Below are 256,388 nucleotides of genomic sequence, written 5' to 3' on the forward strand. Positions count from 1 at the left end.
CATGGATAACTCATGACATGATCTGGCAAAATGGCTGCCTTAGATACTCCTAATCAGCCACTTAGAAGAAGCAAGGAGCTGAGTGACTCTGTATATTGTACTTTCAAACACATTTGTGAATCTAACCAATATAGTAAGATTGGCTGGTTGATCCTAATGCTGCTTGACAAAGTAGTGCAAGAAAGAGATGAGCTCAAGGATACGAATTCCCAGTTCAGGCACCACATTAATGACCTGAACATTTTTGCATGTGCCTGGAAGGACCCTGATCTCCTGTAGCTGCAAGGCTGAGACTGCTGAAAATCAAAAGGGAAATCTCATTGTGCTATTGGCTGAATGACAATACAAGTTGAACCCCCAGCCTTACAGGGTACCTACTGTTAAAATGAGGGCATTGACTGGGAAAGAATGGGATCCTGTGGCTAGCATGGGGACACGTGGGAAGACCCTAATAAAGCTGGGGACATCGAGCTCCTAAATTCTCATGAATTTCTTTGCCAGTGGAAGAGACATCCCTACCTCCAATGGAAGCAGCACTGAAGCAAGTATGTGGGATTTTTTGCCAATGATGAATAACCTAAATTTAATCATGACCAAAAAATTCAGACAGATCAAACCAGAGGGACATTTTACAAAATAACTGGTCAATACCCTTTAAAAGTATCAAAACCATGAAGACAAACAAAGGCTAAGGAATTTTCACAGATTCAAGAAGACCAAGAAGATGTGTCAACTAAATGCAATGTGGGATTCTAGATTGGGATCTGGTCCAGGAAAAAAAAAGGTCATTGGTGGGATAATTGACAAAATTTGAACAAAGGCTGTAAAATGGTTAATAGTATTGTATCAGTATTGACTTCCTGTCTCTGATCATTGCACTGTAGTTACTGGAAGATGTTCACATTTGGATAAGCTGGGTGAAGGGGATGCAGGAGTTCTTTGTGCTGTTTTCACGACTGTTTCATCACTCTTAAATTATCTCAAAATGAAAAGTTCAGAAATGGAAAAATAAAACTGAAACATTAGTTAAACTAAATTACGCAAACAAGCGCTGAAATAGCAAAGGGAGCTGGCGGACACACTAGGGATATAAACATGAAAAACATTCGGAACCCTGATTATGCCCTTAGAAACGGTGCCATGTTCAGAGCGAGCTATGGTGTCGCTGTGAAAAGCTAAATGGAAATAAGGAACTAGATGTAAAAATAAATCACAAAACAGCCTGAAGAATAATGCAAAATTATGACTTATTCAGTGCCTAAATGTCAAAGGAATTCAGAGTAAAAAACAAAGTGAAGAGGAGGTTGAAAGTATTATGAAAAACTTGACTGGAACTAAGTGATGAATTTTGGCATACAAGTGATTTCCTTCCTCTATTAATCTGACAATAAAATATAAATATGTATTTCTCTATAGATGAACAGACATTCTATTTCTTCTAATAAGTATGTATGAGCCTATATATTATGAATGAAAATTTCTATCTCTATAAGTCAGAAAGGATGGATACAGAAAATTGCCCATAAGTCAGAAAATTCTACCAAGAATTTCAAGAAAAAGATACTGATGAGCCCAGTGGTTACACAATAACTTAAGGGAAGGAAGTTGCAATAGTAGGCCATACAATAATGACAATTATATAGCATCATAGCAAAAATTTTAGCACTTACCATATCCCAACTACTACTAATTAGGGATTTTACATGTGAATTCTTATAGTCCTCACAACATACGAGGTGGGTCTACAATTATTTCCATTTGACAGATGATGGTCAAGTATAAACAGCAAACAATGGGATTTGCCTACAAGCAGTTGGGCCCAGACGTGAAGCTTTTAATCACAAGGGTACATGCACTGCTTTGAATTCACAAGATTTGACTAAACAGACTAGCATTCCCTTCTTTTGAGAGATGAATCTTCTAGTTTATAATATTATCATCCCTTAATATAATCAGTTCCCAGAAATAGGGCTTCCGGTCACCAAGAGGTGCTGGGCCAGGGCATGGCGGAAGGTGAGGAGCTGAAGGAGGCATTGAAGGTAGGGGAGGGGTGATGAGCAGCAGACCACACAGAGGATGTAGAAGCCATGCCCTACACCCTGCCACTGAGGCTGGTTCTCCTGAAGGCAAGGGCTCTCAAAGGGATGGAGTGAATTACTCTCCACACAGACACTGCAGTGTTCCCAGGACTGTCTCCTGCACGTGGGATGATTAGAAAATAGACTTCTAGGTAGAATTTGATTCTAACTGGCAATGTCAGGCCTTGTCACTACTATGATTTTGCTCCGAATTGGAAGCTGGGAGAATCAGCAGACGACAGGGGACAAATGCTCCTAAGTGTGAATTTAGATTTGAAAAAACATCCTTGGTCAGTTCATATATTCTGTTCAAAAAATATGGACATCAATAGTCAGGACTCGCTGAGGTTAATTGCATAGGAAAAATAACAATGTGAAACCACTTGAGAAATATCTGTTCTGGGAACTGAATTTGCAAATGAATTTCAAGTAGGATCAGCTCAAAAGCCAAGGAGGTAATGAATTGTAATTGAATAAAACAGGCAGAGCTTTTTCTTTTGAAGAGGCTTTGTTTCCTTATTAAAACATATACACTGTTCTTCACTCCACAAAGAAACATCCTCTCCGAGTTTGCTTTTAAACACATGGCTCTTTCAAGGTCATCTTTTGATTTCCTGGCTTTGATGGAGAGAGTTATGCACAGAGAAATAATTCTCCCCTGCGGACATTCAATGGTGCAAGCATGACGATCAAGGAAGACTGGCAAGCCCTAGTAATCAGGGAGACAAGGGGGCATGGGTGGGAGGAAGGGCAGCCGGATTGTCACGTCTCCTGCTGAGTGCAGGCTCCGCATGCCTGCAACAGGTTTTTATCATGAAGGATGCAGCCCCATGCTGTCAGACCTGCCAATTGTTCCAGAAAGGTGGAACATCTACCTTTTTCTATGAAATATAGAAGTATTTACATAACACTTTTTAAACTATGTGCAGACCTCCTCCTCAAAACGCCCTCATCTTTTTCTTCTGTGACATTCTCCCAAACGTCTTCCTTCTTTCCTGCATGTTTCTTGTCTCCTTTTCCAGATCTTCCTCTTCTGCTCACCATCTGAAACAAGGGTTTCTCAGACCCCCTTCTCTCTACATCCTCTTGGGCAACCTCACCTGATCCACCTGTGTCAGACATTCCCAAACCTATAGCCAGCCCTGACCTCTACCTGACACTCCACACTGTCGACTTGACCTCTGCAAATGGGTGTCTAATAGGAATGAATCTCAAATTTTCATGACCAAGAGGGATCTCTCCCCTGACCCACCTCTTTTTCCTTTACCCGGTACTCTTGCTTCCCTGGGACTGTATTACCCCTGATTGTCTTCTCTAAGAGAGACGGCCTGAGGCAAGTGGTGGCAGAAGTGGGGGAGGACCAGTGGCTGGCAAGCTCTGGCATCAGAATTACCAACGTTTTTCCTTGTGGTTAACTGGGATAAGGTGAAAGTTTAGGGTAAGCCTTCGGATAGCAAGTTGCTACTACAACTGATCATTACAAGGGTAGTGATAACTATAAGCCTGCTGCCGTGGCTGGCTACTTATGGTGGTACTGAAACCCTTGGTAGGCTCATGGCAGCTAATTGTCATTTTAAAGCAGCCTGTGAGAGCCATAGATAGCTTGAAGGCAGGTGGTGTGACTAGATATCAATGTATCAAGAACAAACCAGAGAAGCATCAGTAGGGGAAGATCTTGAGGATGTTAGATGAGGGAACTGAAAATTAAGGCCATGAGGGAGAATTCATTCAAAAGAACAACTAATCCACAACTTGGAATCTATGTCTAGCGGGTCTTAATAATGTCCCAATAAAATTAATGTCTCCCAGTTCTAAGTTAGGTGGGATCGCTCCTTAAAGCCTGCATTCACAATAGCTCAGTAAGTTGAGGTGGATTGCTGGAATTCACTTGGCAGAGTAATGAGGAAGGAGTCAAAAGGCTCGGGGGGGGAAAGAGAGTATTACAATGAAGACACGCAAAACCCACCAAACAAAGAGCACCAAAAGCAGTTCACCTTTATATTGCAGGGACGGCAGTTAATTTTCCCACTGTGTCATGGTCTATTCTGCAGTGATATCAATCACCTTGCTGTTCCACAGTACATTATTCTGGACTTCTACACTGATTGACATTTCACTAATTAGACCTAATAAGAATGGGTCAAGTAATTTGAATGCCTTCATAAAACATATGAATGTCAGAGGGTAGGTGGTAAGCCCTTGATGACTATGGAGACTGAAACATCAGTGAAATGTTTAGGGGTCCAGTGGTCTGGAACATGAAGGGACACCCCCTCAAAGTAAAGCCTGAGCTCCTGACGAGAGTACACCAAGTAACTGCCATTGGAGCTGCCAATCATGAGCTGGTGTTAATGCAAGCTCCCACAAAAAGATGGAGAGGCATAGAAACAAACTATTGTTATGGAAATGGTATATTTAAGAAAAGACTCAGCCCTGGCTGGCGTAGCTCAGTGGATTGAGCGTGGGCTGCGAACCAAAGTGTCGCAGGTTCGATTCCCAGGCAGGGTACACGCCTGGGTTGCAGGCCATGACCCCCAGCAACTGCACATTGATGTTTCTCTCTCTCTCTCCCTCCCTTCCCTCTCTAAAAATAAATAAATAAAATCTTTTTTTTTTTTAAGAAAAGACTCGAGTAGTCCAGAAGATGTGAAAAATGACATGTTGGCCTCATATGACAGGTGCCACTCCTGCAGCTCACACCTATGGCCTCATGGGAAGTTCCTTATAACCAATGATGGAGAAGTAAAAATCTTGAACCTAATTCAGACAGTTGCAGGTACATGTCTGGGTTGTACCTGTAATGCTTTACTGGGGTTCTATAGATATGAATCACTCTCACAATACAGTCTCTCTCAGGAGTGACTCTGAAAATGTAGGCATAGCCACAGGCGGTGCTCAACAACCAGGTAAGTAGGATGTCCTGTTTTCTGAGTGGCAGGCTCGGACCCTACACATGGATACAAGAGCTGGGGCTCCAGAAACCGAGGGGTCAAACTAGGCTCAGCCTCTCTTACCCTCACTCTCAGTGACCCAGTTGCCAAATTTGTATTTTCTGTCCCTGCAACCTTGTGTCTACTGGGTTGGAGATCCTGATGGCCAGGGGAACGCGGCTCCCTAGAGAACATGTTATGGATTTTACTGAACTGGAATTGAACTATTTTGAGCTCGGCACGCCAGTGGATAAGCAAGAAAAGAATTACTATACTGACGGTTTAATGGACGCCAGTCATCATGAGAAACAGGGTTGTTGCTACACAATGGGGACAAATACGAGTACATCTGGAGAACAGGACTCACCGAGGCACCCCTGGGCAATTCTGTGATATAGTCGTAAATGGAAGCCCACAGCAACTATTGCCTCACAAAGGAAAACAACCCAGGGTTCATGCAGACCAGGACAAGGGACGGTGTCCATGTACCAGGTGAGCAACCTAGAGCAGCTGACATGCTAACAGTGAGAGAAACTAGAATGGGTGACAGACGAGGGAGTTGATAAATGCCAGCTGTGACCCTGGGAGCCGCTGCAGCAGTGATAACTATCACTTGGTTTGCTAATCCTCTTCAAATCTTAGGGGATTGAAGCTGACTACTACTTGGAAGGATTGGCCTTGCACCTCCTTCTTTAAGAAGCAGGGAAAGCTTCTTGGTCTCATACAAGATCTGGTGCAGGATATAGATAGGAAAGCCAGTTATCGCATCACCGGAGATCAACCATCCCCCATCTACCCGTATTCCACCCAGGTAGCAACCATTTGCAATGCTTCCAGCTATTTGAAATATTGCCATGGTGTTCAAGTCCCAGCACTGCCACTGTCCAGTGCCCCAGATGATGTGGAGAGACAGCTACACTGCAGGACAGAGGCTCTGGTTGCCCAGGAGCTGCCTGGAGGGGCTGCATACCACATCATCTATGGGGCCCGGACATAGAGGAAGTTAATGTTTTATAGGGGTGGACTTCACCACTAAAAGAAAGCACACAAGAAGGAAAGCAGAAGATCTATTTGTCACCCTTCCTCCTCCTCTACAAGGGACTGCTCTGAGATGTGGTATTTCCGTGTGACTTCTCTGGAGACACCCTACAAATCGTAACATCTGGCTGGCTGTGTTGTGAAGGCACAGCCATCTGATTAGCTCATCCTCTTGAATTTTCTTTCCTTTTCCTGCCTCAATTCCCTTTACCTACATTCTTGCTTCCCTAGGAATACATTCATCCGCCCCCCACCCCCATAAAATGTTAGCATGTTAGAGTTTGCTGTAGGTACTTTTTCTGTAATAGTGAGATAAGATGTCAGATATTTTAGGTGGGTTTTGTTTTTTTTAAGTGTGTGATTCAGGACTCTTTCCAGTCGGACATATTAGGAGCTTAGAAGTCACCAAACAATTATAAAATGAACAAACTGAAAAATCAACAGCTCTTTTCAGATCTGTCATGGAATTGAGGTCACAGGGCAAACTGCTGCTGCCCAGACTGGAGCGACACACAGGGAAATAGGGAAGTCACAACTTACCAAAGCAGAAAGCCATGAACAGCCACCGCCACAGAAACCGGTGCCGGAGTAGGAAGACCTGAGCTGTAATTGATGTGTTACTGGAGGGAGGCTCAGCATGGACAACCTAAGACTTAAAAACTCCAGGATGGCCCAGTCGTAGGGGCCCCCACGTGTTTCTGAGTTTACTTCTGAAGCTCTGCCAGGTCCTCACACTGAATATGGAGGGAAACCCCTCAAGCTCCCAGTGGGCAAAGGAGAAAAGGAACCATGTTGAAATATGCCAGAAAGTTCTGTTCTTAACAAGCCCTGCCCTAAGAGAAACTATTTCACCAGAACTTTGCCTCCTGGGGTCATCAGAGCCTAACCAGCTTGGGGGAAAAAAAGTGCCAGCTTCAGCCCCATCTAACCATCTTGACCCACTTAAAGGGGGGAAGGGAGAATACTGAGAAGTACCAGTGAAGTTTATAGTCCAGGGACATGGACTCACCAAAAAATAAAAACTTCTTCATAGTACTATGGAATGCTTTTCCCTCAACTCACACATGCTACATTGCATCACTGCAGTTCTTTTGACCCACTATATCAGGGTCACCTTTCAACCAAAATTTACTAGGCATACTAAAAAGCAACCAATACTGTTTGATGATATATGAACAAGCAACAGAGCCAGAGTCAGGTAGATATGGGAAAATGTTGGAATTATCAGAACAGGAATTTGAAAAAATTATGATTAACATGCCAAGGGCTTCAATGGAAAAAGTAGACAATGTGCAAAAACAGAACATGTAAGCAGAGAGAGAAAAATTTTGAGAAAAAACTGAAAAAGAAATACTAAAAATCAAAACTCGCCCTGGCTGGTGTGGCTTAGTGGATTGAGCACCGGCCTGCAAACCAGGGGGACACCAGTTCGATTCCCAGTCAGGACAAATGCCTGGTTTGCAGGCCAGATCCCCAGTAGAGAGCATGTGAGAAGCAATCACACATTGATGTTTCTCTCCCTCTCTTTCTCCTTCCCTTCCCCTCTCTCTAAAAATAAGTATAAATCTTTGTTAAAAAAATCAAAACTCCTTTAAAGGGCTCATTAGAAGACTGGATACAACTGAGGAAACAATCTCTGAGCTTAAGGAGATAGATAGAAATTTCCAATAGAGAGTTCCAAAACTGAAAAGCAACGAGAACAAAAATTTTTTTGAAAACCCCACAGAATATCCAAGAATTGAAGGACAACTACCCTGACACAACAAATTTCAGGTGGTCTGATCTGCCAGACAGACATAGCATATCGCCTGCCTTTCCCCATCCCCCCTTGCCCCCATCCCCCCGTCTCCCAGGGCAGGATTTGGGAAGGAATATTTTTAAACTAGCAATATCAATATCAAATGCAAAGAAACTCATTATATTTGATTTCTTTTCAAGTCACCTTACAAATACGGTCTTTAAAGCATAATGAAAACACTCAGAGACATAAATCGCCGTCTAAGAAAAGAGTTTGTTTGTATCTCTCAAATCAGCCTCAACTTACACAGGGTTAAAACCATCCCCTGTACAACATATCTATTCTGCTGCAGAGAAATGAAAAGGAAAATATTTCCATATGCTTTCTCAGCAGTTGCCATGTGAACTTCAATTTTAAAAAAAAACAGTCAGCAAGTGTTTAAAAATCTGCTTTAATTATATTTTCATGAATTCCCAGAACATCATTGCAGTTAATGTTACAAAAAAGCAAAGAGGGACGTGTGAACATGCGATACAAAAACGGGTTCACAGTGAAAATAATGTATGTTGTACTAAAATATAGTTACTTGGCTCCCTGAAGGAAAAGGGTTTCTTCTAATTATCTATTCACTTGGGTTTTATTATGAGAAAGTTTTTTTTTCTTAAAAGCTTTGGGGGGATGGGGGGTTTTCATTTCCTGCTGCTATCGTTAGCATCTGATGGAAGTCTCTCTTTCTGCGAGCCATTATTTGCAGTCTATAATTTAACCATGAAATGCAGAAGCACAGCGCACAGCTCGGCAACTGTGTTCTTGTTACATACAAAGCCATTAGCAAAAATAGGTTACAAATGTATGTAAAACAAACAATTTTGCCCTCCTATACAGAAGTTTGCTCTGTCCCTCATGCCCTCACAGCCTTCTGTAAAATGAGAGTCTGTGGGGAGCACCTACCCATCTCCTTCCAACTCTTATTCTGGTTGAGGAAGAGAAATTTTAAGGTAATAATTTTAATCATGTTTTAACTGAGTTATTAAAATGCATCTGGGCTTCTCAACAAAGAAAGAAAAATAAGGAAGATGATAATGGCTTTAAAATCAAGAATTCATCCCTTTGTCCTTTGCAAAGACTCTTCGGTAACTCGAGTGAGAGTGAAAATGACTACATTTGTGACAGTGAACTGAGGACTCCGCGCGGAAGAGCATCTGGGTGAAACATACGCACATGGTAACCCGGGCTGCTGAGAAGTTTCACGTCTAGGGCATGCACATATTCCACACCGAGAGAGTTTACAGCACAGGGGAGAAAGAGCATTGGTACATGGGAAATGTTGCCCAAATCTGTATATAAACGCATAAACAGAAAGAACTCATGGAGTCGAAGGGAGACCAAAATACAAGTTTAAAAATACATTTTAAAATCATTTCAAAGCCAAGGATTTACTAAAACTCTGACAATTCTACAGAATACCTTGTAAACATTGAAAATGCAGCTTCATGTAATTCACAGTCTCAGAAGAAAATAAATTTCTGGTTTATCATCGCTGCTGGGCTCTGTCTGCAAAACAGAATTATCTGAGCAAAACTGGTCAGCGTGGCCGGCGTGCAGGGCTGCACATGCGCCCTCCGGGACGCCCCGGCCCTCCGCTGCGCTGCCCTTGGTGCTCCGCAGGTACCCGGCTATGTAGGAGCCGGTGGAGTGCCGGTTCCCTGTGGGAGGGGGCGCTGAGGGTTTGTTTCGAAGAATCACTCCACCCACGTGGGTGGGGTTCACACCTTTTTGCTTGCTGGCTTCCTGCTTTTCCTTGGCACGACTGGCAATATTGCGCACTCTGCTCTGACTTCTGGATGACAACTTTCGGACCAGTGCTCTGGGGAATTGATTGGCATCCTGCTTCGAATACAGCACTTGGCAGCTGTCTTCCTGGTCAAAGGACACAAGCTTCCGCAGCTGCTCAGTCAGGGCATCCATGGGTTCTAATGACTTTGTCTTCACAGTCGCACCCTTCCTGTCTCTGACGCCAGTTGTAACAAAACTCTTACTGATACACTGGTACTTGCTTTCAAAATTGCAGGCAATGTCCTCTGATGTTAAGTCCCCCAGACTTTTGGATTTGCAGGGACTGGGCAGCTTCAGAACAGGCAGAGGAGGGTGTGGGGACTGCTTGGGTGCAGGGGCATGCAAGTCTTGAGCACTAGATGGGGGCACGCAGGTCTGGTTCATTTTTGCATCTGAACTTGAGAAGTGCTTGTGCATAAAAGCAGCACCCTGATAGGCTAGATGAGAAATACTTTGATTTTTGACATCTTGAATATTGTTGAATACTTCAGAGACAGGAGGGTGGAGAGTCTCTTTACAGTAGCCATTTCTCAAGCCTCTTTGAAAATGTTCCACCACATCCTGACTGTACTTCAGTTTTAAAGGAGAAGCAAGGTGACTCGTGCCTTCTCGCCTGTATTCATAGGTGGTTATAGACAGGTTTTCTGAGTCCCCATCCATTTCTACGAGACTGCTCTCCCCAGAAATTAAACAGAGAGTGGGACCAGCTATCACATCTCCCAGTGTCAAGTCAGTGGACGAGGCAGGGCTGTGGTTCTTGAGTGTTTCCCAGTCTTTCCCATTGGTGGGACTTTTGGGTAACCAGCAGTGAGAAGCACTAAAGGAAAGAGGCAGGTTGCTTTCTACGGCCCCTGCCTTGGCCTTACCAGACGGGTCGTCATCTAGTTTGGTTTTAGAGACATTAGAAGTATGGGTAGTTGCACAAACAACTGTGCATGTTGAACATTCAGAGGTCTGAGGACTTGAGACTGAAACTTGCCCAGGAGATGAGCACAGCAGGGAAGACTTGGGTTTTCCCTTGGAAAAGCCATGCTTGAAAGGCATTTTTAGGTCCACAGTGGGCAAGGGAGGATGGCCTGACATCACACTGGTACTATGAAGATGAGAAACCACTGTCAGGTCAGCCTGATTCCTGGTCTCATCAACCTGGCCAATCAGTGCTGAGATGGAACTGCCCAGTTCATTCTCATTGGTTAAAGTGACATTGTCAATAAGATGGGAAATGTCAGTCTCCTGCAGAATCGCGGTAGAATGTAACTCAGGTATGTCAGTAGACAGCGTAGAGACATCTGACAGTGAAAAGGATATTGCAGCTCTACCTTTACCCCAATTGCCTTCCAGCTTCTTAATCTCCAGATTGCTTTGAGAAAGAATGCTTCCTGACAATGAGCTTTTCCCTTCCACAAAGCCCCCAGCATTTCCATTTTCCTTGGTTTTCACACCACACAGACCTTGTGTTAGGTGAACTGTAGGATTAAGAGCCAAATGCTGCCTTAGGGAGAGGGATTTGTCTGGACAGTGGTGTTCCTGGCCATCACCTAACACAGATGACTTGGTCCTCCCACCCTTAGACCCTGGCACTCCCAATGGTTCTGTGATTGGCGTGGGGGCAGTAGAAACAGCAGAGTCCCCTTGGCTGATGTCTTTGTGGAGAAGAGCGCTGGAGGAAGTGGACAACTTTTTGTTGAACATTGGAAAATGTTGGTCTTTTATACTTGCCTTCCCATCTCTGCTGCCATCCTTGTCTTCTGCTAAACGAAACAAACAACGTATTAGGTGACATGCTGCACTTTTTGTAGGTGCTGCAAACACTCATGTTTGTCTTCAGACAGACAAATGGAGAATGTAAGTCTGTTACATTGTGACGGAAGATAATTATGGGTTGTATAGATTTGCAACAAAGTATCTGTATGATGAATAAATGGTGAAATATATTCATAGGAATTTCACTGACATTTCCCTTTGAATAGCTATTACATCAGTTAAGGATGTAATATTCGTTATTTAAAAAATGTCATGAGTTACCATACTTTTACAGTGAGGATTACCTTAAGTTGTTTCCTAGTCAGATTTGTACTACACAGAAGCGTGGCAATAAAAACAGAACAAGACAGCTCTGTTAAACAAAGCATTGTAGTACCTGTAAGCAAGACACTATAAGCTTTCAAAGGTAAGCATATATTAGTAAAAAACACAAATTATATTATTAAAAAAACATTTTGGCAACACATCTAATTTCATTTATTTCTAAAACAAAATGGATGGTGCAAAAATATATTAAAATATCAATATATGCTGACTTTAAAATGAAGAATTGGTCACTAATTCTATATTATTTTGAATATCTAATTTCTGTCAATCAAATTTTTGGGTTTTAATACACATATTTCATATTGCATTCTCCTCTCAAAGAGGCAGTAAAATATCAGGTGCAGTAAGGAAAATTATAAAAACACAGAAGTCACAGCAATTTGGGGCACTCCATCATGCTTACTTAGTACAGTGCTAAGATAATAATAGGTGTTCAAGTATTCTTGATCAGATTCTTTTAATAGAATAATTTGTTTAACTTAAATATTTTCCTAATTTAAAAACAATTTGATAAACTCAAACATTATAAAGAAGAAAATTAAATACCGTATGTCATCACTCAAAGATAGACATTGTGAGTTTTTATAGGGGAACAGAACTGTGTATAGAATTTTGTATTCAGCACTCTCTCAGCTTTAATATTTGAATCACCCCATGGCAATGTATTGTTCCACATCCGCCACAGTTTTCACACACCCATGTACATCTATGAACGACTAACTCATGTGATTGTTTGTTTAAATGGAGGACATCACCTCAATAATGCTGTCTAACTCACCTTAATGGTATTAACATGTTAAGTTTGGCATTAGCAGAATTATTACTGATTTCTATAAATATAGCCTTATTTTCCCCAAAACGGAAATCTGATACAAATTTTGAATCACATATTTCATCTCTTCTCTGATATTCCTCAGCAAAATTTCAGACTTTTAAACTCCCTTTTCTCATTCAAATAAACAATTCAAAGATTTGTTTCTCTCTGTAGAATATCTTAAAATAAAAATTAATGCAAGTAAAATGGGCGTTGTGAGAAAATAGATCATTGAAATTAGATTGTATGAAAAAAGGAGAAATTCCTAAAAGAAACATGTATCACATTCCACTTGCCTGAGATGATTTGGTCTAATTAAAACATACTTGTTGCAGAGACCTCAGATGGACACAGTTCTGGTGATAAATTACCTAGAACAAGGCAGCAGCAGCAGGACTCACTGACACAAGTCAGGAGCTTGGTACATTGTAAGGCAAGTGTCACTCTTTAGCAAGTTATTGATATGAGTGAAGCATTACGTTCAAATTAGGGGGAAAGCTGGCTAGCACCGGGTCCGTGTGCTCGAGGAGCTTGTAGCCAGAAAGCAGCCGCAGACACACTGCATCCCTGGCCACACCCAGGGGTCAGGGAAATGAGGCCACAGGGAGACATCTCCTGAGCTATGTCTCAAGGAAGCAAAGGTATCTCAAGGGAAGATGGTGACTTGTTTCAACATCTGGCTTTTCCTTTTTCTCCATAAACATTTCCGGTCACAGAAATGGATTATGTGTTGGGGAGAAAAATACAACTATATTCAACCTCAGAAAAATCAATGTAATTCTATTGAACCTGAGAATAATCAGCAAATATATGGTACCCACTTAGAAAACCAAGCTCTCTGCTCATACTTTGCAGGCTGCCCCTCCCTCTGCCACACCTCATGAGGTGCGAATTAAGTACCCACGGGCCCCAGTCACACCTGATGGTGCCTCTCATCCCTCACTGTCCCTTTCAGAGGTCAGTGTGATTGTAAGGCAGTAGGTGAAATGGCTCTTCTACCATCCTCCCCCCAAAGTTTAAAATCTAGCCTAACAAAATTACCCTAAAACATTTATTTTTCAGTATCTCCTACTTTGACTATAAAATGCCAACCACATTATCACACCTAGAAACCAAAATGCAGCTTACAGGGGTTTCTTTTTAGAGAAACTTAAAGCGTCTTACCCGGAGAGTTTTCTTTTCCTTCAGTGTCTTCTGCTGCTTCGGACACAGGCAGCGCCAAAGACCCGAGAAAACACTTGTCAACGGGCATTGAGACGGGGCGCACTTGCAGACTCCGCGTGGTCCTCCTCACCACACCGTCTTGGTCTCTCGCAACCTCGGACACAGAATCCTTTATCTCTACCATTTCCTGGAGGCCCATTTTGCTCTTTTTCCTGCCTTTGGCTGGAGCACTGGCTGTGCGACGCAGGATTCTGTCTCCGATGGATCGTTTCCGAACGTAGTGAGAGCTGTTTTCTGAAGAGCTGTGCCTGGGATTCTTGTTGAACAGTCCCTTCAGACCCTGGAGCTGTCTGTTCTGAAGATGCAAAAGGACCAACCACAAGGTAAGCAAATGCCACTGTGTCAACAACTTGCCTTTCAAGTGACAACGCCATGAAAAATGGAATAGAAAATAAATTTTTTCAGCCATTGAAGTGTATTCATACCAAGAAAACAGCAGGTCACAGCATGTTGGCACAACATCATGCATGTCTTATCAGCCTGACTCTGTGAGGACGGCAGGCCCCCATTTTTACAGCCAGGCTTTTCCGGGAGTTTCCCACCCAGAGATGACAAGGTGGTAGGAAAAGTGTCCGCAGTTAATAGACTGTTTAGAACTTCAGCCACCTTAAAGCAACAGATGCACGTTTCAAACTGGTGAGCAGGAAAATGGAGTGATATGAAAGCATGCTGCCATAACCATTTAAAATGAAATACGCCAGCGAGAACAAAGCACCATGCTGAGAAACTACCTTTGTAGCACCTAGAAAGTGCAATATAGTGTAACTGGGGTTGAGTATTAAAGGGCTCCACTGCAAGGGAAAAAAGACAGACAAACAAAACACAGTTTGGGTGCATTTCAAGAAGGTGGTACAGGTGAAAATAAAAGAAAAAAATCATATGCTTTTGTAAACCCTTTCCTTCCAGTTTCAGTGGTTTTAGCCTCAGGTTCATTCACAGCCTCCCTAAGGGCCACCTGGCCTGCATCATGGTGTGCACATCCCAACCCAAGCAGACCTTGAAAGTAATAAATAATAGGGCTTATAAGTGGACACTTCTTCAGGAGACAAAAGAGAAACACTATGGAACACTTTCTTTTTCATATTTTAATTTCTTTCTGGGTCAAGTTTTAAACAGCTTCTGAATTTTATTGTTTCCCTCAAGTATTTGAAAAATACTACAGGAACTTCTTAGTTAACCTGAGATTCCTAGAAATTCAAGAATCACTTTTTGATCATTTACATGTGTGTTTGTAGGCCAGAGGAAAAAAATCTCAACAAGTAGCACAGACACAGTACTAATGCTCCCCCAGCAATAAAACCATAAAATAAAACCTCAGCATTCTTAGAGACTGGGATCCTTAGGCACCCCCACCCAAATGATGTGAGAAACATGTACCCCTAATTTAGGCTGAATTGATCCATTCCCTAGCAATCACCTTGTAGCCATGGGAATAGTAGTAGTACCCAACATTTTTGAGCATTTATTATGTGCAACGCAGGTTTCTCAGGATAACACATATTTACTTATTTATGAGGGAGGTACTATTTTCACTCCACATTTGCAGACGAGAAGGCTGAGACACAGAGAATGCAAATGCCTGTGCAGGAGAGGCTCCAGACTACACAGACTTCCTGGGAAAGAATACTGAATGTTTCTGGGCCTTGTGCAGCGCTCCCTGTAAATCACGTCTGGCTCTAAAACTTCCTTCCAGTGGCCAAGTCTCCAATTACTTGGCACGACCAGAGGAAAGCCTATTGATCGGTAAACCTCAAGTGAGCTCTCCAACGAAGAGGGCAGCATCAGGAGAGAACTAGAATGCATTTTTGTGGTCTTTTAAGTCCTGTGGGTGGCTTTAAATTCATTCTTGAGTTTTAGGTTTTCAGTTGAAAACAACGGCGTCCAGTGAGTGCATCCTGCCTGGAAATGGCTGGGACCACAGCTTGGTTAATACGAGTAATTCATGAAACATCTGGGACGTTACATTGCCCATCACGGCCAGCAGGGAGTTTTTAAAATTAAAATAAAATTCAACACTTAACTATATCTTCATTGTTTTGGCCAAACACATGACCGTCTGAGAGGACAGTTTTCTGTCAAGCGCAGAGAGGCCACCTGGGTGGCAGGGGTGAGCACACACCCCAAAACAGCAGAAGGAGGGTGTGTGGATGGGCTCCTGAGTGCAAGGTCACTCGCCGGGCTCACTGGGCTTCCCTAGAGTTTTCTGCTAAAGAACAGCGTGTCAAGGTGTACGCACGCCTTTCGTGCAATTACTCAATAAATAGCTTGGTTAAGACCATGTTATTTTTGCTCGTGGCTTTAAGCCCTATAATCGTTCTCACCTTTCCATAGATTTCATTGATTGTTATGTGGACAAATAAGGATGCTTCTGTCAATCCTTCCAAATAGACATGCCGGTAGCCTGATAAAAGAAGAGAAAGCAGTTTTCTGTCAGTTGAACTTGCATTCGTCTTTCCTATGGGTGCAAGTCAATTAAATATATTACTTAACTATACTTCTTTACACTTCACAAAGAATGTTAACCCTCATGTTATCATACAATGCATTTAGTATGTCATATATTGTGTATACCATATACTGTATATTAAATCTCCCGCAGAAAATGGAATGGTCCATCTAGACAGAACAGGCCAGCCTGTACCTACCAGGGACTAGGCTGCTGAAGGTCACAGTCCTTTGTCCAACGAAGTCTCGTCCAATGGGATCATGATCCCACACAAGGAACCGGACCAGAGCTAGTTCTGGCATGTGTACTGTAAATGTCAGGGTTTCTTCCCACACAGGGTTAAATCCTCCAAGAAATAAGAAAAGAAAAATCAGAAAAGCAAAGGATTGGCTAAAAATGAATTGGCCATAACACGTGCAAAGCAAACAGTGAAAATTGCTGTAATGCTTATGAAACGCATGCAGACGACCAAGCCACTCCAGGACATCTCCCTGAAATAAAGCCCCAGGGTTCCCCCCACTGCTAGAACATAATTGGTAAGAAAATTGCCTGTAAATGATTACATCAGCTGTAATAATCTTTGATACCAAACTGCACTGCAGAGAAAGCTTTTTCACACAATATTCAGAATGCTTCAATGAGGTCAAAAGTATCTATAGCAGGGATATAAGAATTGTGGCATAATCCCCTCCCCCCACCTAGTTAAGAGAACCATGCTTCTCACTCACCCAAGATTCTGCTGTGGTAATAATTACCAGCAACCATTTTACAAGGAAGCTGCTGTGTAGATTTCAATGCTTCTCTATCATGCTATTTAATTCTTAAAGCAATCTTCTAAGGGTAGTGGGGCAAATTTTAGGGGGGGTTCTAGTTAAGAAAAATTCATATATTAATCACTTTCAAAATTACATAGGTAACATGTGACCATTTTTTAAAGTAGGAAATATAAATATTTATAAATCATTTTATAGTTGAGAAAATTGATGTTCATAGAAAATAATGTGCCTAAGGTCACACAATTAGTGACATAGCCTAATATTATTATAGCCTTATACTATTAGCCTTATATTATTCACTATTGACTTCCAGTGACTTCTCATGAAGCGAGACCTTAATACATAAAGATAACATATCTTTATAGCTACTGAAAATGAATAGAAAGGTCTATAATTCAATTCAAATTCCAAAAGCAAAACTATATTTATTTCTTAGTAAGTTTCTCTCAGATAAAATAATTATTTAAACTGATAAAAATTTAAGTAGTCTATAAATTTTTATTAAATGTATGAATTCAGGGGGCATCAGCATTTAACCCCATTAGACACCTTAGCTAATGAAATAATTATGGACTAAAATTCAATGAAATGCCACTCCTGAATAAATTATCTTTTTGTTGACTTAGTGATGACCTCTCAATTACTTCTGAGAAAAAAAAATCTATTGAACATTGGTAGGAAAATACAACATAGAAAGTGTGCTTTAAGTTTATTATTTAAGTAAGAAGTTCACGATGCTCCTGAACCCCCAAATTCCTTTCCTTAAACCAATGCTTAGAAAAACTCCTCTTAGGGTCTCTCGGTGAATCTCCAATTTCTCAAATGTTTTGAGAAAAAGTGAGTATGCAATAATGTTGGCAGATGAATGAACAAACCCAATTTCAGAAGATTACCAAGAAAAAGACACGAAGGTTGGGTCAGGAAAGCTTTCTTCACATTACATAAGTTTTATGTAAAACTTCAAAGTTTTACATATTCCAGAAAAAATGAGAAATCATCAATACATAGGCTTTGCGAACGAAAGCTTTGAGAACTCACATAATGAAAATACAATATAAAAATGTAATGAAGGCATCTTTCTGAGTGGACTTTTAACCCTGCCCGTTAAAATCTCATTTATTCTTTTCAGTAGAAAAAAATTTTTGCTTCGAAAGCAAAAGTCCGACAGCCTAGATCGCCATGCCCATCCAAGCCTCCCATGCATCATCCCACACATATTTGTTTCCTGTCCTGGCCAGACCTTCATGTAAACTCAGATGGCAGTTATGGACTTTAGGAACTTCTCTGCTACATGGACAGTTTTCTTTTTCAGATTTTATTGTGAGAGCATTCTGGTTAAAAATAAGCACAGATTATCATCTTACCATTGTCATCCACCACACGGGTTTGATCTTTACAACAATCTACTGGCAATCCAATAATTTCAACTTCAACAAAGGGATCAATGATCTATATAAAGACAGAGAGCATAGTATAACAACTGATACATTTCCATACATGTGTTCATTAATGCGAGAACACTGGCCAGAACATCCACATTTCAGCAGTAACCCACTTTATTAAGGGCTTAACAAGAAAGAGAAAATGTACTAGGTGCAAGAGATTCAGATGCATGGAACAGAAACAAAAGAACAGATCAAGTTTTTCTTTGCCAATATCCACTAATGCTATACAAACATTACCCCACGGCCTACGTAAGTTCAGAGAATATACCCAAGATGAGTGAGAACAGTGGTCCCGCACAAATGCTCAGAGCGGCTGTGTTCATTAACAGTCACACACTGGGTGCGGGGGATACATTCTGGAGTATTCATTCAATGAGTACTAGACAACAACAAAAAAGAACAAAGTTCTGCTACATGGACAAAATGTTGAGCAAGCCAGACAAACGAGTAAATACTATAAAAGTCCATTTACATAGTCCGAGTACACACAAAATCAATCTATTATGACGGGGGTTGGTGACTGATGGGGGAAGCAGTACTGACTGGGCGGGCGGACAGAAGCTTTCTGGGGGTTCTGACTTTGAACCAGGTTGTATAATAATTAATCAAGCTATCCATGGGATTGTGAATTTTAGTGTAGTTAAATCAATGGGTGCTATAATATAAATTTCAAAGATTTAAAAGTAATCAGAAGAAAAGATGTGAGTGTTTAGTCTTCCTCCAACCTCCTCCACATCCCCCCACCTCCAGGGGAAAAGATCCAGCTTTGTCAGCGATCTGTAAGCTCTGCTTCATGATGCACATTCTGGATAATGAGCATTTGAGGACGAGAACCCAAAAGAACCCAGAAAGGACAGGGAGTGATCGAAGTGTCAGAAAACATATTTTTAGTAGCTTGGAGAGTAGAGAGAATGTAGTTTGGGGGGCAACTTCAGAGAATAAGAGCTAGAGGCATGACAGAAGAACATGTTAAGACAACTAGGTAGATACACACGTTTGGTTTGCTAAATAAACCCCGGTGTTTCTGATTATTTTATGTTAGAAGTTTTTCCTTTGAATATAATCCAGTGGCAAAACTGGACCAATGAGAATCATGGCATTTTGGGAGAGCTAATGAATGTGATTTCCATTTTTAAGGAAGTCTAAGACCCCAGGGCTTGCAGAGCAACTTCCTGTTTCAAACCATGGCTCCTGTGTTGACCTTCAACAAGTTAAGTGTCTGTGCTTCAGAGTCCTCATCTGTGAGCCTGAGATAACAGTGTCTGCCTCACCCTACTGGCACCCAGGGGAGACGCTAGAAAAATGGAATCAGATAGTTAGCAGCAAGACTGGGGACAGATTCGGGAGGTAGGACACCTAGGCGATGGTGCTTTATTAGACGTGGAGAACAAAAAAAGAAAAAAAGGTGAAAATTAAAGATGACAATTTCTGATTGGGAGCATGAAAAATTGTCATTTCATTCTCAGGAATATGAGCGATGTTAAGAGGTCATGGGCTGAGACTTCAGGCAGCCTGGATAGGGGGAGAAAACTCTGCCTTTATTTTCATGACCCTCTAACTAAAGCGCAATGCAGTAGCAGTGGTATGCGATTTTGTACCTGCTAGAAATCACAGATGTTTTTATGCCGCATTAGGGTTGTTGCAGAAATCATCCATACTCACCACGACTTACAATTCTAATGGTTATTAGACCACCTCTAGATCCTGCTATTTATTGCACTAATTGACACATACATGTGCATGTCATATTTTCTTAATATTTTGTTAAGGGAATGTCAATATAATTGGTTTGCTGTGTAGTCCTGTCTACTTTGTTTTATGCATTTAAAAACATTATTCTGAGATGAGATACCAAAGGGTTCCATAGCCTCCAAAATGACACAATATCCTGATAAAGAACCTTGTAAGCCAAGATAAGGAGGTTGGATTTTGTTTGAATTACAAAAGAAAGACAGTCCGCATACATTTAAAAGATGACTGACTCCAGAGACCATGTATTAACTACACAGGTAAAAGGTGCCTGGTCCACTAACGTTGTCAGCCCCATGATACACTCGTCAGGTGGCTCCTGATGTGACCCGCTGGGAAGGACACAGCACTGACCGTGCACTCCATCCTCTGCCAAGTACATTCCTTCTGCTGCCAGCCGTGAGTAAATACCCAGGTAAATCCGAAGGGAGGACCTGCTCAACACAGCTGTCTTGAACATGTTTTAAAATGTAAATAACATGAAGAGAAAACAAAAAAGCTGGAGAAGTATTCTATATTTTTAAAGACCAAAGAGAACTGTCAACTAAAAAGGACGTGTGATCCTTGACTGGATCCTGAATCCAAAAAGAAAAGAAAAGAATAAGAGATATAAAGGCAATGTTGAAACAATTGGGGAATATTGAATATAGATTTTCTATTAAAAAATACTATTGTACCAATATTAAATGTCATTAAGTGTCATGATTACATTTGATTATACAGGAAAATGTCCGTGTTCTTAAGAGATAAATGCTTAAGGATCATTATGTGAAAAATTTACTATCAAATGACTGCAAAAAATTCAAATGTATAAATATATATGTGTATGTGGATATAATTACTAAATTTTGTGACATTTGCTTTATCTCTCTCATGTGTCTATGTATGTATATGTGTGTATATATACAAATATATATGTACATATACACATGAAAGAAAAAGCAAATGTTACAAAATTTAATAATTTAACCGGTGAATCTAGGTGCTAGAGATATGATGTTCATTTTAGCATTCTTGCTACTTTTCTGAGGTTCAAAGCATTTCAAAATGAAAAAATGGGGAGAAAATACAGGAAGTGAGTCTTCCTTTTTGTAGATGATAAAGAAAGAAAAAAGGAAAGACGAATCAAGGAGGAACTTTCTGATTCTACCAAAACAATTATTCTCAACGCTGGGAGAACAGAATGGAAGCAGGGCAGCCAGCCCACTGGGAGGCGACACCATCAGAACTGACGAGATGACAGTGGCTTGGGTTAGGCTGGAGACAACAGACAAGGAAGAAATGGTCCCGTCTGAAGCTCCCGCCTTCTGAGGAGTAGGCTACGAGCCATCTATGGAAGGTGAGAAAGAAAGTGGTAAGAACAGACGTTTGCAGAGAGAGAAGGGTGGAAAGGGCCACTGCAGAGAGCAGGACAGTGGGCTGGCCGGGTGCTGCAGAGACAGCAGCACAGCACTCAAGGCCCACTGAGCGCTGAGACAGCGAGTTCATGGTAACACCTCACTGCAGAGCAGCATGGTTTCTCCCATCAACATTCAAGACCCAGAAACCATGGTGTCACAGGTAAGAGTGGCAAAGAGCCTGAAGTGATGGGCCACACCTGAGAGGAAGGACACGCATACAGGGAGAGAATTGAGGCCAAAAAGGCCAAGATCAGGTGTAGTGGAAGCAATGGAGTAAACGCTCTGGGAAGACAGGATGCTGTGGTTACAGAGGGAAACATTTTAAAATCATGCTACAGAGGTGCAGCAAGTAATGACAAGAGTCAGCACGTGGCCAGAAGCAGGTGGCTGATGTGCAGCACACATGAGGGGATGAGGAATGTGGATGGAAAGTTAAGATGTACTCTTATGAAGTATTTCTATCAATAATGAAATTGTTCTTTGCACCCCAGTGTTAGCATTACCAGTGCCTGTCTTGAATAATAAATTGAATTGCATTCACGCATGCCTCCAACACAGACAATGCACTGAGGTCCAGGAGGGCTGTGTGCTTTGTCTATAGGCTGGTTAATATCGGGTGAGCTGAGCCAGTGCTCATTTATGAACACACACACACACACACACACAGAGCTGACATTTTGGATGAAATGTGAAGACAATAAATAAAATAATCACATAACTAACCACTGAGTCACACGTGGCTTACCTCTCCTCGGTCTCCAAGCATGGAGTCGGGAGGTTTGGGGAGTTGCTGTCCACTGATCACTTTCAGGATGAGCTGCTTTTTGGGGTTCGCAGGAAGGGGATCACCAGAGAAAGGGTTGAAAGTACCTAAGCCGATGTGAAAATCTAAGGTTAGTAGCATAGAAACATACATACACACTGCTAAAGCTTGGGGAACAAAGAAATAACAAATGCTGACTGACTACAGCATTTCTTAGAGTGAAGAGATTAGCACATAACTATCAGTGTGGCTTCTGCGTGAAGGCAATGCCAGCCGGCATTTCCATCGCTGTGGTTTTTGTTCGAATCCATGCTCCCAAAGGCAGAGGAATGGGCCAATTTAAAGCAAGGGCCTGAAATGCAATTATCAACCGTGGCATAGAGGGGAGAGGAGCATTTTATTTGAATGTCAATGGGATAGAGAAAGGGAGCAGTCATGTCAGGTTTAAATCATTTTCTAACTTAAATAATCTTGGCTGTAGAGTGAATATAACAGACAGAGAATCTGAAATTTAGTACCAGTAAAAAGCAGAGCAAGAAAACATGCAAAGCAAAAAAGAAAATCCTGAAGACACACCTGTCAACACATTTTTATCTGAATTGTTAAAAACCCATTTTGCAAAACTTTAAGAGAATTTTAGTGAATGGAACCAAAAAAAAAAAAGAAAGAAAGAAAGACCCACCTTGTTTGTTTTTTTAAATCTAACAGTGCATTATCTTTTGTTATTTGTTAGCCTTTGTTTTATCATTGGACCATACTAACTAAAAAGGGCTTCATAAAATTGTTTCAGGGGGTATTTTGATTTTGCCACTAAGAAAGTTTCTGAAAGGGCTTCAGTCTTAGAAGACAGGCTGGTTTATAAGCAATGCCCAGGGAGTATCGTGCTGGGCACTGGATTGCAGATGACAATCCACTGGACCCCGACCTTCTTCATGTGCATAACCTCGGGAGAGAACATTTTAAACATTAGAGCGTGACAAGGGTTTTAATTTATATTCCAACACCTTAACCTATCTCTCCTTTTTTAATCATGTTGTAAAACACTGGGGTATCACACTTTCCAGAAAGCACCTTTGATAGAGGTCACCTGCATTCAGATACATGACTGTGAAATTAACACATACCTCTGCACATCTGCTGGGGCTTCAGGACATAGCCACAGTTGCCATTTGTCTTGAATTTGGCTCGATTTAACTGCATGATTCGCCCTTCAGACTGGTAGTTCAGTGCCACTGTGCAAGTTCAAAGTGTGAGAGAATTAGGCACAATGTCCGCATAGACTCAAGACAACAGAGAACCGCGCCTTCCCGAGGCATACACACCAAGCTGGCAGCCTGCGTTCCAGTAGGGCAGAGGGTTGAAATTGCTGGAGTCGATGCGGTAGGCGGAGGGGTAAATCCTGGTCAGCTGCTTCTGGTTATACACCATGAACTGCTCTGATTTCTGCTGAACCACTTGATGAGCTCTTGTTTCACTGAATGATAACACATTTCCTGTGGTTCCTGGCAATTTTTAATAAAGAAAAAAAGAAGTGAGAACTACAGAGAGGAAAAGAAAACACTTACAAAGGATCTTACAACATACCAGATTATACCCACAGAAAAGGGTAGAGGCAGCTCTGGACCAAGAAAGACCCATATAATTCCACTCTTGGGGCTCTCTTGCCATTCTGAGGCAAGAGCACATCTAGCACACATGAGCTGTGCTAGAATAACTGTATTTCGAGGTCCCATGTTCTCCCAAGAGTTCAACCATCTCACTAATTCATGTCTATGTGACTGGTATGAACGGGGCGGGCAGTAAAAAATTTTAAGTGTATAATTCAAACAGAACATCCTTGCCAAAGATACAGGCAGCCATGGATAAATAAAAATAAAACTATCTTGTGACTTAGTCCTGATAACAGGAGACATTCCTTAAAAGCATTCATCTAAAAAGCACACATGTGTTGGGAAGAGGCAGGTATTAGGGGACTAAATGGTAATGGGAAAAATATAATAAAGATTATATATTTAAAATAAATACATAAAAAGCACGCATGAGAAACACATAGTAACTGAGAGCATTTAGACCTAAAAAAAAACAACAAAGAATTCCAAAAAAGAAAAATGGAATTTTAAAGTTAATTTGAAAAGAATCATGGAACTAGTTAAAACATGTTTGGGAGAAAGGAAAAATAACAGAGAAAGAGTTCAAAGGAGCATTATAAAGAAAAAAAGTTTCAGAAACAAGAACAAGCATCTACCTACCCAGGATTAGAAACAATGAAAAAAATAGAGGAAAGAAAACAAACAGGAAGTATATTTTAAAATTTCTGCTTGGACCATCATCAGGAGGGCCAAGGAAACTGCAATTCGGAGTCCTGATGGAGTAAATCTCCAAACATTTAATATCCTGCCCTTATTCCCCAAACCCATCTTTTGCATCATTTCTATGACATCCCACTATTCCCACCCTAACCCAAACATCCACACCACACCCCAAAACCACCACACATGTCTCCTGGACCTGTTAGCACAGGTCTAGATAAAGACCCAAGCTGCTCAGAGCTGGTTTTCATTCCAAAGTGCACTGTAACAGCTGAGTGTGTCTGAACTCAGACTGAGGGACGTGGCCCATGAAGGGGCAGAGCTATATACAGTCTGGCTGGGCCAGCTGACCCTAATTTTATCCAGACCGTGCACGTTAATTAGAGCACACAGTGTCCCACGCACACCACTGTCCTCAGGGTTGTACACCCTTAGATATTGAATGCTGACCAAATGACCAACAACTACACTCTAGAGCTGGAACTTGGAACAGTCATAAATACAGGTGAGAGGCAAAGAAATTAAAGAATTAGTTTTTAGTCTGACATGCCTCATATAAACTCTTGATCACATATATTTTGTTGACATTAACTTATTAACAGTTCACATCCCAAGTATTCTACAAATGATCTTATTTTAGGATTTTGAACACTTCAAACGTGATAGGAGAAATGTACAATCTTTGATAAGTCACATGCAGACAATGTAGTACTGGAATTGCTAACACTGTTTGCTATCTCCCCACATAAATATGCATACCACATTGTCATTAAGATGGCCTTGATAATTAGGCACATGTCAATTAATATACTGGTAGAGTTGAGTTGCTCTGCATTAGAATAAGCCATGCATTCATTATCTATTATTCATTTTAAGGCTAAAAAACACTGCACAAAAGACAAAAACAGCTAAAGTACAAGAGCTAAATAATACTATCATTTTTTCATTAAGCTAATAGGATTATGGTTTCCTAAGGCAGTTGTTAGCAATTATATTTCTCTAAATCAAATACACCTGAGCTTATTTTCTAGCTGTAGGCAGTTATTACAAAATGTGTTGTTTATGTGCTGAGAATCCTACAGTTTGCCATGATCTCACATGTGAAATTCATTTAAATTTTTGTAATTGTTATATTCGAAGAAGAAATCAGTATCAAAGGAAGAGAATCTGCAGATCCAAAGGGATGCACCTGTTGCGTTGGAGGAGGAGTCAAGGAGGGTTGTGAGGGCAGGAGACGCACCGCAGTGCGGTCTCCCCTTCAGGACGACTTGTCGAGAAAACGGAATATTCTGATTTGCATTTAATTTCTGCTAACATTGAAAGCAGATTGAAAAGCCATAGGACCACAGTTTATTTCTATAAACATTCATTAACTGGATAGTGAACAAAGGGAAAAAGAGCAACTGGCAGACAAGTCCAGGGTGAGAACAGTTGTGATTAGAATTTCTCGATTCAATCCATGGCAATTCACAGGTAAAAATCATTAAAAGATTCAGTGCTTCTGAAATTTTTGTTCTTTTTTTGTTAAAACCTCAATCTTTGGATTAAATCATTTTCATCAAAGCCAAAATTGCCGACGAGAAAATACAGGGCTTTTTAAGGTGTTATGTGAACCAACCGGTTCCTTCTCTTCTCTGGTCCTTCACACGGAGAACAGCTATCGAACCAGGCCTGGCCTCCACAGTTCAAGCGTGGGGGAAATCCTTGCTCTGACGCACTTGGCTTTTTTATAATAAAGTCCTCCTCTGGCCTGTAGACAATTTCTCTGACCCTACAACATCAGGCAACCTCAGTGATTGACAGAGCCCTCCCTGTGAGCTAAAAGCTCTGTACCAGCAGCTTCCTGACAACTTGGGCTGGACTGTACCCAGTTCCAGAAATGTTTGCTGATGACCTGATTAAAAAAAAGATTAATTAACTTTTGGCCAAAGCAAAGGTCAAGAACATTTATCCAGGAAAAGAAAACAGCTCGGTCCTTACCATCATCCACAATGTCCTGGGCGGCCACCGAGTTCGTGTACACCACTAAGTCTGAGAGCTCTCGGCAGAGCTTCACGGTTTTCCTCCGGCGGCCCAACCTGTGAGAGACACACCCCGGGACGCATGACGTCTGAGACCTGGAAGAAGTTGGGTCTTTGTTTACTCTGCCTTCCCTCGCTGCTCCTAATGGAGCCAGGATTAGAACCCCAAGTGTGTTTCGTAGTTCAGCACTCTTTCCACTACAAAACCCTATCTATACATATGGTCTTATTCATAGTTCATTCACAACCAGTCTTTTCTCATGTATTTGTGAGTTCTGTTGTGGAAGGCTTGATTCTCAGTCTTACCCAGCTAGGAATAGCACCAGAGTTCACCAGGAATCTACTCTGCTTTGGTAAAAGGAGTAAACGAAAGGAGTAAAACCATTGTATTGTGGGCCACAAGAATTATATATCTAAAGGGAAATACACTAAAATTTCCATAGTACTTATCTTTTAGAGGTGTGATTGCAAGTGATTTTAATTTTTTTCTATATGCTTTTTTTAATATTCTTCAACTTATTAAAACAAACATCCAATACTTTGTTCTCTCTTCTATAAACCACTCCTAGGATCTCCTCTACAACTTTACAAATTCTACCACTACTCTTTTCCACAATAAAGTGCTCCACATTCTCCTCATATACACACTTTTCTTCTCCAGGGGAACATCTAACAAAAACCCTAATCCTACCCAAAGACACATGGGCAATAAGAACATGAAAAGATGCTCAACATTGCTAGTCATTAGGAAAATGCACATCAAAACTACAAATGAGATACTTCTTCACACCTATGGGGATGGCTATAACCAAAAGGGCAGGCGAGGGCACGTGTTGGCAAGGTTGATGAGAAACTGGAACCCTCACACATGGCTGGGGAATATAAAGTGGTTCAAGTGCTTTGCCAAGATAGATTTGCAGTTCTTTAATAAGTTAAACAGAGTTACCTTATGACTCAACAATTCCACTTCTAAGTATATATACCCAAGAGAAAAAAACAACATATATCTACATAAAAACGTATACATGAATGTTCATGACAGCATTATTCATATCAGCCAAAAGTGAAAATGACCTAAATGTCCTTCAACTAATGATAGATGAATGAAATAAAGCATAGCCATACAATAGAATGTTATTCAACAGTAATAAGTAATTAAGTACTGATACATGGATGAATCTTGAAAACATATTAAGTGAAAGGAGCCACACACAAAAGACCAAATACTGTATGACTCCATTTATATGAAATGTCCCAAAAGGCAAATCTATAGACAGAAAGTAGATTGGCTGGTGCCAGAGACCAAGGGAGGGAAAGATGGGGAATGGCTGCTAACGGTAGTTTCTTCTGGTGTGATGAAATGTTCTAGAATTAGATAGTAATGATACTGATTTATTGACTCAATGAATATTCATCAAGCACCTATTAGAGATAAAGTAGTAAACAAATCAGACAAAAATCCTTACTCTAATGACACATAATTCAATAAAAGAATTAAGGCCAAAATGCACCAACAATTCATTTTGCCAAGAAAGAAGTCATGAACTTAGGTATTAAAAATAAATGAGAAGCATTCACGTTCTTCCCTTACCAAATAATTAGGAAATTCTATAGTCATTGCTGAAAATCTGGTACTGTGACAGTTAATGATTATAAATCAATGTGAGGTCATGCCTAGAAATTACAAGTAAAACTCCAAGACACTCTGTGACAGAGAAATTCTGCATAAAGTTAGCTGTTCTTAACCTTTATCCTGGGAGTGGATTGGTTTATTGTAGTTACAACAGGACAGTATTATAGATGCTTAAGCTTTGATACCTATTATGGATAAATCCCTAACTCAAGAGTGGCAAGCAATATGATCTCATGTGATAGTATTAGTGTCTCATTTGTACACATTGAGATTACCATGGCTTTTCTTACACTGTCCCTTCTCTGGCTCTGTGATTCAGAGTTGAGCTTTTCTCAAACCTGTATTTGAAAACAGGCACAGCAGAGATCTCCTGGAAGATAATCTGTTTCTCTTATATTTTTACTGTAACTACAAATTGAATTTTCTGTACCCCAAGGGTAGGGACTGTGCGCATTCCCTCTGCCCCTACTAATTAGTTACTATTTCATGCATGGGCATTCTGTTGAAGTGAATCTCAAATATAAAATTTAATTAACCACTATATGCCATCCATTTGTACAGAAGCTTTATGCCTCTAATTTCATTTAATTTCAATCATTCGATAAAGGCACAGGAATGGCGGATGTTTGTGTGTGCACATGTATGTACATGCATGTGTTTGTCTAAAAGCTGTGATATAATTTACACTCCTTTGTGAGACTTACTGTATACATAAACTGCCAGAAAATCCTACATCAGGTCATGTGTCACAACTTGGGTTCTAAAAATATGGTCATTTTACTCATCCCAAATTCTATTGACAATAATAAAAAAAAGTTAACTTTTTGTGCAGTTAATTAATTGAGGGAAAGCTTATCAGGCTTAGTTTAATTCACTTAATCCTTACAATGACCCTAAGAAACATACAGCTGAGAAGCCTAACTTGTCCCATGTTAAGGTTGAAGGAATAAGAGTTTGAAGTCTGGCTGATTTCAATCTCTGGATCTTAACATGGGCTGATCATCTGTCTTTCCATTTGGGCTCCTATGTGAGCCCTACTAGTCCATGTGTCCACCCTGTCTTCTCTGAAAATACCTTTTACCTGATAACTGCCAGAGCTAGCGTTTATTAAGAGCTCACTATGTGCCAGGCACTGTAGAAGCCTCCTACCTATATTATCATCTCACATCCAGTGGATCTTCCTAGGTCCCGCGGCACTGAGCACTTGACCTTGTGACCAATCCAATTCTCTAGGCACATACAATGAAAACAGCCAAGCAGCTGGGGATCAAGGGGCCAGAGAATCGGAGCAAGAAACACGAGACACTGTCTTACCTGCACAGTTGGCCAGGCTCCTTGCCAGAATTCTGCTGTGCATCCTCCTCCTCATCAGCACTGTAAGATTTAGGCCGTGATTTTGTAGTTTTCTGCCAGAAAAAAAATTGCAGTGAACTTAACAACAAACTCAGTACACGAGGTACATCTACAACATACAGAGAGTAGACTGGGCTTTAAAATACACACCCACAAGGACAAGAACTTGGAGGGGGGAAAATGACCAAATATTGCAGCTTGCCTCGCCATTAATAACAAGCATGGCTATGGCCATAATTATAATTATTAAGGCAACACCTAGGATTTCATACTGTAGAACTGACTTCTAAGCTACATAAAATGGAGGTCTCAGAAAAGCACTATTAGTCATGCATTGGAGGTCTCCAGGAGGAGTAGGGTCAACATTGTAACATGTGTTTAATAATAATAAGGAATAAAATGTCTTCTTTTAGGAAGCTCACTATTCCTGTTGACTTATAAAAGGCAGGTTTTGTTTTTTAAAAAGCTAGTAGTGATTTTTTAATAATTAACTACCATGCCTCCTTGTGATCAATATGCACTCAAATAACCATCTATATCAAACAGGTCTTTTGAGGTTTTGACCCATTTTAATTTCTGGCAGCAGAATAAAATTGTTATCCACAGGATTCAGACTGAAAGGCTGCAGGACTAATCTGGTGTCTTCCGGCCAGATCAGCTGTTAGACATAAAACCTTTTTGGAATGATGAGGTTTCACCCCCACCACATTGGAGATGACCCCAATATTTGTCAACACATACCTCGACAATACAAATAATGGGAAGGAAATTGCAGAAAACCTTGCCACCAAAAATACAGCTTCCACCAGCAAAGGTGAGACGGTTAGACAGAGTACCCTGGACATTGGGGGAATGGAGCTTTAAAAAAGGAAAGGAACTCCATCCTCACATTACCATTGGGCCATGTCACCTTTCAGATTTTCTCATACTCAACAAATAAAACACAAACTACACTGTTGACATGCGCACACTCGACTACTGCACTCACAATGAGGCATCAATTTCGTCTGGAAGCATTTCGGGAGTTATTTTTGACTCACAAACCTCAGTGCCTGGTGTGGGAACCCTAGCTTATGATGATCTCATGTTCCAGCTTGGCTTCCCACCAAGCTGGTAAGTGGTCTAACCTCTCTAGCTCCCCAGCGTGTTTCTTAAATGGGCAGGACGATAATATCTATTTGAAAGGATTATTGCTGTTGTGGTGATTAAATGAGATGGCATGGAAAGCTATTCTGTCAGCTAGATCATATTTAACTTTCAATTTACAATACTATAAATATTTATTAAAATAGTCTATAGCTTACCTTGTGGGCATTCATTCTTATGACTTGGGCATAGTAAATTCTATTTCTACAGTAGCTAAAGTACAGCCAAAAAGGTTTACTTTGGAAAATAATTTTAATTTAAATCAGTAGTTATAATAAAGACATAAAATATCCTCTAATTCTTCACATAATTAGTAATTTGAGGTGTTACAATAAATCTGTCTTTTTAAAGTTTATTTTTTAATATAAAATGCAAAAAGAAATAAGAGATGAATTACCAATGGCAAATAATGTTTGAGAAAATAATATATTTTCTTTACAGATAGTTTTATCAATCTTAATGTATCATATAATCAATTTCTCATTTTACTTTTTCACTTAATGTTCCACTTGATGAGCTCTTCAGAGTGACCATCTTTAAATGGCTGCATAATTGCCCATCATGTGAATGAATCATGGTTCACTTAAGTAGTCTTTATGGGTGAAAATTTTGGTTGTTTTCAATTTTTTGTTATAATGACTGTCTTGTGAGCCCTTTAATAAATTATCTTGTTGATGGGGCAGGAAATTCCAGGTACAACATTCCTTAAAATACAGGAAATGGCCCTACAGAAACTTCCTGCATAATCTTAACCATCCAATAATTGATTACATATGTAACATGTTTTACCCTTTCATGGAAGAGTAACATGTTGTTAGAAAAGTACAACAATTATAAGTGCACAGCATGACGACTTTACCCAAAATGAAACACCAGATGAGGAAGTGGAATATTATACGCCCCCACAAAGCCCTTGGGTTTTTCCACTCAGTCACTCCCTTTTCCCCAAAGGTAACTACTGGTCTGATTTCACCCTATAGATTCTGTTTTGCCTGTTCTTCAACTTCATATAAATAGAATTGAACTGGATGTACTTTCTTAGGTCTGGCTTCTTTTGCTCAATGTCATGTTTACAAAGATCACATTATTGTAGACAGTTGTAATGTTGTCATTTTTCGCATTGCTGATAAATATTCCTTTATGTAAATTTTAATTCATTCTGTTTCTGATGGATATTTAAACTATTTCCTATTTGTACAATTACGAGTGCACATTCCATTAGCAGTGTATGAGAGTTTCACTTGCTCAGCATCCTCACTAACACTTGGTGTTCTCGGTTTTTTTATGTTTGCAATTGCGGTGGGTCTGGATGGAACCTCATTTTAATTTGCACTTCCCAGAGGACTGATAAAGGTGAACTCCTTTTCCATCCACTTGAATATCTTCTTTTGTGAAATGAAATTAAAGTCTTCGCCTATTTTTGTTAATTTAGGGCATCTTTCTTTTTTGTTGATGTGTAGGAATTCTTTATATCGTCAGGACACAAGACCTTTGTTGAATGTATGTATTGGAAATATTCTTTGCCAGTATGCTACTTGGTTTTTGATACTTTTGATGAACAGTAATTCCTAAATTCCCAAGTAGTTTAATTATCAACTTTTTCCTTTTCTGGAATCCTATTTAAGAAATCTTCAGTTACCCCAAGGTCATGAAGATACTCTGCCATTACCTTTCAAACTTAATTTAACTTAATTGAATTACACACATTTATCAATCTTTTTTCCCCTCTTATTCTCCATCGTCATTTCCCCTCAACCCCTCTCCTGCTCTCCATCATTATTTCCCTTCAGCCTCCCTCCCATTTATCAATCTTAACTCATACCTTATGTTTTCCGAAGTTGGTCATGAGGGATCGTCCATGTGATTTCTTTCCACCTTCCTTCACATCTGGATGCTGAGCAAATAAAGCATAATGTAACTATTTTTCATCTTTATTTTATTCTTTCCTTAGTTCTGATGAAACGGCAGGCAAACCCTCTCTGTGTCCACCTCTAGGTAGGAAGCAAGAGGTTCCCAAAGGTGGCTGAGTCTGCCTTGAAAGGGGACAATGGCGAGGAGGGTCTGGGCACTGGCCAGGAGACAGGAACAGCCCACAGTTCCCGAAGCTGGGACCCAGGGCCCCTCAGCGGCCTGGCCAGTGACTGCTCACAAGGCTCTCCACCACGCGGGATGTATTCTTTCAAACACCATGAGTGGGGATAAAATCACCTTCAATTAAAAGTAGATTTAATTTTTAAAAAGGGCAAATAATCACTAAGAGCCAATTCTACTGAATTAAAAAAGGAACGACATTGATCAAATACTATTATTTAGAATTTTAAAACATTAAACATAGATAAAACCCAAGCACACATATGCGGTAACAAGACTGTTTTTGAGCAAACCGAAGCAAAGTCTCTCTGTTCATCGTCACAGTGCCCTCTGCGGCGAGCACTGGACAGATGTATGGGAGCCTCAGAAGTTTCTTCCTCATGTGGGTTAATCTTCTAGGCTAGAGATCTCCTTGCTCAAGCCTGTCTCTCATTAGGGTACAGAAGGGCCACTCTGCTAAAAGGGCTTAGACTTTCATTTAGTTATCAAACCCCAAAATACGTACTAATGACATGGGTTAGGGAGAGACCAGCACAGCAGGCCTTGCTCTCCCAGGACTTCTTGCTAAACTGAGAAGAAGCAGATATAACCACATAAATGGTGTGAATGTGGGTAAGCAAAACCACTTAAAACCCAAAGGCCAGAGAGGGCATCTGCAAATATCCATAGAGGCTAATCAGAGATGCCATTTTGGGTGGGGACTGGGGAAGCTGAAAATTAGTTGGAGAAAGAGGCAGTTCCGGAAATGCTGGAGGGCCACGGGGTTACTGGGTAATTTTAGGTGACTGTTTATATGTATTGATTGCCTTTGAAGATCTATTAAAGCTGATCATTAACTGTTCAAAAACCCTGAAATTAAGAAGGTAGCCAGCTGGGGTCATAGAAGTAACACTGCTCTCCAAGTTAGGAGACCCAGTTCCGCCACCAAGTAGCTACATGTCCTTTGGCAAGCCGGTTCTTCTGACCTCAGTTTTCTTACCTGTGAAATGGGGGGAGGAATGAACCAATGAATTCCTTTCTACTTCTAATTGCCCTTCTATTGTTAGGGGGATCATGTCACTTACTGCCCAAAATAGCATCCATTTAAGAGTAAAATGGAATACTTTTAATAATTACACCAGGAAAATAGGTATAAAGTAGGGCTGTCCCATGCAAGGTGAGGTATATAGTCATCCTATTTGATAGGCACCTACTATTCCCCCCGAGGATTATGCTAAGTGCATTACATCTATTCTCATTTAATACGTACCAATGTCTTTGGAGACAAGTAGGATTAAAATCCCAATTTTATTTAAAAATCTGAACTATAATGAAGTTAAATACTATGTCCCAAGTTAGAAAGCTAGCCAGCGATCAAACAGGGATTCTGCGTAGCACCAAGTCTCCTTGCTGGCTCAGCACCCTCCCGCTCCAGCTTTATGCGGAAGGGTAATATACAATAGTCCTCCCCCAAGCCATTCATTCAATGACTATTTATGAAGGTCTCAGTAGACAAGCCAGCACAAAAATGGTTATCAAGAAGACACGGTTCCTATCTTCATGGAATTTTTAGTCTATTTGGGTAGACAGACATTGAACAAATCATTACAAATGTGTTTTAAAAACTTCAGAAAAGAGAAGATAAAACAGGTTACTGTGGGCAATATAAGGGGATAGCTGATCTAATCCAGCAGTCAAGGCAGGACTCAAGACATCACACCAAAGCTGAAGTTGAACAGAGCAGCAGTTGGAACACATGTAGGAATGGAGTATTACAGGCAGAGGAAATGTAATGAGAGGAAGACCATGGCACATAAACAGCTACAGCTGGTGTGACAACGGTGGGAAGCGGTGTGACAGGGAAAATGAAGAGATCTGAGACTGGAGAGACAGGCAAGGATGCACAGATGCAGGTCCTTGAAAAACCTGGTCGGAAGAGTTCAGAATTCATCCCAAACACAGTGGGAAGCACCACCAAAGAATTCTAGACAATAAAGTCTCAGGGTGCGATTTGCATTTTTAAAGAATCATGCTGATTTCAGAGTGGAAATTAAAGAGAAGAAGGGCAAGAGAAGTCTAGGTGAGAACTGACCTTGGCCTACATTGGGACACAGCCATGAAGAAGAAGAAAAGTGGACAGACAGGAGACACGAGCAGGAAGTGCAGTCAACGGGGCGAAGAGGCCGGCCCAACGCGGAGCGGTGGGAGGTGGCACTATGTGGCAGGCTCCAGCCTCCCCACTTGCCTGGGCGCTCACGAGGAAGCCAAGTGCAGGGGCACCAGGCTTTCTACTGTCACTTTCGCCCCCACCCATCCACTTTTAACTATTCCTCACATCATTTTGCAATAGGACATTCTTATTTCTCAAACAACAGGAAGGCAGAAATGGAAGAAACTGGAGACACATTTCACAAATGACAGATGATCAGAAACAACATATGATGTGCTTTCTTTTTCCTGTCAAAGGACAAGGACGAGAGGGAAGAGTGTACCTCCTTCAGGTGTGCATTTAAGCCTTCGTGCGTGGCCTTCAGTAGTGCCCTCACTGTGAAACTATCAGGATCTTCTTTGTCTCGAATTTGAGATTCTTTTAACAGGGACTCCAGTTTTTTCCTTATGAAAGACTCCACCTGATGCTCAGTGGTCCCGTTATTCTGCAAAGAATTAAGCAATGGAAATGATTTCCCTTAAGAAACACAGAATCAATTAGAACACACCCTGCATTCAAGCCAACGTAGCTTTTACAATTTGATTCTCTCTCAATTGACTGTGATAAGTTAACCTCACTGCACCATTTCAGTCTTCCCCGACACACACCATTTCCAATAAATAATGATTATGATGACTGCATTCCACCCTCAAGAACCTTACAAAGTCCTTTTGTCATTTCCATTTCAGAGCTGTTGAATCTGATGCTTAGAGAATTTAAATAAGGGGCTCAAGGTTAGAGAGCTACCAAGTAACTGATGCAGGATTCAAACCAGGGCTCCCATGCCCTTCCCACTATGCTACTTCATGCTTTCAACAGAGAGAAAGCCCAGGAGTATTTTTGGAGACTAAGTTTTTTATACCCACATAAGTAAATCTGAGCAAAAACATGCTGTTGAAAACACATCACTCTCTTCAATGAGGGGAAAAGGATGCTATGGAAATCCCAACAGTGATGAAGAGAAGGGTTTTGCTGCCATCACAGTTTTCTAGCAAAGGTTCTACATTAGTAAAGCATGCTCTACAAACACGGGAATGGATTAGTTTTCTTGAAGCAGAAATTCGTAGAGAAGGGTAGTGACAACCAAAGCTGGGGACATACTTTGGGACCAGTGGAGGCACTGGAAAGCAAGAGGTGGAGAGTCACTGAGAGTCTCTGGGTAGACAAGGGCCTGAATAGTATTTCAGAAATACTATTAACGGGCAGTGTGTGCAGAGAGAGGAAAGGTGCCTACAGATGAAAAGCTAGACAGATTGGTCCCCCTACAAGCACTGACAGCCTAGGCCAATAGGCTGGTGGGAGATACAATAAAAATGAGAGAGAGTTTGAGAGCGAAATTCATTTTGCATAAAACAAAAATATATCAAGCTACTATATGCCAGGTGAAAACATTAATAAAGCATAACCCCACCACATCCTTGGTGACACAGAGATAGACAGCCTCCTTGATAGATAATTATAGAAGCAGGTGCAAGTAGAGTGACAGATGTAAGGAATGCCACAGGAACCGGAGGAGGGGAATGTCAGAGAGGCTTGGGAATGTGGGAGAGATTCCAGGAGCAGAGGACTCCGGAGTCAAGCCAATAAAGATGAGTATACTTCCCTGGCTGGCATAACTCAGTGGATTTAGCGTGGGCCGCGAACCAAAGCATTGCAGGTTCGATTCCCAGCCAGGGCACATGCCTGGGTTGCAGGCCATGGCCCCAAGCAACCACACATTGATGTTTCTCTCTCTCTTTCTTCCTCCCTTCCCTCTCTAAAAATAAATAAATAAATCTTTTAAAAAAAAGAGATGAGTATACTGGGTTTCTGTGGCTGCTGTAACATACTACCACAAACCTGGTTGTTCAAAAAAAGGAGAAATTTCTTCTCTGAGTTCTAAATGCCAGAGGCGTAAAATCTAGATGTCAGCAGCACCTTGCTCCCTCCCAAAGGCTCCAGGGAAAGACCCTGCCTTGCTTCCTTCAGTTTACGGCACTGCAAACATCTCTTGGCTTGTGGCAGAATAACTCCCATCTCCTCCCGCCCTCACATGCCTTCTCCTGTGTGCCACCCCCGACACTTGCCATTGGATTTTTAAGGCCCACCCAGTCAAGCTGAGATCCTTAATTATGCCTGCAAAGACCCTTCACCCAAATCAGGTCACATTCACAGGTACCAGGGGGTAGGACTTGGACAAATCTTTTGGTGGCAACAAATCAACCTACCACAATGAATAAGAGCCGACAGTCTGGCAAAGAGAAGGGTGACAGTGTTCCAACATGAGCAGAAGTGTGACAGAAACAATATCAAGGAGAACTAGTAACGGTGTGAACGTGGACAAAAGAACACAGGGGAATACAGAAAAAGCAACTATGCTGTGCTAAGACTCACGAAGCACTCACATATACTAATATTTCATTTGAGCTTCCCAATACCTTTTAAGGTAGCAATAGGGTTAGACAAATTTTATTCATAAAGATACAGAGGCAGAAAGATTCAACTACTTGTCCAGACACACACACACACACACACACGAAGTGCCTGGACTGGGATTTAACCATAAGACTAGCGATGCAAAATTATGTCTATCTCACCAGGTACTGCTGCAGCATCCCTCTTACACTGTTACAAATTAAGATGAAACATGAGTCAAGTTCATCGTGAGCAAGTTAATTATCATTGTATTTTATACCAGCAATATTCCTGTATGACACCTGGGGAATACACGGCCACGATCCCTCTTTGGAAAACAGTAGGTTTCACTTAAGGTCAGGAGGGAATCCTAGAAAAGAACTCCAGGAAGCAGGCTCCCAATGCATGTGATCACATGACCCAGAGCCTGGCAGGGAGAGCATTTGTTGGGAAGACAAAAAGAGAAAGCGTGTGACAGCACCTGGGGTGCCCAGGTCACACAGAATGCCCCAGATACAATCTGTCCCCTTCCCCAGGCCAGGGCGTGTGGAATCGGAGACCGTCAGGAGATGAACTGTGGCTGTTATGCCCAGACACTCTCCATGTCAGCACAGCGAGGCTGGATATGCAAAGCCAGGCCAACGGGGGCCGGCGAAATAATGAATGCTTAATACGAAGGCTCTAATTATTCACTTCACAGCCTCCAAACACTGAGACTTGTTGCTGAAGCAATGCTATTTCTGCCTGTTGATCTTTTTTTTCTCTGTGATTTACAGCACAAGAAAATTAGCGGCTGTGGAATAACAAATAAAAAGTGTGGCTGAGGTTTCATTACTACATTATCATTCGGTCCCTGAACCCAATAGCCCTGCTTCAAGAAAGCTGAGACAGACACGTGACCTTGCAACCTGTCAGCCATCAGGCAGCTGCATCGGAGACCACAGCTGAACACCACATGCATCCTACTCTTTTGTGCCCCGAGCCCCTGGGAGCGGGAAGATGTTGCAGCAGTGGGGAGGGGGAAAGGAAGGCAGCCCTTTAGTATGGTGAGCAGTAGTTTCCACAAGAGATCATCGTTCATAATTCCTTTTCGAAGAAGCACATATGATCTAGGAATATCTGCTACAAATGAATAAATCAAACACATAAACACTTTGTTTTGTCTCCAGCACAAAATGAAAGTACCACTGACAAAGTGGGCAGCCCAGAACATTGGCCACTACGCCGGGCTGGGGAACAGCAGGAAAAGGAAGAGACTGGGTGGAGGGCTGACCCTCAAAGGGACACCCCCTCAAACAGTGGTGTGCTGCCTGCGCCGAACGCTGGAATCACCAGTGGAGAGTTCAAAACCCCAGGCCGCCCACACCCAGACCATTTCCACGGGAACCTCCGGGCTGGGACCTTGCAGTGGGATTTTTGAAAACTCCCCTGTCATTCCAACGTGAAGCCAAAGTTGAGGATCTTTGCTTTAAACCAAACCAACAAACGGAACACTGGAATGCCTCACCATCCCCCAACATCTTTTTTCTTTCTGGACTGGAGTCCACAGGCAGGGAGGATAATATCTTAGCTGTGCTCTGTGCGCACACTACAGCTTTCCAAACCCATCACCAATGGCCACGAGCAGCAGCTGCTGCTCAGCTGAGTACTCCAATCTGCTACTGTGTTTTTCCTGCTCCTTCAGCTCCTTTAAAACACCTTCTTCTGTTCAAGGACCAGTTGAGGACTTGAGCGATAATCATGCTGCTACTGCCATTCTTGTTACTGATGGTATCTAGCTTTTACTGAGCCCAAATCATATGTCAGGCATTGTCCTGAGCTCTTTACAGGGTACGAACTGAGCCCTTATTTTAAGGTTACATAATTATTTCATTTCCTTAGTACATAGGGGGTCAATTTGTGCATCCAGGCAGAGGGAGGATGACTAATCACCTATTCTTATAATAATAGAGACCACTGATTTGATTGGCTCTCAGTAAGAAATCAGACAGACATAGAATCATTTTTTCTGTTTGTCTCAAGATGCTTTCAAATAGCAACAGCTCCTTTTATAGTACAGAGACTCCGGGAGATCAGGAGAGAATTTCGGACTGCAGGGTTCTCAAGGTTTCATTGTTCGCCCCATGGTGTACAATGTCATGGGAACCCTAGGATTGCAGATCTGCTCCTTCTCCAGCTCAGATGTCGGTGTCGGCCAGGAAAGGCCACTACTACCACTGTGCAAAACCAACTGGGACAGCTCCTTGCCAGGAGCGTGAGCCCAACTTCTAAAAAAGACAGTCAAGCAGAGAGTTGTGACAACATTTTGAAATGTTATTATGATGTCCACTTAGAAAAAGAGGATAAAGAAACTCAGGTATAGAGAGGTAGGCGGGCTCCTCAAGGTCACACAGTTGTTAGCAAGTGACAGAGCCAGCTCTGAACCCAGGTGGTCTGTCTCCGGAGCCTGTGTGTTTAACAGCTGCTGCTGTCTCTCTCTAATCTGCTCTGGGTATTCCAGCCCACTCTGAGCTCTCTTTCCCACGAACTCACATTCACTAAGTCAAAACCATATGACATAACAGCTTATGTTCGTAATTCATTGTTTGCTTCCAGTGTGAATGCGCCTCTACAGCTAGATGGACTCCCCAAACACAAAGTCAAGGGGTTCACGCACAATTAATGTCACTCCTGAGATCACAGATGGCAGATGTAGTTTTCCTTATCTGAATTAATCACACTGAAATGAAAGATTTTGTAGTTCTAGGAATCTTCTAGAAGAGCTCCATGTGACCCTGCTTATGTACTATGAAATGAAAGGGGTTTTTTTTTGTTTTTTTTTTTACAAAAATCAAGACTCCCTTAATTAAATCAGACTCTAATAAATGACATATTAGTTAACTCTAGAAAGTTCATGTAGCCCTGATCTTGGACTAATCACTTCATCCCTCAAACCTTAGTTTCCTAATCAGTGAAGTTATGGTTTCTACCCCACCCCCATGGTTATGGGAATAAAATGAAATACTGTAAGTAAAATCCTTAACATACTGCTTGTGCTTAATAAGAGCTCAATAAATGTTAGGTATCTAAAAGCTACCTGACAGTAGCTAAGGTATAAAAAAATAACAGTACAGTGTCAAAAAAGTAGCAAAGGTAGTGTTTCTTTAGAGCTGGTAAACATCCATTTTTGAGAGTTATTAGAGCAAACTTTCTTTATATAATTTTAATTAAGCAAAAGCAAAAGCAAAATGCAGTCCAAAGTAAACGTAAGTCTGGGTATGGGCATCTGTGCGTGGATGTGGGTTTATACACGCCACGGCGCCTTCCTGTTTTGAAGCCCCCACTGCTCCAATGATAAAAGAAGCTGAAAAAGAAAAGCCAGTCTATGTCAAAAATGAACAAAATCACTGCAGATTATAAATGCAGCTGAGCTGCATGTTCAAAGCAGGCGGGGATGGCCAAAAACTTACACCTCAGAATATAACAGAGACTAAAGGCGTCCCACGTGCCACGGGAGATTCGAGCTGGTCTCACAACGTGAAACCAAGGGGGTGAGGGACACTGGAACAGGTCCTGGCTTATACAAGAAATCATTAAAGAAAACAACTATGTAGAAGATATAAAACTTAACATCAAAAGAAGCAGGAGCGACAAGCCAACCAAACTGTTGGTTTGTTTGGTGATTAGATCAGGGGCGTCCAAGGGCAGAGAGCCCCCAACCATCAATATCAGGTCTGGTCAGGAATGTGGGGCACAGCTGGGGGGTTCTCAGTCAGAAGCAATCCCCAAATCATGAGATAAGAAGGGTGAATACAGAGTGAAAGCAAATGGAAGGAAAAACCATCCCACTCAAAAACAAACCTTTTCAAACCTTTAACCCCAAATTCTAAAACCTTGAGGAAAAGTAATGCCAAGACAGAATGGCACAAATACCAACCCATGAAACAGGAATTCGCCCCTTCACATTTAAGTTAATATGTTTAGATGCTTAAAGACATGAAAAATAGCCCCCTAAGAAAACCAAGAAACTAGGAAGCTAAATAATGAAATAAGAACAAGTATCAATGAAACAGAACCAATAATGAATTTTGCAAATAAAGCACACAGTACTGAAATTAAAAGAACAATAGGTAGAATAAACTTTATACCAGACAAATTCAAGGAGATAATTAATGAATTAATTGTAAATGGTACCCAGCAGTCAACACAGAGATAAAAAAGGATTAAAAAATAAGAGATATGGAGAACAGACTGAGATTCTGACATAAATCTAATAGGACTTCCAGAGAAACAGAACATGGCAAAGAAATAATATGCAAAGAAAACAAATGGCTGATTTTGAGAATAAAAGAAAACATGAGCTCTCTAATAGGAAATGAATACTGAGTGCTAAGAAAATAACTAAATAAATCAACTTCACTCCTAGTCCATAGTGAAAGTACAGAGCGAGGATGGAGAGGAAAGACAGATTATCAACAAGAAAAGAAAAATTAGACTCATAGGAAACTTCTCTTCAGCTATTCTAGTTTCTGGAAGACAATACCTTTGAAACACAAGGAAAAATACACACATACACACACATACACACACACGCAGAGCAATGTGCTGCTTAACAACGGGGACACATTTTGAGAGCTGTGTTGTTAGAAATGTGTCATCATGGGGAGACCATCATGGAGTGCACTTACACAGACCCAGACGGTACCACCTACTGTACACACCTGGGCTGTATGGTGTGGTCACTGCTCCAAGCCTGTGCGGTGTGTTACTATACAGACAACACAAGATTACATCAAGCACAAGAGAGAACAATGCAATCAAGAGCCGGAGTAAACCCAAGCTGTATGAGGCTGCTGCCAGCATAATATGGCATACTGTTTTACAGTAAACTTGTCTCCATAAGTATAAAAATAAGCTCTAAAAAAACAATTAAAAGCATAGTACATATACAAACCAGTAACATAGTCATTTATTATCATCATTAAGTATTATGCGCCGTACGTGTGTTATGTGTGCTGCACTTTTATAAGACTGGCAGCACAGTAGGTGTGTTTACACCAGCATTGCAAACACATGAGTTGTGTGTCGTGCTATGATGCTACCACAGCTATGACGTCACTAGGTGATAGGAATTTTTCAACTGCACTATAATTTTAAGGAACCATTGCCACACATGCAAGTCTGTGGTTGACCAAAATGTCCTTATGCAGTGCATGACTATAATATGTACACTATGTTAGACCTTACATGTTCATTACCTTTACTCTTTGGCAGAGTGGCACAAGTGTATCAGGTACTAGAAACTACTGGAATCTTCTAGGCCACCTTGTTTGTTCCAAACCCCTTATTGGCAGGATGCAACAGCATGACTAGCATTTAGTCCCTGAGTGAACACTTTTGGTAGCGAGACCCCACAACTGCAGGAGGTAACTCATCCCTTCTGTGAGTGCTGACACCCCTTAAACCAACAAGATCCCTTATCCCTAAAATGGGTCAAACCCTAAAACAAATCAGGAGGAACGATGAATTTGTGGCTAAGGGCGTAGGAAGAGAGGAAGACAACGGCTATGTTTGGTGTGAGATATGTACACAGGTTGAATAATGGTTTTAGGGCATTAGTATAATATGAAAAGTCGTTATGCATGACCGTTCCACGGCTCATTTAAAACTTGTTAGAAGGCGTGGTGTTGATGGCATGAGCTTCACATAGGAGAGAGGGAGCTGATACCTGTGCCTGAGAGGCTGGCTAACCCAGAGAGGGCAAGAAAAAAGATACTGCCTAACGTCGGAGGAGAGGAGGAGAGGAGAAGAATCGGTGAAGATGAAATACGGGGGCAGAAAGTCTACAAGGCGCATTGACATTAGAGGACTCCCTAAAGATGAATAATCGTGAGCTAGCCTCAGTGAGTCAAGTCTGATCATTGTGCTGTGGTTGAAAGGAAATTGTTCCTGTTCCTTTGAGCTGCATGATTCTCGGATCACTGGACACACAGGCTTTACCTTGTGGCTTATACATTGTGAGCCAGATTTTCTCAATGGCTGAAGCCACAAAACAATATGAGGCAGAAGCTTAAAGGATTCAATTAATTCAACAACAGAAAGCATTTGCTACATGAGAAATAAACTTTCTGTGCGATGTGAGTCCCTTAGTTAGAAATAACAGCAGACTAGCAGGATCAAGAAGACCGGTGTGAGGGCTCTGCTTCTGACACGAGGGGAATCCTGGACGAGCCACACAGTCTGCTTCTGACCTTTGCATTTGCTGTTCCCTCTGCCTGCAACGGTCTTCACCAGGTATCAGCACAGCCAACTCCTCACTTCCTTCAGGTCTTTGCTCATGTTTCCTTCCCAGTAAGACCTTTCCTGCCCATTTAAAACGTTGGCAGACCCTTCATGTACCTCACTTTCTCCACTTTTCCCTCATTTTTCCCTTTAGCACTCACCACTGCCTAGTACGTGATATTACTTATTTAATTCTTGTCTCTCTTCCCCTTCTCCCAATAATGTATAAACTCCATATGGCAAAGATTTGTATCTGTTTTGTTTACTGGTACCCCAACTCCTTCAGCATGATGGCTGCATCTCCCATAGGAGATGCTGTATAAAAATTGGTTGAATGTGCAAATGAATCTTGTGTAAGTCTCGTGAGAGTATTTGAGTGTTCATGAATGCCAAACTAAAACAATTATTGCAATAATTCAGATATAACCTACAAATCTAACCACATTCCATTGAGATAAAATTGAGGTTAAGAACTTCCTCTAAGGTACTGGTTTCACGTAAGCTACGCACTACATCCTTAAGATCAGGCAATTTACATTTGAGCCCTCTGCTGACAATAGGACTATACATTGACTGATTATAGGATAACACCTTGGCTTTCTAAAGACAGCATTCCCTTTTCTTACAAGAACTCAAAAATAGAAAAACAAAAGGATTTGGAAAAGTAGAATAAAAACTATAGATTTCCACTAGAATGTTGATTTCTGTATGTATTTTCTCTCTGAAATTCTAACAAAGACACAGCTGTAACATTTCACAATCAAGGAGCTTTCCGCCTTCCACTAAGGCCTGAATCCACGAATCCAAAGGGAAGATCATGACTATCCCTGCGGAATCATGCTTGAAACCATCTACCTGTCTGGGTTCCTAGAAAGCGACTCAGCGGCTGTGAACAGGAGAGGAACTCAGTTCGATATTTTCACAGGTGAAGTTATGGATTTGTTTCTATAAAACTGTAGCTAACTCAATTTTATAATTACAGATATTTAACTTAGAGTGCTCACTGACATTAAAGAAAAAAAATTTTAAGTAGGTGGATTTAAAAACCAGAACTTGGGTTTTACTCAGAGCAAAAAATGACTATATTGTGATAGTAATTATTTTCCACCATCATTTTCACTAAGAACAGCATTCCCCAACCTCGTAACTAGTCAAACCTGTTCATTCCCTGTGTTCAAATGATAGATTACTCTGAGGTTAGCAACCAAGATGTCTTGGGAACAAGATGCAAAGGTAATGAAATGCAGAGACAAAAATCTGATTTATAAAATAAAGCTAAAAAATTGAGCTAAATTACCCATAATCACAAGTAATTAATCACAATATAGTAACTATCTGGATGAGCAAAAAAGAAACTATTTAAAACATTAAGTGTAGTCTCACATATGTAAATGTATTTAGATTAATTTTCTATAACCACAGCCCCATTACTTAGTGGTAGTAAATTGAGCCAAGATAAACTATTAAAAGGCAAGAGATTAATACAGATGGTGACTTTTTTCCTTTTCACTTCAAGCGGATTCTTTTAAAGTATATTAAAGGCAAGAAAGAAATGTCTCCTGGGCCTTCAGCTGCCAAGAAGCCTTTGCCGCCTTTGAAAATGATGCCAGCTCCCTTTGGTCCCTACAGGAAGATGGCAGAGTTACTATTACTTAGAAGAGAGCAGACTGTTTTTAACAATGTAATAGATAAACTCAGGGCTATGATGCAAGTTAGGAGAATTTATACAAAATTTCTCAGTCTTCTTGAGGGCAGAATAACAATCCTGATAGCTAGAGGAACACTGCTTTTCTATGCAAATTAAATTGTAAACCCTATAACAAACTAACATAAGCAAACGCTTCTCTCAGGTTGACGTGTGATCCTGACAATCACGTGAGTTGTAGAAGATGGGGATGGAGCGGGTGAGGTCAAGGTGGGAGGGGTATCTCTTTAAGGCTTGCATGTCCCCCAGGCTTGTGTTCCCTTTGGATTACCTGGCTATATAGTGCTTTTCTAGAAATGTGGTTTCTCGATGTAGGACAGAGGTCTAAAGCACCATGCAGGTAACAAAATATTCTATGCCATTTAAGATGTGGTAAATTAAAGAGCAACCCAAGAGTCCAAAAGAGTTTGGAAATCCTCCAGCCCAAGGTTCGTGTTTTTAGGGCCAGGATGGGCATCCTAGGGAAGCAGGCCCTTGTGCAGCTAGGTCCTGTGAGCCAGCTTCCTGCTAGCAGGAGACAGAGAAACAATTTATTTCAACAAAGACGGTAACATTTCCAACTGCAATTTGAGTTTGGCCTAGGGATTTGTCCCTGGAGATAGGGTCAGATGGGTTGATCGCTAACATTCCATCCAACTTGAAAACACAAGAATCCTTGACTCATTCACTCCATGAACATTTGAGGGTCAGTACGCAAGCATGCAAAGTGATTTTCAACAAATATCCCCTTTTACCTAATAAATATCCTTATGTTTGTGAGGATTCCAGGACAGCTGCAATTTTTATTGCAGCACGTGGAGGGTAAAAATTATGGCCATGTCTGTAACTTACATAATGGAGCTTGAATTTGCACTCATCTTCAATTTCATCTGCACTGTCTTCATCCGAAACTTCTCCTTCCTCTGCGTCATCTCCAAGATGATAAGGCAACTTCTTACCCTGAAATGGAACAAAACACTCTATTTAAAAATGAAAATAAATTCACAATAGCCCAAAGATGGAAGCAATCCAAGTGTCTACCAACAGGTGAGTAAATAAACAAAATGTGGTGTATACATACGATGGCATATTGTTCAGCCAAAAAAAGGGAAGGAAATTGTGACACACGCTACATTTTGGATAAGCCTTGAGGACATCAGGCTAAGTGGAATAACTGTCACAAAATATATATGATTCTACTCATATGAGCTACCCAGAGTACTCAGATTCATAAAGACAGAAAGCAGAATAGTGGTTACCAGGGCCGTGGGGAGGGGAGAATTGGGATTAATGGGTATGGAACTTCAGTTCCACACAATGAAAAGAGTTCTGGGGATATGTTACATGCTGATGCGAATGTACTTAACACCACTGAAACGTACGATTAAAAATGGTTAACATGGGAGGTAAATTTTATTATTTGTATTTTACTACAATTAAAAATAACTTTTAAGAAGCGAAAAATAAAAATGTGTTATCCCTTGGCCAATCATTACTTCCAACTGACTAGATAGCAGATAGTTTGTATTATGAGCAAAACAAGGGACAAGGGACTTCCAAGAAAAGGCAATTTAACTACTTTCAACAAAATATAATTAATTTGGGATGTTATATTTACAACTAAAAATCAGGCTTATTTTTGACAATATAATGGCTCATCATAACAAGTATCATATCCATCCAGTGCCATTAATAGCAGCGCATATACATACACATATACATATATATACATAGATATATACATATATATATATATATAGTTGGAAAGTATATATGTGTTACAGTTATAATAATAAACAACTTGCCTATCTCCAAAGTGGTAGGTAGCCATTCAAACAATGCCTTTTGGATCAGAAATCACTCTGATGCAAAAGGAACACAGGAAAATCAGTTCCCCTGTTTTGCTTTAGATGGAAGCATGCTGGTTTACAGATCTAGAATTCATTCTCCTTAAAGTCTGAAGGATGTCACTACTAGCTAACATACCTCAGGGGCCTTGAAATACTTCACTCACAGCCCATCTGATGCCACCCCTTCCAATGAGCTCCTCAGGATTTCTGGATCTGGTGCCCATCAGCCCTGGGACATTCCATGTCAAGTGACTGACGTCCAGTTACTCAGAAGGGACTCAATTAGTTCATTTCAGTATCTACCTTAAGTTCTTCCAAAATGCAAGGGCTTCAATCAAGTGGAATTATTCTGCATTGAACCTTCTGACTACTGACTAAAGGTGACTCAGGAAAGTGGAAACATTTACAAGGTGACATAGGTAACAGTTTTCTAACCTAGCCATCACTATTCATCACAAAAGTTTTCTTTAGAAAGACTTCAGGCCCTGGCTGGCATAGCTCAGTGGATTGAGCATGGGCTGCAAACCAAAGTGTCGCAGGTTCGATTCCCAGTCAGGGTACATGGGTACATGCCTGGGTTGCAGGCCATGACCCCCAGCAACTGCACATTGATGTTTCTTTCTCTCTCTCTCTCTCTCTCTCTCTCTCTCTCTCTCTTCCCTCTCTAAAAAATAAATAAAATCTTAAAAAAAAAAGACTTCAGGACAATTGATGATGTTATCTCTTGCATTATTTGGAGCTTTATTCAAAATGCTTTCACACATACAAATGCACAACCACTTTGATGGGGTCAGTCTATAATTCTCATGTAACAATAGAAGAACAGGTTTGACCTATCCCAAAGATGAATACTTTACATCTTTGCCATTTGCTGACCCCGCTCTTAAAGTCTTGCTATGAAATCACAGTTTCTTTGACATTTTTGCACCTCTTCTGTGATGTTTGGCAAGAGTTTTTATGCACACCCCTTTTAGGTAAAATATAATCCAGTTTGAATGTTAATACTATACTGTTCTTCCTTAGGTTTTTACTCTGCAAACAATACTAGTGACCAAGATGGTTTTAATTCAAACACAAAATTATCTGGAATTAAGTAAACTCACAAAACGATCTGCAATCTCAAGGAAGTGTCCTTCTGGCTATTCCTCGCATTTATAAAATGCATTGCAGGTAGTAAGTTTTCCCCCTCAGAAACATCTGTTTATGAAATATCATTCTAGTCATGACCACTCCTTCGCATACACGCAACGTCCTGAGAGGCACAACGCCTGTGCCCGTGCTCCCTTTGAAAGGAGCGCTTCCCATTTACACAACCATGGCCGATCAACCATGAAGACTGTTTGTCTTCTTTGACAGACAGTTACTGGAGCTTGAAATGGGAGGGAAGAATCTGAAAGAAATGCTTTCAGAGACAGGCACAGGAGCCTTCTCTGCCTCTGTGCCCCACACGGCTCTCCAGTCTGAGCTAATACAAGCCTAAAACATTAAGCCTTGGCTTACAGTATTCATACTCTCACTTCATAAAAGCATTCTAGAATATGAAGTCATTCCATAATTAGCTTTTTCCTAAGGTATGACTATAAGTAAATTGGAGCAAGGTTCATACACAAATCAAGGCAACCTTTCATGTGTGGACTCAGATTATTATTCTTCTGGGAAACCACTTTGTAACCCTTACAGGAGGGAGGGCTAAGTTGGTCATTAATGCTTTTACCATGTTCCTTCAGATAATTACCTTCACTAGGATTTTGCCTTTCAAACTTTGAGGGCTTGGAAGCTGCTTGGACTCTCCCGTGTCAACAGACGATAGGTCCAGTTTGTCCTGGAATATTCCTTTCAGGTACTGAGCAATCTTCCTTTGCTGCTGCACACTGCAGTGATTCTCAATCGACAGTATGACCGGGAACCTGCAAAAAAGGCACCACGTTCTAAAGGCAACCACCAGTAACTCGGGGTGTTTCAAAACTTGTTCTGTATTCATTATGTTTTTGCAATCCTAGTAACTGGAGAGAGTGGTGATGGTTAAAATGCTTCACAATGAGGAAAATGAGAGATGCATTATACACACACACACAAAAACAACAACTCCTCTGAGTAAATACATTTTACCAATCCACACAGGATGACTTAGTTTGGTATTTTGAGTCACGGAACAAAAATGGTATGTGTATATATGTGTGTATGTCTTTTAAATAAAGAGAAAATTTTAAGAGAAATGAGAAGCCTAAAGAAATAAAATTCACATAATATAATTTTGTTTTATTTATTCAAAAGACTAGAAACATCCAAGAGACTACTGAATATCATCAAATGAAGATATTTGCATTTAATATATACCATAAATAAAGTGTGTAATCAGCCCACAGCTTGAATATTACTATTGAGGGTAAAATAATCAAATTTTGTGTTTTATAGCATCCTGTGCCAGGAATTTCAAAATCATTTCTATACAATTATATACTAAGTCTTTACTTTCCAAGAAAAGAAGAAGAAAGAAAACTTAAGCATTCACTTACCACCAGCACTCAGGTTTCTGCATGCAGAATTCAAGACCTAAGTAAAATGATTACCAAAGACAGCGTGGAGGTGGTGGCCAAGCCAGAAAGGGAACCAGAAGCGATTACATGATATTACTCCTCTTCTGACTTTGTTTTTAACTTGTGGCAAGAAATTACTTCAAATTTGGGTTTGTTTTGACTTTTTTTTGGTTTTCCATCAATATCTTCCAAAGTAATAAGTAATATATTTTTCCAGAGTTACAAATTGATATTTAACTTGTCTAATATATCTATGGGGAGAAAAATCTGTTTCTTAGCTTGTATTACAAGTGTGAGCTCTACAATACAGGCTGTGACCTTTTGAAAGTATATTCTATCCTTATTAGTAACACCTGACACCAGAGGTCATTTAAGAGATGGACCTTTGTGACCAAAATCAGTTTGGTTTTCTGACTACAATCTATTTGATCTCATGTCCTCACACGGGTTTTATACAGAGTGGCAGGAAAGAAAGAAAAAACAAAAGAGAAATCCTCAGTGTCTATGCAATCACAGCACAGAAACCTAGCAGTGAATTTTTAAGTAGCTGACCTGTTTATGAAAAGCCTATTAATGTCTAAAGATGCTTAATGTAAAGCAGTGTTTCTCAACAAGGGAGGGAGGCAATTGTGCTGCACCACCCACTCAGGTACAGGACATTTGTCAATGTCTGAAGATGTTTTTGCTGGTCACAATGTGAGGGATGCCACTGGCATTTACTGGGTAGACGTCAAGGATGCTGCTCACCATCCTACATGTACCAGACAATTCCCCCACAGCAACAGTTGTCTGGCCTAAAATGTCCGCAGTGCAAAGGTTGGGAACCCTGGTTTCCAACATTCAACCAAAGCATGAACTCTTAAGAATGAACTTTTAAAATGTGCTAAACATGCTTATTAATGGTTTTAATATGAAGTGCTCTTCTCCTAAAGATTCCCAAATGTGGCGTAAACACTGTCAAGTCACCAGAGGCTGCCCCGAGGTACATAAGTAGCAGGTCTTCTCGACACGCCGCTTCACATATTGGGAAGCAGTAAATTCACGTCTTCCACTTGGTGAGAACTAACAGTAATGATGTATTAGAAATCAGTACTCGAGATTCTCCCATGTATTACAGAAGACATCATAAACTGAACCTAAGAGCCTCTTATTAGAACAGCATTTTATCCTCATCGGTAATTCATGACAAGGTCAAATATTAAAAAATTTAAAGGCTACTAACTTTTATTAGATTAACCTTATGCAAATGTAATTTTAATTTGCTTCTGTATAGCTCTGGAACTCGAGGGAAGAGTTCTGAATGTATAATTAGACAAATGACAAAAAAAAAAAAAAACAGGCCAAGAGCAACCACTTGAAAAATAATGACAATTAAAGGAGGAAGGAAATAAAACAGAAGACCACGGGCCAAAAAAGGAGAGTGAGAAGCAATGAGAGCAGTGGAGGAAAGAATGTTATAAGAGAAACAAACCAAAAAAGCAAGCACCGGGGAGAAAATAGTAAACATTATCAAATTCTAAGGAAGGGTCAAGTAACATAAGTATGCAAGACACTAGTATATTTGGACATCCAGCAAGTCTAGAAACCTAGATATTATTTTACTGATTTGTAACATAACACTGATAAAGTACTCTATATAGTAACCCGAGTTGCCAGACTTGATGGACACCCTGGGCTTAGAAATTTTGAGGTCACTCTTTGCAAGACTGTGCTTTGAAGAAGCACGTCTAGAGGCAGAATGGGGTGAGGAATAAATGCGGCATGAGAAAGTATGTACATAGAGCCCATGCTATCTGTTCCCAGTGTTCTGTTGGGAAGGAAGGGGAGACTGAGGGTGGAAGGAAGGAGGTGAACACTCCAAGGGAGAGTGTGCACTTTTAGAGTCACGTTCCATTGGGCAGCTCTCAGAGCGCTGGCTGAGCTCAGCTTCCCGGTGTCGCTACACTTACTCATTCTTCACAAACGCGTGCTTGTTGATGGTCTCCACGACATCTCTGAAGGGGATTTTTGAAGTGAGAGTATAACCGTGGTGAACGACTGGTTCCCCGTCTGGGCCATCCCAGCAGTCGACTGCCAAAAACAGAACTGTGTATCAACAACCAAAAGCTTCTGGCATTTAGTAATATTTCTGGAGATGGCAAATAAGTATTATTTCATTATTTGAGATTACACATATTACAATCATGACAAGGATGTCAAACAGAGAAATATAAGTATTCTGATAGATTTACACATTTATCAGAACAAGGAATTAAAGATAATAAATAATTTGTTTGGGGGGGGGTGCTTGTAAGTTAACAAAGATGCCATATTCACAAGCAGCTTAGCATTTACCAGGAACTCTCATTGGAAACTGGTCTAAATCAAGGGTTCCAAGGATACTGATGGTTTCTTAACAGATTAGTTCAGTCATTTCACTTCTTCAGTTGGCTAAGGTCTTTCAATAAGTCACAGTGACCATCTCAAATCAAAAATAAGGTTTTCATTTTTGTTTATTTAAATTATATTTCCATTAGATTTATTTACATTTTATTAATTCTACAGTAGTTATAACATTGACATCCTGTGTTCAAATCCTCAGGCCCTGCCAAGATTCATGTGAATATGGGCAAATGGAGGAATCATTTAAAATCTTTTATAATCTATAAAAAGAAAATAATAATAGCACTTGCATCATAACTTCCAGTGGTGATTAACTACATACAAAGTTGCTTATCATTTGGCACAGAGAACTGATACCGCTACTGATAACACTGACATTATGTGTGTAGACAACCTCACTGGCTCTGAGCTGGAGAAAGGCACTAGCTTCCTCACCATCCTCTCCACCTTAGAGTGTGCCTTCTCTTGTCTTAAACTACTGCCATCAGACTAATTTCCCATGTCTTTACCATGTTGTTCCTTTGTTCAAAAGCCTGCCCAGTGCATAACACAGCATCCAACACATAGTAGGTACCCAGTAGATACAGGCTAAATTCACTAATAACTATCCTGCAGTGACTCCCACCTCATTAACCCCAAGGTCCCCACACTCTCTGGTGCTAGAGACTGGCTAGTGTTCGCTCAGCCTGTTTTCTCTCTCACCTGGCACACAGCTGAACCACCATGGCCAGCCGTTCCCTGCCTGCAGGAGGATGTGGTCCCTGAAATGCGGGCACAAACGATGTGTAGCACACCTGAGTCTGGCTCACCAAAACTCACCCTACGCAGTCACCCATGCTCTCCCTTCTGCTGTGACTTCAGAAGTCATTGTTGAAGGCAGCACGGCCACAGGGTGGACAGAGCCTGGGCCCCTAAAGCACTGCTCGAAAGATTCCTCCATTCGGAACAACTATTTTGAACTTCACAGAAGCAAAAAATAAACTTCAGTTGTTTTGAGGAAAGAGATTTTAGGTTTGACTGTTAAAGGAGCTAGTATTGTCTTAATGAATATCCTACCTCCTGTCTGACAAGTCACCTCATTTTCTCCTACACCCCAAATCACAAACTTGCTCTTTCAGTTAAGGTTTCCTCACACACAGTCCTACCTCATGCCTTTGCTTTGTTCATTTAAGGTCAACTGAAATCCCTCCTTTTGCTTTCACTTTGCTTATATAAATCCCAATCCAGGCTAAGCAAGGATCCCCCCACAGAACCTTGTGAACTCTCTTGACATTGCCTTTCCTTACGGTAGGGGGTCACAAGCTCAAACGCCAACAAGAGCCTAGCAATTAACATAAATGAGAGCAGTAGGCCAAGAGCAAACGTTTGTCTAAATGAGATAACTGCTTCTCACTCTGGTGACCAAACTGGAGAAAAACCCAAAAATCTACATCTTATTGCTGTGAAATTTCCCAGGTTTTTGTTACTGGCAATTTAATCTACTTTTAGATTATGGAGCAAACATTAACCATTCTGTAGGCTGGATTTAACTGATGGAATGCTAATTGAAACTACCTTTTAATTAGGGCCACACAGTTCAGGACCACTCCTATTCTTTATTTTACTAGCACCTTCTCTATATGTGTGTTTTGTATATTACCTTGAAATAATCTCCATTTCACTGAAAACATGTTCACTATACCATAATGTGATTTGATGGTTAATATTACATATCAACAGCCTGGGCTATGATGCCAGTTTTTTTGTCAAATACCAGTATAGATGTTGCTATAAAGGTATGTTTTAGATGTAACTAACATTTCAGACTTCTGGTCAAGATGGTGGTGTAGGCAGGCATGGTTTGCCTCCTCCTACAACTTCATCAACTAAATATTACAACTAAAATACAGAGATACCATCACTCAGAACTGTCAGAAATAGAGTTGAATAGAAGTCTGATAACTACAGAATTAAAGAAACCACATCCACCCACATAGGAGGGGTGAAGACGCAGAATACGCCGGTCCCTCACCCACATGTGGTAGATAAAAATTTGGGAGGAATATCTCAGGAGTGAGGAGGCCCAGCCCCATGCAAAGCCCCTCAGTCCAGGGTTCCAGTACCAGGAAGAAAAGTCTCCACAATATCTGGCTGCAAAAACCAGTGGGGATTGAGTTGATAGAAGAAACTGCTGGAGCCCCAAGTGGTTGTCTTAAAGAACCCACACATGGTCTCGGCTACTCAGACTCACTCCCTCTGAGCTCTAGCACTGGGGTAGCAGCTTGAAAGGCACCACTGGCATACAGGGAGGAAATGAAGTAGATGGCATCAAGGCATGCAGAGACTACTGTCCCTTTTCTGAACCCTCCCCCAACAGAGCCAGCAAGCTGGTGCCATATCTGGGACTCCATCAACCTAGCAAATACTGTTTGCCCTGCCCTGAGATCACCTGAGACTCCACCCCAGACAACTTTAGGCCCACCCATGCTGCTTTTCTAGATGAATGGCTGGTCTTTGCTCATGCTTCGTAATTTTCTAAATCCTTTCAAACAAGCAACCAAGGCTCAAGTACAAGAGGAGGGTATACTCAGCCCACATGAAAGGTACACCTGAAGGCGTCAGCTTCAAAAATAGGGGACACTGTGCCATTGGACCCTATAGGACACCTACTACATTAGGACACACTACCAAGAACATGGAGTCAAAGTGGCTCCACCTAATACATAGAAAAGAACACAGGGAGGCTGCCAAAATGAGGAGACAAAGAAACATGGCCCAAATGAAAGAGCAGATTAAAACTCTAGAGAAAAAGCTAAATGAAATGGAGATAAGCAATCTGTCAGAGGCAGAGTTCAAAACACTGGTTAAAAGGATGCTCAAGGAACTTAGTGAGGACATCAAGAGCATAAAAAAGACCCAGTCAGAAATGAAGGATACACTAATTGAAATAAAGAACAATTTACAGGGAAACAACAGTAGAGTAGATGAAACTGAGTATCAAGTCAGTGATTTAAAACATAAGGAAGCAAAAACTGACCAATCAGAACACCAAGAAAAAAAAAAGAATCCAAAATAATGAGGATAGTATAAGCAGCCTCTGGGACAACTTCAGGACATCCAACACTCACATCATAGAGGTGCCAGAGGGAAAAAGGAAGAACAAGAAATTGGAAATCTATTTGAAAAAATAATGAAAGACAACTTCCCTAATTTGGTGAAGGAAATAGACATGCACATCCAGGAAGCACAGAGAGGCCCAATCCAACACACATCATAATTAAAATGCCAAAGGTTAAAGATAAAGAGAGAATTTTAAAAGCAGCAAGAGTCAAGCAGTTAGTTACCTACAGGGAAGTTCCTATTAGACTGTTGGCTGATTTCTCTAAGAAACTTTGCAGGCTAGAAGGAATTGGCAAGAAATACTCAAAGTCATGATAAGCGGAAACCTACAGCCAAGATTGTTCTACTCATCAAAGCTATCATTTAGACTCAAAGGACAGATAAAGAGCTTAACAGGCAAAAAAACAAACAAACAAAAAAACCTTAAAAAGTTCATCATCACCAAACCATTCTCTGAAATTTAAAGGGACTTATATAAGAAAAAGATCAAAACTATGAACAATAAAATCATAATAAAAACTTATCTATCAACAATGGAATCTAAAAATCAAACTAAGCAAACAGGAAGAACAGAGACAGGATCATGGATAGGGAGAGCAGTTGGATGGTTGCCAGATGAGAGGGGGGTGTGAGGGAATGGGTGAAGAGGTGAGGGGATTAAGAAGTACAAATAGGTAGTCACAGAATAGCCATGGGGATGTACAGTTCAGTGTAGGAAATGGAGCAGCCAAAGAACTTATATGTACAACTCGTTGATATGAACAATGTGGGGGGATTGCCTGAGGGAGTGAGGTGGTGCCGGGTGGAGAGGGTGGGAAAGGGGGGAAATCAGGACAACTGTAATAGCATAATCAATAAAATATAATTAATTTTAAAAAAATATTTCAATCAGTACGCTTTGGGTAAAGCAGATTATTCTCCCTAATGTTAGAGGTGGGCCTCATCCAGCCAGTTGAAGGCCTTGTAAGCAAAGACTAATGTTACCTAATACAGTTACCTATATAATCAATTAAGCATTAGTTGTTAAAATATTCTTAGGGAAAATAATTAGAGAAGGTAAAAGGAGAAAAAAATTTCAATGTTAATACCATAGGAACACTGGAAACAAAGTTTAAGAACAGAGATACTGTTGAGATGGCCAAAGGATTTGGCACACTATTATGCAGTGTCATCTGGTTCCTTTGAGCTTGCGAATAAGGTCAAAGACATCAAAAACATCTTTCACAAGAGAAACTCTATCCTTCCCTCTATGTATACTTGACATTTGTTAAAGATATTTTCTTTTTTTAATGTTATTTATTTATTTTTAGAGCAAGGGAAAAGGAGGGAGAAAGAGATGGAGAGAAACATCGAGGTGTGAGGGACATATCGATCAGATGCCTCCTGCACGCCCCTAGTCAGGGACCTGGCCTGTAACCCAAGCATGTGCCCTGACTGGGAATTGAACCAGTGACCTTTCACTCTGCAGGTCGGTTCTCAATCCACTGAGTGACACCAGCCAGGGCTATTTGATATTCTTTCATTTTCTTTTGAATAGAGGTGTTGAAAGAATAAACAGGTATTTCAAAAATACAGATTTTCAACAATTTACACCCTGATTTATAGCCCCATCTTTTTTTTTAAGATTTTATTTATTTACTTTCAGAGAGGGAAGGGAGGGAGAAAGAGAGGAAGAGAGAAACATCAATGTGCAGTTGCTAGGGGCTGTGGCCTGCAACCCAGGCATGTGCCCTGACTGGGAATCGAACCTGCAATGCTTTGGTTTGCAGCCCACGCTCAATCCACTGAGCTACGCCAGCCAGGACTATAGCCCCATCTTGAATGAGCAAGCACGTAACAGGGTTCCTCATAAATAAACTAATATTTTCAACAACAAAATATATATATGCAACATACATAAGGCAACAGCACACCTAATCTGATTATCATGAACACATAAATGGAGATAACAACACTCCCAATTGGTGCTGGCATGCTAACGTGTGGCATTGGTAGCCATGTTCAAATGGCAGTGACATTTGCTGTAAGAGCTCATGCTGCCATGAGACTGCTGGAAAGGTCAAAATCTTCTAACCAATTACCCTAGCCACAAAACAGCCAGGGCCCGTTTGTCAATCAGGTCACCCTGGAAAGGCACCGGAAAGCACTCCGACGGAGCTGGTCAGCGCTAAAGGCCGAGCAGCCAACATGACAGCTCCTCATAGTGTCACTGAAAAACGTTCCCCCCTGAGAGAACTCCCAGTGATCATCGGGAGGGCTGGAAACCGATTACAGCAGCGATGCCACATCACTTCCATAATGAGAGTGGAAATCCCCTGCACAAAACATCCATCTTCATAAGCAACTCAGGCTGAAAATCAGGGGAATAAAAGGCCATGTAAAAAATGTTATCAATTTGATTTTCTGACAAGCCCACTTTACCAAAAAAGATTTATTATTCTTCCCCAAGACATCACCTATATCTTGACCAAGGACTTTACTGCAGCTGAACTAATGGAGATGGAAAATACAATGCTATCCAAATAGAAGCCTGAAAGTGAAGATATTCTTTGGGCCACAGTTCCATGAAGAAACTGTCCAGAATTATTACTCTCCATCTCCAAGTGGTATATTTGACAAAAAAAAACATCTGGGGCACCTGCAATGATCAATTCATGACCTGCTACATTCTATAAATCAGGTTCTTTAAATCCTAGCTACAACTGTTTGAGAATATAAATAACTTTATCTGGACTTTAGAGCATACATACTGTGGTATCTCCAGGCCAAGTTTCAAATGTAAGCTAAGATCTTCAAAACACAGGACTGATAGAAATTTTTAGAGAAACACAAAAGATCATACAATCAAATTGTAAATCTTCAGAAATATCTAAATATCTAAATGCCAGGCCTAACATGAGATAAGCAAATTTCTCATTTTAAAGTCAACCTACCCTCTGTGCCGTACACTTTGCTTTTTCGAGCCCTTCTAGCGCTGGTCATGTTTTTCAATGCTTGTTTAAAAAAAAAAAAAAAGACTTCCTGGAAAACAGTGAAGTGCAGGAATCATCTGAACTTGGGTTCAAATCCCAACTTCCAAGCTTTCCAGCCATGGGACCCTGAGCTGCTTACCCCACTCCAAGTTGGGGTGTCTTCATAGGGAGATAAACCCATCTCCCTTAGTAAGAATTGAATGAGAATGTATGGAAAGCACTTCATCAGAAACCAGCCCACAAAGGGGCTGAAATCATAGAAGTCCACTGTATATTTAAAGCCAAGGTGGCAACCCCATTTTTGAACAGTAAATAGACCAAGTATTAAATACAAAGCTGACCAAGTCTCCCAGATAAACATAATTCTTCTTAACAAAAAACTTCCAGAAATAGTAGCTTGACTTTCACTGTCCAGGCATAGATTATTCTAACAGTAGACTTCAAGCCAAATGACAAAGGAGGAATTTGATGATGCGAGCTGATGAGGGAGATATTTAAGAGGCTGCATGTCTTTTTAAATGGCACCACAGCTGTGACTATCCTGAGTTTGTGTGAATACCTGAAACAGGTAACCTATTAGGAGGGCAAAGTAGCTTCTTTCTAATATTGTACTTTGGTGACTGGCAGTCAGTAAGAGAAGGCTCATTTCAATACCATCTACTGCACACAATTTCTAGAAGCTCTTATTTTAAAATTAGAAGACCCCTGAAAAAGCTATGACTAAAAATCATCTGTGCCTTACTATAGTCTTAATCAGATAACTTCCCTTCCTAGTATCCCAAACAGAGCTGGAGGATTAGAAGTTTTGATTCAGTATAAAAAGTTGACTGGCCAGGTAGCTCAGTTGGTTAGAATGTCATCTCGTTATGCCAAGGTTGAGGGCTGAATCCCCGGTCAGGGCACATACAAGAATCAACCAAAAAATGCATAAATAAGTGGAAGAACAAATCAATGTTTCTCTCTCCCTCTCCCTCTCCATTCTCCCCCCTCCTTTCCTTTCTCTAAAATCAATAAATAAAAACTTTAGGAAAAAAGTTGATCATGGGGAACATAGTTCAGCTTGGATGGGACACCAACTTTGAACAAAGAAACCAGAAAAGAAGAAACTGGATACCTGAAGGACCTGAAAAGCAAAAGGAATACAGTACACAACACAGGCAAAAACAAACAAACAAACAAACAAACAAACAAACAAAAAACCCCTGCAAATCTGCCTAGAATTCACTTTACTTCATGAAGTCACTAAAAGCCATTTTCCATACTTGGCCTCCAAGAAAAGTCACCATCTAGGATAATAGGTAGCTATCCCCGTGAATACACGTATATGATTCAACTAGTGGGATTTTCACACGGTACCATTGCTTTCACCTTCCATCCTTTTACTAGACTGTGAACTCCTTGGAGACAGAAGCCATGTCTTACATTTGTGTCCTCACCCCCAGGAACCCACTAGAAATCCACTAAGTACTGGCTGATCGACAGAGCATGGAATGTCGTGAAAACAAGCAGTTATCCTGATCTATCTTTGCCACTATTTAATCAAAAATATCTTTCTAGAAAAATTTTTATTGTTAGTTCAATTTTTTAGCAACCAATAGGGAGAAATCAGAGAGGATTATGAATTAAGAATGACTTCATAATGAGTGAGAAAATCATTCTCATTCATGAGAATGCACTTTTGAGGTCTCTATTATTTAAACTAGACCTGACAGATCAACTACAGGGCGTGTCCGCCGACACTAACCAGAGCTCAGACAAAGGGCATACCTTCCACGCAGCGACAGCCCTCCTGCAGCACCCGAGCATACATGTCCACCTTGGACTGAGAAAGGAGCTGGTCCCCAGTCAGGTACGTGTTGTGAGAGGAAGCGATGTAGTAGTTGCACAGGGGCTGGTCCATGTCCTGGTACACTTCGTTGTGCAACGGGTTAAAGACGTCGCAAGCAGGACTTCGCATGAAGTTTGTGAAGCCTTTGGGAGAAAGAGTGAAGCACTAGAGCTTTAAAGCCTATGTACTTAATTGATTGTAACAAGGACAAACAGAGATCCAAGTATGTTGACAGGGATTATCTTAGTTACCCTCGGGACAGCTTTGGCAGGGAACACAGTGTGGGGGGCAGTGAGGGGGGGTGGCAATGAGACAATTTGTAGCAAGTCAAGTAGAGTGTCAAGAGCTTAAATATGACTTTGGGGAGAAGCAGTTTAAACATAACCTACAGAAAATGGGACTTGTTAATAATTTTGGTTGTGTGGGGGAGGGTTTCTTGCAAAGCCATTCAGTAACTACGGAGTCCAAGCTAGGACTACGCAGTGTGACTGAATCGGTAACTGGGGTAACATGAAAGCATCATTTACACTAAGTGGTACAATAATGCATCAATGATTTCACAGGTTATTAAGTTGATTTGAAAAACAGTATTGTTAGTGCCATGGTTGAGGCAGCAGACCAAAAGTTAGGCACAGCCCAAATCCAGGGTGTGATTGTTTGACTATGAAGTTGGCTTTGGAAAGATGCTGCTAGTTGCCAGCACATTTACTAGCTAGGAAGTAGTGCTTATCAATAATATAGAAGAACCTATCAGTTTTTCTATAGTCTTTCAAAATGCATTGTCTAGGTAGAAAAGGCACTCATTAACATATAAATAAATACATGAATGACTCACAAGTACCTAAATGGAATGGTTTTTGGGGTAAACTGCTTCAAGTCTTCAAGAATCCTGTGGTAAAGCTGTATCTGAAAATATCCCCTGAGACACTGGAGAATTTCTTCATGCCCTTCTTTACGGCCAAAACTTAGAAATCATGTCAAATTCCATCTTTGAGGTCCGCACCAAGGAAAAGACTCATTTTTTAGTATGGTCCAAATTTGTTTACTTTTTTTTTCTGGCTGTTTTTAAAAATGGTTTTTGATCATATAAATTTTAAGTCATTCCTTTCCATTTTTAATTACCCTCTCCCCCCAGGAAGTGAGCACAGGGTATCAGACCCCCGTCGTCGGCACTGGGAGACGTGAGCCTGGGAGCAGGGGAAAAGAGGCCAACGGTCAAAAAGGGCGAGACGAACTGCGGCTTTGCAGCTCAGCGGCAGTGGCTGGCCCCGTGGTCTTTCACTAAGAATATCTCCTCTTAGGTAGAAGCCGACAATTTACTTCTCTCTATATTTTAAATACGTGTAACTTAGACACACATGTAGTTATATTTGTATCATATTATTTATATATAAGACCCTATGATCTAGATTCTGAGTCTATATCTGTGGGGAAACTAATTTCTCTGAGCCTCACTTTTCTCAGTTCGGGACAATTGCATTAAAAAGACGTGTGGCTCCCCAACCAACCTCTCCACTGCTCCCAGCGAGGTGAAACTAGTTCATTGCCAACATTTTTTAAGAAACATGTTTACTTTTAAGTCATTGGTTAAGTCATTGGTTTCACAGATTACTTATTTTAGGATCACATCTCCTTTCATAAAATTAACGAGTTGAGGCTATTTCCAAAAATTAGCTATTTGAGAAAAGTCCAAATATTTCTTAATATTTTTCATACATAGTGGCTTCAAGTTGAATTGCCGGGAGTAGAAAACGTGGGTCGTCATTGCAAAAGCAAGAGACGTGGCAGTATCACTGCATCTGCTTTGGAGGAAACCAGGTATTGGAATCGTCAGTAATTCCAGAGATACCTCTGATTTCTTTTCCTAAAAATTTTGATAGAATTTAACTTAGTGAACTGAATTGAGGAATGAGAAATTAAGAATATTGGTTATTTTACCTTCTATGCCAAGAACATTTTTCGCCTTATTTTCTTCTGAAACTTCAAATTTCCTTATGATGTCAAGACAATAGTCTGCTGTCACATTAGTCATCTAAACAAAACAGAACATAAGTAGAGTATCTGAAATTTCATGAAATATGTTTCTCTATGTGAGAAAATCATACGAATTTTTTTAGCATTCTTGATATAGTGCCAAGTGGTTAAATGAACGGCATTTGAGGTTACTCGTGCCTTTGAAAAATCATCATGACCTCAATCTTCCTTACATCCTTCAGATTTTAATCAGTGAAAACAGCCCTTCAACTACTAGAAAAATGTTCTCTGTAGAGCAATAAAATTAATTAAATAGAATTAATAATCAATGCAAATCCATTGCCAAAAATACACTCACTGTAAGCTAGTAGCAATTTGCTAAAGTATCTTCTACACAAATACTGAAGTTTGCTAGTGATAAATATATGTTGAAAAAAATTATTCTTTACCAAAACAGCATGGTGTAGATAAATCTAAATGGGTGCATGTGTGTATCTTATCGATCCTTCTATTGAATCATGAGAGCAGTCTGTCACTCCTATTCAAGAACACAAATGTTAGCAAAGAAAAAAAAAAAGGTCAACAAAAAGCAAGCTCAAGATCAGACAGCTAGCATAATGGAGAACTCTGGATGGCTTGTGTTCAAATCAGCTAGTTCATATTATTGACAGTGTGATCTTAAATGAGCCACTTACTTTCTCTGTGGCTGCCTTACTTATAGGGTACTTGCGAGGATTCAATGCATTACTATTCCTAAGAACAATGTGATACAACAAAGGCAGGAAGTCAGCCTCAAGGTTCCTGAATGAACGTTACATACTTAGTGTCACAGGGAAAAGTAAACTCTTCAGGAATAATTTCTTTAATTAAGAAGCAACATAAAGGATCAAAATCCATTGAGGCCCACAGCTTAACAGTGACATTTAGAATACTAATGAGTAGTGACAGAGGAAGTTAATCTTGTGAGCCAGTATTTTATAATTCAGTGACACTTCTCAAAAATTATATTATCTCAGGCTCAATACTTATAATTTAGTAAAATCTAATTTTCCCAAACAGCCTTTTTAATAACATTTAAACTTTTTTTTTTCAGGGGGAAAAAGGCTCCACTGTACAGCATTTTTTCTTTCTTTTCTTTTTGTTTGGCCTGTTTCAAGGGGCCCAGAATGCTTCCCCGTCTCACCCCACCCCCAACCAGCTGCATAATAGCTCATCCATCCTTCGTGTAAAATTTATCTTGCATACTTTATTCAGATGCCTACATAACCAGACACCACCTGAAATACCATAAATAATGAAAGTCTGCAAGGAACTCCACAGGCCCAATTAGGCTTTGAGCAGCTCACCTGCTGTTTGCTATAAGCTAAACAGATTCATCACATGGGGTCCAAAAGATAAATAATCTCTCACAAGCTAAAAACTCTGAGCTACATTGCTATTATTCGGTTTATGCGGCCATTTATTCAGAGATGTAGGGACCTTGAACTAGACTCAGGTAGTTGGTCTACCAGTAGCACATGAGATCTATAAAAATAAAAATAACAATAAAAACACACAAATAAACAACAAGAAACAGTCATCCTGGGATGGAACTAATTGCAGATAAGCAAAAACATGTTACTAGTTCAAGACACAAAGCAGAATGTGCCAACAAAAAGCATCATATTTGAAAAGTATAAAATTGGCAAAAATATTAGTAGGGATTCTAGGAAGCTCACAATTTTCTGGGTGCCATAAAAGAATTAATGGGATAGAATCCACTTTCTACCCCAAATTCAAGTATTTAATAAAACACAGTAAAACCTCACAATATGAGAATTGAAATATAAGAGTCAATCAGCTCCTATCCTTCCCCATTCCTGTTCTCATATAATTAATCTCCCAATACTACAATTCCGCATTTTACAGTTAAATTTTTAGACCTCACTTTAAAAGTTACTGTATCTTGTTGTGTATAATGTGCACTTTCTTGCCCAAATTTTTTAGGGAAAAACAAGGATGCGTATTATATGGGTATATTAATGGGTATAATAATCCCACGTATATTGTACACAAAATGTGGGTATGCAGTATATGCAGCAAAATATGGTATATTGGGGTTTTACTGTATAAATGAAGGTTCAGTACAGATTAATGCTCCTTCTTGTCCATTTTTCCCATATTTTGCTTCCCCTTTAAGATAGCTGGTAAGGCGAAATAGGAACGCTTCCCCCCTACTTCCCACGGAGTTCATGTTCAAGTTTTGTTTGCTGTCAATATCTGAGCCACTCCTGTCTCCGATACCAAAGATTGTTCTTACTATACAAGGCTATCGTCCCTAAAAGAACTTAAGGAAAATTTCATTTATTTTAACAATGATTATTTACATTTATACAACGCAGTCAATATTATGTAGTTTATAAAGAGTTTTTACACCCATAATCTTAAATAGTTCCTAAAACAGTCTGGTAAAGTTAAGTGTTTCTACCCCATCACACAGGTGGGAAAACATGCAGAGAAAGTCTATCCCAACCAAAGTCACAAAATCAGTAAGAGGTAAAACCAAGGCTCAAATTTCAAACTTCTGACTTCAAATTCAAGCCCTTTATGTTACATCTATTCTCTGGGAGTTTTTATTTCTACTGAAAAATTGAAATGCTTACTCTGAAACTATTTTTTCAATGTAGCTGAAATTCCTCAATCTTAATTTCTTAACTTTTGCAATGTTTTGCAACTTTAAAATCAGTTACTATAATTCTATTTCTTTGGATTATTCCAAATTGAACTCCATTCTCTTTTCCTTGTTTACTATAGTTCTATAATGTCATCTAAAGAGAAAAGAGTAATTAACTAGTCCTCATGTTACATACTCAGTATCAATCCACTTCCAATGAACTAGATGTAGAAACCAAAGGCATGAATCTGTCAAATACTTGTATTGTGACACTAACTCTTTATCCCCAGACTTCTTTGCAAGTTTTCTGGCAAAGCTTTTTCAGAGAATGCAAATTTCAAAACAAAGTTAGAGGGAGTAAATAATCACATTTCTTACATACCAAACACAAAAATCATAATATAATTTGCACAGAATTTTAATATTGCTAAATTCTTTTCAATGTTTTTATCAAACTAACATATCTATAAATTAACCCAAAACTAAGATTCTTAGACTAAGGAGAACCACCCTCCCAATGCCCAGAACCACATTCCAAATGTAAAAATACCATAATTTCTAGCGATTTCTTCTGGAATGAGTCTTTCTACTCCTAATATATTCTTAATAATTATGTAAATGATGTTCTTTCCTATTCTATATACTTTAAACATTACTTATTACTCTTTTATGTGTTAGATAAAGACATAGCTCTTTGGGGCCAGCAAAACTTTCTCCCTCTATCCATCCTGCCAGTAAGATTTTATCATAATTTTTATTATATTTCTATTCACTGTTGTAAACTGTTTTGTCTATACAAACATTGAGCACTGAACCTGCTATATAATATGATTGCTTATTTTCTCATAGAATACCTTTTTCTGATTTAACCATTTGGTTGATGTTTAATGACCCTGTCACAATCTTTGGCATTGCAAAATTTTGCTATGATTTGTCTCTGTGTGAGTCTTTTTTTTTTTTTTTCCTCACATTCACTGTGCTTGGTACTCAGTGAGCCCTGCCTGTCTAGAGTCCTATCTCTTGCTGTTAATCATTTTTTGATACTATTTACTTAATAATTTCCTCCCTTCTATTTCCTATCTTTTTCTATAACTTATTATTCAGATCATGGACCTTCTGGATCAGTCTACTAATGTCTTGATCTTTTCTCACTATTTTCCATTTCTTTGTTGTTTGTTCTACTTTCTAGACAATTTTCTCAACTGTAGGTTCTAAGCTACTTATTAAGCTTAGTTTCCTGCTCTTTTCTTCCTCTGAATCTTTTCTCGTAGCACCTTGCTCTTGCTTGGTGGCTATAATTTTATCATTCTGATGTATTAATATCTATTTAAAAATTTTTCTTCCCCTGCATTGCCTCTATTTCCTCCAAGTTTTATGATCCCATTTGCTTGCCTGAGTGTCTGCACTTTATAGTAGAGAATTTCCTCAAACATGTTGTAGGCCTCAGCTATTTAAAACCCATTTTTAGAATTGATTATTTAAAACCATGGCAATACAAAATTGGTTGGAAGCTCTCTATTCACGAACAGAACTTATTACCTAGTGGGCTTCACTGTGGAAATCTCTGGCCAGACTGCTTTGCTAGGAGACTTTTGATGTAAATGTCTGTAGGGTTTTTCTCCTTGAATTGGTGTGTTAGTTTCCTAGAGCTGCTGTAACAAATCACCACAAACTAGAGCAGTGGTTTAAAAGAGCAGAAACTTATCCTCTCTCAAAGCAAAGCGGAAAAGGGGGCACAATGGATAGAACCACCACCAAGGCAGCATTCACAGGTTTGTGTCAGGTAGACGAAGTTCCAGTAGGAAGAGGGCCCTAGAGCATGGCATCGGAAAAGCTCTGAGAGTTCCCCTGGAATTGACCATCCCCAAGCATATTTCAGCAGAAAGCGCTGCAGGAATAGAAATCTGCTTTGTCTTATCTGTGGAGACAGTCTTTGCTCTTAATTAATAGCTAGGAGGTTTCTCAAACTCTAAGAGTGCTTCAATACTTCTGTCTAATCCCATTCCAAAATATAACCAGGAAATACTCTGACAACCTGTGGACCCTATTTAAAGCAACCTTTAGGCAAAAAACCTACTTCAGACAAACCATTCATGCTGTGTTGTCTGCCTAACCAGCATGAACTGATTTCACAAAGGCCGTGACAGCATTAGGTAAGTAATAAAGTATGTGTTTTATTTCTTCGGAAGGAATTGGGTGGATTAACCCAAAATGAAGAGGTGGGAGATGGAAATGCTTGAAATAATGTAAATAATTATAGTTCACAGAAAATACTATATACTGTTTGAAATAAAATTAAGAAATATTGATAGAAAAAGAAATAAAAATGTCTATCTTTTCTTCATCTCTCCTTAATCCTTAAGAAAAAAAAGAGTAAAAAGAAAAAAACAAAACAGTAGAGACTTGATAAGAAAAGTTGTCAAGAAGGATGGGGGAATTCAATCAAATGATCTCTTCTGAACCAAAAATCTCAAAAGGACTGAACACAAAACACATGCAGCCCCAGGGCCAAGTAATGGGTAGGAATCTAGAGGAGAGATAGGCTGTGTTTCAGCAAACACCAGGGGGAAAACATGAAACAAGAACCTCCAACAGCCCTATTCCTGTGGACCCACAGATGGGTGGATGTCCCAGATCAGTGTGTGCGAATGTGAGGGAAGCTTTAGCCTTGTGGCTTCTTGTTTAACTGGCACTTCTTCAAGGACATAAAAGGGTGATAATTTTCCTAAATACATGCATATTTTAAGGATGAAAGTCCTAATCAAACAGCACTTGGACCTCTCAAAGTCATAAACACAATTTTCAGCGATCTTCAGTGAAATGAAAATCTGACCCAGATGAAATATACAAATTACCATTCATTGCTTCGTGGAAAAATACGCATATCCATACTCAACATTTTTAAGGTAAAAAAATATGTATCTTCTGCCCTGGCTGGTGTAGCTCTGTGGATTGAGTGTGGGCTATGAACCAAAGGGTCACCAGTTCAATTCCCTGTCAGGGCACATGCCTGGGTTACAAGCCAGGTCCCCAGTGGGGGCCACATGAGAAGCAACTACACATTGATCTTTCTATCTCTCTTTCTCCCTCCCTTCCCCTCTGTCTAAAAATAAATAAATAAAATCTTTTTTAAAAAGTGTTCAGACTTTTGGCTAAATGCCTCTTTAAAAAAAAATTACATATCTTCTATTTATCATTCTCTCTTTTAAAAAAAACTTCTATAAACATGTTTTAAACTACACATTGATAAGATTTTTTTGAAATTGTGGTTTCCACTTCTACCCTAAATTTAAACTACATCCAATCCCAGGAGCAACCCATGTATCTTTCACAAGTACTTTTACATAAACATTCAGCTTCATGGTCTAATAATACCTTTTGTTCCACCTTCAAAAACTGAGCCAGCTCTTCCACAGTTAGGTGATCTTTCTTGTCACTGTAGCTCAAGAGCAGCAAATAAAGGTCTCGTCTCAAGGACATCATTTTGTAAAAAACACAGAACTCTTCAAATGTCAAAGTTCCCTGATTCTCATCTGTATCAGCTTCCTGAAAGAGGCACATTAAACACAGGGTAGTGAGAGAGTCTGAAATAGGAAATTCAGTCCTGACTCGGTACCGGCAGATAATGTTTACTATAAAGAGGACAGTATACATTTCACAAGTGGTAAGCACATGTGAGCCAATTTCAAATCGGCTACATATGAGGCCACAAAGACTCAAGCTTATGAAAACTAATCTATCTCATCACAGTAAATCCATAAATTAACAAAGAAAGCTGGAAAAAAAAACTGTCTGGAAACAACACTATACATTTCTAAATAAGAAATGAAACATATAGAAATGAACACATTCACCACGTATTAAAATCAGTGTGATGAACTTAAAGTAATAATTAGAGGAAACTTGAAGTTTTCAATTTACTTGAAAACAAGGTAGATTAAAATCAAAGAAGTTAATAACGTTGAATCTACTATCTAGAAAAAATTAAGCTAAAGAAAATAGAAGGAAAAAAATATTTTAAAAAAACAGAAAGCAATGAAATAGAAAACAAATGGATATAACATACCAAAGGTGAATGATTAAATCAAAAACTGGCCCTGGCTGTTGTGGCTCAGTGGATTGAGCACCGGCCTGCGAATCAAAGTGTCGCCGGTTCAATTCCCAATCAGGGCGCATGCCTGGGTTGCGGGCAGGTTCCCAGTAGTGGGGTATGCAAGAGACAACCGCACATTGATACTTCTCTCCCTCACTTTCTCCCTCCCCTGCCCTCTCTCTAAAAATAAATGGGTATATCTGTTTTTAAAAACCTGATCTTTTGAAGAAACTAATAAAAAAGACAAACACTTGGAGAAGACTAATAAAAAACAAAAGAGAGAGGATCTATTTAACACATGACAAAAATACCAGTCTCTCATCACCTTCTGAACTGCACTCCAATCACATCAGTTTCTACCTACAACAGAATCTCTCTGTTGATTCTGCGCAGGCAGCTCAGTGCCCTTGCGGCCATCAGCATCAGTGGTACCTCCCTTCATTTCCTCACAGAAGTTTGAAAATTCCATCTGCACTGATCTGTAGTTCAAATTATTTGTTTCTAGCAATTATTGAGCAAGAATCTTTCATCACATATCTCCCTTCTGACTGTTTGGGTTCATCATAAAACCCTAAAACTGTTGGAAATATATTATGGACAACAAACCCATTTATATGCTCTTCTTTATTCTAACTGTACACAGCTGTAACTGAACAAAAACTGACAAGGAATCAATGACATTTTGAAATGTGTGGATTTTACAAAGTATAGCCAGCTGTTATATGATTTTAAACATAGATTTTAAAGTCAAAATGAATATAAATATCTTTGAGAAATTATGAATGTGTAAGTTTAGAAAGCCTTTTTCCTTGATGAAACAAAATACCTCTCTTTATCAAAGTAAAATAAAGCAATACACAGTTGATAATATTAGCTTCCAACAAAACAAAATAGCCTTTTGAAGTTTCTAAGTACATATACCAACAACTATTAATGTGGACTTCGCCTAAGGCCGACCTGATTGTGAAAACATACCTGAAACATTTGTCTGACTTTTCTTCGGGGTAAGTTGACATTTAGTTTATGCATCAGTTGGTGTATCTCTTCAATATTCAATAAGCCGTCTCCATTCTTATCAGCTTCCTCAAAGGTCTGTTTCACCCACGTGCAGAAACGTCAAGAAAAACACTTGTATTTTCACAAAATAAAGACTGCTCTTTCCCAGAATACTCACAAGGAAATGTATCAACAACACTGAACTTGAGAAGAAATTCCTTGGAGGCGGCCCTGCAATCCACAGGCTCTTGGTGAGCTGCAACAGTGACGGCAGAAGGGGGGGTGGAGGGGTAGTGGGGGAGGGGGGCACAAACAGGTGAATCCTTTTACTGTGAAAGGAGCCAAACCATGTTATTTAAAGAGGTTCTTCAACTCCAACATCATTGTCCAATCTGTTAAAGGATCTCTCTGATGCGATGAAACCCCAAGCATTCCAAATTTAGGCCTGCCTTCTCCCTCTGTGACCTTTCATCCAGTATTCTTTTCACCTTCACAATACCCCATGCCACACGGTCTTTTCAATTCCCTCTCCTCAGTTCCACACCCACATTGAGAAGTTTAGACTATTGAGTTCAATCTCTTTACTGTTCACAGGAGGGTATAAACTGAAGAGGGAGAAGTTTGGGAAGATTAGTAAGGAACCCAGGTCTCACGTGACTTAGCCCAGCACTCACCTCTCCTTCACAGAAGGCCTTTGAAGGTTCTCACTTAATAGCCTGAAACTTCTAGATCAAGGGCAGTAATGTGAACTACAGGCCTGATATGCCAGAAATTGCCCTCAAAGCTCAGGTTTGGACGTAGGCGATGTGCAACTATGAAGCTGAGTTTGTATACAAAGGATTTACATCATGTGAACTGAGATTTTAAAAGACCCCCCCAGGAGGATAAGTATTGCATTGTTTTACATAGTGGAGAAGCAGAATAAATGTTAGCAAGTGGATGAGTTGAAAATTCCAAGTTTAAGGAAAGCATTTTTAACAATGGATGATTCATAGTTGTTGGGAAATAAATTACAGAAACAGGAGTTGTGTGTGCACCTAAAAAACCAAACTGAGCTTCAAAACTTGAAGGGTGATGAAGAGAAAAGAAATGAAGGTGATGCAAAGAAAGCAGAGAATCAAAGAAAGCAAAAGGCACAGGCTTACAACCAAGACATGGAAGAACGGGAGCAGGTCAGAGGAAAGGGTCAGTGTTTGCGTATCAAGCAGGTACCATCAAACTGGGAGACTTTCATTTTAAGTCAAAATATTAACTGATCTCCCAGTGGCAACAGCACATTTACCTTTCTTAAATGATTCAATTTATGACTGTAGGAAATTGTACCTTATAAGGTAAAAACAAGACAGTTAGTCTTATGTCTTCTAAAGTTAAATAGAGGTGATTTTCAGATGGTAAATGAATACCTTGTTTCACATTATGTTCTCTTTATAACACTCGAAAATAACCCGCCCAGTTCTTTCAAGTTCAGTGTTTCCTCACATAGTTCGGGCAGGACCTCATCATACATGACACCTGGAAGGTAAAGGGGGACCCAGGACTCAGAAGAATCCAAAGAGTAGAACATTTGGGCCAATTACTAATAAGTAACTAAATCTCACTTTTTAAAATCTTTTCTGGGCATGCCACACCCATTCCATGAGCTCCATTTCTTTTGACTGTGGCTAATGCTCTGTGGCCCCTACAATATTGAGCCAGAGTTCAAAGACATGATGAAGTATGACCAATGGCAGCAATGTTCTCACCCTTTGATTCTACAGCTCTTTACCAAAGCCTGTCAAAGACTCCTCCAGAGAAGAGGCAGGGAAGAGCAGACCCCATTATGAATAATCTGCAGACACAACCCTTTTGAGGGCGGGCCTGTGTCTGCAAGGCCTTTAGTGTCAGCACACAAGTTGACCTTGAGTTTAGGGAATACAGAACCGGTGAGACAGAAACAGAGAGAGAGTCAGACCAAGAAACACACACGAGTTCTGATACTATGCTGACCAGGCCCTGTGACCATGACTCACTTATGTCACTTCTTGGGGCTTCCATTTCTTCATCTATAATGTCAGTGAGCTCAACTAGATGACTTTGAAGCCCCTTTCAACTCTAAGATTCTCTGAAAGGAAAACCATGCTCTCCGGTAACAGTACACATGGTATAAGATACAATCACAGGTTAAAGTGTTCAGATATCTCAAGTTGTTCTTCACAATTAAGACATGAGTGCCAGGAAAGCCCTGAATTAATCATTTTTAGCAATATACAGAGAAATTTAAGAATAGAAATAGTTATGCTGCAAAGAAAAACTTAGAAATTAAGAAATGAATGCAAAACATGGCCTAGAATTGTCTATCAAGCCATTATAGGAGAATGTAAATCACTGAAAAATATTTAGATGGGGTGGGGAAACTTTGGGGGTAAAAGGCCATAGTAAATATTTCAGGCTTGGAAGGCCATGTGGTCTCAACTGCAACTATCCATTTTTAAATAGAAGCAGCCGCAGACAATACATAAATGAATTGGCATGGCTGTGTTCCAATAAAACTTTATTTGTGGACATGGATATTTGGATTTCATACACTGTTAGGTCATACCACATTCTTCATATGATTTTTTTTCAACCATTGAAAACCCATATTTAGCTCAGGAGCCCATATAAAAATAGATGTGTGCCAAATTTGCCCTGCAGGCTTTAGTTTTCAGGGCCCCTCCTTCACAGGGAAGGTGCAAGCCCTCAGTTTACAGCGTCCATAAGGGACTGACTGCCTACAGTCTTCCACTGGTCCTTTCCCTCGTGGTAAGGTGGGGCAATGATGAAGGAGAATGATCTGATGAAGAAAAATGTGGAGACTGGTGCCCTTGTCATCATTTTTACATCCTGGGCTGCTGAGATTTCAGACCGGAATTTATCGAATAGGACAACAAAAGATTTTCCTATCCGTACCTCTCTTAAGCAATAACAACATAGCTCTTATTTATAAAGTGCTTGATACATGCTAGACAGTGTTCTAGGTGCTTTGTGCACCCCAGCTCAATTGATCTTCGCACATCTACACGGTCGGCATTATCCTTAACATCATTGCCATGTTACAGATGAAGACTCGGAGGCTAAAGAATTTACATAACTAACCCAAAGTTACACACAGCAGAGCCTGGGGCTGGAACCCAGCACCAGTCTGAGTCTTTAACCACAACACTATATTGCTTCTAATATTAATAGATATGAATACTGCATCTACCTCCAATTCAACATGTTCATACTGCAGAAATAGCTTGATACACTTTACACTGGGTGGATTTTTTTTAATACAGCCATTTAAGATTCATTATTCTCATTATTCGTTCACAGTTGAAGCTTTCAGGCCTAATTGAAATGTAATAATCATGAACATTCCAAATCTGTTCTCCCAGTTAATGTAATTAAATGTATGTCCAATTAAGAATGTCATGCTATTATTAAGATATTTAAAAACCTATCAGATTATGACAAATCTGTATGAAAACCTTTCTCTAACTCAAATTACATTCCTTATTTTTTTTTAGAGATTTTATTTATTCATTTTTAGAGAGAGGGGAAGAGGAGGGGAGAGAGGGAGAGAAATATCAATGTGTGGTTGCCACTCACGCGCCCCATACTGGGGACCTGGCCAGCAACCAAGGCATGTGCCCTGACTGGGAATCAAACTGGTGACTCTTTAGTTTGTAGCCCGTGCTCAATCCACTGAGCTATACCAGTCGGGGCTACATTCCCTATTTTTAACATCAGCTTCCTTGTTATCATTCATTAATTTCCTCTCTCTTTTTCTCTCCTCACTCGAATATCAGCTACTTCTGTATTTTGTAACTGTTCTTCTGTGCAGTTCTGGAGTATACTTTCTTTCCAGGTTGTATATTTGCAGAATGGGTTAGCAATGGGTTAATTGAAATATGAAATTTTTCTCCTGCCAGTAAACATGGACAAACAAATCAGGTTCAAAAAACTATTGCATAAGCTGGTATAAATTCAAATTAGAGTGTTATAAATTTAGGATGTTAACTGTAATCCCCATGATAACCATAGGACATGGGCAAAAGAAAATGAGAAACAATTTAAACACTTAACTGCAAAAAAAATCACCAAAGACAAAAGCAACTGAAGAATGCAAAAAATGAGGGACCAAAAAGCTATAAGGCACACAGAAAAGAAATAGCACAATGACAGAAGTTCCTCCTTATCAGTAATTACTTCAAATGTAAATGGACCGAACTCTTCAATCAAAAGACAGACTGGCATGGGTAGAAACACATGACCCAATTATATGTTGTGTATAAAAGATGCCCTTGAGATTCAGAGACAGACTGAAAATGAAAAGATGGGGGGGGGAGACTTTCTTCATAAATAGTAACCAAAAGAGAGCAGTGGTGGCTACAGTAATGACAAAAGGTTATAAGAATTAAACAAGGACATGATATATTCATAGAAGTTTTAACACAGCAAAAAGATATAAGAATTATAGACATGTATTTAATGACAGACCATCAAAATATATGAAGCAAAAATGGTAAAATTGAAAAAAAGAAATGGTTCTCAATACCCTACTCACAATAATGAACAGAACAACCAGGTAGAAGATAAGGAAAGAAACAGAGGACTTCAACACACAATAAGCCACCTAGAGCTCACAGACACACACACAACATCTGTACAACAGTAACAATATACAAACTCTACTCAAGTGCACATGGGACACTTTCCACAATAGACCAGACTTTAGGACACAATTTAAGTCTTTAGATTTTAAAAGATAGATATCATACAAAGCATCTTTTCTGAACACAGTGGGATAAAGTTAGAATCAGTATAAAAGGAAATCTGACCAAAATACCCCCACAAAATTATGGAACTTAAATAACGCACTCTTAAACAACCAAGAGATCAAAGCAGAAATCACAGGGGAAATTAGAAAATACTTACAGAGCAATAAAAATACAATATATCAAAACCTATGACAATACAGTGAAAGTACTGTGAAGGGGGAAATTTATAGCTATATATGATTTCACTACAAAACAAAAAAGATCTCTAACAACAACCTAACTTTACAGCCTAAAGAACTAGGGGGGGGAAAAACTAACTAAGCCCAAAACTAGCAGAAGGGAGGAAATAAGAAGGGTTAGTACAAAGATAAATGAAATAGAGAATAGAAAAACAATAGAAAAAAATCAATGAAACCAAAAGTTGGTTCTTAAAAAAGATCAACAAAATTGGCAAACCTTAAACTAAATGGTGTAAGAAAAAATAGAGCAGACTCAAATTATTAAAATCAGAAATGAAAATAGGAACATTACTACTAATTCTACAGAAATAAAAAATATAAGAGTACCATGAATAATCATACACCAATGAGATCTACCATATATAATCACAAAAAAATAAAAAATAAAAATAGATCTATAAATAGTATGGAGATTGAACCAATAATCAAAAAACCTCTCAGCAAATAAAAGCCCTGGACTTGATGGTTTCACTGGTGAATTCTACCAAACATTTAAAAAATTAATACCAACATTCTTATTTTTCCTAAAAATTGAAGAGAAGGTAACACTTCCTAACTCATTCTGTGAGGCCAGCATTACTCTGATACCAAAACCAGACAAGACACTACGAGAAAACTACAGAGCCATTTCTCTTATTATTGTTGATTTTTAAAAAACTCAGCAAAATACCAGCAAATAAATTCTGCAGCACAGTAAAAGGATTATACACCATGAGTAGGTGGGATTTATTCCTGGGATACAAGGATGATTCAACAAGCAAGAATCCATCTATATAATATACCAGATCAATATAATAAAGAAGAAAAATCTCAATTGATGCAGAAAACTTTGTCTATTTGACAAAATTCAACACCCTTCATGATAAAAAACACTCAACAAAATAGGAATTAAAAAGTACTTCAACATAATAAAGCCATATATGAAAAACCCACAACAAATATCATATTTAATAGTGAAGAATGAAAGCTTATCCTCTAAGATCAGGAACAAGGCAAGGATGTCTGCTTTCACTATTTCTATTCAACATAGTACTGGACATTCTAGCCAGAGAAATTAAGCAAGAAAAATAAATTTTAAAAGTATCTAAATCACTAAGCAAGAAATAAAATTATCTTTGTTTGCAGATGATATAATCTTTTATGTAGTAAACCCCAAAGAGTCCAGAAAAGGAAAGGGTGTTAAAGCTTTTTAATACAAGAATTTAGCAGAGTACCAAAATACAAAGTCAACATACAAATCAGTTGTATTTCCACATGCATTTAGAAAAGTAAATTATAAAAACAATTCCATTTACAATAGCATTAAAAAGAATAAAATACAGAAGAATTAACCAAGGAGGTGAAAGTTGTACAATGAAAATGACAAAACATTGCTAAAGAAATTAAAGATGACATAAATAAATGAGAAACACATCCCATGTTCATGAATTGGGGACTGTAGTGTTAAAATGTCAATACTACCCAAAGCAATCTACAAATTCAGCACAACCCCTATCAAAATCCCATAAGATTTTTTGCAGAAATAGATAACCCTATCCTAAAATTCATTTTGACTCTCAATGGACCTTGAACAGTCAAAAATCTTGAAAAAGAGGAATAAAACTGGAAGACTAAAAAGTTCCTGATATCTAAACTTACTACAAAGCTACAGCAATCAAAATACTGGCATCCAGACAAATCTATAGAACAACAGAATAAAATACACAGCCCAGAAAGAAACTGTCATACAGATGGTCAAATGATATTTGACAATGGTGGCAAGACAATTTAATTAGAAAAGAAATGGTACTGGAAAAAAATGGATATCAACATTTAAATGAGTGAAGCTGGATGCTTACCTAACACTACATACAAAAATTAACTCAACATAAATTGAGGACTTAAATGTAAGACTTAAAACAATAAAACTCTTGAGAGAAAACATAGTATAAAAGCTTCACGACATTGGGTTGGCAATGATTTCTTAGATATGATACCAAAGGCACAGGTAACAAAAGAAAAAACAGACAAATGAAACTTCATGAAAATTTTAAAAATTTATGCATCCAAGGACATTTTCAATAGAGTAAAAAGACAACCCACAGAATGAAAGAAAATATTTGAAAATTATTCCTGATAAGGGATTCACACCCAGACTACATAGAAACCTCCTAAAACTTAATGACAAAAAACAAACAAAGGCCAACCTGCTTCAAAAATGGACATAGAACTTGAGTAGCCATTTTTCCAAAGATGTTATATGAATGGGCAACAAGCCAATGAGAGCATGCCAACATCACTAATATTAGGGAAATGCAATCAAAACTAATCCAATAGCAGACCAGCTCATACCCATTAGAATGACTACTATTAAAGAACAAAAAACAAGTGTGGTGAGGATGTGGAGAAATTGGAACATTGGTGCACTGTTGGTGGGACTGTGATGTGGTACAGCTGTTGGGGAAAAGAGTTCCTCAAAAAATTAAAAATACACATGGAATTCACCACACTGAGGATGGCAGAACCTAGGTCTCTGTGCTATCACTGAGCCACAGATTAACCACCCCTGGAATTGCCCCATCTCAGATCTCTTGCTGATGAAAAACAAATATTCTTGATCGTTTATGTCAATATTAAACCACATCGACATCAACAACATTGGTATGGTTGTGTGGTTTGCACCATGAAGCATTCTTACTGATTCAGTTTGCTTGTTTTCTTACCAAATGTTAAGAAGATGCAAATTAACAGAATAAAGCACAGAAAGTTAGTTCCCGCATTTGTGTTTTGCTCACTGATGAATCCCAGTTGCATTTATCTGCATGCTGAGAGTATTGATGGAAACGCCATGGCTCATCGGCTTAGGCGCTCGCACTGTCAAAACCCTTTCATGGGCTGAGTATTTCCACTCTGCTTCAACAACACCCCAGGTGAGGGATTACAGCTGGAGTAGTATACATTTATCACCACTCTGGGCAAAAAATTAAGGCACGCATTCCAGTGACAGCAAGGAAGTGGTACTACTCCCTACACGGACAGGGTCACATGTAGTTTAAGGCCATTCAAAATGCGCAGAAAGAAACCAGAGCAGTCTAACACCCCCACTTCATAGTTGGAAAAATTGAAGCCAGAGCCTCCATGTCACACGCCCAGCTCGATCCCAGCGGGAGAGATGGCTTTCAGACCAAGCACATTAATCTTCTATCTCGTCAGTGCTGCAGGACCACACGAATGGGTTAAACCAAGAGTGAGACTCAGCCTACAGTGTCTCAAGCAATTCAGAGAGGGCAAATGTTATTAAGTAAAAAATAACTTCCCCTGGAGTACCAATCCATTCAGTTTCCAAACCAGAAGTTAGAGAAGAGAGAGGGAAAGGAGGAGGGAGCTAAGTGCCTGGTGCATAACTGGAACTCGGAAAGTATTTGTTAAACTAAGCTGACTACAACAAAGCAGATTTCTCTCTAATACAAACTAATGCTTTCCTGGTCACCTCATCTGCCTTAGCAAACTACATTTGGATATATCTCAGTCTCTTTCCAAAGAAGGCTGCTCCTGAGTTCATATAAGCTTATTTCAGTATGTTTCATCCACACATGTACTTTGAGTGGGAGTGAGACAGGGACAGAAGGGGCCTAGGGGTAAAAGGAAGAAAAACTTAGGGGAAAAATATATTGTACACACACATCACACCCACACACACACCATGCCACGCAGAGCTCAAAAATCAAGTTTGAGGAAGGATATTGGTCATGAGTCCTTTGCCTTTTGGCAAGGGAATCTTCATCACTGATGCCAGCCATCAGGTACTTGAGGCCTGTGATCCAGGTGCGGGCCTCCTCGGGGTTGGAGGTGATGAGGTCCAGGGACTCCATGTGGTTACCATGGTAGATGGTAAAGCAGCAGCTGGGGTCAAAGTTCCCCTCGGCTTGTTTGTGGAATATTTCCGACTGCCGCCCCTCAGCGACTTTGTAAATGGAGTCAATAAGTACTGTGAGGAGAAAGAGATACAGACAAGTGAAGGTATGGACACAGATTAAGAAAAAAAGAGAAGCAAAAATCATTTTAAAGTTTTCAAAATAACCATGAACCAATTCATTGTCTGCGAGTTGTGTTTTTAAGTCCCAGTGTGAAATGCAAGCCTTTTGTCTACATGAGACCTGAACTTTCCGGGCAGTCTGGACACTCCCTCCCAGGCACTGACTCGAGACAGGCTGAAGTTTATGATAAAATGATAGATACGCCCAGGAGGGCAAGAAAGGTCTAGGTAGAAAAGGGAGCTAATGAGTATGTTGAAATACATATTCATACAGGGAAAGTGGACAAAGACCGAGAACCTACTTTGGTGTTTTAAATATGCATGAGAAGATAGAAAATTGAAAGGAAAAAGATTTAGTGGTAGCCAGATAGCACAGTTAAAAGTGACTGTTATTTACAGTGTGAATGCTGTTATGGGGAAGGCAGAGCAGGGCTTACAGAGGTAGAAAGGCACTAGGTGGCTTCCCAAGGCAAGAGGCATGAAGATACAGAAACCTAAGGCCTGCTCCAGGGCCAAACAGGCCAACTGTGCTGGCTGCAAAGCTCAAGAGGCAGAGCAGTAACAGGGGATAGCTGGAAGGGCAGTTTGGAGAGCCTAGAATAACAGACGAGAGGTTAGCACTCTTTAGGCAGTGGAGCAGGACTGAGTGTTTGGATCAGAGAAGAACTGCAGGGAATGTTACTTTAAACTGAAAGAGTATTTTTATTGCTCCCTTATTTTTAAGCAAGAATTGGAAGAGTTGCACATCTTGTTGACTGCCCAAGTACACCATCCACTTCTCCCCTCCGCCTTAATGCCGAGTCCAGTTTTCTTCTGATATCAGCTCATTCCCTACAGGACTCAGGAAAGTGAGCCTATGCTCAGCCCCAGGGCAAATTCTGGTGGGTCTCAGGCACTGCGGTGTCTCCATTCCTATTTTTCAACAGTAGATTTAGGTGTGGAAATGCAACCCAGTTCTAACCAAGGAGAGCTGGGGCAATGTGTTTTGAGGGAAAGGTCTACAAAGAGGCTCTTCTCTCCTCAAAAGGAAGTACCCAAAAAGGGGGTCCCTTTCTGCCTCTGCACTGTTATATGAGGCTGTGAGGGCCACAACAGCTGAAGCCATGTTGCTGCCACCTTGATTAGAAGCCAGTGCACAAGGGACAGAGCCAGGAGAGCACTCAGGAAAACAGCTAGAGACCCAGGGTCCCTTGTCTGGACCCTGCCAATCTCTGAGTTTCCTATGATGTGAGATAATACATGTGTTCATCATGTGAGCCTAATGTGGTCAAGGTCTTCTGTTACTGGAAGGGGAAAGGACCTGAACTGATAGAAGCAGAAGAAACTAGCAAAATGGAGATTGGTTAGGAGACTTTGCAATAGGCCACCAGGAAGGTGAAGAGACCCTGGACAAGGTGTTCCTGTCACAACTGGAAGGAAGGAGCAGGTGAGAGAGACACTGCAGGAGAGCCCACCCAGACTTGGTGCTGAGTGTGGAAGGTGTGAGGGAGAGGCTTTAAGTAGGAGCTGGATCAAAGCTATTCTACTTGATTCCATTAAAATAATTAATCAAGTCAACTGTGCTCAGAATATAGCGAAAGAAACGTAATCAATAAAATATATTAAAAATATATTTAAATATTTATCAATAAAAAAGAATATAGTAAAACACTTCAACTTCCATTGGATTTATTATATCCCTAAACGTTCATAGGTAAAGTAAAAGACCTCAGGCTGTAACACCTCATATCCCAAGTTAAAAATATATATGTATATTATGTCTCCAACGTGGGAAGTATTAATATTCATAGCATTTATGAACAAGAAAACTTTTATGGATTTAAAGTCCCCAAAGAATTTTAAAAAGCAATCATGATTATTACTTATTCTGTCTCTCCACATCCTTTAATAGTTGACGCCAAATCTTGGAAAAAATACGGAAGTTCCACAGATCCAAAGCTTCCGCAGAACCCACTCTAACCCATGTGTTGCTGTGTTAGGCCACACGAAGTTCAAAGGTGGATCTTACTTTTGGCCTTCTCGCTCTTCCTGGAGGGTCTCCATCGGAGGCGGGTCCGGTGTTCATCCAGGTAAAAGAGTCGGACAAGCCCTTTGGTCCCACGCTTCAGTTTGATCATCTGTGTCCCGGACTGCATTACACTCATGCATCTTTCAACTGCAAGAGATCAGAGCACATTGGGCCCTCACACAATGCACATGCACATTGGTGTTCAGAGATGTTACTGTCAAATAAAACCTCTGATTTACCCCTAAAGACACCCAGGACCAGAAGACAAATTTGCCACAGGCACTCTAGGAAGAATTGTTAAGGAACTGATTCATCAGGCTTAAGCCAGGAAAACACCTTCCTTACTGAAATAAACATCTACTTCCCAGTAAACCACGCATTACTATTGCACAGAGCCATCACAGAGCCATCTTGCCTCCCAGCTGGCAACACACTTTTGTAGTATGTGACTAATGATCATTTGTTACTTGGATTTATATTCAAAAAGCAAGGTCTCAGGCTTCACGTTAGATCATGTGAGTTTCTGCACAGCCAGCTATAAAGATGTCTTATGATAATGCTTTAAAATGCAATCAACAGAAACATAACTGGCAAAATATTTCAACAATTGTTGAAGTTGGATGATGGCTACATATGGGTTCCTACTATTACAATTGTGTATGTTTGCCAGTAACTAAATATATATCATTTTTAAAATATAATTTAAAAATCAAGTTTTCACAGTTGAATGTAAAACTTTTTTTTAACTTCCCAGCATCAATTCCCTCCTCCTTTTCCCGCCAAAAGCATTCTGGTTATTCTTTGAGTCATTCATTTTTCTCTTCATTTTCAGCCATGTGGATTGTTTACAATTCCAGGTCTAGGGTATCTCATCACTGTGGTTTTAGTGATTGGTTCGGAAATGGGCGTGTGACTGAATCTAAGCCAATGAGATAAAATGAGCTATTCACTCGGACTTCTGGAAAAAATGGATTTTGTTGGCCCCTCTGTACCTAAACTTCGCAGCCCAGAGCTTCCAGCTGTAAGACAGCTTGGAATGGACCCCAAAGCAGAGCTGATAAGCAGAAAGGGAGAGAAAAGCCCAGTCATGCTGTTGGAGCCCTCACCATCAAGCTCCTCGTGAAACTAGAGATATGTCACTGAACTACGCAGTTTCTGCTCAAACGGCTTCGACCTGAGTGTTCTGGTCCTTGCAACACAGAGAGGTTTAACCAATACACCCAATAATACTTGTATCTGAGCCTGAGCAGACGAATTAACCTGTCAAGTTCTGATTCTACATTTAGGATTTTATGAGACTGAAGCTGAAAGTTGCTAAGTTCCGGAGATAGAATCTAGCGATAACTCCTCTAAAGAAAATGCCTTTGTTGAGCTAAAAGGAAGGCTTATTCTAAAAGAAAAGCCTAGAGGAAAATAAGGATGTAGACATAAAAGATGTGTTGATGAATTAAGCTGCTGGGATTTTCCGTGCAGAGGAATAACTTGGTGATTAAATTCAGGTGATATCTAAATCACTTACTGTCCAAGTGAAAGCTAACATTTCAATCATCCTTACTTTGAGACGAACCTTGCTGGAAGGAGCCATCTATTGGTGTTGCCCGTTTCCCCATCACTGGTAACTGGGAGTACTCTTTACCTATTTCACGTGTCTTTGGCGACCTGCCCAACACCCTGACTAAGAAATGGGCTCCTGACTTAAGTTTACAGCAAATGTGCCCCCCTTCCAAGGGAGCAGCGTCTGAATAAAAACAGAACTGAGTTGTCTCAATGGCCAGGACTTCAGAGACGCTCCTGGTTGGCCACTGCAAGGTGCCTCTTCCTGAGGCTGACAAATGACTCCTTTTTCCTCTGGATTCTGCACCTTATGCAATACTCTTCCAAATGTTCTTTTATTGTATCAGCTAGAAAGAGCTTTCACTTTATCACCCAATACACAGGCACATATATCACCGTCAAAGCACTGGAGACATCTGCCTCTGGGGACCTACAAGCAGGTTGCTGTTAGAAACAGAGGAAAGGTACACCGTAAATAAACATCAACAACATCAGACTTCAGCTTTGTGGCTAAGTATCCTGTCTTTGCCAGGAAAGAGAAATTAACGCCAAGGCTTAACATCATAGGTGCAGGGTACTCATTAAAGGGGCTGTCGTTCGACATAACCAGCTTTCACTATTTCCTCCTCGAAAAGCCTTTCTTCCCCTCCCCCCCACAAAATCAAGGGAGAACCACATAAAGTTGAGTATGGTTTTAGGAGTTGTTATTACTGGGAAGGTGAAGTGTAGCTTCCTCTCCCTCATTTTATCTGATATATCAAATATCCAAGTAATAAAAATACTGCTTCTTAAAATGTCTACTTTAAAGTGCAGAACAAAACTGGAGATTTAGTTTCACACATATTAGTAAATTTACCCACCACTGAGCACCCTTCAGCACCATGCACTGAGGTAATGAAAGCCATGGATTTGAGTTGACGGTCACACTGACAATCTCATACCGGTAATCAGAGGGAAAACAGAAAACAGCACGTCTGTGCATCAAGATAAAATCATCAAGCCAAACTAATCAAGCCAAAAACACCAGAAAAGCCTATTAGAACTTCAGTACACAGATGTTCACATCTCATCTCCTTGCTCGAGGCACAGGGTTATGTAATGAGGTAAAGCAGAGAATAAGGAGACTTTGTCTTTACCTTGAAGAGGTGGAATTTTAAGAGAAGGAAATAGCTAAAGATATCATTTGTTCATGGCAGTTTAGAGCTGTGGCTAAGAGTACTGAGTCTGATTTCAGAGCCTGGGGTAGAACTCCAGATCTGCCACATAGTAGCTATGTGACCTTGGGCGAGTTATTTAAGCCCTTGTTGCCTCCATTTGCTTATCTATAAAATGGGGATAATATTATCTACCTCTCAAAGTGCTGTTCATTGAATGAATTAATTCAAGTGGAATACCGAAAACAGTGTCAGGCATATCATAAACACTGTAAATGGTAGTGATTTTTATGGCTTTTTATGGATGTATTTTAAAAATAAATGCCAAGTCAGAAGTAAAGACAGAAATACGGTGGAAGGCCATAGGAAAAGGACACTGCAGTGAGCTGGAGTGGGAGGAGGGTGGTAATAAAAAGCCTTGGGGGCAGGAGAGAGTCGAGGTCTGATCAGAGGGTGGGGAAAGAGGGGCCTCTCTCTCTGGAAGAGTAATTCAGAAGGAATTGATAGGTTACATGATTCGATGGGCCAGATAAGCCTGGGCTGTAGAGGGTTAGGGATGCCTGTACAAGATTTCCATCCATGGGCAATGAGAGATTGCTAGATATTTCTGAGCAAAGGAATGGCAGGATAAAAGACATTCTTCAGGAGGATGTTTCTTTGGGAAGACAGAATAAATTGTTTAAATCAGAGTGAAAAAAAAGGTTGAATTAACTGAACTATCAGAGATCTATAAAGCAAGGACTGTAAATCTATCGATGATCCACAGGGCTGACATGTCCCTGCTCTGTTCACACTGCCCCTTCCAGTCCCACCTCTTTTCCCTGAAATGGAATTGCTCTGGCCATAATCTCTCAACAGTTCAACAGGAAATGCACAGCAATATGAAAATGTGAACAGTTACTTGAGCTTATAAGTACCGCCTACCACTTAGCAAACATCATCCAGAGAAACCAAACATTTTAGAAAATGGGATCCAATCTCTCAGAGAGGGAGTATGTTTATATAACATACTAAATATTCCCTAGCTTCACATTTATTCCACCAGCTCAGCCAGGGGCTAAGGCTCCAGTACCATAACAGTGGACAAGCATATACAAAATGATCAAAAGGTACTTGGCAGACTAGGCTCTGAAACGACGCACTGCTTCAACTGCTTATGTGGCCGCTTTATGCTTTCTCCATGATGCTCCCCTATCACATAGAAAAGCCATTTGGTTAGAGTCAAATTGAAAAATCAAGGGCAGTGGAGTCCTGAGAATCAGCTAACCTACTTCTCCCTTCTTCAAACAGTCCATTGCGACATCCAGCTAACCAGAAGAGAACCCCTTCCATCATTCCTTGTAAGTCATCCCAGCAGGTAATGATCACCAATGTTGGAGACAAAATATTCTTCCAGTGTTCTCTAAATCACTTAAGTGTCAGCATAAGTCAATTTCTTCATGCTCTGCCTTCATTAGAGGAATTTAACAATAGTTATTACCACTCCCCACCCCACCCCACCCCCACACAAAAGTCACTCTCCTACTATTCCGGATCTGTTGATTCCATGAAATGGGCTGAGGAACAAGGAAACGAAGAAAGAGTTCTAAGAGCAGGCAAACAAAGACAGAGTCCCAGTGGCCTCAAATGGTAGAACCCCATCACACACACTTCCAGTGCTGGACAGTGTCTGGAAAAGTCTGCAAATATGGGTTACGAATTCAGGCAGCTACAGACTTGTGCACTATCTCTTTGAGCCTACATAATGCTCCCTATGGTAGCCTTACTATTTTTAGAAAAGACATTTATTTGGATACAATGCAGCAACACTCAAGAACATCAAGAGAGAGCCCTGACTGGTGTGACTCAGTGGGCAGGGCATTGTTCAGCAAAGTGAGGGGTCACCAGTTCGATTCCCCAGTGGGGCACATGACCGGGTTGCAGGTTTAGTCCAGGCTGGGGCGCACATGAGAGGCAACCAATTGACGTTTCTGCCTCGCATCAATGTTTCCCTCCCTCTCATTCTCCCTCTCCCCCCTCTCTAAAAATAAATAACTAAAAATTTTTTAAAGAATATAAAGGGAGAGATGCCCATCAACCCATCACATCACACATACTCTTTTTGTCTATTATGGTCTGGATCTCAATACGTGCACAAATTTGACATAGTGGCTGCAATCATGATATTTAAGCCATTTGGCCCTCTGCTTTATTTCATCTCTACATAAACAGCTTTCCATGTTTCTACACAGTCTTAACAATTATCATTTTAATGGTCGCCTTATAGCACAGCATAAATATTTAAAGAGCAGAACAGATGAGCAGAGAACTATATTCTAACTTTATTACATAATTAGAGTTTTAAAACTTAACAGAGTCTCATCTGTAAAATGAAAGGGGTAACAAAAGCATTCTGCAAATCCTTTAGAATTCAACTCTTTAAAAGGATTAAATCAGTTATTTCTGCCATAATCAGTTTAAAATAAGTAAGTTTTCTCAAGAGTTATCAATTCAGTAAATCCCTCAAACAGAAAGTGTTGTAAAAAATACACTTGTGATATGAAGTATTCTAATACAAAGTGTGCATCCTTTGGGGGGAGATTCCCACCATTCCCACTACACAGATATCACATCCAAGAGGGACAAATTCTTCCAGCTGTGTTTGAAGCAGAGATAATCACAGTCTGTTAGAAATGTCAAATGTGCCGCCCAATGCTGATAACAGCATTAAGGTATAATTTATGTGCATAAAATTTCACCTGTTTTAAAGGTACAGTTCAATGGCTTTCATATATTTAGAGTTGTGTGATGATCTGATTTTAGAACATTTCCGTCACCCTGGCTCTATTCTTTAAAAGACCAAGAAGAAAAATCGCGTCCAAGAGTAATAAGCACACCTGATGTGCTGCTTCTTCTTGGCCCTAAGAGTCACCTGAGCCTGGGTCACGACACAGAGTCACCGCCATGCCTGTGTTAAGACCATATAAGAATCATTTTAAAGAAAAAAACTGATTAACATCTGGATATCCTACTACGGAGATGAATTTTTAAAGTGGTATTTATATAAAACTTAACTGGCTTCACTTGCGAAGCTCTCCCTTACCAGTAGTGAGGCTTTAAAGTCACATATCAGCTGATAAACAAACATGCTCGCAGACAACCATGGAAAGCCCCACTCTTATTAAGTCATGATTCTTCCCAGGGAAGAGAGAACAATGTGGAGTTCACTTCACTAATTTTTATTTCATTCCTTAAGTCACTCCTGCGGCGAAGATAAGATTATTTGAAAGGCTTTAGAAACTAACTGGTTAGCAGTAACATTTTGGAACCTGTTTGCAAACCAATATGCACATAATCAATGTTTGCAAAGTGGATAAATATGTTTGGGGGAATTTGAGTCAAAGAAAGGGTGAGAGAAATTCATCGGCAATTTTTAAAGTGTCAGAACCTGTTTTCTCTTTTATTAAAGCCTTACATAATGCTTTCTTTTTTAATGAGACCTACATTTCATTCAACCATTGCTTCTGTTCCATAATTGTTAGCTCTGGGAAGCAAATAAAATACAAATGAGAATTCATAACTATATAGTTTTGTTGGCTTTATTTAATGTTATTCCACTGGGGAAGAGGATATGAATTAATTTTAAATTTTTAGTTTCATCTAATATATAGAGTTTTCTACTTCAGCGTAGATCAGAGAAGACAGTGTCATCACCATTCCACAATATAGTTTGTTATTTAAAGAAATTAAAACAAAACAAATTAAAAAAAGACTCAGAAACAGAGAAAAAGCTGATGGTTGCCAGAGGGAAGGGTGACGGGGGTGAGTGAAAAAGATAAAGGGAAATAAGAGGCGCCAACTTGCAGTTATAAAATAAGCCATGGAGATGTAGTGTACAGCACAGGTAATATAGTTGATACGTTTTGGTAACTTTACACAGTGACAGTTAGTTACTCAATTTGTAGTGATTACATCACATGGTATGGAAATGTTGAATCTCTCTATGTTATATACCTGAAACTAACATAACATTCTATGTTAACTATACTTTAATAAATAAAATGAAAATTATATATATACATATATATCCATATCCATAGTCTGTCCAGAAAAAATCCAGCCATTGTTAACATAACAAGAATGATTTGCTCGACATCAGTGTAACCTGGCAGACAAGGGGAGTGGACTGGAATGTGCATGTGTGAACAATGACAACTTCACTCTACCAGTCAGTGGGGGCAGTAGATGTCATTGAGTGAGCATGTATACTGTGTGGCCATTGCATTCAAAATGACTGAGCGTGTAGAACAACGAATCTGCATCAAATTTTGTGTTAAACTTGAACATTTCTCTGTGGAAACTATTCAGATGATTCAGAAGGCTGCAGCTATGGACAACTGGTGATTGGCAGTTTCACTACAACAATGTGCCTGCTCATGCATCACATCTCATGCAGAGTTTTTTGGCAAAACATCAAATCACCCAGATGACTCAGCCCCCCTGTAGCCCAGATTTGATGTCCTGAGACTGCTGGCTTTTTCCAAAACTAAAATCACCTTTGACAGTGAAGAGATTTCAGACTGTCTATGAGATTCAGGAAAATACAATGGGGCAGCTGATGGTGATCAGGAAATCTGTGTGAGGTCCCAAGGTACCTGCTTTGAAGGGGACCAAGGCATCATTGTCCTATGTACAATGATTCTTGTATCTTATATCTTCTTCAATAAATGTCTCCATTTTTGATAGTACATGGCTGGATACTTTATGGACACACCACACACACACACACACACACACACACACACACACACACAGAGGCCCTGTTTCAAGACTCCCAAGTCACAATAAATACTGGCCTTTATTAACAGAGAACATTGCCATCTAACAAGTTTCTTTCATAGTTCTCCACTCTGGCTGGACATTTAAATCTCTTGGGGACCTTCTTAAAAGTGTTGATCCCAAAGCCCCACCACAGAGCAATCACATTGGCATCTGTTGGGGTGGGGTGGGTCTGGGCATCTGCTTTATTTGATTACCCTTCCCACGGAGTCTACTGTGTATCCAGCGATTATTGACACATGGACTATGTGGCTTATTCCCCTTGAGATCTCTGAAGTTAGTTGAATAATTAAGTGTCTCTTGTTGCAGAGCAGATGAAACAGATTCTTCAGGCAAAGTACGACGCTGAGGTCACGGAGCTAGCCAATGGCAGAGCCAGGTTGGAAACTAGGTGCCCTGAATCCCAGGGCAATCCCCTCCATGTCATCACGTGGAGTGGCTGCCTGCAGGTCCTGTCCAGGCCAGTAGCTGGCTGACCACTGGGAAGTCTTGTGCACAGCCTTCACTCCAGTTCTCTGATTGGCAAAAATAAAGTATCTGGTTTGCTGGGTCCTAAGACTGTGTTTACCAAGTACTAGGAGTCTCTAATGTTCGAGCTCTAGCCTTTGGAAGTTTTATGTATCATAGTGATAATAGGAGTCAGACGCAAAAAGTACGGACTATAAGGAATTTGGGGTGGGAGGCGAAGATCAGGTTAACTCCAGAGGAGACAGAACTTGAGCCTGACCTTGAAGATCATAGTAAGAGCACTTGGTGCCTTTTTCAAATTGTTCTTATTCTAGATCTGTGTACATTTTGTATCCTCACTTAGAGTGTATAAATAGTAGCTATGATAATTTTAAATGAATTATACTGTTTACCACATTTAAAATTATATCTTAATGTTTATTCTTATTAATAACAAAGCTAGTTTTACTCATTGCTTACTCTGAATCTTCTTGGTGGTTTCTTGGGTGACATTGGGCAAGAGTAACTTATTCAGCTATATGAGTAAGGCTTAACCTTCCTGAAAGCCGGTAGCTTCTCTCTTAGTTCAGTAAGCACTGTCATATCATAGCACAAAAGTATTTCTACTAGGCAAGTTTTTTAAAAAGTTTACCATGCCACACTAATTTCAAAGTACTCCCTTAGAGTCTGACTGGTGGTCAGGAGGTGCCCACTGTGGTCAGGAAGCAGAAGCTGAATGCAATCCTGGGACAAATCTAACTTCTCCTAAGGCAGCAAATGGTCCCCTGCCTTGGCTTTCTTTAAAACACAGTCTCCAGATATCCTTGCTGCTTGAGAATCACATTTTAAAAGCTCTCCCAGGTCATCCTCAGGCACGCTGAAGTTTGGGAACCACAGCCCCAGGCACCATGCTGCCTTGCCTGCTCGGCGTGAGCCCACTGGGAGCCAGGCAGTGTGCCAGGGTCCCCACTGGACCTTAACCCAGTCACTTAAATGAAAGAAGCAAAGCCTTACTACTCAACTGCACATTAGGACATTAGTTCAAGGTCTCACCCTCTGCTGATAAAGTATGAAATATGACATTTAAAGCAAGGGTTAAAAAGTGAAATTTTTGATGTTCAAAACATCATTATTGATTATTTCTCTATAATCTCTTGTTCTATTGGGGGCTGCTCAATACCTCATAATTTCAGACCTGTTCTAACTTGTACATAGGGGTCTTCTTAGTTTTGAACCTTAATGACTGGTCAGCGCTTTATCTGACCTCACCCAGACTCCATCCAGAATCACGTCTTTGAAAAGCAAGATACTCTAGAAGAGCAATTTTCAACCAGTGAGCTGTAAGAATTTTTCAAACATGCAATACCTAACTATTTAGTCAGGGGCACTGACCTCTTTTCCCTTAGATCATCAAGTGAAAAAATGACAACAGCCAACACAGTCACAGCCATCCGTGTGAATGAATCAAAATTATACCTGTTTTTTTGTCAGTTTGGCAAAAACTAATATACTTTTTGGTGTGCTGCAGAACTTTAGTGATTATTTATGTGTGCCATGAGATGAAAATAGTGGAAGATCACTGCTCTGTTGGACACCTACACAGTGCACAACCCACACCAACACAGAGTATTTGCCCAGGTAGCTGTTACCTCATTCATTTCTAGGGTCGCTGCACACACTTTCCACCTACCCCCTAGGTTTAATTGCACTTTATAAAAGAATGCCTATTTCTATTCCAACAAATGCACAGGCATGCCCCCAGGAGTTCCCAATTCTTACACTCAAATTCTTAAATTCTTACCCTTGTTTCCATTACAAACTATTGTTTCATGGAGTTGATCTTTTTTTTGGAGAGAGAGAGAGAAGAAAAGCTAACTGATTTCACTCAAACTGTCCTAATTTTGTCCACACAGGTTTCACTTTTGTTTGTCTTTAAAGCTTTCCTTCTAAGAGTCAAATAATACAAAATAAGCCCTGGCTGGTGTGGCTCAGTGGATTGAGCACCAGCCTGCAAACCAAAGGAACGCAGGTTCGATTCCCAGTCAGAGCACATGCCTGGGTTGTGGGCCAGGTCCCCAGTAAGGGGTGTGTGAGAGGTAACCACACATTGATGTTTCTCTCCCTCTCTCCCTCCCATCCTCTCACAGTCTAAAAACAAATAAAAATTAAAAATAATTTTTAAAAAATAATACAAAATGAAGGAAGCACACAAACGGCTACCTTCAAACATTTGGTGCTCTTAAACCAGTGGTCGGCCAGAGGCTGAGGGTTTCAGAGACTGCCTGCTGAGGTGAGGCAGGCCTAGCACCTCCCAGCCCACAGCCAGTTGGGAATCAAGCTATATGGCGTTTAAAAAACAGACACCTTATTTCTATGATGGGTGTTTTTATGGAAAGAAGAATCCATGCTTAATAAAAGAAAATTTTCACTTGGTAAGGAAAATGCCTGGGAGAATTACCCTCCCCAGGTTTACATTTCAAAAAGCATTTGTCCTCATGCAACCCTGGCCCTAATACTACAAGATTCCCTTTGTTAAAATGTAATACCACACAAACATCACTAAGGAACTAAGCATTCATCATAGCTTATTTGTTGCATTTTGATTGGATTTGCTATCTCAAATCACTGTAGATCTTAAAATCATTTTTTAAGTAAAGAACCTAAAAATGGGAGAAGGATAAAAAACAAAATTTGTTTTAAGCAAAGTTTGCATATATAATCAGAGCAGATGTGCTATGAAATTTTCTAAACGCTCAGTCCCAGAAAGAAAGAAAAAAAAGGCCAGCGTTAGACCATAATTCCCTGGATACAAGACGTCTCGAGTCTTTCTGCATTCAGAAATAATGACTCTAACTCATGCACATGCACGTGAACACAGACATTCACACACTTCTTCAGCAGGAGCAGGCTGATCACTATGCAAGAATAAACGAGGCTGAGATGTGTACACGGTCACCCTGTGACTGGTGGGGTACTTCAAGTAAGCCATTGGAAGTGTATACGAATTGACAGGGATAGGAAAAATGTCATGGGGGGCAGGGGAGTACTCGGGATGGATCAAGAGAGTGGAAAATATTAAATATAACAGTGGCAGGGACAAGGAGGAGCAACCGAAAGTAAAACTTTTGATGGTGAAGAAGAGAGCCACCGAGAAAGACCCCTAAAGTGAGAAAGAGTTGTAAACCAGGAAAAACATAGGAAGTAGGTAGGAAATGTGTCTAACCCTGACAGCCATCTTAATATCAGAACCACAGGGCACTGGGGGAGTCATGCATGACACTGACAGGTCAGGGAAATGCAGGACACACCGTTTGAAGGAAGCACTGAGGCAGCAGTGTAAGTCACTGCTTGAGAACGCGCTCAGCCTTCTCCGCACAAAACGCCTGTTCTCCCGGCCCTGGGCCACAGCGTTCAGGACGGGAGTGCACAGCAACCAACCCTCATTGTTTTATCTCCCCGTTTGTTTAATCTGTTCACAGAACATACAATCCAAAGAAAACTGGGCTAGACTCAGAGAAAGGAGGAGTGAAAGAAGTATCAACAACAAGATACACAGATAACACCATCCTACTGGCACAAAGTGGCAATGATTTGAAATGACTTCTGGATAAAAGTGAAAAAAAAAAAAAAAGGTGTCAAAGCAGAACTGCATTTGAACATCAAAGAAGACAAAAATCATGACTACGGAAGAAATACATAACTTTAACGCAGATAGTAAAGACATTGAAATTGTTAAAGATTTTGCTTACAATTGCTTAAAGTTTCAGCCATCAATTCAAATGAAGACTGCAGCCAAGAACTCCAAAGGCTGAGACTCAGAAGGACAGAAATGAAAGAATTAGGAAAGATCACCAAGAGCAAAGATATGTTATTAGAGACCAAGGCTAAGATCATCCTCACACTCGCATTCTCACCTATTATGTACAAATGTAAAAGCTGGACGGTGAAGAAGTCTAACAGGAAAAAAATGATGTATTTGAATACGGTGCTGGAGAGAGCTCTGCAGATACCTGGGACCACCAGACAGAGGAACAAGTCAGTCTTAGAGCGAAGTGAGCCTGACGCATTGCTGGAGGTAAAAAATGACAAAAATGAAGCTATCCTTCCTCAGGCATGACATGAGATGGCAAGGTTTACAGAAAAGACAATAGTGCCAGGAAAAATAGAAGGCAGCAAGAAAAGAGGAAGACCAAACACTAGACGGATTGACTCCACAGAAGAAGCCACAGGCGTGAGTCTACAGGAACCGCACAGGGCTTCTGAGGACAGCACGTGGTAAACGCCACTCTTTCACAGAGTAGCCAGGAGCTGACTCAAAGGCATGTAATACCATAATACACAGACCCTCCTCCCATAAGGCTGCTTTCCTAAAGATCTCTTCACAGGGCACTTATGCCACAGTCTGCACGCTATTTTGAATTTCTGCAACCGATGCGGCCCTCTAATTGCTGATAAGAAATGTAATCAGAAACTCTTTTCCTCTAGCAGAACAAAGGCAATTCCATCATTGGAGTTTACTCCCACAATCCCACTCTGAAAGATAAAAAAAATCTCCAGCGAGGCCACATCCTGCAATCTCAGAAAACATTTGCAGCACTGTGAGAGCAGTGTGATGCTAATGATAGAAGGAACTTTTGATGAATAATGCAGAAGCATCTGTCGGCATTTCGGAAACAATTGCCACTACTGGCCATTTAAATGAGTCCGTCCTAGGTGAACCGTGACCAGAAGGACTCTGTTTTGTTTTTAAGTACTTATCTCAGCCACATAAAAATAAACAAGGTTCATTTAACTTAAATCACACATCTGACTAACGTACCATTTCTTCTGTTCCTGAAGTGTTAGGGACCCCGGGTCAAGCTGCTCTGGCCAGCTCGACCCCTCTAAAGCAGGTTTCAGTTGCACGGTGACCATCAGTTCTGCCAGATGGTGGCGGTGGCTTGAAAGGACAATATCAGCAAATGATAATTACTGTGTTGGAAAAGAGCTATTCTCGGTGGCGGAGACGGTCCAGCTACCAACAAGCTACAAGTGGAACCCCCATTAAAGCAGTTTATTTGCAGTGACAAACTGCCCTGTTCCAACCCACCTTAGCACACACTGCTTACTGCCCATGTCTCTGCTGGCAGCAACAAACCACATCTAAATCTCTTCCCACATTCCCATCCGGAATTTGCAACAATTCGGGGCAATTGAATCAAGTAACTATTACCTTTTAGAGCCATTATCGTATCCATGACCAAATCAGCTGTAAAGCTGTTTACTGTTGGGAGTGAAGTATTTCCCAACCCAAAATGCAGTTTTTAAAATACAATTTTCTGCCCTTCTCTTCTGTATTTTGAGATGACTAACCCAAAGTCAATTAACTGTGGCTCCTTAAAATGCTCAATCACACATGAAAAAAAATAAATTAATAAAATTCTCAATCACAAAGGATGTTTAAAGACACTGCCTAAAGGAAGGTCTTATAAAAAAAAAATCCTGGTGCAGTTATTTAAAATGGAAAAGAAAGATGGGTAGGAGGGAGGTTGGGAGGAAGGGAAAATAAAGAAAAGAAAAAGGATTTCTTAAAATCTTATCTGATTGGCCTTGGCTGATGTGACTCAGTGGGTTGAATGCAGGCCTGTAAACCAAAGGGTCACCAGTTTGATTCCCAGTCAGGGCACACACCTGGGTTGCAGGCCACATCCCCAGTAGGGTGCTTGTAAGAGGCAACCACACATTGATGTTTCTCTCCCTCTCTCCCTACCTTCCCCTCACTCTAAAAAAGTAAATAAAATCTTTTTTAAAAAATGTTGTCTAATTTATGGGAGTCTTTTTTGTGCACTAAAGAGGACAGTCTTCACATGATTTCTAACATTAATGTTATGAATACTCATGGCCATCACAGTAGGGAAGTAATTCCCACTTGGATTTTTGATACTATTAAAAACCTCATTTCCAACTTGCCAGATTCATAGGCTGACCTCCTTGTTATCCCACTTAGACGAATGTGCAGCAGAATTCTTTCCTGGAAAAGAAAAATCACTCTCATTGCTAACTTTGCTAATGATGGCAACCGGCTACCATAAAACATTCCCAGGCTCAGCATTTTCCTCTCCTTGAGTGTGAAGAACTCCTAAGTATCTCCCTCTGCACAATAGTCAGTTCTATTGACGAAGGGGCGAGGGGACAGGAGACCTGAAAGAACATGAAGAGGGTCATGCTTGAGGATAGAGAGAGGTTTATAGCTCCCTCTTGTGAAGATACCAAGGGCTGCCTACTATTCAGATGCCCACCTTCTCGAAAATATCATAGCCCAAACATGTAAATGCCCTAAGAGGCTGTATATTTTAAAGCTCATAATCTTATTCTATTTATTGTCTCCCTCTCCCATGAGAATGTATATTCCACAAAATTAAGATTTATTTGTTTTTATTACTGCTATATCTCCCGTGTGCCAGTGAACACGGACTATACAATTGATGAATAAATCAAAAGGGAAATTAGAAGACTCCATGGTGATGAATTCCTGACTTCACTCTTTTTTTTTTTAACTTAAGGTAAGCATACCTTACCTTGGGAATTATGGGCTAAAATCCATGTCTTCTCCAAATTCCTTTGAGTTGTTCTAATAGTATCAATAACTAAGCTTAGCAGACCTGTCACTCTACTGATTATCACCCTAGGGTGGCAGGAAAACTTGCATGTCAATATCAAATTAATTTAACTGGTTAAAAAAACCTTTCGGTAATGATCGATCCAATTTCTTGGAATCAAAATATCTCAGAAGAAAATAGGACGTTCAAAATCAAAGAAGGGAAGTATAGCAAATCAGCAACATTGGCCATTACCCGAACCACGCCCCCCGCCCCCCCCCAGCCCCCCTAACAAAGAAACAGTGTGCTTTGTGAGTAAGAGGGGGGAAAATGCTCAATTGCGCCATCTACTGACGACTGGCTAATAAGGAATAAGCACTGTCCAGGGTAACAACATTGAACAAGAAAGAGAAAAGCCTCTTTTGCCTGAATCACAAGACCAGGCAAGTGGCGCCGCCCTTCTGTTCCCACAGTGGTGAGAGCGGCTGACTCTGGGGCAGCCGGCCTCCAAGACCCACAGTGGGCAGTAGGGCTTTGCCGAGCACATGCAGGGTAATTAGGTCTAAATTAAGACTACGAGGATCCCCCCTAATGGGGGACTAGAGGTAGGCTAACGGTCTAAGATGCAGAGCTGAGGTGTGGTTCTGGGCTCCAGAACCGAGACTGAAGAGAACTGCTTCCAATGGCTATCAGAACTGTTGCTTAATGAAGTAAGCAGGGCCCAGGAGGTATGAGAAGGGAGACTGAGCTTCTCCACCAAAAAAAAGAACCATACCTCATGCCAGAGAAAGATCACAGAATGAAAGCAGTGTGGGAGCAGAGAGAGGTGCCCATGGACAACTGTGTGTCTAATGTATGTCCTTAAAAGACCGAATGGAGTGTTGGCTACCTGGCTGAGTCTTACGCTATTCTCTGTGCTTGCCTGTACGGCTGAAATATTCTATACGGAGGGAGTTGACTTCAATGGTAAGAGCATAGACTGTGGTAGCTGGAGACCTCAGGTGAGTTACTAACTTCTCTAGACTCACTTTCTTCCTCTGTAGCATGGCATGATGATAGTATCTGCTTCATTCAGGATTAAATTATTTAGTACGAGAAAAGGGCTTACAACAATACCTGATACATAATAATGCAAGACACTTAAAAATGCTACTTACATCATATTTAAAAATTAAGATTTCCCAGCTCAATTGCTAGCTACACTTAGCAGGCCCCAGTTGGCCTCCATTTCCCTTTTCCTTCCCATCCACTTCTCAAACATTCCAAATCCCCAAATGTGTAGTAGTACTCCTTTTTACACCACCGGGTGTTTCTCAAGCCCTGCAGCTTCTATCTTCTTCCACCTGGGCATTTCAGTAAACTCAGAACTCTGGGAGCAGGGCGCCCTGCAGGAAAACAAGAATACTCATCCCTTCGGTCAGCGCTTCCAGCAGTTATTGATGATCTAAACCCCGCAGTCTGCTCTGAGAGTGTTCGGTATATTATGTTCTTTCCTTCAACTCTCAAAACAAGATTCAGACTTGATTTTAACCTATTCCACCCCAAAGTTAGAAATGCCCAGTATCTCAAATAAAAACAGTCTCTATGGCTGCAGTACACCTTGGCTTTTTGACATGTGCCGCCACTTAGATGTTTGGCTTGCAGAGCAGACACTGCAGAGACGCACGTACTCCTTGCCTGCAAGTCCAGGAGGTGCCACCTGATGCCAAGTCACGCCTTGGGGTAGAACACTGCATGGAAAATGAATTTTTAACTCAATCTGATCAGCTTTTGCTTTTCCTTAACAATTGAACTCATTAAGATACATGCATTGAACTGTTCCTAAATGGCCATTTAGATGCTTTGGACTGCAAATAAGAAAAAGAAGAACTACAGTCTGCTTAAATGATAAAGAGCACTTTTTTTAAGTTCCACATAAGAAATTTGAAAGGTAGTAACATGGTTAGTTTCTTTAGTAATTCAAGAATTTGTCAAAAGTGCAAGTTTCTTCCTAAACTGATAGGTTGCCATATGGCTGCTGCAGCTTCAGGCATCATGTGCCAGTGTCATTTCATTTATCTTTTCCAAAGGAAAGGAAAGGAAACCTTTCTCAGAAGTGCCCTGACTTCCTTCACATCTCATTGGCCAGAATTGGGTCACGTGTCCCTACCTACACCAGCAACTGAGATGAAAGGGCAATAACCAATCGGATTGAGATTCCCCAGACACAGCAGTTGCTCCGGCTTCCCTTGGATGGGATTAACCTGATGGAGGCTCTGTTCGAAAACTAAAAAAGTTGTTGTTAGGCAACAATATTAATATTTAATATAAACAAGTTTAAATCAAGATAACATTCTGGGAAAGTTATTAACTGAAAGCTTCTAGGTATGATTTAATTTTTTCAACTTCAACCACATAATATTGAAGTTGAAGTGTATTCAACTTCAATACACTTCAAGCGACACCGATTTGGTGTCGCAAAGTGTAGCCCAGGACCCACGCTGGTCTGCAAACTGGCTGTGGTAGATCGGAAATGAGGTAAGTATGGAAACTGAAAAAAATCTAAATATTTCATAACATCTGACAGAGTAATTTTATAGTTAAATCTAATAAAATTTTGAAGCTTATATTTTCTTATGTCTTGGTTTTTATGATTAGTAATTGCTTTTTATTGTATCCTACAACATTTTCAGTCGATGGTGGCCTGAACATTGAGGGGTGAGGGGGAAGACCAGTCATTCACCAGCAGTAGCTCGCCCTATGCGATCTAACTTTACTTTACATGTCGTACACAAAACAACTCAAATTTTACCTTTAACTGCCATAACAAATCCAAGCAGACTTTTCGTCCCTGCCTGACTGAGGTTTAAGAATTTTGGAGCTAAATGTGTGGTCTGAATGTTGTAAAATACACTTGAATATAAAAGTTACATTAAAAAATTTACACTGTCCAGGACTAACGAATGGGCCTGAGGCCAGAGGTCTGTTCAGCAGTGGAACCAGTCAGTTCCAGAAGAGAACACGCCTTTAACTTTGGCCGGCTCCTGGACACAGCAGCCCATAAAAGAGAGATAAGAGAAAGTTGTGTATGAATTTGACCAGACCAGCATTACTGGAAAAACCTGTTAGGTCCTGTCCTAACACAAAATGAAAAAAAAAAGTCCTCAGGATAAGCAAAATGTCACTGTCATCAGACTGGATTCAAAGTTAATATTACTTTTTCCTTCAAACAGGAATAGTACCTACATTAGCACTTTCGGTCTTCTGCTATGGAAAATGTGTTGTGTACATAGTCTCACATCTCATCATGTATTTTCTCAGACAGAAATCACGTTGATTAATTACTGCACCTCTCCACAAAGGACAGGACAGACCTGTAGTTAATACTGAAGATTAAGAGGTTACCTTTGCTGTAATTAGCATACATCCACAGCACATTTTCATAATCAAACAAAGAAACTCTCATCTACTTGGATATGTTTCATTGTCCCCCACCCCCCAGTGGATTTAAAGTAACCTTTCAAATCACCAACTACAAAGATTAACTTCATCTCCAAGTATATTCAAATTGGGTCTTTACAGGGCTTTTATGAAATTATTAACATACCGTCTTCGCATGAAAAGCTCCCCTGACACCCCTGAGTGCACCCACCAGGGCACCCACAAAGGAGCCAGAGCCTCAACGGTGGAGAATTCTAAGCTGATTCTGGAACTGAAGCTTCACGGTAAAGGTCATTCTGGGCTTTAGCTCTGACGGCGTTACACTTCCTTTTCCTTATTTATCGCCCATTGGTTATTTTAGATTCCATTAAGGTCCTTCCTGCACTATAGAAGAATGTAGTTTCAAATATTTAACAAATAGGTTCACCCACAGATCTCTTTGTAGGAGTCTGCTACTGTTCATTCCCTATCACCCGAAGAAACACTTGAGTGATAGAACCTCCTCAATATTGAGTTCCCTTTACTGAACTTAAAAAACACAATGCTGTGCCACTTCCCACAAAGCACAAATCCCCCACCACTCCCTGTTCCTACAAAGAGCTAAATTTAACCCTGGCAGAAGGAGAGACAAAGCTGCACCTCTGTTAGACTCTGCTGCCCACACGCTGACATGCAGAACAGCTGACCTTGCCATCACAGCTCACCCTTCCTTTCCCGAAGCAGCCAGCTGTAACTTCATTTGGGACTAAGGCTATGATTTTTCTCTACATACATGACTGTTTATTGGTGAAGTCATGAACTTTGAGCTACCTCCAGCTCTAGAAATAATGTGGGCTACTTGCTGTGTTTATAATCTTAAAGCCTTCAGTTTCAAAGATTATACCAAATCTATCTCTTGTTATTTAATTAATGTCAAATATATAATGTCATGCAACATTGCTGTTGGAACATTTCTATTTTCCAACATAAACCATGTCTATTCTCCTGCGCATAATTAAAATGAATAAAACTTCTGACTAAATCATAGGCATCTATGCAGGCAAATGACTAAAAGGTTTGACTGCCTACTCTAATATTGGAACAAGACCTGGGGGAAAATATTAATGAATAAAGGATTATAATCCTGGACAAGCAAATAAATGCAGCTTAAATATATAATGTTATTTTACTCAAAAAATAGAGTTTAAACTACATATGATTATATTCCATAGATCTTTCTTTTATAGCACATTAAACAATCTAGATTATTACTAAGTATTTGTTTTTAAAAAGGAACGAATTCAAAAACCACAAAATATCACCTGGCTGGAAGGTAAATTCTTCATTGCATTAAGCTTCTCATACATAAACCATGTAGATGGCAATCAGCCCCTAGCACCAAAGACATGAGCCCAAATCTATTTCAATATTTGAAGACATCTGAGAATAATGAGGGGAGAGGTACGCAGGGGTCACTGGTTGAAAATCTAAGAGTTCCCTGTGTTGTCGTCTGGGAACATTTTAAATACTCCCACCCTTAAAAATGGCAGTCTGCTTTCATAGCCAGTACGGCCCATGTGATCATGGCCCATCAGATTCACATTCGCAGGAACTTGTAACAGGGCCTGAGAAACTGGCCACCACCTCTGCTGATCACTTGCAGGCAGGTGATCTACACCCAGCAGCTGTGAAGCAAAGAAAGGCAGTGTGCAGAGAGAGGGTGAGGCAGGTGGCAGGGAGAGCCTCAGGGATTACAGGTGCTCGTACCCAGGAGCCTATGCGCCCGGCTCCAGTCCCTTGTGACACCTGGCCCACCTTGGTTCCTTGAGATGACAATATCCAAGATATCTGGGTAATAAAATGGTGGAGTGAAATAAAAATAAGAAGTGGAAAGAAAGGATGCAAAAACAGTCTGGACTTCTTTTGAGGGCTCCGGGAGCCACTACAGGTTTCCAGGGCCCAGAGTGACCCCTGATCAGAGATCCTCTTTACAAACACCACCCTGGCCCAGGGTGGAGAATGAATTGGAACAGACTGAGAGTGCAGTGAGGAGGCCTCTGTGGTAGTTCAACAGCCCGTGGTCCCAGGGAAGTATCCGTTGCTAATGTGCAACGCTGCCTGCTGGCACAATTGAAACAGGTGGACTATTTATCTTCAAAAGGACATGTTTTATGTAAGATCTTCTAAACAGTACATGAAAACTCATCCTTTGGCACCCAGCACAATGTATTATTAGATTTTAGTCCCAAGTCTCCAGGACTATGGAATTAAATCATTAGGACTAGAGCTGAAGTCACCGGGGAGCTCCCACTGTTTAACAGTGCTGCATTTCAGAGTCGCCTGAGGAGACTCCCACTCCACTGCTCTCTTAGTGTGGTCTCTAACGTCTCTCCTGAATGCTGTAGATCCTGTCCTAAACCTCTCAAAGAAAATTTCAACAAATGAATTCCTAAGGTAACACTTGGTAGCAGATACTTTATCTAATTTCACAAAATCTTTCTAAATCCCTTAAGATTTGGGGCTCTCCGTGCCTCTTCTAAATATAAGTGAATATTAAGCTGGCTCAAGGGAGGTAGAGCGTAAGCGAGACTTTGAAATATGGCCCACTGGTGGCTGTGAACTTAGAATGAGCTTAACCTTCTACAACTCTTCTGGCTATGCAGCAGGTGCAGCTACTGAATACATTTTTAAGACTGATTTTCAAAGTGAAAATAAACCACAAAACAATATCTTTTAGATTATTTCACTGACCCTGACATTTAACTTAAAAATCTCAAGCCCTGGCTGGTGTGGCTCAGTTCATCAAGAGCTGGCCTATGAACCAAAAGGTCGCCAGTTCAATTTTCAGTCAGGGCACATGCCTGGGTCGAGGGCCAGGTACCCAGTTGGGGGCATGCAAGAGGCAACCAATCGATGTATCTCTCACACATAGATGCTTCTCAACTTCTCTCCCTCCCTTCCCCTCTCTCTAAAAACAAATAAATAAAATCTTTCTTTTCTAATCTTGAGAATTAAGACCTAGAGGGTATTATGCTAAGTGAAAAGTCACTGAGTCATGATTTCCCTTAAATGTGGAATCAAAAGAACAATATAAAGAAACAAACAAAACAGAAACAGACTCATAGGTACAGAGAACAGGCTGATGGTTGCCAGACGGGAGGGACAGTGAGGGAATGGGTGGAAAAGATTACAGGATTGAGAAGCATGGATTGGTAGTTACAAAATAGTCACGGGGATGTAAGGTACAGCACATGAATACAGTCACTAATACTGTAGTAACTGTACGGCACCAGGTGGGTGCTGAAAACATCAGGGGAAACACTTTGTCAAGTACACGACTGTGTCACCACAATGCTGTCCACCTGAAACTAACACAAAATAATATTGAGTATAAACTGTAATTGTAAAACTTTTGATTAAAAACACTTTGAAAAATATTGAAAATTCAACTGCATTTCTATAACCTGTCTTTAAAGATCTTTTCTTAGACTTAAATGGTCATAACTGTTATACTGCCCTGTATTTCTGTAATACCTGTATAATAAACCCCCGAACTTATGCTTGATCCATTTTCTGCTCAAAATTGGGGGAGGGGATCCTACAGCACTTGAATGCTGGCAGTTGAAAATCCATACTAAACTCTCAGAAAAAAATAGGACTTTTTCTGACAGAGAGGTTATTAAACACTAAGCCAGAAGTTAATCCTATTTAGATCAGCCCAAAAATCTTAATAAAACCACTAATTCAAAGACTCACCAGATGCTGAAGAATGGCATACTAAAAAAAGAAGTCAAGTGCAACTTTTCCATCTACAAGAAGAACGAAATCATTGATACAATAATAAAAAGAACAGTTAAAATTTATCAAGCATATAATGTGACCTCACAATACACTGTTCACAGTGCTTGGCATGCTTGGGGCCATTTACTAACCCTGTGGGTAGTACTATTATCATCCCTACATTACAGCAGAGGCAACTTCCCCAAAGTCACAGAGCAAAGAGTAGCGGAATGCAATCGCAGCATCCACACTGAACTACTTCCCAAGGCCCAGATGTGACTCTGGATTTTTTTAAAAAGAATCACTGCATTCTTTGGCACCGTGAAAGCAAAAAGAATTTTTTTTTTTACTCAGGGTAAATTGCAAGCTCTGCCACACTGTCTCCACCACAACTTTCATTGAAATGCGTCTAAGGAACTCCATTTTGCAGTAGGTTCTAACCTCTCTACCAACAGCCAATTTTAAAAAGGCAAATGTATAAATAAATGGCACCCTCAACACATCTGTGTGAAGATGACACTCAGTAGAACAGTCCCGTGACACCTGAAGTGAAATGCATTTTCCAGTCTAGGGTCACAGGAACCCCCCTTAGCACCAGGAGACACGCACTATCAGTGTGTTAGGGGCAGAGCGCCCGCAGGTCAGAGTTCTTCATGGAACACAGCCCGGGCTCTTGAAGGAGGACTCATACACTTAGTTCCGTCCAACACACCAGTGACAATGACACAGCAAACAACTGGCCAAATGTCAACAAAGAAATCATCCAAGCATGCTCAGCTATCTGGATTTTCCCCATTAATACTGTTGTTCCATTTAAAACAAGGGTTCTGTGGTCGATGGTCTACAATCCAGTGGAAACAGGTACAGAAAAAAAATTTTTATGGAATATTCCTCCTTGGTTTCCATTAAGCAAATTTTGACTAACTAACCTTAGTTTAGCTCAACAAATTTTGCTTCATGGAAATACAAGTTAAGAATCTCTAATCTAAAATAAAAGCCCTTGTGATTAATCTAACAATTTATTCTAATTAACCACCTGTCTTCCACACTAACTAGAAGGGAATTTTGCCTTTTCCCTCATCTCTTCAAGACATTAAGCTTCTGTTTGGGATTTTTAAATAAGCCAAAATTAGAACTAAATGTAGAACTGAGGCCAAACATTCCTATTTTCTGGTTCAGAAAGATAACACTTTAGGCAAACAAGCAACAAAAAAGAAGCTATGATAATTAGCCAATCCAATTACAAAATATAGAACAGAATGTACACATATTCTCCGTACATTTTGGATGATGCCAGGCACTTGATTGGACAATGACAGAAAAGTCACATAGGTGGCTGCTCATATAGGAAATTTACCTAAAGTATTTAAATTTCTATGGGCGTATAAGGAAAACAAATTCTCCTAGTAAAGTGGCTCTCAAACATTGGGACCTAGACATCATTTTATCCAGGGAAGTATACATTCTGGCTTAATTTTGTTATGTGTTTTCCCAAAAATAATCACCCATGTGATTACAAACACACATTTGCAGGTTCTGTTCATAACTGAAAGCAAGGCGGTTTAGGAGTCCACAATCAGTCCACACAAGAGCATGAGGTGTTTTGTGCTAATAAAAAAAAACCTCTGGCAAATACTGCCCATTGCTTATACAAGCACATTGTGGCCATATGTCTAGCTAAAAAATACTTCCCAGCCTCCTTTGCACATAGGAGTGGTCATGTGACTAAATTCTGGCCAATGTGATGATATAAGTGCAAGTTCATGAGTGAATTTCTAGGAAAGGTATTTTAAATGGGGCCTGATTCGGTTAATAGGGTGCCTTTTGTTCTTGATCCTTCCTGCTACCCGAATGTAGATTTGATGGCTGGAACCACAGCAGCCATCTTTAGAACCACAAGCCTTCCTTGAATAAGAAACCTAGCTCTTTCCTTTATACTTCCATCCTGCTCCTTTATATCACACAGCTTAATAATTACCAAAGTCCTAATTAGCAATGGTGGAGCAGAAAGACAGAGAAACCTGAAACCTAGAAGATCACAGAGTTGCCACCCCTATCCTTAGGATTTTAACGTGTAGGAAAATAAAGTCATACCTTGTTTAAGGCACTGTTATTTAGATTTCACATTATATATACCTGAACTTAACACTGACACCATACCTTTGGGAGCCAACCTCCAAGACAGCCCAGGTCAGACAGCCTTGACTCCTATTATTTACGGCTTTGTCTCGTTTCCCCCAACATTGGATGGAGCAGACTATAGAGTATGGCATAAGTGACCGTATCCACTCTCGGATTAGCCAGTCACCACATCATAAGGAGACTCCAGCAGCCCTGTGGAGATGCCCACATGAAGAGGAGCTGAGGTCTCCCACCAGCAGCAACTTTAGAACCGTACGAGTGAACCACTTTGAAAGTGGATCCTCCAACCCCCGACAAACCTTCAGGCGACTGCCATCTCAGCTAATATCTGGCTGCATTCTCACCAGGGTCCCTAAGCCAGAACCACCCAGCCAAGACATTGCTGAATTCCTGATTCAGAGAAACTGTGAAAGGTAGTAAATAGTTGTTCATTTGGGGATAATTTGCTATTAGCAATAGGTGATAAAATGTCTGTGTGTCTGTTGGTATTAATCCTTCAGAATACCCTAGCATTGTAATGTGGCAACCATTATGTTAATCTTGAACTGCTCAAAATTATCCCATTAGTTATATCCTGCATTACTATTTGACTGGACCTACCAACATGATGTTGGCAGCACGTATGCGCCACGAGAGCAGAGATCACGTCTGGTTTTGCTCATCATTGTATTTCCCCAATTTTCACAACAGAACTTGGCCTGAAGGGCATGCTCAGTCTAAGTACTTGTTGAATAAATGAATGAATAAATGTATGACTGAAGAACAAAAAAGTAAGTGGCAGTCAGGAACTAAGGTCTATTTCGTTGAGTGAGTTTTCTTTTCTTCTCTCTTTCTTGGCTGGTCCCCTACCCCCCACCAGTAGCATGCTGTACAATAGAAGAGCCTGCCTAGTCCCTGATTGTTATTGGGCCCAGAAAAGAAAATTTACTTGAGGTCACATCCTGAATTGGTTTCTATTGTTGGAATATGAGCTTTTTGTTTTGACTTCCAAAGAAAAAACAGAGTCACTGGAATGACGAGTCAATGATATTAATAGAAAAGCATAATCACAGAGGCAGGAGGTTGTAACACAGAAGGGGACAAATGCAAAGCTACAGGAAGATAAGAAATGTGCAAGGTGGGGCTGAGAGGCACTACTCCCTGGAGCCACGGCCCTAAACAATCTCTAGCTGTAATCTCTGAGGCTCAGAGCTATTTAATCCCCAATTTGAAAAACACTTGACATGAATGCAACAAGTATAAAAAATACTAATTCTAAAAAGCATGCAATAAAAGAAACAATTTTTGAAGGAGGAAAAGACTTTCTAAGAAAGTAACTTCAAATCTTGATTTTATGCTAAATCATTTTAGTCTATTCTTATTTTACACCTCCAGTTAGTATCCCTAGGTCAAAAAAATTTTTTTTGAATATTCACTTCCTAACGTTCCCCTTTTCTTTTCCTAGGACAGACTGATGTCTTTTTTTTTTTAAGGTTTTATTTATGTATGTTTAGAGAGAGGAGAAGGGAAAGGGAAAGAGAGGGAGAGAAACATCAATGTGTGGTTGTCTCTCACATGCCCCTTATTAGGGACCTGGCCTGCAACCCAAGCATGTGCTCTGACTGGGAATCGAACTGGTGACCCTTTGGTTTGCAGGCCGGTGCTCAGTCTACTAAGCTAAACCAGCCAGGGTGGACAGGCTACTCTTTTTAAAATCAAACCCAAGCCAGTGTGGTGGCAGCAACGTTAAGCCAGGGGAACTCCTGAAAAGTTCCTGTCTGAATGAAGACTGGCAAACTCCCTTTGTAGGCAAAATTCTCTTTTCACTTATGCTCAGTGAGGTACAGACATTTTGACAGTATTAGCCCTGCACTCTAAAGGAAAGTGATAAAACAAGAATGCTGTTTGTTGACATAGCACTTCCTAATTTTCAAGCCACTTCTCCTATGTGATCACACCTATTTCCCACAGAAACCCTGGGGACACACTGGGGAGGAAATACTGAGACCTCTTTCCTAAAGCTACAAGTCCTTCTGTCTGATTGCTCCTAGACATCTCCATCCAGATGCACCTCAGACCCCTCAAAGTCAACCACTGTAAAACCACACCCTCCATTGGCCCCAACTGTTTCAGAGGTACCTGGGATTTACTTTAAAATCCCAATATGCACAGTCAGGCATACAGTCATGGATATGGCTGTCACAGAGAAAGAAGTTTTGTATTCCCTCAGTCCCTACAAACAGGAAGCATTGCAATGTGGGGGCAGGCCACACGGGGAAGCACCAGGGTGGATCAGGGAGCAGGGGGATCCCAAGTGAGTGGGCAAGAGCTTGTGTTGTGGTTTCCGCAGGAAGGATCAGGTGAGGCAGGGTAAGCGGGCTTAGGATTGGCTAGTTTAAATCATTTTGGCAGGCTCCAGGGCGGAGGGCCTGTCCCTAGTTGTCTGGTAGCTGGCCGTTGGGTGATTAGGGCAGGTGAATAGTGACCTACATATGAGAGACCGTTAAAGAAGGTGTTTGAGCATGAGGAATCTGGATTGGTTGGTTTTCACATATACTCACAGGTATGTTGTTTCCCTCTCTCTAGGAAATTAGCTAACCCTGAGAGGGTTGTCCCCCCAGGGTAAGGCCCCAGATACAAAAGCATCAGAATACAGAAAATAAAAAGAAATGGTTAATATACCTGCCTACACATTGTCCCATTCCTGGTTTCAGTGTCTTTCATGCGTGGCATTTAAGCACCTACTGGCCCAAGAAAGATACCCTTGTCACTACTGACTTCTCCATCATCCTACACCACACACCCTAGCGTCTCCCTCCTTGATATCTCTCCCGTCCCCTCACTGCTCAGTCCTTCATCTCTGACCTTGACTATCACACCAAAACCTCTCATAAGACATTTTGGTGGCTAGCTAGTCATGATCCTACCGCACACTCTCTCCTCTTTTCAGCGCTGATGACAATGGTAACCTTGGCTCAATGTGCAACTCTAACTTGTAACTCCCAAATCCTCAGAAGACTTTTATTTTTAAAAAGTGAAATGGTATCTCAACTTCATAATAAGAGTCCCCTAAAATCCTCAAGTAAAACTGACCTTCTAAGAGTAGTCCTCATTTTAGTTTAATAACTCCTATAAATGACCTAGAGGGTAAAGCCACCACAATTTGGAAAACACCGATCTCAGTAGAGAGCCTATATCAAAGTCCCCCTGGGAGCAGCCCTCCCAACCACCCAGCCTCATTTCCCACATGCCCATCTCCTGCCCCAAGCTCATGTTCTTGACAATCCAATAACTCTGAGAACTTAAACCCATGAACACATGGCACCTCTGATAGTCATTGACACGATTCTGCTGTGCTGCCTTTGATGAAACAGCAGTGAAGCAATGGAGTACAGGAGATATTACAATATATACCTGTTGTGGCTAAAAATACATCCACAAATACTTTGATATTCCTGTCATTGAGGAATCAAGTCCAATGCCCCACCTTTCGGATATAGGCTGGCCTGGGCAACTCATATTTAATAAATAGAACTCATCCCCGGAACCCATACTGACAACACAGAGCCCAGACTGGCTGCAGCTGTGCAAAATTCACCATCGCCTTCATTCTGGATCGCCAACCCTCTGCCCAGAGAGGGAAACTATTTTTGTCTAAATGCAGTATCATGCAGGGTCAACCCCTTTGCTTCTCTAATTCAGCAGGCTGAGGATGTAAAAACTTAGCTAATAAAAACTGTGTGCCTTCTTCATCTCAGAGTCAATAAGGAAAATGAATGTGCTCTCCCATCCAGCATAACAACGAGCGTTAGTGCTCCTAACAATTCCAGTAATTCCCTACATACACTTGAATGGCTCCAGGATGAAAGATGCTTGACTGCTTCATTCACAAGTACAGACGCATAGATGAGAGCGGTCTGACCGCCCTTGGGGCGGGTGTGGGAGGCAGAGCCTGGAGAGACCAAGCAAAAAAGAAAAAGGACTCACAGCCTCGGACAAGTGTGGTAACTGAGTTGGGTGGGAGGCAGGGTAGAAGAAGGTATAAGGGGGATAAATGGGGATGGAAAAGATACAATTAAAAAATTTTTCAGCACTTCAATAAGAATGTTTCTGGGGATAGTATTGTCAAACCAGGGCATATATCCTATAAACCTTTCTCCCAAACTTGGAGAATCTTTGAGATAAATCAAAAGACACACAATTAACAAGATGTTATGATTCCTTTGTACGTCAACAAAGCAGACAATTGAGAAGATCAGAAATGGGGAAAGGGGACGATGTACATAGAACTTTAAAAAAAATAGAGACTCCAAAGTCTCCTGGTAAAGCCATGCCCAGACAGTGTTTGATAGGAAGAAGGTTTTAAGTGATAACTAGCAAACACAAATCTACCTCGTACCCTCACTCTAAAGCTTAATGAGAACTTCAGAAGTCTTTTTAAAAAAAGAGTGAATTTAAAAATATCAAAACCCTGAGGTAAGAGAAAAGGACAATTATCTGTCCTAAGGTAAAACAGAGTAAACATTAATTTTTTTTGTACTAAACAAGTAGTGTTAAGTGTCTATGAAATATCTAATCGAGTACTAAGAATTTCTGAGCCTATGGCAAAGATAGGTTTTTAAACCCTGGGCACTGAACCTGTTCTCCGTTCTTTCCTTGGTGCCAACTGCCCCCATTACATGTAGTAGAGAGATTTGGGCAGGGTTCTGGGAAGAAGCAACTTGTGTCTTCAACCTGCTGAGTTCACCCAAAGTCAGTAAAAGAAGAATTGGTACACGTTTTCAAATGGAAAGCTCTGCAGAGTTAAAAATTCACCTTCTGGATCGAATGAGAGAAAAAGTATAATTTAAGCAGCCACACTGTCATCTTGAAACACTCCAGCCTGAGGGGTAAGTAGCGAGACTATATGGGTAGGGTCATAGCTTAGGAATTTAAACTCTTCCCCAACCCCAGGGACAAAGGTGGTAGTACCAGAGATTTCCTGATGTTTAGCTTCAACTCTCCATCAAATCAGACTACAAACAAAGAAACAAACAAGAACTGGTAGAAGAACCAATGCCACAAGTTGTTGCTGGCCTGCAAGGGAAAAGAAGTCACAAATCAGCGACTCTAGGGTGGATGGGACCACAACAGCCCAGGTGTGTGTGCAGGGGCCTTGGTCTCGGTCCGCTCCCTGCCAGAGGAGGCTCCCCCTGGGCCAAGGTCCTGCATTCTGGACTCACGTCCAGCTTCCAGCAGAGAGAAAGGCCTGGTCACATTCAAATTTCCAGTGCCGCAATTATTTCTATAGTCATCCACCCTATCTTTTAGCAAATAAATAGTGAGTGTCTGCTGTGTACAAGGTGCACTTCTAGGTGCTAAGGACACCAGAATGAGAATGACAGAATGCCTGTCCTGGGTAGGCAGGGGCGATTGACAATTAACAACAAACCACACAAAGTATTTCATAAGTTTTGTCATAAGTGCTATGGAAAGAGAGGTATAGAGAGAGAAAACAAATGACATCGGACCTGCCAAAACCTGGGCTACCAGGGAAGGCTGCTCTATGGAGGTGGCTTTTCATCTGAGCTCAGGCGAAGGTGAACTCAGCATTTAGCCCAATGAGCCCATCGTGCAGGAGCACCGTGACAGTGTGGTGGAAGGGGAAGCAGGACCAACCTCATAGGACCTCTCAGGCCACGCTGAGGATATTGGTTTTCATCCTAAGAGCAATAGGAACCTACCAAAGGCTTTCAAACAGGGAGGTGACGTGATGAGGTTGGCCTTTTGTAAACATCAGTCCAGCTGTGGTTTGGAGGATACTTTGTGGGGACAAGACTGCCAGACAGGGGCTGTTTACCATGGACACTAGCAGTGACTAAGACAAGAGCAGCCCTGAGATATGTGGGCTAATAACTTGAGGTCCTCTTCAACTAGAAATCTTCAAAGGTTTGTTCAGCACCTGTCTGAAACTGCTGGAGAAAGGTGAGCCAAAAAAACTGCCCTAGGTAATTCTGTTTAGGCTCCCAAGTAATACCCTGAACAACAGAAAAAAAGCCACTCAGCTGACCTTGCCCTCCTTATAAAAAGGCCTAGGGATCATCTGCCAAGCATGGGCCCCTCAGGCAGGGCCCCGACATACAGCGGGCTGACTGTGCAGACCACAAGCAGCGCAGCACACACCCTGCACAGCAGCTCAGAGCGCCCCCGCTGTGCGGGATGGAGAACAGGGCTCTCCCTTCTCCTCCCCCTAGTGACTCCCAACCCATTTGTGTCACCTCATATCTCTAGTCTTTTTAGCATTCTGTGAGCTACCCAACCAACCCATCTTAAGTCCCTCTCTGACTTGGACTAGGATGATTACAGTGGGAACAGTAGGAAAGAGAACAATTCCAAAGTGAATTAAGTAGAACTAGTAAGATTCAGAGAGTGTGTGACTAGGACATAAGGAAGCACATGAGAGGAACTGTCTGTCAGACTTTTGCACCTTCCTGTGGGCTTCCTCAAACTAACCCAAGAAACCGCCAAATACAACAACAAAAAGACCTGTCATATAAATAATAAAAATATATAGAAAGCCCTTTATAGCTTGTACCATTTTACTTTCATTACATTAGGTGACTGTCGTAACAGTTCTGTGAGACATGACAGAGTTCTTGCTTTAAAAGTGGAACTCACCAGCAATCGCTGGTTACTCAGCCAGCAATTAGTATACAGCAGGAAAAAAAAAACTTCTTAGCCCAAATCCACGCTCTTGCTACAGAAACTCACTGTCCTAAGGGACAGAATAATCTAATAGTGCCACAAACAAGTGCTCAGTGGGCCCCTTTTGTATTGGACAAACCACCAGAGGACAACCACTGGTGGCCCTGGCAGGAGTCACCATGACCGGGGTGGGGGGCTCGAGCAGTCTCAAATCAGATGTTATTTGGGATTAGCCTGGGATTAGCATTAAGTCACCACCGAACTGGAATCTTTCTTTTAAACTACAGAAGGCAAGGCAAAATACACTATGAATTAAGTCAGAAATTCAAAGAAAATGCATGAAGATATTTGCAATATATGTAACAACATTGTATATGCCTCATATTCAATGAGCTATTATATTACAAGTCAATACAAAAAAGATAAACCCACACACAAATGGTTACAGGACACAGACAATATTATAGAAGAGGAAATTGCCAGTAAACATGGAAAGATGCTCGACAATGCTAATGATTCAAGAAGTGCATTGCTGGCTGGATTTAAAAGGATGACTTCATCCAGTGTTGGCTAGATTGTGCGTTTCATACTGTGATGTATAATAAGAAATATATATTTGGCCTTCCTCCCTGGCACATAGCTCCTAAAACCCTTGGAATTTCCTAAGTGTTGAGTATGATCAACATGTCTTTTGTAATATTAATGAGGTGCCTTCTTGACAGTCCCTTGATAAATTAAGCATGGGGGCTGGTTACCAGGGGAGCCCCCCAGGCCTCCACAGAAGGAAGAGGGGTTGGAAATGGAGCTGAATCATCGGTGACCATGATTCAATTAACTGAGCCTCAGCAGCGAAACCTCCACAAAAACCCAAAGGTCAGAGAACAGGGAGCTCCTGGGTTGGTGAACACACGGAGGTTTGGGGAGAACGGTGCACTCAGAGAGAGCAGGAAATCTCCTCCATCTTTTCCCCATCTCTCGCCCTATGCATCTCTTCCATCTGGCTGGTCCTGAGTTAAATTTTTTTCTAATAAACAGGTAATCTAGTAAGTCAATGTTTTTCTGAGTTCTGTGAGCCACTCTAGCAAATGAATGGAACCCAAGGAAGGGGTCATAGGAACCCCTGACTTATAGCCAGCCAATTGGGACTTGCAAATGCTATCTTAATCCAGGGGCAACCTTGGGGGACCAAGACCTTCACTGTGGGATCTGATGCTGTCTCCAGACAGGTAGTGTCTGAACTGAGCTGCATCATAGGATACCCAGCTGGTGTCGGAGAACTGCTTGGCAGTGTGGGGGTGAAGCGCACATGTCGGAATCGGGAGAACTGCAGTGGGTAAACTCACGGACAGCCACCTATCAAAATTGTTGTATCCTTCAATCCTGCAACTTCAGTTCTTGGAGTTTACAGGATGCACAAGGGTACAAAGGCATAAGTAAATGAATGTCTGTTACAGCATTATTGGCAAGAGCAAAAAAGTTAAACACCCATCAATAGAGAACTATTTGCTTAAAACAATGTTAAATCTACAGTATTGAAAACAAACCGTTCTTAAAAAGAATGAGGCAGATATGCATGTAACACTATGAATGTGTCTTTGTATAGAAAGTGAGAAAGAGAGAAAAATCAAAACTAATTAACCAAACAGGAGGTATAATAAGACACATCATTATTGTTAAGATAAGCTATGTTTGCATGTGTGTGGGGCAAAGGCAGGAAACACACACACCGAACTGTCAACTGTGACTACCTACAAAGGAAGGAATGGCAAGCAGGAGCACAGCTCAGAAGTGTTTTTACATTTATTTCATATACTTCTGTATTATTGTATTTCCAATGACATGCATATATTACAATTTTTAAAATTAGTATGACTATTTTAATATGAACAAAGCCTCAGTGGCATAATGTCCTTTATCAAGCAAACTAAAATGCTGAGTAAGCATGTTCCATTCTTATTCACTTTATTTCTGGACTGCTCTATGCTGTAATATGAAATTACTTTCCAGTTGATCTCACATGAAACATTAATTTATGAAATCCTGCTTCCTTTTTCCACTTTTATTAATAGGTAGATTTGTTGTTTCAATGACCTTCATTGAAGGGCTAATTCTACATCAGTTCTTAGAAATGATCTGTTCTTACCGAGGATAAACTAAAAAGGAAACCTGAATCTCTACTGGCCTCCATTTTTCAAGTCCTAACTTCCTCAGCTTTCCACCCTCCAGGAATCTCTAAAACTATGTAAGTTATGCCTCACAGCCTTTGGACCCATGCAGGTAACCATGCATTATAAGCTTAATAATTTGACTTTCTCAGAGCAAAGATAATGATCCAATCATTCTGAATGAGCAGGAGGATGGAGCAAAGTCTGAGCTGGGTGTTAGCATTTGTTTGACTTTACATATAATACTATCTCTTGTTTTTCCAAACATTCCAGGAGACTTTTGACAAAAGAAAACCAGTTAACTTGACTCATTCATGTTGCTAGATTTCTCCTATAGCATAGCATCTACACTACGAATCACATCATACTTATTAGATCTGATTTATTTATTGCTTTCTAATAATCTACATTGGCACTGCATCATTTACCTAATGCATGCAAAGAAGCCAGCATGGCATAGATAGCCCAACGAAGACTATGATTATCCCCCAGAGTCCCATGGAGTCAGTAGGACAGGCCACGTTCAGTGAAAGGGGGCCAGAATTCCCCTTCAGGTTAGTGAAGGGACTAAAGGGACATTAGAGAGATGTGGGAGGAAGTAGAATTTTTTTAGGGACTTTTAATAGCATGTTTGCAGACTTCTCTTTTGTTTTATGTTTGAGACCCTGTTGAACACATTCCCATTTTCTGAGCCCACTTTGAACATAGCATTACATTTTAAGATCATTTATTCACCAAATATTTAATATTAGATGTTATCTACCACTCATAGAGTATTTAGTACATGCAGTAAGATCTTTAAGTGCTTTAACTCATTTGCTTGGGCTCCTGCACCTACTACCTGGCCTCACTGCGGCTGAGTGTACACCTGTCCTCAGGCACTCTCTCTCTCTGACCATTTCTGATCCAAGCTCTCTTCTACTCCTGCCACCATTCCTGGTGGCAGTGACTTAATATTGGATGGTACACCCAATATGCTGGCGTTTTTGTTCCTGGACTTCCTCACTTCCAATAATCTTGTCCTCCAACCCCCTAATCCTCCTACTTCAGGGGTCCCACGCTAGACCTCTAACTACCACTAACTGTAGAATTCCTAAGGTGTCCACTTGAAGCTTTCCACTGGACTACCACCACTGGGTCTGATTTTTCCCCTGGGATCCCAATGATTTGACCATGTCAGAAATTCCAAAATCATTGACTACTGCTTTTACTGTCCAAATGCCTTCCTTGCTGCCCCCTTCACCCAGAACTGACTCTACAGATTTACACAGACACACAATTCCTTCACTCTGGTCTCTTTTACCCAGGCTGGTTCCTGTGCTCCACCCTCCTCTGTGCCTGCACTCAGTTGGCTAGAACAAAACACAGGAACAAGACTAATTTTTAAATGTTTATGTCCTCAGTTTCCAAATAGACCTTCATTCCTTGTCAGTTTCACTCCATCATACTCCAGAACTACTTACACAAAACTTTTCTCTTGAAACCTCTAATACACTCCCCCATTCTCAGCTAATAACTCTGCTTCTGATTTCACCAACAGGAGAAACAGGCAGAGAAATTCCTCTTTCCACCTACCATCTTTATCTGTGTTCACATACACTGCCTCCTCTTTCGCCTACGCCACCCATGTGTTTTCGATTAGACCACGAGAGTCTGCAAACATGCTATTAAAAGTCCCTAAAAAATTCTACTCCTTCCTCCCACGTCTCTCTAATGACCATCCCGTATCTCTAGATATATTTCAGGAAAAACTCCTCAGAAACATTTGTCTGTCTCTTTTCACTTTTTCCTCCCATCCACTTGCTCTTTAATCCACTCCAACCAGGCCTTTGTCATCACCTCTCCACTGAAATTGTACTGATCAAGCATGCCCATGACCTCTGTGTTACCAAACCCAAAGGGCATTTCTCAACATAAATATTGTACTCAACTCCACAGTGACATGTGACCCAGCTGACAACAACTTTCTCCTTGAAAGGCTTTCTTCCCGTGGCTTCTGGGACACCACATCCCTGAGTGGTGTTTTTTATATCAAACTGGCCAGTTCTCCTTGGTTTTCTCACTGGATGATTCTCCTTTCACTGAGTTCTAAATCTGGAAAAAATCAAGGACTCAATCTGTGATCTTCTTCTTTCACACACTCTTTAGTGATCTCAGCAATACCATGATTTTAAATATGTAGACGATTCCAAAAGCATATCTACAAAGCTATGACCTCTCCCCTAAGGTCCAGAATAAAGCATTTAAACTGCCTACCAACATCTCCACCTAGATGCCTAATAGACATCTGACTTAATATGTCCAAAGAAGAATTCTTCACATATACACACCCAAACCACCACCATCTCAATAACCTGTTCTTCAATAATCAACCTCTCCATCTCAGAAAATGGCATCACCATTACCCCATTTATCCTGGATAGTTCTCTTGCACATCCCACAGCTAACCAATCAGCAAGCCCCATAAAGTCAACCCTTAATACATTTTCTAAAAACATCACTAGTTACTACCTCAGTCAAGGCCATCATCAGTCATCTCATGCAATAACATCAAAACTAGCTTTCCTTTTTCTCAACTCATAAGTCCATTTTCTATGATGCAACCTGAGAATCTTTCACGGTCCTCATAAAACCTCCAATGGCTTCCAATTACCCTTAAAATACCTGAATCCCATGGGTCTGACCCTAGCTACTTCTCTGACTCCATGTCAATTATTCTCCCTTTCATTGACTTCGTTTCCACTGCCCTGACCTTCTTGCTATTCCTTAAATGCACCATCCTTGATCTTGTCACATGACCTCTGCACATGATGTTTCCTATTCCTGGAACACTCTTCCCTTACTTGTTTCATGGCTCACTCTCATGCTATCAGACATCTCTTTCAAAGGTCTTCTTAGATCCTAAGAAGATCCTAAGAATATCTAAAATATTCCCCTTTAGTCACTATTTCATTGTTGCACCTCCTTATTTTATTAGATTAATGTTGAACTTTCAGAATCTTTGCGGATAATAGAAACTGAATTAAGGTCCATCCACACATCCACCAAAGGAGGACAAATAAAACCATCCACAACCAACACCCAGAGCATAATTAGGAGTCAGAAAATACTACAGTGATGCAAGAATGGTTCAACACTTGCAATAAATGTATCATAATAAATGTATAATACCACATTAATAAAATTAAACATAAAAATCATAATCATCTCAATAGATGCACAAAAAGCAAGTGACAAAATAAAACATCCTTTTATGATAAAAACCTCAACAATTGAGTATATAAGGGACATATCACAACACAATAAAGGCTATATATGATAAACCACAGTGATACCATACTCAAAGGTAAAAGGTTGAAAGATTTCCCTCTAAGGTCAGGAACAAGACAGAGTGCCCACTCTTAGCACTTCTATTCAACATAGTAATTAAAGTCCTAGAAAAAGAAATGGAAGGGGTCCAAATCACAAGGGAATTTGCAAATGATACTATATTTATATAGAAAAATTAAAACATTCAACCAAAAACTGTTCAAAATAAAAATCAATGAGTTCATTAAAGTTTCAGGATACACTATCAATATAGACAAATCAGTCGTGCTTCATGACACATTAACAAACTATCTGAAAATAAAAATTTTTTAATCTTATTCACAATAGCACCAAAAACAATAAAATATTTAGGAATAAATTTACTCAAGGAGGTGAAAGACCTGTACACTGAAAAGTATAAGACATTGATGAAAGAAATTGAAGACACAAATAGAAAGATATTTCAATTTCATGAATCAGAAAAACTAGTATCATTAAAATGGACATACTACTTAAAGCCATTTATATATTTAATGCAATCCCTATCAAAACTCCAATAGCATTTTTGTAGAAATAGGAAAACAAACCTAAAATTTGTAGAGAACCACAAAAGCAATCCTGAGAAAGAATAACAAAGCCAGAGGCATCATAACTATATTATAAAACTACAGTAATCAAAGCAGTGTGGTACTGGCATAAAAAAATAGATACATAGGCAAATGGAACAGAATCCAGATCTGAGAAATAAACTCTCACATACACAGCTGACTAATATTTAACAAGGGAGTCAAAAATACTCAATGGCTAAAGGATAGTATCTTCGATAAATGGTGTTGGGAAAACAGACAGAAAAATAAAAACAGAATCCTATGTTATACCACTCACAAAAATTAACTCTAAAGAAATTAAAGACTTAAACAAAAGAACTGAATCCATAAAACTCCTAGAAGAAAACATAAGGAAAAAACTCCTTGACCTGGGTCTTGGTAACACCTTCTTGAATATGACACCAAAAACACAAGCAACAAAAGCAAACTAACAAAAGAAAAGTGGGACTATATCAAACTAAAAGTTTCTGCACAACAAAAGAAACAATCAACAAAATGAAAGGACAACCTATAGAATAGGAGAATATTTGCAAACCATGTATTTTATAATGAGTTAATATCCAAGATATATAAAGAACTCATACAATTCAATAGCAAAAAACAATCTGATTAAAGATAGGCAGAGGAACTGAATAAACAATTTTCCAATAAGACATACAAATGGCCAACAAGTACATGAAAGGTGCTCAACATTTCTAATCATCAGGGATATTCAAGTCAAAATCACAATGAGATATTACATCATACCTGTTAAAATGGCTATCATCAAAAAGTTAAGAGACAAGTGTTGCCAAGCATGTGGGAAAAAAGGAACCCTTGTGCACTGTTGGTAGGAATGTAAATTGGTACTGCTGTTAAGGAAAACAGTATGGGGGTTCCTCTAAAAATAGAACTACCATATGATCTAGGAATTCTATATCTGGGAATATATCCAAAAGAAATGAAAACAGAATCTCCAAGAGATATCTCCTCTCCCGTGTTTATTGCAGCATTATTCACAGTAGTGAAGCCATGGAAACAACCTATGTGATGCGATACACACACAAACATACACACCCCCACAGGATATTATTTAGCCATGAGAAAAAAACAGAAATACTATTTGCAACAACATGAATGAAACTTAGCATTATGCTAGGCAAAATAAGTCAAACAGGAAAAGGCAAATGTTATATGGCATCACTTATACATGTAGTCTAAAAAAGCCAAACTCATAGAAACAGAGAGTAGAACGGTGGTTGCCAGGACCTGGGGGGTGAGGAAGTGAGAAAATGTTGGTCAAAGGGCCAGCATTTAAAACCAAAGGAGAAATAAGGAGCTTCCCAGACAAGAAAAAGCTAAAGGAATTTGTTAACATCAAACCAATACTGTAACAAATGTTAAAGGGCTTGCTAGGAGAGGAAGAAGAAGAGGAAGGAGGAGATGGAGGAGGAGGAGGAGAAGAAGAAAAAAGAAAACAAAAACAGAGAAAAACAGTCCAACAATAAAATGGCACTACATACATATCTATCAATAATCACCTTACATGTAAATGGCTAAAATGCTCCAACCAAAAGACAGAGGGTAGCTGAATGGATAGGAAAACAAGAACTACATATCTGCTGCCTCCAAGACACCCATCTCACATCGAAAGATACACACAGACAAAAAGTAAAGGGTTGGAAAAAAAGATATTTCATGCAAATGGAAAAGAAATAAAAGTTGGGGTAGCATACTTATATCCAACAAAATGGATTGTAAAACCAAGGCTATAGTAAAAGACAAAGAAGGACACTATGTAATGATAAAAGGGATATAACAAGAGGATATAACCTTAGTAAACGTTTATGCACCCAACAGAGGAGCATCTAAATATGTAAAGGAAATCTTGATGGACATAAAACAAGAGATCAACAGAAATACAGTCATAGTTGGAGATTTTAACATACCATTGACTTCAATAGATAGATACTCCAAGCAGAAAATCAACAAGGAGACAGCAGACTTAAACACACTACATCAAATGGATTTAAATGATATCGTCAGAGAATTTCACCCCTAAGCAGCAGAATATATATACTTTTCAAGTGCACATCGAACGTTTTCTAAGACAGACCACATTCTAGGACGCAAAACAAGTCTCAATAAATTTAAGAAGATCGAAATCATATCAAGCATTTTCTCTGACCACAAGGCTATGCAACTAGAAATCAATCACAAGAAGCACACTGAAAAACACACAAAGACGTGGAAGCTAAATAACACGTTATTAAACAATGAGTGGGTCAACAACTCATGTTACAAGGCAGCATTATCCTAATTTCAAAACCAGATAGCCCTGGCTGGTGTAGCTCAGTGGATCAAGCACGGGCCCGTGAAGCAGGGGGTCACTTGTTTGGTCCCCAGTCAGGGTGCATGCCTGGGTTGCGGGCCAGGTCCCCTGTGGGGGGCGTGTAATAGGCAAACACACATTGAAGTTTCTTTCCATCTTTTTCTCCTTCCCTTTCCTTCTCTCTAAAAATAAATACATAAAAAAACAGACACTACAAAGAAAGAAAATTATAGGTCAACATCACTGATGAACACAGATGCTAAATTGTCAAAATATTAGCAAACTGAATACAGCAGTGCATCAAAAAGATCCTACACTATGATCAAGTGAGATTCACTCTATTAATGCAAGGATGGTACAACATTCCCATCAATAAATATGATTCACCAGATAAACAAAATGAAGGATAAAAAACACATGATTGTATCAGTAGATACAGAAAAAGCTTTTGATAAAATTCAGCACCTGTTTATGATCAAAAATCTCAGAAAAGTGGGAATAAAGGGAACATACCTAAAAATAATAAAGGCCATATATGACAAACCCACTGCCAGAATCATACCCAATGGGCAAAAACTACAAGTGTTCCCCTTAAGATCGGGAACAAAACTGGGTTGTCTGATTTCACCTCTTTTATTCAACATAGTACTGGAAGTCCTAGCCACAGCAATCAGACAAGAAGAAGAAATAAAAGGTATCCAAATTGGAAAGGAAGAAGTAAAACTGTCCTTCTTTGCAGATGACATGATACTATACATAGAGAACCCCAAATATTCCACCAAGAAACTACTAGAACTGATAAGTGAATTCAGCAAAGTAGCAGGGTACAAAATTAATATTCAGAAATCAGTTGCATTTTTACATGCCAATAATGAACTAACAGAAAGGGAAATTAAAAAAGCAATCCCATTCACAGTTGATTCAAAAAGAATAAAATACCTAGGAATAAACCTAACCAAGGATGTAAAAGACCTGTACTCAGAAAATTATAAGACACTGAAGAAACAAACTGAAGAACATACAAATAAGTGGAAACACACATAATGTTCATGGATAGGATGAATTAACATTATTAAAATGTCCATACTACCCAAAGCAATCTATAGAGTCAATGCAATTCCTATCAAAATTCCAATAATGTATTTCACAGAACTAGAACAAGTATTTCAAAAATTTATATGGAACCACAAAAGGCCCTGCATAGCAACAGCAATCCTGAGAAAAAAGAACAGTTGGAGGGATCACACTACCTAATATCAAACTATACTATAGTAATCAAAACAGCATGCACTGCATAAAAACAGACATATAGATCAATGGAACAGTATAGAGAAACCAGAAATAAACCTACACCTGTATAGTCAATTAATGTTTAACAGAGGAAGCAAGCACATACAATGAGCTAAAGATAGCTTGTTTAATAAATGGTGTTGGGAAAATTGGACAGATATGTGCAGAAAAATAAAAATAGATCACCTTTTTACACCACACACAAGAATACATTGAAAATGGGTCAAAGACTTAAATGTTAGACCCCAAACCATCAAAATCCTAAAAGAAAACATAGGCAGCAAAATCTCAGACATTGCTCATAGAAATGTTTTATCCAATATATTTCCCCAGATGAGGAAAACAAAAGAAAAATTAAACAAGTGAGACTTCATCAAACTAAAAAGTTTTTGCACAGCAAAGGAAATCATCAACAAAATAAAAAGACGATCCACAGAATTGGAGAACATATCTGCCAATACATCCAATAAGGGGTTAATATCCAAAATTTATAAAGAACTTACAAAATTCAACACCAAAAAAAAACAAACAACCCAATTAAAAAATCGGCAAAAGACCTGAATAGACACTTCTCCAAAGAGGACATACAGATGGACAATAGACATAGGAGAAGATGCTCAACATCACTAATCATTGGAGAAATGCAAATAGAAACCACAATGAGATGCCATCTCACACCTGTCAGAATGGCTATCATCAATAAACCAACAAACAAGTGCTGGCGAGAATGTGGAGAAAGGGGAACCCTTTTGCACTGTTGGTGGTAACGCAAACTGGTGCAGCCATTGTGGAAAACAGTGTGGAGAGCCCTGGCTGGCGTAGCTCAGTGGATTGAGCGCGGGCTGGGAACCAAAGTGTCCCAGGTTCGATTCCCAGCCAGGGTACATTCCTGGGTTGCGGGCCATGACCCCCAACAACCACACATTGATGTTCCTCTCTTTCTCTATCTCCCTCCCTTCCCTCTCTAAAAATAAATAAATAAAATATTAAAAAAGAGAGAAAAGAAAACAGTGTGGAGATACCTCAAAAAATTAAAAATGAATCTGCCTTTTAACCCAGCGATCCTACTTCTGGGAATCTATCTGAAGGAACCCAAAATACTAATTTGAAAGAACATAAGCACCTCTATTTTCATTGCAGCAATACTTAACAATTGCCAAGATATGGAAGTGGCCCAAGTGTCCATCAGTAAATGAGTAGATAAAACAACTATGGGACATTTACACAACTGAATTCTATTCAGCCATTAAAAAAAAGAGAGAGAGAGAGAATTTTACCCTTTGAAACAGTATGGATGGACCTGGAGAATGCTATGCTAAGTGAAATAAGCCAGGCAGAGAAAGACAAATATCATACGATTTCACTCGTAAGTGGAATCTAACAAACAAATCTAACAAGCAAAACAGACAGACTCACAGACAGAGAATAGACGAAGGCTAGTGGAGGAGGGGAGTAGAAGTTAAGGGGTAGAGGGATTGAGCAAAAAGGAAAAAGGACTCATGGACATGAACAGGGAGGTGAGTGCTGGGGGGAGGGGAGTATAAGGAGACTAAGTAATGGAATAATACAATAAAGATTATATTTTTAAAAGAGAATGCTACAGGAGCTGATAGCATGTGAAATTGAGGTAGCAGCAGCAAATCTCAAACTCCAGGGCTATTTCTAGCCAGCTACAGTAGGCGTTACACAGTGAGGACAGCTCAATAGTTAATGGCCCTTGGAATCCCACTGTGTGCTCAGCACTATACTAAAAAGTATAAGGATTTCCAAAGGAAAATAGCAGTGTTTCTGTCCCCAAGAAACATATATTCCATCCTAATATCCTAATACTAGAACTTATTTAACTACAGATGCACCTGAACTTTAGCTAAATAATTGCAGCGACTGCAAGAGCTGGGTGTGAAGAGTTCTAAAATAATTCTTCTACCCATTTATCCATATCAGTCTCTTGGGTTTTGCCTCATCTTTGTGCATTTGGATTTTACATTACTGAAAGAAAATCAACATGCTTCTTTAACAAAAATAAATCCCTTGTTGAAAAATAAATTGCCAATGTTCCTTTTCCTATGTACCTTAGGATAAGTGGCTCCCCAAGAGTGACTTCATAGGTAATTGAATTTCATATGAAATTTACCAAATAACAAAGATCTGGTATGTGCTGCAGAACATTCCACAGAGCTCAAACCCCTACATGCCTGGGGATTTCAAGTATAATGCCACATGCAGAATTGCTATATGGAAGACTAGAGAGGTGTCCCCTTAGTGAATCAGCAGAATCTACAGGGAAAGCCCAACAATGGACCCATCCATATCCTAGCTGGGGGTCCATCATATGTACAGTTCAGTAAAAGGCCTTGAACATACTGTTTGGACAAGTTTTTAATTTGCAAGAATTAGAGGAGGTGCTGCCATGATTTTAAATCACTCATTTTCTTTGTCACAGCCTGAGACTAGTAAAATAAGCCAGAGAAACCAGTGAATCCATTGCAACCAAACAGCCCCAGTCCCGACAAGAACTCTCTTTCACGGATCTTTGCTTTCCATGTTTATGTACATCTTTTTGTTTTCTGCAATAATTAAAAGGGGTGTTAAATCTTTGGATTCAATTTCAAAACTCTCAATAATTTATCAATAAACAATAATGGGGGACCAACACTGAGCAGGACATTGCTGTAGATTCTAGAGACGCCAAGTAGGATCAGGCTCTGTCCCTGTTCTGCAAATTTCTTAAAACACACCCTGGCAATTTCTTTTCTTTTTTAAAAAATTATTACTTTTTAATTTTATTTTAATTGTTGTTCAAGTACAGTTTTCTGTCTTTTACCCCCATCCCAGCCCACCCGCCAGCCCTCCCATTTCCACCACCCCCCCCCCTCAAGTTTTTGTCCATGTGTCCTTTATACTTGTTCCTGTAAACCCTTCCCCTTTTCCCTGAAATTCCCTCCCCTCTCCCCTCTGGTCATTGTCAGCCTATTCTCTATTTCAGTATCTTTGGCTATATTTTGCTTGTTTGGTATTTTCAACAACGGTTTTCTATGGACATATCTTCTGGTTTTGCACCGTTTTAAAATCTAACTGCTCAAAAAAAAAAAACAGGACAGAGAAGAGAGAAAGCTACAAAAATGTATGTGCTAAACATAGCTGGACAAACACCTCTTTTGTAATATGTGATTTAATCAAGTTAGACAAGTGCCTTTGGTTAGACTTGGGTAGCTAAGAATATGCATGGAAAGTAAATCTTGACCCAGTTCTATCATTAACTAACTGCTGAAGTCTCTTGCTTTTTTTTTCCTCCTCTTTTCTGTTCTGAGCCTCTTTCCTCTTTCCGTAAGCCAGCCAAAGTATGCAACTTCCTGATTATCCCAACTGAAGAGACTGCTGCTCCAGATATTAGCATCTATAAAAATATAATCTCCCAGCAAACTTCTCCCTACTTCTCATACGAAAGGAGGGATCTGCCCATTCATTTTGCATCTTCTCCCACTAAGCTGCATGTGCCTCAAGCAAGGACTATGCCTTATTTGTCCTACCAACCTTGGCACTTAGCACATGCATGATGCATAACAGCTACTAGGCAGTCAATAAAAGGTCAGCTAAATGAACTTCCTCTCCATCATCTATCTTAATATCTCTACATGTTCAATACCGAATTGGTACTGATTGGCTAATATAAAACTTAACTTGTCAATCATTAGAGGAAAAGACTTACTATCAAGTTTGCACCACTGTTGTTCAGGCTGTTAGGTCTTCAAACTAGCAAAATCAGGCTACATAACAAGCAGAAACTAATACTAATGAGATGGTGCACTTGTAATAGCAAAACATTCCTCCGTCAAAATGCCCTTTCCTCTTTTACTCTCTGCAATAATCACTCACTACATAGTTGCCAACCCTAATAAGCTGAACAGTGATGTGTCATACACACTTTTGATGACTGTACCAATTATAGTGATGAGAAAGGGCATTTGCTCATGGTCAGGGAAAAAAACACCCGGCAAAGGCAGCACAGAAGAGGGGATTCAGATGGGACTGAACCCAGGGTACCTGATTATCTTGGCTTTTTGGCTATTCAAGAGTACAAAGGAACCTCTGGTGCTCAACCACTGCAGTGCAGAGGCATCTTTCCTACTGAAATTGATTCCCAGCTGCACAATGTCTGAGCTACGGGACTCCAAGAGATTTCAGCTCTTTTCAGTAAGGATTCTCTGAGCATGTGCTATGCCTCTGACACTGTCCTAAATATCAAATAAGACTGCAGACATTCAAAGTCTAGTCCAAAGGTTGGAAAACTTTGTAAAGGGCCAGATAGCAGATGTTTTAGCCTCCAGGGGCCATACAGTTGCTATGACAATCACTCAACTTTGAGTGTAGTGCAAAAACAGCCTAAGAAAATATATATGCTATTGAATATGCATGTTTCAATAAAGCTTTATTTACAAAAACATGTAGCCAGCCAGGTTTGACCCAGAGCATATAATTTGCCAATTCCTGCTCTAATCCATGAGTCAGGTGCATATTTTTTAAAAATGCAAAACAGTAAGATCTGTGCTCATGAAAATCTCCCCTTGTATTTGCAATAACATTTGAGAAAAAATGAAGCTATTTCATGTCCAATGATTCAAAATGTAATCCTCATACCAACCCTTTGTGGTGAGTGGGTCTTCTTTTCCTCATTTTATAAGTGAGAAAACGGAGACTCAAGTAAATTAAAGAACTTTCTCTAATCATTCCATAGCTAGAGGTGATTTAAAAAAGTTGGTTATCTACTACACATTTAGGTAGTTCCCCTTTCTTACCATTACCAAAAAAAAAAAAATTACTGCAATCAACATTTCTATTGCTCTATCTTTGTGCAAATACTTTTACAGAACTAGTTTTTGGAAGTAAAGCTGGTGAGCCAAAGGGTTTTGTCTACTCTCAAACTGCCCTTCAAAAATACTAATTCAGATTCCCTCTAACCAGGTATAAAAGTGCCTATTTTCCCACACCTCTGCAGAATCCTTTGCCTATCAGGTAAGGAAAAAAAAAAACTGTGACTCCTTTAAATGTTTGAAAACACAACATTTTGTAGTCCTCGTCCTTGTAAGTTTTTAAAGCTTCTCTCTGTTTGGCCTGTGGAAGATCCTAAACATGTAACATTTAGAAGGTATGTCTAGTAAGGTGACCGGGTGCTCCATTTATTCAACCAGTCTCAACGACTAGAAGCAGAGTGACTTATGGACTTGAAAGACTTGGCATGAAAGAATTCAGTACAGATGATCAAATATCAATTCTTCCAGGGAATACTGAGTATTGTGGGTGGGCTGAGATTATCAAAATTGAGTGGGTAAGCTATTTCTGCATTTATGTAATACTCTACGTAATAAGCTATTTTGAGAAAATCAGCTAAGGGTTTGTTTAACATTGCTTCCTTAGGTTTTTCTTTTCATGCCTTTATCATATGCATACTTATTTTTGGTTTGGTTATCTAGTAAAACTAGGTGCAAGGGTGAGTACATGAGGAGGGTGAAAGAAAAAAAATGCAAATAGAAAACTGCCATAGGTTGTCCACCATGAGAGAAAGGAAGGGATGGGACACGGACAAGGTGCATGTGAGAGGTACTAAAATGAGCAAGCATGCACTATTAGGGGAAAGACGTAACATTTACCGAAGGCCTGTCTACCAAGCACTGGGCAAGGCTTGTTACACACATCCCCCTCATTTAACCCTCACAACTCTTCGAAGTGCATAGCATCCATGGTTTTTAAATAAGGGAAATGAGTGCCAGTGAAACCGGTCTAGGTGATTCCTGAAAAGCTAGGCTGCTGTTAGAACATCTGCTTGTCTTTTGTGGCTTCCTATTTTGGTCCACATCGCAGGTCCAGCCCCACCGTACCAAAGCACTGGAGAAATGCTGGATTAGGACTTCCAGGCTCTCCCTCCCTGGCTCAGTATTCCTTTTCTCTCACTTTGGAGTAAAAAGAAACAAAGAAATGATAAAATTTAAAAGAGAATGTGTTCCATGTGAGAATGAGGAAACATGAATTAAAAAACAATAAGTTATGTAGTGAGTAAATGAGAAATTAAAGAAGTTGAAGAAGTGTGTACTTTAAATTGTGCCCAGAAGACAAAAATAAATGAATAGAGGATAAAGCAGCAGCACAGTAAAACAATGGCATAGAACACACACACACGTCAAATGAAGAAATTAAAAGAGGAAAAGACAGATAATGCCCAGAAACAACAGAAATATAAAGCTGGATGTTTTGACCAAGAAACAATATGTCCAACCCATTATTAACCTTGACGGATCCCTAAAGGAGCCCATTTTCCATGCTCTTAATATTTGTATCATACGCCATTTTCCCACCGCCCTTTGTAAATGCAGTGACCAAAACTGTGGCCTCTCTTCAAATACGTGTCACACGCATCCAGTGATTACAAAGAAAATGTTAGCCGGTCCTGATAACACTATTTGCACTAACAGCTGACAGCTTTAGGACTTTCATCAGCTTCTTGCTCTCCATGATCCTCAGGGCTTCCGCCAGGCCTGCCAACATTTGTGCTGCCTTGTTTTCGTTCTTCCTGACACTTCTCTGAGCTTAGAGGAAAAGCCAAGGAAAGTATCTTAGAAAAATCCCCTCTCATCCTACACAAAGGGTAGGCATCTGCTCCAGGCTCTTCCAGCTAACACATGTCAGAGCCAGGGTCATGCCAATGACTGATTAGTATCTTCATGCACTTGCATGTGGCTTTATAAATCAAATAGATTCCAAATTTGATTTCAATGGGAAAAAAAACACAAAAGGGAATGAAAAAACTAGGGCAAGAAAATTTAAAAACAAAAAGGAAGACTCTGTGGAAGGAAGATCACAACCACCAGAAGAATGAGTGCCCGGAGAGGAAAAAGTAAGGGACGCTGGCGTAAGAACAGAACAGCCTCATTCTTCACTCATTTTATTTTTTTCCCTTGCCCTTGTGTGTATGTCTTGCTTCCATTCACCACTTCTTTAGGGGAAAGGGCCCCAATTTGAGATGGAAAAAACTAAGTAGTGAGAGAATATGAAATGAAGTTCAGAATGACTATGCACCCAATAAGACTGGCCAGCCAAATTCATTAAACAAGATGAAAATTAAGTGGTAAATAAGAAACCTGAGGCATGATCTCTCTTCCTCCCCACCCCCACCACCAAAAATTGTATATTTCTATTCAGTCTATTCCCACACCTGCCTTCACTCACTGTCCTAGTTGATTTCCTAGACTTTCCACTTTTCAAAACATCAATGAGAATCTGAGAAAAGAAATCAGTATATTTTAAAAATACAAAAATTACAGAATAAGGAAAGTATAAGATAATTGAAATTAACTTTCGTATCTCAATGTCAAGAGAACACTCACTGTATAAGAGCATTTAGTTACTAAGTCCAGCTTAGTAACTAAATGATAACAGCTAAATAAATAATAGCTGGAAGTCCTATCTCATGTCCATTCTGGGGCTCAACAAGTAGACATAGGAAGGTGAAGTTATGGAATGGCCCACACAATTTAAATTTTTCATTCTTTTTGTTAATCACATAAAAGTTTAATACCCTGTATTAAATACCTTCACTACTGATGTGTCTCCTTTCTGTATAAGAGAGCACACACACACCTATTCTCCTGGAAGAGTGTCAACATGCTAATATCTGAGGAGTAAAAAAGGCAAGGAGAAATTTCATTTAGTACTTAATATAGGTCAATAGTATTTGATTTTTTTAAAGCAATCGTCGGGTACAACTTTGGACATTCAAAATAAAACAAAGAAACAGAAAATGGCAAATAATGACAAACAAATTTAGACATGAGGGGGAATGTGCAAAGAGAAACTATAAAAGAGAATATCAAAATCATCCTTTAGAGCTTTTATTTCACCTTTTCTCTCCTGATTTTGTATCTACATTGGGGAATGGGGGTGGGGGGGTCTCAAGCTCCTGCTTGTATATCCTCTCAAGTTTTATCTTTTCTCTCCCTCCCTAGAAAAACAGACAATACTGACACCGATTTTAAAGAAAAACAAGAGGCAACAGGTCACTGGATTAAATTAAACTTTTGTGTTGTACACATCTATGACCATGACTTATTCTTTAAACAGATCAATAGAAGCAATCATTCACCTTTCTTCAAAGAGACAGCTAAAGTAACTCTAGCTCACTCGTGGTAGCTTCTGTTCTGTTGACAAGTAATTAGAGAGAGTACAGGATCATTTGTCAAAACCTCAGTGACAAGAGTTCATGGCCTTAAATGCCCGAACCAATTTCTCAAGTAGTTTGAAGGATATTTAATCTTGGCTGTTGAATCAATTCTTCACAGTGCCTCCTTTTTTTTTTTCTAAAAAAACATATTTTTGCCCTGGCCAGGTAGCTCAGTTAGTTGGAGCATCACCCATACACCAAAAGGTTGAGGGTTTGAATCCCAGTCAGGGTACATATCTAGGTATCTAGGCTGCAGGTTCGATCCTTGGTCAGAGAGAGTACAGGAGGCAACAAATTGATGTTTCTCTCTCACATCGATGTCTGTCTATCTGTCTGTCTCTCTCTTTTTCATCAATAAACATGCCCTTGGATGAGGTTAAATAAATAAGCACACTTTTTTCCTAAAATACCACTCTTTCTTTCCTAAAAGAGCAATTTTATATCACCCATCCACTGCAAAGTTTACCATCATCTCCCTTTCTTTATGAGATCCAACCCAACCCCTCAGAGAGATATAAAAAACCTTGTGTGATCCGGTCTCACGGTAACCATTCTTACCCCACTGCCTCCTTACACCAAACCCAGTGTAATCTACCACCCCACCACTCTTCTTTCTGTCTCTCACTTAAGAAGTACAGTCGTCCCTCGCTATATTGCGGTTCACTTATTGCAGCTTCATGGTAGACCCGCAGCAATACAGTGAAGCCGCAATAAGTGAACCGCGAAATAGTGAGGGGTGACTGCATACTTCACTGGTGAGTATCCATATAGAATTTTGTATGTTGTTAAAATTACGTAGGTTTAAGAGTGTAGAAAGTGTTTAAGAGCATATGAAGTGTTTATAAGAGTGTGGGAAAGGTTAATAAGAGAGTGGGAAAGGTTCATAGGAGTATGGGAAGGGTTTATAAAGCCTTAAAATATATATAAATAATAAAATAAATAGAACACCACTACTTCGTGGATTTTCACCAGTCACGGGGGGTCTCTGGAACGTAACTCCCGCGATAGGTGAGGGATCCCTGTATTCATTTGCAGATCTTTATACCCAAGGGCAAAGCAGGCTAACCTATGGACTGGAGAAAGGTATATACAAAAAGTAAAGTTAAACTGAAACATCTTTATAGAGATGATAGAGAATTTTTTACAGAGAAGGCAATCGATTGTTTCCTGCTTATGAAGTTTATCACCTGGGAGAAAAGGAACATAACTGCATGGATTCAAATGTCAGCTCTACAGACTACTGTATGACCTAGGGCAAGTTATTTTTCTCTCCCTGCACCTCAGAGTCCTCAACCCAAAGTGGAGGTAGCAACTACACGTGCCTCGTTATGACAAAGACTACTGGTTGCCAAAATTATTATTCTCAGGTGCTCGATTTTTTCTAATGAAGTTGATGTGATTATCTTGTATTGAGATCTCCAGAATCTGTCCTTTTCCTCAGACATCATTTTCTGAAGCAGTATCCTTAACCAAAATTAACAGCGATGACGTTGCTCTGGTGAGAATTTACATAGCACAATAACGTAATTTTATGTAGTCATAAATGTAAAATTTCTTATTGATATTAATCTTTTAAAATCAACCTATAATGGAAACATGGAAGGAGTAATTATGAATACAGAAAAAGATTGGGAAAAAATATATGTGACAAGAGGTAGAAGGAACCATGAGAGAAAGCATTGGTAGAAGGAGGGCTGTAGTCACTAGACAGCGTATTTCTATTGGGCAGAGCAGGAATCAAAAGCGTGAGTGAATTGGCCAAGTTACAAAGGTGACCAATAGAGTAACTGAAAGAGATGTGAGGGCGATGCTAGAGGTGAGTGAATTCCTCATCTAACACAGGAGAAAATGAACAGATAATAGTAAAATAGAAAATGCAATGGATAGTAGTATAAGTACATCATTGAGAGATATGAAGTAACACTAAAACCCCACAAAAAGGAAAGTAAACTAGCTAAAAGTCATTTCTTTAAGAAAGGGGAAAAGAAAGGAGAGAAAACTATAGTGCCTGTCCTGGTTCTTTTATAATAAAGTTGTGAAGTTTTTCAACTGTTTTTAAAAATAAGAAAATGTAAATTAAAAAAATCTATTCACACTGCCAACAAAAACCTACTACACAGCCCTGGCTAGTGAGGCTCAGTGGACTGAGTGCCAGCCTGGGGACAAAAGAGTCACTGGTTTGACTCCCAGTCAGGACACTTGCCTGGGTTGCGGGCCAGGCTCCCGGTATGGAGTGTGTGAGAGGCAACCGCACACTGATGTTTCTCTCCCTCCCTTTTCCTCTCCTTTGCCCTCGGTCTAAAAATAAATAAAATCATTTTTTAAAAAACAAGGACATTTTCTTTTTTTAAAAAAATAAAACCAACTACATAAAGAAAACTATAAAAATCTTTACTAACATAAATGACCTTAAAATGTAGTGGATCCTACTATGTTCCTGAAAGGGAACATCCAGTATCTTCAAGTGGGTGGTTCTGTTCAGTTATTCTCTACATGCAATGCAATTCCAATAAAAAATCCCAACAGGATTACTTTTGGGACTAGACAGGCTATTTCTAAACTTTATCTGGAATAGAAAATAGATGAACTTGTCCTGACAGTCGAGAGCCAGTCTGATAGGTCTGTGGGTCTGAATAAAGTACACGGCATCATCTTCATTAAACAGGAAAATACCCGTTTTAACGAAGTTCAATACCAAGACATGGTCACTGACCTCCCTAGTCTAAGGGTATGTTTGGACCAATGCAAGCAACATGGCAACATTCAAATCAATATTTTGTATGTACCCTAAAACAGGTGGAGTTGGAGTTCTCTGAGCTTCATGGGGAAATAAGGTTTTGATCTCTGTAAAAGCAGAACAAAAATACTGATAATTGGCATGATCCTGTCTCAAATTGAGTAAAGCAGAAATGTTAGGTTTCATACCAGACAATTACCGATTTATAGCTGATTTATCCTAACTGTAAGACAGTGACTGGGTAAAAAGCATACACAAGGAAGAAGCAGTGTGAATTCTAGGGCAGCTCTGATCAGTGGGCAAAGGAAGCCAGGGTGCGCATGAGAGCACAGTGTTTTCTCATGAAAGAGCTCAGCCGAGAAACTTGAGTAGAGACCATTATATCCTCACTATTTACTGCAACAGCCTTCTGGTCTCCCTTGCTCCAGCCTCATTCCTCCCCTCAGTCTCTGAACTACTGATATTTCTCTTTTTTAAGATTTTTATTTATTTTTATTTTTTTAAGATTTTACTTACTTATTTTTAGACAGAGGAGAAGGGAGAGAGAAAGAGAGGGAGAGAAACATCCGTTCATTGCCTCTTGCACGCCCCCTACTGTGGACCTGGCCCACAACCCAGGCATGTGCGCTGTTTGAGAATCAAACTGATGAGCCTTTGGTTCACAGGCGGGTGCTCAATCCACTAAGCCACATGAGCCAGGGCTGAACTACTGATATTTCTGAAAAGAGATCTTTCTGAATATCAAATCAGAATAATCTCTCCCCAGCTGAAAACCTCCTGCTATTTTTTTAAAAAATAATGTCCAAATTTCTTAACCTGTATTATGGGGTCTTTATTATAACACCCCCTGCCTGCTTCTTCATCTTCAATCTTTGCTTATCTACCCAAAATAATCCTTCTTATTCTTCATGTGTCAGTTCAAATGTTACCTCCAAAAGTCCTTTGCTGACTTCTCCACACTCAAGGTATGTAAGCATGTCTTTGCACTACACCATGAGTTACTGAAGAGAGGTTGATACTTTTATCTTTTATGTCCTCAATGAGCACCTCATATGTACATAAAGACTTCACTATATCCTGCAATACATCATACCGATTATTAGCCTTTAAAAATTCCACGAGAAACTCTTGATTTTCTACTCCCTAAAAATGATCTTGTACAAAGAATTCAAATGGCATATGAGAGAAATCACAAGTATCTAAATGTCTAGCATCTCCTAAGAGCAAAAATCTCTGTGATTAAAAGAGCAGGTCGAGCCACCAGGATCAAGCTGGATGCCAGCCACAGATCGACTTCATGTCTGGAGAAAATTGGGCACTGTTGGTTTTTTCTCCTTAAAAAAGAGTGAGATTGCTGTGGTTCCTCCCCGCTCCAGAAATCTAGGACTCCCTCCTACATCGACGCCAGCCCCGTCAGGCATCCACGCACAGCACGCACACTGCTGGCATGTAGGTTACACCGAGCCAAGGGGCAAATTAGCAGCAGATGCCACCAAGGTTCTAGGTCAAACTGTTTTTATTATTTGCACTCCAAATCAAATACAATTTCTTTCCCATTAAAATAGATGAAATGTATGTTATTCTTATTTCTATAATTATATCATTTTACATTTCTGTGGTCCTTTTTCACCTTCCGAATGCTTTCAGAGACATTACACCAGTAATTCTTGTAACAACCTTGTGAAGTAAGCAAGAATGTATTATCTCTTGTTACGAAAAAGGAAATTAGGGTTCACAGATATAACAAGTTTATTAAAACACTTGCCTTAGATGCCTGAAGCTTGCTCTGACTTCTGTTTTTATGTTGCTGTTCAAGTCCCTTACATATTTGGTGTTGACTGCTTTAAGAACCATGAAGGTGACTTCTAACTGAAAGATTTAGTACATTATACTAAATTGTAAGGCTAATATTAATAATTTCCTAAGTGTATGCATAAATACAAAGTACAGAAGCAATCACAAGTTTTACACATAAGATACAGTTTTAAAATAAGGAGATACCATCAAAAACTCAGGTTTCTCCTCTTTGGTCTTCCTGGCTCTAAATGAACATTTTTCAACTTTGTATCTCTATCATTTGCAATCACCCCCACTAACATTACTGTTTAACTCAGGTTTCATAAGAATTCAGACTCCATTAGTTGTATACACTTTGAAATATAGTTGATCTGTACACTTTAAGATGCTCCACTTAAAACTGATCTGGAATTCAGAAAGCTTTCTTTTAAAATAATCTTGCCACCTGCTAAGATGATTTTAATACCAAGATGTACAGTCAGTCAAGGAAATTTTTCATGCTGCAAAATAAACCATTAAATAACTAAAAATCTATTGAGTAAAATATGAAACATATACTCATTTTTTTAAATCCCTGGTAAAACCATCAATATGTGAAGACATCTACCTTGAAACAAGACACCTTACATTCGTCAACTTTAAGAGCTTATACAACTAGAAAATTCATTCCAATTTCCATGACGTTTAAAAATTACAGCCTAATTTTAACTTTCACCTTAAAGCTGACTTTATATGGTGAAAGTAACAGAAGTCATTTTCGTCATTACTTTCAGGAAGTAGAAAGTAAGGCATCCTGACAGTATGCTGTGCAAGTCAATTTACTCCTGCACCCAGCACACGAGAGTTTCCAGACATGTTAAAAGTCAAAACTCTAAATGGAAAATCCTCTAACAAACTGGGCATAGAGTAAACCAAATTCTACAATATTTCTCTATAAAAGGTCCTTCCAAAGGTTAGAAAACTCAGAAACACTCAAGAAATGTGAACCAGGGCTTCACTGATATTCTGAGCAAAAAGCCGCCCTCAGCGCTGCGGCCGTGGACACCACACACTGAAGCGGGCACCGTGAACCGGCGCCGGTCCCCAGACAGGCTCTCCCACCCGGCCCTGAGGTCTACGAAGTTCCGTCTGAGTGACAGATGCCCAGGCAGCGTCTGAACTGACAGGCACTTACCCTCCAATTTCACTTGGGAGGTAAGTTTTACAAGACATTTCTTGACATGCCACTTACTCTGTCTGATCAGGCAGGAACACTGCTGATAATTCAAGAGCAATCTCCATAGATTTTCAATTTCTGTTCTCCTAGCTCACCCTCTAAGATGTGTCTCCCATGCTCCTGGAGCCAACAGGCTCTGCGAACATGATGCATGGACCCTGCCTCCATTTTATCTGTGCTGAGTACTTGTGCCATTTCATCTCAGAAAGCTGATTATAAACATACAATGTACAACTGTAACTATCAAACATGACTATCTTGATCCACGCTGGGAGTCATTCTGTCCAGATCATCATAAAAAGTTAAAACACAGCTTCATTCATCATTATTCGAACGAAATTAGACTTGACAATGCTTAAATTAAAACCCACTGTTTGTAAGCACTAGACAGAATTTGAAGCAGGTCTTTAATCCTTGGCTCGAACATAAGAATGCAAAAGCTTTTATCACTGACCACTGTATTACAATGAGGCACGTCCAATCTGTCGGCATGCAAATGCTATCATCATAAAAGTACACATTTGAAAGAAAAAAATAAACCTTTTACCTAACCAAAAATACTTTGTTACATTTTCATCTCATATTGAAACATAATATTCTCAAGTATGCCGTCAAGAGTCAGATCATCTTTAACTTCACTAAACATGAAATAAAATAAGAAATGTATACCATCTTTTACTAGGACTATTACACTTACCTTAAAATTAGTAGTATGACTCTTACCTTTTTCTGGACTTAAGTTTTTATACACTTCAAGGTCTGCCATTAAATTTAATATTGTTACACATTATTGGCAAGAACAGTGAAATTTGTCTCTAAAGGCAAAGCCTTTTCCTGATACACATCTCCAGAAAGGAAAAGGAAAAAAGGCAAAGACATCCTTAGCAGTCCCAAGGATTTGGCTCATGCTTCCCTGTATAGCATGATGAGATCTTCACAATTCAGGCTTTTAGTGTGGAGAAAATAAATCCACAAGATATGGTTATAAAACTTTGTCCCAAAGTGAAAAGCACAGCCAGATAGGAACACCAGCAGCATCTGCTCAGGGCTGCCGCTATTGTGGGAATGCAGGCGCTGTGGCTACTTTGGGAATGAGACATGCATGCTTAGTGCAGCGCTTCAAGCCCTCCAGGCATTCTGCACATTTAATGTCTGGGAAGTGCAGGACTTTAACCGTCAAAGAAACCCTCCTCACCTACAAAGGCCATTGAGAAAACACTGATTGCCATGGTAGTGACGCAGGCTGAATGCAGGAAACGAACGTGCACACACACACACAGAGACACACACAGACGCACACAGAAGCACACACAGTCTCAGAAGCAAACATCACTGCATTTGAGGCAAAGCAGTCCACTAAAAATAAGTCCCATGTGGTCTTCCACACTGTGCATTCCTTTTGTGCCAGTCAGGTTCAACACCTATTTACTGACTACTGTTGAAGCTTTTCCTTCATTTTTGTCCTCATTCCACACACAAGCACAGCAATAATCACAGAAAAGACTGGAATGTTTCCAACTTAGAATGAATGAGGTTACAATTTCAAAGCACTTGGGCAGTGAGAGCTCCTTGTCAGGTAAAAATCACATCCCCAGGGGCAAGGTAAGTAGCATGAATGGATCAAAAAAAGCCAGCTTTTAGTGAATGAACCAACATATTATTAGAGCACAATTTTCCCTAAAGTACATATATGCATTGTTTGCATGTTTTAATCAACTTCTTTATAGAAATAGTCAGATAAACAGGCAAACAGGTATTTCACAAGCAAATGTACTGTAGCCTTGCATTAAGAGTTGCCAGCAGGTCTCGGCATCCTGACAATTAACTCCCTTACTCCCAGGATTCTCTTTGTGATAATAACACCCCCCCTGCCCCCACCCCAACCTTGCCTTTTTTTCTCCTCAGCTGCAGCCCGTGGCCCCTGAGGCTCCCAGCACTTCCCATTCTGCACATGCCAGTGCCAACCCCTTCACTCCCTTCCCTTTGGGACCACCCAAGCCCAGACTGCTAACCCCCTCCCCACTCCTCTAGAGGTGCCAAGCTGTAACCTGATTCCCACTCCTCTCTTTCCCAATTTGCCAGCCCCACTATTTACTCTTAAATAATCCTGAGAAATCTGAATTTCAAAGGGGTGTGTGTGTGTGTAAGAACACATAATTAAAATATCCTTCTTGTAAGATGTATCTGACATTTACAAAGACACAACTACACAAAATAGCAGTTAAGAGTTTAGGAGCTCTGCTTGGGTTCAAATCCTGCCTCTGCTGCCAACCAGCTGTGTGATTTTCGGCAGCTTACTTGAATTCTCTGCTCCTTCATTTCCTTATTTGTACACTAGGTGTACTAGTTCCCACTCTAAAGTGGTATTAATTGAAAGTATTCAGTTAATATGCAAAAAGCTGAGAATTACAATTACTTTACATTATTGTAACACTATTGTTATTAGTCTTGAAATTCTAGAAAAGCAGTGGGCTTCATGGTTTAATCCCAACTAAGCAGCACTTTGAACAAACCCCAAAACCTGAGATCTCCGAAATACCCACTTCTGTTAAATGATTCAAAGGACTGACACTCCCACATAATCTTATAACACACAATTGTTCCCATAACACCAAATTGGTGCCAAATGAGGGACTCTCACTTCCTCTGGCTTCCCAGAACCAAAGCTACCCAAAAAGCAAAGAGCATCTTCGGACCCATTTCCCACTCAATCCAAAAAAAAGATGGAGGCCCAAGTTCTCTCCAGGAAGGCTTGGAAAATCGCCCTCCCCTTTTCCTTCCTTAAGTCCCCCACTGCAGTCTTGCCATGTCAACACAAGGGAGGGTCAGCAGAGGGGGAGGGAGCAGTCTGCCCCTCACCCTCCTCATCCACAGAGAGCCTCCTCCCAAGTTCTTCATCCCTCTCACCCTCTCACCCTCGGAGCACCCCAGCTTCCACCCCGGAAGGCCAGCCCAGCAGTCAGGTTCTCAGGTTCGGAGCCCAACCCCGCAGCCCTGAGCAGCACCTCGGGTTTATGCTGAAGAACTCCGGGGCACTTTGAGGGCCAGTCACACACTCAAGGTGAGCGAGCGCTCAGTGGCTCTGCGGGGGCAGGTGGGTGAGATTTTAAAGGGCAGGCATGGCCCATGTGTATGCATTTGACCACCAAGGAACACTCATGGATTTCTGAGAGCCTAGAAATATCTACCCCTTACTAAATACCCAATTCTTCAGCAGCAGCAAATAACCTCCTACGAAGCCCATGGGAAAGAATCAAAAAACTTTTACACCTATTCTGAAGTCGACAGGGGTGCTGGATGAATAACACATCATGCCTGATTACTCTCCAGTATTCTTCCAACAAAAGGTCATGTACAAAGTCAAGTCCAGACCAACAGACTTTGGGGATGAATGGTGCTTCCACTGACAGCTCACCTCTAGAACCATATGGCTTTAAAAACTTTAACTTCTTACCTGAAACCCTCATTTGAAAAAGTGAGGCTTCTTCAAGATTCTTTCTAGCCCAGTACTTGGCATGTAGTAGCTATATTAGTTGTCTCCGTTTTTAATTAGACCTAATGTGGAAACACCTCTCACCGTTCAGGCGAAAGATACAGAAAACTGTCTCTGAGTTCAGCTAAATTTATTATGAATGAAGGAACCGAAACACCATCTGACATCGTTTTTCCTCATTTTTCACATCTGAGTCCTACTTCTGGTTCCCTAAAGAAACATCACAGAGGAAAAAGTCAAAGCATAGGCTTCAAAGTCAAATAGAAGGAAGTTCTAAGGGTTAGCTTTCTCCTTTACTCACTGCATGATCTTGTGGAAGCAATGGGTAGGGCGGCCAGATAAAAGAAGACGTTCAGTTAAATTCGAACTTCAGACAAACAAAAAAATTTGTTTTAGTATGAGGCTATCCCATGCAAGCAATACTTACTGTATTTTTATTTGTTAAATCTGACAACCCCACTGAAGGAGCCTTCTCAACCTAAATATTCTCATCTGGGGACTGTACACCCACCTCACAGGGTATTTCTGAAGAGTGAATGAGCTCGTATAGGACAAACCCAGTGGTAGGACAAGTGAATGTTCCACAGCTAGAGGTTAAGTGGATGGCCACTCCAAACCAGCGACATCACTGGTTTGATAGAACTTCATTTAATCAAGTCTGATGCTGAAGAGGTTCTACACTACTCTCTCCCCATTAACTCTACCTCACCAGTTGCGTAATTCTGAACCAAGGCCAACTCAGGGCACTTACCGGCCCCGAGACTCCCAAATCCAATCAGAAAGCCTACTGACACAAACATGGGGGGTACCTCACTCCAGGAGACATTTGTTACCAAAGTCACCATTTACCAAACACCAGCACCCAAACGTTACCTTCTCTAACCTCCACAAGAATCCTACAAGAAAGCATAGGGGACCCATGTTTTAAAGGGAAGAAAACAGACTGAGGTTAGGCAAGGCGTCCAAGATCACACGGCTGTGCTAGAACCCGACGCAAACCCAGGCCATCTCCTGGTCCAGGCCCTTCTCACCAGCTCCATGCTTCAGGTCATGGGAACCGTCTGCAAGATTTCAGGCCTAACTTCAGAATTCCTCGTGTTTCCCAGTTAGAAGCTATTCCCACACAGTGCCAGACACTGTGACAGAGAGTGCTAGAGACACGAAAATGCTTAGGAAGAAAAATGGTCTGTAAAGCCATGATCCCTGTTCACCCCTACAATTTTTAAAGCATATTAAGGTCTCCTCACTAGTTGCATAGCAGTTCAAAGCAAGTAAAGAGCAGCAGTAGCTTCACAGTGAAAGAGCCTCTTGGCAAGGGGTGGGCGCCCAGCCACCCAGCCAGACCCTGTGCTCCAGCCCTGGGCCCAAAGCCCCTGGGTAAGTTGGTGGCAGGTAGAGTCCACAGGAACTTTTTCACGCATGCTGGTAAATCCCAATTGACAGCATAAATTGTAACAAACTTAACAAAGTCATCAGGCAGGATGCAGCATGATTCCTAAAACTGTTTACACTTGCTTTAGTCAATAATCATCATTGCTACATAGCGATCATAAAGCAATCACCGGAAATATATAAATATATGTACAAGGATGTTTCCTTAGTATTAGTCATAACAATTAACACATGCCAGCAATCTAAATGCCTATCAACAGGGAATGATAAAATATACATTCATATTTTAGAACACTACCTAGCGATTAGCAGGGCTTTTTTCATTATATTTTATTGATTGTGCTATTACAGTTGTCCTGATTTTTCTCCTTTTGCCCCCTCCACCCAGTACACCCCACTCCCTCAGGCAATCCCCACATCTTGTTCATGTTCATGGGTCATGTGTATAAGTTCTGTGGCTGTTCCATTTCCTGTACTGTACTTTACATCCCCATGATTATTCTGTGACTACCTATTTGTACTTCTTAATCCCCTCACCTCTTCATCCATTCTCCCACACCCTTCTCCCATTTGGCAGCCATCAAAATGCTCTTTGTATCCAGGAGTCTGTCTCTGTTCTTATTTACTTAGGTTGTTCTTTAGATTCAGTTGCTGATAGCCATGTATTTTTGCCATTTTATTGGTCATATTTTTTATCTTCTTTTTCTTAAATAAATCCCTTTAATGTTTCATATAATAATGGTTTGGTGATGATGAACACCTTTAGTTTTTTCTTATCTGTGAAGCTCTTTATCTGCCCTTTGATTCTAAATGATAGCTTTGCTGGGTAGAGCAATCTTGGCTGTAGGTCCCTGCTTTTCATGACTTCAATATTACTTGCCAATCCCTTCTAGCCTGCAAAGTTTCTTTTGAGAAATCAGCTGACAATCTTATGGAACTCCCCTGTAGGTAACTAACTGCTTTTCTCTTGTTGCTTTTAAGATTCTCTCTTTATTTTTAACCTTTGGCATTTTAATTATGATGTGTCTTGGAGTTGGCCTCTTTGCATCCATCTTCAGGACTCTCTCTGCTTCCTGGACTTGCATATCTATTTCCTTCACCAAATTAGGGAAGTTTTCTTTCATTATTTTTTCAAATACATTTCCAATTTCTTGCTCTTTCTCCTCCTCCTGGGCCCCCCATGACGTGAATGTTGAACCTCCTGAAGTTGTCCCAGAGGCTGCTTATACTATCCCCATTTTTTTGGATTCTTTCTTCTTCTTCTTCTTATTCTGATTAGTTGTTTGCTTCCTTATGTTCCAAACCATTGATATGACTCTCAGCTTCATCCACTCTACTGTTGTTTCCCTGTAACTTGTCCTTTATTTCAATTGGTATAGCCTTCGGTTTTTGACTGGATCTTTTTTATGCTGCTGAGGTCCTCACTAAGTTCCTTGAGCATCCTTACAACCAGTATTTTGAACTCTGCATGTGATAGATTGCTTACCTCCATCTTGTTTAATTCTTTTTCTGAAGTTTTGATATGTTCTTTAATTTAGGCCATATTTTTTTTCTCTCCTCATTTTGGCAGCCTCCCTGTGTTTGTTTCTATGTAATAGGTAAAGCTACTTTGACTCTGTGTCTTGGTAGTATGGCTTAATGTAAGGTGTTCTATACAGTCCAGTGGCACAGCCTCCCCTATCACCCAAGCTGGGTACTCAAGGTGGGGCCTTCATGTGATCTGAGTACCCCCTCCTCTTGTAGTTGAGCCTTGGTTATACTTGGCAGATCAATGGGAAGGATTTACTCAGGCCAGTCAGCTGCAAGGATTGGAGCTGACCTCCAATCTCCACCGTCCATGGAGGATCAGCTGTGCAGGGACAGAGTGGTGGTGCTCCAATCTGTGGCTGTCCATTTGGTGTGCTGGCCCTGGGGTTTCCCAAGTGATACAAAGCAAAGTCAGCCCTGACCTGTGTTTTGCCTGGGGCCACCTTGCTTAAGCTACAAAACAATCTGAGATGGCTACTGCTTGTGCTGGGCTTGGAGATTCCCAGGCAAAGCCAAGCTGTGAATCTAGGTTGGCTGCTGCTAGTGCTAGGCCAGGGGCTTACTTAGGCCAACTGTTTAAGAGGATTTAGGAAGTTGTGAAGCATAAGTTCAGACCAGCCATTCATATGGAACAGTGGCTTGGGTGGACTTTTAATTTGGGTGGGACAGAGTCTCTGGGGATCTCCAAGACTGGTCAAACAGTGTTTGCAAGGTTGATGGAGTCTCAGATATGGCACCAGTTTGCCAGCTCTGTGGCTCTGTTTGGGGAGAATTTAGAAAAGAGACTATGGCTTGTGCTTGCCTTGATGCTCGGCACTTCAGTTTCTCTCAGAAAGGCCACTGGTGCCTTTCAAGCTGCTACTCAAGTGCTAGAGCTCAGAAGGAGTGAGTCTGAGCAGGTGAGTCTGTGTGTGGGTTCTTTAAGAGTAACTGCTTGGGATTCCAATAGTTTCTTCCACCAACTCAATCCCTGCTGATTTTTACAGCCAGAAGTTGTGGGGCCTTATCTTCCTGGCACGGGAACCCTGGGCTGGGGAGCCTGGTGTGGGGCTGGGACTCCTCGCTCCTGAGATATCCCTCCCAAATTTTTATCCCCCACATATGGGTGCGGGACCAGCTGTTCTGCATCTGTTCTCCTCCTACCTATGGTTTCTTTAATTCTGTAGTTGTCAGACTTCCATTCAACTTGATTTCTAAAACCATCTGAGTGATGGTTTTTCTATATTTTAGTTGTAATTTTGATGTGGTTGTGCGAAAAGGCGAGCCACGTCTGCCTATGCTGCCGTCTTGAATAATAGTTTGACAAGGTTTTTAAGACACTGCAATTACCTGGTGATTGTCTAAAATACTGTGTGGGGAAAAAAGATACAAACTAAATATACAATATGACTTTAATTATGTATATAGAAACAGACTAAAGGCATAGAAAAACATATGAAAAAGAGTAACAATAGGTATCTCTAGGTGGTTTTATTTTCTTCTTAAATTTAACTATATTTTCATGTTTTAGAACTAGCATTTATTTCTTTTATTCGTAAAGAAAATAACATTTTTCTAAAAATTAGCCCATTTAGTAACACTCTGTTAGAAAGAAGATAATCCCTTCCCCCTGGTTATAATGATGGAGCACTAACTTTGGGGATTATTAGCAGTTATGATGAGTTTCCTACATCTAAGGCACTGCTCCTAGCATTGTACATGCCTTATTTAATCTTTATAATGCCCCTATGAGTGAATTCGATGAAATGCTTTTCTAGTTTCAGATGTGGAAATGGAGGCAGAGAAGTTAAATAACTTGCCTGAGCTGGCACAGCACTTGAGTGATAACCTTGGCTTTGAACCCCCACAGTCCGGCTCTAGGACCACCGCCCTTCACCAGATAAGGTATCACGGAGATCTTGAACATGTTACATCCTGCAACATGTTTTTTTCATCTGAAACCCCCCAAAAATAAATAGAGCTACTAGAGTTTAATTCCTTTTTTTTAAGATTTTATTTATTTATTTTTAGAGAGGGGAGGAGGGCGGGGAGAGAGAGAGAGAGAGAGAGAGAGAGAGAGAGAGAGAGAGAGAGAGAAACATCAATGTGCGGTTGCTGGGGGTTATGGTCTGCAACCCAGGAATGTACCCTGGCTGGGAATTGAACCTGAGACAATTTGGTTCCCAGCCCGCGCTCAATCCACTGAGCTACGCCAGCTAGGGCTGAGTTTAATTCCTTTTAGGAAATTCCACTGTGCACTCAACTACACAGGAAATCCCAAATCCTCAATGTGAGTCATGTAGCAAAATGACTACTGTAACTACACAAACACGTGAAAGCCCAACAAGAATCCGACATGTACCTACAAATCCAAAGAGCTGGATGCAGGCAAAGTCCCAAATGAATGCCCATGGAGATGTTTTCGGGAAGCAAGCTCATTTTCTTCCATAAAACAGAGGGTACCCACCACTGAGGCACTGTCCTGTCTGAGAACCCTGCTGAGCCCCAAGCTGTTCCGGGTCATTCTTCGGACACTGGGCACCAGTCCATTGAAATCCTCTGACCATCGGTACTCAGGGCCATCTGTACTCACCTAACTGTCCTGAGCAATACATGACTCAGAGGCAGAGACAGCACCATCCCCATTACCTGGCTTGTGCCAATCATGGAGATAAAGTAGCTCATTGAAGGGCTGGAGACTTGAGCCTCAGAGTATCTATTAATAACCTATGGAATAGTACCAGAAATCTGCCCTTAGTGTTTGTTTACAATGGACTCAACTCACTAGACAAAAGCTGCTGCAGTCATTGCAGACGTGGAGTTCGACGGGCTGAAAAGAGTAGGGATCGTGTCTCCATTCAAACAAGACCAGCAGAGTACAGGCCTGAGGCCTATTCATTGCCAATGAAATTAAGGAAATCACTACTACACAACATTTAGAAACCCTTGTCAGGGCTAAGAAAATGGCTAAAATTTCTGCATCGACCTCAAAGAACAAAAACACTCCCATTAGTTAAGTTCTAAAGGAAAAGTGAAGGCGCTCCACAGACCAAGGTACGTGCAATGGATCAACACCTACATGCTCCACAGCAGCAGTAACGGTAACCGTACCATTCCTGCACGGCACCTTACACTGTTCCCCTTAGGAAGTCCTTTCAAGGACAGGTACCTCGTGACAACTATATGAGTGGGCAGGGGCACTGTGATCACCCTGCTTTCACAGGGGAGGAAGCTGAGCCTCAGTGACTCTCCGTGACTTGACCAAGGTCACAAAGCTAATACATTGGGAGAAACTTACCTGAAATTGGGCTTTCTCACCCAAACACAGTGCTCTTTCCCAGCACCAAGCATACATGCTTAACATATTTTTGCCAACAATATCTAATTGCTAGACAATAAACTATAACCAAAAACTTAAGTTACAAACCAAGCATACTACAAAAATTTCAGCTGAGCACAAAGAAAGACATAAGGGGTACGCATGTCCATCCAATGCCTGAAAATTTAACTGATGCTGAGGATGGCAGAAGCAGGTTTTACTTAGCAGGTTTACCATAGCTGTTTTTTCACCACTGCAGAGATACAACTATATCCTGTAATGATACAGAATGTGTCCTACGGATAGATCACATATGTTTGTCAAACACATCAGTTTGGACTTGGCCTACGTTAAAAATCTGACACACATCAGTGGACAGTAATCACCACACATTTTTTAGCATCTAAATCCCCAAACAAACTGAATGGTACCCACATTTAATTTTGCTGTGTTCCCGGCACAGAGATGAGCCACCCTTTAGCCCCACTGCCTCTTTGTAATGATGTCTCCTTGATGATTTATTCATCTCCCTTTCAAGATCTTGGCTTTAAAATAAAATGTTCTCATTACTTTTTGGAAGAACTTGACTATCAGTCACGTCACTCGAGATTTTACAGTTTAGAATGAAAATCTACAAGCACATCACTGTCAGTTGATGAAGAAGTCAACGTAATTCAGAGTAAAATGCTTGGCAGCCTCAGCGCTCGAGTTCTGCTCCAGCTGCCCGCCCACGTGAGTCCCGAGACCTTACAGGCAGGTTTTGCTCGGGCCTGTGAGAAACCCAGGAGGAGCCCGCAGCCGGTGCACACGCACCAACAGCACTTGCTGCTTCTGGTGGAGACTTGGGAAATGAGAAATTCAATTGACAGCTGGGTTTCATGAACTCGTACCCAGATATAAAGCCAATTACCCAGACTTTACCCATCAGTTCTGATCAGTGTTAGTTATAACATTAACAGAGGGGAATTAACCAGAGATAGGTAGGCACATGGGAAACTCAAATGCTTGTTGACAGTGACATATATTAAACACATGTCTACTCTGAGAGCTGAAGCTTTGATTAAATCCTCAAAACTTCTAGAGACATATTCAAAGCCCCTCCCCAATAGCACTCAGGAGGCATTTGGACCTTTCAACAGAGAAGCCCCCTAGCTGGAGTAGGAAAGTTCCAGAATAAGCCCTCAGGGCTTTTTCTCTCCAACACTCCAGTGAAAAGAGGACTGTTGGCTTTTGGAAGAACTAAGCTTGTGTGCATATCTGATATTTTAATAGAGAGCATTTTTCCATGCCTAAATCTGACATCTCTTAACAGAAGGTAAATGATACCTATCCAGGCATGGCTTGGCTTACAGCGAGTCAAACAGGGATTACAATGTGTGAGTTCAAATGGGAGGCACATGTGATCACATAATGCAAACTCCTTTCTGGTGGTGCTGAACTCCAGAACACTAGCACACAGACTGATCCCGTAAGGAATGCAAACGCAAAGTTAACCGTAAGGAAAGAGGAGTTAGCAAAGAGGAGAGGAGATTCTAGATTATTAAGCAATCTATCTCCTAAACAAAGCTCTTCTGAGTGTAGAGTTGAGAGCAACTCTGATCCCCTGAATCCAAAGTCAGTATCCAGAAAAGCTCAGAACCGAGACAGCAGCCATGTCTCTGGAAAGTCTCTCACAGGCCAGCAAAGCCAATGCCTGGCAAAGGAGGGACCATACTGCAAAGCTCCTGCGGCAGCGAGAGGTGAGCCCAGCCTCCACCCACGTCAGGTCTGCTGCCCTGGCGTAGCTGACCGGGGGCTCTCCTGACTCGTCCTCATGAGGAGCAGGTCTCTCTGGGAGAGCTGGACGGCCACAAACCCCCTGAAGGACAGGAGAAGAGATGTATGCCTCTGAAAACCTAACCCTGAAACGTCTGCAGAGGACATTTCAGCAGCTAAACATGACCTTTAGGGAAAGGATGATCTTAAATGACTAATACCACAACCATTGAAATTCTAAACCTAAATGAAAAATTGACCCTTGTCGCTTTCTTGATCAAAGAGAAAATGACTATTCTCCACAACTTTAATAATGCATTTTTACACATATTAATATTTCTGCAGTGTCTCTTCTCTAAGTCAAATAACTTCCTTCCTCCTTGTATTATTTTCCCCAAAAACAATCCTGATGTACCAATGTTTTGTTGTGCCTAAAAGGCATCTTAACAGGTAGATGGGACATAGCAACAGGGAGGACCATCACGTAAACTCGAGGACGGGAAAGGTGAACGTCCCGGTCACCGATGTATCCCCAGCAACAGGTCAGGACAGCTGTGGGCACCACGAAGGCCTGAGGGCAGGAAGCCCCACCCAACACAGAAACTCAGATTCCAGATAGTTCTCCACTTCCAGGAAGACACTGGGAATAGCACAGGACCCCAAAGGGTGACACTTTGCAGTTCCCAGAGACTCCGAAAACTGGGAACATGAAGAACGCCGGTTGCTGGAATCGTGAAGCAGGCCCAGGAAAGAGGGGCTGACCCAGGCAGCCTTTTCTCTATGACCGGAGAGAAGCTTAACATGGAAACAGCTCATGGGCAGTTCTCTCCAAATGAAAATCAATTTATCAAAGTTTTCCAAATGGCATTTTAGTTAACAACTTTAGGGATTTAAGAGGAGTGAGAGACCCTGTGGTACCAAAAGAAGGTAGAATTCCTCAGGGGAAAAAGAGAAAGGACAGTTCAGTTCCTAATCTAGAAATAATTCAGGGCAGTGGCAGAGAGCTGAGGACATGGAGGAATTAGAAGCAACAGGGCAGACGTCACCCGAGGAACCAGCACTCAAATCTTGGCTCCACCACATAGCTCAGCAAGCCAAGCCAGGTGGTTTTAAATCCCTCTGAGCCTCAGTTTCCCCATCTACAATAGTACCTACCTTAACACATGAGAAAGTTCCTAGCCCAGGACCTGTGTACACTCTAAGTACAACCAGCTACATAATCTTCAGTTCCAGCAAAAAATGAAAAGATGGGGCTTTTCTTCTTTTTCAAAAAGTAAAGAATTTCGAGACAGCAGCAGCAGAGCATTAAACCAAGCACAGCGCCCTTCTAAGGCCTGCACAGGTCACACCCATGAAGCCAGCCCTGGTCCTAAGAACTGTGTAAGTTTTATGAAGCCAGAATCTTTTCTCTATCTTTGTTCCTTTCTTTCTCCCAGGTCTGTTTCCCTGCAGATATCAGTTGGGGGGGGGGGGGAAATCTTTCAAAAATAAAGGACCTCCTGGCTGGCGTAGCTCAGTGGATTGAGCGTAGGCTGCGAACCAAAGCATCAAAGGTTCGATTCCCAGTCAGGGCACATGCCTGGGCTGCAGGCCATGGCCCCCAGCAACCGCACATTGATGTTTCTCTCTCTCTTTCTCCCTCCCTTCCCTCTCTAAAAATAAATAAATAAAATCTAAAAAAAAAAAGTAAATTTAATTATTAAAAAAATAAAGGACCTTAAAAATCATAAAGGGCTCTATTGATGTTAAGTTTCCTTAGGTTGATAACTGTGCTATGATCTATAAGGGAATATCCTCATTCTTAGGAAATACACACTGAGGTTTGTAGGGGCAAAGGACCGTGAGGTGTACAAATCATTACCAAAAAATAATTGTGTGTGTACATAATGATAATCAAATAGGGTAAAGGCTAACAGTAAATAAATCTACATAAAAGATATATGGATGTTCTTTGTTATATTCTTATTCTTGCAACTTTTCTGTAAGGACAAAATTATTTCTTTTTTTTAATATTTTATTTTTTAAATTTATTTTTAGAGAGGGAAGGGAGGGAGATAGAGAGATAGAGAGAGAAATATCAATATGTGGTTGCTGGGGGTTATGGCCTGCAACCCAGGAATGTACCCTGGCTGGGATTCGAATCTGGGACACTAGGACGAAATTATTTCTAAGAAAAAACTAATATAGCATAAAGGTCCCATATGCGCGTGGGGGGGAGAGGGAGGAATAGGGAATAGCACAGGGAGGCAAGGCTGTAACCTCTGTCCAGAGAGGGGCTATTTGTACTTTGCTAACTGCTGAACCCCCAGTACAGAAACTAGGTCAACAAATATTTAAGGCAAGAAGGAGCAAAGGGAGCAACAACCCATGTTCCGACTAGCCTGGGGAATAAGGACCTGGGGCAGGGCGAAGGATGGATAGTTACGTCAGTGCTTGGGAGTCAGCAAGCAGCCTCTGTTTAGAATAGGACCAAGGAATCGTGAGAACCTGGGCACACGGTGTCGCTTGGTAAGCACGGCACCCTGCACCACACTGTCCAGGGCCCTGGCTCTCACCACTCACTAGCAGTTCAGTTAGACCCACCATTTATCCTTCCCAAGCCTCAGGATCCTCAGGGGCAGCATGTGGGAGGTTACCAATTCATTTACCAAGAACTTACTGGGCATCTCCCATAAGCCGGGTGTGTTCCCTGCTCCCTAGAACTTTCCTTTTTCGAAGGGACCCACAAACTGACTGCATGAAATAGTTTCCTGAGGCCTTTTCCAGCCATGAAAACTGTACACAAAAGCTTTGGAGCTTTTTCCTTCAAAAATAAGCATGGATATTCTAGCATAACCACTCTCTAACGTCCTCATAACAAAGGCATATTCTCTTAAGGGTGAAAACCTATTTGAGATGCCCTACATTTCTTAACTTAAAAAAAAAAGAACCTGCCCTGGCTGGTGTGGCTCAGTGGGTTGAGTGCCAGCCTTGAAACGGAGGGATCGCTGGTTTGATTCCCAGTCATGGCCCATGCCTGGGTTGCAGGCCAGGTCCCCAGTGGAGGGCATGTGACAAGAAACCACACATTGGCGTTTCTCTCCCTCTTTCTCCTTCCCTTCCCCTCTCTAAAAATAAATAAAATATTAAAAACAAAAATAACCGGTCCACATAGGCTATGAAATACTTGAGAGCACATATATGTTTTCTGCCAATGATCAAGTTGATTTTAGAGGCCAAATTCTTATTCCTGGACAAGTCATATAAATAGCAAAAATTTTAAAAATCAACAAAGCTCTAACCTAGAAAAAACACTATAAAAGACAGGAATGCTTTTTAAAGCAATAAATTTATCAATGAGAAATCACGGCAATAAATTTATCAATGAGAAGTTTAAAATTAAAACATCAAAGGTATTTTAATTTTCTGCTCTATTAGTTCTCCTCATTCACAGTTAATAGCACAAAAACTGTTACAAAGGCTAGTTTTGTTAAAGACCTTGGAGAAAAGAGGAAAGAATTGTTCCTTCATGAATACTAAAGATAATAAAAAGGGAAGCCAATAACATTTTATCACTTTATATAAATTCATCCAATTTAGAAATAATTCAGTACTATGATTTATGCTGAACTTGTTATCTAGCCAAGAAAAAATTTTATATTAAGTAGTATCAGAAACAAGGTACCTACAGTTACCAGATATCAAACCTCTGCATGGACTTTTATAATTTAGGAGAAATAGCAAGGGATAGGGCATCAAAAATGAAGAGATCAAAATAAGAGGTGTATGAGAAGACTATCTCCCACATGGGTTTCCAGGAGCTACAACAGGCATGCATCTCTGAAGAAGGTGCTGCAACACCTTCAGACACAGGCTGCAAGATGAGACAATGAGACTAAAAGTGTTTGTCTTTGAAAAACAACCCCCATCTTAACCCTGAATGACAGAATTCTCAAGGATCTAGACACTGGTATTTTCTAGTAGCTGCAAAGAGGGACCACCTTAAAAACTTCTACAACCAAAAGCTGTGCATCTGTGGTTTTACAGAGCAGCAGCTTTACAAGCTTAATCCCCCAAAATGAAAAATGTTCTAAATGTCCTTTGGAGTCGTGGAGTCAACAGTTTACCAGAGAGTAAAATCACTGCTTGATCTAAATGCTACATGGATTATATCACTCTTTTTGTCAAGTTCGCTCCTGACTCCCCACAGAGAGTTAATGATCATTTATTAGCTATGAAAACACCAAAAAAAGTCAGTTGGATGCCAAAGGTAGGCAAGCTCTGCTGCCCCCACCTGCGCAACGGGAAAACCAGGGCCAATACTGGGGGCCCTCAGCACTCCAGCTCCTATGCAGTGAATACTCTCATACTCACCTGGCCGATACACAAATGCTTCAGCACTCTGTCTTGTAAAGTTCTTTTTATGTCACAGTATTCCATACTATAAAGATCTAATCATTTGCAATAACCAAAAAATGCACAGATTTGCAAGATTTATCCTCAGAAGATCTACTTAGCATTTCATACTCCCTAGCTCGGACCATAAAGACCTGTTAAGCTAGACTGAAGGAATGTTGGCTCTCAGAATTAACCCTGCCACCAGCTGGATGGTAGGAATATACACTGCTTACCTTCTCATCTGTAAAAGGAGAGTGGTTTTAGTCAGAGGCTATAATGTTTAGAAGGGGCAAGGAGTAACAGATTACTTTGAACTATGATGAAAGCTGAGGGCTTTGTTCACGGGGGGCAGGCGGTGCACAAATGTAGATGCATACATTTAGCATAATGTCTTGGATTTCACAACCGTCCTGAAGCCAGCTATGGGTTCTGTTCCTAACCCCCCATTAGATGGCTTCTCGGGTCCTCTCCAGTTCCCACATGCCAAGCATCACCTGCAGACTAGGGTGCTGCTTATACTCTTGACTATCTCTTCCAGGGTTTTAGACACAGGAGGTTCAAAATACTAAGTCCATTCTACAAAGAAATCACCTGGTCATTTGTAGTCCTTATGTCTTCTACTTGGGAATCTGAGCATTAAGATACCACTTGGGGTCTTTGTCATTAGCTGTACCCCTCACACAAGTTTCCATCCTCAAAATGCTTCCCCCACATCTCATCCCTCTTCCCTGAACAATGGGGACTAATCCCTCACTCAGAGGACTCACACTCAAGCCCAGTGGGTCTCTCAGAGCAGTGTTGCTCACACTTAATAGTGTATAAGTATGATCTTATGAAACTGCAGATTCCAACTCAGTTCTGCATGGGGCTGTGCATCTGCATCTCTAACAAGCTCCCAGGCACCACACCAGTGGATACCATCTTTCAGCCCCCAGGTCCTCTTCTCAGCCTCAGGGCAACTCATCATGGTATGTCTATGGCATCCTATAATGGCCTCTAAAGGGTCTTGAAGCTTTTTTTTTTTTTTAGATTTTATTTATTTATTTTTAGAGAGGGAAGGGAGGGGGAGAGAGAGAGAAACACCAATGTGCAGTTGCTGGGAGGCTGTGGCCTGCAACCCAGGCATGTGCTCTGACTGGGAATCGAACCTGTGATGCTTTGGTTCGCAGCCCACGCTCAATCCACTGAGCTACGCCAGCCAGGGCGAAGCTTTTTTTTTTAAGAGAGAGGAGATGGGAGAGAGAAAGGGAGAGAAACATCAATGTGTGAGAAAGGGAGAGAAACAATGATGTGGAGAGAAACATCGATACATTGATCAGTTGCCTCAACACACCCCTACTGGGGACCTGGCCAAGCTATGTGCCCTGACTGGGAATCAAACCAGCAACCTTTCAGCTCACTGACACTTAATCCACAGAGCCACACCAGCCAGGGCTCTATTTTTATTTTTATTTTAGTTAATAACTTTTAGAGAGAGGGAAAGGAAAGGAGAAAGAGAAGGAAAGAAACTTTGATGTATGCGAGATACATCAATTGGCTGCCTCTCACAGGCCCCCAACCAGGGACCTGGTCCACAACCCAAGGCCCATAACCTGGGCATGTGCCCTGACTGGGAATAGAACCAGCAACATTTCAGTTCACAGGCCGATGTTCAATCCACTGAGCCACACCACCCAGTGCTTGAAGCTCTTTAAAACCTTCAAACCCATCCTTTCAGCTGCTTTACAAGACACAAGTTTTGTAACACATTATTGTTTTACAATATTGGAAAAACCCTAGGTTTTAAAGTATGACCAATTCCTTTGTGTCCCCCATCTGGCCCTATGTGCAAAGAAAGAGGTATCATGCAAAACAAGGGTGGCCTGGGAAGACAAGATTTGCCCTTCACAATCTGAAACTTCTAACGCAGGGACCCTGCACATCAGTTTTCTCATGTGTAGAGTTGATGGAGGCAGAACAGATGCCCACAGGGGCTGACAAAGCTTGCCTTCCATGATAAAATGGGTGTGCCTCTCTAAGTCTGTAGATATCCCATAATTTTCCAAAGCGGATAAACAAACAGTACTAATAATGTTCAAGGTTGCATCTGATGCACTCCAAGTACTGTTCCACCAGTTTCTGTGTTTCATATTTATTTCTGCACCAATCCTTTAAATTGTCCTGCTGTGAACGGTGTTGTCCTCAATGTAAATTAATCAAAACAAAGCACTATTAATACATTCTTTGTTCCCTGTTGGTAAGGGCCTTCCCAAAGTATTTTTGATTCCTGGAGGAGGCCATAAATAACATTGCTCAAAGTTAAGACAAATCCCACCTTAAAGACACTATGAAAGAATGATATTGAAAGGAATATGAAATAAATCTGTTAAAAAGAAAAAATAACTACATGAAGGTGAACATGTTACTTGCCCCATCATGATTTTCATGTTATCAGTTTTGCCCAAACTAGCAAATACATACTGTGTTAAATCAGTAAACCGATAACTGATTTAGTTTACTGATCAGATCAATACTTTAGTCCAGTGATTCTCACACTTCCCACTGCATCAAAATCACCTGATATAAATCTACATAAATATATAGAGATAGGGAAGGAAGGAAGGAAGGAAGGAACTGATGAATGAAGACAACTGGGTCTCAGCCCCGAGATATGATTTAACCAGCCTTAGGTAGAGCCCAGCTATCTGATTTTTAAGCACTCCAGCACACTCTAAAGTAAAACCAGAGTTGAGAAATCACTGGTCTTTAGTTTTTAAACCATTCTAAGTGTAGTCTTAAACCATATTGAGGTTATAGTTTTTTTTTGGGGGGGAGGGATTTTTCCTGTACCCTCCAACTTTCTACAGTGAGTTAGGGTTGCTGTCGTAAGAAAAAAATTAAGTGAAAAATTTTTTTCAAAGAAAATCAGTATCCATACAATCCCAGGCATAAATGACTCTTCTACAACTCCTGTTTCTCCTATTTTCTAACACACTATTTGTGATCATATCCTTCCTGCCAAATGCCCCTTTTCTCATACCTACAAGATTAGTACAAAATGGGTTGTCATTACAGAATATAATCATTATCAAATCCACAAATTCTATAGTTCCAATGAGAAAATATGCATTTGTCACCTTAAATCTGAGGTTTTCAACCCACCAGAATCACCAGGGGAGTTCTAAAAATTGCCCCAGTCCCCAGCTACACTTCAGACCAATTAAATCAGGGCTAAACTTCTGGGCTAGGACCCACACAACAGCCATATATAGCTCCTCAAGTGATTTCAATGTGTAGCCAAGGCCGGGAACAACTGACTTAAAGAGTTAATTAGTTACAAGCCTCCACATCTGGAGATAATAAGCTTCTGCTAGCTTAAAAGCACAGTATCTTGAAATTCTGACACTGGTCTAATTTCAAAGAATGGTTGGTTATTTGTGAATATGCATTACTGTTCAATTTTAAGTCGTCAATGAGTAAAAATAAAACACTAAATAATAAACATGTTCACTGTCCTTCCTTTCATTTGGGCAGAGTCACCATCTTCTGCATTTAAACACAAGAAATGCTGGAACACTGTCATGTCATCTGTTCTGACCTGACCATGAACATGGGGAAACAACACTGAATAGAACGAAGCATCTGCACAGATTCCACATCTATCCTATCGGCTTGGTGACTATCCTGGGTAACTGCTGCCTGGAAGTCAGCACCGCACTCTCATATTCCTCGAGATTCTCAGATGAAAGGCCTAGGGGCTGACCATTTTCCTCATCTGCAAATCTGAAATAAAAGTGCCTGTTCTTAACTTTTAAGGGAGCCGTATGCTGTTTGCTTATTCTCCTCATGTATCCCCAGGCCTCCTTCCCTCCTCTCTCACTGAGCAAATGGGTGCTTTTGTTGTCGCAGGCTTATTTTATGCTCGCTGGGGTAAATATTAACCCCTAGACAACACTTCAGTGATGAGATTTTCAGACACAAGCAGCACAGAATTTTAACAGCATGCAAAATACTGCAATTAAACAGCTTTTACTAATAGTGGTATCTTTTGAGCAAAACCTCCCATTTCAGAGTTGAATAAAATCAGTGCAGAGATAAACAACATGAAAATTCTGGAAAGTGTTAAATGAATTCAAAAAGTCTAAGAAATTCTGTTAAAGAAGTGGGTTTGTCCTTTTCCATTTCAAGGCATTATCCAGTTGTAATAATCTTTTCTAAAGCACACTAGGGTTCTCAGCAGTAGTGGCCTTTTCCTTCTCAGTCTCTGGAAGGAGTGGTTTATGGGTACTCTTTTGTTCAAGGAAAGAAAAGGGTTTGCATTCCTCTTTCTTTCTTGCAAAGAAAGAGAAATGATGCATTCTACGGCACAGAGATTAAAAGCCAAACATAACAGAGTGCCAAAATAATAAAATAGGAAATGGTTATCTCCCCTATTAAATAAAGTAAGGTCATTCAGCAATATTTTATTGAGCACCTATTTATTGTACACAATGCGCTCTACTTTTTACTAGAGATAGAAGTCACAACAGTCCCTGTTCTCCTGGAAATTAGAAGGTGGGGGAGAACAGAAATTAAATTACCACAAAAGCAACAGCAATAATGCAATAAGGCAGCAATACACGGAGACAGGAGGGCATAAAACGGGCTGGCTTAGTGTGGGCACTCAGAAAAGGCTTCTCTGCAGAAGAGACCTTTACTTAGGTCTGAAACATGAGCTAAACGCTGGCTAGGTGAAGAAGTAAGATTTGTGGGCAAAAAAAACGTAAAGGCTGCTGTAGCTGGGGTGCAGGGAGGGAGAGAAAGGGTGAGATGGGGTTGGCGAGCCAGCCGGTGCAGGTGGGGAGGCGGGAGTTCTGCTCCAGACAGGTTTTGTCTGAGGAGCTGAAAGGCATCAGAGGAGCCATCCGGTACGAGGATGAGCCTCTGGGTACGGAGCTCAGAGGGGTGGTCTAAGCCAGGGGCACACTGTTGGGAGTTTATCAGCATATACGTGGGAGTTAAAACTGTGGGTGTGGGTGAAACATGCACTAGGCTATGCACTTGAAATTAAAAATCTAAATATCCCTTTGAAATAACAGCTGGCCCTTGTAATAACCACAGACATTCTTGCTAAAAGGAATGAGCCCTGAGAAAATACAATAAACTATCACAGGTCTATCGGGATGAATTTTCATTCACACGGCATGGAGGGACAAATAAGAGCTTTCAATCTTTGTTTTGATAGATGGGAGGCAGGAGGCTTTTCTGATTACAAATGCAGTCACTAATCATTGTTACTGTGGTCCAAGAAATCTGGATCTTTTGTATAACTATATTGAATAATTATGTTGTCCCACTAGAACCCTAAATCTACTCATGGAATTTCATCTGCCCATCAATCTGTGCATAATTTAGGCATAGACCAGGAGAAGACAATTGGGGAAATGAGGGAGCAGAGGAAAATTAATTGTAATTATAGGAATACAGCTTAAAGAACAAAGACCTAAATTTGTAACATAGGTCTAATGAGAAATAATTGTCATAAGTAACCACTTAAAATGTGAGAAGTCTGCAAATCTGAAAAAAAAGTTGACTGTTTTAGACATTTTTCTAATTTATTAATTATAAAATTGGCATTTTCAAGCATAAAGGAATAAAATCATTAAGGGTTTTCTACCTAGCTGGACTCCCAGTGGCCACAAGTTTAAGAGAACAAATTCGAGAGCCGATGGCAAAGGCCAGCCAAGACTCTCCCTGAACACAATAGGTTTGTTTCAGACAACTAAAACCAAAGCCTCAAAGACTGAACATTGTTACTTCTCGTACACTGGGGCTGCCAGGTATCCAAATCTTCAATTTGCTATTTTCCTGTGCATCATGCAAAGTCTGAATAATCTCAACATAGAAATCATGACATACCCAGCAAAAATCTCCCAATCAAATTAGATTTCCAATGGGGAAAAGAGGCTGAGACACCTCCACATGGATTTTTATAAATCTGGCGTGTTGTTTGGTTCTGATCAAATTCAGCTACGCATCCTTGCAAGAAGCAAGCACCACAAAGAACACCAACACAAGCACCTCTGAGGAAATGAAGTCACCCTAGCCAAATGTTCATGGACGAGGACCAGCCTGCAGTGGCTCTATCAGGGTCAAGTTGAATGGTCAGGGGTAAGGGGAGGTGGGATTCCATCCATTCAAAATCCCATTACCTGAGCTCCTACTACCTGTTCAGAGAGGTGCCTGGATTGGCAGAGATGGCCTCACCCCGGAGACAAGCAGGGGGAAGAGCTACAAAAAAAAAGATTCAGAGGTTTCTTACGGCAGATGTTTATGGGAGCAGTCCCCATAACACTGTGAAGGGGACTGTAGTTAATAAATTCGGGAGGAGAAAGAGGACAATTTCATACTCCGTCCCAGCCTCCGTAGTCCATAGCAGTCTCCACTTCATGATGGGAAGAAATGTGGAGATGAAAGGGCAGGGCCCAGACAGTTGCTGAAGTATCCTCACGGCAAAGGAAGCCATGCCTCCATCAGCGGAAATTAGGAATGGACAATGCGTGGGGCTGCAGAGAGAGAGATGGGTCTGGCCTTAAGAGCCCTTCTGACAGAGGAGACCAAAGTTTCTCTCTCTCTCTCTCTCTCTCTCTCTCTCTCTCTCTCTCACACACACACACACACACACACACACACTTACTTGTCTGGAAATGTCAGTCCTAGCCATGGTGTCTCCATGGTGAGAAAGAACTCACAAGCATCCTACATTCCTACGCGCACACACACACACACACACACACCCATCCCTTCCTAAAGGAAAATGTCACTTTTTGCCAGTGCAGAGCTAACTACAAAATTTATCATTAAGAGGGAATCTTGCCTCCTCTTCCTCCCCACCTTCAGCCTTTCCTTCCCACACGCAGGCCTGCAGGACCCCGCCCCCCATTGACCACATACCCATCCATGTTGCTGTTAGAAGGGAAATTTTGAATCTGGCAAAACCCTCATTTTACAGAAAGGGAAACTAAGGGTCTCCTAGGTGACAAAGGCTACACGAGTTAGTAGCAAAACTGGAAACACGCTAGTCTCCAGGACCCCGCTCCACCCTCCTTTCCTTGGCAAACCGGCAGTCCAATTTCTGTCCTCGCTTCATCAGCTAGGCCTCTGGCCATAACGTGGAGGCTGAATGAAAAAGAAATTTATTTAATTAAATTAAATTACTTTTATCAGAAGGTTGTCATAAGGCAAAGTAAAAGCCCATATGAGGCACTTTTTGAAAAGAAATACTACATACATGTTTATTTAATAAGAGAACTATCTTTAATTTTAGCCCTAGATAGTAAAAGACATTCATAGTTCTTTTCTTTTTTACACTGTTATTAGTATTTATTTTATGCTGAATTTACTCCCGGGCCATAAGTTTTTGTTTTGTTTTGTTTTGTTTTGTTTTTTTCAGTTTATTCTGGGATAGCTTTTTCTTCTGTGCAACTTCCTCTTCTGGGTCAGGAACAATCTGCCCTTTTTCAGAAAGGGTCACCTCAGTGTGGCCGGGAGAGCTCACGTAGGGGTTAATCTGCCCATGAATTCTGTAAAGTCTACACCGCATCTTGGGAGCTTTGTTCACCGGAATGTGCTCAATGACCAGAGAACCTACATATAAAGTCTTAAGTTCAGCACTACTCTCTGCATTTTTAAGCTACCAACTCTGTGTCCAGCCCCGCCTACCAACTCCACCACTCTAACGACGGAATGGCACACAGTGCTTCTATAAAGTGACATCCTTCAGACACGGAGCAGCTTCTCAGATATGCACACCCCATGGCCTGGGAAGCTTCAGGAGTGTTCTTAAAGTGAACGTGAAGATCTGAACCTCTTGATTTGCATGACTTTGTGGGGTTTTCTGGGTCAAGTGAAGAGCCAACCCTTTTCAGAGGTCATCTCGGGCCACTTTCAGTAAGAGCGAGACACTCATGATTCAATTCAAAATATTTCTAGCCTAGATTTGTGACAGTCATTCAGAAACATTCGCATGTTAAGGAACAACACCACCAAAATGGTGTCACTTGTGCTAGGCCCATACTAGCAAACAAGATTTAATGCCTAACCTAACTGCAGTTACAACTTTCCTCAGGAAGGTAATCTTAAGCAATCAGCCTAGAATTTCCGGGTCAACACCAATCCTCTTAACAAAACTGCTTGTCCCAAAGATAGGTGACCCTACCCAAAAGAACCTTTTTTTATTTATAAAAAGAGGAGGTGTCCCAGCCTCTCTCTTCCTTTAAAAACTTTTCCCTTTCTACAGCCCTCTGGAGCTCCTTTCTACTTGCTAGATGGGATGCTGCACAATTCATGAATTGGTCAATGAGGCCAATAAACCCTGGCTGGTGTAGCTCAGTGGACTGAGCACAGGCTGGGAACCAAAGGGTCACCAGTTCGATTTTCAGTGAGAGCCCATGCCTAGGCTGTGGGCCAGGTCTTCAGTGGGGGCCACGCGAGAGGCAACCATACATTGATGTTTTTCTCTCTCTCTTTCTCCCTTCCTTCCCCTCTCTCTAAAAATAAATAAATAAAGTCTTTAAAAAAGCCAATTAGATCTTTGAAATTTACTCAACTGAATTTTTATGTAATGCCTATAACAACATGATGGCAACAGAAATAAATTTCAATACAATAAGTTGGGATAATACCAAAATAACTTATAGGAAAACAATCATTTCTTCCAATATCACAATTTTAACTAGCAATGCCTGAAATCAAAAATTAAGTCACCTCCAAGTATATTCTATTAAGGAACTCAAATGTTTAGAAAAGCTTATGTGCACAAGAAATTGCATATATTAATTTAAAAATAAACTGATTATTGGTTTGAAAACCTGTGTCCCAGGTCAAAAAATGCTGCAGTTCACAGCAACCATGAGAAACACCTGAGGGTATAGGTAATTTTTAAACAAAAATACTGTGATGAGTGTATAAACCATTAAAAGGTTCATACTGCAACAATCATTCTTTGCCCAAGTTTTTTTCTCTACTTCAAACATAACAAGAGAGTAAAAGCCAAGTAGAGGAAAACTCCAGTGACTGGCCTCTTTGGCAGGTACCTAATCCCTTTGGATTCAGTAGATCACCTAAAAATCTGGGCAAAGGGCAGACAAGTGGGAAATACAAAAACAATTTTCCATAATTTTTAGGAGGGTTCCTCTCATCACTGCACACAGAACTAAGTCAACCCATCCAGCTCATTTCTGGTGAGCAGCATCCACCATTTCCTGACTTCCCCAGATATCATCACATTTCCACATCAGGATTGCTGCACAGATGAAATTGATAAAAGACTGAACGGAAACTATAAAGTGTTTCTCTTCGGGCTGTGGGATTGTGGGTAAACTTCTAAATTGTTTCCAATGAAAACCACACTTCCTTTATAATCATAAAATAAGTCTATGAATATGCTTCCTGAACTGTGAACTGTATACATGAGTCACATTTTTATTGTTACTTTTATTGACCATTTTAGCCTACAGAGCCCTCATTTTAATGCAGTTCCCTTCTTCTGGGAGTCCCACTTAAGTGTACACGTGAAAGTCTGGCTGGCATGATTTGCACAGTCATGTCTGTATATTCTACAAGCTATTATCTCACAGAGGATATGGCTGTTTTCTGTTTATAATGGACAGTTTTGTTTCTTTTTGATTGATTTGGTAATGTAAGGACAATTATCAGCAGATGGAGAGGCCAAGCTAATCCGCAAAAAGCATCCAAATGCTCATCCTGTGTTCCAGAAGTCCCTCTAAAACAAAGCTGACATTTCTGACTCAACATATCCTGTCCCTGTCTTCTCCTGGAAATGTTCCAAAATCCTCTACAAAGATATTATCACTAGAGTTCCCTTGGCTTAAAATATACCAAGAACCCTTACAATGCTCCATTAAGTTAAATAACTTCCTGGCTTAACAATGTTAATTTTCTGCAGAGGTGAAGAGCAGAGGCATCATTTTTTTCCTGAATTACATACCCTTAGGTACAAAAATTCAAAATCATAATTTACACTGTCAGAAATACTTAAGGCTACTGCTTTATTTTAAATGAATAGAATTCTATTTCTAAGGGACTCTAATCACTTAAATATTGAGCAGTTATAAAATCTCTACATCCTTTCAAAAAAAAGTAATTCTTGCACCTAAGAAGTAATCCATTCATATTTTAAGCATTCTACTGCCCTCTTGTGTACCTCCTGTTTAGTGAAAAGGCAGCTCACAAAGTAACAGTAATTCTTATTCTCAGAACTATTTCAATGGGGTCTCGGAAATTAAAGCTCAAAAGAACCTCAAAATTCATTGACACCAGCACCCTCATTTCATAGAGGAGTGGACTGCTATCCTAGAGGATTATGTAAACTGCTTAAATCAAGCCCACACGCTGAAAGCGAGTAGCAGAGCAAGTCTGGTTGAAGAGAACTCAAACCTCCCAGAGAGCTAATTTCTCTACTGAAATGGAAGTGACAGCGTGGCAGACATGGTGGGGTTTGGGACTTATGCAGAGCACAGTTTGGATTCTGGATCTCCCACTTCACAACCCCTCCCACGCCTCCATTGTCCCCATCCATAAACTGGGAAGAATAACAACTATTGCAAGGTAGTGAGATAATGCAATATGACAATGATCATCAAGCCCTCAGCATAGATATCTGCAATATGGTAACACGCTAAGAAGTGGTTGTACAACTATGAAAACACATAGGAAATGGTTTCTAAATTCTTATAAACTTGAGACCTCTGGACAAAGGCATTCTAAAATAACATACGAAGGCATTTAAATGTTAACTTCTTCAAAACTGGCACAAAATAAAACTTGACACAGTAAAGCTACTTTTTCTAACGCTTGTGTTTCTTCGATGACCTGTTCATAATTTTTTTACTGCAGATAAAGTTCCGAGGGAAAATGCCACACAGCGAGCACTGCATGTGAGAGAATGGAGCAATGAACACGACCCTTAGGGGAGGGTCACAGAGAAACAAAGCCGAACTTGGTGCCCCGGTGTGAAGGCGCGGTTTCCGTGACGCCTTTGCTAAGGGCCCTTCCTTCACGGCTGCGAAGCCAAGAGCCAGCCTGGAAAGGTGGAGGCAGGACTTTCAGTTCTGGCCTTGCTAATAATAATTAGCTACATCAACGCGGACTGGTCATCTCATCTCTGCTTCCCTTGCCTGACCTGTAAAATAAAGTCCCCCTCCACCTAGTAAAATCCTATAGTATGGTGGTTATAAAGAATGTGGAAAAACAGTGGAAACTCGAAAGTGCTTTAATAAAGTAATGGTAAATTTGTCATCGTAAGCTTAATTTAAAGGAATAAAAACACTGTCATTACACTGGGGAAGAAAAACCCAGCTTAGAAAGCAGAAGGCAGCTCAGATTACAGGATTCTGCCAAAACAGCACCCCACTCCCTTTGAAATCTCCCCTTTCCTGCTACACCTCCATCCGCTTCTGATGGAGATTACTCAAAAACTTCTGGCAACACATGAATCTCTGACGCGTAAATAAACTCCACTCAAGGGTACGCTGATGGCAGTATTGACAGAGCTTATCCCTGACTGCATACCACAGAGTAAACACGCCAGAGCAGGAGAAAGGCCATCGGTCTCAGTGCGCCGTGAAAATGACAAACACTGGTCACTCTGTGCCTTACAGCTGCTGCGGTAATCCACCCCGATAGTGACAGTCAAGTGCTGTGAGCCTCGCTGTTCTGGTTCTATGTGTGGCCCGAGAAGAGACACACACTGTGCTGGTGATAAGCACTGATGGATGATCCATAGATTTCAAACATGGGGAAGGGGCATCACTAGAGCTGACAGTGTAGTAGATGAGATGAGGCACTGATATAAACTCACTCGTAAGGTAGAAAGTGATGGCACCATGTTGGTTGTTGGGCTGGGGTGCACTGCTTACAACTGTGGGTTCTTGGTAACTACCCATCAACAAGTTAACTCGAGCTCTGGGTTCCCCCCAACAGTGCACCACACTTGCACCCAGAGTGCTCGAATGAAAGTGCTGTCAGAAAGGAAATAAAAGCCCCATCTACATAAGTACAAAAGGCAGCTCACCGTGAAACACGCTGTTGTCCACCAGAAAATGCCTGCGGTACTGCACACAGTTCTTTTTCTCCAAGTTCCAGTAACTCATTGTCAGAAGATTTCTGGCACAGCATCAAAACCAAATTGCCCTGTCAAGGGAAACAGAGTGAGAGAACGATGAAGAAAATGACAGCCACATGCTCACACTGGTAACATAATGCCATTAGTCACCAGGCATTATGGGCAACACAGGCAGCGTACAACTTCTCCATGCACAGAGCTGGAATCCCCCAGGTCCTACAGATTTCTCACAAGTCTTCCCCAGGGGTGGAACGTCATTTAACATATAGCTGCTGTCTACGGAGAAAGTAAATCTAACAGGAAACAAATTTCAGGACCGGTTTATGTGCTCCAGGCCTCAGCCATATTCAGCCAGGACCCAAACTCATCAATGCTGGTATCTTCTTAGGATGCTGCAGTGGCGGGAAGGGAAGTGACTAATAGGAGAGCGACTGTCACTCCCAGTTGCTGAATTTTCTGTCTGTACCTACCCACCTCTGGTGGATTATGCAATCCATGGAGATTTTAGAGATTATAATAGTGTCCATGTAGCCCTGGAGAAGCCCAGCCCAGTAACAAAGCTCGCCTCCCAGCCCTGGCTCAGTGCACTGAGCGCTGGCCTGCGAACAGAAAGGTCGCTGGTTTGATTCCCCATCAGGGCACATGCCTGGGATGCGGGCCAGGTCACCCACTGGGCGGGGGGAGGCAACCAACTGATGTTTCTCTCACATATCAATGTTTTTCTCCCTCGTTTATTCCCTCCTTCCCCCTTCTCTAAAAATAAATAAAGATGCCCTGACTGGTGCAGCTCAGTGGATTGAGTGCCAGACTGAGAAGCAAAGGGTCGCCAGCCAGTTAGATTCACAGTCGGGGCACACGCCTGTGTTTCGGGGACAGGTCCCCAGGGCGGGTGTGCGAGAGGCAGCCACACATTGATGTTTCTCTCCTTTCTTTCTGCCTCCTTTCCCCTCTTTCTAAAAATAAATACATAAAATCTTTAAGAAATAAAAATAAAGAAATGAAATCTTCTCAAAAATAAAAGTAAATAAAAGAATTTTTAAAAAGATTGCCTCCCTCTTTGGGATTCTTTACAGGTGTCCATTTAGGACCACTAGGGGCTGGCTGTGCCCAGGCTGAACCTCCTGGGGTCACTGGAATCGGGCAGAGGCCTCGAGCAGGGTGACCGATTGCGCTGCCCGTTCCTCATCGGGCCTGCCCTCCACAGACAGAGAAACGTAAGGCTAACTAGAGCAAGAACTTGAAAAGCAGAGATCCGAACTGATGAATCAGACTCCTCCAAAAGCTGATGTGCATAACCCCAAACAAGGCCCTCTTTGTTCGTGGGATTTGGCTAAAGCAACTTTTCAGAATTCCAACTTCTCTTCTGGTCACAGAATAAAGCCAGGCAAACCCAAGCATGGCTGGCATGACGGAAAAACCGCAGGTGGAAAACAACTCGTCATCTGTCCCATTAAAACGGTCTAGAGTTTTATAAAGGTACTCCAGGATGGAGCCAGCCCCTTGGTGAAAAAAATAAATAAATAATCAGAGCTTTGTCTATTCATTTAGAGAACAATTGGGGAAGGCTCCCAGAGCTTGTGCCCGAGCTTCCCCTGGCTCCTTGGGCTCATTCTTAACCCTCCCCAACGGCAATCTAATCTCGCTAACTCCAGCCTCTCTTACCTTTCCTCTGGCTCCAGGTTCTTCCAGTCTCATCCCCTCCTGGCTAGGTCTGGCTGTCTCCTACTCCCTCAGGCTGCACAGGAGTCCCAGCACACTGAGATAAAATCTCCCAGGGACCCAATTGTAAACTGGGACAAAACACAGGAGATTATGGAAACAACCTCCCTCACCTGCCCTTTCCTCTCTCCGCCCAGCACTGCATACTACCAAGATCTCCTCTTTAAAAAAGTATGCAGGTATATAAATAGTGCAGCTACACATGCTCATTCTTCGTTTTTAAAAAACTAGTGCAATTTATCAAGTTGTTTTAAAAACTGAAAGCCCCTTCTCCCTCACCTAATGGCCTTTCCTGGAATGACCAATTTTGTTTGAGGTGTATCATTCCAATTCTTTTTCTATGCAGTTATATATGTACACACACACACATGTATATGTGTATGTATACATATATTTTATATATACACCTATGTATGTATACATACATTTTATGTGTACATGTGTGTGTGCATATTTTATATATACACATACATGTGCCATTTTGAAGACAAAATAGTCTATTTTTTAAGAATTTGTTCCAAGAATTGGAAATAATTTAATATCAGTAGTAACTATTTCCTATAAAGAGTACATTTATAATTTATATTAGAAATATTTTACGTTACATGGAATTAAAGAAGACCCTGTCCGTATTCATGATCAGTTTTCCTCACTAACTTGACCTCATGATTTCACATGTCATTCTTTATTTTGCATTATTTGTTCATTCTCAGTCCAAGGAAGGTTAGTGGAATCAGAAAAGGAAAGAACAGTCCTGGCTGTTGTGGCTCAGTGGATTGAGTGCCTACCTATGAACCAAAGGGTGGCAGGTTCAATTCCCAGTTGGAGCACATGCCCAGTTGGAGCACATCCCAGTTGGAGCACATGCCCGGCTGTGGGCCGGGCCCCAGTGGGGGGCACACCAGAGGCAACTACACATTGATGTTACTCTCCCTCTCTTTCCCTCTCTAAAATTTAGTAAATAAAACCTTAAAACAATTTTTTAAAGAAGAAAGAATACAATGCATTTGTATATAGTTAGCAAAACACATGCACATACATGTCATTGGTCTTCCTTTTAACTGGATGAAAAAAAGGAGAGGAAAGCGTGTTATGTTAGAGTAAGTGATTCACCCCCCTGCCAGGAGAAGGTAGCAATAGGACTTGAAATCTTATTTTCAGATTGCAAACCCCAGGTTCAAGCCATGACAGGCTAGAAAGAACTAAAGCATTTAAGTAATGCAATGGCTTTTAAATATGTCCTATAAAGCCTTGTACATCTCTCCCCTTCAAACCACAGAAGAATCTAATTTGCCTTCCCTTGACTATGGGCTGGACTCGGTGGTTAATTTCTAACAAAATCAACTGGATTGATGCTATGAGTCTCCCAAGACTAGGTAATAGAAAGAATACAGCTTCTGACTGCCTCCCCATCTCTCTCAGGATGCGGGCCCTAAGAGCCCAGCCACCAAGTAGCAAGAAAGCCCGGGTGCTCATGTTCCAGCTGACAGCCTCGGCTGGGCCCTCAGCCAACAACTGACATCAACCACAGACATGAGAGTGAATAAACCTGCACAGGATTCTAAACCCAGCTTCCAGGGTTTCCAGGCAAGGCCCTGGACAGAGGAACAGAGACTAGCCATGCTCTCTGCACCCCAACCTGTATTTCTGACCCACAGAAGCAGTGAGAGATAATAATTATGGTTGTTCTAAGACACTAAGAACAGGCTGGAAAGAAGATTCAAAGTCATGAAAGGGCAAGGACCTATATCCAGCAAAGCTATAATTTAGATTGGAAGGGCAGATAACGTGCTTCCCAGATAAGATCAAGTTAAAGGAGTTCATCATCACCAAGCCCTTATTATATGAAATGTTAAAGGGACTTATCTAAGAAAAAGAAGATCAAAACTATGAATGGTAAAATACAGCAACCTCACAACTATCAACAACTGAACCTAAAAAACAAAAACCAAGCAAATAGCTAGGACAAGAACAGGAATGGAGATCACATGGAGCGTTATCAGTGGGGAGGGGGAGTTTGGGGTAAAAGGTACAGGGAATAAGAAGCATACATTGTAGGTACAAAATACACAAGGGGAGATTAAGAATAGTGTAGGAAATGGAGAAGCCAAAGAACTTATATGTACAACCCACAGACATGAACTTAGGGTTGGGGGGGATGCTCAGGGAGGTGGGGTGCAGGACAGAGGGGGAGAAAGGGGAGAAAAAAATGGAACAACTTAATAGCATAATAATCAAAATATACTTTTGAAAAAGACTAAGATTTGGGGTAATCTGTTATGTAGCAATAGATAATGAATATAGGTAATGCCCTCAGATATACCCAATGAAGGTGGGACCTTCACCTGGTTGAGGACAGACACACAAACCCACAGAGATGTCTATAATATTGAGATAGTTGTACACTGGTTCACATCGATGGACCAGGTTTTCCAACTTCTAGATCTTGGTCACACTGCAATCACTGCCTTTTCTTCAAGGGCTGGGTAAAATGTCACTGCCTTCCTGAAATGCCCCCAGGAATCTCTCCCTCCAGTTTACCTAACCCTCCTTCATGCACTCAACTGTCATAATCCTGTCTACCAATTTGAGAACCTACTATGTGTCAGGAGCTGCGATAAGGCTTTACAGTCAGTGGGTCTCGACCTTGACTACACAGCAGAATCAATGACTCTGGGTAGCCTTCGAATCACCACTCTCAGGCCCATCCCTGACCAATTACATCAGAATTTCTGGAGGTGGGACATGGGCAGTGGTGGGTTTTAAAGATCCAAGGTGATTCCAAAGTGCAGCCAAAGCTGAAAAACATTTCACACACATTAGCTCTAGTGCTTAAAGAAACCCTTCTGGGTGGGAGTTTTTAGAAAGAGGAGGCTATGAGAATGTAAATGGTTGAGCAAAAGCACCAAGGTAAGCCCTGGCTGGCGTAGCTCAGTGGATTGAGCGCGGGTTGCGAACCAAAGTGTCCCAGGTTTGATTCCCAGTCAGGACACATACCTGGGCTGCAGGCCACGGCCCCCAGCAACCGCACATTGATGTTTCTCTCTTTCTTTCTTTCTCCCTCCCTTCCCTCTCTCAAAAATGGATAAATAAAATCTTTAAAAAAAAAAAGCACCAAGGTATGAGTCATTAAACCCTATGGCCTCCAGGCTGTACGCACCCTTATGTTCACTGATTACCTGCTTGTCTTACCTCCCCTGGCATCTGTGTGCTGCTAAAAGGTGAGATCAGGCAGTGAGCTGTCCTGAGGGACAGACCTGAGCCAAGCACACCAGACGCGCTGTCAGTAACATGAGTGAGGCCTCCACTACAAAGCCCCGTTTCCTGGATTCCTGCCTCTTGGAGACTGAAGAAGTAAGCACTCACTTTGGCCTCCAGAATCCAAGCCAATGATTTCAAAATTTAGAGATGATGGAGCTGGAGATGGTGAGTGGAGTTAGTATGACTGGGGCAGGGGAAGAGAAAGCTGTGTAAAACAACAACTTTGCGTTCCATCAGATTTAGATGAGCCAGGAACCCACTGCTCACTAAGGGGAAGGGACCTTAGAAACCAGTGAAGTCAAACCTCTCATGGTGTAGCCAGGAGGACAGGGAGGCCAGGAAGTATGGGTAACTTGTAAGATAGCACAGTTAGCTCCTGGATAAGGGTGGCAGGAAACCCACCTCAACAGCCTCAAAGCGGGGTTCTCACAAGTGTTTCATGGTCCCATTTGTGTGAACACAATGGGCAAGACATCCATCAAAATACACTTTCACTGATCGTTCAGAGAATGACAATTTAGATTACATTAAAAATGTACTTCCATTGCACCTTGTATCCAATATGAAATTATTTGGTCAATATTCAGGCAAAAGCAAAGATGTTTAAAACTGATTTTAACTTTCTTTGGCAGCTCACAAAATGCTTACTATGCCTCCTAAGAGATCTACGTAGCATCGGATTCCACTATTTTGTGGTTAACTTTCTTCGCTTAGAAGTTACTAATATGTTGACACCCTAGTCACATCAATAAATACACTTCCATAGAATAAATGCAATTTGAAAAAGAAATTGTAGCCAACTTTGCTCAAAGAATGCACACTCCAAAAACCCTAAGGCAGCAAGAAACAAAAGGAGCCATTTAAGTATGCAGAGATTCATGCATCGGATGAACTAAAAAAATGTTTAAGGTTTAAATGTACATAAGCTCATTTTATAATTGATTAGTAACTTCTATAATCATTCTACATCTCTAATTTTTGCCACATTTACCTGAAGGTGCATGATTAAAATTGCTAATGTCAAACTACATGACAGTCAGAAAACTGTAGCAGTAGACACCACTAATAAAAAAAATTAGAAATTCTAGGAAGATACTGTTAACTAAGAAAAGCAGGGCCCTGGATGGTGTGGCTCACTGGATTGAGTGCTGACCTGCAAACCAAGAGGTCTCTGATTTGATTCCCAGTCAGGGCACATGCCTGGGTTGCAGGCCAGGTCACCAGTTGGAGGATGTGTAAGAGATGATTTTTCTCTCCCTTTGTTTCTCCCTTCATTCCCCTAGCAAAAGGAAGGAAGAAAGGAGAGAAGGAAGGAAGGAAGGAAGGAAGGAAGGAGGGAAGGAAGAGGGGGAGGGAGGGAGGGAGGGAGGGAGGGAGGGAGAAAGAGAGAAAGGAAGGAAGGAAGGAAGGAAGGAAGGAAGGAAGGAAGGAAGGAAGGAAGGAAGGAAGGAAGGAAGGAAGGAAGGAAGGAAGGAATGCAAGAAGTATCTTGAGTACTAAACATTTGTCAACGCTTTTAAAACTCTACAAAGGAAAAACAAATCCTCCACACTAATACCCATTTGCTTTTAACTAGAGACCCCTAAGAGAAAGCTCACAGTGACAGGCATCGGCTGGTTGCCTTCTCCCACTTTTTGTCCAGGAGATCTAGGTGGTGTCAGCTTCAAACCAATTCAGGTGAGCGTGTGGCTTCGCCCTGACAAATCAGACAACTGCCTCATCCATTGCCTGGGAGGGGCACACGGCTCGTTCCTGACCACTGAGAGTCAGGCCTGAATTTCTGTTTGAACTGTTATAGAAACTTCCTTTTGTGTTGGACTTGAAGTTGTGAGGCTGTGTGTTTGTGAAGCCTCAAAATCTAGATTTCCTGGCAGCCAAGGGAAAATCTGTGTGAACTGAATCCAATCCAGAGGGAATGACTATCATTCTGGTGGCACCTGACACCTGATACTGCTGCACCCTGTAGTTAACAGCATCAATGCACTTCCCTGTTTAAATCTTGTTCGGTTTTGTTTAAGCAGCATTGCGTCGGGTTTTCTGTCACTTGCAACCGAAGAGTCCTCACTGATGAAATGCGTCAGCAGAGCCAAGTGTAAAGGAACCCATCTGGCAGTCAGTCTGAGCTCTCTATTCCGATTTCAATCTAACAACTGGGGGATCTTGGGCGAGTTTTTTTTAATTGGTCCTCTGAGAGTTTCAAAACATGCCTGTGTAGTTGCTTGGGCTTTTGTTGTGGTAGCAAAGGATTCCCTCACACCCTCTGAAGGCACTTAAGCAGAATAAACCCTGAAATCTTATCTTCATCTTCACTGTCTTTACACCGGAGACAAGTGTACATCACTGCTTTAACAGGAGTTTCATGAAAGACTACAGATCTGTTCAAGTCACTTAAATGACTGAATAAAAGACAAACTACGTGGAAATGAGAATTCTAACTCTAAAGGAAAACAGAAATATGGAAATATATATTAAAGTAGAGGAATTCATACTGTTCAATACACGCTGACTGCTGTCTCCACCTCTTTACCTAGCGCCAGAAGCGCCACAACCGAGCACTCTCCTCTGGCACACCCCTTCCGAAAAATCATCACTCCCACCCCCTCACCTTCTTTCTTAATAATAATACATTATTTGCAAGTCACTTTATGGTTTATACATATCTCCATTTGTATCTTGTGGGGTTTTTTTTTTACATAACCCTTACAATGACTCTAAGAGTAACACATTATTAAATGTGAGTTCAAAGAGGCTAACAGGAAACAGCAGGTTGCAAACCCAAGTCTTCCTTCTGACTGCAAATCCACTGTCCCCAGTCCAGGGCCACACTGTCCAGTCGTGTTTCCTCCCAACACTCTGCTTCCCTGTGAAAAGAGCCCAGCATTGTTACTCACGCTAGATAAGACTAATTCTTTCCCACCTCCACCACTCGATCCCACTCCACCACAGGCCCACGAAGAACAGACGGGAGGATCTGACTACATGAAATGTTCCATATTTAGAAATGCATCACTTATTCCTCCAGCCAGGAGCTGTTGGAGTATACAGATTGGAGGGGATCAGAGCAAAGCGTTGGTCCTTGGACTATCAAACAGTGGAGGCCTTCTTTGCAATGTAGTTTGAGTGAGCCACTTGGATCAAGTTCAGAAACAGCAAGGCCAAGTTTTCTAGCCCCACGTCATCTCAGGAGCTCATGTGTTCTCCAGACTGCTAACAATGGGAAAGAAGGCTATAGCCATAAATTAAAACATAATGTATAAACTCACCCTCTTTTTGGAAAAAGAATAACTAGTTCATGGGCTGTAGTAAGGCATCGGGGACAATGGGAGTCAAGAGGCCAGAGTGGCAGCCCAGTTCTCCTTCTAGCTAAACTGTGTCAGGTGAATCTCATCACTCCCCTGTGCCTTAGCTGCCTCATCTGTGTAACTGAAAAAGGTGGTGGTGAAGGAAATGGTGTCTCAGAACTTCCAACCTTAGTATTCCACATTGCATGAATAGGTACTATGGAAAAACCCTTCCTAATATGCCAACCCATTCACCTTAACAGTTAACTAATGTGGACCTGACAAACCACAGTTATGAGTAGTATAACATTTAACTTAAATGATTCTCTTCTCATTAAGCCTTGCTGAGACCAAAGACATAATTAATAGGCTCTGACAGCAATATATATAAAACATTAAGTGCTTAGAAATTTTAAAAAGGTCCCAAAATTATGTCCTGTACCTCGTAGCCTCTGTATCCAGGTAACCTTTAACACTGAGATTAAACTATAGACAGTTCCCAACTTAAGATGATTTGACTTATGATTTTCCGATTTCACATGGTTTGAATATGATATGCATGCAACTGTTCTGTTTTTTAACTTCAGTACAATATTTAATTTATTCAGCACTTTATTAGAAAAATTGGTTTGTGTTAGCTGACTTTCCCCAACTGTTAGTGTTCTGAGCATGTTTAAGGTAGGCTAGGCTAAGATGTGATGTTTGGTAGGTTAGTATGTATTAAATGCATTTTTGACTTAAAATATTTCCAACTTACAATGCGTATGTTCGGACAGAGCACTGTGGTAAATCAGGAAGCATCTGTAAATCCAGTTAAAAGGTAAGATTTCAAAGAAAGCTGCTCTTATTTCTTCACTGATTTTAAGACAAATTAAGAGAATTACACAGTGCAAGAATGGGGTGGGCGGGGTCAAGACGCCTCTTCCTCTAGCCCAGGTCCAGGCAGAACAGCTTCTAAAGCAGTTTAGAAGCCTGGGTTAGGCACAGAAGGACCTGGTCAGAGGGGCCCCACTCCCCTCCCCAGCTGGCAGGTCGCTCTCCTGCTCTTCCCACCATCACCAGTCCCCTCCCCCAGCGAGTCCCCTCCCCCAGCATCCCCTCCCCGCTTCCCCCAGGTTTCTAAGCATTGCTCAACTGGTTGTTAAAAGGCTCAGCAAACAGCCTGATTCCATAGCTACCCCCCTCCCAGCTATGCACACAAAGGGACAGACATAAAAGAGCACTGTGTTCATTTTTCAAAGTTCACAGGAGACACCACCAAACCCCAGGTCCTAGTGTGTGCTTTCTTCAGTCATCGGTGACTAGCTTTGTGCGTGGTGGTCACAGATCTAGTCTGTGTGTTGCCAATCGTCTGGTAATTGTTCAGATTTCCTTGATGGCATAGTTTGAGATCACTTTTTATAAATTTCTATGTATGTTTGAAAATAATGTGTATGCAGTTCTGAGATGTGGTGGTCTTTACGTGTCTATCAGCTCCAACTTATCAATGGTATCATTCAACTCCTGTGTGTGGTAATTAATCTCTTTCCCACTTTGTCAAGAACTGAGAAGTATATTACAATCTCACCGGGAATATACACCGTTATGTTTCTCGTTGTCGTGCTGTCAGTTTTTGTTCACTGTGCAAAGAGGCCATGTTATTGTATACATACAAGTTTTTTATATTTCTGAATTGCAACTCTTTAACCAATATGACCCTCGTTGTCTCTAGAAAAATTTGGGAGGGCATTTACAGCCCATTTTGTCTCGTGTCAATGTTGCCAGTTTCCTTTTGTTTTTTCACCACCTATTTCTGTCTATTATTTCACTTTTAAAAAGATTTTATTTATTTTTAGAGAGGGAAGGGAGGGAGAAAGAGAGAGAGAGAAAAACATCAATGTGTACTTGCTGGGGGTCATGGCCTGCAACCCAGGCATGTACCCTGACTGGGAATCGAACCTGCGACACTTTGATTCACAGCCCGAGCTCAATCCACTGAGCTATGCCAGCCAGGGCCTATTATTTCACTTTTAACCTTTCTGTAGCCTTATAGTTTAATGTGTCTTATAAATAGCATATGTCTGAATTTTCATTTTTCATCCACTCTCACAAACTTTGGTACCTTTGGATGTATTATAATTACTGATACATATGGATTTGTTTCTACATCTTATTTTGTGCTTGTTATCTGTCTTGCCTACTTTATACTTCTTTCCTCAGCTTCCTTTACTTCAAGATTTATTACTTTTCTCACTTCAATTTTCCCCATTAGCTAGGAAAGTATTCATTTTTTTAATCTTTGTTCAAATAGTTTTCTCCCTTTTACTCCCATTCCAGCCCACCCACCCAACCCTCCCCCTAGTTTTTGTCCATGTGTCCTTTAAATTTTTCCTGTAAACCCTTCCCATTCTCCCCTGAAATTCCCTCTTCTCTCCCCTCTGGTCACTGTCAGCCTGTCCTCTATTTCAGTGTCTTTGGATATATTTTGTTTGTTTGTTTTGTTGATTAGGTTCCTGTTGAAGGTGAGATCACATGGTATTTGTCTTTCACTGCCTGGCTTATTTCACTTACCATAATGCTTTCTAGTTCCATCCAAGCTGTTGCAAAGGGTAGGAGCTCCTTCTTTCTTTCTGCTGCATAGAATTCCATTGTGTAATTGTACCATGGTTTTTGATCCATTCATTTACTGATGGGCATCTAGGTTGCTTCCAGCACGTAGCTATTGTAAATTGTGCTGCTGTGAACATCACGGTGCAAAGGTTCTTCTGTATTGGTGTTTTAGTGTTCTTAGGATCTAGTCCCAGCAGTGGAATTGCTGGGTGTATTCATTCTTTTAATAAATTTTTGTGACTACCTTAGAAATTTTAACATACACGTTTCACTTATGAAAGTCTAAATTTAATCAATACCTTTAACTTCCTCCTGAACTATGCAAAAACTTTAGAAGGTATTAACTAACTCCTTTTGCTTCTCCAGCTATGTCACTTATTTCATCTAGCTCTCACTGAAAACATCATTATCATTATTTTATACAGTCAATATGTGCTTTAACTTACACATTTTCCCTTTCTTTGCTCTTCGTGACTTCCTGTTTCTGAGACCTCTGCCTGGGAATAATTTTCTTCCTCCTGAAGTACAATTGCCTCTTGAGCAAGGGAGGAATTAGGGATGCTGACTCCCATGCAGTCGAAAATCCACTTATAACTTCGCACCCACGGATTCAACAAACTGCAAATTGAAACTGCAATTGGGAATGCAAAATTACTATTTTCCACCCAGGGTTGGTTGACTCCTCAGAGGCAAAATCCATGGTTAGGATGGCTGACTGCATTTATTGAAAAAAAAAAAATCCACGTGTAGGTGGACCTGCACAGTTCACACCGATTTTATTCAAGAGTCGGCTAGATATCTCATTAGAGAGGATCTGCTAGAACCAACTATCTAGGTTTTTGTAAGTCTGAAAAAGTCTTTATGTTGTCCTTGCTTTTTAAAGATTTTTTAAATGACTCTGGCTGGTAGGGCTTAATGGATTGAGTGCTGGCCTGCAAACTGAAAGGTCACTGGTTCGATTCCCGCTCAGGGTACGTGCATGGATTGCAGGCCAAGCTCCAAGTTGGGGGTGTGTAAGAGGCAACTGATTGATGTTTCTCTCCCTCTCTTTCTCCCTCCCTCCCCCTCTCTCTAAAAAGTAAATAAATAAAATCTTTACAAAAAAAGATTTTTAAAATGAAAATAGAATACTGAACTAACAGTTAATTTCTGACAGTGCATGAAAGATAATATTCTACTGTCTTCTGGTTTCTACTGTCACACTGTCAGGCTAATTTGTCATGTCCTTGAGGATGAGCTGCCTCTTTTCTCTGGCCTCACTGAAGATCTTCTCTTTATCTTTTGTGTTCCAAAATTTAATTATAGTATGTCTATGTGCAGATTCCTTTTCACTGATCCTGATTGGGATTCATATGATTTCATGAATATGTAAAGTAGTGCTTTTTATTATTGATCCTTGAAAATTCTCTGATATTCTTTCTCTAATTGTTGCCTCTTCCCATTTTCTCTCTTCTTATTCTGAAACTATAATTAAACGTATGCTGAATCCGAATTCTGTCTTCCACGTATATTGACCTTTCCTTTTTTTAAGGTTTATTTTATTCTCATTTGAGAGAGAGAGAGAAAGGGAGAGAGAGAAGCATCGTTGTGAAAGAGAAACACCAGTGGGCCACATCCCACATGAGCCCCCACCAGGGACCAAGCCCACAACCCAGGCTCTTGTCCTGGCCGGGAATCAACTGGTGACCTACTGGTTACAGGACTATGGTCCAATCCACTGAGCCACAGCTGCCAGAGCTGACTAACCTTTCTTTTGAATTTCTCACTGTTTTGCCCCTTTGCATTGCCATCTGAAAATTTTCTTCAGTGCTACCATTCAGTTGACTATTTCCTGTTCTACTTTGACAAATCTATTAAATCCATTCATTGAGTCATTGTTTTCAATTATTATATTTTTAGTGTCAAGTTCTAGTTAGTTCTTTTTCACATCAGCTTAATTAGTCATTATAGTTTCTTGTTCTCAGCTCATATCTTGTTTAGTGATTTTTTTTTTCCTACGAGATGCTCGCTTTCCTTCTAATTTTATTGGTGGGGATTTTTCAAAGTCAGGCATAAAAAGAGACTTCTCCAAAAGAGAGAAAAAAATTTGTTTCTGCTCTGTACCAGGAACATTTCCAATGTAGAAATTCTTTAAGTCAATTTTTCACCTTGAGGTTTTCTGTCCACCTAGTTACCATGATTCCAGACCAGCATTAAAGTGGGTTTAAGATCAGAGATTCTTGCCCTGGCTGGCATAGCTCAGTGGATGGAGTGCGGGCTGCAAACCAAAGTGTCGCAGGTTCAATTCCCAGCCAGGGCACATGCCTGGGTTGCAAGCCATGGCCCCCAGCAACCGCACATTGATGTTTCTCTCTCTCTCTCTCTTTCTACCTCCCTTCCCTCTCTAAAAATAAAAAATAAATAAAAATTAAAAAAAAAGATCAGAGATTCTCAGGACTAAATATTAGGCATCTGCTCAGTAGCTAGGTTTTTTTTATTTGATTGTTTTTAAGATTTATTTATTTATTTTTAGAAAGAGAAGAAGGGGGAGAGAGAGGGAGAGAAACATCAATTCATTGCCTCTCACACGCCCCCAGCTGGGTACCTGGCCCACAGCCCAGGCATATTCTCTCACTGGGAATCAAACCAGTGGCCTTCCCGTTCTCAGGCTGGCACTCGGTTCACTGAGCCACACCAAACAGGGCAGTAGCTAGGTTTTTGATAGGTGATTTTCCTGTAGCCTTCTAGGATTGGGAAGAGTAAATTACATTTTTGGTTTTGTTTTTATTCTAATTCACCTTTACACTGAGGAAAAAGCCTTTTGCAGTCCCAGCTTTATGACTGAAGGATATACACCCTCTCAGCTGTCTTACCTTGTCTCTCCTGTACCCGTAGGCCATAAAAAACAGTTCAAGTTAAACTGGTTTGGCAAATGTCATCAAGGCAAAAGCCAGCTTCATTGCTCAGTAGACCTCTCTTTGCTTAGCTTTTAGCTTAAATATTCATTGCGTTCTTACTGGTTCATTACATTTAAGAAAATGCTCTTTCTATTACATTCAGCATTTTTAAGTTATTTCAGCAGGAGTGTTGGTAAACTACATTGCTGCACACAGAATTCAACCCTGTGGCTTCACATTCAAAGCCACAGAGCCCGTGCAGTTTGAGCCCAAGACGCATTAGTTCAGTGCCTGCTGCTTTGAAATAACTGCTGATATGTTCTAGCACATCTTACATGCCAGGTTTTGTGGTAAACATTTTACATGTTTTATTGTACTTAATCCTTACAACAGTCCCAAGGGCAAGGTCTAATTATTATCCACATTTTACAAACAGGGAAACTGAAACACAGAGAGGTTAAATAATTACCTAAGATCCACAGATATCACATAACAATAATGGTATCTGAACTAAAAAAAAAAAAATGTAACTCCAAAGGTGGCACTCAAGATCTATGTAATTTTGCTTCCTAATAAATAATGAACATGAGAGGGAAAGAGAGGGTGTGAAAGAGAGCAAGTGGGAGCAAGGACGCTGCCAAGGTATCGCCATCAGTAATAGGATCCAGACTTCCCCACCTACAGCCCACTGCACTTTCCTGTACTCATGGCAAGATTAGCATATTTCCATCACTTTCTATTTATTCCTTCTTTTTAAAAGTGGGTACACAGTGCAGACTGGATTGAAAAAAAACAACACCCAAAGGAATGACTGGTAATTAGGTTTCAACTCTCAGCCGCCATCAATCTTTAAATCTAGCCTTTGATTACATTTGAAGATTCTTTCTCCTGATGACACACTAACAGCAGATTTTTTTAAATAATTCTAATTTCATCTACATATGTGTAGTTCGAAACAAAAGTCCTTAATTGTCTCTAAAGTGAGTGATTTCTAAGTTTTTTACACTTGACCTTAGCCAAAAGGCCCAGACGTGATTTCTAAGCATTTTAAATATTGGAATATTACCATTTTAAAAATGGAACTTAGAATAGCTCTGTACCCAATCCCTTCATGAATAAGAAAATTCAGTCTCAGAAAGAGCACTCACTTCCCAGAGAAGGGTACATTTCCACAATTAAACCTCTAGTCGACACCTTCTCTCCTTCCCCACTTTACAGCAGGGTAAGTAGGGAAAGTGAAATGTTGAAATTTGATAGGAAGTGTGAAAGGTGGCTAAATGCATAGCTTTTAAGGAAAGTGAGTGTGCTGACTCTGCTCCTCTACCAGGCAGTGGCCAAAAACCTATTCATTTGCTTCTTCAAACTAAATATTTTTATTTATTTTTTATTAAGTGATTTTAGAGAGAAAGAAGGGGAGAGAGAGAAACATGGATTTGTTGCTCCACTTATTTCTGCATTCGTTGGTTGCTTCTTGTATGTGCCCTGACCTGAGGTCAAGCCCACAACCTTGGTGCATCAGGACTATGCTCCAACCAACTGAGCTACCCGGCCAGGTCCAAAACTGATTTTTTTTCATCTATACTGAAAAGAAAGGATTCTACTCTGAGGCTCTGCTCAAAGTAGAAATTTGTGAAGTCACCATTAGTGAATAAGAGAAAATCAAATTTCATCTACGCCAAGGTGCTAATGTTTTACCTACCAAATTAGCAAAAAACAAAAAGTTTGTTGACAAATGGTAGGGAAAAATTGTCAGTATAATATACTTCTGATTAGGAGTATAATTTCTACGACGTCTACATAGACCAGTGTGGCACTCATTATCAAAGTAACAAGCGCAAATACCTTTAACTTAGCATTCCCACTTCCAAAAACACATCCTTTACTGTCCTTGAACATGTGCAAAGTGGTGTGTGTTCTTGTAGGGTCGTTCACTATACTGTCGTTTTCAGAAGAGCAGGAGCAATCTAATTATCTGTTACTCTGGTTAAACTTCAGTGTATCTGTAGAGTGGAAAATATGTAGCCATTAAAAAAATAAAAGAACCCAAAAGAGACAACACAATATTTAAGGAGAAAAACAAACCTGAAAGACTGATTCTATTCAACTTTAAGACTTACTCTAAAGCTATGGTAATCAACAGAATGTGCTACTGGAGGAAGAACAAACAAATAGATCATTGCAACAGAATAGAGAACCCAGAAATGGACCCACATAATGGTCCACATTATGATGCCACATAAATGGCATCAGCTGATCTCGGACAAAGGAGCAAAGGCAATACCATGGAGCAAAAACAGTCTTTTTGACACATGATGCTGGGACAACTGGACACCCACATGCAAAAAGATGAATCTAGACACAGACCTTATACCCTTCACAAAAATTTCATTTAAAATGATTCACAGATCCTGATGCATAATGTGAAACTATAAAACTCCTAGAAATTAACATAGAAGTTCACCTAGATGACCTTGAGGGTGGCAGTGACTTTGCAGATACAACATCAAGGGCACTATCTATGAAAGGAAGGCTCGATAAACTGGACTTCATTAAAATTTAAACCTTGTCATGGCCTGCATCACTTTGCTGAGATGGTCAACAGATACAAGCAGTCCTGGGATGTGTCTGCTCTCAACAGTGGCAAGAAGAACCTAGAGATAAACATGAGGCCTTGACCAGAAAGAGTACACTGCCGCAGTCCAGGCTGAAGACAGAGACCTCAGACCTGTGAGACAAAGCGAGCAAAATGAGGATGCTGGGTGCCCAGGCCCAGGGGCTGGTGCTGTAGTCGGTGATGGAAGCTCAGCAGCTGGTGGTTGGCAAGCTCAAGAAAGACACCTACATCGGGAACCAAAAGGTCATCTTAGGAAAGTGACGGAGCCGGTCACGAAGACTGAGCACATCCTAGGTGCTCTGTAGTCCCTGCCAGTTGTCCTCAGGATGGCCCCACAGTGGTGTATTTCCAGAAGGCAGAATGGAGGGGTCAGGGGCCGAGGGGCTGGGGGGAGTGAACATCAAGGGTGGTGAACGCTGCCATCTGTATTTTTACAAAAGGCCTTCAAGAAACAGAAGCCAGGCCTGTCTCAGGCAACAGAAGAAGCTTGTTTTTGTCTGTAAAATGTTCCTTAAAAAAACAAAACTTAAATTCTATTAAAAACAAAATATCTTTGTGTTTTGAACGAAGAAATTTTCAATATTTGGTTGCATTTGTTTTGTTCCGAAGCCTAGGATATTCTTTCAAGCCTGTAAGCCCCTTGTTTTCTTCCCTCTAATTATTGGTGTTTGGGTATTTTGCAAGTATGTGCATTGTGTGTGTTTTTCATTATTTTTCAATATTTTATTGAATTACTTTTAGAGCTGGGGGAGGGGGAGAGAAAGAGAGGGAGAGGAACATCACTTTGTTGCCTCCTGCACACCCCCAGCGGGGGACCTGGCCCACAACCCAGGCATGTGCCCTGACTGGGAACTGATCAGCAACCTTTTGGTTCACAGGCCAGTGCTCAATCCACTGGGCCACACCAGCCAGGGCTAAAAATAAATAAATATTTTTTAAACATATATGATAAAGGACTGCTGCTCAAAAATATACACAGAACTAAGATGTTTCACATCACATGTCATCAGGAAATGGAAATAAAATGAGATACCACTACACACCTATTGGAATGGCCGAAATTCAGAACACTGACAACACGAGATGGGAAGAAACAGGAACTCTCATCCAGTCCTGGTGGGAATGTAAAATGGCAAACGCTTCGGAAGACAACTTGGCAGTTTCTTTCAAAACTAAACATACTCTTACCATACAGCCCAGCTATTGTGCTACTTAATATTTACCACATGAGTTGAAAACTCAAGTTCACCCAGAAACCCTCACATGAATGTGTACAGCAGCTGTATTCATAATCGTCAAAACCTGGAAGTAAACACGATGTCCTGCAGTAGGTGAATGGATAAATGAACTGTGGTCTGTCCCTACATTAAAATATCATTAAATGTTAAAAAAGAAATGAGCTATCAAGCCGTGAAAAGACATAGCGGAGTCTTAAATGCATATTACTAAATGAAAAAGTCAATGTGAAAAAGCTACATACTATGTGATCCCAACCATATGACATTCTGGAAAAGGCAAAACTATGGAGACACAGAAGAGATCAGTAGTTGCCAGGAGTTAAAGGGTGGGGAGGGGTGAATGGGCGGAGCACAGGACTTTTAGGGCAGTGAAAAGTACCCTGTATTGTACAGGGTACATAATGATGGGTACACTTCATTATATGTTTGTCCAATCCCATTAGATGTACAAAACCAAACTGAAACCTACTAGAAACTATGGATTTTGGGTGATTAGGTGTCAGTATAGGCCCATCAATTGTAACAAATGGTAACTATCTAACCATTTGTAACAAATCGTAACTCTGGTGGGGGATATAGATAACCCGGAGGCAATGCGTGTGTGGGGGCAGGGAATAGACGTGACATCTCTGTATCTCTGTGCTCTCCCCTCAATTTTGCTGTGAACCTAAAACTGCTTTCTTTAAAAAGTTTTTTTTAATTAATAAGTTCTATATGCTGATATGAAATCATATGCAAGATAAATTGTTACAAGAAAAAATACAGAATCATGTGAATGATGTGCTAGCATTTGTTTTTTAGAAGGAGGAAAAAACCATCTATACGTACTTCCTGATATACAGTAACTTTTCAAAAAATACATAAGGAGTGAATGCCACTGCTGGGCTCTAGAGAAAGAACTGGATGGCTGAGGACAGAGGTGTAAGTGAGAATACCCATTAATGCCCTTTTGAGCATGAGACTATATGATCTATTCAGCTGTTTTTTCTAACAAAAAAATAACAGCAATAAGGACAATTCTGGGAGGAAAATAGATGTTTTTCTATGTACTGCACCTAATTTGAGATGAGAAATTTTCAAGGATGTACTGAGAGCTGTTCCCGCCTTGAGTTTTTGCTTTTGACTGAAACTTGGACATTAAATAATGGATTTCACTCTTCTCTTTTGACAAGTGAAAAAGAAATTGGTACACAATTTGTATTTACTCTCTTCTGAGACTGTATTTTAATGACTTACCCAGTAAACAGAAAAAGACTTTCAATTCAAAACCTATTTAAAACAAGAAAAGCTGTGTTTAAGAATAAAAACATTTGTGTAGAAGTTTTGAGTTTTCTTTTTTTTTTTTTTCAATTTGAGGAGAAAAAATTCCTCTGACATTCCCATTTAGACACTGCCCAGGAAAATAAAAGCATAACCCCATTACAGGGATTTCTCTCCAAGGGGGGAAGGAGAGTATGGAGGGTGGGGGTGGGGTACTTTCTAGCCTCACTTTTATAAACAAACCCATCACATAGGTTTAGTAACTCAGGAGAGGACCTGATTCCTATTGGCCCACTGAGTCTGGCTGCAGCCAATAACTGATGCTTTATGAGAAGGAAAAAAAAACTATGGAAAAAAAAGTTTTCACAGCCCTAGTATCAAAATCCAGAATAGCTTAAAGAGCACTACTTTTAAAAATTACTAAATGTGAAAAAAATCACTAAATGTGATCTTTTTGGTGAGACTTAAAAAGATAATGAGAATAGCTTTTCTTTTATGTAAAATTCCTCCCCAGTATTCTATTTCTACCACTTAGGAGCCAAGAAATGGTTATTTATTTATTATTGAAACCCAAGTATTCTTTTTTATTTTAATTTTATTTATTAAGTTGGAGCTTTGAAACTGAAAAGGCACAAAAGTATACACAATAGTTTACCTCAAGCATCTGTCTCCCCTCAACCAACATTATTAGTGTCTTGTGTACTATATATGTATAAAGAAACCTCCCCTTTTCTCTTTTATACAAATGGTTGTATAGAATCAATAGCCTTTAAATTGAAATGAAAATCAATTTACATAATCCTAACTTCTTATATGAGCACCTTACTCTCTTCAATAAAGAAATTTGTTTTTAAAAAAAAATTATTTTCAATAGCTCCCACATCATTTAAAGTTAAGAAAGACTTGTTTGGCAAAAAGCAGTAGGAGGTCTAGAGAACTAAATTCCATATCATCACACAGCAAATCAACTCACTGCACTTCTGGTCCAGAATTCCAACCCCTGAAAAAACCACATCTACCTTCAAAGTTCCCGCCAGGGGCAGTTTTGCAGTGGTTCCATTAGCACTCCACAGAGACCTATTCTGAAGTTCAGAGACCTCTTCAATTCAATTGAAGAGCAGGAGAAGAGGCAAGTGGGAGACGGAATTCAAATGTTTGGTTCTTGTGGACTAGCAACAAGGAAGTGAAGGCAGATAAAAGAGAAACCATGTTACCTTAGTTCAGTTAATCAGTAACTCAAATATGCTAACATTAAACTAGATTCTTCTGCCTTCCAATGGCAATTTAAGAGGTAATTCATGGGCACCTGAGTGGCTGGACAGCTTCCTAAGTCCCTTGCTATAATTCAGAAGAGCAAACCACAGAAAACAAACTCACGAAGAGGGAAACCCAGAGAGCCTTCCAGGATCCTGTGCAGTATTTGAAACTCCGGCTGGAGTCCAGCATGCTTTTACACTGGGGCGAGCTACTAAGAGCCCTAGGCCAGCAGCCTGGCCACGTCAAGGTTCAAGTCCCACCTCGGCTGTGTGAATGTGCACATTCCAGAGCCTCAGTTTCTTCCTGGGCAACCTAGCTCAAAAATACTGCAGATCTGAAACCAGTTCAGCACCATCGAACTTCAGCTTCCCAACACCATAGCAGAGCAGTTTTAAGAGCTCCACACCTCCAGCTTCTGGAATAAGTTTAGAAATTTTCATTCAGCAACGGTCCAAGTTGATTCTGCTCTCAAATTTGAAAAACATTACAGGAAGACACCATCTGGTTCTATCCAGCACCAAGTCTCTCAATACTATTTTAAGAAAAGTAAGTGAGCAAAGTTTATATAAGGTTAAACCAATACCTAGTCTTGGGATGCCAGAAAACACATTAAAATCATGAGGGGTATTCTCCTAGACCCACCGCATTTTGACAATTTATTAGTGAAGCGTGGGCTACTTTGATGTGGAAAATCATTTGCAGAGGAGAACCTAAACACCACTCACTTCTAAACAAATAGCCAACAGAGTTTATAAACAAAGTCTTGAATGCTTTTCTGGAACCAAGCCTGAATTTATAACCTCCCAACCTCCAAATAGGAAATGCAGCTTCTCCACTCACCAAAAAGCTGGTCAGAAACACTTCTGTCTGTACTTTGGATTGAATGGTGAATTTGAAAAAAAAAAAAAAGACAATATTTTTTATAAATTTAGTCTTGCTTTCCTAAGTGGCAACATGATACAATGGAGCATAAAGGCAGACAGACCTGGGTTCAAATTCCTAGTCTCTTCCATTATAGCAAGAAACTAACTTCACTGAGCCTCTTCAGTGACATGGGATAATAGTTTCTGCCTCTCTTGATTATTATGAGTTTTAAAGTGACAAAGTAATGATTGGAATATATTAATGTTCGTTTCCTCCTTTCCCTCCAGAACCCCTTGTCTAAGATATTTCCTGGACAATAAATAACCAGAAAAACATTTCCCCCTTGTATTAAATCCTAAGCATGCCAGAATCCCTCAAGCTAAAATAGATACTATAAGACTTTCTGCATGTATGCAAGTGCTCCATATACATTCTCATGATTGATACACACTTATTGCAAATACATAATCAGAAGGTGTCCACTGCCAATCCCACTCAATGACTAGATTGAATTATGTAATATTGCTGATGTTTGACCATTTTACATTGACAACTACAGCAATTTCATACAGTTGCAAATGCCACTCTGGAGCAAGGGTTTCATATTTGCTCACCCCAGACTTCCAAGGATCATTAGAAATTGAAAACTCAGTATTTTCCTCCCAGTTCTGCCATTTATCAGCTGTATGACTTTGAAAATCATGTAGCAGCCTTGGGCCCTGGCTTCCTGATTTATATAACAAACATAACATCTACCTTCCTATCTTTTTCTGTTCTGTGATTTTACGACAATAAAGACGCACAGGCATGTAGTTGAGTACATCCAAAATGCAGCGTGGGTGGGAATGTTTTTAACTTTGCCATAAAAGTTTTCTTAGTTGTCCCTTCTGCATCCATCCTGCCCTCTTGCTTTGAAGCGCAGAAGACAGAGACCGTGATGATAACAATGTAAAGCTGTGTAAACTTCTTCACAGGGTTCTTAAAATGCACTTCTAATTTGGCACACCCTGCCACAGCGGTACTGGATTTCTCCTTAAACAAAAATGGTCACGGGTGTCAAAGAGATGTGAGTGAGTGTCCACTGAACTGTGTCTAAATGATTTTCCTTGTGAGGAAAGCCAGCCTTGAATGAGCCCCTGAGAGTGAGGAGAGAGAACCTGCTTCCCAGGCAGTGGAGGCATTGTTCAAAGTAATGAGTTCTGCACCACTTGGTCCACAATTCACCGCTGAGTCTGATTTTCCTAGACAAAGAGCAATAACCGAATGGGGATGCTCTTCAGCAAGCTTCTCTGAGCAGATTACTGTTGACTCATGAGGCGGCAGAGGAGGGACGATGACAGTCTTCCTAACCGTCTATGTCCTATGAATGACAAGTGGAAATGTCTGTCAACCTTGGTCACTGTTAGGCCAGGTTTGGCATGGCTATAATGGATTTCTATCAAGTCGAAACTTACTGAAAATGCCTAGAAATTTTTCCAGCTCTAAATTAAAAGGTTTAAGTGCCCTATTGTACTTTTTCTATCATAATTTTATAGCCCCCTCCCATTTTTTTTTCCAGAGAAATAGTCATGATCCTTCAGGCATGCAGGCCAACCCTATTCTTAGGAGTGAGCTGCAGGAGGTTTATTGTATCGTGAAACAGGGAGTCAGAACAAAGGACTACTGAATCACTCACCTTATCTTCATCTAAGAAATCCAAGAATTACAGGGTTTCTCTGTTCCTCCCAAACTCAGGAGCAGTACCTGCCCAGACTCTAGGTTTTAGGGCTCAGTCTGTACTACAAAAATGTAAGATTGGTGCACATGATGCTTTTTACCATATATACAGATTCTTATCTGAAATGCTCAAAATCAATGTTTAGGATTTTTTTCTAATCGAAGTTTAAGCATTTGTTTCTGAATCAAGAAGTCTGATCACTTAGCACTAAATAAACTATTCTTAAGATGACCATGGGTAGTTATCTTTACCCAGAAAACCAGAAAAGTGTTAGAATTCTTTCAGAATTCACAGCTCTTAGTTCACTAAGAGTGGGAAGCTGGATTTATTTATCTTGCCTTCCATGTAATTAGTTTTCAATAAATATTTGACTAAATGAATAAATTAAGTAGAAAACACTTAATTAAGAGTTTTCCCACTATAGCATGGCACCTTAACATGAAACACCTTTATAATATTCTACTTTTATAATTTCATCCTTATAATTATTTAGAAGACAGATATTAAAAAGAAATGTAACTGCTGTTGATAATGTGGGAAAATGTAACAAACAGAAGCAATGACTTCAACAGCTTTTATGAAGAATCTGGTGCAGCTATAAATCCTGGCTTTCTCTGCCCATCAACCCTCACTCCCTTTGTCTCCATCCCCACGGCTCTCCCCACCCCGCTCCCACACTCCCAGGATCATTATCCCAGGATCCACTAAACTGCAGTTTACCTCCCAGAACCAGCAGAAACACATGTCACTGAGAACTAGGAAATTGGAGCTAGTTACAAGACACCAAAGAGGGTCACAGAGTATGTGAACCTGAAAATTAGGAGTTTTTCTATTTTTTTAATTATGAGAAAAGGGGAAAAACTTAATAAAGCATTTTTTAGCATTTCATCTAAATAGATTGCAGAATGTATAGGCATTTATGATGAGGGAGATGAGAGAAATAACTAACATATTATTTGCTAATCATCTGAAATTAACATTATGCTGACTTCATTTGCTGATGGTGGAAGGATATTGTCTGGTCATTTCTATCACTAATAAATTTGAAAGCAAACTAGTGAAAAATAGGAAACAGCAAGACAGTGCTCATATATTACTTCACCTAAGGTATTTTTATGTACTCTGTCCTAGGAAGAGTAACTCCATTTTACATTACTTCTAACCAATGTTTATTTAATATAAGCAACGAGGTATGTGAATTATGCTGCCAAATATTGATGCAACCTAAGAAAAATGAGCAACGAGAAACTACAGCTCCTTCTATCTACCCCTTGCCGAATGCTAACCTACTTGTAAACAAATGAGATTTTAAAAAGGGGATGGAGCTGGCAAAACACATTTTTAAGAAAACGAAAATGACTCTCTTAACAGAAATCTTGAGAAATCTAACTGGCTTGCTCAAGGCCTCCTGAAACATTCCCCGCAGAAAATGTATAATATTAAACCCAGAAATGACCAAAAAGCCAGAGCAACTGGAAAAACAATCACCTCCCCTGAGACAGCCTTTGTTTCTTTTCAGTGGCATTTTACTTTGGTTCATTTTGGAGCGAATCTCGTTCTCAGAAACGTACCAGGGGACACAGGTGCTGTGGGTTTGCACGCGCCCCGCCCTCCACCCGGAGGAAAGGAGGAACAGATCGTCCCCGTAATTCTCAAGAGCAAGCACCTGAGCGATTTTTTTTAAACTACCTAACCAGGAAGTAAACATATTTTATTCGCCTTCACTTTCATGGGCTAGAAGAGGGAGGAGGAAAAAAATTTCAGTGACTGCCCCAATTAGCAATTTCTCATCATTTTCTTCCGCCTAAGATCAAAGCGATAAATGTCTGCATGTGGGAGGGGGCCGGTCTTATTTTTCAATTTAGTTGGTTATTGTTTTAATGCTGAATTCCTAAGGTCAAAAGGAGACCATACACCGATTCCACGTTACAAACAACAAAGAGCAGCCCGGGGAGGAGCGGCGAGGGCGGCAGGGCAGATCTGCGCGGAGCAGGACTTCGGGGCGCGCGGGGTGGCGTCCGGGACTGGCGGCCCCGTAGCCATGGGAACGCCGCGCAGGCGCAGAGCGCGGCCGCCGCCGCGGGGCCCCGACCTTCCCCCGCGGTCCCGCGCCGCTCGGGTGCCCCTAGTTTATTCCGGGAAAAGGCAATGGAGTAAATCCTTCTCGCGCCGAGAGCAGCCGGTCTCCTCCGACAGGGTCCTGCGAGAGGTCGCCCAGCGCAGGAAGAACCGTGCGACTCCCCGAGTGTAATGGACACCGCGCAGCCTTCCTTCTCCGGGAAGCACGAACCTGCTCTCTCCGCGGCGTCCGGGGGTCAGAAACGGGTCCCCCGGACCCGCGCGGGGGCGGAGGGGCGATGCACCCAGCACGAATGCTTGACCTTCCACCCGGCAAAACCCACCCACCACCACAAGAGGCCCAAGAATTAAGTTCTGGGGCGGCTCACACTCTCCATCCCTCTGAATTACGGGACCCCACGCCCAGCCGTGCCCAGGGCTGCACACAGGGGCTCGCGGGACCCCACGCACAGCACTCACACAGCCCTAAAGAGCGTTTCCCGGCCCGGACAGCAGAGAGAGGAACGCGGGCCACCTGCTCACTTGCACACCTGGACTGCCGAACCAATCTCCCTTTTCTTTCTCGTGCCCCCTCGTTCCCCCAAAAGCACTGACCTGCTCAACTTTGAGTGTTCGGCAGAGGAAGGATTCTTCGGAGTCCTCGGCGCAGGAGCGACCTCCAAAGTGCGCGAGTGACGAGTTATTGGCTCCTGTGACTCCAACTCCAAAACCTTGTCAAGGGTCAGAAAGACTCCTAGAAGGACACTTCTCCCCACCAGCCGGCAGGACCGCCCCCTCTCCCAAGACGCGCAGGGAAGAGCGGGGCGCCGACGCTGCACAACCTGCTTTCTCATTCAAATCCTCCAGCTCGCCCTGCAGCCCCCTCCCTCCTAGCCCCGTAGCTCCCGCGGAAATCAGGAACTGGAGCTGGCGAGAGTGGACTGGAGCTCCCGCCGGCACCACGGGCTCCAGCCTTCCGTCTGGGTGCAGGGAGCCGAGGGTTGGACCTTGACCCCTAGGCCTACACCCCTTTGCGGGGATCCGCAGCAGGCAAGGGTCAGAAGCACTGGAAATAGTCTATTTATATCCCCCCTCAAGTTTCAATGATTCCCCAACCCAGGGACACCCCATTGGTGCTCAGTTGGGGGATGTGTCCCGGAGAGCCTCAGTAGTGGCAGAGCACAGGAGTTCGGCTAAACGAAGTTGCAGGTGAGGATACAGGGACTGGGGACTGTGTGCAGTTTGCACCGAAGTAAAAAGTGTCAGGACTACATCTTAAAGAAAATCCCAGACTGTCCATCTTATCGCCCCTCGCAGTTTTTTGTTTGTTTTGTTTTGTTACCATTTTAAGAAAATACAGCATCAATTCTGCCGTTGCAACTAAGATCTACTTTGAGTAAAGTGCAGCTAAGACTGAAGAAGAGGGAGTATAGGTAACACTTTCTATTTGCCTCCGCTGTCTCTTCTTCCAGATGCTTCTCTTAAGTGTTATCGGGCCAATTATTCAATCAAATCAATTTAGTGGCTGGCGGACTCAAACAGCCAACCTGCGGGCAGTTAGAGCCTGGCCATGGCAGAGGAAAGCTCGTATACAGTAGGCACTCAGAGGGTGATGAAACGTTGAAGTCTACTGAGCGCACTACGGTGGTGAGCGAGCAGGTTGGTGCGGCTGCTGGAACGCCGGCAACCAGCTGGCCTCCGCAGCCGCGAGGAGATCCGGCGTCGGCATTCCAGGATTTGCATTTATCAGCATTCATTCAACCTGCCCTATTGTTAGTTCAAAGCCTGCCTGGGAGGGTCTGCGAGACTCAGCTCCTCACCTTCAGTTTAAAATTCTCCACCAATAAGAAGGCTCTAGAAAAGCCGACAGCATGGGGTTGGCAGGGATTTTCTGGGCTTAGTGACAACATAAACTAAAGTCATTTTCTTTTTCATGCGTGAATTTGCTCAGGAAGCTACAAATGAGTGCCAGAGCATGCAGAGCCGGGCATGGCTGCCCGTCCACTTTGACGGACACTTGGGGGTGGGGGATAGCACCGTGACTTCTCAGCGCTAGATCTAGGGTTTCACCTTTTCATCCCACTTAGCCGATACCATAGAAACAACCCATTTGTATTATTCAATTCAACGGAGGCAATTACAATGTCAGAGCAAAGCACCATGGGCAAGAAGAAACTTTATCCTGAAAGCAGTTCTGGACTCTCAGAAGAAAAGGAAAAGCCACCAGAACAGTCACTTGAATTTCTTCCTGCCAGGGTACCAAGGAGAAATCAGTTTGGAAAAAGACATAGAAGGTCTTTGGGTTCCATAGAAAGAAACCGCCCTAAATTTACTTTTTTTTTAATGTACCCACACAAATCCTCAATTTATCAGAAATTAAACAGATATTGTGAATCATACTTAAAGCTTGGTCTTCAGTGTTTAGGACATAGGAATAAGCCCATAAATCTTTTAATGTAACTTTTCCCCCTGAGTCTTCTTTTTATACCATTAATCTGGGGGAAAAAAACAACTACAACTAAGAAAATGATGTTACATTGCCAACTTTTTGGAAGCAGGAGAAAATAAGTTTTCCCTGCCATGACAATCAGGGGAAATAATAACAAAGGGATTAGACAGTGGGTAGCAAACAGCCTAAGTCACACAAGCCCCTCCATGGTTACCGAAAAGTCAATAGAAAACCAAAACAAATAACACCCTCTTACTCCACTGGTTACAGGGGATTGGAAGAAATGGGATCTTGGTTAACACTTCTTTGAGCTGTATGTCCTATATGGTATTAAAGAACCTTTCTTTCTTTCTTTCTTTTTTTTTTTTTGAATGATCAGGTAAGCCATAACCTTTTAATAAGGATATTCAAATGTAAGGGGGTTCCTGCTAGTACTTCAATTCAAGATTGAAACCAGCCCCGGTGAAAAGTCTGGGGCTGAATCCAGCTTCCCCACACAGGAGGACCTCCACCCGCACGGTGAGTCGCAGAGAGCCCTTTACAGGGGTCCTTTGACTTAACCTCCTCCCAGCAGTAAAGAGGGCTGTGAAAGCACCGATTTTTCTTACATGCCATTGACTGGTGAAAGACATCCTTCCCAACCCCCCACTCCCCTCTTGCTTCCAGAGCGATGACTCTCATTAATTATACTGGCACAGCACTGCCTGGCCTCCCTTCTAAAAAGCTGCCGGATTTCTACATATCACCTCTGCCTTGATACAGAAGGCGCACTGACACCAGGATCACAGAAAATCCTGTAAAAGCTGCCTGAGACGCAGTAAGGTGATTGATGTACCCTGTGGTTGGGCCCGCTGTGCTGCATATCGTAAGGGGCTTCTTAGCAAACTGTCCTGGGAATCTGTGTCAGAAGTAGGTTTTTCTAGCTGTAGAAAAATGGTGCTTTCAATTGCAAAAATAGCTATATTTAAGAGAGTCAAATTTAACCATGCAGCGAGTGAAGAAGATGAATATTATCCCTACTTCAATAAATACATAAAGACGTCAAGAGGACTATCAGAGTTTAATTCTTATCCAGAAGGAGTTACCCCCTTTTCAACACACATTTGTTGAGTACTAGCCATGTACCAGGCACTGCTCTAGATGACGTCTTAGCTGGACTATAGATAGTACTGAAGTACACAGCAGTCGCTGTCCTTCAGGCCTTACTCCCCATATCAGTCAAGACTTTTGGGTGCAAATAAGAAAACAAGACCCAAATCAAACTAGCTTCTGGAGGAAAACCCAATGTACTAACTCACCTTAACAGAGGTGATTCAGGAATGACGGGATCCAGGAGTTCAGCATCATCATTTCTCTCTCACACTCATTCTCATTTTTTGCTTCTATTTTCTCTCCCTGCTTTTCTCCATGTTTTAATCTTATCTCTCCTATTACACATGTGCATCCTCTGTAGGCTGGTGGGGGTGGGGAAAGCATTACCAGGGACAGGGCTAGTCTTCGATCATCTCGGCTAGTGATCCCAGGGGAAAGAGAGGCCTTCCTTGCTTTTATCATGTGCAAATAAGGTTGTAGGAAAGCATTCTAACTGACCTGGTTCAGGCCATGTGTCCATCTGTAGATCTATTAATGTGGGCAGCAACAAGTACAGTATATGTGTGGCCAGTCCCTGCTTACACAGCCACCCCTATATATAGGCAGGGAGGTGAGACAGCAGAGGAGCAGCCCCACCAGAACTCCGAGGAGATAACATCGGGAGGATTTGTTCCTCCCGGGAGGTGAGGAGGAGATTCTGGCAGATAAAAAGAGCAGGTGTTCCCTACAGTAGGCCCTCCTGAATCAGCCACCTGAAAAAGACATAAGGACCTTTGTACGGATTCATATGTATATAACAGATTTTTTTTTCAACGAGAAAAGAAACTTCCTGAGTTCATCAGCAAAGGCTGGGGGGTGGGGGAGTAGGGGGTGGACCCTTGTAAATGCCACCAATCTTTCCCTCCCAAGCTGGAGAGTTCCTTTGTTTTATGTTTTGTGTTCTTCATGAAAATTTTCATATGTACACAAAAGATGAATCATAATGAAGCACTATGTATTAGTCACCAGTTCCAAAAATTATTAATAGTTTGGCACTCTTTTATATATTCAGAAATGTGGTGAACTCACTGAAATACTTCAATTTATTTTTAAATTAACACATTGTTGCAGGGCTCTAATCTCGGTTAATGGAATAAATGCAACCTCCAGAGTTAACTAAACTATGACCAACATATGTGAAGCTCCTAGTACAAACTGAGCTCTCAAAAATGTCAATTATTTGTCTTGGCAACCTATTGAAAGCTTTAAAATACTAACAACCTCTACACACTGAAATGTATTTGACCTATGGAAGATAAAACATTTAAGGTTAAATCTCTTACCAATAGACAACAACATTTTTCCATGATCCATTTTTAAATGTGCTATTCATATTTTTTCCATAGCAAGCCTACATAATTGTTTCTCCTTTTATATGGAAATTTTAAATATTACAAGCAAATGCACTTTTTCACCTTACACATACGGAGACAATACAGGTTAACTTTTTGTCAAGATTATAGGAATGAGTTTGGACGAGGTGTCAATTCTAACCTCTAGGTTCCTTACTTTGGCAAAAGTAATTCATCCTGCAAATGTCCCACAAAGATAAAGGGGCAGTGTTGTGCCTGCCCAGGTTTAAGTTCTTCAGCTCAACTAAGGTTTCCTTATATCCCAGTTACGTTTCTCAAGACATTTTCCGTTCTCAGCATAGAATGAATACTTTTTAAAAGGCAGCAAATACGCTCAAGTGAAATTTTCCCACCTTCCATTTTCCCCCAACTTGTTTCATTCTTTCTTTCTCCTGGGGGTTTGGAGGGCTGGGAATGAAGTATTTCAGAGAAAATGACAGTGTCAGAGGAGGACAGAGCCCCTTTTCCTTCTTCCTAAGTGCTTCACAGCTGAGCTCCGTGAGGCTCCTCTCCAGAAAGACCTCCCACAGAGCCGGGATCTGCAGCTTTCCGGATGGTCAGAGCCTGCTGGGCGGGACAGACCTGTAACTGAAGTCCTTGCTTCAGCTAGGAAGTAAAATTGAAATTCTGAAATGACATCTTTCCATTATAAAATGTACTTGATTCCCCTTCCCATACTACCATTAAAAATTCCTGCAGGATCCTGTAGTATAATTAAAAGAAAAGCATATCTTCATAATTGCAGACCAGTCATCTAATACAGCAATCATTTCTCCAGACACTGAACACAATTTTGGATGAATGAGCAAGCTGCATTACAGAGACAAAATAAAGAAAGAAACTGATAAGGCAGGGTGTAAATCCCAAAGCTTTGGAAGCTGGGGGAGGGGAGTGGTGGGGTACCGATGGATAACAGGCAGGCATTTACACCACAAGGAAAATTCTTCTGTTTCCTTACTATTTCTTACTACTTGAAATCCTAATGGGGCATGTACTCTCCATTACTAACACCTGTTTAGTTTACTAGTTAACTAAATCTGGTTTAGTAATTAACTGGACAACAAATGGTTAGGTTTTTCCACACAAACATAATAAAAGGAAAAACTGCATTTTAAAAAGTGCATGTTGGTTATTGTGTCACTGACTTACATATTTAAACTAAGTGTGTACTTAGGGGGCTTGATTTTTCCAAAGTAAATGACATTTTACAATTTGACAATTTTAAAAAAGTGTTCTTTCAGACCATTTAAGGCAAATTAATCTTCATGGTGTAGGATCATAGGATGTATCGGCAAATATAATTTCCAAAAAGCAAGAAACCAGGCTGAATGTTGTAGAGGGAGCAGAGATGACCCGAAATTTAACAAGGTGTGGCTTGAGTTACAGGACCCACTCACTGTGCCTTGAGAAGTGGGAAGACAAGTAGATAGATAATTATGTGACAAGTGCTAAAATAAATGTTTGCAGTGTTGTGGAAGAACAGGAGAGGGCGCTATTACTCAACTTCATTACTAAATTACCCACAAGCTGTGTTTTGATAACCAAAATAAAACAGAAAATAGAATAATCCCCAAAACTTCATTTTTACAAAAACTTCACTACTGTCTGAATTGCTTGTCCTTACTTCAGTTACGGAAATCTAGTCATTGAGTTTCTTCAAAGGTGTACTAGAAAATGAGGTCTTCTACAGTGACTTCCAGTAACACATGTATTTTTATACTGCAAGTCAGGACACACATTCAAATATATTTATACCACAAAAAATGCTCACTTCAGCAGCACATATTCTAAAACTGGAAAGATGCGGAAAAGATGAGCATGGCCTCTGTGTGAGGATGACATGCAAGTTTGTGAAGTGTTCCAAGTTTTTAAAAAATGAAAACAAATTAGCCAAACAACCGCTGTCTTTGCTATGTGCAACTCAGTCTGATAAATTTTATTCTCTTATGTTTCCTTTTTCATTGCTGGTGACAGCCCATTAAACTGACTTCACATCTCACTAGTAGTTCAGGGCCTCCAGTTGGAAAACACTGCTCCAGGGTGTCCTTAAAAAATATAAAACAAGCAAAACATCCTGAGCATAATGATCAGAACAGAAACAAGTGTGCTCAACAGGACCCCAACTGCACACCTTTTCCCCCACCCCGGTAAAGTGAGAGATCTCAAAGCCATACAGGATTGAATCTCTGAAAGAAAAAAAAAGGCCCGTGATTGCTCAATACTTTGGCCATGAACCCACATCAACAGACAGGGTCTTCTAAAGTAGTCCAGCCCTCAGAGGGTAGACCTTCCCCCTACGCCTACTGTCCAAGAGGCTCTGGAGGACAGCAGAACCCGGACTGACTGACCAAGAAATTCACACACTGCCAGCACTGGGAATCATCATGATCGCTGTCCAGAGGGATAAGATGTATATTATGAACTGCCGAGACATCCTATTTTCCCTGAATATTATATATTTGTGCGCATTGACATTTCGTCTTAGGCTTCCAGGTCAGGAGGAACTACTGCTGGACCCAACCAAAAGAAATTCTTATCACTCAGAGACCCCAAACTAGAGCATGGACTTACTTCTATATGAGCCTTACCGTCTTCCCTAAATACTAGACCCTAAAATCATCAGTATCTCAATCTAATGCCATTTCATCATACGTTGCAAAACTTCCAAATATCTAGATAGTTAATGATGGCATTGTCCCATTTTCCAGCATTGACACCATTTTTTTCTATTTTAGTATTTGTTTGATATTTTCATGTAATTTGAATGGAAGTAAATAAGCTAATGGCCATCTTGAAATAGAAGTATAGTTGACTCATAATTAAGCTTTTTTCCTTATCACTTTTAAATTTCCATTCTTCATGTTTTAATATTTAATCATGAGGTCTTTTCTTTTCTTCAGTCTTTTCATAAATTTGCATTACTTTCTTCCTGTGACTTGCCTTCATTGAAATAGCAGCTTTTGGAAACAGCGTTAGAAAAGCTCCACACCACTAATGAGGTTCAGGACATACCACCCCAAAGTACCAGCACCTGGACACATTTCCTATTTAAAGCTGAAGGACTCTGAGAAAATGGCCAGAGCAGAAAAGTCACTTGTCTTCCTCCTTCGCTTGCCTTCTTCCCTGAAACAGGTCATAAAACCCTCCTGTAAGAAGTGTCCTCCCTATAGCTGGAGGAAAGGAACACCCTTATCTCCAACAGCAAAGGGACGCCAAGAGGAACCGGAACAGGTCTTGCTAAATTCCCTCCAGGTTAGTACACTTGTCTCATACTCCTTACCTTACCATACTCCCCCGTGACTGGGTGCTCTTCGTCAAACCTAGCACAAGACACTCAGGTCTGTTTCTTTGGGTCATTGTTTCCTTGTGAAGTCTCTCATGTCCCATAAAACCAATTAAATAAATATGTATGCTTTTCCTTTTGGTAATCTGTCTTTGTCAGTTTAATTTTCAGGCCCAGCTAGGGACCCCAAGAAGGCTGAGGAAAACGTCTCTCCACATCACAAAGCAAAGCTGGGACCCCACCTCCACCCAGGCTATCCCTGCAGCACCTGCTGTTCCTCAGTGTGTCTGCCAATGGTGGCTTAAGCAAGAATGATTCTGTCGGTGCCTCCGACTTCTGAAATGCTGCTGTTTCTTGGCTTTGTGAACCACGTTGTCTGTTCATGAAAAGCCACTGTCTCTACATTAGCGCCATATGCCACCACTGGATGTGGGTCAGACTGTGTCAACAATATGCCTGAGGACAGCGCATGGAGTTGCATTACCCCGGGGGAACTCATGTCTCAGAGATGCAAACTTCACCTTGATGAGGAACCAGTTGATGCTGGGGACATCCAGAAAAGGATGAAACTCTGGGCCCAGTATTATCTGCCTGTCTCAGATATAGTCCATTCTCAAGCAGACATTGCAAGTGTTCCAGGATGGTGTGAAGTACGGAACACTACACTAACCACTATACATCTTTAGCACACTCAAAATTACCACAGAGAGCAGAAATAATGGGAGAGATGATAGCACAATTGTTGGAATTAATGACCCTAATATTTCTTCAAGTCAAGTGTTTAAGAGATGGCATTTCAGGCAGCAGATTCCCCACGCTTTCCCAGAGGTCGGAAAGGTAAGCGGATTAGAAGGTTTCACAACCGAGAGAGGACAGAGGTCCTGGAGGAAGGCGGGGTTTGTGGAGCCGCAACCATCCCTTCCCTCACCTGCTCACACAGGGAGGGGGAGGATCTGATGTTAGCTCTTCACTGCCCTTCAGGCAAGACCCCGGATGCCGTACATCCTGTTTTCACTACGTTGGGAAATAGTGACGATCTCTTTTGACATTTGCTAAACTACTGGACCCTCTGGCACCTCAGATTCCTGAGACAAGACGAAAGAAGCATGACAAAAGAGGAAAGCAAGAGAGAGGAAGCACGTGGTGGATAGCCTACATTCCCATCACTAGTACATTTAGTATCAAAATCCATGAAATTCCTTTAAGTTGAACTAATACCATGCGAAGTGGCAGGGTCGAAACAGACTTGCTGATCCATCCCTCCTCCCAACACACACACCCATGAATGGAGTGATTAAGGCCAGTCACCTTACCAAAGCAAACTCAGTGCCCTAGCCGTCCCGGAGGGTAGGGATCCAGAAGTAAAAGACCATAGACCGGACTGCCCGGGAGTTAAGTAGGTGAGGAGAGAGAGTGGTAAGAGTTTCCCAAGACAGAGGACCCCTAGAGAGCACTCACGGAACAACTGTGACCAAATGTGTCAGAGAGGAGCCAGCATCTAGACATCTGTCTCGTGGGCGGAACCAACAGAAACATCAATACAGCAAACAGAAAGCAAATTGTAAGGAGAGTTGGTTGTCTGTTTCCTCCTTTCTGGATGTTGCTAGAGCATGCTTTCAGCTGCCCAACCACAACTGTGCCTGGTCATACGTATGGGCGCAATTCTCACTCTCCTCCCAAGTTTTGTCCATCATTACTTAGGATAAGGCTGGTGTTGCTGTCAACATCTCCTATATAAGAAGTATGATCAGAAAATAAGTAAATAAATAAATATATAAAACCTGAAAAAGGAAATGTGGATCTAGAAGAAAACAGATTGATAAGGGTCATAAAAATCCAATCCTTTAGAAAAATTAAGAACTAAATTCATTTGATAAATATATATTTAAAAAGTAAAAGGGTCTAGATATGCAAATGCCAAGAGGGGAAGATGGTCATGGATCCTGTTTTGAAGGCAGGAGGAAGACCAAGAAGTAATAAATTCTCCATTTGAACAAGGCAAAGAACCTGGACTATGGTCAGAAGTCCAGCTTAAAAGGGATCTTCCCACTTTTCCAAACAGCCCTGTTGTAAACATCTCCAATGACAAAGATCTAGCCTCTCTGCAATTACCTAGAGCACTTTACCCTTGGGCCCCCAAACAAGCTTGTCTACAACAAACACCAGAGAGAAAAACAGAAAAGCAGAGGTTGTTGGCCCAGATGAAAGCTGCTGACCAATGGGATTCATCCTAACCTTCGAGTAGTTATTGACACTGCCCCTCTTTAAGTGGACAGCAAGAGTATTCAGCACACGGCGACTGCATGTGACACAAGTCCCACTGATCTGTTTTTCTTCTTGTCCGTCTCATCCATAAAATCAGAGTTCCCTACGATAGCATCAAGGGAAAGGTGAGCGGATTCTAGTCTATAGAAAGACCTGCACCAGCCTCACCTTCACCTGCCTTAACTGGAGAGACAATTGTTTACTGGCTGAGCTGGTAGAGGTCATCAGAACTAATTATAGTGAGAACCAAGATGAGATCTGACATCACTGGGAGGCAAACTGGAAATGCAAATGGCTCCAGAGGTTGCTACAAAACTAGTTTAAAATATTTATTTCAGTGTAAATAAAAATAAAACATCCCCTTAAAACAAAACAAAAAGCTATTGAGGCATTAGGCCCAGCTTATAGAAGCTAGCATGTAACTGTAAGAGTGAAATGCTTGTTAATCTCCCTGACCCTACCTTAATTGTAGCCTGCCTTTCTCCCATGGCCTTCATGCAAGTAGTTCCTGCATATAATTACAGATAGGCTAATTATTAGAGGCATTCTGCTTGAGACTTGAGCTTCTGACAAAAATTTGCAGGAATCTCAAGACCAGACTCAGATCAGCCGGATCAGAGACCAGGGAACAAGATGTTGAGATTTCGCCCTCTTCCTTGGGCCCTCTGTTGGGGTCTAGGGGTCACACACCTCTTACCTGGCCCGCTCTCCCTTCCCATCACACAGAAGCAGCCTGAATTCTGGGCTCTCGTGGATTTGCGGAAGCTGTAAGGCCCCATCCTCACGAGCTGGTACTTTCTCAGTCAATAAACCTTTCCTTACTCCAAGCTGACATTTTGAATATGGGCCTTTGAAGCATCAGGCACACAAACCTTGAATTGGTAACATAACCTCTTATCCTCCCCAAAGGTGATGAAATAAAATCACATTAAAAAAAAGAATCCTTGGAAAATTTGTGACCTCATTTCACATAGGGAAATACACTATTACATATTTTTGAGATTTTGTTTATTTTTTAGAGGGTAAGGGTTGGAGAAAGAGAGAAACTTCAATGTGTGCTTGCCTCTCACATGCCCCCTAATAGGGACCTGGCCTGTAACCTAGGCATGTACCCTCACTGGGGATTGAACTCACAACCCAACTGGTTCACAGACCAGTGCTCAATCCACTGAGCTACACCAGCCAGGGCTGCTTTGTTATGTTTTAACCAGGAGTCGGGCAGCTGTAGGAAACTTCGTATTCTATATCGCTGATTCTCACAGGAGCCAACAATTTGGACCAGATGATACCTCTGACTTTTATCAGGATCACAGGTCATTAAGAAAAATGTGGACATTGTGGATGTTAGGGGATTATCACCAGCACTGTCAAAGAAGCTGTGCACTGTCAGCATGGTTTTAGCAGCAAGTATGTGTTTATGCCAAATCCTCAAACCAACTCAAACTGGCTTTAAAATGAGTGAATTTACTATTTCACGTAATTAGGAAGATGGACGATAAAATCTTTCAAGGGTTGGCTACTTTAGGAGTTTAACAATGTCAGAAGGCATCTCTATGCTTTCTACTCTGTGCTGCCATCCTAAACACATGTTTTAGCTTCAGGATTATCCCCCTCATCATCATCGTCAAGATTCTGTACTCCTCCCCTGACTGGGGTAGCTCAGTGGGTTGGGCGTCTTGCAAACTGAAAGGTTGCCAGTTCGATTCCTAGGCAGGGCATGGCTGAGGGGGCAGGCTGGGCTTCTGGTTGGAGGTCCATGAGAAGCAACCACACATGGACGTTTCTCTCCCTCTCTTTCTTCCTCCCTTGCCCTCTCTCTAAAATACATAAATAAAACCTTAAAAAACAAAAGATTCTGTCCTCAAGTAATAACAGTGGGAATTAGACATTCTTTATTGCTAGGAAAGGTCCAAGTGAACTTCTCCAGGAGCACTGACCCACATGCACAGACAGAAAGCAGATGAGAGAAAAGAACAGCCTCAGACATGAGTTATAAACAGGTCCTTTATTATAAATAATCGAAGTTGAAAAAAATGGAAGACTATTCTCTCCAAACAAATATTAAATATGGCTGTCCAAAATAACTACAAATAATACAACCCAGAGTTAAACTCTCTCTTCAAAGACCAACAGTACATGTATATATCCTCCAACCCGGTAAGGTCTTACAGTGTTTCGTTTTTCTTAAAAGTATATTACATTAATCACAATTGGTTTAAATTATTCTGATGTCATCTTCATAACAATTATCTCTTAAATATTTAAATGCCATGAGAATACAAGTTTGATCATTTCGGGGGAGGGGAGGAATCCCATTTTAAATCAATGAAGAATATCCATATATTTCCATAGTCTGCTCTTCTCACAGTAAGTCATCTCCGGCTCTCTAGGAATATTTCACCCTTTTCTACGAAAGTGTATGCGACTCTTAAGTTCTCTGAACCTCAGGATTAATGAGTTGTCTTTCCATGCTTCATAAGTGTTTCTAAATTTGTCATAATAACTTTCTTTTTTCAGGTTGAAATCTGATCCAATTCTTTTTAAATAACTGTCTTTTTTCCATATTTCTCTCCAGGAGCCTTTGAATTTTTCCAAATAACTTTCTTTTTCAGATTCTTCTTTCCAGATTCCTTCTCCCTTTTTTAAGGCTGCTAATTCAGCTTTAAGTAAGTTTCTGTGTATTTTCCAATAGATTTTAGAATCATAATCTAACCCTTTAATGAGAACAGTTTTGCCAAGGCCTCTTCTCAAAATTTCTTCATTCAGACTCACACTAAAAAATCTACCCTTGAATAAACAAATAACACAAACCAATTAAGAAAATTGATACTATACCCATAACATATACTTACTATATTTTTATCTAATCTTTATTTTTTCTGTTACCATTTAGTCCCCTAATACTCCCCTCCCCCAGTAATCTCCACAGTCCTTTTTCCTTTTTGCTCAATCCCTCCACTCCCCAGCTTCCCCCCACAGCTGCCATCTATTTACTTTAAAATCAGTCATTCAGCAACTTGAGTCTTCCCGAGAAAAAACAAAAAGTCAAGGTTTCCCAAAGAGCTTAAAACAGCTATGCGAAATCCAAGAATTTCATTACTAAAAGAGATCCTTACTCAAAGTCAATTGCCTGTTTTGTAACATACTATTCTGCACAGTCTCATTGGTCTCACCCAAAGAGATGCAGAAGCAGTAAAGTATATAAAGAGTGGTTCGTTTGTTTGTTGTTTGGTGGGGGATGGACCACAGGAGACAGGCAGAAGAAACTCAGCAGTGGATAAATGCAAGATGAACTGAACCATCATGGAACTATTAAATTAGGTTAACGAAGGCACTGGCATGTAAATAACATTTTAAAACACTTTCCACCAAATAATTAACATAAAAATAGGCCTGGCCTTGAATTTTCATCCTTTAGAAAATTTCATTCATGGAATCCCACACTTCCTAACGAAACTGGATAAATGGGACTTTTTTTCTCCCCACTAATTTACAATATAAAGGAGATCCAGCTTAGCTATTTCTATAGGCCTTGTGGTATTTTAACAAATTATTAGTACTTTCTTAGCTTCCTTAGACAAATAATTTACAGTTAAAATATAAAAATGTGAAAACTCCAGGTTTAAAGTAGGAGATATTTTCTAGAACTATCTAAAGAAAAAGGAACCTTTTCCTTCTTTAAATGCAGTAACTTCTGGTGTATGATGCTGCTGAAGAGTTAATAGAGTTTTAAAATGTTTATCACATTTTTCTCAATTATTTAAAGAGCTCATTCCCTTAAATCAAAATCAGAATAATCAAAATTCAATCTCACACATTAGCAAAATTCAACATATGTAAATTACCACAATATACATACTGCCTAGTTTGGCCCCCTGCCAGGAAGCTACGGAAGGTAAAACAGGGAAGGTGAGGTCTGGGCTCCGGAGCCCGGAAGAGCGGCCCGAGTGTAGGCTCTTCCACTCGGCCACCCCGCGTCCCGTCTGCAAATGGGAATACAGACAGCGACTCCATAGGGTGGCGTGGAGGATCAGTAAAATGTACTCCTCAGCTCAAAAGAGGAGACAGTATTTTTGAAGTGCCTTTGGCATCATCATATAATTTCATATCATCAATTTCAAATGTAAGATGCTTTTGGATAATTCTTATTTTGATAGAAATGGATATGATCTGGACAAACAAAAAATTATGGATTCTAGTAGGTTTTCTATCAATAAGTCAAAAACCTAAGAATTAAAATGGATACAATTCCAATCACTTTAATGTATGGTTATTGTTTTCTTTGAGTTATTCTTTGAGTTATTCTTGTTTATTATATAATAAGGGACTTTTAATAGAAGAAAAACAACTCTTAATTCTGTCATAATAACATTTCCTATTGTCATGACATGTTACAATAACATGTCATAATTTAATTTCCTATTAAACACTATTTAACTTTTCTATGCTCTTTTTTCAGTAATCACCCACCGAAACCCTGAGTGAGGCACCCTCACGGACTCAGCGCAGTGACGCCCACAGCACCAGCAACTCCTGTGACGCTCTGGGGCGTCCCACCACCCCCACCCCAGTTACACGAGGCAGTGTTTTCCGATGGCTGGCCACTGGTCATGAGAGTGTTTAAGGATGCTCAGCTTTGGGGTTCAAAGACTGAACAATGTTCACCTTCAGAAAACACCCTTGCTTTTTGTAGTTTCCAGTTAACAAGCATCATTCAACAAATGGTTTCTAACATCAAGTGTGATATCATATTCCCATAACATAAATAAATGTATAAAGAGTTTATTGACTCCTTAAATTAGCAATGTCCACAGGCATTAATAATTTTAAGTGTTTCCTTTTTCTTAATTTTCTATTTTTATAATAAACATATATAACTAAAATTTTACAATAAAATTTATATATGAGATAAATACCTGGTTCTCTAAATATAATCATGAAGAATAGCAATTTAAAAAGGCAAAAACATAGTTAGGCCTATCATATATACATATACATAGTTATGTATAAATTTAAAAAATACAATATTGCTCATTATTTCTTTATACAACTTACCTTATTCACTAAAAGGTAGCAAAAGAGTGCTGAATTCTCCTTTCCGAGAAGCTGGAACCAAAGTGGCTGGGAAGGTCTGAGTTCCTTCTGCAGCCACACCTTGCCAGCGTCAGTGAGCTCCACTCCGGCCAGCCTGACCAGCAGAGCACCACGTGGCTCCTCTAAAAGGTCAGGCAGAAATGAGCGTGGCTGTAATACTATGCTGTGAATGTAACTGCAAAACCATTTAACTCCCAAAAAACCAACTGAATGTATTATGTTTATTTATAAATACCCAGACTCTCTCCAGATGGAAGTCTGTTTATTTCTATATTCAAGTTTTCTTTGAAAACAATACAAGTATATGACAGATGGAATAATTTCAAAAACCCATTTACCTTTTAAAAAAACTTCCAGATTTTTATATATATATATATATATATATATATATATATATATATAGTATATATATATATATATATATATATATATACACACACACACGGTCCGGCAGAAACAATGCCTGCCTAAGTGTGGTTGGCAGGGTATGTGAATGCCTCACGTGAGATGGACAGCAGTTTGAACATTTCAACTAAAACGTCGTGATATGCTTGAGTATAACTGTTACATTACAGAATTACATGCTTATGATTCTGTAATAAAAGATTTTGTAATCAAAAAGGGGCGTTATTTGTGCCAGACCCTCTGTGTGTGTGTGTGTGTGTGTGTGTGTGTGTGTGTGTGTGTTATCCTTGCATCTTACTTACTTCTCCATGAAGATATAATCGGTAAAGAAATAGGTATATGCTCAATTTCTAAACCATCCTCGGTAATTCGGCGTAATCGTCCACGTAGTTTAACATTCTTTCTTATAAATTCTACTGGAATATCTGAAGAACTTGTAAATTTTGACGTCTGATGGTTTACAAGGAGAGAAATACAACATTTTGTTATTATTTTCACTTTAAATTTAAGTGTGTCAAATTGTTATTTAAACATTTCAGAAGACAGCCACTGAAAAATTTTTATTTGGTTCTAAATTTTATGTTAATATTTTAAATGGTTTAGTTTAAAGTTATAAGGACATCCTTTATAAGCTGCCAGCTGCCAGAGGGGAGGGGCAATCAATGGTGGACAGAAGGGGAAGGGAACATGTAGGAATGACCCGCGGACATGGACAACAACAGTGTGGGGACTGATGGGCCTGAGTGTGGCAGCAGTGGGTGGTGCTGGGTGGAGGAGGGCAGAGGGGAAAAATTGGGGTAACTGTAATGTAATAAATGAGAGTAATAAAAAAATGAAACAAGAACATTCTTTAGAAATCTTTGTTACTGCTTTACTATGTTAACCTGCCTCATAGAGCACATTAAACAGACTCCTAACTTCTGAAAGCTAATATTCTCAAAATACGCCACAGTTCATCAGAAAGAAGTGAGTGTAGTGAATGCAGATCCGCATCAGGCACCACACAGACCCAGTTAAATGGTCACTACTCTGGTGTACAGACATGCCGCCCGCTCCTGCAGGTACCGCTGGGAAAACCTACACAAAGCTGAGTCAGATTAAATTAGAACTCTCAATGGAAAAGACTTTTATTTTTCTTATTTTTCATCTTGTAGGAGAAAAAGGAATGAAAAAAAAAAGGTTCACATTAGCAATGTAATTAAGCACCTAACAAACACCTAATGCCCTGGAGTTAGTCGACATTCTAGAACTGCGTCTTCCACATTAACAATCCTACAGGCGCATGGGGACTAGCTTTGCTCATAATCATGGCTATGTAAGAACTTCACATACCCAGGATAAATTAGTACCCAGCTTCCTAGGCCAGCAAAGTTGAACTAAACATTATAAAAAAATCCACACGAGTAACGTACTGTAGCAGACAAATCCAGAATGTGAAACATTCAACGGGACAAACAACTTGGTTGCTCTACAAATCAATGGCTTGGGCGGGGTGGGGGGGGATAGAAAGTGTAGATCGTTATAAAATACATCAGATCAGAGATACAACGAACAAGTATAATAGCCAGACCATTTGAGTCCTGATTTGCATATATCATCTATTTAAAAAAGACCTCATTTAGACAATCAAGGAAATTTTAATACGGACTGGATCTAAAACACTAAGGGATTATTAAATATGCCATGTGTGATAATGTTATAAGGCAAACTGGCATTATGATCCTCTTGATGCAGTACAGTAAGCAGTATCCACTGCCTTCCTGTTCACACTAAAGCTAATGAGGACACACAAAGTCCCAGAGTGTGGGACATTCTACAACACAACTGGCTTGGCTCTTCAACGATGACCATGTCACAAGAGACAGAAATTAAAAATAGGTGGTGACAATTTCCCTGGTTAAAGGAGACTAGAGAGACATGACAGTGCAGGATCCTTGATGCGATCTGCGGTTAGGAAAAACAGCTACGAAGGATATTTTACGAAGGCAAATCTGAATATAAACTGTATCTTAGACCATATTACTGCAAAAATGTTAAATATAATTGATAGAATTAATACTTATGTGGTTATGCAGGAACATATTCTTGTTTTAGGAAGTACACTATGAAGTATTTATGGGGCAAGTTCCCTGATGTCTGCAACCTGCTTTCAAATAGTTTCACAGAGAGAGAAAGCACAACTGCCACAGATGTTAACAACTGGCGAAGCCAGATAAAAAGTAGGTGAGTGTTACAGGCTTTTTCTAAAGAAGACGCTGGGGGTGGGAAGTGGGGTGGAGAAGGACTGTGGATCTACCATTAGCATTTAAGAATGTGGCACCAAAACTAACGCAAAACAATAACCTAAAGAATGTGGAATATGCAGCCCTGGCCGGTGTAGCTCAGTGGATTGAGCCCTGGCTGCAAACCAAAGAGTCACCAGTTTGATTCCTAGTCCAGGGCACATGCCTGCATTGTGGGCCAGGTCCCCAGTGGGGGCCACATGAGAGGCAACCACACATTGATGTTTCGCCCCCTCTCTTTCTCCCTCCCTTCCTCTCTCTCTCTCTAAAAATAAATAAATTAAAACAAAAATCTAAAAAAGGAATGTGAAATATGCAGAATGTAAATACAAGAGAGCAGAAATCCTAAATGAAGAGTTTAAATGAGTCACCTGACAAAGGCTCTTTTGAAAAGTCTGTGGGAAAAAGACGCATAGGCTAATGTCACATAGATGACACACAACAGTGGCACTGATGAATTCATCAGTATCACTGGGGGCAAGCACTCTAGGAGTAAGCCACAAACCTCTCACTGGATCCTCTCCAGTTTAAGATGACCACCACCAACCTGAATGAGAGCGTAAGGATGAAACATCAGCATGGTCTGATGCTTGGAAGGGTATGAACACTAAGAGTCAGAGTGAGTATTTAAAAAGATCTTGAGTACGGCTGCTGTGGCCCAGTGGATTGAGTGCCGGCCTGTGAACCAAAGGGTCTCTGGTTCAATTCCCAGTTGGGGCACATGCCTGGGTTGCTGGTCAGGTCCCCATTAGGGGGCACGTGAGAGGCAACCACACATTGAGATTTCTCTCCCTCTCTTTCTCCCTCCTTTCCCCTCTCCCTAAAAATGAGTAAGTAAAATCTTTAAAAATAAAAAATAAAAATATCTTGACAACAAGAATGAAAGGTTAAAATGTAAACGTCTTCCCCTGTACTATACCCCCAACTAATGAAGGATAGAAGAAATAAGCTAACAGGAGCATATATAAAAAGTTAGAAGTTTTAGTTAATTGTGAACTCAAAATGAGCAAAAGTATGACAAAACTACCAAAAAAAAGTACAACTCCCTTCTGCTTCTGCTTGTCTGCTTGTCCTTCACCAAACTGATTTAAGTACATTTTTCTTTTTTAAATATTTTATTTGCCTTGACTGGTGTGGCTCAATGGATTGAACTCTGGACAGTGAACCAAAAGGTCACTGGTTCGATTCCCAGTCAGGGCACATGCCTGGGTTGTGGGCCAGGTCCCCAGTATGCGAGGGGTGCACAAGAGGCAACCACACATTGATGTTTCCCTCCCTCTCTTTCTCCTTCACTTCCTCTCTCTGTAAAAATAAATAAAGAAAATCTTTTTTTTAAAAGCTCACACACTAAAAAAAAAGATTTTACTTATTTATTTTTAGAGAAGGGAAGGGAGGGAGAAAGAGAGGAAGAGAAACATCAATGTGCGGTTGCCTCTCGTGTGCCCCCCACCAGGGACCTGGCCTGCAACCCAGGCATGTGCCGACTGAAAATCAAACTGGCAACCTTGGTTCGCAGGCCGGTGCTCAATCCACTGAGCCACAACAGCCAGGGATGATTTAAGTATATATATATTTTTAAATTGTATTTATTTATTTTTAGAGAGGGAAGGGAGGGAGATAGAGAGAGAAACATCAATGTGCGGTTGCTGGGGGTTATGGCCTGCAACCCAGGCATGTACCCTGGCTGGGAATCGAACCTGGGACACTTTGGTTCCCAGCCCGCGCTCAATCCACTGAGCTACGCCAGCCAGGGCCGATTTAAGTATATTTTTAAGGGTTACCAAGCCAAATGATCCCTCAGCGCTATTATTACCCAAACTCGTAATCAGATCATTTAACATTCTGACAATTTGAAAACATTCAAAATACATGGAATATATAGATTTTTAAGATCAAGGAAGAAAAAACTAGAATGAAAAGAAGTTTCAAAAGTTCCGGTCATATATATATTAAAGATAATATATAAAATATGTACAAATAAACATATACATATATTATGTTAAAGAAATTATTTACAAAATCATGGAGTTGTGAGAAAGAACCTATTAGTTGTAAGATTAAAAATAAGACTGAGGCATTTATTAAAAAAAAGACAAAAGTGTTGACATGGAGCCAGGGGGAAAAGACAACAGCTGGAAAAGATGTAGTACAGTAATACTTGTAGTCAGTCTATGATAATATAAAACAATAAGAGATAATAGATGTAGGAAATTAATATACACAGAAGCAATAAATCCATGTGAGACTGTAATAGGATACTAAGATTACATCCTATAGCAAGTAGTTATTAAAAAAACCTTGTAAATCTTGACATAGCAAATGAATTTCCACAATGTTTATTATTAAAACACTATTAAAGTGCAAAAAAATATTGTGGCTGAAAGCATAAATTATTTTCTTACACTGCACATCTTGCTTTATTCATTGAACAATCTTCAAGATTGTTGCAAATCAGAGCTAGCATAAATTATTCAGTGAAAGGGACATAATTCTGCTGTGATCTAAATCTAAAACCGCTATAGAAAGTTTTGAGATATTCCACAGTGTCTGAAATGCAAATTTAGTGATTATACCATTGGGGCAAACTAAATCTTTTCAGATTCCTTTTTAAGCATAAAGAAAGTGATGATGGAAATATAGGCTGTGCAATTACTTCCCATAAAATACAGAGGATGTGTGACTGTTAAAACAAGATCTTAATTGTTCATTGTTGTAAAATAGTATTTAAATGTCTCTAATATGAATACCAAAATGCCACACTGCTTGAGATAAAAACTGAAGTGAGAAAAAATGAACTATTGTTTCCCACAATGCCTTGTTCATGTTTTAACTTACCAGTCGAACACTTCTCAGAAGTAATGTTATTCCAGCTATGGCCATGATGGTGCTGAAGTTCTTCAGAAAGAGATTTAATGATTAATTCTAATTATTATTCACAACAGTGAAAGTATTAATTAGAAGGGGGAAAAAAAGACCATCCTCCTATATCTAACCATCCAAATAAGGCACATTCTTCAACAAAAGGCCTACTTATTCCAAAAAAAACCAAAACCTTTAACTGCTTACCTAACTATTAATCTTCCCCTTTTCCTCCCAAACAATCTGGCATGCACAGTAATTGTTCACATAATATTGTACTGCTCTCTATTAACTGGATTCCTTTAACCATGAGTTCTTTGAAAGCAAGGGTAAGTTTAACACTTCGTGTGTAATGACCACAGTAACTCACAGAATCCTGAGTCTACAGTGGGAATTTAAGTATTTGGTGGAAAACTCGACCATCAAAATGTTAAAAATACAACACCTTGGAAAATACATGTGAGTAAGTAGTTGAGAAAAACTTAGTGATGTTTTCATAGTATTTCATTTAAAAGAAATAGACCTAAAGGAGTTTCATTAAAAAACAAGAACTTTGCAACTCCCTGAACAAAAGTGAGAATATGACATGCTTTCCTTGATAAATACAACTAAGTATTATTAAAAAAATGAAGTTGAAAGCATACACGGGCTACATGCTGTCATGGGTTATTTGCAATAATCTCTCAACTAACTTAAACGCTGTTTCCTTTCCCAATCCTACTGAAGTCGTTTCTCCATTTAAAATAATCCATGCATCTGTTTCTGTTTACCTGGGAGACTGGAGGGCTGGTCAACTAACACGCATATACATACCTACCACCATTCATTAATGCAGGAAATATTATCTAGCACTAAGTGGTAGACAGTGCTTTAAGGACTGGAGCTGCACTGCTGGAAGTGAGATCAGGCATCGTCCTAGTCGCCCTGTGTGCTGCTTGGCTGCCGAGTATTTGCAAGGCTGCTCGTCCTACCCAAATTCCCAGAAGAATTCAACCAAGTCAGTCATTCCTCCTAAAAATATTCTTTTTACTGGGCTTTTAGGACACCTGGTGTTCCTCCTCCTCCCTCACTGTTCCTTCCTAATCTTTGCTGACATTCTTCTTTTCACTCCCCCACTTCTAGCTGTTAGAGAGCCCTGCAGGTCTCAGTTTGAAACTAGGGTACTTCAGTTTTTTTGACTCGCTCCAAGATTTACATACTTCTTCAGGCATACGCAGCTCATTCCAAAAAGTATAACCAGTTCTGATCTCCCTTCAACACTAGACTCATATCCAGTTGCCTAGAACATCTCCCACTACGTTTAGAAGTCCAATGACCATGTTCGAGTTCACACAGCTCTATTTAAAAGTCTAATAGGCATCTTCAAGTTCACGTGTCCAAAAAGTCCTCTAGATTACCCTAACAGAACATTTACCCCCAACCACTACTACATATCAGCAACTTCTGCCAACATCTACCGAGTGGGGGAGCTGCCCTGATTCCTCCATTTCTTCGCACCGGCCCCCCACCCCCCACCCAGTCCCCCGCCACACACCATTCACGCCACCTCCACCAAATGGGTCTTAGCCACAATCCCCTCTAGCCTGGCGGCCTCAAACGTCCCTCCCTTGCTAGAACTTCAGTGGCTTCCTACTTCACTTAAAAATAAAAACAAAACAAAGAAAGCTCTCCTCTCCCCAGGCCTACAGGGCCTACGTGCTCTGCCCTCCGCAACGGCTCTAAGAGACCCGCGGGCTCCCGCTCTCTAGGGAGTCCCGGGTCCCAGCGCAGTGCTGGCAGGACCTGGGCAGCGCCGGCCTCCCGGGCCCGCCGCGCCTGCCCCTCGCCCACATGCGCCTGGGGCTGTGGCCTTGGAGCCCGCTGTCCACGGCCCGCCCACCACCTGCCCGGCTGGCTGGGTGCGATACCCGAACGAGGCGCAGGTGGTCGTCCGCCCACTGCGACAGCCGCGCCACCACATTGGGCGATGCTCCATCTCGGTCGGCCGGCGGCGAGGCCCCGGTCGCAGCCCGCCCAGCCATGTTCCCGGCTTCCAGAGAGCCCGAGCCCGAGCCGCGCTCGCTCCACGGGCGAACGGCAGGGGGCGCCGCGCTCCTCGGGCGGACCGCGGGGACACAAGATCCTCGGGCTTTTCGGACACCGCGCGCTGGGAGTGGCCGGAGGACCTCCTTCCCACCTTCCGTCGCCTGTGGGCGGGCCTCCCAACCCGTTTCGGGACACCCTAGCAGTGACGACTCCACACTTTCCCACAGGGTTTTCCTACAGCGTGGGTGATCTGTGTGGGACGTGGGTGAGGACTGAAGAGTTCTCGACTACGCTAGTGGGAAGATGATCAGTTTGTGATTTCAGTTAACCCAGCTGCAGTGTGGGCTTCGCAGGTGCCATGCAAGAAAGGAAGTTGAAGTAGTTCATTCCTCCACTTACAGCAACAATTTTTTGCGCTCACTGAGATGACCATGCCACTGAACCGTGCCCTGTTCACCTGCCCCATCTAGTTCCCATCTTTTCCAGCTTAGTCTCTGTTTCAGCCGTATAATCACTCCCTTGTAAATAGCTTCAACTCCAGTTCCCCCGCCTTCTTGGCACTTGCCTGGCAAAACCCTCGCATTGGATGACACCCAATGTGCACTGAACAGTTGGAGTCCAGTATGGAGAGATCTTCATCTTTTTTCATGGTAAGCTGCAAATGTAGACTTTTACATGAAATCACCGTTTTGAAATTAAAATGAAATGTTGGCAAAACACTGTGCTGGACATAGAATATGTGTTAAGGCAGAGACTACAGACTTTCTGTGCATTATTTCTGCTTTAATGGCTTTCCATTATGCTTTAAGTAATGTCAAAATTCTTTAGGCTCATGTGCAAGATACTGGGTAATCAAGACCCTAGCTATCTAAGCTTTTCTTTTCCACTCCCTACTTCATTCATTACGCCCCAAGCACACTGAGTACACTGACCTTCTTTGTGTTCTTCACACATGCCAAGTTCATCCCTGCCTTACAGCTTTGCACTTACTGTTCCGTTTGCTTAGAACGTCCTGATCCCTCCTCCCCTTAAGTCTCTCCACCTTACCACCACCATCAGCCTGGCTTCTTATCCTCTCGGTTTAAGTATCATATCCACAAAGACGGCTTTTCTGAACACGTGATCTCAAGTAGGTCCTCTCCATACAGCACATAAAATTTAGTTTGTAATTTGATGGACTGACGGACAGGCTTTCTTTTTATTCCTTTCCTTCCCTGCTAGTGTGTAGGCCATGGACCGTGTCTCTTTACCATGCCTGGGTATATGCCTGCATTGCCAGAGCCAAGCATAGTTCCCGATACATAGAAGAATCTTATTAAATATTAGCTGAATGAGAGACATCCTCTTCAATTCTCTATATTCTCTACCTACCCTTCCTCCTCGTTCATTTTGTCCACCTCCTACCTTCTCTTCCATATTCTTCCACACCAATTCAGTCCTACAGCCTTTAGGGAGAACAGAACTAGTCATTACAGTGCACATGAAGAATTAAAGATTACCAGTCAAGGTACTGCAAAATATATAAAATACAGCAGAAGTGTACTTTTGTTTATAACTCTTTGCTTCTCCTGTATGATTTCAAATACAACTAGGTAAAATAATAAGACTATAATGTATAAAGATATGGTTTGTGTAACAATAGTAGCACAAAGGAGGGAGGAGGAAACAATTATATTGGACAGTTTCTGTATGCTATTGAAATTGATTTGTGTGCACTTTGTGTACATTATACTTTGTTTCTGTTTTGTTTTTTTAAATAGGTGGTGGGAGGCTTTTGGATAGTAGAAGCAAGGAACCCTGGGACCTCAAGCTGGTTATCAGGCAGTGACAAGGAAATGTGATATAGTTAGGACATAGTTTGGGCTACATCCAGGATCTAATAGAGCTCTACTGAGTTTAGCCACCAACACTGCCCCATACCCCAGGAGCGGATCCCTACAAATATTAACCCAGCTCCAACAACTCGGTGTCTGCCTGTGTATTTCTTATTCTCCTTCCACTGCCAACACACGCTCTGCATCTCCTGCTCTTTGTATGATGCCCTGAGAAACTAGGATTGGTACAGACATTATCATCCATATCAAGCAAGGTTTTCATGTCAAGACACCTACTAGACTGATAGCTGGTCTACAAATTGCCTGTGTGTCAATCAGGGACTTACTCCTCTAGCACAATCAGCTGGAGTCACTATGACATGCATGGTTAAGTGCTCACAAATGGCCACTTAAGCATAAGGTAAAGCTAGAGTTGCTTTGCTAAGCCTGGGGCTCTGAGCATGGCACTTGCCCTCAGAAGAGGCTGTGGTAAGCATGTAGGAGAAAACCGCCTCCCCAGAGCATTCTCCTAAACGAAGTTACCTCCTCTTTCCTCTTTGCCTCCTCTTTCTTTCATTGCCCTTTCTTTGCTGAGTAAATTATGAAGCTCTAAAGGAGAGAGACATGTCAAGGAATTTGTATTGCAGAAAAGATAATAAATTGTTGAATCAAGTAAGAATCAAAGACTATAAGGGACTCACCAATATATCAAGGATAATGTATATGTCTGTGATGATCTAACGCTTGTAATCCTTGTATCAAGTTCAGAATGAAGTCTTTTTACAGGATTGTCCTATTTGTAGTCCATTGCTGTGCCATTCCATTCTGTCATGAAATAAGGCTAATTTAGGAGGGTCTGATTTATTCACATAAACCTTCCAATTTTTTTTTTTTGCCTCAAGTCATACCTCATTACTCAAATACTAGATTTATTATTTCCTCTACCCACAGGCGCTGACTTTTTAACTTATTACCTTAAATTAAATCCTTGATTTGCCCCTTTTAGACTAGGAGAAAATATAAAAAAGGGACATCACTTAAGACTGAACTCTGGGTTCTGAGACCCAGGTTTTCATTACCCCAAGCCTCTAACCATAATATAACATGCCCCCCCCAAATGTGTATTAAAGAGATTACAATTTCAAGAAACATCAGATGAAACGTGTTTGTTAAGTTTTATTTGCTCGTATTCTACTGAAAGTACACACAAAGTTTCTGGAGCATGGATAGGTTTAATTACTACTTACAATGATCACATTTGTTCCACACACTCCAATGCTCACCTGTGTGGTGACTGATGAGAACCAGACCCATTAACAGTTCGTCAGAGCCTACATTTACTGGGGTTTGTAGTACAGGTGAGGAACCCCACAATACAAACAGGAATATGGGTCGCTCCAGGACAGCTGTACCGAAGCCCTCCTTTCTTCAGAGAAAGGAAATCTTAATTCCTTAGTGTAAACAAGTTTTCCTTGGGAAGAACCCTGGGTTCTCCTTTGGAGTGTATGCATATGTCTTCAGGAGGGAAGACAAACTTGTCTTTAGATTTACAACCCAGAGATACGGCCATGGCCCCAGGTCTCATTTCCTCTTAAAATGTGCATACTAGAGAAGCAAGTATCTGTTATGCACCAAATTATGTCCCTCCAACATTCATGTTATGAACCTGAACCCCAATGTGATTGTATTTGGAAACAGGGCTTTTATGGAGGTAATTAAAGTTAAATTAAGTCCTAAGGATGGGGTTCTAATTCTATAGGACTGGCATCCTTCCCATAGGGAGAGATACCAGAGATGTGTGTGTACAAAGAAAGGTCATGTGAAGACACAGCAAAAAGCTGGCAGTCTCGAAACCAAGGAGACCTCAGGAGATACCACAGCTGCTGCCACCTTGATCTCGGACTTTTAGCCTCCAGAATTGTGGGAAAAAATAATTTTGCGTTGTTTAAGCCACCCAGTCTGTAGTGTAGTATTTTGTTTGACAGCCCTAGCAAACTAATGTATTCTGGATGGCTTCTCACTATCCAGGCACAAATTTAACTTCGAGGGCTTCTCCTTCAGCACAGGTCCCAAGTATCAGTAAAATTGGCTCAGCAAGCTTTAATGGTAAAGAAACAAAAATATTTTCTCTATACTCCCACACTGTTCTTTAAAGAAAGTCTTCAACATTACAACTACCAAAGCCCGTAAAAAAATTAAAAAGCAAGAGATTTTGGAATAGTTCCCAGTGAAATTCTTGCAATCCCAAACTATCCGTACACCACCTCTTCTCGAAGGAAAAGTGTTGTGGCTCCGCTTACTCTTCCTTTCACCCAGGTCACTAGTAGGAGATACAACCAGTAATTCAGTCTGTCTTCGTAACAAGAAAGTTCGGTGGTAAGTGTGAATGACTTGAAGTTACTGAATTTGCTTTTTACTACATAATGCCAATCTAGTATAATTTTAACATCAATGATAAAAAGGTATACTTGGCTACTATTTACTGAAAATAAAAAGAATATTTTATTACTGCTTTGTTTTTATAGATCCATTGCAATCATGTTGACCATCTAAATAATCCCTTATATAAAATCTGGAGAATTTCTTTCAAATATCTCCAAATAAATATTTAAACATTCATGAATATCAAGCTTTAGCACACATTTTTAAATAACCAAATGAACATTTCACGTACTAAAAACACTTAAATACTTAGCTGTCAAGCTAATGCTAGATCTTTCAAAAGTTATAGCAACAGAAATGACTTTGTGCTGTGCATTTTTAATTCAAACTGGACATAAGTCTGATATTTCATGAAAGACCTCAACAGGGGCAGCTTTCAACATTTTTTTCCCATTTTATACTAATTCTTACAAAGGACAAGAATAAATACAGACATACTAGCTTGACAGTTCTATTAATTTATCAAATATGCCAAACTTTTAAAATATCAAATTTTTGTCCTTTTTATTTTCCTATATTTATAGATGCATGCATTTAAAAAAATACAATTTCATTAATTGTAAGTCTATGAAAAGTAAACTTTCCCCACAGTTAAGGTAATTTTAATGAAAATAAGATTAAGCTTCAATATTCATATTTTACAATAGTGACATTAACTGTAACGGGCCGGGGTACTAAATTTTAGACTTATGACAATTCCTAAGGATTATGCCAGTACCTTATTCATTTCTGTCGTGCTATTTGAACATTATTCTTCACACAAAATGGTTACGAAAAGTTATGTCTACACTGAAAAACTATATATATATTTTTAAAGACTTTATTTTATTTTTTAGACAGAGGGGAATGGAGAGAGAGACGATGTCTGGTTGCCTCTCATGCTTGCAACCCAGGTGCCCCAACTGGGAATTGAACCAGAGACCCTTTGGTTTGCAGGCCGGTGGCACTTGATCCAGAGTCACTCCAGCCAGGACACAGTGAAAAACTATTGACATGTAGCAACCTTTTCCTCAATGCTTCAAGGTTTCATATGAACCATGACAATTAATATTGCTAATATTTTCATATATTTTAACTGTACACTTGGCAAAAAATTTTTAAAGGATGAACTATGATCATAGAATTTTCTTTTTCTTTTATTGTTTTCTATTATTTTATTTATTTAGAGAGAGCGGGAGGGAGAGAGGAAAAGAACCATCAATGTGTGGTTGCCTCTTACATGGCCCCCGCTGGGGACCTGGCCCACAACCCAGGCATGTGCCCTGCATGGGAATCAAACTGGAGACTCTTTGGTTCCCAGCCCAGGTTCAATCCACTGAGCTACACCAGCTAGGGCATAATCATAGAATATTCATTTGCTACATGAAACTTTTCTCCTGCAAAATGTCCAGTGCCACCACCCTCCCTTTAAAAACCTCCTTAAAAGCAATCTTTAGAATCCAACTTTCAGATGAAGTTTCTATTCACTTAAGGGAGAGGGCATGAATCCTGTACATTAATTATTCTGCCCAACACAGGACTTGCCTCTACCACTGCAGAAACCTGGGAAGGAATATTAGCTCTCCGTGCCCATTCTACCTTGCTAACAATAGAGAGAGGCCCAATGAAGACTCTAATAGCACTTCTGAGAAGCAGGAAATGAAGACTCTCAACCCCAAACTAAATATGATTACAGTAAAATTTGGCACTGTCAGATCAGGAAGGGATTAAGCTGAAGTCAAAAAGAACACAGTTTTTAATAGGTATTTTCAACCTTCTAACAGAAAATCAAATAATTATGCCTTGCTATCTACCAAAGACATTGGTTTAAAAAAAAAGTCATTGTAGTTACAATCCACTGTATCACCTTCCTTTCTGTAACTAAAATGAATATTAAATATATACATGTAGGAATCAAGTTAGTTGTTTTTAGCAGGTTCTATATCATATAGTTTTACTCATTCTTTCAAGTACGTGAAAAAACATGACCGCCTAAAACACAAAACTAAATCTGATCTTGTGCTATATTAAATAATGATCTCCACCATCTAAGATGTACTTTTTTGGGGTTTCTGTTAACAAGGCAGAAGTTTTTCATAAGAAAAAATAATAGCTAAAATATATCTTCTGTGAGTTAAAATTCACCTTATGTCCCTCTTCTACTAGTATTGTCTTATCTGCTCTAACTCCTTCAAGGTTTAAGTTCAGTGCCACAAACGCATTTTCCAGTTTTCATCATAGATTTTTCTTTTAACATCATTTTCACAATGCTTTCAACATTAGCTTCACAACTATTATCCTAAATTTACATTTACACTTCCTAATGCAGCCCCCATTCAGTAAGGCCAAGGCTTTTACACTTTTCTGGATCACAGTCCACTTAAGATTTTAATGGGAGCTCTTTCCAGAGAAACAAAAAATTACGTATCCAGTTTCGTGAGTAATTCAGGGATTTCAAGTCTCTGCTGACATCTGTTTAACCTAAAATCCCTTGTAATAAAGGGAAGAAATCAAATAATAGGTTTAGATTTCAAAGGTTTAATATAAAGAAAGAAAAACCTATTTTAAGTGTTGAACAAATATTTTATGATCAATCAGGCAAAATTAAAATAAGTACAGAGGAGAGAGTTTTTATTTTTGGTCTTAGCTAATCTTACAAGAACTTTTCAAACTCAGAAGTATACAGGTTGAAACCAATGTGCAAACAGAGGTACTGACAAAAAGAGATATGTTCACATCTGATGTTAGCCAGTAAATACATACATTAAACAAAGGAATTAATGCTCATCCTTGAGGGCAGAGTTTATCAAGACCAATCAGTAAAGAAAAATATTCACAAAAATAGGTACTATTTTCTAATACTATTGATCTACAATAAACAGATCATCAGATTCAGTTAGCTCATTTGTTAAAATGCCATTAGTAATCAAGGTATGCAACACAGTTGCATATAGCTATTAATATAAGTCATTTGGGGCATGCATTATAAGCATGTATGCCAATAACCAAATGACTACAATTTAAAATAATTGTTCATTTCAGGAACAAATGCAATAACTGACCTTTATCGCATGGGTAAAGGCTTAAAATATATTTTAAAACTTCAGTCATTAGCCCTAGCCTGGTAGCTCAGCTGGTTACAGCATCATCCTGATGTGCCAAGGTTGCGGGTTGAATCCCCAGTCAGGGTGCAACAAGAATCAACCAAAGAATACATGAACACATATAATAAGTGGAACAAAAAATGGACATTTCTCTTTCCCCGTACCTTCCTCCCTCTCTAAAATCAGTAAAATAAAAATTAAAAAAAAACAAAACACTTTAAAGTATGTTTGGAAATATGTATAATTCATAGTAACATGAATAAGAAAAAAATAAAAGGTAATTATGGCAATGTGAGCTACCTGGTGCACAAATTAAAAATCAAAATACATTTCACAGGTGAGAGTTAAGTGAATTTTTTCTTTATTCAAGTAAACATGTTGATTATAACACATGATAATGCATAACCTATGGAATGGAGTACTGCAGTCTACTGTCTGACGTAGACTCCTTGTCTCTGGGATGAGCTTCCAGGTGATTCCTCAGGATCCGAGTCAATGCCCAGCTCCGGCTCTGCAACGGGGATGCGCGAGCGCTAGAGGCCGCCGCCGCAGTCTTTCTGGTCTTTCTTCAGATGCCGGCTGCCACTTCCTCCCACCCATTTTATCCTCCGTTACTTATAAAAACCCCACTCTAACATTCGACCTATGTTACAAAATTAACAAAATCAGGAGTTAGTATATATTCTTCCACAAAAAATATTAAGCAAGGCTCTACTCATCTCTCTTTTTCTCTTTTGAAGGATTGGTAATCTTTTAAAAGTCAGAGTAACACACAATACAAAATACACAAAGAACTCTATTACTGGGTGAACATAATTATGTTGGAAATTGCTAAATGTACTGAAAAGCTTAATTTTTCTGGAACAGCAATTCTCTACTGGAGACTATAGTTTACAAACAGAAGACCGTGTTTTAGTAAGTGGAAATACAGTACCTGATTTGATATAAAGTAATTGTGAGATCTTTTCTCACTAGTAAAGTGCTTAATTAAGAACCATTCTTCCACCACAATTTAATTTGTCAAAGGCACAAAATGTCTTTGCTCCTCTCCTTAGATAGAACATTTAAAAAAAATTACAGTATTATTCACTTAAATTTTACTTAATCTGAAAGCTTTACTATTTCTCTCCATAAAAAAAAAAAAAGGACTTGAAGGGAAGCATCCAATTTTTGTCTCCAACACTTGTGCTAAGAACACACACACAACACTACCTTTGACCCGCTAATGAGACTTCTGTGTGCCATGTAGCGCTTGTGGCAAAAAACATGTGCGAGCGTTAGGGTAAAAGTTAACGAGGAATCAAAATATCTTCCCAAAAAGGGTAGACAAGGGAATCAATAAATTAAAGATCATAGCTTTCATTCTATAAAAAATAGTTTGAATAATCTTATAAATCTTTAATGCCTACAAAAGCAGGAATTACATTTAAAATAGACTTTTTAACACAGATTCATGAGTACTACATGGTTGTGGTCAGAAAAACAACTAAAGTGGCATTTCAGTCAGTGGTCTAAATTCTCTTCTCAGGAAATTCCACGAAGAATTTAACAATTTGCAATTCAGAACAAGATTTATCTTTCAACAGGCCACGAGTATCACAGTTAGTATGGGAATATCAAGCTCTTTTCCACTTACTATATTTTATCAAAATTTTAAATATAGCTCAGTGACAGACACCGATAACAATACTCGACTGCACAGGCACCACTTGTGGCTACTGTACTGCTGCTTAAAACACACTTTGGTCAGTCCGTTTGAAAGACAGAAATCAAATAAGAAGGCCAGGCAAGTTGTTTCAGAACCCATTTCCTGACCTTAAGTAAACTGTAAATACATTGACAAGGCAAGGAAAAGTAGAATCATGTACGGAGAGAGGTCTGTTTTTTAACCATTTGGCATTTGTAGTAATAATTTCCTTGTTGAAAACAACATTTTATGTTCTGTACACTGATTATCATAGCTCTCTGAATTAAAACTAAACTATAGTTACCTTTCTCACAATGCCCAATAGTGAATGCATTAATTGCTCCTTTTGCACTTCCACGAAGACGGTCCTTCATCTTGTAACTTTTTAAATTTTGTACCAAGAAAGAACCACCACCCAAATCCAATAAGCACACAAATGATGGATTCCACGTAATAACCATCCAGTGCTGTAACACACGAGCCACCAAGTTTTTTGCAAAGCTGTAAAAATAAAATTTTAATAAATATTCCATAATTTCAAAATGGAAGTATTTAAAAATTTACATATTTATAATTTAAAAGATTAATCGAAATCTATTTTGTTACATGTTAATGTATCTTGATCTCTTGGTACTAACAAGATTAAAAGCAATTTTCAGCACGTACTATAAACAACATTCATTTTCAAGATACAGCTTTTCATATTTGAAATATGAAGAAATACCCAATGAATCTACTCCACAAGTAAGCGAATGTTATCTTCAGGTAATGTATCAACAAACTACTAACCACTTCGCTTTACCTACCATTGTTAAATGAGTAGCCATTTCCCATTTCAGTAGCCACATGAAATTTCCCTTTTGCTGTCATTATGAAACAACTATTAATAATGCATTTATTAAGTACCTACTGTGTAGGACATCGATCCTCAGGTGGAGGGGAGAGACTGCTCCTCCCTTGCTGAGAAGCACTTTCAAGTAAGCTACTCTTACTGATTTGAATGCATTATGACCCTTAGTTATGACGGAAAAGAAAAAAATATGTAGATTTCTATACTAGAAACTATAGGCAGATATGATCTTTAAAATAAATGTAGTACTTCTAGAGGCAAAATGAGGAAATTAATACCTTAATATTCGTTAAATGCTATCTAAAATGACAAAATACTTACCTCAACAGCACCAGGTGTTCGACAGTTCTGGTTTGACGCTCCTACACACTCTTTCACCGTGAGGGGGTCGACGAGCCAGAGGGCTACGGTGGAAGGCCAGTTTCCTCCCAGATTGGACACGGTATTTAAAAGGGTCATATAAGTTCCTCCAATGAGTGGATCACTAACCTTTGCATTAAAAGCCATTATGGAAACATACATGCTATACAAAGTAACCTACAAGGAAAATGTAAAACATCTTTAGTACAATTAGAATTTATAAAGCTATAGTCCGAATTAAGAAAATCAAAATCATAAACCTGAAACTTAATTTTCATGACCCTTATTAAACTCAAGTCAACAAACATTTATTGAGTATTTATTGATTAGACTTTACGCTAGATTGTGGCAACAGAGAGATGACGAAGAGTCTCTCTGTGCCCTTCAAGAATTTATTCCAGGCTGATAAATAGGGAATAAATAATTACGATGAAATGCAGTAAGTCTTATAAACAGAAGTACATACATCGTGCTACTGGGGCCTACATAAATGAGAGATTAATTCTACCATAAAAAGTCAAGGAAGGCTCAAATGAGAAAACAGATGAGGTGGTCTTGAAGATACACATAGGAATAGCCAAAACTTCGTATTTGTACTGCACCTCAATATATCGTGTGTGTGTGTCCATTTATGCGTATATATGTATTATACATGGAAACAATCAAATATTCAAAGAAACATGAAATACAATTATATACATATGTATCTTTTTTCTTCTACAGATATAAGAAAAATAACATTTCAAAATTTATGTGACAAACTGAAAAGAAAAATCTCTTTAAAGGCAAAAACCAAGGATTAACCATCCATTTAGGAGCATGGAAATAAACCATGTCTCCAAAACAGCATTTCTTTGAATACTGTTCCATGGGGTGTTCCAGTATCAAATAAGACTGAGAAACACTACGTTACATAAAATTAAACCAGTCCCTTTCACTGCAGGCCTTCTAAAAGCCTTTAGGATTCAGACTCCTCAAGGGCAGGGATTCCGGCATAATTTACTCTCTGTTATACTTTACTACTTAGAATGTTTTCTGGCATGGAATCAGTGGTCACTTAATATTTGTTGAAGGAGCCCTGGCTGGTGTGGCTCAGTGGATTGAGTACCGGTCTGTGAACCCAAGGGTTGCTGCTTCCATTCCCAGTCAGGGCACATGCATGGGTTGCAGGCCAGATCCCCGGTGGGGGACACATGAGAAGCAACCACACATTGATGTTTCTCTCCCTCTCTATCTCCCTCCTTTCCCTCTCTAAAATTAAATAAATAAAATCTTTTTTAAAAAGTCACAAAGTTTAAAGTATACTGTCAAATAATTTCATTATCAGATCTGTGCTTAAATCTTAAAACTTGCTATCATTATTTTAAGGCAACCATAGAAAAATTGTCTTCTTTATTTTATGAAAAAGTTTACTTCCTGAGGAAACAACAGCAAGCTTACCTGGTGTAACGCATAACTCAGCAGCACTATAGCATAGTAATACACAGGGAACCCCCCCTGATGTTCTACTTTAGGAGTCCACCAAACCAGCAGAGCATACTCTAATCCAAGCAATAATCTACAGGAAAAGAAAAAGGAACACTGAGCTAACTTCCATTTTAGGTTAAAAAACAACTAAAACAGAAGTCTGTGTCTACCACACAAAAAAAGCCCGTATTTAAAAACTACTAGGAAGTTAAAAACAGATAAAAGTGCATATAAATGATATTAAAGATGTTTTTAAAGCCTTTTTTTTTTCATAAATACTCTACACACAGACATTAGTTATACTGATGACTGCTCCTCATTTAACCTTTCTTATTATTTAGGAAGGTTTTATTTTGTTTTTACCTGTAGGGCATAGCTTTGTAAAACACGTTCAGTGGCTGGGGCCCTGCGGTGTATTTGCTGATAATCAGAGGCAGTATGATCTGCAGAGGAACCATCGGAACTGCCAGTAAGGCTAGATGTTCTTTCGGCACTCCCTCTTCCACCAGTTTCAGTCCTGTTACTGCATCTGCTGCTGAAAAGCCGATCTGTAATATAAAAACAAAAATATTTTAAGTTGTGATTTATGAAATATTTTCCTCCAAGCATATGTAAGCTCTTCAAGAACCTCAATCTCGTTACTGACTGATGCAAGTGTGATATTATAACGTCTGGTACAATCAAGTTAAAGAAGGTACACTTTGCCCTATGGAGACTAATAATAATATTCAGTGAAAAATAACTAAAAATTCAGCCCTCCTAGGGACTGTAGATGGCACTAATTACAATTAAATTTCCATTTCAAAAGTTCAATCTCTTATAATAAAGTATCCAAATCCAAACTTGCTGATTTATTTATTTTAAGTTCAAAAGTTTTAAATGACTCCAAATAAATCTGGTTAAAATGAAACATCAGTGTCACAAATACATATCTGACTAACCATAATACAATTTTCAAAAGTCTTCTAATATTTCAAAAGTAATTCTGAGAAAACATTATATCTGAAAGGTTGAATAAAATGAGGGGGAAGAAAAAGTATGGTTAGATTAATTCTTAAAAACAACAACACCTGGCTGGTGTGGCTCAGTGGACTGGGCACTGTCCTGCCAACCAAAGGGATGCCGGCTCAATTCCCAGTCAGGGCACATGCCTGGGTTGCAAGTGAGAGACAACCACACATTGATGTTTCTCTCCCTTTCTTTCTCCCTTCCTCCCCCTCTGTCTAAAAATAAAATAAATATTTTTTTTAAAAAAGGATACTAAGAGTAGTGAGTAAAGATGAAGTGAATTAAGATATTTAGAATCTCAAAGTATCTCTCCCAAAATTAGTTTTTAATTATGTACAAACGGAAAGTGACTTTAAAATAGGTTAACAAAGTAATCAAAGTTAACACCAATTAATGGAATAAAGGGACATGATATGGCTCTTGATGTAATTCCCTGAAGACATTACAATATTACTTCTGTGATATTTCTGATATATTTGTATAACTGAGCCTAAATATAAAGAAACATCAAACAAACATAAATCAGCCCTGGCTGGTGTGGCTCAGTGGATTGAGTGCCAGCCTGAACCAAAGGGTCTCAGGTTTGATTTCCAGTCAGGGCACATGCCTGGGTTGTGGGCCAGGTCCCCAGTTGGGGGTGCAAGAGAGACAACCACACATCGATATCTCTCTCCCTCTTTTTCTCCTTCCCTTCTAAAAAAAAAACATAAACAAAACATTTATATTCCTTAAAAATGTTCAATTCACAAAGGCCAAAGAAAGACTCATGCCACCTAAATGTAATGTGTAATCCTGGACTGAATCCCTAACAAGAAAAGAAAAATAAGGTTATAAAGTCTATTATTGGGACAACAGGTGAAATTTGGATATGAACTATGATTAGATAATAGTATTGTATCAATTTAAAATTTCCTAATTTTTAACCAAGTTGTGGCTTTGTAAGAGAAAGTTGTTCTTAGAAAATACATACTTAAGGTATTTATGGATAAAGGGGCATGATATATACAAATTACTCTCAAATATTTCAGAAGAAATATGTAATAGATTGCAAATTTACAAAACAAAGAAAATGGAACTAAATGTTAACAATTAGAAAACTTTGATAAAGATACATGCGAATTCTTTAAATGATATAGTAGATTTTTAATAAATATGAAACTCCATCAAATAAAAAATTCCTTAAAAAAAGGAATGGTAAATTTTATATACTTCAACCTCTTGGAATGGAGCCATTAAAATAAATTTCACCGTAAAAAAAAATATTGAAGGTCAAAGATACTTCACGTAAGTCCAGAAAATAATTTCACTTATATTCATCCATTGTCTTTGTAAAACTTCTATATATAAACTCACTTCAACATTTACTCTGTCTTAAAACTGGTATAGTAGTAAATATTTGTAGTATACACATCTAACAATAACCTCATATCTAGGATATATAAAAAATAAAAATTCTACAAATGTAAAGAAAAAGGCAACATTGAACATTCAAATGGCCATAACCATATGGAAAAAAAATGCTCAGTTTCTTTAGTAACCAGAGAAATACAAATTATAACCATAACAAGATGCCACTACATATCCACCAAAAAGGCTAAAACTGCAAAGACAAAAAACCTGTTTTCAAGGGTACCAAGAAATTTAAACTCTTACACTGCTGATGGTAGAGAAATTGAAATAACCACTTTGGAAAACTGTTTGGCAGTATATACTAACATAGTATACTTATGACCAAGCAATTACATACCTAGGTATTTACTCATCACAAATGTGCACCTGTGTTCACCAAAAGTAATGTACATGAATATTCACAGAAATGCTATTTGTAATAATCAAAAAGTAGAAAAAAACTAATCTGTGGATAGAGTAAACTGTGGCATATTCAAACAGTGGAATATTATAAGCAATAAAATGAACAAACTTTTGCTATAAATAACAATATAAATTATACAAATATAATGTTGAGTGAAAGAATACAAGAGCTAGCCATCCAAATATATACTGGATATTTCATTTATATAAAACTCAAAAGCAGGGAAAACTAATTTCTGGTACAAAAGTTAGGAGAGATTACTTTTGGTGAGGTTTACTTTAAAAGGGGAACATGAGATTCTGGACTCTGTAATTGAAGCACCTCCTTATTACTGTGTACAGTACAAATTATTATAATCTTTTCAAAAGTAATTTAGCAATTATATTCACTGACCTGCTAACTGCCCATTTAAGAATCTATTTTTAGGATGCCCTGGCTGGTGTGGCTCAATGGATTGAGCACTGGTCTGCAAACCAAAAGGTCGCTGGTTCAATTCCCAGTCAGGGCACATGTCTGGGTTGCAGGCCAGACCCCCAGTTCGGGGTGCATGAGAGGCAACCACATATTGATGTTTCTCTCCCTCTCTTTCTCCTTACCTTCCCCTTGCTCTAAAAATAAGTAAATAAAATGTTAAAAAGAAAAAAAAAGAATCTATTATTAGGAAATATTCGGAACATCAAAGAAAAACTTCTGCAAAAAAAGTCACTAGTGCATTTTTATAATTAAAAAACCTAAGCAAATTAAATATACAACAGAAAAATGATTGAATAAATTATGACAATTTTTATTCACTGTGATAATTATATTGTTATGCAAAAGTTTTTAAATATTATTCAATGATACAGGAATATGGAATCACAATAAAAAGATTAAAATGTAATACAGTATGATACAATTACACTTTTAAAGTATTTATGTGTATATCAATATATAGTATTAATATCAATTTGTTTATAATTAATTCATTACACTTATATATGTAAAGTATACATACACACACATGTGGGTACACACACACACATGTCCGGGAGGAAATGGACTGGAAAATATACCAAAAATGTTACAGAAAATAATCTGTAAATTATGTAATTAGTTAATATTATCATTCTTGAATCTTTCAGCATTACCTTCAGTTGAACTTTAAGTTCTTTAAGTTTAAACTTTCTTAATATTTCCTTAAAATTTAACCCACCCTATCACTAGAGAGGGGGAAACATTCACTATTTGAAAAACATTAAGGGAAAAATTTTTACTTCAGGGTTGTCAAAGATAGTTATGCAGTGTTTATGTATATAAGTTTAAATATTAATAGGAAACTCCTATAACTGATTCTGGGTTTTAGGGATATTAATTCCAACACTAGCACTCTAACAAAGTATACTTACCCCTCTTCTAGCTTCATGTCTTTGAAATGTTTTAGAACTACAGAACTTCTGGCCAAGATGGAGGAGTAGGTAGATAAACTTTGCCTCCTCGCACAACCAAAAGAAGGACAACAAATTTAAAAACAAAAACTAACCAGAACTACCAGGAAATCGAGCTGTACGGAAGTTCAACAACTGAGGAGCCAAAGAAGAAACATCCATCCAGACGGGCAGGAGGGGTGGAGCCAGGGCCAGATTTGGACCAGGAGGAAGAAATAAATATTGCAACCAGAACAGAATGAAGAAACAGGAATTCAAAAAAACGAGGAGAGGCTTAGGAAACTCTGGGACAACTTTAAATGTTCCAACATCCAAATCATAGTGGTGCCAGAAGGAGAAGAGGAAGAGCAAGAAATTGAAAACTTGTTTGAAAACATATGGAGGGAGAACTTCCCTAATTGGCAAAGGAAACAGACTTTCAGGAAGTCCAGGAAGCTCAGAGAGTCCCAAAGAAGTTGGACCCAAGGAAGCACACACCAAGGCACATCATAATTACATTAGCCAAGAGAGAATCTTAAAAGCAGCAAGAGAAACAGAGACAGTTACCTACAAAGGAGTTCCCATAAGACTGTCAGCTGATTTCTCAAAAGAAATTGTGCAGGTAAGAAGGAGCTGGAAAGAAGTATTCAAGGTCATTAAAGGCAAGGACCTACATCCAAGATTGCTCTATCCAGTAAAGCTATCATTTAGAATGGAAGGGTAGATAAAATGCTTCCCAGATAAGGTCAAGTTAAATGAATTCATCATCACCAAGCCCTTATTATATGAAATGTTAAAAGGACTTATCTAAGAAAAAGAAGATTAAAAATATGAATTATAAAATGACAACAAACTCACAATTATCAACACTGAACCTAAAAAACAACAACAACAACAAAAAACACTAAGCAAACAACTAGAACAGGACCAGAATCACAGAATGGGGATCACATGGAGAGTTATCAGTGGGGAGAGGAAGAGGGGAGATGGGGGAAAAAGGTACAGGGGATAAGAAGCATAAATGGTAGGTACAAAATAGACAGGGGGAGGTTAAGAATAATATAGGATATGGAGCAGCCAAAGAACTTATATGTATGACCCATGGACATGAACTAAGGGGTGGGGGATGCTGGTGGGAGGGAGGGTGCAGGGCAGAGGGGAATAAAGGGGAGAAAAAAATGGGACAGCTGTAATAGCATAATCAATAAAACATATTAAAAATAAAATAAAATGTTTTAGAACTATAAAATTAGGACATCTTTATATAGAAACCATAAAAAAATAAAAATCACTAAAATTCCCATTTTTATGTATATTTCCTTCTACATTTAAAAAAATACAACTGATTTTTAAATAAACTTCTAATACTCATACATTTCTATATCTTTGTAAATCACATCCTAAGTAAATAATTTTACTATCTCTAACATTAAATGTATACTCACTGTAACAGTAGAGCTATTGTTCTTTCAAGGCATTCACTTTTACACCAAGCGTTATTATTCATTAAATAAATTTCACATTAATTAAACATACTTGAAATTGGCACAATTCTTTTCAAGATTCCCCAGTTAGCTTTGAAATTATATGATACCATTATACCTTTTAAAGCATATTTAATAAACAAAAATGTTTTTTTATTGTTAAATTCTAATAGTAATGGAAAGAAGCTTATGATATGAAAAGGCAACAGAAGTATTTCATGATAATGGTAATTATAACAGAATGGTAAACAGCTTTATAAATCTCTTACCTTTGCAGTCAGAATCAGAAGGCAAAATGTTAGAACCGCTGGCATTTTTATAATTGCAAAAAGCAGCTTGTAAGTATCTGTGATCCCTTGGGTTTCTTCTTTTCCTACTGATACCTCTTTGTTTTCTTTTTTCAGAATGGCAACTAAAGTTGTTGTTATCAAAAATACACTTCCCCAGAAAAAAAGGAAATCTGAAATTTAAAATGTTAACATCGATAATTAACTTTTGAAATGACATAACTTCATTGATAGTATATAATTCTGTATACAACTTTTCTTCAATTAAAATCTGTTACAAAAAATTTAGCACAATGTGCCTATCACGTTCAAGGTGCCGTAAGTACCAGACGCTGCATATGAGCGAGGCAGACCTGGCTCTGTTAACATACGTTACACAGACCAAAATTAGACAGGGATACTTAACGAGGAAAAACAACAGGGTTACAGACGCTTAGTGGGTTGGATGACAATGAAAGTCTACCTGTCATTATTGAAGAAACGTGCTTGGGGTTTGGAGAGGTGATTTTCACATCCCATACGACCAACCCATCAGTCACACTTCCTAAGCGCCTAAGCCATTTCAGTTCTTTATTAAATTATGACAACTCAGACAATAAACAGATGATCATTTAGATTTTCTAGCTCATATTTTTAAACTTTCTAATGTTTTAAAACTGTTTAAGAATAGCTTTCTGTTTCCAATACTGAGGTATGGAAACAGTTTTTTCAAACTTGCAGTTGCACAATGGGGACACGTGAAAATCACTGGGTTGTCAGTGAAAGATAGCTGGGCCGTTAGCCATTGCTTTGAACAAATAAAGCAGAGAGGGTGAATGACGTTCTGAAAGATTCTCTGTAGTTGCTCAAAATAATAGTGATCATAAAAGCACCATTTACTGGATATATATCATGTGCCATAAGTGTGCTATGCATTTTACATACATAAAATGTCTCCCTTATTACAACAACCCGAGATTCATTTATTACTAGTCCCAATTTACAGATAAAGAAACAGACTTAGAGACGTGATGCCTGAAGTTAGTTCTGAGTCGGTGATAAAATTTTGATTTGATGCCTTATATAATAAATTTCAAAACTGGTATCTCCTTAATCACCTTGAGAAGCGCATCTCAGTTCTTCACTATAAAACTTATTGGATAACCCAGGCCAGTTTCACCTTCTGTAAAATACGAGGCCTTGGCTAGAAAATCCCAGATGCTTTCTAGCTCTAACATTCTAGATTTGTACTGATTTTATATGTCTACTTCTTATTTTATTGCTCACAGAGCACAACAAACTGTTCATGGAACCCAGTTGCCTCTTCTCAGAAACAAGCAGAGCATTCTTCAGTCGGGGCCTTCCTTTGTATCTGGCCTCACTCTGCTGCTGCGCTGGCTGACGGTGATCACTGCCAACTGACCCTCACTTATGACGGAGACAACAGCATTGTATGTTTAGACCCATTTTTCACCTTAGTATTTGAATGTGCCTTTTTTATATGTCATCTGATTTCGTTTTCTCACACGCAAATACATGAGAAAGGCAAAGCAGGCATTATTACTATGCAGAGACATGAGGAAAAGAAGCCCAGAATACTTAAATCTTTGCTGAATGTAAAATTATTGAGGCAGAACTTGAAACTAAATCTGAATTGGGATTTTATCATCTTTCACACTACCTGCATAATTTTTTAAATTAATGTTGAAACAAAAATTTTTAAGAATTTACTTGAATTCTTGTTTAATCTCCACAGGCTAACCAAAAACAAGACTCTGTTACGCAAGTGATGCAAATTAAAGAAGCTAAAATGATTCAAGCATAAATGGATATTTGTATTCTGAGGTAGTTCTCCTACATGGGAAAGTTATACTTCACGTTACGTACCAGAAGACAGAAAACATTCTTAAACACAAAGGTATCCATTTTAAAACACAGTAATATATACAAGTTATGATTAAAGTTCATCAAAATAACATCACAACAATTTCTACTTTATGTTAATAGGATGTTCTGAAGTCAAATTCAAAAGGAATGAACAAAAATTTAAGATTATTCCTTAAATAAGGCTAATGTTCATTATTTTTGCATCCTCAAAAGTCATCTGTGAAATGTGACAAATAATGGCCTGCTTACAGAATTTCATCTATAATACTATTCTCATTCAGAAAGTTTTTGCTCCTTACTTGGCTTAAATTAACTATTTAAGAAACCCCACAAAACGATATTATCACTGTCACCAGAAATTTCAATTAATGGTCTCTATGTAAATGTTAAGTGAAAATTAAAAGTTTTTCAGTTATATATTACTTTAAGAGTTCCAGTTCTCTAAGCAATGTTTTTTTAAAAAAACTTGCTTAGTATAGTCTCCCAATTTTAATGAAAAAAAGAAAAAAACTCTTCATCTAAAACTTAAACTCCTTGATATCAATAGCACAAAATAGAGGGTAAGAACAGGTTAAACAGGTTTTAGTTTCATTTGCAGACAGGATTATGTGTAATTTCTTTGTGCTTTGAGGATAAAACAGTGCACATGAAAGAAGGAAATAGTAACAATGCATCATTCAGAGCCCTAATTTGAAGGCTTTCCATAGCTCACATGAACAGAATGAAGCTAACAGCTCTGAAAGAGAGGCTTTGCCACTGCCAGAAAACATACTGACATAATTTATGAACATAATTACCATAAATACTGACCACTGGACTATTGGCTATTGTTTATCAACATTCCTTTGATGCTTAAACATGCATAGCCTGATATACTAACCACTATAAAGCTATTATCAAAAATGATCTCAATATTTCATTATTAATATTTTGGTTCATTTTGATTTATGTATCTACAAAAGCATTGTGATGTTATACTATATAATGTATTCTATGATATGATCAAGATGTCAAAGCTGCCCTGGCTGGTGTAGCTCAGTGGACTGAGTGCAGGCCTGTGAACAAAAAAATCAAGGTTCGATTCCCAGTCAGGGCACATGCCTGGGTTGCAGGCCAGTTCCCAGGAGGGGACACAAGAGAGGCAACCATTCATTGATATTTCTCGCCCTCTCTCCTTCCCTTCCCCTCTAAAGATAAATAAATAAAATATTTTTTAAAAAAGATGTCAAAGCTGATGTTTAAGTCTCATAAATATGATTTTTGAGCAAAGTCCTATAATACAAACTAAATATTCTGAAGTGGCTACTAGATCTTACCTAGAGCTCTCATGAATGCAAAAATAGGATATAATAGCTAGCACCTGCGTGCTTAATATTCAAGGCAAAACACAGGACAGAGCAATCAAATAAAAATAATGGTCACATCAAAAAAGAAACGGGGGAAATAAAAAAAGGAAAAACAACGATCACATCAAATGCTGGCAACGATGCAGAGAAGACGAATCGATCATTCATACACTGCTGGTAGGGAGATAAAATGGTAGGACCACCTGGAAAAAATTTTGGGAGTTCCTTTCAGAACTAAAAATGGACTTAGCATAAACTAACATTTGCATTCTTGGGCATTCATCTCAGACAAAAGAAGACTTATTTTCATGTAAGCAATAGCCAAAAACTGAAAACTACCCTAATCTCCTTCAACGAATGAGTGTCAAAATAAACTGTGATATGTCTAACAAATGAATACTCCTCAGCGATAAAAAGAAATAAATCATTACTACATGCAACAGCCTGGATGAACCTTAAAGAAATTAAGCCGAATGGAAAGGATCAATCTCCAGGGGATACACAGTGCATGATTTCATTTAGGTAACATTTCTGAAATAACAATTCTGGAGATGGAAAACAAATTAGTGGTTGCTAGGGTTAGGGATGGAGAGGAAGAAAGGGGTAAGGCTGTAAAAGTCAGCACAAAGGAGTCTTGCGGCGATGGTACAGCAGAGCGCTTTGATTGTTGTGGTGGTGGTTAGTCCAGGCTGCGCATGTGATGGAAGTGCATACACCACACACGGGCACACACACGAAGGAGTGTGTGTATAATTGGAGAAATCTGAATAAGCTCTATTGATTCTGTCAATTTTTTGGTTTTGATATTGTACTGTAGTTGCCTAGGATGCTTAAGGGAGGAGGCTGGGGGAAGGGTGCATGGGACTTCATTAAGCATTTCTTTGCAACCTCCTGTAATCCATAATTATTTTCAAATAAAAAGCTTTTAAAAAATGAACGACAAATTTAAGAATGCAAAAGTTCTAGACTGTGCTGAAAACAAGATATGTAGGTCTTAAATAAAAGACAATATAAAGAATCAAAAAAGAAGTCTTTACAGGCTAATTCAACTGGCCTCTAAATAAATTTCAATAAAATTGGAAGTGAAATTCAGAATAAGATTGATGCCAAATAAAATCTAATAATTTCTTGGTTTGTTATGTATTTTATAAACTGACTTTTCCACACAAAAACAATCCACAGTTCTTTACTTGACAAAGAAAGCACATAGCACCATTTCTCCTTCCTTCCTTTTTTTTTTTCTTAAGTGGCTTTAAGACTTTCCTTCTGTGATGTGAGCTCCAGTTTTTTAAGATTGTATTTATTTTTAGAGAAAGGGGAAGGGAGGGAGAAAAAAAAGGGAGCGAAACATCAATGTGTGGTTGCCTCTTGCGCATGCCACATACTGGGAACCCAGTCACAACCCAAGCATGTGTCCTGACTGGGAATTGAACCGGCAACCCCCTGGTTCACAAGCTGGTACTCAATCCACTGAGCCACACCAACCAGAGCTTGGCTCCAGTTTTTAATAACTGATATCCAATCCTTCTTGAATATAATAGCCACGGTATTTTTCCACTTATCTCACTTTACTACTAAGTCCACAACATTTGAAAATAAGTCCAAATTTGCTCCATTTGTCTACACTGAGAGGTAAGATCCACCAGATTTACAGACTTGTTTCATTCAAGGCAAAAAGGAAGCTAAACTCAAGGATTATATCATCCTTACCCAGTGATTAGCTTTTAAGGTAATGGATTTTTTTTTTTAAACCTCACCTGAGGATATGTTTGATTTTTAGAGAGGAAGGGAGACAGAGAGAGCGAGACAGAGTGATGTGAGAGTAACACAGCAACCAGTTGCCTCCTGTATGCTCCCTGACCAGGGATCGAACCCACAACAGAGGTATGTGCCCTGACCAAGGATGGAGCCCACAACCTTTTGGTGTATGGGAAGATGCTCCAACCAACTGAGCCACCTGGCCATAGCAGTTAATGGATTAAAAAAAATTTTTTTTGTATAAATCTTACTTTTTAAATTATTATACAGAGATTAGCTTTAAAGGTAATGGACTCATTTTTTGCGGGGGGGGGGGGGTGTGGTGTATAATATTCATCCAGAGATTAGCTTTTAAGGTAATGAATTAGCTCTTTTAATACAACTCTTACTTTATTATTATACAGTAAAACTAAATGTTTAATGTATAGTTCTATGAATTTTAACACGTATCATTTTCAAATCACAACCAAAACTGAGGTTCAGAACACTTCCATCACTCCCCAAAACTCCCTCCAGCTATCCATCATCTTCTCACCCACAACCCCTAGCAACTACCAATCTGTTCTCCATCTCTCTAGTTTTACCTTTTGAGAATGTAAGAGGAGCTTTAAACTTAACCGGCCTATCTAGAAATGTGTCATTTAGTTCTACCCAATTCTGAATAGCATTACTAGTCACATAAAAGATATTAATGAGTACTGCTTCAAAAAGCAAGACAAAGAAATGTGCCACCAAGTAAGACTTGGTCCTGCTCTCTTCCTAGTTCAAAGCATGAATGTCCTATGAATACATACTGTTGTCACTATTATCATCACTAGGTTGATTAGCTCCACACTTAGAGCATCCATTTTTCCAAAGCAACAGTTCCTTTTTCTCTGATTCCTAATGTGTATCCCTGTCTGTAAACAAATTGATTCATAAACTGTTAGTATGTTTAGCTCTCTTCTCTGATATCTAACCTGCTCCCTGTCCCCAAACCCAAATTTCCTGTCTCCAGTCCCAATCACTTCTTCTATTCATTGCTGCTACCACTGCTTGCAGAGAAGTTGGCCTCAACTACCAGCTAGATCTGGCCAAGAGACATTTTACATGAATCTAATTAGTGCTTTTAAAATTAGGGGGCAAAAGCCCAAGCTGATGTGGTTCAGTTGGTTGGAGGCTATCCCTTATAACAAAAGGTTGGAGGTTTGATTGCTGGTCAGGGCACATACCTAGGTGGTGGGTTTGATTCCTGGTCAGGGAGTGTATGGGAGGCAATCAATCGATGCTGCTCTCTTCCTCCCCTCAACCCCCCAACTTGCTTTCTCTCTTGCTAAAATCAATCAACACTGTTTTAATTAGGAAAAAACTTTTCAGCTTCTCTTGAATATTCATGAAATCTAGCAATCCTAGGCCCCTACTGCCACATTGAAGCCCCCTGTCATTAGATGGGCATGGGTTTTCCAGGTCATCACTGTCCCCTCCAATCCCTGCAGTCTTGTACCAACCCACTCATTTACATTATCCATTCACCCCCTCCATCATTTTGGTTTACAAACCTCACTACAGACTCTAAATTCACTAGGAGCGGAAAATTCTCAGGTCTTACTCATCAAACTATAACTCTATCACATGGCTAGTATGAAACAAACACTCACTACTGAGTAAATGAATTAACATGCATCACTTAAAATAAACAAAAAACCTTTTTGATCTGTCACTTCTGGTCATTGGACCGTCCAGGAGTCGGATAATGTTTTTTTAGACATCAGCTGTCCTAGTGCTACTTTTCTCTCATAGAAAAGCCCAATGAGCACATATTATATTATATTTTATTATGTTACATTATACATGTATTATATTTAAGGAGTCAGGAAATCTAAACTGTAGGTATACATCTATCTCTAGCCACTTGGCTGCAGTTTCTTCATCGACATGAATGAAGAAGTTGAAATACATGATTCTTTTAAGTCATAAAACTTTATGTTTTCATGTTTTTTTTTTTAGTTACTTTAATCAGTTCCTACAGCTAAACAAGTCATGCCTTTTTGCGATTAAAGATCCTTGAAAACCAAATGTGGCAGGACAGAAAAAGCCCACTTGTGAGTTTAGTGCTGTCCTGGACCCTTGACGGTACCAAAACCAGTCTCAGCATAATCAAGATTTGTTTCTAGGGGATTTTATTTGCACCCTATCCTTCTTGTTCTATATTTACTATTTAGATCACTGCTTTCTAGATGGCAAAACCTGTTCTTTCTCAATATATTCACTTCCATGTATTTGTAATGCCCAAAGTATTAATCACAGAACATATTTTAGAATTCTACAAAAAAAATAAGGCCTGCGTTTAATTTCCTGATTTTCTAAAGCATCTGCCTCAGTGTTTGGCTCTTCTTTTATTACCTAACAATTTTATTTCCTTCATGATTATTTCCATGTTCTTTAAATTCCTCAAAACCACTGGTTTTTCTCAATTACTGTATAGTAAGTTCCAGAAAGTACAAGGCTATGAATGTGTTATGTGCAGTCATAAAGAGACAAATGAAAATTCAGAAACTCTTCAACTCTTAACTTACTAAAATGTTTAAACCAAAAACAGCAGTCCACTACAGATATAAAAAATCAAATTAAACAGTAAGCTACTTTTGCAATTTCCAGGAGAACAAAGTTCCAATTCCACAGTTGAACAGCTATTCAAAATAACAAATCAGTGTGCATAAAACTCCAATGGCACAAAATCTTCCTATTGGGGAACAGCTATGGCTAAGAAAAGATATAATTAGAATGGCTCCTGAATGTCATTCTCTGGAATGATGTTTTATCAATCACTCTTACACTTAACAGAGAGTTCATTACCTTGTTAGTAATATAGTTTCCACAGCCTTTTAAATCTTAATTTCTCTACTGAGACTTCTTATGTTAAGTAACATTATCACCTCATTAGCCTTTCCTACTGGCATGCACAGTCTAGTACACAATGAAAAGCAGGACAGATACAAAGCAACAAGGTGCCAATTTGATGCAGTCACAAATTATTTTTAGGCAGAGATTTATCCATAGAGCAGGAGAAGGAGCCCAGAGAATTCAGACAAATCTATATAGTGCAAAACAATGAGCTCTCAGTCATTTTTGGCCCCAAACCAACTAATGAAAAGTATAATTATCATTTTATCAGTAGTAGTGGCTTCATTAGCGGTTTAAGGTAGAAAGGGGATCCCTTACGGGGTGTAGAGGTTTCTAAGATTTCAGGGGATGAGTACTTCAGTTGTGAATCCCTCCCTCCTTGCCACTCCCCAAATACTGTAACTCTTACACTTCCCTTGCCACACAACTACCCCTGATTTACCTTGCTGGGAATTCCCAATCTAGTACTGGGAAGATGAGAGAAAATTTAGCTATTTAAATTCATCATCACTACCAGAATGAAGAATTATACTATATTCCTGACGTTGGGTAGTACTAATAGTGAGCATTTCACTTCTGTTTCCTAGTTGCTAGGAAAGTTAAAAAAAAAAAAATCCTCATAAAACCTTATAGAGGCATGTATTTTACTCATGCAGAAGAAGGGGAAATTTTGTAGAACTTACACCCAACTTCTTACTAGATAAACTTCAAACTCTTTCTCATAGCATTTAAAAGAGATCTTACTGATTGGTCTCTACCTTTCTTTCAGCACTATTTCCCGAACCGAGCCCCCACAGATACTGCTTCAGGCACTTTGAACATCACAGGCACTGTCCTATACTTTTTTGTACTTGGCTTCTTCAGAGCATGTTCACCTGGTGTGCATTCTGGAATTTCACTTACCCACTTCACGGTATGTTACCACTCAACAGGGTCAAACATCTGCAGTGGAAAAGCCTGACTCCCACAAGCAGTCAATCACCAGTAACTCTGAGCTCCCCTAAAATGGGCATCTCTCCAGTTCCCTGCGGTTTGGGCTCTGCTTTCTAGCAGGTACTTAGAACTCTGTCGCTTAGCCAAATAACTAATGTTGGAATAAATTAACCCTGTTCCTTTCACAAGAGGTCTAAATGAAGTCTCTTGATATAAGAACAGGGGCTAGAAATGGAACAGAAATCTCAATCCAGTGGAAAGAAAAAAGGAAAATGTGAAACACAGGTGTCAACCTGGATCCGTGTCTTCACATTAGCCAGACTTTTAAAAAATGTTACTGGCCAGTGTGGTTCAGTTTGTTGGAGCCTGCTCCGGTGAACGGAAGGATCAAGAGTTCAATTCCCCGTTGGGGCACGTGCCTAGGTTGTGGGTTTGGTCCTCAGTGGAGTTCTTCCCTGGTCGGGGTGCTTACGAAAGGCAACAGATCCATGTTTCTCTCCCTCTTTCCCTCCCTTCTCTCTCTCTAAAATCAATAAGCATGTCCTTGGGTGAAAACATTAAAAAAAGCGCATCTGTATATTAGGCAACAGATCCTCGACTGAGTTTTCTTTGCCATTCCATAGGTTGCCTCTCCCTGCTTATTGCACAGTACTGATCACTTATGATTACTCCAATTAAGCCATTCTCATTTTAGTGGAAGAGAAAACTTACCTTGTGTCACCACCCATAAAATGATTTCCAGTAAATGAAATAATGAACTTCCCTCCAACGTCACACACTTTCAAAAAGATTCATAAACGTAAAATAAACCAAACAGCATAGTTTAAATACACTACCTGAAAGCGTAACGATGCCCCTGGGTTGAGGCTGAAACCGCAGATACTTGTTACAGAAGTCAGCAGATTCAAGGGCCAAAAACAAAACATTGCCCAAAAAGTAGCCCGCTGTTTGGCCCACTGAATTGCAAGTAGAAGCATAACCCACGTTCTCCCGGGATAACATAGTTAATGCCCAACCATCCACAGCGATATCCTGAGTGGCGGCCAGGAATTCAAACAAAAAAAATGTCACTGTGAGAGCAACCACATCGGGGGTTCTGCCATCGGTATTCCCGAGCAAACGGTCCACCTGAGTGGATAGATATATCATGAAGACTCCCAGTGTATACTGTGTAGGGACAAGCCAAGATTTGCGACGACCAAAGTTCCTAAAGTAAACCGCATCAACCAATGGGGCCCAGAGCAATTTGAGACTGAAGGGCCAAAAGACAAAACTGAAGAAAGCTTGATCTGTATAGCTAACATTTTTGCTCTGCAAAATGAGTGGTATGCTTCCCGCCAGGCCCAGAGGAATGCCCTGAAGTACGTAAAGAAAAAGCAACAGGAAAATGCTGCTTAATTCGGCCTGGCAACTCCTTGGTGGTTTTGGGAAATCACCGGTGCCGACCTCCGAAAGAAAAGCTTCTTTGTCCCCTTCTCCGCCCACCCACTCCACTTGAGTGTCATCCCAGCTGCCCGGCGGCAGAGGGCCGCTCTTCATATCCAGGGAGGGGTTGAAAGACCCTGGCCGTCGTTGCCGACTGTTGTCCTTGTGGGAGATGGTGGGTGACATTTTAGACACGATGAAAAGCCCTGTCTGAGGGGGGTCTGGGCTGAGCGTCTTGGATCCGTCTAGTCCGAGGTCCAAGGCTGCCGCTCTGGACCAGGGTCTCGATAGTTGACAGAGGAAGGCAGAGCGAGAGTGACAAGGGCCCTTCTTACTGCGGCTCGGAGAGCGGAAGCCGGGAGCTAGTCTCCAGGCTGGAGACCCAGGCGATGGCTAGGTAAGCGCCCCCTGGAGCGGCGTCAAGGAGGCTGAAGGAGCCCCCCGGGCAGCCGCGCCGGGCTCGGAGCTGGAAGAGGGGCCGTGGTGCTACGATGGAAACCGGCACTAACTGCAGCAAGACCGGACCGTTCGCGCCACTACCAATGCGACACACAGCACTTTCTCCACGGGACTCCAGCTACACCAAATAACTTCCTGCCCCGCGCTTCAGGAAGTGGTCCTAGTCTCAAAGAAGTCCCATCTCCGCCTTCAGAGCAAGCCAATCAGGACATGCTCCCGGGGCCCGGCTGGGAAACAGGGCTTGGTAGGAACGCGCAATTCTGGCGGCCGGGACCTCCTGGGAGGGTTAACGCGGTGGCACAGTGCAGCGGGGGCGGGGCTCCAGAAGCACTGAGGCTCTGTGAGCGCATGCGGCCGTCTGGAAAGCGTGGGCCTAGGTCACTGGGCCGTTGCTGCCACGTGAGGGCGAGCTGAGCCAAACGGGTGTCCGCGGCCAGTGCTAAATCTTTGCAACTTGTGAAGCTCCAGTAGCTAAGCGAGGGCTGGGCGTTAGGCTGAGGAAGGGCAATGCCCAAACTGCAGGTTGGGGTTTCGTGCGATGCCGTTAATTTCGTGGGCCGACTAGAACCCGGGAGAAAATGGTTTTAAGTTTAAGAAGTTTCTTAATCAGCAGGCAAGGGTGCTTTGTGCCCCCCCCCCCCCCCCCGCCAAAGGGTAGAAAAAAGGCCTGGCTAGAACTTGAAGAGATGCGTTATAGATCCTGTTTATAGAATGAATGAAACTGCTCAAGAGGTGTTAGGTTTCTCTGTTTTCCGCTTTTCCAAAATAGAGGAAGATGAGAGGGGAAACTGGGGACTAGGTGCCCCCATCCACTAGGTTGAGTGAATTGGAATTATGCAACTCGTTACATCTCACTATTTTTGAGCTACTGTAAAAGTTCTTATAAGAGGCAAGTATGAAAATTTTGTTTCATGATAACTCAATGTGGACTCTTAATTGAAATAAGAGAAAAGTGAGCTTAAGGAACCAAAAGCTTTTGTAATATAAATTGATTTGAAATGTATTGGGAGTAGAGCTCTACGGGTAATGTGAACTGCCAGAAAGATGAACAAGTGGGGTCCTAGAGCAAATTAAGCCTGAAACAGGTAGAAGCAAAAATAATAAAACTGATATCCTACTTCAGATACATTGTGGGAAGGCAGGGTTCTTTAGGAAAGATTGTAATGTTGGAAAAATAGAAGATAGCAGGGAAAGAAGGCCGAATACGAGATACATTGACTCCACACAAAGGAAGACATGACTCTACAGGACCTCAGCAGGGCTATTGAGGACAGGCCGTTGTTGTAGACATCACTCATTCATAGAGTTGACTGGCGTTGGAGCTGACACAATGGCACAAAAACATATAGAAAATACATCACCTATAATAAGTTTTATGTATAATATTTATATATAAGTAATTTATATATTTATAAGCATATACATACATATAAATTATAATATTTACATGCAAGTATTTACATATAAAATTTTATGTGTAAGGTTAATGTTTTCCACTGGATAACATTCTAAAAACATAAACCTGTACTTAAACATAACAACACTTTACATCATTTAAGAGATAAAATGTAACATTGCTGGCCTCTCCCACTTAAAATGTTGAAATAAGCCCTGGCTGGCATAGCTCAGTGGATTGAGCGCGGGCTGCAAACCAAAGTGTTGCAGGTTCAATTCCCAGTCAGGGCACATGCCTGGGTTGCAGGCCATGGCCCCCAGCAACCATACATTGATCTCTCTCTCTCTCTTTCTTTCTCCCTCTCTTCCCTCTCTAAAAATAAATAAATAAAATATTTTTTAAAAAATAAATAAGTAAACAATCTCATATTAAAAAAAATGTTGAAATAAATGTTCTCCATCTCAAAATTATTGAGAAAAAAGATTGGTTTCCTGAAGAGGGATGTTAAAATTTGAATGCAAAAAGTTACACATGTGTTAAATGTCAGCTAGAGTTTAGACAGGAAACCAAACTATGTAGACACCTCATTTCTAAAAACTAATGTTGTGCCATGTTTCAGAAAAGTTTTTGAAGGTTAAACTAACTGAGTTTAAGAAATTTTAAGGAAAACTTTTTAAGGAATGATTCTTAAGGGAAGTTTCATTTGTGGACAACAAAGGTATATGAACTTACTGAAATGTGTTTTTTTTTTCTTTTAAAATACATATGCATTGTAAGTTAAACATAAATACTTGTTGAATGATGAATGTATCAGAAAATTTAATACTAAGTTATGTGTGTAACTGAAAATTATTTTAAGACTAATTTTACAACATAAATGACAAATTCTCATTCACACACTATCTCCATTCATTTAGATCTAACTTATATATTACAAAATAGGATTTTTTTTTTTTTGCTATTCTTTATCTTACCCCCAGGATCTTAGTGTAGTCATGATTAAATTCGGTTCCTTTTTTATATTGTTAAGAGTTTCTTCCACTATTTTCCTTAAAGACTTTATTTATGCATTTTTAGAGAGAGAGGAAGGAGAAAGAGAGGGAGAGAAACAACAATGTATGGTTGCATCTTTCACACCTCCTACTGGGGACCTGGCCCACAACCCAGGCATGTGCCCCAACTGGGAATCGAACTGGTGATGCTTTGGTTCACAGACCAGCACTCAGTCCACTGAGCTACACCAGCCAGTACTTCTTCCATTATTTTTGGAAAAAAAAAAAAAGTATATATAGGTAAACTGAATCTGCTTGTCTAAAAAGTGTAGTTGTTGACTTCCAGCTTCTACTACTGATACGAATGAAATATTCATCTGATTTTCTTTCTTTTGTAGGTAACTTTTTCTGTTTTATGGTTGCAATGTTTTTCTTCAATTTATAAATGTGCCTTTTTTAAAAAAAATTCTTAATCCTTGCTGTGTATTTTCATTATATTACTCCAAAACTTAGCACCTTAAAACAACCCCCATTTTATCTCACAGTTGCTGTTGGTTTCGAATTCAGAAATGGCTTGGCTGGATGGCTCTGGTTCAGTGTCTTTCATGAAGTTGCAGTGCAGATGTCAGCTGGGATTCAAGTCACCTGACTGCTTGACTGGCACTGGAGGATCCACTTCCAAAACGGCACACCACATGGCTGGTGGCAGAAGACCTCAGTTCCCCGCCATCAGAGTCTCTCTGTAGAACTGCTTAGATGTCTTTCTGACAAGGCAGCTGGCTTCCTCCAGAGCAAGTGACCTAGAGCAGCACGTTACTAAATTCAGCCTACACTCAAGGGAAGGAGAATAAAGCTCCAACTTTCCTAGGGAGGAATGTCAAAGAATTGGTAGACATACTTTAAAATCATCACACTGGGAATTGATAAATTATTTCAATCTGAAGATAAAAATCTTTCTCTAGTTCAGGTAAGTCATCTTCTATTACTTAACAAATTGTAATAATTTATCTGCATATTGTTAGGGTTGTTCTTTTCTGTTGTTGAGAAATTTCAGAAAGGAAATGGGGCAATTCTGGGGTGCCAATGGAAAGATACTAGTATGCTATAAAACCTCTGAATTACCAAATCTGTTGTATTTGTCATCAAGCCTCTAAATCCTATGGTTACTATTATAGTTAATATTAACTATTGTTATGTATCAATTTATAACTATAATTATATTATTATAGTTAACATTACTAACCCCAACATCCCTACTCTGTATCTCTGGACTCTGATAATGATATAGTTACTGATGTTTCATAGCGTCTCAAAGAAACTCTAGAGACATCAAGGATAAAAAGGAAAGGAACATGGACTAATGAAATAAGCTACAATCCAATTATTTTCTTAGTAGTCAGAAGCTATAACAAAATTTAAGTCCACCCAGACCAAATAAATTCATATAATGATGGGTACCTGTGGATTACCACAAACAAAAATTCATCTTTGTAGTGTAAACCCTCAGGACTATTCTTTTTTTTTTTTAAGATTTTATTTACTTATTTTTAGAGAGAAGGGAAGAGAGGGAGAAAGAGGAAGAGAAACATTGATGATCAAGTGATACATTGATCGGTTGCTCCTTGCACGCCTCCAACTGGGGACCTGGCCCACAAGCCAGGCATGTGCCCTGACTGGGAATCGCACTGGCGACCCTTTGGCTCACTGGCTGGCACTCAATCCACTGAGTCACATCAGCCAGGGCAGGACTATTCTTATGTATTCATATGGCCTTCATGTACTTACCACATCAATCAGGAACCTATAATTTGGACAGATCATTCTGCCTTTCTAAGTATTCAAAACAAACCTTTCAGTAACTCATTGTTTTTATTTTATTTATTGATTGATTTTAGAGAGAGAGGACAGCAGAGAGGGAGGGGAGGGGAGGAGAGAGAGAGAGAAACATTGATTTGTTGCACTTATTTATTCATCTTGTTTGTGCCCTGACTTCTTGTATGTGTACTGACTGGGAATTGAACCCACAACCTTGGCATATTGGGACACTAAGCAACTGAGCTACCCAGGCAGGGCAATAATTCATTGTCTTTAGAAGTCCAGTTAGCCAGGAAGAGTTCAGAACACAGGAGTCTGCACTGGCTAGAAGTTTCTAAACTAAAACATGTTATAATACTGACCATGACAAATAACAAAATAGGTTAAATTCAGTAAACTAATATATATAAATCTGCTGTCTAAAATCATTCAAAAACAATTCAAGTGCTCTCAACTATTTATAGGCTGGACAAGAGTTCATACAATAGCCAATATATTTTGTACCCATCAAAGAAAGGTGAAACAATTAGTCAATTTTTTATAGGCCACTTGGTTAAATAAGGTTGATCAGGAAGAACTGGAGAGGCAGAGCTAGTGGGGGAAGCTAAAGATAAATAAATAAATAAATAAATAAGGTTGATCAAACTCATTCTTGATATTTATTCTGGTTAGCAGTAGGTTGACAAAGTATTAAATATAAAATAGTTCCCAAATATCTCTTATGATATTTATCATTGTCCTCGGTCTTTATGCATTTTTTCACCATCTGCCAGAGTTTTAAATATTACTACATGGCAATCCAGAGCTGACATTCACATGATAATAGAGCATCAAAAAGAGACCAAATCTCTCATTGTCGCGTCCTCCCCTTCAGGAGCTGAATTTTGACTCAAGGCAGTGTGGGCGATGAGGAATAGGGTCAGGACATTCTGATGTAGAATATGGCGCAGTCCTGGTTTATCTAAGGTGTAGCTGCCAATGGAGTGTGATGCCAGATGTTGGGTCAATACATGGCCCTTCCCCCTCCCACAACTGAGGGGCTAGTCCCAGGGCTACTGGCTAGGAATGTGCTGTTTTGGAAATGGATTGTAACTTTTTCCTTATCACCTTTTGGGAATGGCTTCCTGTCCAGTGACTGCCTCTTGACCCTTTCTTTATACTGAGATGATGTAGTTTAGAGTCACTCATAGGAAACATGCCTCCTTTGTTTGGGACCCCTTAAAACAAGCCTCAGATCGGGGGCGGGCGGGGGGGCCCTGTCTCACACAGACTGCTGCCATCCGTGCACTCCCCTGTAATGTGAGTAGTAAAGGGCATGTCTACATCTACTCGTCCACTGGGTGGTTCTATTGGAGTATCATGAACACTTAAGCAGCTCCCCAGTTTGGGGCTCCTACACTACACCAGATATTACACATAGTAAGCCTGCTGGCCATACATAATGTATACTCCACATCTAAACTCTCAAGGCTTTTTAGATGATCCATAAAAAACTGAAATTGTTTTCCTTGAATCTGATGTGGCTGTTTTAAAATATAGCTTCCAAATTCTTTATCCCTTGTTCCTTTGAGAGTGTGGCCAGTGTCCCATCCTTTGAGTATTGGCTCTATGACTAACCAATAGAATACAGCTGAGGTGAGATTAGACTGATTTCCAGGAACAGGTCTTAAGAAACTGGTAGTTTCCATCTTGTCTCTGTTGAGAAAGTCACTCTGGGAAAGACTGTCAGGAAGGAGACTAAGGCTTGTGACCCCAGGCTGTCTGACCTAGTTAACAACACCGGCCAAGTGTGCACTGTCTGGTAAGTAAATTCCAGCCCCACATTGCACTGTCCTTGCTGGTACCATGCAGAGCAGAGACAAATCTTCACCATTCTGCCATACCCAAATTGCTGTTTCCTTCTTCAATGACCTCATGGCAGTCATCTTAAGGGACAGACTGAGATACTCCTTTACAAATCTGGGAGTGCTCCCCCAACAGGCACTCAGTGTTATTCATCTACCGTGAAACAACTGTCACTGCCACTGTGAAAACAAGACCGATACTATAGGACCTGCAGCCAGTACTGTGGTAAACCACTGTTCTGTTTGTATACTCAGTGCCCCTCACCCTCTTCTGTTGATAGAATTCTCCCTTTCCTTTGCAAAACTGCTCTTCCCTAATTAATGTGTTCGGTGAAGCTGGTGAAGCTGCCAAACACAAAACTATCCTGGTGGGAGCCATAATCCCTTTTTGCTTTCAATCGTCCTACCCTGTACATTGGCCATCGTCCATTGCTCACACCTGAACAACCATAAGGGTGAACACAGGATCCTGGCCCATCGCAGTCATTATATGGATTGCTAACATTTCCCAACCAGTCTAATACTGATGATACTGATGACCATTCTTTCTAGTTTGATGGCTTTCCTGATACACACACACACACACACACACACACACACATAGTATAGAAGTAAAATTTCTGGGTGAGTATGTATATTTAAAATACTATTGCCAAATAGCCCTCCAAAAAGTTTTATGCCATTTTACACTCCAACTGTGATTACTTGCATCTGCTTGCCCCTCATCAACACTTTGTATTTCAGACTTGTCAGTTTATACTTATATGACATGTATAAAATATGATACTTTGTTTTGTATCCTTGTAATGACAAAAGCATACATTCATGTTTATGATATATATTGTCATTCTCATTTAATATCAATCCAATTTTTGTTTCTTTGCCTGTGTCCTGTTTTTTTGTGTTTTTTTTTCATTTGGGATCTTGTGGAATTTACCGTTATTCTTGGTGTTCAGAATTTTCACCAGGATGTATGAAGGTATGTGCATGTATGTTTTTCTAGTAATCTTACTCAACATTTACAAAGTTCCAAATCTGTCTTGAATTTAAGAAATCTTCTCCAATAATATATTTGATTTTTCCTTTTTGTTCTCTTCATTAACTCCTCCTGGAAATTCTAATAAACTTTTAGTTAGTTTATAGGCTCTGTCACTTAATTTTCTCTCAAAATGTTTTCTTTTTGTCCTCTGTTATTGGAAACTTCCAAATCAGATCTTTCCAAAAAATTGGAATTGTACTGTTAAAATGTGTGCATTTCACCGGGGGTAAGAAGAGAGAGATGAGTATAGAAGATGATTATGGGAGTGCAACCACCCTGCATGGTACTGGAGTGACTGTAATGGCAGTTACATGTCTTTATATATTTGTCCAAACCCATCGCATATACAACAAGACTCAACCCCGATGTAAACTGTGAACTTTGGGTGATAATGATGTGCAAATGTAGATTCATCAGTTGTCACAAATATACCACTCTGTGGGGAATCTTGATAACGGGGGAGGCTTTGTATGAGTGGGGATGGGGGGGCGGTTAAATGGTAAATCTCTGTACATTCTGCTCAATTGCGCTGTGAACCTAAAACTGCTTTATAAAAAAGGTCTATTTTTAAAAGTCTGTGCAATTCAAAATATGGAAATTTTACCTCATTAAAAAAGGAACTGTGAAAATCTATTTGCATAGGTGTTGGGGTGGTGAAGGTTTGGTGAATTAAGAATGGCAGATTACCAACAACTATTGAGGCTTGCTGGTATGGGAGGTCATTACACCATTCTGTTTATTTTGTACATGTTCAAAGTTCTCTGTCATGAAAAGAAGAAAAGCAAAACAAAAAAATTTGGTTTAACAGCTGTTTTTAGTTCTGCTATTCAGTCTGTTTCAGAAAACAAAAACAAAAACAAAATCTGAAGTGGGAAGAGAGAGAATTTTACTGGAGGGATATTGATGGCTTCCCAGAATATGTGGAAGGCTGGGAGACCTGGTTTAGTAAAATCAGGGAAACCAATACAGCTCAAGGCTTGACAGCAGGAATTAGAACTATAGACTTACAGGAAAAGTCCCCCAAAAGTGCTCCACTGCCTGGTCTGTGATCTTTGAGCTTCAAGATTTACCCTGGGCTCTCTTACAAAAACTAATGCCACCACCTAGTGGTCCTTCCTAAACCGATGTATAGTTGCAGATTTTTTGACTGGTTTTCCAGTTCACTATCATCTGAATTATATCTTCTTTTTAAAAATTTACTTAGTTTTAGAGAGACAGAGAAAGAGAGGGACAGAAACATTGATCAGCTGCCTCTTGCGCATCCCCTACTGGGGGACCTGGCCAGCAACCCAGGCATGTGCCCTGACCAGGAGTCGAACCAGCAACCCTTTGGTCCACAGGCCAGTGCTCAATCCACTGAGCCTCACCAGTCAGGGCTATATCTTCTATATATTCCTCAGAACTTTTAATTGCTTTTTTGGGTGGAGGAGAGTCAGCTTTATTGAGGTATAATTTGTATGTGGCAAAATTTTAGTGCACAGTTCTATGAGTTTTGACAAACGGGTATATAACCACCACCACAGTCATGGAATAATACAGTTTCATCACTCTAAAACATTCCCTTGTACTTACTGAAGTCACCCTCTCCACCTACCCTCCTGGCAACCACTGATCTGTTTTTCTCTAGCTATGGTTTTGGAAAAGTTATATTTTTCCAAAAGGTCATGTAAGTAAAATCATATGCCGTGTAGCCTTTTGTCACCTGTATTGTTAATTCTCCCCCCTCTACCACACTTTGAAGGCTTTTTTTTCCCTTTGGCTGAGTAGCATTTCATAGTATGGATCTACCAGTATGTTTTTATCCATTCATTAGTTCAAGGACATTTGGGTTATGTCCAGCTTTAGTGTAAGCCTAAGTTTTCATTAATCTTAGGCAATGACTTAGTATAGAATTGCTGAGTCATATGGTGTGTATATATTAAACTTTATAAGAAACTGACAAACTGCTAAACATTTTCTAACTGGTTGTGCCAGTACAACCAGGCAACATTTTTCTCTGCTTATGATAACCTACCTGGTTTTCCAATACTGTTATATTTTTATTAAAAATTAAAAATTTCTTCTTCTGTCATTTTATGGCATTTCAGAAGGTTGAGAAAATGACACCAAATATTTTAAGTAGCATATCATGTTTATTAACTATTAGTACTGCTTAATTTTATGTCCCCCTTACTTCATTGGGGTATTGGTGTTTTTAGTTCTTAATTTATTATAATGTGCTTCATATGTTTTAGAGATTAATATACCTGTTCTTTTTTGTAAAAATGTTACTTGAATCTCCTGAAGCTGCTTCACACACACATGTGCACATATATGTACACACATGTGGGTGCACACGTATGTGTGTAACACAATACACACATATAATATTTGATGCAGCCTTAAAAAGGAAAGAAATCCTGCCATATGCTATAATATGGATGAAACTTGAGCATGTTATGCTAAGTGAAATAAGCCAGTGACAAAAAGATAAACACTATATGATTCCACTTACATAAAGTATCTAAACTAGTGACATCATAGAAACAGAAAATAGAATGGTGCTAACCAGAGGCTGACAGGAGGGGAAATGGGGCTTGTTGAATGGGTATGATTTCAATGTTATCAAAGGGAAAGTTACGAAGATCCGTTGCACAACAGAAAAAATACTTAGCACTACTAGACTGTATACTTAAAAAGGGTTCAGATGGAACCCTGATGGTGTTGCTCAGTGGATTGAATGTGGGCCTGCGAACTGGAGGGTCACTGATTCTATTCCCAGTCAGGGCACATGCCTGGGTTGCGGGCCAGGTCCCCAGCAGGGGTGTGAGAGAAGCAACCACACACTGATGTTTCTCTCCCTCTTTTTACCCCTCCCTTCCCCTTTCTCTAAAAATAAATAAAAATATTTTAAAAAAATGGTTCGGATTATAAATTTTATGTTATGTGTTTTACCACACGCACATACATGTACACACATGTGTGTACGTGTGTGTGCCCAGTGAATCTGTGCCATGAATTTTAGGAATAACCAATTCAAAAATCCATTACAATCATAACACTGCAGCTCTGGCTTGGTGGCTCGGTTGGTTGGAGCATCATTTCATACACAAAAAAGATGCAGGTTAAATCCCCAGTCAGGGCACACACCTAGGCTGCAGTTTTGATCCCTGGTCAGGCACATACAGGAAGCAACCAGTCTGTTTCTCTCACTTCCTTACTCTCTAAAATCAGTAAAAACATATCTTCAGGGAAGGATTAAAAAAAATAGCACTGTAAACAGATGCCAGAAACAGTGGTAACAGGGCCATTGCTCTGCTTTAAAATGTTCCCAACGATACTTGTAGCTTTCAGGATTGTTTGGCAAAGTACATTTTGAATGTTTAATAAATGATAAAAAGGCTACAGCCAATTGGCCTGGTTTGAATCTCATTTCTGTGTTTTAGTGGCTGTATAACCTTATGTTAGTTAATTTCTCTCCCAATTTTCTCAATCAAAAAAGGATGACAAGGGAATAATAACAGTGGATAATAATGGTACCCATCTCATAGGGCTATTGTGAGGATTGAATGAGTTAATACATGCAAAGAATTGAGAATCACACCTTGACACATGAAGTTATATAAGGCCTACTGCGACTACCACCACCACTACCACCAGTACCACTGCCATTATTATTAAGGGGCTTTTGGTCACGAGTTTTGGAAACTTTTCAAAGAAAATATACCAAAAGTTGTATCCCTCTTTTTCCTAGAGATGAGAAGGGACAGAATTTGGCTGAATCCATTCTCACCTGGACAATGTCAGTTTGGTCCCAAGAGAAGATGACCAGAATTTGATTACATAGTTGGGAGAGAGGGCATAGAAGGGTGATCAGTAAAAATATAACGATGTTAATAACATTCAGTGGTCTTCTGCTTTAAGAAAACATGATATTAAAAAGTATAAATGTGTGCTGGCTGGTGTGGCTCAGTCGATTGAGTGCCAGCCTGCAAGTCAAAGGGTCATTGGTTTGATTCCCAGTCAGGGCACATGCCTGGGTTGCAGGCCAGGTCCCCAGTAGGGGGTGCATGAGAGGCAATCACACATTGATGTTTCTCTCCCTCTCTTTCTCTCTCCCTTCCCTTCTCTCTAAAAATAAATAAAATCTTTAAAATATATATATAAATGTACCATATATGGAACTTGGGTGATTATTACATAATCATCTATTGCTTTTTGAAAGGATTTAACTAAAAATTTTAAAACATGACCTTTATGGTGCATTTTATTTTTAAAAAATTTGAAGTGATTTCAAACCTAAAGTGAAGTTCCAGTAACTGTACAAAGAGCTCCCACATACTTTTTATTCTGAGAGGGTGTTCAAGTTCTGTCACTTGTCCGAATTATACCCTTAATAGCTAAAGGTTTCAGTCCCGGAGCTTGTATTTCACATGGTTGGCATGTATCTTTATTCTCCTTCAATCTGGAACAGTTTCTCCATCTTCCTTGACCTTCATTTTTTAAGATTACTGTGGCAAATTGTATTTTACGAGCATTGCACCACACTTCTAGTTCACATGCTCTTCTAGAACCCTCTCCATGGATCTAGATGGGCCTGTTACTCATTCATGTGTAGAATGCAAAGAAGTAAACCTGTGTGACTTCCAAAGATACAGAGGAATAAACCAGTGTGACTTCCAGTGGTAGGTTCAGAATGGCCATGTGGCTTCTACATGGCATGCTTGCACTTTCTCTGTCTCTCTCTTTCTCTCCCTTGTAGTCCTGAGCTGACACTTAGGAAATCCTGTTACCTTGAAGTTGTGGTCATGAAGAGACCACATAGAGGCAAAGATGCCAGATAGGCCACAGCTGTTGCAGCCCTCAGCTGTTTGGGTCTCCCAGCTCAGGTGTCAGGGATGAGAGTGGGAAAGCCTTCAGATGATTCTTGCTCCCAGCCTTTTAGCCGCTCTAGCTGAGGCCGAGTGGAGCCCAGCTCTTAACTGCAATACAGCTGCACTGGGACAGAGAAGAGCTGCTGCTCCTAACCCTTGTTTAAACTGCAGTAAAATAAAAACTATTGTTTTATCCACTAGGTTTTAGGGTGTTTGTTACGAGGCAATAGATAACTGGAACAAATTACAGACCGATTATTTTGTGGAATGTGCCTCCTCTGGGGTTTGCCTGATGTTCACTTACAATTAGGTTATACATTTTAGGCATGGCACCACTGAAGTCATACTGTGCTGGGCTCACCATATCCATCAGATGATACATGACGTTGATTTGTTCCACTACTGCTGATGGTAACTTTGATCACTAAAATAAGGATGTACCTTCAGGTTTCTCCACTGTGAGGTTACCCCTTTTCCTCGAATATTTAATAATTATTTTGCAGGGAGAGACTTTGAGACAATCTCAATAAAACCTGTTCTTGATCTAACTTCTATCCTTGAATTTTACCATCCATTTTTGTTTCTTGTCTGACTTTATTATTTCTGATGGTTACAAAATGATGATTTTTCATTATTTTGAACTTTGAACTTTATTAGTTGACATTCTGTTATAAGGGGTTTCTCTCCATTTAATCATTTATTCATTTATATAGTCATACAATGATGGATTCCTAGCTTAATCAGCAGATATCATCTGTTTACCATGACTATTTATTTAATTAAAAAAAATTCTCTCCTGAGGACATATTTTCATTGTTTTTTTAGAGAGAGGGGAAGGGAGAATGAGAGAGAGAAGAAGAAACATCAATCGGCTGCCTCCCCATACGCACCTTGACCAGGGATGGACCCTGCAACCTAGGCATGTGCCCTGACCTGGAGTCAAACCCACAACCTTTCGGTTTATGGGATGATGCTCCAACCAGCTGAGCCACACCAACCAGGGCTATTTATTTTGATATAATGTCCCAGATTTGGCCAGTAAAATCCTTTCAAATGGACTCCTGTGTCCCTCTGACATGTCCCCATTATACTCTGAGCACTTCCTTACTTTCTGGCACAAAAAATGTTCCTGGTCTCCTTGTCCTTGCCTTGGTCTTGAAATCAGTCATTTCTCTAAAAAGGCCTGGTTCTTCTTGCTAAAGAACAGCATTTAAAAACCAGGATCTGGGTGCTACATTTGCTTGTTGCTACTGGGATGATCCTGCTTCCTGGACTTTCTGTGGACAGAGACAAGTGAACAGGTAAATACAGCAGAGGGTGGTAAGTACTAATGAAGGGGAGAGGCTCGTGGGAGCACAAAAGAGGAAGAAATGTCTATCCCAAGATTGCCGAGTTGTGTGTGTGTGTGTATTTGGGGAACAGAACGATTCTAGACAGAAGATAGGTAGTTCAAAGGCCCAAAACAAGAGAGAAAATGTCCTGTTTAAGGAACTAAAGTAGTTGAATGTGGCCAGAGAGTAGAGCGAGGGGGCAGTGGTAAGAGAACAGGCTACAGGGTAAACAGGAGCTGGCCACATCTCCAAGTACCAATTAAGCAACATTAGAAGTTAGGAGTTTATCCTCAGATCAATGGAAAGTCATTAATAAAGGATATATGATTAAATTTTATTTTTGAGTAGTTTATAAATTTAAAAAAACCTCACATACCATCCTAAAAAGGAGTTTGAAAAACTAGGTACTCCCACATTTTAAGTTTACATCTAATATTTTTCATAAGATTAAGAGTTAAATTTCTGTTAGAGATTTAAAACAGTAAACATTTTGAAAAATCAAATGAGATGACCATGAATTATACCTAAAATAAATTTTCAATGATATGATATACACCAAATCTGGAAGTTCCTTTTTTAAAAAGATTTTATTTATTTATTTATTTTTAGAGAGAGGGGAAGGTAAGGAGAAAGGGAGCAAAACATCAATGTGTGGTTGCCTCTTGGGCCTGAAACCCAGGCATGTGCCCTGATTGGGAATTGAAGCGGCAACCTTTTGGTTTGCAGGCCCACACTCAGTTCACCGAGCCACTCCAGCCAGGGCCCAAATCTGGAAATTTCTATCTGCGGATGTTATCAAATGTTCCTTGACGACTGTGTGGGTCCTAGGAACCACACAATTACATTTACAAGAATCAACATCACTATTTCATGTTTCCTAAGTTGTTCTGAATTCAAGACAATCTTCACTCTGAACAAAAATACGTATAAGAAAGGAAGACATTATAGGTTTAAGAAGCTTCAACTAATCATTAAATAAGGCTTCAAGATTTCTACTTTTGCCAAAGATTTAGTAACAGGAACTACATTTACTCCTGCCTGAAACAACCAAAAAAAAAATCCGACAAAATATGTAAAATAATGGTTTCAAAATACTGGATATCAAACTTCAAAGGACAGTGACACCTGAGAGACAGGAACAGAAAAGAGAAGTGAGCCATTTAGTTGCCCAGCCTACTGCTTTGAGAATCTCTGGGTTATATGACGGGGAACACAAAAAAACCCCCAGAATTCTCTTCTGTGGGGGGAGGTGCCTTGTAATACAGGCTACCTCCACTAGGTGAGTGAGTGTTCTAGGAACCCATCTGTATCAGGGTACCAGATGGCATTGTCATGACAGGCTGTTTGGCTTCAGTGAATTTTTTTAAAGGCTCTTTCAACACATTTGCCCATTTCATGATGGACGATTTACAAGCGCACCTACCCACACCATGCTGAGCGTTCAGCAGCTTTTGACCCAAAACAGAGGTACCCCCATGCCCCACCCTCCCTATTCACCCAATTTTGTCCCAAGCAACTTTTTTTTGTTTCTCTGGATGAAAAAAGTCCTCAAAGGGAATTGTTTTGCCAATGTGGAAGAGGTAAAACAAACAAACAAAATGGCAGAAACACTAAACAGCATTAAAATTGATGAGTTCAAAATTGTTTTGAGCAGTGGAAAAAATGTCTCGATAGGTGTACTGCATCAAATGGAGAGTATTTTGAAGGTGACTGAAGTTTAAACATGTAAGAATAAATACACAATTTTTTAAATAAATAAATTCCGCTTTTTGGAGGGTTACCTTTGTATACATGAACCTAACCGTATCAACATGACATTAAATGTAAGTGATCTAAACACTCCATTAAAATATAGAAATTGGCAGATCAGACAAAAAAGCAAAATTCTATATGAAAGGATAATAAGAGATTATGAATAACATTATGCCTATGAATTCGACAACTAAATGAAGCTGATATATTCCTTGAAAGACACAAATTGCCAAAGCTCACTCCAAAAGAAAAAACTACAGAGCCCCATGTCCATCCTCCCAAAAGCCCTATATCTATTTTTTAAAATGGAATTTGTAATTAAAAACCTTATTACAAAGAAAACTTCATGCTAAGATGGCCTTATTGGTGAATTCTATGAAAAAGTTAAGGAAGTAATAAAACCAATTCTATACTAACTCTTCTAGAAATCATTCTACACAAATTTCCCCCCACCCCCCGTGGAGAGAAAGGGACTGAATGGCCACTCTCTAAGTAAGAGAGGGCCCCGACCCCTCTGCCTAGACAGGCTTTTTCACTCTAGGTGGTTACCTTTTACAGATAACAAAGGAAAGAGTGTTGCTGATTACTTCAAGAGAAGGATGTTTGCAGATGCAAGGGGAGAAGTAGTTGAACTGGTTACATTCCATACCTGGGAGGTTTAGCATGGATTTTAGGAAGTTACTTTAAAGATATGCAGTGGACATTTTCTGCCTCAATTCAGGGTGAGGGAGTTTTAGCAAAAAGCAAGCCTCAAAGCAGCCTAGGTACAATGAAGGCCTGATTCCCCATGGGAAAGGCGATCCGTGGGCTCTGTTCCTGTGTGCTGACTCACTGCCTGCCAGTTTTCTGAGTCAGGGGCTGGGCTACATTCGCCATGCCATGTGGCTAGGTTCCCTATATCGTCCTGCACACCCCTTTCCACCTGAACCGCCCCCCCCACACACTTTTAGTTCATGTCCATGGGTCATACATGTAAGTTCTTTGACTTCCACATTTCTATACTATTCTTAACCTCCCCCTGTTTATTTTCTACTTACCATTTATGCCTTATTCCCCTATTCTCCACTCCCCATGCCCACTGATAACCCTCCATGTGATCTTCATTCTGTTCGTGTTCTAGTTGCTTGCTTAGTTCATTTCTGTTTTTGTGTTTAAGTTCAGTTGTCAATAGTTGTAAGTTTGCTGTCATTTTACTATTCATATTTTTTATCATCTTCTTTTTCCTAGATAAGTCCCTTTAATATTTGATACAGTAAAGGCTTGGTGATGATGAACTTTAACTTGACTTTATCTGTGAAGCACTTTATCTGCCCTTCCATTCTAAATGATACCTTTGCTGGATAGAGCAATCTTGGGTGTAGGTCCTTGTCTTTCATGACTTGGAATACTCCTTTCCAACCCCTTCTTGCCTGCAAGATTTCTTCTGAGAAATCAGCTGATAGTCTTATGGGAGCTCCTTTGAGGTTAACTGTCTCCTTTTCTCTTGCTGCTTTTAAGATTATTTCCTTATCTTTAATCTTGGCTAATGTAATTATTATGGGCCTTGGTGTGTTCCTCCTTGGGTCCAACTTCTTTGGGACTCTCTGAGTTTCCTGGACTTCCTGGAAGTCTATTTCCTTCACCAGATTGGGGAAGTTCTCCTTCATTATTTGTTCAAATAAATTCTCAATTTCTTGCTCTTCCTCTTCTCCTTCTGGTACCCTTATGTTGGGGACCACCCTACCTGGTATCAGAAGCTATAACCCCCTCCAAGGCTAAGGCTGAGGGAGTGGCCTTGGACCATAAGCCAGCAAGGAGACAATAGCTTATCTCCCTGGCAGGAGCGCTGCTTCTGCTGCTTTATTCATAACTGAACCCCAATGCTTGGTCAGTTAACCAATGACAGGTTAAGATTCCCCAAGGGGGGAACGACCTAAGACAGGCATGATCACGTGGGAGGCCCCCAAGAAAGGATTTTGGGGGCTACAGCAAAAGGGGGTGATGGACTCTCGCTCCTCGGCTTTGACATAGCCTGAGTCCTCAATGTCTGGGAGAAAATCTCCTTATCCCTTGGCTGCCTTACTTCCCTTGCTCCACCTAAGCCTGAAACAATGACAGAGTGGTGCAGCTCTGTGCTGAAAAGGGCAGGTTCCCCGGGTGATCAGGCCTAAGAAAGAATA

General features: G+C 40.3%; 3 protein-coding genes and 1 non-coding gene across 11 annotated transcripts; 1 reads left to right on the forward strand and 3 right to left on the reverse strand.

Moving 5' to 3' along the window:
- Positions 1 to 8,219: 8,219 nt before the first annotated feature.
- Positions 8,220 to 189,049, reverse strand: PLCH1 (phospholipase C eta 1). 5 transcript variants are annotated; one of them, XM_045851642.1, is made up of 24 exons: positions 188,310 to 189,049; positions 162,910 to 163,028; positions 80,836 to 80,982; positions 78,536 to 78,779; positions 69,772 to 69,901; positions 68,079 to 68,249; positions 62,015 to 62,108; positions 60,016 to 60,219; positions 51,745 to 51,865; positions 48,994 to 49,165; positions 46,261 to 46,368; positions 35,353 to 35,514; positions 32,613 to 32,684; positions 29,606 to 29,697; positions 26,618 to 26,715; positions 23,651 to 23,830; positions 23,453 to 23,560; positions 22,311 to 22,435; positions 18,336 to 18,420; positions 16,395 to 16,541; positions 16,071 to 16,150; positions 14,481 to 14,540; positions 13,690 to 14,044; positions 8,220 to 11,371 (listed from the first exon to the last, which is right to left on the reverse strand). In XM_045851642.1, the coding sequence occupies exons 2-24, from the start codon at positions 162,986 to 162,988 to the stop codon at positions 9,285 to 9,287; spliced, it is 5,121 nt and encodes a 1,706-aa protein (XP_045707598.1). In that variant the 5' UTR covers positions 162,989 to 163,028; positions 188,310 to 189,049; the 3' UTR covers positions 8,220 to 9,284. The 5 variants fall into 5 exon arrangements, with proteins under 5 accessions (XP_045707598.1, XP_045707601.1, XP_045707599.1 ...); XM_045851645.1 differs by lacking the exon at positions 14,481 to 14,540 and having other exon boundaries at positions 8,220 to 11,368; XM_045851643.1 differs by lacking the exon at positions 14,481 to 14,540 and having other exon boundaries at positions 26,618 to 26,754.
- Positions 189,050 to 194,389: 5,340 nt separating this feature from the next.
- LOC123827582 lies at positions 194,390 to 194,496 on the forward strand. The gene has a single exon (XR_006787246.1). It is a non-coding gene; the product is annotated as a U6 spliceosomal RNA (small nuclear RNA).
- Positions 194,497 to 194,537: 41 nt separating this feature from the next.
- On the reverse strand, positions 194,538 to 210,860 carry CUNH3orf33 (chromosome unknown C3orf33 homolog). 2 transcript variants are annotated; one of them, XM_045851505.1, is made up of 5 exons: positions 210,722 to 210,860; positions 208,791 to 208,850; positions 203,976 to 204,123; positions 203,230 to 203,390; positions 194,538 to 194,671 (listed from the first exon to the last, which is right to left on the reverse strand). In XM_045851505.1, exons 1-5 carry the CDS (start codon positions 210,833 to 210,835, stop codon positions 194,585 to 194,587), a joined length of 570 nt encoding a protein of 189 aa, XP_045707461.1. In that variant the 5' UTR covers positions 210,836 to 210,860; the 3' UTR covers positions 194,538 to 194,584. The 2 variants fall into 2 exon arrangements, with proteins under 2 accessions (XP_045707461.1, XP_045707460.1); XM_045851504.1 differs by lacking the exon at positions 194,538 to 194,671 and adding an exon at positions 200,161 to 200,961.
- A 6,828-nt stretch (positions 210,861 to 217,688) lies between these two features.
- SLC33A1 (solute carrier family 33 member 1) lies at positions 217,689 to 239,377 on the reverse strand. 3 transcript variants are annotated; one of them, XM_045851488.1, is made up of 7 exons: positions 238,160 to 239,371; positions 228,520 to 228,710; positions 222,906 to 223,090; positions 222,516 to 222,633; positions 221,037 to 221,252; positions 220,170 to 220,366; positions 217,689 to 218,821 (listed from the first exon to the last, which is right to left on the reverse strand). In XM_045851488.1, the coding sequence occupies exons 1-6, from the start codon at positions 238,932 to 238,934 to the stop codon at positions 220,199 to 220,201; spliced, it is 1,653 nt and encodes a 550-aa protein (XP_045707444.1). In that variant the 5' UTR covers positions 238,935 to 239,371; the 3' UTR covers positions 217,689 to 218,821; positions 220,170 to 220,198. The 3 variants fall into 3 exon arrangements, with proteins under 3 accessions (XP_045707444.1, XP_045707443.1, XP_045707445.1); XM_045851487.1 differs by having other exon boundaries at positions 217,689 to 220,366; XM_045851489.1 differs by lacking the exons at positions 222,516 to 222,633; positions 228,520 to 228,710 and having other exon boundaries at positions 217,689 to 220,366; positions 238,160 to 239,377.
- Positions 239,378 to 256,388: the final 17,011 nt, after the last annotated feature.

Source organism: Phyllostomus hastatus, unplaced genomic scaffold (assembly GCF_019186645.2).
Source record: "Phyllostomus hastatus isolate PE091 unplaced genomic scaffold, TTU_PhHast_1.1 phas_contig_86, whole genome shotgun sequence".
Taxonomy (NCBI): Eukaryota; Metazoa; Chordata; class Mammalia; order Chiroptera; family Phyllostomidae; genus Phyllostomus; species Phyllostomus hastatus.

Coding starts and splice junctions, on each gene's coding strand:
- PLCH1 (XM_045851640.1), bottom strand. CDS start 135,781: ATGGCAGACCTTGAAGTGTATAAAAACTTAAGTCCAGAAAAAG. Junction 60,220..62,014: donor AAATGTTCTTGGCATAGAAG/GTAAAATAACCA, acceptor TTTCTCCCAAAG/GCTTCACAAACTTCATGCGA. Junction 26,755..29,605: donor GAGCCTGGCCAACTGTGCAG/GTAAGACAGTGT, acceptor AACTTCTTCCAG/GTCTCAGACGTCATGCGTCC.
- CUNH3orf33 (XM_045851504.1), bottom strand. CDS start 210,835: ATGGCTGGGCGGGCTGCGACCGGGGCCTCGCCGCCGGCCGACCGAGAT. Junction 208,851..210,721: donor ACCACCTGCGCCTCGTTCGG/GTATCGCACCCA, acceptor CTCTTTCTGAAG/AACTTCAGCACCATCATGGC. Junction 204,124..208,790: donor TTCTGAGAAGTGTTCGACTG/GTAAGTTAAAAC, acceptor GTAAACCATCAG/ACGTCAAAATTTACAAGTTC.
- SLC33A1 (XM_045851488.1), bottom strand. CDS start 238,934: ATGTCACCCACCATCTCCCACAAGGACAACAGTCGGCAACGACGGCCA. Junction 221,253..222,515: donor TGAGTTATGCGTTACACCAG/GTAAGCTTGCTG, acceptor TTTTCCTTGTAG/GTTACTTTGTATAGCATGTA. Junction 220,367..221,036: donor GAACACCTGGTGCTGTTGAG/GTAAGTATTTTG, acceptor TTATTTTTACAG/CTTTGCAAAAAACTTGGTGG.